The sequence below is a fragment of the Drosophila gunungcola genome (genome assembly GCF_025200985.1).
Source record: "Drosophila gunungcola strain Sukarami chromosome 3L unlocalized genomic scaffold, Dgunungcola_SK_2 000009F, whole genome shotgun sequence".
NCBI classification, from domain to species: Eukaryota; Metazoa; Arthropoda; class Insecta; order Diptera; family Drosophilidae; genus Drosophila; species Drosophila gunungcola.
In genome coordinates, this window is record NW_026453181.1 from 1,527,729 (window position 1) to 1,816,086 (window position 288,358).

At 37.8% G+C, this 288,358-nt stretch overlaps 17 protein-coding genes across 25 annotated transcripts in view; 8 read left to right on the plus strand and 9 right to left on the minus strand.

The window, feature by feature from the left end:
- Positions 1 to 18,393: 18,393 nt before the first annotated feature.
- LOC128259682 (uncharacterized) lies at positions 18,394 to 20,328 on the minus strand. The gene is given in 6 exon segments (XM_052992217.1): positions 18,394 to 18,609; positions 19,048 to 19,276; positions 19,278 to 19,505; positions 19,507 to 19,633; positions 19,635 to 19,689; positions 20,171 to 20,328. Coding segments are annotated over 6 exon segments (858 nt in total). The 5' UTR covers positions 20,295 to 20,328; the 3' UTR covers positions 18,394 to 18,514.
- A 3,050-nt stretch (positions 20,329 to 23,378) lies between these two features.
- LOC128259672 (uncharacterized) lies at positions 23,379 to 32,578 on the minus strand. The gene is given in 3 exon segments (XM_052992201.1): positions 23,379 to 25,106; positions 25,108 to 26,816; positions 32,431 to 32,578. Coding segments are annotated over 3 exon segments (3,135 nt in total). The 3' UTR covers positions 23,379 to 23,828.
- A 117-nt stretch (positions 32,579 to 32,695) lies between these two features.
- On the plus strand, positions 32,696 to 36,313 carry LOC128259681 (uncharacterized). Of its 4 annotated transcripts, XM_052992214.1 has the most exons (5): positions 32,696 to 32,870; positions 33,891 to 34,071; positions 34,239 to 34,430; positions 34,956 to 35,344; positions 35,847 to 36,313. In XM_052992214.1, exons 3-5 carry the CDS (start codon positions 34,253 to 34,255, stop codon positions 36,174 to 36,176), a joined length of 897 nt encoding a protein of 298 aa, XP_052848174.1. In that variant the 5' UTR covers positions 32,696 to 32,870; positions 33,891 to 34,071; positions 34,239 to 34,252; the 3' UTR covers positions 36,177 to 36,313. The 4 variants fall into 4 exon arrangements, with proteins under 4 accessions (XP_052848174.1, XP_052848175.1, XP_052848176.1 ...); XM_052992215.1 differs by lacking the exon at positions 33,891 to 34,071 and having other exon boundaries at positions 32,696 to 32,874; XM_052992216.1 differs by lacking the exon at positions 33,891 to 34,071.
- A 162-nt stretch (positions 36,314 to 36,475) lies between these two features.
- LOC128259671 (uncharacterized) lies at positions 36,476 to 168,377 on the minus strand. Its single transcript, XM_052992200.1, is given in 12 exon segments — positions 36,476 to 37,165; positions 37,230 to 37,370; positions 37,932 to 38,346; positions 38,883 to 39,011; positions 39,080 to 40,999; positions 41,002 to 41,603; positions 139,443 to 141,805; positions 142,984 to 143,330; positions 143,332 to 144,912; positions 144,914 to 145,346; positions 164,254 to 164,418; positions 168,153 to 168,377. Coding segments are annotated over 10 exon segments (8,058 nt in total). The 5' UTR covers positions 145,325 to 145,346; positions 164,254 to 164,418; positions 168,153 to 168,377; the 3' UTR covers positions 36,476 to 37,016.
- Positions 150,467 to 151,259, plus strand: LOC128259688 (uncharacterized). Its single transcript, XM_052992222.1, has one exon. The coding sequence runs from the start codon at positions 150,569 to 150,571 to the stop codon at positions 151,085 to 151,087; it is 519 nt and encodes a 172-aa protein (XP_052848182.1). The 5' UTR covers positions 150,467 to 150,568; the 3' UTR covers positions 151,088 to 151,259.
- Positions 153,370 to 156,125, minus strand: LOC128259676 (trypsin-1). Its single transcript, XM_052992206.1, is given in 4 exon segments — positions 153,370 to 153,543; positions 154,458 to 154,742; positions 154,744 to 155,027; positions 155,725 to 156,125. Coding segments are annotated over 4 exon segments (1,116 nt in total). The 5' UTR covers positions 156,098 to 156,125.
- A 1,784-nt stretch (positions 168,378 to 170,161) lies between the features above and the next one.
- On the plus strand, positions 170,162 to 170,870 carry LOC128259686 (uncharacterized). The gene is made up of 2 exons (XM_052992220.1): positions 170,162 to 170,509; positions 170,567 to 170,870. Exons 1-2 carry the CDS (start codon positions 170,218 to 170,220, stop codon positions 170,860 to 170,862), a joined length of 588 nt encoding a protein of 195 aa, XP_052848180.1. The 5' UTR covers positions 170,162 to 170,217; the 3' UTR covers positions 170,863 to 170,870.
- Positions 170,871 to 173,412: 2,542 nt separating this feature from the next.
- On the plus strand, positions 173,413 to 176,517 carry LOC128259678 (phosphate carrier protein, mitochondrial). 3 transcript variants are annotated; one of them, XM_052992207.1, is made up of 4 exons: positions 173,413 to 173,570; positions 173,860 to 174,278; positions 174,727 to 175,067; positions 175,620 to 176,517. In XM_052992207.1, exons 2-4 carry the CDS (start codon positions 173,889 to 173,891, stop codon positions 175,957 to 175,959), a joined length of 1,071 nt encoding a protein of 356 aa, XP_052848167.1. In that variant the 5' UTR covers positions 173,413 to 173,570; positions 173,860 to 173,888; the 3' UTR covers positions 175,960 to 176,517. The 3 variants fall into 3 exon arrangements, with proteins under 3 accessions (XP_052848167.1, XP_052848168.1, XP_052848169.1); XM_052992208.1 differs by having other exon boundaries at positions 173,546 to 173,633; XM_052992209.1 differs by lacking the exon at positions 173,413 to 173,570 and adding an exon at positions 173,583 to 173,724.
- A 1,266-nt stretch (positions 176,518 to 177,783) lies between these two features.
- On the minus strand, positions 177,784 to 188,320 carry LOC128259675 (protein phosphatase 1 regulatory subunit 3B). Of its 2 annotated transcripts, XM_052992204.1 has the most exons (6): positions 187,884 to 188,319; positions 187,259 to 187,421; positions 184,426 to 184,788; positions 179,643 to 179,849; positions 179,221 to 179,533; positions 177,784 to 179,162 (listed from the first exon to the last, which is right to left on the minus strand). In XM_052992204.1, the coding sequence occupies exons 2-6, from the start codon at positions 187,348 to 187,350 to the stop codon at positions 178,986 to 178,988; spliced, it is 1,152 nt and encodes a 383-aa protein (XP_052848164.1). In that variant the 5' UTR covers positions 187,351 to 187,421; positions 187,884 to 188,319; the 3' UTR covers positions 177,784 to 178,985. The 2 variants fall into 2 exon arrangements, with proteins under 2 accessions (XP_052848164.1, XP_052848165.1); XM_052992205.1 differs by lacking the exon at positions 187,259 to 187,421 and having other exon boundaries at positions 187,884 to 188,320.
- A 10,865-nt stretch (positions 188,321 to 199,185) lies between these two features.
- LOC128259692 (COMM domain-containing protein 4) lies at positions 199,186 to 202,504 on the plus strand. Its single transcript, XM_052992228.1, has 4 exons — positions 199,186 to 199,388; positions 201,457 to 201,597; positions 201,653 to 201,884; positions 202,255 to 202,504. Exons 1-4 carry the CDS (start codon positions 199,386 to 199,388, stop codon positions 202,461 to 202,463), a joined length of 585 nt encoding a protein of 194 aa, XP_052848188.1. The 5' UTR covers positions 199,186 to 199,385; the 3' UTR covers positions 202,464 to 202,504.
- LOC128259877 (leucokinin) lies at positions 199,438 to 200,016 on the minus strand. Its single transcript, XM_052992492.1, has one exon. It carries the CDS (start codon positions 200,014 to 200,016, stop codon positions 199,540 to 199,542), a length of 477 nt encoding a protein of 158 aa, XP_052848452.1. The 3' UTR covers positions 199,438 to 199,539.
- Positions 202,505 to 229,284: 26,780 nt separating the features above from the next.
- Positions 229,285 to 248,219, minus strand: LOC128259811 (homeobox protein Nkx-6.1). Its single transcript, XM_052992397.1, is given in 5 exon segments — positions 229,285 to 230,140; positions 236,197 to 236,393; positions 242,616 to 242,801; positions 246,414 to 246,584; positions 246,587 to 248,219. Coding segments are annotated over 5 exon segments (1,560 nt in total). The 5' UTR covers positions 247,362 to 248,219; the 3' UTR covers positions 229,285 to 229,909.
- A 7,164-nt stretch (positions 248,220 to 255,383) lies between these two features.
- On the minus strand, positions 255,384 to 256,065 carry LOC128259859 (uncharacterized). Its single transcript, XM_052992466.1, has 3 exons — positions 255,924 to 256,065; positions 255,645 to 255,855; positions 255,384 to 255,574 (listed from the first exon to the last, which is right to left on the minus strand). The coding sequence occupies exons 1-3, from the start codon at positions 256,029 to 256,031 to the stop codon at positions 255,456 to 255,458; spliced, it is 438 nt and encodes a 145-aa protein (XP_052848426.1). The 5' UTR covers positions 256,032 to 256,065; the 3' UTR covers positions 255,384 to 255,455.
- Positions 256,066 to 271,318: 15,253 nt separating this feature from the next.
- Positions 271,319 to 275,371, plus strand: LOC128259807 (ecdysone 20-monooxygenase). The gene is given in 7 exon segments (XM_052992393.1): positions 271,319 to 271,859; positions 272,721 to 273,067; positions 273,069 to 273,316; positions 273,381 to 273,558; positions 273,617 to 273,856; positions 274,438 to 274,653; positions 274,721 to 275,371. Coding segments are annotated over 7 exon segments (1,629 nt in total). The 5' UTR covers positions 271,319 to 271,570; the 3' UTR covers positions 274,832 to 275,371.
- A 635-nt stretch (positions 275,372 to 276,006) lies between these two features.
- Positions 276,007 to 282,626, plus strand: LOC128259924 (uncharacterized). Of its 3 annotated transcripts, none has more exons than XM_052992558.1 (5): positions 276,007 to 276,244; positions 281,090 to 281,147; positions 281,271 to 281,377; positions 281,748 to 281,908; positions 281,967 to 282,626. In XM_052992558.1, exons 2-5 carry the CDS (start codon positions 281,126 to 281,128, stop codon positions 282,202 to 282,204), a joined length of 528 nt encoding a protein of 175 aa, XP_052848518.1. In that variant the 5' UTR covers positions 276,007 to 276,244; positions 281,090 to 281,125; the 3' UTR covers positions 282,205 to 282,626. The 3 variants fall into 3 exon arrangements, with proteins under 3 accessions (XP_052848518.1, XP_052848519.1, XP_052848520.1); XM_052992559.1 differs by having other exon boundaries at positions 276,007 to 276,152; XM_052992560.1 differs by lacking the exon at positions 281,090 to 281,147.
- LOC128259930 (ATP-dependent DNA helicase Q5) lies at positions 282,588 to 286,347 on the minus strand. Its single transcript, XM_052992568.1, is given in 6 exon segments — positions 282,588 to 282,851; positions 282,917 to 284,297; positions 284,345 to 284,808; positions 284,882 to 286,103; positions 286,105 to 286,181; positions 286,244 to 286,347. Coding segments are annotated over 6 exon segments (3,351 nt in total). The 5' UTR covers position 286,347; the 3' UTR covers positions 282,588 to 282,747.
- A 1,246-nt stretch (positions 286,348 to 287,593) lies between these two features.
- The window catches only part of LOC128259911 (glypican-6), a 42,565-nt gene continuing 41,800 nt past the window's right edge, over positions 287,594 to 288,358 (plus strand). The window contains exon 1 of the mRNA XM_052992543.1: positions 287,594 to 288,316. Coding sequence (XP_052848503.1) covers positions 288,007 to 288,316 — 310 coding nt within the window. The 5' untranslated portion in view covers positions 287,594 to 288,006. The remainder of the gene's footprint in view (positions 288,317 to 288,358) is intronic.

A 288,358-nucleotide genomic window follows, 5' to 3' on the forward strand; every position in this document is an offset into this window, starting at 1 on the left:
AACAAGTTCTAATTACCAATTGCCCGTCCCGGCAATCAATAAATTGCATTCATCTCATCATCGAATGTACCCGAGGAGCTTCGATTTACCCATTGTTGATAGCCTGAGCTTTTGTTCATGCTTATGAGTGTATGAAAGCATTTTAGGCTCCTGAAACACTAATTGGCAGGCAAAATTGGTTTACACATCCCCGGTTATCCCATCAAACGGCTCGGCATTTCGAGCTGATTTGCATTTTCAGTTTCATTGGGAGATTTATATAAGCTGAAGGAGGGTCAGAGGTCTTCGGGGGCATTTTCAGTTCCCTCCTAATGTTTGGCACCTTGTTTACAAGGCTTCATAGCAGGCGGTTTGCAGGGCAAACCGCTTTGGGTCCGGTCAAAGGACATACAACTTGGGAGTAAGCATAAGCAGTTTGTAAGGGAGCTTGCAAGGGTTAAAGATTTTTGTCGTTTAGTTCTTCGACATGAGGGAGTTTTAAACCTTTGACCAGTAGCATTCAATCCAATAGATATTATTAACATTGAGCCCTTGCTCAAATTCTTTTGAAGAATAATTTTAACTAATATTATTTATGGTAGGAACCCAAGCGGAAATAAAGATAGAAAATAATTTTTAGATATTAAATTTTATCACACATTTTAAAGGTATGTATGTATTAAACAGTTTGTGTTTTGTAGGGTTATAATTTATTGTCTTACTTGGTGCCACGGCTTATGGTGTTTCAATAATTAATGTTCGCTACCAATTTACAGAGAACATTTTGCTCACAAATTGAAGCCAGCTCCAAGATTTTGTTCAAAGCCTTTAACTATGGCTAAAATAAATCAAAACGCCACCACAGGAGCTTACCCGCATGAGCTTTCTCGAAAGAAATCATTTGCAGTTATTACACGACTTATGTAGCCCTCACCATGCATCAAAATCTTAAAGGCACCTAGGCAATCTGACGCGATCCGTGTGATTCCCGGTGCTTGCACTTGCGGAATTTATCAATTTAAACGGGTTCCTTCATCCGACCGCATTACAAAGCCATTTTGAAGGCTTTGGCGCGGCGCTTAATCAACGGGTCCTGGCAAAAAGGACATCCCAGCTAGCCGTCTCTCCGGCGGACTGCAATCCGTAACCCAATCCCAGAGGCGCAGTTTAGCCAGCGAGCTTCCGTTTTGAGCGCCGTAATAAATTTCTAGCCAGCGACTTGACTTCAGTCAGGGGTTGCAGTTGAAAGGGGGCTGCATCGCGGCTGCCCCATCCCCATTTTCCGCCGCTGCGGTGTCTTCCTCCGGCAGTTCAGTCGGATCCTTCTTCCTGGCTGCCGTCGCTTTGTTCCGCTTGATTTACGCTAACAAGACATGAACGAATGGACACGGAGACAGATGTACAGTGGCGGTGGTCAGAGAGGGTGGAAAGGGAGGCAAGTCGAAGAAAAACATTGCAGTGGGGTCAACAGGAGGCGAGCTGTGGAAGAGATGAAGGAGACACCCGGAGACATTTTAAATGTGGCGCAAAGGAACGATTACAGGTTGCCATCGCCCGATGGATGCACTCAACCCTCATACAAAACCGCAAAAACCGCAAGAGTGAGGGCACCACAGAGCATTAACACTGCAAAAAATCACACCTGTTTAAGTTATTTTATTCCTGCTCCATTAATTTTTGGAGATTTAATATCAGTTCCTCCAAAATAAAAGGTAACTTACATAATGTTCTTGAATAGAAATAGTTCAAATAATTTTTTTTTTTTTAATGTTTATATACATAAGTATTTAAATTTAAAATATATATTCTTAACCAATTTTACGAATAAATCCCCTAAAAGCTTTTTTTGATATTTTCAAAATGTAATTTTTATACCCTTGCAGAGGGTATTATAATTTCAGTCAGAAGTTTGCAATGCAGTAAAGGAGACCTTTCCGACCCTATAAAGTATATATATATTCTTGATCAGCATCACTAGGAGACTCGATCTAGCCATGTCCGTCTGTCCGTTCGTTTCTCCGAAAACTAGTCATTCAGTTTGCATGAAATTTTGTATTTCTATAGCAGGTAGTATATAAGTCGGAACGAGCCTTTTCGGACGACTATAACATATAGCTCCCATAGGAACAATCGGGATAATAAATAAAAACAAATTATAATTTTGCTGTTTTACATTTTTTTAGTTCTTCGACATGATGTAATGGTTAAAAAATTCAGAATTACGGTTTAACTTTTATCAAAATAGACCCAGTAAAAATATATAAACATTTTTTTATTTAAATGTAACTTTTCTATTTTGTAATTTTTATTTAATTATTTTAGACTTATTAATAATTTGACAGTTTAGAATTACGCTTTTAATTTTATTAAAATCGGAAAACGAAATCATATAGCTGCCATAGTAACTATCGAATAATTAAGTTGCAAATCATCATAGCTTCAATGTTTTTAAATATGTACGCAAGTAAATCATAATTTTAATGTTTTCAAGAATATTTAGTTTTTCAATAGCTGCAAGGGCATATGAACTTCGGCTTGCCAAAGTTTGCTTCCTATCTTGTTTAATTAGGTTTAAATTGTATAATGTCAAAATACTGATTAATTTGTCAGTACATATACAACGATTCATTTAAACTATATTTGTACAAAATTTTTAAATAAATGAAAAAAAATTATAACTTTGCTGTTTTTTAATTTTTTGTTTAGTTCTTCGACATATAGTAATGGTAAAATATTTCCGATTTACGGTTTAAATTTCATCAAAATCGGACGACAATAGCATATAGCTCCCATAGGAACAATCGGAAAAATAAATGAAAAAAAATTATAACTTTGCTGTTTTTTAATTTTTTGTTTAGTTCTTCGAGATATAGTAATGGTTTAATATTTCAGAATTACGGTTTCAATTTCATCAAAATCGGACGACTATAGCATATAGCTCCCATAGGAACAATCGGAAAAATAAATGAAAAAAATTATAACTTTTCTGTTTTTTAATTTTTTGTTTAGTTCTTCGACATATAGCAATGTTTAATTATTTCAGAATTATGGTATAAATTTTATCAAAATCGGACGTCTATAGCATATAGCTCCCATAGAAATAATAAAAATATATAAAATAACTATCTAATAATTGAGCTGCAAATAATCATAGTTTCATTTAATTTTATATTTATCATTTTGTGGATACGATGTGGAAAAATGTTCTCCGTGCGAAAGACTTCTGGCAAAAGTGCAGCCAATAGGGGATATAGGGGCTGAAAAGTGGGAGCTGGGAGGTGTAAGCGTTGCCAATTCAGGCGAAAAGTTGGCGCACTTTTCTATTTCCGACCAAAAAAGAGGAAAAGACGTACCGTCCATGAAGATAGGAAAGATTGATAAAAGGGAAGGGGACGACGAGAGAAAGCGGGTGCCATGGGCAATATCAGCAAAGAAAGAATTTTCAGGAAATTACAGGAAAATGAAATAAATGAAGATGGATACGCAATTTGAATAGCATTGGAATTGGTCCTCTGTGGTTGAAAGACAGCCCTCGGTTGAAAAGAGACAAGGAGTCGGGTTATTTCGTTCCAAGGAGTGACATTTTTAATGATACAGACAGAAACTTTTATCTAGTTTTTACCCTAATTGAGTTGGAATTAAAGTGCTGCTAAAATTTGAAAGAAATGAAGTGAAACGAAAGAAGAGAGAGGACGATAAGAGAACAAAGTCAGGTGGCAATTCTGGTTGCAATTGTTTTTTTTTTTTTTAAATTAGCTTTTTGTGTCCTTTTACTCCCAATTGTATTATATACATCCTTTAAGAGAATTTTACTGTAATGCAGCTCTGCGTTAAGTTTAGGTTTGATTAAACCTCTTGTGGGCCTTAAACTGATCCCTTTGCCAATTTGCTCCACTTTGTTGTTGAAAATGTTGCATTTTCCGATGAAACTTTGCACTCTACACATCGAAAATTCGCGGGAAATTGCAATGAATTTTGTGCAATTTTAATAAACTACTTTAGGGTTGCCATCGGCACCGCCGCCAGCAAATCCCACTACCCACCGGCCAGTAATATGACTAATTGTATTATCAGGAGCCACCAATGTTTTGCAAATAATTAGCAAACATTTTTGCCCCATGTTGGCGAGTGGAAACTATGTGTGCAACTCCTGCTTTTCCCCCTCCCAGCATTTGTGCTAACCACAATATCCTGGCAACGTCAATAAAGATCCCTACCACTCCCACTTTTTCGCCTGGTAAATAGAGCTCCATCTCTCTCCGCCTGTTTCATAATTTTAATATTTTTTAATTGCAAATATTTCCGCGGCAGCTGAGCGAGGGATATTTTGATTTTGATTTTTCGGACTGCAGCGTTAATTTAATTAAGTGCTTATTAGCCGGGCGAAGGCCACAGCCCCCTCGGAATCCACTTTTTGTTTGCTTGGTGGTGGGGGATATTTGAAGGGAAATCACGGTATTAGATTGTTTACAGACCAGCTGGTCTATACACATTCTACCTTTATGCATAATTGGTAATCCAGCATATGCATTCCACTCCAGTCACTCGAGTGAACTCTCGCGTGGTAATTCAATTAGGGCTCTTATTGCTTTATTACTTTTCAATTTAATAATTTGACAAATAATTTAGATATATATAAATTTGTAAGGTTGCGTAAAGACAAATTAAAGTGGTAAAAAAAATGTATTTCTGGTATTTTTATAAAAATATGTCATGTTTTATATGAAACTAGCTAGAAAAGAACAATATTTCGATTTGTATTGACGGATTCATTGAAGCTCAAAAAGGATATTTGCAGTTTTAACATTTAAGTGCTAAAATATAGGTATGTCATATGCAATTTTACATTTTCCGGTTTCAAACTTAGCAATGTTTTGCTGATCATGCAAAGTATTTTCTTCCTTCTAATGACTTACTTTAGCTATTCTTTTGTATTCCAAAAAAATGTACAATATTACTGTCGTCCATTAAATAAATGTTAAGAAAGTTCTTGGTTTCGGATTCACTTAATTTGATAAATACCATAATTTCCGGTGTAATTTGTCGCCAATTTTGACTCGACTCGGTCAGAAAAAAAATTTTCTTCCACCACTACTGCCAGTAGCTTGTTTTAAAGAAACAAAAAAAACGTAAAACTCTGAATCTGTTTTATTATAAATATGTTTGAAAAATAAGAGTGTTTAAACCATAATTCGACAATGTTTTAAACAGAAAAGCTTAAGGATTGGTGATGCCTTATATTTTTCCTAGCCATTTAAAAGCACAGATCTATCCGGAAAATTGAGAAAAGGTTGCACTGTTGGCCACATTCATTAACACTTCCCGTTCTTTGCAAATACTTCAAATACTTTAAATCTCTTTTCTGTAAATGAATCTGAAGCAATTTACACAACAATTTCGTTTCTCCATTTGCAATTATTTAACAGCAAGTACAAAAATGAGAAAGTGACCAAACACTTGTTTATTTTTCATTCAACTGCCTCTTTGCTCTGTAACCTTTTCAGAAAGTTTCGGTACTTCCCCCGTTGTAACTTTTCCCCGTTTTCAGTTTTGGATAAATGCTGCTAATCGGTTTACAAGTGCACGCAGACAAAAAGTCAACTGCTGCGAAACTCATTTGCATTTATTTGCTGTCCATCTCTGGACAGACTCATCCTCCCCGTTTTTGCCTTTTTCCCCTGCCCATCCCTCCTTGACCTCTACTGCAACTAATTGCTCCTTGCCTGTTCCTAATTGTTTTTGTTTTTAGTTTGTCGGGCTTAGCAACACTTTGTGCCATTACTTTTCCAGCACTCGTTTTTATAATTATTTTTGCTGAACTTTTTGTGGAAACAGATATTGGGGGCTGGAGGCCTGCAACTAATTTCCGCTTTTTGCCACTCGTTATTCACACACTTGGTGGCGAATGGAAATGGAATAAACAAATGAAATAACAATAATAAACAACAGCAACGGCGATGACAGCAACAGAACATATTTTTTTGTCGGGGTACGCAAACAAATCCAAAAAAACCAAAGTCGCTCTGAATGACAAAAGAAATGCGTACAAATTACCCCAAAACGCAATGGACAGTAACAGCAGCAGCAACACATACAGTATAACTTCAATATAAATTACACTGTTTAAGGCTTGGCTTTTCGCAAAAAGCTAACACAATCCTAAAATATCATATCATTGAATTTAAAAGAACTTATTTTTAATGTAGTTGTATGTTGTTTAAATTGCTTTTTAAGTGAAACGAGTTTATTGGAAACTTGCGAGTGAAGGTAATTACGGTTTGGTCTTTCTATCCTTATAAATCAAAGTTAAAATAATTCAAAAGGCTTCGGGTTCGTGTTTTTCTCATTGCCTTTCAAATCGTAAGCGCTTTAGACTGAGTATAGCTATAGCTGTAACATTTTAGATTACTTATAACTTACTAAAGAATAAGCTTCTTATAAAGAAATAAACATACATCTAATTTAGATTTTTTATTACATAATTTATATTTAATGTAATTTAACGCGGCATGTTTATTTTATTTTCAGCTTCGTTTTAAGGTGTTTTTTTAATTACTGAAAAAAACGGAATTGAGTGCTGTTTTCTGAGTTGCCAATGAAAACAAATGCTGACATGATTTCATTCAAATATAGAGCAGAAACAAAAAAATCAAAAAGTTTTTTAAAAGTTTACTTCTGAAAAGTGTTCGTTTTTAATGCCTAATGTTTTTTCGAGGAAAATGCGTAGCGGTTTCAATCTTAAACGCTGCTATTAAAAAACTGTTCAAGATTCAATCTTGCCGACCTATTGAATGTGTTAGGCTGGTATAGCCCATTAATCAAAGAAAATTAAACGAAAAAATTTCATCTTTAAAGCATGTAAATTGGAAATAACAGGAGAACGGGTTTTCAAATATTTTAAAACAAATGATTTACCAACGAAAATTCTGCCATATAAAATACTTTATAAACAAAACGAAAATCAAAACGGAACGAATAATTAGCAGCAATAATGTTTCCAAAAACAATTTATATAATTTTAAAAAGTTATGACTTTATTCGTTGCCAGATAGTAGTTTAGTTTATGGAATTTCGACTGTAAGAACTGGTGGAAAAAGTTCCTGCTGCTGACAATGACAAAAACAACAAGTGCGCAACTGAAAGCGAAACAAGAGCAACACGAAGAGGAAGACAAAAAATATGGACACTGACACTTTACGAAGATTTATGCGTTTTAGTTGAGTTCTTTCCCCCCAGCCACCCATTCACTCTTCCCGTTCCGCTTCCCGGTTCCGAGTTGCGAATTCTTTTTCGAAACAAATGTGAGCAACATTTTTACATCTGCTCAGCTGCCCCACCCTCTTTTTGGGCAGTGGATTGCCGGGTTAAAGTTGAGAGTCTTAAACAAATTGCCATTTAAATTTGCATTAGCCCAGAGACGGTGGCACAGTGAGTGCCAAGAATCTGACAACCGTGAATTAAACACAGTTTGCTTACAATGTATTCGCATTTTATATTTGAGTTTGTCACGGGATGACAGTCGAATATGAGAAAAGTGGAACCTATAAAATTAACAGTAGAGAGGAGTATTAACAATATTGAAAGCATTATCATAGAGTCATTTAATGCATCAAAACTAAAAAAATTCAACCAATATGAAATTTAAAAATAAATTAAATTTAACAGCGAAATATTGTGTTTCTTACATTTAACCTTTTGAAATTTTGTTGAGCTGCAGCCGCTCATGGTTAAAAAAAGCTTATTTTCGGTGACGTTAACAGATTTTTTAACACAAACTTTAATTTCTTTAAATGATCACATGATATAGCTGCCATAGGAGAAATCATGTACAAATTTTTCGATTTTTCATTTTTTGTTTTTTTTTTTGGTATATTAATTGGAGCCTTTCCCTTTTGATCAAAATCGGTTGACTATATGCTATAGGTGCTTTATATCTTTTATGCTGACCATACGGTTCTGGGCCGTTTTACCGCGACGTGTGAAAGATAGATTTTTGAAACTTTCCAAGTCGAATCGATTGGGTAAAATTTAATAAATTCGTTTTTTTTTTTAAATATGCATATATCTTGTATCTTTTTGCGTAATATAGTGGTTTTTATCATTTCTGATTCATTGTAAACTTAGAAAGTTAGTTAGATTCCGTTCCCAGTTCTTAAATGAAAGTTACAAAAGCTTACAATTTTAAATATGGCACTCATTGGGTACAAACTAAGACTTAAAGGATAAAAATAAAATTTTATTGAAGCGCCTGCAAACAATGGCTACTCACTGTAAGGAGCAGAATGCTTTACCCTTCGACCAGAAATTGCATAAACAAATTGCAAAACAAATGTGTAGCAAATAGCACACAAATATTTAGTCTTGCGGAGGGCGAAAAAAAATGGGCAAGCCACAATAAACCAACAAATTGTGCTCTCATATGCAAAATTATATTTTGAATATTTTATGTTGAATTTATGGATGACATAGTGGCTGAAAAAAGTAAACAACTATTTATTGCTCAATGAATTTATCAGCAGTTTTTTGGAAATCAATTTTTGCAGAGCAAAACAATATATTGCTTATTTATTACAGAAAAACGAGCAAATTTAAATGTTCACCTGTCACCCCGCCACCAAAATTGGGCACGTGTCAGAAACTTGGGGGCCAACACCCCGAACCTCCTTCCATTTCTGGTTTTGGAGTTGGAAACTCCATATTTGACGCCAGTTGAGCATGAAAATGGCATTTAACAATGGGCAAAATAAATAAAAAACAGACTGGAAACGAAAACGCGGTGAACAAAAAACAAACGAACGATAAAATGTGTTGGAAAATGCTTTAAAAAATAATGCAGGACCCCCGTTACAACAATAAGCGATGGGAACTCCCGATATCGCACAGCTAGACAGAAAAGCGAAAAAAGCGCACCAGAAAACAATAACAATAAAAATGTCAAAAAGGCAGCGAAGCTTAAATCAAATTAATGTGAGCGGTCCAATAGGCTCGCGCAAAGGCTGTTGTTTTTTTCTGTTTTATTTATTTTTGCAGTTTCAACTTCTGAAATTGATGTTTAAAGTATTCTTTTGAATAGGGGATTTATAATTATAAATTTTACGTTAAATTTTGAATGAATGTTTTGGATCAAAATCTTAAATTTAATAAACAGTTTTAATTAACCAAAAATAAAATTTTCATTAACAAACAAAACTAAAAGAAACCAGTTTTATAGAAAGCATTGCAATTTTATTTCTTAAAATACTCCGGAATAAACAGTTTTTAAAACACGACCAGTGCGGAATCTTTACCATCTTGCTCTTTGCCCTTTATTATACCCTTGCAGAGGGTATTATAATTTCAGTCAGAAGTTTGCAATGCAGTAAAGGAGACATTTCCGACCCTATAAAGTATATATATTCTTGATCAGCATCACTAGGCGAGTCGATCTAGCCATGTCCGTCAACTTTCCCCAAAAGTTGTCTTTCTATTGCAGGTAGTATATAAGTCGGAACGAGCCGGATCAGACGACTATAGCATATAGCTTCCATAGGAACAATCGAAAAAATAAATAAAAAAATTATAACTTTGCTCTTTCTTATTTTTTTTTAGTTCTTTGACATATGCTAATGGTTAAATATTTCAGAATTACTTCGCTGTTTTTTATTTTTTTTTAGTTCTTCGAGATATAGTAATGGTTAAATATTTTAGAATTACGTTTTAATATTCATCAAAACCGGAGGACTATATCATATAGCTCCCATAGGAACAATCGGAAAAAAAATACAAAAAAAATTATAACTTTTCTGTTTTTTAATTTTTTTTTTTTAGTTCTTCGAGATATAGTAATGGTTAAATATTTCAGAATTACGGTTTAAATTTCATCAAAATCGGACGAATATAGCATATAGCTCCCATAGGAACAATCATTAAAATAAATTTAAAAAAATTATAACTTTGGTGTTTATAAATTTTTCTATAAGTTCTTCGACATATAGTAATGGTTAAATATTTCAGAATTACGGTTATGATTTCATCAAAATCGGACGACTATATCATATAGCTCCCATAGAAATAATAAAGTTATATAAAATAATGTTTTCAAAAATGTTTGATTCTTGCAATAGCTGCAAGGGTATGTGAACTTCGGCTTGCCGAAGTTTGCTTTCTTTCTTGTTTTTAATACATTTCGCGCGCATAAATTACAATTGAACATGATTTTAAAATGCACTGAGTACACATAATGCAAACACATAAATCGTTTTGTGACACGCTGTTCTTGTCAAAATTGATCGGCCGCCACTTATAAACCAGCGAACATTTCGAATGGCGTCGATTGTTAAGAACAATCCGCGATTGAAATTAATGGCTAGAGCCAGAATATTTATAATACAATAATTCGTTTCTCGTGGTGGACTTAATGAGCTTCGAGCATTTGGTTAATTGATTTTCCTGCTCATGCAATTTATGATTATTTTGTATCCTCATTTTAATTTTCTACACTCACAAAAAAAACCACAAGCCCAATATTAAAACTATTAAACTTGGAAAAAAGTTCTAATTTTAAAGCTTGGTTGTAATTTTCTTTGTTTTTTGATTTATTTTGTTGCAACGTTTTTTAATTTAAAAAAAAAATCTACTGAGTATGTGAAACTATTCATTACTTTGAAAATATTTTATAGTGCATACGGCCGCCTGCCGATTTTCAATTCGAGGCATAAACTAACTGGAAAATACAATAAATCGCCTGACCCGCAACGATCCCAAGCGAAACAAATGGCTTTAATTATGCCAGAGCATTTGTTGCAGGACATCACTGGACATCCCGGTACCACTTTTCCCCCTTTGGCATTCAGGTGCATTGACCAGGCGACAATGATAATAAATTCCTTGTGCCATTGCCTCCTCCTTTGAACTCCCCTTCAGCACCCTTACGGTGCACTGTTGCACCGAAAACAAAATTATCAAAACATTTTGTTTATTTTGATTCCTTTTCTTGTTCGATAGCTTATTTTTAACAAATATTTAAAAAATATTTTAACACACGTCATTCAAATTTCCCGGCTACCACAAAAATATTCAAAAAATGTACAGTACAATATGATTATGATTTCTCCATGCAGCCTTAATAAAATGCAAGTGCACAAATATTTCCATCCATACAGGACAACAACTCCTTTACGCCGATGCCCTGTAAACTATTTCCCAGGGAGGAATTTTCATTTTGCCGAAAGGAATTGGCAAAAACAAAGGCAGTGCGGGTGGCAGGAAAACTTAATATGTGTGGCCGAGTATGTGTGTGAGGGGTTGACAAAGTGTGACCACTGTCATAAATAACTGGGTTAAACAGCTGCAGCAACAGTCTTCGGCAAAAGTATGTGTCATTAAGTGCGAAACTTACAAGCTGCAAACACGCAGCTAAGATAGGGCACAGAAGACTATGGGGAACATTCTGAGTCGAAGTGGCGAGTAAAAAGTTACGTCCTATGAGTTACCTTAACAAAAAGTACCATAGGGAAAGTATGTAAATATCTCAACTAGTTAGAATCTCATATTCTCGTTCTGTATGCATTATTATGCACTAAGCTTGCTTTTAAGAACCTTTTCAGCCAAATACACTCCTAAAAAAAGCAAAGGATTTTCACAAAAATATTCAAAATATTTTCTATTCTACTTACTACTCAATCTAAGACCAAACTAGCTCCTTTCTCTTTCACGCTTCTTATTTCTCATTGAACTTTGAACAATGCCAGGCAGGGACATAAAAAAATTACGCCACAATAAATATAAATAAAGAGGGAAAACAAATTGAGGCTTTAAAATCCACACTTTCTCGGTTATAAACAGGAAGCCAGAAAGAGCTGCCAACTCGCGATTTTTATGGCCAAAAATGCAAATCCCCGCAAATAACTCAGCCAGGAAAAGGGCCACTCAAGCAGGCCCTAAACTCACCTGGCAGTGGTGTAAATTCCGCACACCTTTCTCACCGCGTCTAATAAAATATTTAATACCAGCAGGGCTAAAAAATACTGAATAACCATACCCGAAAATGCCAACCGAAAAAGGAACGGTGAAATATAACCACCAAGGCCAAAAAGATGCGGATGGTCAGGAACAAGGGGGAGGGGGTATACGACATCACGTACTGCGGCAATCGTTTGCTAATGCGGCAAAATGTCAAAGTTGCAACTGCAGCTACCCAAAGCCTCTCTTTCCCATCTACCTACGCTCCATGAAATCGTTGGCTAATTAAATTTATTTTTACCAAAAAATAAAACTGAAATGGAAGATGAATCGTCCGCAGGTCACGAACACAAAATTGGCGATGCAAAAAAAAATTCAATAAAATTAGTTACATAAACTGCAAAAAAAATGCAATGGGAACATAAATTTGTTTTAAAGTTGGATGTTTCGTCTCCCCCCCCCCCCACAAATGTCAGCTTTCGTGTGCTTTTTATTTCTTTTTTTCACATCTGATGTGATTTATTCAAAAAAGGAAAATTTGCGAAAATAAAAATGATTTCTCTGTCTATTACTTAAGTTAATTGGTGGCCGCGACAGCTGTCGATTTGGCTTGGAAAGGTTAAGTCGGCGGTATGGTGGCAGTGACATGTTGCAACCATGATTACAGTGTTTATTGCAACAGCTTATTTGTGGGATGTTGCTGCTGTTCTGTTTTAACGAGGCGAAAGTACATAACTTTAATCACTAAATTGGCCTTTTTGGTAAAATCTGTGATATTGTGGAAAATGTTTTATGAAGGACAATAAAATGTTGTTGTTGTTATTGCTATTATAATATGTAATGTTAATAATAATGTAAATAAGCTAATGCAATATGTGCCCTACTTTAAAACGTAAAAAATAAATTCTTAAAAACAATGGCCTAAAAAATTAAAAAATTTTTATCGCTTTTTATCAGCCCCAACAATCCGCCGGATTACGGATTAAATAATACAAATTAATTAAATTACACAAATAAATTTAAATTAAACATTAAATTAAAGTTTAGTTAAAAATTATATGTAATGCCTAAATAAAGACGAAAATATAATATATATATATAAATAATAAATATATATATATATATATATAAATACAAAGTAAAAAACAAGAGAGATTTAATTAAAAAAACAAATTAATACAAATTTTTGTAATTGTTTCGCATAAAAATGGATTGTGTAATTTCCATGATAAAATGTCATTCATAACTGGCTGTATAAAAGAAAGTGTAACTCCAACTTAAAGAAATGTCAAAACTATGCCAAGTTCTCTTTGCTTCTATCTCCAAGCTGAACATTTTATATGCCACTTGCGAAAAGAGAATTTTCCACTTTTGACGCCACCTGCGGCAAATTAGTTCTTGTTTTCCCTTCAAGCGAATCCTTATTTATTTTTCTGGCTGCCTCAACTCAACTGGCGCCATCTGTCGGCATTTGGCTGAAGCGATGGTCTTGTTTGTTGCCCTCTCGCTTGCGCATACAAGTTTTAAAATGCTTCTTCTCTGAAGAGGGTACTACTATTTTCTGGAACATTATGCTATATTAAGAAATCTATATTTTATAAACAGAAAAATAATTTTTTTTTATAAAAGCTGTCAACATTGATAATTATGCCCGCATATTAAATACCTTTAAATATGCGCTAATTCTAATAATAGTTAAAAGAGTATATAGAAGCGAATTGTTTGAGGTCTTTGTGTTTTCATCGCGTGTTTACTAAACATTCTTGAAGTGTTTGCTGTTGTTGCGAGTTGCTAGTTGGTGATGTTGCTAGTTGCCGGTTGTGTTTGCAGTTGCTGCTGCACTTTGGGCTTATCTTATTGAGGAGGCCACAGCGACGACAAGGAAGTCATTAGCAAAAGGTTAGCCAACGAGTGACCCCTTTCATGCTTTCCTCCTGGCAAACATTTTGCTGAGCTGAAATACCACCATCGTTAAGTAATTCCTATTCAAACAAATTCTCTTAATAGTAAAAAAGTTGACCACAGAAAACCAATGAAAAACGTATTAAAATAAATCGCAAGTTTTTTTTTCAGCTGAACTGGAGTTCAAATTAAGTCAATTTCGATTCTAAAGGGTCTCTCATATATAATATAAATATATATTTAAGCCCGTGTCCGGCTGAAAGCAAAAGTTTTGCTCCTCAAAAAGGGAACAAAATTTAAATGCAAAATGCAGTATGGAAATCAAAAGGCAAAAGTCAGCAAAAACTTTTTGAGAAAAAAAAAACAGGAAAGTTGCACTAAGAAAAGATTATAGGAAATTTTCTGATTTATTTAAATTGTATTACGAATTTAATTGTAACTATAGCTTTTTTGACTTTTGCAATCAAAACTAATTCATTTAATTTCTTATAAAAGGCGCTTGAAAGATTAAACTCTTTTTAACGTATCCTCATAAAACATTTTTAAAAAAATTAAGTATTGAATTTAAAATTTTTCTAGCTGAAAAAATTAACGGTTGACAAACTTAGTGTTATTTGTAATGAGGATGAGATCGCTTGTCGTTCAATTAGAAAATCAGAGTAAAATCAAATAGTCTAATATTTTGCTTACGCATTGACTGTATATTTAAACATTTATCTTTCAGTGCATGAGTAGTTGAAACAGCGGAAGGAAGCGAAATGAAATTTTCTTCGAGAGTGAAGTGATATACTTAAGCAGCAACAACAAAGCCGAAAGTGAATGAAAGGCGGCGAAATAAATGAAAATGCAAAACGGGAAGAAGTTAAAAGTTTTGTAATAAGTGCAGCCAAAGGCCACCGAGAGGAGGAGGGTGGCTGAATGGGTAGCAGGGGCGCATCAAATGCGACAGCTGCAAAGCCACAACGCTATGGAGAAAACTTTGGTCCTGACAGCCACAGCAGCGCAAAGTAAATGAAAGTAAGTTATACTATAAGTAGGGTAGGTATTGTGGCTGCCTGCATTTTGATCCAAAATTTGAGCTCCTTAATCCGCTCTGTTAACTGAAACGTTTTGCGGGAAAAAAACCACAAAATGTCGTTCCTCTTAACCTTTGCCCGACAATTATAATTATTTATAAAATTACCCGACAAATAATTTCTGGTTCGAATTACTTTTGAAATGCAGACATAATTGTTGATTTCGATATATTTTCGTTATTTCTTAGTTTTTTTTTTTCATAATTTTTTTAGTCGTTGTAATTGGATGTAATCGTGCCTTTGTTTATTTGTTGATATGTTTTGTATTATGAGATTGTTGCATTTAAGGATTTTAATAAATTGTCCTTTTTCTAGCACTTTTGCAGGCACATTTCTTAGCTTCCAAAGAACTTATTTTCAGACTCCAATTTTTTAAACGTACACAATTCGCATAACTACCTACAACTCTGATATGCAAATATAGCCTTTTAAATGAAGATATGGTTATATAATATATTGTTAAAGTATAACTTCGGCGCGTCGAAGTTGTTATACCTTTGCAGCTATTGCTAGCAAAAAAACATCTAAATATTCGAATTAATTTCGTATATATATTTTTTTTTTTGATTGTTCTATTGGGAGCTATATGTTTTAGTCTTCCGATGCGGCTTGTTCCGACTTATGTACCACCTGTAATATGAAGAGAACTTTTGGAAAAGAATTATGCAGATACCTTTAAAACTGAGGGACAAGTTTTATTAAAAATATTAAAAACGCCCTTAAGGCATTTGTTTTTTTTTCGCCGAGTTCATTGCATTTTAAGTTACTTAGACCTATAATCCTGATAGAATTTGATAAAGCAATCATGGGATTATGAAAGAAATTTGGAATGGCTCTGCAGAGCGAAGTATCTGGGCTGCATCAGAAAAATTTTTTTCCAAAATTCCATTCATTTCAGCGAAAGAGCGAGAGTCTTCCTGGGCGTGTAGCGTTGATAATTTGACATGATCATAAATGTAACAATACCAAGACGAGATCTAAAATAACTTTTTATAAATATATATATTTTTTTTTTCCATTTTTTCAACTTTTCTTCAAGAAAACTTTTCATCGATTTTGATTGCAAACAAATGTCTTCAAAAAATAAGTTCTATCGGCAAATAACTATGAATAGCATTCATTTGCTAAGAATAGTTCTGTGGTGTCCTACTGCTTAAAATAAATATATTGAAATAACTATAAGTATTGAAATATAAATTTCAGTTCTAAGTTAAACTAGTTTAGTTTCTTCAATAATGTTTTATTAGCATCAGTAAAAATTATATATAATGTGTCGATTCAACTGCAAAGGTTATCTCAGTTTGAGTCCATTAATATGGTCGGGAACAAGGAAACTATTTTTAACGCGCTTAGTTAAATATCTTTTACCCTGCCTCTGACAATTTGATGGCACAATTTGGAATGAAATTTAAAAAGAAAGCGGGTAAAGCGGATAAAATTGTTTTGCCTGTAAGTGGATTGAAATTTTCGGCAACGCTTTTTCAACTCACCCCTACACTAACATAGGTAGCACACCTTAATCAAGCGCCAATTGTTGCAGATCTCCCCTGTTTATTCCCTTCCACTTTTTCCCGTGCATGCAATGCACTTCAATCCACGGGCCTGCCCACAATAGTTAACAGCATTGTTACACTTTTAAACGGTAGTTTTACACCCAGTTCACATTGATTTCAAGGGTATATTGCCATAATGCCAATGGGACAATATATCGTTTCCAAAGTCGTGGCATAATAATAATAATTTAACGCATTTTGGGTCTAGTTTCGAGGTCAAAGTTATTTAGTACTTTTGTGATATAAACTAAAAATATTCTTACAGAAAAGATATGGCTTAGTGAAATATAAAGGATTTGTCAATATCCTGTCCCTTAGCTCTTAAAAATTTTTCGATCACAACTTTACAGCAGTTTTTTAGTTAAACAGCTTTCAGTTGCGAAATGCGGGGTATTTTCCAGTCGAGAACCTCGACCTTATAAATACATTTGAAAATGCGGCAAAAGGTAAAAGCGAAGCTGCGAAAAACCGAAAACAAAAACCAGAAACAGAACCCGTACGATGTCGGGACTGCTGCACCACTGATATATGTACCAGCAGCAGAACCACCAGCACCACCGATGGCCGCCTCCTGGTCGGGACCACTGCGGTTCATTAGCGGCTCCAAATGCGATTTGCTCGCAATGCAAAGAGGGCGGTGGAGTAGGGCGGCCTGGATGAGGGGATGGGGGCGGAACAGTTGAACCGAACTAGAACACATGAGCACGTAATTTAGTAGCCGCTTTAGCGCTTTTGTATGAAAATCACAACGGCAGCGACAACAATATCGCAGAACCTCCAGCATAACACAACAGAGATGGCCACCAATAGTATGACAAAATTGCAGCTCACAAAATTTATTACAAAATTATGTCAACAATTTCGCTTCTGCAGTATTTTCAAACTTTCCAATCAAATTCGGATCTTAATTTATGTTTGAGCAATAATTGTAACTAATAGGCGATGCAAAGATATTGAAGTTAAAGTGGTAGTCGTGATTATATACGACCAAAGTGGTATCCACATCTTGAAGTGAATTGTTGTCCTTTCATTAAATGATATATGTATTACCCAAAACAAAACTGGATCCAAATCAGCATCACTGGCACAGACTCCCCGCTCCGAGCGGCATCTGCACCCCCGCGTTGTTTATGGCCATGTGCCACATTGGGATCACATTCGGGGCACTTTTGTGTGTGGGTCCGGTTTTTGCCGTTAATTCCTTTTTATAAATAGCAAGCAATACAATACTCCAGAAAACTCCTCCGCCTCTCACTCCTGCCGAAAAAAAAACTAATTTTATTTGTTAGTTGCGAGGTTAGTCCAGGGCCAAAACTAATCAGTTTTTTCTCGGGCAGCATGCAAAGCCTGAACTTGGATTAGGTCCGGGCTCTTTGTGTCTCTAGTTTGGGAACTGTTTGCCGTTGTAAAGATGGCAGAGGTCAGGTTGAGTCTTTTGTCCACATAAATTTCCTTCTGCGACATGAATTGGAGATAAGCTGTTCAGGATGCATTAGTTCACAATTAATGGCCCCCTAAGGTAATTAGTTTAATAAAGCTTTAGGAAAACGAGTTTAGAATATTTTTAGGAGTGTATTCATTGAATATTTAATCGTTTTTATAATTCATAGCAAAAAATTGGTTTTTAACTGTACTAGCTGCCATTTATCAGAGAAAAATACAAATAATAGCTTTAATAAACCAATTTACAGGGGTAAAAATGCAAAAAACACTACGTTAAATTGCGCTAACGTGTTAAATCCCCAATTCTGTTTTTTTTTTTTTGTAGTTATAGCATTTCCAAAATGTCTCATCACTGACGCTGACGTTCAACGTTTTTTTCAATAATGATAATATATACCCAACAAAGACAACCACTCGAGCGATAGGAAGTTTATATTAAATCGATCCAATCAGACCACTCCAATCAATGGTTGATTATAAATGAAAGCAAAAAAACCAGCTGCGCTCTTCTCAAAAATTGATTATTGCCAAAAATATAAAAACTTAAAAATACAATAACACACAACCAGTTAGATACGGATGTTTTTCGATTTAATTAGGGTCTGCTGACGGATTCCTGAGTCAGTTAGTGGAGCTTTGCCAAATAGCAGCCAAGGTCTCCTTGGGATCGAAGTCGGCATCGCTGGCCACGGAGATATCGGGCAGCTGCTTGGCGACTACGAACAAGAAAAATAATGGTAAATTAAAAAACATTAACAAATAAAAAATAAAATATGGTGCCTTAATACCTTTTACATCAGTTAATATAACCGTATTTACATTTTAGTTTTCCACATTTATTTATTTTCCATTAAACTGTTTAAATATTGTATTTGATTTTGTTTTTTAGATAATAAAAAAAACGAGCTACGTGAAGAATCATTTAAAATTCTCGTACTCTTAATATAAAAAAGGAAAGTATTGGATTATTGAATAAGTTATATAATCCAATGAGGGAAAATCCAGTTGATGGTTGGTAATTTAATGAAAAAAACAGAATTTTCAAATCTAAACATTTCTGTTCTTTAAAAAATGTTTAAAATGTACAATCAGAATGCCGAATGGAACTCTACATATTTTTATTTTTAACGTGTTTTCATGAGGAGGGTACTTACTCTTGTCCTCGCCATCGGAAGCCGCGGAAATATCCGGAATCAGATCGGCATCAACTTGGGCTTCAAGCACCACGGGCTCTGCTCCGGAGACCTTGGTCAACTGGGGCAGGGTCTTGAGACCGGCAACAGCCTCCTTGGGGATCACATCCGCATCGGAGGCCACCGAGATATCGGGAATCAAATCAGCATCGGCATGGATCATGGGCTCCACTGGCTCGCCTCCGGAGATCCTTGGTGAACAGGGGCAGAGTCCTCAGGCCAGCGACGGGTTTCCTGGGGGCCTCATCCGCATCGGAGGCAACGGAAATATCGGGAATCAGATCGGCATCCACGCTGGCAATGGCGCCGGCGATCCTGTCCAACAGTGGCTTCATTAGGCCAATAGAGGCGCGTTCGGGAGTGTTGTCAGCATCGGTGGCCACAGACATGTCTGGGATTAGGTCGACGTCAGCCTGAACCTGACATATCGGGAATCTGGGCAAACTTGGTGACTGGGGCGACCTTGAACTCGGCGGAACGCCTCCTGGGGGTCGGATCGGCGTCAGTGGCCACCGACATATCGGGCAACTCACCGGCGTCAGTCCTGGACGGACATATCCGGAATCATGTTCTGAAGCATGGCCTGCATCTTCTGGAAGATGGCTAAACAGGGTCATATTATGAATTTAATTTGCATGTTTTGTGCAAAGCCAAAATAATAACATAATGTTGGATTTACAAAGCGATAAAACCAAATTATTGTTAGATTGGGTTACACTTTTATTTCAATTACGTAAGTATGCATGATTTGATTATAAAGAACTCAATTGGTCAAAAGTAGGTATCAACTTAAACAGCTTTAAGAAATCAACGAATTATTCTAAAATTGAATTTTGTTTTCATTTTAATTATTAATTAATTTTTTAAAAGTATATATCATATACTTCACTTATTTAGCTATTAAGAGCTTCAATTTAAGTTTAAAATATTTAGAATGGTTTTAAAAAGTATTGAAATCGGAATATTTTTTTTCAAAATATGTTGTCACCCTTTTTGTTTGTTTTTTTATTTGTGGTGTTTTTGTAGTTCGCGAAACTATGCTATTTCTTTTGAAAACATTTTAAATGTGTCTTTTGCCTCTTACCATCCATCTGGGGCATATTGTGCGTGGACTGGATCTCGTAGGCCACAAAGTGCCTGGTGGGTGGCGCGAATCCACCGCTGACCAGCGGCAGGATAAGGAGGGCGCAAACAGCAAAGTATTTCATGGTGATCGGTTTAAAAACGACTGAACTACGTAGCCACTTGAGGCGAGCTTTTATAGCGGCCTTATCTGGGCACTGACTCCCTTATTTACGGCCACGATCGAGGCAGACCTCTTCAGATTAGATTTCGAGCCCGAGAGTGTGAAAAGAGAATCAGATTGGCCGATGCCTTGTAAATCTTGGCCGGTGGTTCACCCAATACGGGAAGTATTGGATCCAATAACGTGACCAGAGAGAATTGGCGTCGCGCCTTCGCTAAAACCCTTTCCATATCACTCACATCTTAAAAGAGTAACAATACCAAAATAAGGAATAATTGATACTACTTTTTTATTCCAGCAACTAAAAAAAAAAAATTGTAACGAATCAATAAAAATTAAAGGTACTAATATATACAATTAGGCCGATATCAAAACCTACAAATTAATATATTTGTTACTCTGTATGTGGACTTTTAGCACTATTGGACTATTTCAAACAAACATATATCTAATCTTTTCCCATTGATGACGTGTTAGTCAGAAGTTAAGTCCACGTATTTTACACTCATTGAGGTAATTGCACCAGCAGGCGAACGTAAAAATAAGTCACACTCGGTATTTGTGACTCATTTACTTTTTTTTGTGAAATATCTCTGTTTTCACTACTTAATCTATTTAATGTTAAAAAGTTGTGATAAAAATATTTAAATTTCTTGAAATAAAGATTTATTTTATTATTGAGCTCATATACCTATAATTAAAAATAATGTTTAGGTTCATAACAAAATGCTGCATGAATGTATCCAAATATACTTTTAAATTCTGTTCTATGCCTACAAGTCTACTTAGTGTTAGGATTTTTATATAGAAACAAATGTTGTTTGCAATTCTTACCTTGTTTCTTATTGATCTCTTAATATAAAAAAATAAAAACGCCACAGTGCGAATTAGTGATAAACTTTAAATTCAAGGTAATCAATAGTAACAAAAATAGGAAACCTTAAGTTCTTAAGCAGGTGAAGGTAAGACATGGTCCCTTTTCAAGTTTAAACAATTATTTGGTTCTTTCTAATCTGTCTAATGAATATAAGTTGATGGCTAAAATTTATCTAGTTATGTGGTTTCTCTCGTGGGAGGGTATTTAAGTGAAAAAACAAAATAAATAATAAGGACAAAAAATGCATTTAAAAAGAAGAAAAAAGCAAACTTCGGCAAGCGGAAGTTCATATACCCTTGCAGCTATTGCAAGAATTAAACATTTTTGAAAACATTAAAATTATGATTTACTTGCGTATATTTTTAAAAACATTGAAGCTATGATGATTTGCAGCTCAATTATTAGATAGTTATTTTATATATTTTTATTATTTCTATGGGAGCTATATGATATAGTCGTCCGATTTTGATGAAATTTAAACCGTAATTCTGAAATATTTAATCATTACTATATGTCGAAGAACTAAAAAAAAATTTAGAAAACAGCAGTTATAATTGCTTGTATTTTTTTCCCGATTGTTCCTATGGGAGCTATATGATATAGTCGTCCGATTTTGATGAAATTTAAGCCGTAATTCTGAAATATTTAATCATTACTATATGTCGAAGAACTACAAAAAAATTAAAAAACAGCAAAGTAATAATTTTTTTTCATATTTATTCGACTGTTCCTATGAGAGCTATATGCTATAGTCATCCGATCCGGGCCGTTCCAACTTATATACTACCTGCAATAGAAAGACAACTTTTGGGAAAGTTTCATGCAGATAGCTTTAAAACTGATGGACTAGTTTGCAGAGAAACGGACGGACAGACGGACGGACAGACGGACATGGCTAGATCGACTAGTGATGCTGATCAAGAATATATATACTTTATAGGGTCGGAAACGTCTCCTTCACTGCGTTGCAAACCTCTGACTGAAATTATTATACCCTCTGCAAGGGTATAAAAAAAACATTTTTTTCATAGCTCGCCGAAAAAAAATTTTGTATAGGTGGCGGTAACCTGTCACTCGAAAACATTTTAGTTTTTCTCTATAAAAAAATGAATTTTGAATCGATACATACGAATCAAATATATATTTTTTAAATATGGAGGATTTGAATAAACTTGAATTAAAAAAGGAAAAGGACGAACTTAAAAAGAATGAAGATTTAGAAAAAACTATTGGGAGAAAAACAACTAAACAGCTTGATGAAAAGTTAAAGGAAAAAGAGGAAGGAAATCCAGAAAAAGAGTTTGAGGCAGAATATGGAGTTAAGGAAGAGCCGAAAGATTGTCTTAAATATACAAGGAACAAAAGCTATGTACTATACGAGTTAAGATACATAAAACACATTTTGCGAAAAGAACGGACAGATTTAAGACGCATGTTTCAGTCGCAGTGGAAAGTGGAACGCATGCAAGAAAAACTGTGGAAGAAAATCAGAAAAGTTGAACCTCAGCTTTTGGTAACCCCACGGTCCTTGGCCGAACTAACCAAGGAGGTGGTAGCTAACACTGTTTTGAAGAAACTTCTTATATCTTTGAAGAATCAACTTCAAACGTGTGAGGAGCGTCTTCTCGAGTTAGAATTGTATGAACAACATGTTCTTAAAATACTGCCGGATATGCCTTCACTAATCGCAAAAGAAATACGTTTTTTTAAGAGATTTTTAAGAAACCGTAGAAAATATTTGGAAAACCTAAAACTGTTCCAACAAAGATCCCTGAACTACGCTGTGCAAAAGAGACGACCACTGGAATACCCTGAAGTGCTTATTACTCCGGGTGAAGAAGACTTTTTCACCATAGCTGAAAGTTTTGAAAGTTTAGTATCACCAGATACTAAAAAGCTAAAAACTTTAGCTTGTGTCGACTATGATGACTTAGCATGAATCAAAACTTGAAATTTAATGATACTGAAGTTTCCATATACCATATATATCTTTTCTATTCAACCACCTTAAAAATGGCGAAATCGGTTTATAATAATTTATAATTTGTTTCCCAGTGATACAAACCGTTGCTTATTCTTGCTGTTTGGATCACAAACATTGGATTTAGATACTCGAAAAGTGGTAATACAAATGTCAACGAAAAGAATTGACTTAATAAACTCCCATAACGAATTTTATCACATTTATTTTAATTTGAGTAAAGGCAATATTTATTGGTTGTGTATGACTACAAATTGTGAAATGAATTTTAATATTCGATTTTCTCTTAAAATCAAATTTATGGCTACATTAGGAATATTCGCAAATGTTTTGTATAATTTTTGCGTTTTTTTAATTTTATAACAAAAATGGTCAAGAAACTTTCAATCGTATTCCTATCATAAAAAGTTTGCATTAGTGTGGATTACTTTTTACAGCAACAAATTCGAAGAGTGAAATTCTTAAACCTATTTTGGTTTTCAAACAAATGTTTTAGGCAACATTATAGGTGCTTTAGATAACAAATATAGTTTGTGTTTCGATGATTTCTTTTGTCTTTTTGTTTAATCTTTAAGATTCTTGGTATATTTCAGTGTTGGTGCTTTACGCGATCTGCAGGTGTTTCGCTTGGCTGAACTCTACATGCCGAGTATGTCGTCCTGATCGTCAATGTGGTCCACTGGCTCCCGCTTGAGGCTGGCTAGTGAAAAATCATCCGCAGCAATTGTGGCTGCCGTCTCCGAGGACTCCTTCTTTTTCCGCTGCAACGGCTGACTCGGTTGCTGCAGAAGATCCTGGAAGGAGGTCTTGGTGTTGGCCACCACCAGGCTGCGCTTCAGCGCGGTCGATGGGGAGCTTCCTTCACCGGAGGAGGCTGCAGCGGCTTTGGGGTGGACAAAATCGTTGAAGGCGGCTCCCTGCACACTGGCAATCTGCGGAGTTTTCTGAGGCGTCGATAACCCGCCGGTGGGCGAGGCCTGCTTCTGGTTGCCGGGAACGCTGCCCACGGACTTCCTCACCAGCAAACTGCTGCCGTGTGGCACGGTGCCCATTTGTCCAGCGGCAACGGCGGAGTAGCGAGGACGCTGGGACGGTGGCACCATTCCCTGGGCAGGTGCCATCAGTCTGCGCTTCAGCATGGCCGCCTCCATGGGACTCAGGTTGGAGTTCAGGGAGCTGCCATTGGCGGGCACCTGGCTGGCAGGAGGGGCATTGGCTGGGTTGCCGCTGCCGCAGACGGAATACCTGCGGGACATGGCTCGCACCTTCACCGGCGGACCGCCCTTGGCCGGCTGCACTGCATTGCCCTGGCCAAAGAAGTTGTTCAATCCCTGCGGCCTCACAGAAGCCACTATGGTAGCTCCCTTGGGACTGGCCACTGGGGCGTGGGCCACCCTCACCGCACTGTGGTTGCTGTCCACGCTCTCCTTGCGCAGATTTTCCAGCGAGGCACTCAGGTTGCCATTCGGCTTGCCACTCATCTGCAGGATCCGGTACATCTTCTTCTCCTGGCCGGCCCCGCCTGCGCTGTTGCTGGCGATCTCGAGTCCCGCGCCCGGCTTGTAGACCCGCTGGATGACGTGGCGCGGAACGTTTGCCCGCGGTCCTCGCAGAACGTCGGAAACAACAGGGCTGCGGGCAGTGGCCGCCTCGCCGCCTGTCGGTTTTATTACGGTGACCTTAGCCGCGCTGACCATGCTGACCAGCTCTCTGACCAGCCGAAGCTCCGGATCCGAAACGTGCTCGAATCCTGAGGGCGTGTTGATATTGAAGTGCTGCAGCTCTCCTGCCGATGGGAAGTCGGTGGCGTCGTCAAAGGTCTCCATCAGCGCTTGGAATACCTTCTGCTTGAAATGCATCTTCTGGCGGGGGTTCATCTCCCGCATCTGGGGCTTGATCATTTCGAGAAAGTGGTCAGTCGGAGAAGATGGAAGGGCTGTCGGTTTGTGAGCCCCGTTCGACGCGCTTCAAAAGTGTGAGATATGGTGGCACTGTAATGGACGATCCAGCAGTGCTTGTAGTGGGTACAGCAGTCACCACCGTACCCGAGGGACTGCTGGTGGCCTTGGCGCTGCTGGTGGTGTTAGTCGAGCTGGGACTGTAGCTCATCACGGTTATGTTCTCAGGTGACTTGAGGGTGTTGCTAACTTTGGTCATGGTGCTAGCGCTGCTGGTACTTTTATTGGCAGTGTTACTGCCGCTGCTGCCTCCATTTACGGGTGCGCTGCTGGGCTTGCTTATGGTCAAGACTTTGGTGGGAACGGGCGACTGTGGTCGGGGCTGCGGACCCACCATCCGCTGGATAAACTGTATCTTCTTGGGCGGCCTGCCCACGGATCTTCGTTGTGGTGGCGGAGCTGGCACCTGTGGGATGGCAATCACCGCATCGCTTTTCGGGTAGATGAGGTGTTGGGTTTTGGTTTGGTTTTGTTTCTGATTCTGATTCTGACTTCCAGCTGGCGTCGAAGGTCGTGGGGTTTTGGTTTGGTTCTGATTCTGATTCTGATTCTGAGTCTGACTGTCAGCTGGCGGCTTAGGTCGTGGAAAGATATCGTCGCGAGGGTTCACTTTCTTGATCTGGACTTGACCGGATGGCGGCTTATTGATCGGCTGCGATCTGGGCACGGGAGTCATCTTCACCGGCGACGTGGCACTCCTCACACTGTGCACGGCCGCCAAACTCATCGATTTCCTGCGCTGCAAACGCGTAATTCGCTGGCCCAGGCCAGGTTTTTGAATCGGCAAATCCTTGATGCCCGCGGAACTTAAGGAGGAGCGTACTGCACGGCGTAAGCGGCGCAAACGGCCACTGGGAGAGATGGCCGTGTCGCTGGCAGCGCTTCGGCTTTCACCTGCCCCAACAGATTCATCGGCACTGTCCTCCATGGCCTCCCCGTCCTCCTCCTCAAGGGGATCCCCGGAATTGGAGTCTTCGCCCTCGGGCTCACCAACAGAAGCTGATGACGAGTTCTTTTTGCCAATGATCAGCAAATGGGGATCGTTGCTTTGCTTGATGAAGAACTCCGACTGGCTGGCGGGTGAGTCGGCGTTATCCGTTGCCAGTGACTTATCGGGCGAAGATTCCTGTTCCTGGATCGATTGTTCCAGGTCAAAGTCGAAGCCTTCCAGTTGCTCTAGGTGCTCCTCATCTTCGCACTCGTCGCCTTCGTTGTCCGACTGCAGGAAACTGTCCAGTTCGGGTACCTTCTCTGGCTCCTCCGCTTCGTCCAACTCCTGTTTGGGAGAACCTTTCTCAGTTTGATCCTTGTCCCCGTTAATTTCCGAAGTTTCGACCTCTTCAGTAAGTTTGCTGATCGGCTTTCCCTGCCTGACTGGCTTCTTTGCCAGTGTGGCGTCCTTTTTTAAGGATGCCTGTGGCTGCTGCTGAAGGTGATCCCTGCTCTCGCTGTCTCGGTTGCTATCCCTGTCCTTGTCCGACGATACGCTGCGCTCGTCCTCGATGGCCACGTCTTCGTTCAGGTTCAGATGGCGGTCCAAAAAGCGCAGCTCATCGGCCAGCGGGTAGGACAAGCGGCGCTGGCCACTTCGTCGGCGGTTGGCGTCCGCGTTGCACCAGCGGGTATAATCGTTTCGCAGCTGACGCCAGCGTCGCTTGCACTTTTCCACTGCAAGACAGAAAGAGCAAGCGGTTAAGTTATACAGGTAGAATAATATTTGAATTACAGAAGCACAGGTAGCGACCCATGCAAACGCATCTGGCATAAACCCCCCTGATTGGGCTGGAAAGCCAACCCAAAAAATTCCAATGTAATCCGAAATCATCAATAACTACGTACCTAACACACGGAATATGAAATAAGTGCATCAACAAATTTCCCTGACAATCAGTTGAGTTTTTACCTCAGCCTTTGGAAAATCAAGGAAAACTACACAGTTGGGAACGTATATGTATTTTCATTTCAATGCTTTTAATGAAGGCTACGCATAAATGTAGGCTACATATTTTTGAATATTATAGTTATTTTTAATTCTCAAGTTTAGCGAAGTGTAAACAATGTAATTAATAGAATTTATTTATAGTACATTATTATACGTTCCTTAGTCACATTTATGTACAACTTGCTCAAACTGTCAAATAGGCCTTGCTTATTTTTAAAGTGTACACATTATTATTACAAGCACAGTATAAGAAATCCATCGTATCACTTCAATAATCTCATCCTCCCAATATGCATAAGGAATCGTATTTTTATATTCCCAAGATTTAAATGGCTTTGTTCAAATAGACAATTTTTTATAAATGCTATACGTCTCTGGAACAGCCTAACAAATAACTTGAAAACTATCAGTTTCGCAACTCAGTTTAAATGTCACAATAAAGAATATTTAACATAATTAAAATCAAAAGTACCTACAACAAAATTGTTAAATACTAACAATAAATAATAAATATATTTAATATAATATCAATTTTGTAAGAATAAGAATTTTTACGTGTTCAATCCATCCAGATATACGCTTGGTAAAAAAAATATATAAATAAAACAAAACAAAAAGTTTATCGGAGAAAATTGATATATTTTTATTTACTTAGTCATTTTCAAGACTGTATTTTCTGTATCAGGGAGTCCATCTGCACCGAAAAATCAAGGTCTGATCTTTGTCGATTTAAATTCGTAAGCCAGTGTAATTCGAAATTTAGATGTCTTTAAAATCAATTTTTTTGCCTAATCCATAGTTTGCAATTTAAAAAACATCCTGTGAAAGCGGCTTGGTTGTGCCCAAAATTTTTGAATGGCAACGTTCTAAAGAGCGACCCCTCACAGGCAGGTACCGTTGCACCTGAAACTCTAACCGCATTTATCTCCAAACGACATTTTTGAAAACTGCTGACATCATAACTCGACTACACGTTGACCGATCGGTTTGAAACTAACATTAAATCATCTTAAATGGGTCTTAACAACAATGACCTACGAACTGCTGTATTGGCCTAAAATTGTCCATTTGGCAGAATTTTTTTTACCACAAAAAACGTCGTTTTTCCAAACATAAACCATTTCGTTGATATTTTGGTATTTTTAAAGATCGTGGGTCATTGTAGAGGAACTAAACTTAGAGTTCATAATCTTTCAGAATTTTTTTCGGAGCCTCGACGTGTTGTTTCTAATTATTATTGTAAACAAGGAAGGAAGAAAACTTCGGCAAACCGAAGTTCATATACCCTTGCAGCTATTTCAAAAACTAAATACTCTTGAAAACGTTAAAATTATGTTTTACTTGCGTGTATGTTTAAAAACATTGAAGCTATGATGATTTTCAGCTTAGTTATTCGATAGTTCCTATGCCAGCTATACGATTGTTCCTATGGGAGCTAAATGCTATAGTCGTCCGATTTTGATGAAATTTAAACCATTACTATATTTCGAAGCACTAAAAAAAAAAAAAAAGTAAAAAATAGAAAAGTTATAATTTTTTAAAATTTATTTTTCCGATTGTTCCTATGGGAGCTATACTTAGTCGTCCGATCCGGCTCGTTCCGACTTATATACTACCTGCAATAGAAAGACAACTTTTGGGAAAGTTTCATGCAGATAGCTTTAAAACTGAGAGACTAGTTTGCGTAGAAACGGACGGACAGACGGACGGACAGACGGACATACGGACATGGCTAGATCGACTCTCCTAGTGATGCTGATCAAGAATATATATACTTTATAGTGTCGGAGATGTCTCTTTCACTGCGTTGCAAACTTCTGACTGAAATTATAATACCCCCTGCAAGGGTATAAAAAAACTTAAATGAAATGGAAAGTTACATTATTATATGCAAAAAGATTCAAAACATTCTATCTAGTACTTTCTGCAGAAAAAAATTCCAAGAAAGAAGATTATTTAATTTTTGCAAATTCTGCAAAGGTATACAAGCATCGGCTTGCCGAAGTTTGGTCCTTTATTGTTATTTTAATGAGTTGAAGTATATTGAAATAAACAGGCAATAATAAAAATAATATGAAACCTGACAGGTACATTATTGGCCGTGGCTTACTTCTGTGTATAATTTCAAGGTTCTATGTACAAGGTGGGCCAAAAGAAGTCACCCTATTGGAATATGCTCTTATTTTTGGAAGTCGGGCCATTTTTTTTTGTCGAAAACGCCGCTGTTTTCATTTTGTGGAGAAAATGGCATAAAACGGGCACTCAATTGTGACGGCGCCCATTTGCCCGAGATCATTTTCTCGACCTGTCCAATAAAATTCTAAATAAAAACAATAAAAACAAAATCAATGTTTTTCATTTAAAACAAAACTGAGAACTAAACCAAATCGGCTGACTTCGTTTGTGCCGTTTTTTTTATATGAAGTTTTTTGTTTTTATAGCAATTCTGGTACCAAGCCCAAGCCAATTCTAACACACAAACCGATTCTAGCAAACACATATGTACAAATTTTTGCCGGAGTAGTAAATAGATTATTTATAAACAGAACTTGCGCGAACAAAGTGGGAATTCATTATTAAAGGTTTGATTATGTTTTTCGGATCATGAGAACTTGAGGATAAAGTTTACACGAGTTGTCTGGCTTACGAGGTTTGACAGAAAAAACACTCCACGGGCTATTAGGAAACATAATCGATAACAAGGCATCGAAAAACTCGACAGATTCGCATGCATTAAAAGGATTGCCCTGCTCTAGAGCTGGGAAATTATCGAATTCGATTTCGATATTTTGAAAGCTAATATTCAACATTTGCTTTTAAAATGAGCTCACAATTAATTGGACCGGGGGTGGCATCACTAAACTCTTATAGATATTTTACAAGACTATCGATTAATTGCTCATCTTTAAGGTTTTCGCATGTCTAACGCTTGCCGCTTAAAAAATTTTATTTTGCTCTGACAAAATCAGTTTTCAGTGTAAGCTTTACACTCGAATAGCATCATAATTTTTTTTTATATTTAAATTAATGCTATGATTTTTGAAATTTTAATTTTGGTTTTATTTGCCAATGGTTTTTATTACTGTTTTTATACCCTTGCAGAGGGTATTATATTTTCAGTCAGAAGTTTGCAACGCAGTGAAGGAGACATCTCCGACTTTATAAAGTATATATATTCTTGATCAGCATCACTAGGAGATCTAGCCATGTCCGTCTGTCCGTCCGTCCGTTTCTACGCAAGCTAGTCTCTCAGTTTTAAAGCTATCTGCATGAAACTTTCCCAAAAGTTGTCTTTTTATTGCAGGTAGTATATAAGTCGGAACGAGCCGGATCGGACGACTATAGCATATAGCTCCCATAGGAACAATCGGAAAAATAAATTTAAAAAAATTATAACTTTTCTATTTTTTAATTTTTTTTTTTTTTAGTTCTTCGACAAATAATAATGGTTAGTTATTTCAGAATTACGATTTAAATTTCATCAAAATCGGACGACTATAGAATATAGCTCCCATAGGAACAATCATAAAAATAAATAAAAAAAATTATAACTTTGGTGTATTTTAATTTTTTTTTAGTGCTTCGAGATATAGTAATGGTTAAATATTTCAGAATTACGTTTTAAATTTCATCAAAATCGGACAATCGGAAACATACACGCAAGTAAATCATAATTTTAACGTTTTCAAGAGTATTTAGTTTTTGAAATAGCTGCAAGGGTGTATGAACCTAGGCACGCCGAAGTTTGCTTCCTTTCTTGTTAATTTTGTTTTATATATTATTTATATTCAGTAGCATAAGTTTTCGGAAGATTTTGCATAAAAAATGTTTAGCTTTTGGTATAATTTTCTGTTTGTTAAAGTTTTGTTTTTTGCAGATATGGTGCAGGAAGGGAGGAAGGTATCGGGCAAAACATTTTTAAAACGAAAATCGCTCGATTTTTCCTGCATATATGTGTTGCACATCGCTAACATACATTACGATATTTCGATAACATGTACGAACGCGATAATGTATCGATGAATGTTAAGATATTTTGCACATCCCAGTCTTTAAAAAGCAACCTATGTATTTTGAGCAAAATCTCGTTAAATATTAACCTTACCGAAAAAAGTCACAAAACAACAAATGTGTATTTCAATTAGACCTTGAACTTTTGATGGATGTGTTTTTGAAAAAATCTTGTTTTTCAAGATATTGCCAAAAAAAAAACCGCAATAACGGTTTTACCGTTATTATCAAAGAAATCGATCTTGTCGCAAACTTTAACCTATTTACTGACCCCAAAACATATGTATCCTGAAAATTTAAAAATTATCGGGCTGGGGCGGAAGTACACCCAATGATTTGTATAAGCGGAGAACAACAACGGCCAAATTAACCCAAAAACAACACAAAAATGTTATTATTAATATATGGATATTTTCAAGAAAATTTATTTGATTTTTATATACCTACTGTGACCACAATTTATAAACCCTTTTTTAGTCATGACTCAATTATTAAATCAATTCGATATATTTCGTTACCTCCAAAACTGTTTTTTTTTAATAAAATCATTTGTTTTATAAATTGATCTGCTTTTAGTTCTAAAGGAAGAAGAAATGGGTTTTGTTTAGTTACGTCCAAAGACATTAATAAATCCTAAAGACATGTCTATGTTTGAGCACTTGCAAACAAATAATTTAAATTGCATTTTCTGCCTGTCCCTATTAAATATTCTTTAAATTAAATATATATAAATTGTTTTGACAATACCGATATCCATAGGTGCCGATAACAAGAACCCCAATAAAATCTACTAATGTATCTGAACGTTTTTAAAACCGTTTCCATTTATGTTTCTGTTAAATTTATTTAAACTAACAAAATTTAAAATTTCCAAAGAAAAGTTAATTGACTAGCTAGCGGTTACCAACTAAATTAATTTATTGAGTAAAAATAAAAACTAAAATATTAATTTCATAAAAACTTAACTGTCTAATGTGTTTAAATTAAATTTAAATGGTTAAGTTGTAATTGAAATGCTTTTTTTCTCTTATTTCTATGCAAAGCAAAACACAAATATCCAAGCATCAAGTTTCTACATTATTTTGCAGGAGCAAAAAGTTGTTAAGCAACCCCATCGCTTTTGCATTCAACTGGAGATTCGTTATTTTCAAACTAATCGATGCCAACTGCGCCAACACAAACTCACACTCGGCGGCGAGCTGCCAACCCGAGCGCACCAATCGATGTCCGATTACCTGGGGTGGTCGATAACAGTGCGCTTGTTGACGCTTTGCAGCACTGGCCAAAACTACGCAACACCGTATCGCCATCTCGCTCCCACTCACTCACCCGGCTCTCCGACTTCCGCGGCCACCATGTCCCAGGAATTCTCGCTGGGCAGGCGCTTCCTGTATCGTTCATCGTAGCGATCGTACAGCGGCGCCTGTTTCTCCACCGCTCGCAGCAGCAGCACGTTCGCCTCAGTGGCACTGCTCATCCCGAAATCACTTTTAGCTGTTTACTCGAGAGAGCTCGGCGCAGCGAGAATTTATCGTAGCTACAAATGCAAACGCAATTCGATTCACACAACCACAACACAACACACGCGCGCAGCAGCTGAGACGAAAAACGCAGACTGACGAAAAGCAGCGAAAACTCAAGCGAGTGCACACAGGCACACAATTACGTACACCGACAAGAGAGAGCGGAGAGCATGCTCTCCTTGCAGGGAAAAGCGAATTGGCAGGCCGACGAGGGAAACGAGGGTTGACGAAGGCAGGCCAGGGGTGGTAGGTAGTAGTGTATTTGTATTGTATTATTAGGTCAGGGTTGGCTAAATTAATCGTATACTACAGCAATAAACTAATTTTTGACAAATGCGAGGAAAGTAAATTACTATTAATAAGTTCTTGTTGCCCTCGAGGTAATTATTTCTCCTTGATTTGCGTATTTTAAGTGATTTTACTTTATTGCATTTCAAAGTAAAAAATTTGTGGTGTTTGATTAATATTACATTTCAATTAAGCCGCTATAAAAATTTTTACAAGTGTAATAGACATTTTTGACAAATATTCAGATTTAATATAAACCATTAAAAGCTTAAATATTTTTAGATCAAAAAAAATTAATTAATTGTAACATATTTACCGTAAATTTAAATATTCAATTATATGTTTAAAAATATTCACATTTTTTGCTATATCGCTAATAAACGATAAAGAATATTTGCTTAGTTATGTAATTTGATGTAAGCTTATATTGTTTAACTAGGAAAACTAATATCAACCATAAGACGTCAACCATATCAAATGTGTTTACTGCAACGACTTGTATGCAAATTATAATTATTAAAGCTTTTATGTTTAATAGGGCTGGAACGGTTTTACACTCGTATTAATTGTTAAAAGCGTTGACAGCTCTGTAACCGATCGAACAGTCATGCCAACTCGAACTATATTATTTTTGTTTCTTTGCTGGCAGTGCCGTCGTTCTCTTTCGACGCAGCTGTGTCGGTTTCGCCTGTGTGTATGCGTGAGTACCAGAGGCATAGCATTAATTCTCGCTCTCTGCGAGGGTGACGCCGTGCTAAAAGTTAGGCCCCCCTCGCGTTTGTAGAGAGCGCTCGACGTCTCTGACTTTGGGTTTGTTGTGACCCTTTTATTATTTCGCCGGCAACGAGTGTTTTGTTTATATATTTGCCGCCCGTTAGAGATTCAAATGACCAGCTGACAATCGAAACAATCTAGCTATCCAGTGCCCCAGGTGTCAGAAGTAGTTGTTAATTGATAATATGAATGTTGCATTTGCAGCTCCAACACTTGTTGGCGCAACACGAATTCGCAGCGAGTTTCCAGTTGCAAAGAGCGAGCGACAGCAGCAACTTCTTCGTGCACGGCAGCAACAAGCGCCTGAAAAACCAGTTAAATAAATGAATAATTGTTATAAAAGCAGTGTCACAAATTGAATAAAGCATTTTCTAACAGAATTCAGGTAGGTTCGAGGAGATGGAGCGCCGGTGGCAGCATAAATAACTGTTGTTGCAGGCGAAACAGCAATGCAAAGACGCCAAAACAGCTGTTACACGCCCAGGCGACACGTTTTTCATTATCGATTTCCTCTCTTTTGTTTTTCTTATTTATTTTCGTTTGATTTTTTAGCTTATATCGATGAAATGAATACGCGCCGTCGACCAATTCCTCCATCACCGAATATTTACGCCACCAATGCCAAAATATGTCATTTGGTGGCCCAACATCCTTGTCTTTACGATCGATCAGATGACAACTATATGCGAAAATCGACTGTAAAAAACGCCTGGAAGGAAATATCCAAAGAAATGCGAAATTCGGGTGGGTTTATAGTCACAAATTAGATATTTTTTCTATGTCAATTCAAAATAGCACATTGTGGCTATATAATATCTTAGAGCGAAATTTGTTAGGTGTTTAAGAAATTGTATTTATTTTCCAGATTTTTATATATGCTTTAATATTTTGATCAAATATCAGGTCAACCGCTTCTCAATGATATTATTTTTAAATTTGTTTTAATTTAATTTTATAAAATATTTTAAATTACAAAAATGTACATTTTGCAGCTACGGCTAAAATTTTTAATGGTGGCCAAATAAAATTCCAATTTATAGCGTTTAATATATGTAGATGCCTTTAAGTAAAGAGTTAAAACAGCCGAAATATATCGGAAGAACAAGCACTTGACCTCGAGCAGGCAAACATTACAAATTTAGTCCCACTTTTTTCTAGAGTATAAGAACAATAAAACTTAAAAAAACAGAGAACAACCGTATTTGTCCTTTCTCGAAGATAGTGTATAAAAAAGTACAATATTACAATTAATTCTTCGATCCCTTTCAGTTAAAAGCTGCAAGGAACGCTGGCGCAACATTCGCACCAGCTACGCCCGCTCTATAAAGGTGCACCACGGTGCGAATACGTACTATCTCAAGAGCGAACTGAAGTTCCTTCAGAAACACATTACTCCCGGAGTTCCCGTTCCGCTAAGAGGTCGCCGCATAAGGGCCAGGGGTCAGGAGGAGCAGGACCAGGATGATGAGGAACACGAACCGCCTGTGGAGGCCTTCCTCGAGATGAAGCAATCGCCAAGCAGTCCGGACACGGAGCATGCGCAGAGTCGCGACAGCTTCGTCACCGAATCGGAGGAGTCCGAGGATGAGAAGGGTTCCTGGCAGGCAATGGCCAAAAAGCGTCTGTGTTTGTCCAAGGAGAGCAAAGAGGAGGCCAAGGTGGGCGCAAAAACTAACCACATTTTTGCATGAACAGAGAGTTTTAATGTTACAAAAAAATTAAATATTCTATAAAATTAAGAGAAATTAAGTGCTTTTACAATGCACCCATCTTTAGACATGAATTTCGTGGTCACCGTCCTTTTACTTTTTTATAAACACCTTTTGCTGCTTCTTTAATCTTTAGTTCAGAATTTATAGCTTTTAATTCTTGTTTAAAATAATTGGATAGTTGTGCAACTTAAAGAATTTTGTATCCAAAAGGGCTGGTTAGGGCTTTTTATGCATTAACACAAGCCTGTTAATTATGAAAAACTAGGCAAGGTAAAATTACGATATTCTTCTCACTTTGGTACTTTAAGTTTAAGTTAAATTTATGATATTCTTCTCACTTTGATACTTTAAGTTTAAGTTTCCACCCTAATATTTTGACGAATATTTAAATTTTTCAAACTTAATTTCAAACTATTATTTCAACTATGCTATTTATTTCCATATTCAGATGCCCCACAACGGTGAAGCAGCGCCAATCATTGATTTCGATGACGCATTCCTGCAGGGCCTGCGCCCCGAAATCAAGCACATGAACTTCCACCAAAAACTTTACTTCAAGCGCCGTGTTTACGAGCTTCTCGGCGAGATATTCCATTCGGAGGAGGCCGCCTCAACCAGCCAACCACCGCAGCCGCATTTTCCGGAGAAGGTCAATGGGAAGCTATCCGCAACCTCAACCTCCTCCGCACCTTCACCCTCGTCTTCGAATCCTCTGCAGCATTTGGGACTCACATTGCAACTGCCAAAGTTGATAGCCAAGTCAGCCAAAGATGTCTAACTTCCGAGGCTTAATCGACTGATTTCGAATTTATGTACAGTACATAGGACCAATAATATTTTAAATTGTGTTAAAACATGAAGCATGTATTAACTACATTAACTAGGACTCAAATATGAAGTTTATATAAACATAAATAAAACAATTTTAGAAAATAGAAATGTAGTTCCGAGAATTGGTGTGGTGGGTGGTATATCAAAAATGCATTCAAACCTTAATCCATTATTTTCTAAACTGCTATAATTTTGTTGTGAAAATTGTTTCCCTAGGAAAATAATTTGTTTGATTCTTTGATATAATTTCATATATAATGTATGTTTATTTTTAGCAAATACTTTTGTATACGTAAACATTGTTTTTGTTGTTCTTTAAATAAAATAATAATTATTAAAGTAATATACATGTATAACGTTCCCGTATAATTTATGGCATAAAATATAATTGTGTTTTTTGTTATCTTTTTTTTGTGGATTAATAAGTTGTATATAAGGAAATAGCTCTGCCCCAAAGGCTGGCTTCAATATGATTTAAGGTTTAAATACGTAAATTAGTCTCGATTAGTTATATGTACAATCATCGATCAGTTAAGGGCATGTAAAAGGGGCATCAAAACGTTGTAAGAGTTTAAACAATTGCACTTTAAATTAAATATCTATAAAATTAGGCATACAATTAAAGGTTCGTTTAAATGCAAAACAAATCGCTCGCAGCATCGATCCATCGAATTGGCAAGACCCCCAAGGTTAGACCGGTAAAGGGGTAACCAAACTAATTGGCTTAAATCTAAAAAATTGTGGCGCATTCTTCCCCTTCGTTGGCATTGTGTTTAGACCATCCTCTCTAGGCAAAGCAAATCTTAACCGGTCCCAGTGGCAGTTGCTTCATATAGTTCCAGGCATCCACTCGCGTCATGCGCGACGTGGAGGACCCATTGATACTCAGGATTTCGTCGCCATTGCGCACCTGGTTGGTCTTCTGGGCGGCACCACCTGTTCAGAGAAGGGAACCTTAATTAATAAACGCTTTTGGCGCAATAAGACAAATGACCCTTACCCATGAACACCTTTTTGACAATGAGGGGACGATTTCCCAGCGGTGAGTCAAAGCCTCCTTCAATGGAGAAGCCCAGGCCACAGCTGTCCTTGACAATCTCCACGCAACGAGCTCCTCCGCCACTGGCCGCCGCATCCTCCGCTATAATAGAAAACGAGATTAATAAGGATAACAAATGAGAAACGTGGTTGGTCTGACATAATTTAATTTCAACAGAAATGAACAAAAATAAAATGAACATGTTTTCAATTGGTTTTAGCTTTGTACAGTAGGTAGAAAAATTAAAATAATATGTTCTCCATTGGTTTTTACTAAGTACGGTCATAATAACCAATTTAATTTAATTAAATTAAAATTTAAAATTAAAAGATGACAAATTTTGCAGTGTTAACGTACTAATATAATATATATAACTTACTATATATAATAATATTGATTTTATTATCTTTAAATAAATCAAATAAGTTCAAAGGCGGCAAGTCGAGTTTATAACCATCAATTAAGGTGTTCAACATCTTAATTCTTGATCTTATTTACATATAAGGAAGTGGATATACTTCACTACACATTACATTTTTTAATGGAATTTACGGTGTGTATTAATTGATTTGAGACCGGTTTTATTCTGCGTTATTGATATTTTTTCAATAAATGTTGGGCAATAAAACTTTGAATCGCTTTAACTATAAAAAAAAAACTCACCCTGTGCCCGAATCTCCGCCGCAATGGCATTTCTCGCCTCCGCCGCCCGTTCCAGCAGCTCACTTGTGCTCAGCTTGGCGGCATCTCCGCGGGACAACTGCCTCCTGGCCCGGATTCCCGCGATGGTGGCCTCCGCATCCTCGTCGTACAGACTGGCTGGCTGCGGCGGACTGACGGAACCTGTGCTGGGAGTTGTGGCCACTGGCGATCCACCGGCCTCGTTGGACACCAGATCGAGGTCCAAGTCCAGAGATCGAGAGGCCTTGTGGTAGTTCCTCTTGCGCTCGTAGTCCAGTTCCGTGGGCTTCTCGTTGAGCGAGCTGAGCGATCCCAGGGAGGAGCGCTTCTTGGTCAGCGCCTTCACCACCAGCGACTCGGAGCGGGTCACCACTAGCACCACCTCGGGACGGGGGGTCTGTTGCAAATAAGAATTAGTTATGATTTATTGAATACTTAAAAAACCTTTTAAAGTACTTAAGAATGAAAATCGACATTAACATAACAAATTAATAATTTAAATTTAATTTTCTTGCATCGCAGACTCGATAGAATTTAATTACATTTAAATGTTTCTACTTAATCTGTAAACAGAAAAATGTATTTTTAAATATGACTATTTGGTTGCGAGAACAAGGTTCAAACATTTTAAAAATTAAACAAAAAATGATATAAAAAAGTTAAAGTATAAGCATTTTACTTTTCAAATATTTTGACACCATTTTTGTACCACAATCATTTGCGAGTTTAATTTTATAAAGATCTCTACAAATAAAAAAAAACAGCAAAAGCCACAACAAGGTAAATATTTAGTTAAGTTGATGAGCAGTAAATTTAGTCTTGTTACTTTCTCATTTACCAAGCAAAAAATATTTGCATAGATTTGTAATTAGTTAAGCATTGTCAAATTGTCAATTTTCATAAAATAAAATGACTTTTTTTGTTTAAAATTACCTTTAGCACACTGATGGACTCACGATGCGTCAAGCCGCGCATGCTCATTCCGTTGACGGCGAGGATTCGATCGCCCTTCTTCAGACGACCATCCTTGGCGGCTGGCGTGTTGCTCAGGATCTTGTGGATCTGTTGGGGCATAAAATACGAATAGGAATTAGGAATAGATTAATGGTTAAAAGACTGGAATAACCCACCGTAATCTCCTTAGCCTCGTAGTCGGATCCGCCGGCCAGGGTGATTCCGATGCTGCTCTCGGGATTATCCCGCTGCAGGACGATGATGAATGCCTCGGGGGTCTTCAGCGGCGGATCGGCCTCCTCCACGATCTGCTGGACGTCCTGGGCGGTGATCAGGCTCTGGTTGCTGCCCAGCGAGGAGAAGCTGCCGAACTCGGTGGCCGTTTCCTGGGTGGTGCTCACATTCTGCGTGGTGGAGCTGACGCCCGACGAGCTGGACGCCAGGGAGTCCAGCGAGGAGAAGCGCTCGTGGTGCGGCTTCTGGGCGATCGCCATCTTGTGGCTCACCGGCGAGTGGTTGTGCGCTTGGGTTTGGGCCTGAGCGGCAGCACTTCTTTCGAACTTCTCGCGCAGCTCGGCGGTAGTCTGCTGCTTCAGTGGTTCCCTCTTCGGCGAGGGCAGGACCATGGGCAGGGGTTTCGCCTCCGGCACCTTGAGCTTGGCCTGCTGGCCGGGATCTCCCTTGAAGCTCGCCTTGCGCTCCTCGTCGATGAACATGGCACTGATCTTGGCCGGCGTGTCCGATCGCCGGCTGCTGTCGTCCGTGTCCGAGGTCAGTTCCACGTAGGCGGCCACGTTGATCAGCTTGTCCACCACCAGCTGCTTGCCCAGCTGGATTTGCTGATGATGCTGCTGGTGCTGGTACTGCTGCTGCTGCTGCTGGAGCTTGTAGCTGGAAACGGGCTTCATTCTGCGGTTGGCCAGGGAGCAGGCCTCGCCGTCGGTGCTGTCGTTGTCGTCCTCCTGACCCCGGCTCTTGGCACTGCGGCACTTGGCCGAGGCCAGGATGCTTTTGCGAGTGGAGAGGGCCGCGGGATCGCCGCCGCTCACCTGGCTCTTCAACACCCGGCGGGTCAGGTCCAGGGCGGGCGTGCTGCCCAGCGAACTGCAGCTGGCCTGGGAGCCGGCCGAGGAGCCAGAGGTTAGGGTGGAGGTGTTGGAGCTGGCTATCGAAGTGTTGGTCTCGGAGCTCAGCGTCCTGGTCAGGGCGAACTTCTCCGGCGGAGTGGCCACGCGGGCCGTGTGCGAGAACACCGAGTCCGTGTCGCTTTCCTGGTCCAGGGGCGGCGGTGGTGGCGGCATCATCATGGTGCGCGGCTGGAGCGGTGTCAGCGACGTCCGGGGCGGCTTGGCTGGCGGCTGGGAGAGCTGCTGCTCCAGCGGTCTCCGCTGGCCGCTGGCGAAGATGCTGCGATAGTTGCTGCCCACACTGCCTGCAGCCACTTGATTGCTTCGGCTTGCCGTACTGCGGTGGCTCTCGCCCAAGCCACTGTCCGTACTGTCCTCCCCGCTGGCCGCCTTCACCTGGCTCTTGATCTCCGGCAGGTCCAGGATGGGTTCCAGCAACTGGGGTCTCTCGGGGATCACCAGGCCGCGCAGCTTCGACAGACTCCGCCTCCTTTGCTCAAGGATGTTCGTAATGGCAGCCTTTCGGTTGGCCGCCTCACCGCCTTCGCCCGAGAAACTGATCCTCCGCTCCACGCCCGCCGAGTACGATCCGCCGTGGCTCCGCCTCGGCAAGGAGGCGTAGCTCTGGGTGGGCGTGGCCGTGTTCAGGGAGTACATGGAGTCGGCCACATGCAACTGGGGCAGCTGTTTGGCCAACTGGTATTGCCGCTGGACATCGTTCAGGTTCTCCACGCTCATGGCGCGGGTTTTCAGCGCAGGAGCCGAGGACGCCGAACAGCTGTCCAGCAGATTCTCACTGCTCCTGTTCAGGGGCTTTCGGGAAAAGGAGCTGGAAATGGGCGCTGTGGCCGGAGCTGGTGGTATGGCATCCAGTTCGTTGTTGGACGAGAACATGGCAATCTTGTCGCGCACCGACTTCTCCGACTTCTCATCCTTGCGCCAATCGCTGGGCTTGCGTGGAGCAACTCCCCCTCCAACTCCTAATCCACCCCACTCAGGGACCTCTGGTAGTCCCGGCCCAAACTGGGTGCCGCTTCCACGTTAATGACCAAGTCCTGGCGGTACACTTTCCTGGGAACTGTGGCCGGCGGTCCCGTCTTGGGCAGCGGCGGGGCAGCGGAGGTCTCCTCCTTGCCACCCTGAATCTCGTAGCTCAGCTCGGTGGTGACCTTCAGTGGGTGGCCGTGCATGATCAGTGGCTCGCTGAAGTTGGGCGGAAACTCATGGCCGTCGGGCGGCAGGCGGGAGTATGTGGGTGGTGCGGCGTAGCTCAGGTAATCCTGCACCAGCAGCTGCTTTGTGGTGGTGGCCTGATGCAGGTGGTGCGTTGCTGTCGTCGTTGTCGTTGCTGTTGTTGTTGCTGTTGCTGTTGCCGTTGCTGTAGCTGTGGTGCTGCTCAGCAGCTCCATTTTGCCGGGGTTCAGTGGTGCAGCAGGTTTGCTTGTGGTTGCCGCCTCAAATGTTGTCTTCTTGCTACCGCTGCCGCTGTTGATGATCAAAGTTGCTGCCGGGATGTTGCCACTAGCGTTGATGTTGCTGATGCTGCTGTTGTGGTTGCTGAGGGTACCAAGATCTGCAAAAGGGTTGGGATAGAGAGCGGGAAAGGTTTTGGTTAGACAAACATAAAACACAAGGACCAAACATGCGGATTTGGAGTAACTCTAATTTCTGATAAAGTGTGGTGTATTATTGACTTGATTAACCCTGAACTGGTGAAATTTAATTTTAGGAAACAATAATTATTAAAACATATTGTTAGATATATCGAATCACAGGCCCAAACTTGAAAAAAAATTGCAAGCTCTAAAAACACGTGAATGAAATAGTATGTTTTAAGGGAAACATTTTTGGAATAGGATATTTGTAAGACACTTAAAGGGATTTTGGGATAACGTTTTGTAGATCGAGATCAAAAGATATTGGTTAAATTACATATACAAGGGTAAATTTAAGGTAAACACAGTTTATTTATTATGTATTATGTTCTAAAAGAGTCCAAAATTGGCAACATTTTCGCATAAATATTTTTACATATACGAAGGTCATACATCTCTTGGCTATAGGTAATAGGAATTGGAGTAGTATGCTGTTGGATAATCGAAAAAGACACAGAAAATGTATTTAATATATATTCAAAAGGCAATTTCCAGCAAACACAAAAATCATTTAAATAATGGTCAATTAGTTGTCGGGGGAGAGCTCTGTTACAAAACTTAAATAATTATCCATCCATCCATCCATCCCAGCGAGCGAAACTTTCGCTCCCAGCAAGCCCCCAAATAGTTGTCATTATGCGCTAACCGGAGACGAAAAACAAAAGCGAATCTTACGGATGCGATCCCAGCAATTAAAACCGCAACAATAACAAGAAAAATTGGTTAAACGCTGTGGTTGACAGAAGCGTTTCTAAAAATCGCACAAGCCGAAAGAGAAGGTCCAAGAGGCGGATACAAATGTTTAGGCAAACAAATGATACGCGAAGAAAACAAAACTAGAAAACGAAAACAAAAGGGTTTTCCAAAAAGCGAAAGTAGCGAGAAGAATGGACACGGACTCCCTCAAGCGAAGAGTTGACAAAAACCTTTATGCAAAAAATTAACCAAATTCTGCTGCCTCGTATTTCGCTTTTTTAGGTCACTTGGGGGAGTTTCGATGGCTAATTTCTATTTATTTAATTTACGGCTTATCTGGAAAGAGTTTCTAGTGCCAGCATTTAGTTTTGATTTGTTTGGTGGCTCTAAATCTAAATTGAATTCGTCAAAATAGGCAATACGGGCCAAGCGGAGGAATGCTTATTCGGACTTGTAACAATTTGCATAATTAATTGAACAAAAAATCTAAAAAGAAAACGAGGCTACATTTCATTAAAATGGAAAACGCTGCGTGGATTTTTTCCACTTTATCTCTCATTCTTTCTGCCTTTTGGCCACACACACAAAATGTTAATGAACTTTTGCAAATGTAAAGTTCGCAAAAAAAAGAGAGGAGTAGCGAAAAATAAAAAATACAGAAGAATTGTTTAATGAAAAGAAAGGCAACAAAAAATCATGTTTGCATGTGCCGAAAGCGAAAAAAAATGGTTATGGTTGAAAAAAACAAACCGACGAAGTGCGTACAAAATTGCAAAATGTAAAGTCAAGGGCCTAAAGAAAGAACTTTGACCTTGGACAAGAGTAGATTGTCTGCGAAGGTGGATGAATTCGTCATGATTATTTTCCACATAATAGATGAGATCGGTTTTAAAGTGGTGGAATTCCACGGGGTGGATTTTTGAGTTAGCTTTGGATTAACATACCGATTTTGGCGAACCTTTTTATACTATGCTTAGACTTAAAGGTCTTGAAAACTTGAACGGACAACCTTTTTAACTGGTGCTCAGTTTTCACACGACTGCCGGTTGCTAAAAATAAATATTAACTCATCGAACTGTTTGTCCAATGAGCCATAGCGACGCCAGATCCCGCCGACTGAGTCAGACAACTAAACTACGTCATTCGATGACGGAACTCCAACCTATCAACGCACCTGCATTATATCACCCACTTACATATATTTCCCATTGAATTCGGCTACCAACTATAAAAATGATAAGCTATTGAGGCACCCGTATAATAATTGTAATCTTTTATTGAATTAAATCTCCACAAAAAAACACCTTATTGTTTGTTCCTGAGGGGCTTAATTAATCAAATTAGGTAAGAAAATTTTCGAGTCTCGCACTTTTGTAGCGGACGCGGTGTCAAGCAATTAATCTTCACCTAGCAAGTGAAACATGAGTGGAGCGGTTGGTATTTATGAACTTTTGAACACCTAAAATCCAAAAACTTGTTGCTTATCTTCTGTGAATAGAATCAGCGTTATGGCGGGGTTAAAGTTCGTTCTTTGGCATCGTTTTGTTATTTATCGAATTTTTTCCGCAATTAGGTAAAACAATTCTAAGTAAGATTTCATAATTTACAGTTCATTATTTCGTCTCTTTCCCAGATATTTAATTTTATTTCACATTAGCACCCGCTGAGAAGTGATCTGTTCGGGTCTGGGAGTTGGATTTAATTGTAGTTTTCAGGGGGTCTCCAAAATCCATGGGGGACTGTGAGTGAGTGAGCCTGTGTGAAAGGTTGTTGATACGGTATTCGTATAATGAGTGTTGCCAATTTTAGATTGGGCTTAAAAAAGGAAAGAAGAGATTGTGTAGAAAGGTAATTTCATAACGAATTCTTTTTGGGAGTTTATTCAATTACGTGGCTGGTGGTGTCAAACTTTAATTTAATAATTAATTAAATAATTAAAAGGTTTTGCTTTGTGATCCGGTTTTTGATTGCACAATACTTCCAATAAAACTAATTAGTTAAATAATACACAACAATCACAGAACCTGTTCTAAAATTACAGTGTATTTGCCTGAATTCAATTAATGACTTCCTTTACTCGACATTTTCCTCATCTATTGATCGATTTTAGCACTTGGAAAGCAAGTGGCTTCAATCAAATTCTTTGCTATTCAGTTCTTCCATTGCATTGGCGTGCTAAAATATCGTTTAGTTCTCGGTACTTGACAATTTGAGTTCAACTTTGTCGGCTTCTTTGCTTCTTTTACCCCCTTTTAATTCACCTGGTCTTTCATCAAAGCTGTCTCAAGCATTTCCGTGCCACAAAACATGCCAAAGTGTCGTCTTTAATTAGAAGTGAAACCGAAGAAAATAGAAGACTGGAAAATGCAGAAATGGAAGACAAAGCAGCCGAAGAAGAAGAACAAGAAGCTGCCAGCCAATGTCAAGTTCTTCGGAAAAGCCCGCTCGCATAACTGCAGTTTTTCCTATAATAACTTCCGCTATGCGACGGGCTCCCAATGCGCCACCTACAGTTGATAATTATAAATTGCCTTTTTCCCGGGCTAAAGATTTTCCCACAGAACACAGAGCACAGAACCGATGAAAATCCTGTAACAAATTGCTCGCATTTAACGAACAAAGTGCTGCCTTCTTTGCGCTCCCTCTTCTTTTTTTTTTTACATTTTTCTCTGCCCTTTTGCGGTGGGAAAAATCCGAGCTTGGCGATTTGGCGGGTAGCAAAATAATTGAAATTAATATTTTCTGTTGAACTTTTATGCTTTTCAACAAATTTCTGTAAAATGAAAACAGTTTATCGCGCTTGGGTTTTTTTCGCACCGCCGTCGGTCTTCTTTTGACGTTCGAATTTGAGGGGCAAAGAGTGGTTAAAAAATGCGTAGATTGGTAGCCCGCAGAATTTTTTCCACTTGGGCAGCCCCATTCTGCGGTCGCTTCTTCTTAATTCTCTCCTTCTTTTTATCCCCATCGCAATTTTCTGAAGTGGTGAAAAAAAAGATTGTATTTCCCAACTAGCGAGCTCCGCATATTTCATTTTAATTATTTTATTAAAGTCTCTCGGGCATAATGTGCAATTATTTAAAGTGTGTTCGATGCTGAAATGACGGATTGACGGATGGCCTAAGGTGGTATTATTATCTAATGCCATTTAATGATCTCTCCACTGCAATCCGTTTGCATAATTCCCATCAGCTGATTGACGACTCTGCTCGACTTACTATATGTATGTGTGTGTGCCAAAAATAAACTTCAAGTTTGCCTTGGATTCTTATATCTTTCTCATCTTCACGTTTTTTACCTGTGCCCTCCATCTCGTCACATCTGGTTTTCAAAATTGTTTTGTCGTAAGAGCGGCACCAACGACAACAAGGGTTAAGAGGAATGCAGAGTGGCAACAGCTGCTCATGTTGTAACCAGTTAGAACAGCGGCGAGTATACGGTTTATTATGCGTAAAAGGGATAAGGGTGAGCTGGGCACGAAGGACATAGTCGTCTGCGGGCATACCTTGCCTTTGAGTCAATTTATAAGGGAAGGGCAAATCTCTTTGTATTTTTTCTATAACTAAACAAAAACAGTTTTCTTCTTTATAAATTTAAATTACTTATTTCTAAATTCCTGGTGCTAATAGAATTACTTACTGACAAAAATTAAGAAGTCCTTCAAATTTCGTTCAATCATAATTATAAACTGATCTGATTCATCTTATTTTCTATACATCTATAAATATATATTTTTACAGAGCCTTGAAGTTCGTATAGCCCACATATACCTTTATAATCTGTTTGTAGGGCAGCTTAAGAAGTGCACAAGCCATTTCTTTATTAAATAAAGACCAACAGCATGTGCAATATGGCCAAGAAGAGCCAGCAAAAGGGGCCAGCAGGCAGAAACCGCTGCTCCAGACCCGGCTCGGACCTCCTTCCTTCCCCTTAACCCCTGGTAGCCCCTCCGCCCGCCCTTTTCGCACCTTGCTGCCGTTTTGCATTTAATGTGTCATGCTACGATGCAGTTGCTGCTGCTGTTGCATATGTTGCTGTTGCTGCTGCTGCTGCCGTTGCATATGTTGCAGTTGCAACTTATGCTGCTGTTGTCGTTATGTGGCAAGCGCCAAGTGTTGCAAACAAAGCGAGAGAAAGATAGAGATGGAGAGAGAGAGAGTGGGAGAGGGCGAGCTGGAAAAACTACTCCTATGCAGAGAAGGAGGAAAATGTGTGTTGCCAAGAAAAATGTGCGCTTAAATTGCAGCTGGAAAGGTTGGGAGGAGGGGGGACAGGTGGCTGAGGGAGATGAAGTGTGTGCCGTTGCATAAATATCGAGCTAAAGTGCCACACCGGAGGGGCGGGGGCAAAGGCAGTCACCGGCTGAGGTCGGATCGCGGCTGCCACACACGATGCACTCGCATACGAAGACACCTAAAGCAAAACTTCACTATGTTGAATTTTTTCATAGCTTAAACACTAGGCATTCACCATTCATAAACTGATTTCTAAAAATATTCCCAAGACCTATTGCAAGTATCCAAAATCTGTTGGTTTAAAAAGGTTTTAAATCAAAATTTAAGTACTGCTTTAAAAATCGATTTGATGGTAATAACTTTTAAATCATGATTTGTTTGCCAAACAAAGATGAAAAGAAAATATTTATAAATTATTTGTATTGCTTGAAGCACAAAATCAATTTTCCATAGTTCGCGTTAGGGAAGCTCCGCTGTGGATCACACACATAGCACACATTAAAAACAGGCGGCGACTCTTTTCGAGAAGCTCGCGGCAAACTTGACTTAAACGCATTTTTTGTTGTTGCTATTGCTGTTGTCTGTGTAGTTTTTGTTCCCTCATTTCGCAGCGAAGGTGCCTCCAGGTGCGTAAAAGGGGGTGGGGTGGTGAAAGGGGGCAGGAATGTGTGGCAAGAACGTTATGAATTATTTGATAGTTGGGTTTATCTCAGATTTCTACACGGAATATATGCCTGCACACGAGCACATGGGGAAAACAATTTATGCACGACAAGCTTAGTGAAAATAATGAAAAGAGGTAATGTTGCGGAAAGCTCTATTTACGATCAGGTTGGAAACAACAAGAACATCGTAGAACTTACACTTCTTGCATTAGGTAAATAACAATCACAGACTTTAAAATTGGAAGTGCTTATTTGCTTAGTAACACATTTATAAATAGTTTGGCTTCCCAATCCAATAATTTCTCACAGCCATAAAAACTGCAATTAAACAAAAAATAAACAAAAAACCATCTGCGCCTATAAAATTCCTGGAAACTAACTTTGCTTTTTCACAAAGCTCCTCTACATTCAAAAAGTTAACTTCCCAGGAATTATGCGATCAGCAGTAACGAAAAAATGCATTCGCCCATAAATTATACCCACTTCAAGCTTCGGTTTTTTTTGTTTTGAAAATCTCAATGCGTAAGCAAATAAATCTTTGTGCAGTTAAAAAGTCATTTAAATAAGACCAAGAGCCAAAAACAAAAGTAAACCCGAAAAAGCTAATTAAAATAATACCAAGAAATTACGGAAGCAACTAATTGGCTTCTGCGCGGATTAACTGGGCTTCTTTTTTATATTTTCAGCTTTAATTTTTCGAGTGTGACATTTGTGAAGCTGTGTGGTGCTTATATAACCCGGATAGTCCGTAGGTTTTTTTTGCGATAGCCGGCTTAGATGATGTTGATGAGTTGGTACTTTTAATAACCCCGACTTGGAAATGCTTTGAATATGTCAAGAACCGTAGCGGCGGCCAGAACTTTGATCTCCGCGAGTGGAGTGAAGTGGAGTGGAGTTAATTTGTGTGTTTTGGCATTTCAGATATGGTGGAAATGCAATCGGCACAATTAAATGTTTTGCACAGCCCAGAAGAAGAATGGCAACATGGGTTAATTACTTGTACCCCAGAGAAAGGCACGCTCCGCTGCACATTTTAAGTGGAAGAAGCCCAGGCCCAGGCACAAAAGGTTCAAAACTATTAAAAGTGTTTCTGTTTTCAGGTTCTGTTTCTGTGGCTGTTTCTGTTTCTGTATGGGTTTCTGTCCCTGTTCAAGTTTCTTTATCTGTATCTTTTTCTGCGAGGAGTGCACTCGATTGTGGCATGAACTGAACCTGCCACCTGTCGGAGTTCTGGCCCCCGACTTTTTGTCTGGGGTGCGATCTTTATCGGGGCAGGGCCCGTCACCTGAAGCTCGACTCTGAGGATTTCCAAGCGAGTGAACCGAAAACTCAAAAAGTAACGAACTAGAAGTGGAGAGTCATGCATTGTTTTCTTATCAATTAAAGCGTGACCTTTGTTGTGGTTTTATCTGAATCGCTCGGGGAATTAGTTCGGCCAGAGAGTCGGGCTCCTTTATGGTCTAATTAGTTGGAGAAATCTTCAGGGCTTCGCATAGGCGATGACGGCGATGACGGCCCATTTCGGTTGCTCAGTGATCACCGCCAATAAATTGTGGCTTATCGCTCGAAGGTTTGATAATGATTATGACACCATAACAATATCAATTAGGTAATCAAGCGGGAAATATCTATGAGCTCCGACGCGGGATCGTAGAAGCAACAACCTCTAATTGAGTCAGAAATCATTTTTAGCTCCCCCGTAAATATTGTGAACAACAATTGAATTTACAACAGTTGGATTCCTCTTTTATTGGCATCCCGCACAAAGATACTGTGTCGACAGGTGTCCGAAATATTTGTATACCTTTCGATTTATTCAAGTGTCTTTGAATTCGTCTCTTGTCTGGCAATAAAGCAAAGTTGTCATTTACGAGAGGGGGAAGTAGTGAGCAGCGCGATCGTAATGGAAATACCGAGCTTGTAAAAGTATCTGACGGATACCAAAAGTGTCAGTCAGACCAGACAAGTGTTACATGCGAAGGCGAAACGTCCACGAAAAGAATGATAGCAAGTGGAAATACAATATGGCTAAAGGGAAATCAAGCCAAAAATTCAAGAGCTTCAGTTCAAGTGAAAACGGAAGAATGGAAGGTAAAATCGAATTTGATTCTTAACAAATGAATAAACTCGATGGTTTTATCAAAGCCATACCAAAACAAATAAATTTCATATTTTAAAATTTTGTTTATTTCTTCAATTAAGAGTTCAACTAAGAGTTTTTAATCTTATTTTATATACAGGTTATTTAGTTTCTTATATACTTTTCATTCCCACAAAATGACCATTTAAAGTCATATACTCCCATTCCACATTTCTTCACATCGAAATATTCATCTGGGGGCATATCTCATGTCCACCTTTGATGTGATACCGATTCCGTTACGGATCCGTTTTCTTGACTCTTTAAAAATGCCAGACACAAAATGCCCAAGAAAAGAAATGCAAAAGTTGTATAAGAAACGGCGAAAAACAAAAAAAATCGAGTAGACCTTATAAAACGATCCCAATTGGTTCGCTTTTTGGGGCCTTGGTATTCCCCTTTTCGTCCGCCCCTTTTGCGAAATTCGCAGTTTTCGTTGACATTTGCAAATTCTTGTCACAAAAAGCGAAAAATTTGTTTCAAGCGAATTTCAACTATTCAGTTGCGGCCTCTTTTTCGCCTTAAATTTTGTATTTTATTGCCGGACTGCTGGAGTTGCATTTAAAAGGAGGCGAGCCCCCTGTCCCCACTCTCGGTTTTTAATGTACAATATTGAATGAAAGCTGGCCACCGATGACAGACAGCCAAGTAGGTGAATTTGAGTTGAGTGTTTATGGTGCATTTGACACAGCAAATTCGCTGGCTATTTGCATCAAATATTTATGTTAATTCCCCCTCATAAGCCCCATCCCCATCCCTCGATTTAAATGAAAGTAGTTCAATTCGCTGGCAAAAATGTTTGTCCGTGGCATACAAATTGTCTCTGAGCTCTTTGTTGAAGAACTTTTACTGGCCGGTGAAGGAAATGTGTCACAAATGGGCAGCAAAAGAGAAGGTGAGTTGGGTGAGAAATGGGGGACGAGGAAGGCCAAGAGATCACTGGAGAATGACAGGGCGATTTTCGAGCCTCACTCAAAGGGACACAGAAAAAAAGAGTGTAACCCTAACATTTTCACATTTTTCAAAATATTTACTATTTAAAAAATTCCTTATAAAAAAACAGCCCTATTGAACATACGTTTATTTTGTGTGTATTAAATAGAGTAAGGTACATAACATATAAATAAAGGTGAAGTATCTATATAAATTTTGATTAATCATAAAAGGGATATGTTTTGCTTAAACATGTTGACTGATTACATTAGAACACAAATGTTTTTTAAAAGGTTTTGCCTAGCTTTTGAACGGGGAAATTCTGTTGACATATTTAGTTGATTTTTTCACCGTGTGCTTTTGCCTTGGCTGGCTAAGTGTGAAAGGTTGTGTTTGTCATCATCACGCTCGCTAACAAAGTAAATTGGAGTAGAAACCAAGTTAGTGGGTTGCCACTGATGAGGAAAAGGGGGAAGTGTATTTTCGCATAAAAGGAAATCGTTTTTGCCAACAATGGAACGGGGGAATAGACCCAGTGAACCAAGGAAGAGTTCAATTGCTGGGAAATTAGCGAGAGAAAATGCAATTTGGACTAAGTCATCGATAATCTAAGATATATGTAGAGTGTTAAAAAAAGAGTGTTAAACTAATTAAGCAGTCAGTCCTACGCACAAGAGTAAAAGCGAGAGCACTTGATAAAACATTGTTTCAATATGCTTTGAACTGAATAAATTGAAGATATTGTATATAATATTTTTCTTGTCACAAGTAACCAGGAAAAGATCTGAACTCTTGGAGTATAAATATTAAATTCAAAATGCATTGGGGCTTAAAAAACTGTTCATGTTTTATTTATGTTACAAATTCTTTTCCGGTTTCTTTTTTTTTCAAGCTCATTTCACTTCGAATATTTTCATGAAAAAACGTTCATTCACCAAAGATCGGATGATAAAGAACTTCCTGAATTATTTCCACTTGAACATCGATCTTTCACTGACGGAATTCCCCAGTAAGATTCCAACTCTCTTTTCTTCACTCCCCATAACTTACCTGCCTTTCTCTCTAACCACTGATCCGCTTTGAGCACTTTCGTTTTTGCATCGATTCCACAGACATATTTAAGAATTTTTGTTAAAATATTTAAACAGTTTGCTTTCTGTTTACACTCGAGGGGTACTTATTTTTATCTGTATTTATGGGCCGTATTTTAGCTGAATATTGGCTTACGTCTCGTTTGTTTTTTGTCTTGGCATTTAACAGTTATCAGTTTCAAGTCGAACTGAAAAATTTGTTATGTTAATTTTTTGTTTATTATGTGCGTTTGAGGGAAATTTCACTTTTGCGGCGCTTGTGGCCAAACTGGCAATCATAAACAATCACGGACAATTTGCATTGCCTGCAATTAATTGTTGCGCTCGAATGCGCGCTTAAAAGTGAAACGGAAATGCCCGAAAATGGAAATCAGAAATCAAAAATACGAAATGTAAACAGTTTGCGAATCGCAATTAATTTAACGTTCGATTTCGACTCGACTCGACCGTTGCGTTGCGTTGCGTTACACTAATGATGGCGCAACGTGAATGAACTTGGCCAAAATGCAGTTGTATTTTGCGCGAAAAGAACGAAACTCACTTCACGGTCATCTAACGAAACTCGAGGAAGGCGTGGGAGCAGCTGAGAGACCGGGATTGTTGTAACTAATAGATCTTTAGGCACCCCTATAAAAACGTAGTGATCGCGACGCTCGCCGAAAGCGAACTGATCGCGCACTCGAGTCTCGAGCTTGAAACGACTGCGCAGCTACAGCGCTCCGCTTCGGCCCGAGTTCGATTCTCCGGTTGCCGAAGAAAGCCGAAGAGAGCTGCCGAGCGACCAGCTGATCAGACAACTGCAGCTCAGTCTTCGCCGCTCTCTTCCTGCAATTCTTCTGGCTGGCTTGTTCGAGGGGGCTTTTAATTGTCTGGCCGTCGAGCGATCGTATCAGGGGCTTAACTTCATTATGATCAGCATGGGGCTGAGTTTTCTTCTTCTGTTTACACGCCGATGACAAATTTGTGATAAGAAATTTTTGGAAAGAATCTGATTTAATTAATTTGAATGAGAAAACGCCAAGTGTAAGTTGATACACAGGAAAACAGAACGATATGCATAAATGCTTGTCTCATGAAATTTGTTTGCCACATTAACCATAATGCGCAAAGTTATTAGTTTTCCAAAGTATTTACTGATGTGAAATAAATATTGAACAAATTGGAATACATTAATGCATATTTTTGTTCCGTGCATGGTACTTTTTAAATTGTTAGCAGACAGTCGGCGCTTCAAAGCGTTATTTATGGGTGGAACAATTGCTGAACGAATCAGAGAAAAATATTCACATATTTGCGTTTCTATGCAATATTAAATTAATTTACGACTTGAATATATTGGCGAATATTTTTATGTTTAGTTACGACTGAGTCAATTGGTTTGTTTTCTGCCTTAACATTTCCCTGGAAATGGGTGGATCGGAAAAAGGGAGAGTTACCTTGAAAGAATGGGAGATACAGTTGCAACTTGTATCATCAAGCAGTAATACCGAGGAACTCGATTTAAAACAGTCCGATAAGCCAGCAAAAAGATTTGCGTTCTTTTCTCATAGAAAACCGTGGGAATTATCTCCAACTATATCATTTTATTGACCTTGAGAGGAGTAAGAATGCCGAAATCATTTGCTTATAATTTTGAACTCTACAAAGCTCACGTAACTCGGTCGAAATTGAATCGATTAGCCAGCGAAAACTTTTCCACGCCTTTTGGAGCCAGTTCCATCGTATTTTTTCGCTTTCAGTTGGCTAATCCCACAAATTCTGCCAATTATCAATCCTTATAACCAGCTCTAGCACACGTTTCTTTTCCCACTCTATGCTCCCCACATTTTATTGCCCAAATCGAGATAGACAATTGCCGAAAACTTTTAATTCCAATCGAAGTTCGTGTGGTTTTTATTTTTTTTTCGCGCCACTCCGACCACGAAATTCTAGATATTGTTTAAATTGGCTGACCCGACGTACTTTAAGTGCCAAAAAGAACAGCCAAATGGAAATAAAAAACAGATCCAATTGCCTTTCCGAGGTGTTTCATGTTGTTTTGGACACGCTCCACGCTCTCTTTGGCAGTGGTAATTTTTAATTTGATGATTAATCGATAACCGTCGGCGACTGCGGGCCATTGTACTGGTCCGAAGAAACTGGGGAACAGCAATCAAAAAGATCCAGCCAAACTCAACCTCAAACTCGTGGTGATTGCATGTGATTAGAATTTTTAATAAGCCATCTCCAAAGTCTTGAGCTGGGGCTCAACATTTTTGGAGAGTGCCGCTGCCCACACAACATTCTCGGATAAAGATCTCTTTGAGCATTTGGGATCACTCAATGGATCATGAAGATGATCATGAAGATGATCATGAAGATGACGCCCGGTTGGGGGGCACAAATTTTCACCCGCTATAGGAAACGTGAAAAACTGAAAGTGCGTTGGAAACTTTCACTTGGGTTCGTACAGAATATTGCATAATAGCCCCACGACCTTTGGCTAATCATCGAAGGCACTAAAACTTTCTTTCCCACCATGAGAAAAAATAAAGAGTTTCTCGCCTAGAGAATTCTAGCATTCCCAATTGTCATTTATCATTATAAACTTTTTTTGTCTTTTTTGAGTTATGTTTTTCATTTGATTTTGTGATTGACGCCTGAAATGGAAACCAAATGTTGCCTCCGTCCCAAAAATGTTGGCTCTTCTATTTGTATTTTATTAATAATTACTAATGAAACAAATGTGTGAAAATGCAAAACAGCTGCAAAAAATCGTTTCCTATCCCACAAGACCTTGGGCTCAATTTTTTGCTTCCCTTCAATCAACGAACCAAATCTGGCGCCAGGGCATCGCTGGCAAAACAAATCAATCAAATATGGCAAACATTGTAAAATATGTCGCACGGCCCTCTCCTGCATCGATTTTTTTCCTCTTAGAAGCTGCGGCGCCAATATATTGCGAATAAAATGCAAATTGCGTCAAAAGCTTTGGCGGCACAACTTGAAAAGGCAAAATTCATTTTGACAAGCGAATTCAAGGGAGGAGCTTCTCTTTCCTCTGAATTTATATTTACTGGGGGTTGGCCAAATATCTTGTGAAACTTGTCAAATTATATTATCTAAATTTGAATAAAAGTGTCGATTACAACAGTGCCAACTGAATTTATTTTTGAATATATTTATAAATGTGTGCAACATTTATATGCTTTATAATTAATTTACACTTTTATCCTTTTGCTGAAAATATGTTTTAGATTTTAGAAGAAATTTGTTTTTTTTTTACTGTTCCTTAGAAACCATTTGTTTAACAATCAAACTAGAATTGCAAACTTTCCTTATCACATTATCTTCACATTGCCAGGCATTGTTTTACAACATATTTTAAAAAGAGTATTGAACTATTAATAAACTACATTCCCCCCACAGATTGTCGGAAATTGATAAAAGATCGCACACAGTGGGATTTAATTTGGACTTCGATTTCATTCTCAGAGTGCAAGCTGCAAAAACTAAGTGGAACAAGAGAGTGGAGCTGGAAAAATAAATAGTCTCACAATGAGCACATTAAACCCATAAGGCCTCGCGCTAACAATACTGCACTTGACAGTTGCATTCGAATTTATGGTTTTGATATTTAAATAAAACAAACCCAAATACGGAATTCCTAACTCAGACAATCTCTTGACCGCAGCGAAAACTTTATATATTTGAGCTCATTAAGAGTGCGGACTTTTTTGGGTGGGAGTTAGGCTTCGGGTTAGCCATCTAATGTTGGAACTTTTATGGATTAGATCCAAGCCATTCGGTTTTCATGATAATCTTCTGTTTTTTCTTCAATAAACATAAACAACCCGCCATAAACATCCATTGAAAAACACTAAAAATCGTTGTACCATAAAAGTTTGCAAGGTTTACGAGGAACCCAGCACGCAAAAAGAGACATTAAAGTCATAGAAATATTAATAAATTGTGCGGACAAAAGCTGGCATAAATTTCAATCAGTTGGGCCAACTAAAAAAGGGTATTACAAATAATTAAATTCAATTTTTTCCGTGCTTCCAGCTGAAATGGCCCTAGGGAGTACGAACACAATAAAAACAATATCGACAGCATATTCAACAATAAACATAAATTAGTGCGGCAATAATTGTAACCTAGAAAGGGATAGTTAGAGTTTAGCTTCAGCTTTGTGACTCACCTAATAAAATTCTTAAAAAGAATTAGGTAATTGGGAAGTTTTTATTACAATCATAGGAATTAAGGAGAATAAAATAATATTTTTTTTGGTATTTTAGTAATGGTATTTCACAGAAAGAAATGCCCAGCTTTATAACACTGCTACACATGCGTTTTCTTATGTCTTTTGCAATTGCGATTTTTTGTTTATTTTATGTTTACCCCTAAGAGTAATTTAAGTATACACTAACGAACAAATTTAGTTTTTGTACATTTTTGGGTAGTTCCCGTACTGAATTTGACCTTTATATTGCCGAGAGCAACATGACCAAGTTCACATGGCTGTGATTCTGGCCTGGCTATTATGTATTAGAAAGTAAACACAACTGGATTGGGAATGGGATTTGGGGCAAAAAAAGAGGGCGTGGTAATGGCGAGGACACACCTAAAACATCTGTAGATTGAAGTTGTTGGGCCCTCAGTCTGGGGCTGGGTTTTATCTGGCTAAGGGGACCTTTTTGGCAACAAGTGGCATTTGTTTTTCTTTCAAGTGCTTACTTTTGATTGTTTTTTGTTTTTAATTAATTTGACTTGTTGGTAGAGGTTTTTAATGCTCCCCCCTGGCTTGTTTTCTTTAATTAGTTTGATCGTGTTTCCTTCGATTTGATTTTGATGCATTTGACATTTTGCCAGTGCAGAGATTGGATTCGATTTCAAAAAAGAATTGACGCAGTTTGGGTTTGGCTACTTCTAAATAACGTGTGAAATAATCTGGCCACGAATAATTATATTAATAAATAAAAAACACTTATTAAATAATCTATAACCACAGTTAACCAGCAAAAAACGGAATTTAATTTCTTTATTTTTTCTGTCTCGTTCTCAATCGCAACGTTGTTATGGCAGCAAATTGTGTTAATCAAATATTTATCAATCAAACGAAAAAAAAAACAATTACGTTATTATTAAATTTCCCGCAGTTTTAACCACAAGAGTTTCATTAAACTGATTTATTAAACTGTTAAAAAAAGCAAAGAGCTCCGGCCACATTTCGCTTAACTTGTGTATAATTAAAGAGCTAAATATGATACATAACATACTTTTGTAAAATAATTACAAACAATGGAAGCCAACATGTATAAAATATCTGTCGGAAATTTAGTAATGGCAAACAAATTAGAATTAATAATTAGGAACTGTATTATACTGGGCTTGGTTCGCCAGCGAATGGTTCCTGCCGTTTACTTAGAATTTCTGATTGTTTACCACTCTTTTCAATTATCTAAATTAAAAAATTCCTCAGCCATGTTTCGCACACTTCATTTATTATATATTATTGTGCAGTTTTTTATAGTTGTTTGCCAATTTGTAACACTCCAGACACACATTTCATGGCAGCTGATTGCTTTTGCCGTTTCACTTTGGCAAGGTCGGCGGCGATGCAAAGATACAGATACTCGCGTACTCGCCAGATACAGATACAAATACTCATGCTCTGGGAACTCTGTTGACAAATGAGCTTGTAAGTCGCAAGTGGATGTTGTTCCGATAGCTCTGGCATTTTATCAATGGATCGTTATCGTTCACAGGTTCAGTCGGGTGTTTAGAGACCTTGAAACGGGATTTGTCACTGGTTTTGTGATGAAATTTAATTGACATTCAGTCAGGGTTAATGTCAAATCTGAAACCTATTAAGGTTTGTGAATGATTTTTTTAGGTGGAGATTTGAGGCAATTATTGAATTATTGAGGTTTAAGAAGTGAAGCTTATAGCAAAGTACTGCTCTTAATTAGGCAACAATGCTTCCAGTAATTTTGTAATGATTTTTATAATAATTAATCAAATTGTTTGTTAAAAGGCTGCGCAAAAAACTTGAATAACTAAAATAAAACAAATATATAAACTAAATGTGTCAAGGGGTTTCCTTTTATTGTTTTATCAAGAAACAATTTCACAATTATAAAATCAAAATTGTTACAACGATTGCTCCATCGCTTCGCAACTCCAGAAATGCAAATGCGAATAAATAAATTTTATATTTACTTGTCACTCAACTGGGATCGTGATTAAAGGTGCGAAAAGGTGACGTTTTCCCGACTGATACTCCAAGCAATAAAATCCGAAATTTGCATTTAAATCAAAGCCGAAGTGAAGCCACACACAGCGCTTACCCAGAGGGTCCCAACCTTTGGGCATCGACAGTTTGGAGGCACATAAATTATGTTTTTGCCTAATTTCTAAGCGCCAACAGTGCACTCACTCACTTACACACACTATCACATAAATCAAAGTTAGCATAAAAACTACATAACTCACTGAAATGTCAAGTTTCGAATGCCGCGAATCCTGTTAAGGTGGTAGTAAGGGGAAGGTAAATAAAAAATAGGTAGCCCTCTTAGAGGTCTATCCACGTCACTCAATGGAAAAGATGGTGGACAGAAGAAAAAATGTTAGTACTTGAATAGAAATTAACTTTGTATAATAATAATAATAATATTTGTTTTGTGATTTGACAGAAAACTGCATCGCTTGATAATATTGTAATCAGTTTCAGAAATCCCATTGATATTTTTTTTAAGTGCAGTAGGAGTTGGAGGTGGTTGATGCTATTGCAGAAACATTTTCACTGAGGCTTTGGCGGGTCACGATTTATCATCATTTGACAAAAAGGGAACAGAGCGAGAGGGCCATAGATAGAGCGGTAAACGATATTTTTCGTCTTGCCAGTTTCCCTGTTTTCCAGTATTTTCCCATTTTCCTTTTGTTAGCTGCTACTCGCGGCGGTCTTTCAAACGGAGTGCAAAGGGAACCAAAAGCCAGGGAAACTCTCTTGTAGCTGCTGACACTTAACGTGTCATTTGAACATTTTATTAGACTTGACAATGAACTTTTGAACCAGAAGGGGGAGAGGGTTAAACCAAACCATTTACATGGCGGGTGGTTTAACCAAAAAAAGGCTAATGGAAAAAACGCAACAAGAGCCGAACAGTCAAGTCTCAACTTTCACATTGTCAATTTGATGGAAGAACAGAAGCAGCAGATCATTGTGGGAAAAATTAAAAATGTGTTTTTGTCGTGAGTTTTGAATTTGTTGTAAAGCGATTAATTAAAATTTTTGCTTTTTTGAATAAATTTAATTTAATTTTAAAAACTTTTATTGACGGAGAATAATTTTCTTTTTCAAGGGGAACACATTAGGAATTCCACATACTTTAAGTTACCCAATGAAAAAGCGCACACAATCGAAACTATCTTACTAACCACTTCACAACCCGAAAAACCTTCATTTAATTCCACTTCATATCCCCTCAACGCCTTTTTTTGGTGGACCCCAGTAGCTCTCCAATCCAATCAGTAGCCAATAGATACACCCACCAACGGGCAAAAACAAAACAAACAGAAAATAAAGATCACCCACACTCTCCAATCTCGAGTGTTCAGTGAGAACCCGAAACAAGGCTCGTTTAGGCCATTTATCAGACAAACGTTTACATTTCTATTTCAACGGTTTTTAAATGTTAGCTCCTATTTTGTCGATGCACAGCGAGAAATACGAAGCAGCATCTATTGTATTTCTTCAATATTTAAAACTTCATTTAAAGTCCGCATTGATGTTTTGATCTGCCTAATTGCAATAAATAAAAGTGCAAGTTATCGATATTTTGATAATGTCAAAATATTCAAGTAAAAGCATAACAATTTATAAAGATTTAAGATAAATTAGTGTTTTATTTTTTGTAGTGTTTTTTGTTCCTCCTACAATTTATTAAGGGCAGAAAACATTTCTCAATGTTCAATGTTCGCTGGGTTTCTTGGCCTTTTCCTCGACTCTCCATTCGGATCGAAATAAATCTTATCAAATTAAGTCGAGACAACAAGCGGAGAGCTGTAAAATCGTAGGCGTGAGTTAGTCGCACAAAATCGAACTGCGGAGTGCGAAAGAGATGGGGTGATGCGGTTGGAGGGAGAGGGAAGGTGAGTGGGCGTTTATCTGAGGGCTTGTCGAGGTTTGTTTGGGTTTTTTTCCTGTTAACTGGGCTTGGGTCTCATTTTGGGATTGGGCAATTGACTTGACCAACTTAAATGTGTTCCCCTGGCAAAAAACAAAAAAAAAAACACGAAAAAATTGGGCAAATTAATTAAGCCATTTTAACAATTTTGCTTTGCACATGAAATTGCTATCAAATTAAATTGTTTAAATTTAATTTTCGTTGACGGAACCGAAAACTCATTTTCAGGAAGAAGGTTGCCAAATACCTTACGTATTTATCTAACAATTCGATTCACGTTTTTTCGTTATGGAAATAAATACGTACATATATATATTTTCGATCAGGAAGCAAGTAAAGGGCTCCAGACCTCGTCGCATCTCCAATTACAGTGGTCCACATACCGAGTGGATCAAAAAAATGTGATGGAAAAAATGTGGAGAAATAATAAACGGCAAGAAGAAGAGGCAGACGGTGAAAAAATGAAATGATCAGAAAAGAAAAAGTTTTGCCTTGCGGCTGGCAAAAATATTTGACAACAACAACCGAACCGCTGCCACTGCTGATCGATCAAATTTCGTCTGCGGGGCAATCAGTGGAAGATCATACGGAACGAAAAGTTTAAGTTAATGGGTTAAGAGTTATTTTGGTCAGATTTGTGACACACTTAGTTGACACGAATTTTTTGTGCCGCTGCGGATTTCACTGATTTTTTATCGCTTTTGTTTTGTCACACTCGCAATTTTGTAAGCCGAATAATTAAGCAAAAAGAGGATCCAATGCTTGGCTTAAGGTGCCATCACTAGGTCATCAAATAAACAAATTAATTTTAATAATTGGAAATTGCAATGACAATCGGAAAACTTAAAATTTTTATTAATTTTAGGTGAAGTCTTTTCTATTTTTATATTTGGATCTGTTTGGTATAAGATACATTTCCGCTAAATGTACTTAAGTTTAATTGTTCTCCTTACTTTAGCTAAATTATTGCGGTAACTGTCTCAAAAATTGTTAATTCGACCATCAAATAAGGAATAATAAACAACAACAGTAACAATCCTCGAGTAAATTATGCTTTTGGTTGTCAACCACAAAGATAATAATTATTGTCAAACCAGTTTCGAGTATCTCTAGACTCCGTAACCACCTAATCTGCATTCACACTGAAATATATCTTGAGCCAATTGTGTGCAATAAACCCATCGATAACTTTCTCGATTCAAAGCCAGACAAAACAATTGCAGCCAATTAATTTGTCATAACCGAAAAATCGCCTCAAATCGTTTCTTTCTTCACAATTACGTTGTTATAGCTACCCCAAAAAAAGATATCTGGCGAGTGATAACTATGCAAACCACTGTTGTCGGTCCCCTCCCCCTTTTCAGAGAAAAGTAAGCACCCACAATGCTCGAATGTCCAACAATTATAAATAACAACAGAAATTATAATGCACGGAGTCTTCAAATCGAATCGAAAAGAAAACGACCAAGCGAACGAAAGAAATGCAACAATTGCAGGGGCCACCGGTTTCGACTCGAACTTCGAGCTTGGACTCGGATTTGAATCGCAGCTCCGAAGAGCAAATTGCATAATTATTGCTACAAATGAAGCTGAGAAAGTGGTACCGTTTGAATCGTGATAAAGCGATAATTTTCCCCCTCACCACCCACCGTAAACAAAAAAAAAACCAACGAAAATGCATTTCACTTTTCAGGTTAACAAACAAAACAAAGCCCCGACTGTATTATTATGAAATCTCGACAGTCACAACAAAAAAGCAAAACAACAGAAGTCGCCCACGCGAAAATAGCTATAAATTCAAAGATGCAAAAAAATGCAATTTTTTTTTTTTGCCGATATTCAAGTCCGAGTTCAAAGTTTGCGATTCATTTTAAATCATTTTATTTTCACTGTCGACTTGTCTTCTTCGTTTCTTCATCATTGGCTTTTATTGCACTTTCATGCAGCGGGAAAAGTAGGAAACAAATGAGGAAAGTGATACAAACACGAGTTTTGTGGCTACTCATCCTCATAAATGGTATTTTCAGTTTCGGTTTCATCTCAAATATGGCTAATCATTGTGGAAGTTTCGGGACAAAAGGGGAGGCAATCCAAGTTTCAGCTGTCGGAAACTTGTTTAAACTTTTGACAAGCTTTGAGGCATTGAAAGGTAACATGAGCAGCCCCTCAGGGCTAATTAAAGCATATGCCACGCCCCCATTTAACAGGGGAAGGAAGTTCCAGCCCCCGTTGGCGTGTCTTATGGTAACGTAACAGCTCACTCAATGTGATGCAATGCTCAATGGCCAAAAGGTGTCCACCTTGTTTTGGTAACAGAAAATCATATATGCACCACAGCGGGAGAACTTAAGGCACTAAAAATGGTTTATGATTTGTTTCCGCTTTCCAAATTGGGTGCATTACAGCGGTATAATTTGACTGCCATAAATTTATTTTCTTTAAGAAGGATCGATTATTAAAAAGCTGCATTTAATCTCAAAACTCATAATATAAAATGTGCTTAAATAAATTAAGGCTATAGAGACAGTTAACAAAATGTATTTGATTTTTTTAAATTTGGTTATGTTTTTTTTAGTCAGTCTTACAAAATATATAAAATTTAAGTATTTTCAATATGAAATTTAAATTTAAGGATCCGCTTTGGTTCCTGTTAACTGACTTTAATAATAATGTCAATAATTTGCATGCCACTGTCTACAAATTGCAATAAACCAAGTAAATAAGTAGCCTTGCAAGAGAATTGGCAACTGGAAATGCTCAAGAGGGATGCCCAGAAAGCCGCTTAAACGCAGCTTAAATAGTGGGACATTAATTTGTCCTGCTGATGCCAAGGTAATTATTTTTTTCTGTGTGGAAGCATTTTCACAGTAGCTGCATACTTATGAAAGAAGATTCGCCATGGCAATTGTGTTTTTCTGCTGTTTACCTTCTTTTCGGCTACTGTTTAAAATGCCGCGGGATATGGCGAGGGAAAAAGGCGAAAAAAGCGCGTTAATCCCGCCCAGCGGTTATTGAGGCAACCCAGTTAAAGCTCTCCCACTCTCATTTTTTCGCTGCCTGTGGCTGGGATTAAGTTTCATTATTTTCAGCTTAATTATTTTACGAGCTAAAATTAAAAAGCGGCGGAAAAAGTTTATATATGTGCTGCCTTTGTTGTCTTGGCTATTGACATTCAGGCTTGTTCTTGAAAAATGCTCTTTAAGGTAAATTTGCTCGGAAAAATAGTTTATCGACACAAAAAAACTAACTTAGTGATTGCAGCAGGCGCTTATGTACATAAGTCTAAAATCGCATTGCAGTCAACTGCTGAGATTGCAGAATTACACAAAGTATTTGATTAGTTTACTGACAAGTGACTATTAATGCGATAATAGAATAGCAAGCAGGAACAACAAATTTCAACCAAAAAAGTTGATAATGGGAAAAAAAAGTTTTTATAAATAATTTGTTATGATACAAAATAATACTGACATTAAGTTAGACAAGATATACTTTTAATAAACTTTTAAACATTATATCTTTAGTATTCAGGCTAAATCTCTGCCAAAACATAAATATTTCATATAAAAATAAGTTTCGTGTCAAAACTTCGTATGACGTTTTTGTTCTGGAAGCTACTTCGGTGTCTTGAGATCGAATTCAACCAATCATTCTTTTTTTTCAGTGTAGGACCCTGATCGCGAAAGGGCGAAAGACAGAGGATCAGAGATATCTATAAATAGTCAGCGGTTGCTGCTCACGTGTGTGTGTGAGTGTGTGTACATGCAGGTTCCTTGGAAAAATGCTGTCTAGGACAAGTTGCAAAGTTCCCCCAAGTGTGTGGGTGGGAGAGGAGGAGACTCTGCAGAGGATCGAAGTCGAGCGGGGAATTCGATCCCATGCATCATAGACAGATGCTGTTAAATTGATAGCATGCTCTCTTCTTTTTTTAGCTGTTGCGTGTCTACGAATTTTTTTCTTTAAACAAAAAAAAGTGATAAAAAAAAACAATGGTGCCTGAATTTAAGGTGTGGTTTTCGATAAGCAGCTAAGAAGCGAATGTAGCCTGGCTTTTAGAAATGGGTATGCTTTGCGAATTTTTTTGTATTCATTTAAGTAACTTACCCCTGTAACGGTTAATTCGAAGCATTTTGGTATGTTTTTGTTAAAATTACCTGAAAAGAGATACAACGAATTTAAAAATTAATTTCGGTAAAACCAATATTTAAATATTACATAATAAAACGCTTAAAATATATACAAATGAACAGCTAGAAATAAAATATAGTTTACAATTTCTAATTTTTACCACCTATAATTTGTAGGGCCCCATCCAATCGATATTAAGCCATGCCTGGATGGCTATTGGAATTATTCCCATTCGAGGACACAATCTAAAGGAAAACGTCACTTGTCCTGTGAATCCAAGTTGGCTTATCTTTGGATAAAGGTCTAGGTCGAAGAGAACTGCGGACGCCCACTTGGACTCAGAATAAGATATCGAGGGAAGAAGGGGGCTTGAGATCGGGAACATAGCTTCTAAAGCGATAAAAGGAAATTCCTTTTATTGAGTTTCCTTTTCTACAGCTCTTTTCATTCGTTTTTTTCTGATTACCCGGGAGATTGTGCTTAAGCTGAGCCTGAAAGTCAATAGGCGCGGCAACGATTGCAATTGCAAAAATTCCAATAAATTTATTTTTAATTTCTCCTATCCTACCAATGCTTTTGGGGCCCACACGTTGCATAACTCCCGCCATGAAACCCCATTCAAATCAATCAAAATGAAGAGCTGTACCTCAAAAAAAAAAAAACCTCGCAGCGCGACTCGTCTTCGGATCAGCTCATCAATTTGATCGCCGCTGCTTTAATTATTGACAATTTATCAATCTAACGGCGAGTGTTATACAATTGAAAACCCTTCAGTCGCTTTCTTTTTCCGCCTCTTTATCTTTTTCTCTCCCTTTTCCATTGCCAAAAATTTATCTGCCGCATTGTTTTCATGAATTGAGTGCAATTTATTTTAATATTTTTTAAATAAATAAATAATGCGGGCCGCGGCTGGCCGGCAGTGAAAACAAATTCGAAATTTCTTTTAGCATTTGCTTATAATTAATTACTTAGCATTAGCAACGACGCTGGACGCGATTGGTGGCACTCCGGTTTTTTTGTTCGTGGACCTTTTGGTTTTCTGTTTTATATGTTTGCGGATGCTGCCTTTGCATGTGCAAAATTCATTTCATATTAAATACAACAAACTCTTTAAGCTCTACTTCTGTAAAGTGAAAAGTATTTTGAAAATGAGAAACTTAAAAATAAATTTGAAGAAGAAGTGGTGAAATTAAACCTTAAATAGAGGCTGTCACGCAATAAAATCATTTTTAAAAGAGTGCTGATTCAGTTGATAATTCTGTTTAAATTCTAAAAATAATGTTATTGCTTCAAAACAAAATTATTTTTTATGGAGCTCTGCGGTGTAAGGCTGCTCTTCTCCATTTAAGTGAGCCGATTCCTAACTTGGTTGAAAACGTATTCAACGCTTGTCAATGTAAAAACACCGTCATGTTGATTGAATTTTAATTTACAATTAATTTTGAAAAAAATGTAACAAAAACTTAAGATAATTTAAAAGATAATATCTTTTATATTGCAACATATCATGTTTAAAGTACTTCAAGACAGATCTTAAATTCATCTTTGCAGATAAGCAATTTATCAATCCATATCTCAGCATAAGGCTATGTAAGTTTGTTAGTTATCAAGACATCTTTAAGTTTCTGCTCCATTATGCAATTTTTCTTAATCTTTGATAAATTTGCGAGCTAAACAACGTCTTTCTTATCCTGAGATGAAGTCCTAATTGTCCATAATTAAAACGAAAATCAATCACCAAGCGAAGCTCATCATAGCTTTGGTTTCCTCGCTCCACGGTATCGATGGCAGTAAAGCGGAATATTGTCGCTATTTATAAGATTCTCTCCACGAACTTCTCCCCGCTTTTGAATATCCCACAAATGGCGGCATTTTGCACTGATCCCCTATCGAGGCTAATTCAGTTCAAAATGCCGCTCAGCAATATTTGATCATAATATTTAATGATATCGAATCCCCTGCCGGGTTACGATGGTTTCTGCCCCCCTTTTCGGTCTTCTTTTCCTGCGATCCTCCATTTTTCTTGGCGATTCGCTGTGCATGTGAAAATTATATGCATTATTAGATATTATTTCAAGCGATCGAGAAGAAAAAAAGTAAAAAACCTGCCACATGCAACGAGATTTCTTCGGCTTCTTCTCCTTGTTGAATACATCTAGCTAACGGTAAGTTGCAACAAAAGACAGAGGAAGACAAAACAAACATGTGTAAGCCGCTGCTAAGCAGCCTGACGATCTGTTCGAAGCTCCCAGCTCCCATCTCCCAGCTCCCATACTCCCCGACTTTTGTAGGCCCCTTTGCTGCCCCTCCGTCCCACCCACCGATCTCCTTTAAAGTTGCCCAGCAAGATCTTGAACCTGTCGTCATGACTTGGCCAAAGTCAAGTTAGAAGATACAACAAAAAACGGCCAGGCACTGCAACAAACACGTGATTTAGTTCCTGTCGCTGCTGCGGGAAACTTGTTGTCCCCACAACACACACACATACACATGAAAAAAAGTTATAGAAACACTCACAGCAGGAGTAAGTCCCCCGAACCCACAGCCCCTTTTTCCGACCTATCCAGTGCTATACTGGATTGTGTTTTATGCATATATGCAATAGGCTCTGTATTTAGTGATGGTCAAAGCTGCACCGAGAGAAATTTGTAGTTGTCATTTCCAAACATTCGGTTTTAACTAACCTTAAATTCTTTGAAAAATAGATTCACAATTCCTATAATGATATCCTTCCTTTAATATAATGCTAAGGCTTCACTTCACAAACATATTTAGTTACAACTCAACTTTTATAAACTTTTAGCCATAGTTTAGATATGGCCCAAACAATCTTAAAATTTATCTTTGCCTCATATTTTTGCGGTGCATTTGGATTTGCCTTCACTCCTTTTGGCCATGGCTTAGCGTGCCTTATCTTTGGCTTAAATAAATTTAACGCTCGTGTATTTCTTTTCAACGCTTCACCCATGGCACCCCAACCCCTCTTAACCCCCAAGTGCCCCTAAAAATCTCCACCATTTGCCTGAAAAGCGGCGACGACACACTGCCCAAATCCAAATGTCCTCAGTTGCCACACATTGTGGCCATATTGCATCTTCAACTGCAACACCCCCCTTTGCAAACCCAGTTTGGGATCTGTTTGCCTCTTGTTTCGGGTTTGCTCTCCTCGATTTATGGCCACATTAATAAAATTTACAGCTAATAAAATATGCATCGAGGTCCACTCACCCACAACTTAGGAAAAAGTAGAATAAAAAACAGCTTGGAAAGTTTATTAAACTTTGCCTCACTTTTACCTATTCAACTTGGGGTTTTATTGATTTTTATTCGACTTACGTTTTATTTGATTTTGTTTATTTCGTTGCCTTTTATCCGGCTCAATATTTTCATTATTCATTAAGTATTTGACTTGGCACTTGAGAATCTTGAAGTTATTGTTGGAGATCTCATTTTTCTGCCAATTGAAAATTGTTTGCGTAAAATGGTTCAAACAAGTTTTTAATGAAAAATAAATCGGCAAGAAAATAAATGACATCATGCCATGTGCCGTTTTTAATTATTTAAAAAGCTAGTATTTAAATTTTAGCAACAACCAACCACATTGCTTTACCAGCAAAACCATAACCTGTCCATGAACTTCCCTCAACAACTCTACCGCATACATTTTCCAGCCCATCCATTACAAATCTTTTTTACATCGCCAATCCACAAAAATGAACTCAACAAAAACTTAAGCAGCGATCAAACAAAAACCGTTCATCATCGAGTGATCCCCACCTCACCCTCTATTTTTTCGTTTGCCAACTTTCTATTGATCTTTTTTGTGTAGCTTCTTCTACTCCTTACGGCTGCTTGAACAAAAATTGCGCAACATTATTTAACAGCAATAACACTAACAAAATCTGCTGCAGCAACAATGCAATTGATTTTCTCTTTAAAAAGAGAAGCTTCACGCAAACAATTACAACGGTACTTGAAGAATCAGAAAGAGATGGCGAAAATAAAAAGATTCCCCAAACCAAAGCAAATAAAATGCTTAACAAAGGTCACAACATTGACATTGAAGAAGAAAGATGAAGGAAAAGAGTAGATGGGGAGGGAAAGAATGTTTGGGAAATTGCTAGCAGGGGAGGACAAGAAGAGAAGATTGAGAGAGAGGGACAGTTATACCTTTTACCATTTAACATTTGGTTAACTGCTGTTTAATATGCAATTACAGGCAAAAAAAATCTTTTCATGTTTGACAATCGATAGACCCTCCTATTTTCTTTTCCTTTAAAACGATTTTTTACCGTTACTTGGGTTTTGAAGAAGGAGATGGGGATATAAGTAGAAAAGTGATGACTTAGTAGGGGGAGGCTGTAACGTTTAAAATTAAATTATACGATGACAAACGAAAAGAACTTTCCTCGATGTGTCAAAAGTTCAGAGAGCTAAAGGAGGAAGCTTTACTTTTTATTTTCTCCCCACAAATCAATCATTTTTTGTCAGAATTCTTTTCTGCGTCACACATAATTATGCTGTAATTGATATTTTTCTTTGCCTCAGCACCTTTCGCCCTCTTTTTCCAACCACCTTTCGTTCTATCTCCCTTTACCGTCGTTTCTTCAGATTCTTTCTCTTTCTGTCCAGGCGTCGCTGGTTTTCAAAAGAAATCAAAATTTGTAACGCCTTTTGATGGGTGCGTTTTTGGTTTTGCCGCCTTTGTGAGGTTAAGGGGGGTTTGGGTGGGTTAAGGTTGGGGGCACTTAGTTTGCATAGAGAACACATCTATTCTTTTCCCCACAAACACCGTTAAGTGATTGTTCGAGGGAGTTGGAAGTCAATCTTGGAAATGCTTTTCGTCAGCTCATGTCAAATATTTGATGGAAGAATCGATTATGTGGAAGGACGGTTAAAAAACGTAGAACCGTTATGACATTTGAGTAGGGAGCAAGAAGAAGTATATTCAAATCAATCGAAGTATTATAAGAAGAATTGTTTAGGTATTCCCAGAACTCAAAATGACTTCAATAGAAAATATACAGAAAGAAGGGAGTTTTTTAAACTTTAACATTTTCGATAATTTTTGTATAAAATTTTGGTTTTTGTTTTGAATAAATATAAATAATAATTAATATGTTAAAGGCTATCAAATATTTCAAGATTTCATTAAAAAAGGTAAAAATATATTTATTTTTCAACTTATTCAAAAACTCTTTTTCCCGAACCATGTAATTTTGCCTTATCATTTCCATCCGGCTTAGCCGACTGTAAAACATTCTAAATGATTTTACACAACCTCTCCCCCAAACAATAAAAAGATTACCAACCAAGTCTGTCACAAACCCACAAAAAACATAAATCATTTCCTGCTTACAGTTCTAGCATTTACAAAATAAGGGTGGGGTAAAAACCTTAATCAACATTTTTTGGAAACTTTACACGAAGCTCGATGCAGTTTATTTTCCCTTTTTCTGGGTTTTTGCCTAAACACTTTTCCCGTCATTCACACGACCTTTCAACTTATGACTTTCCCAGTTGGCAGCTGCGGCGACCAGTCCAAAAAGCGAAGGTCGTGACTGACTCCCACAAAATAAGCAACGGAAAACAGGGAGAAAAGCTCATTTTAATGATCTATCATTCCCAAATGATGTCCATTCCGGAGGTGTTAAAGATGCCCCAAAGACAGCTATTTCGGAGATTCTTGGGGGGAAACTTTCACTTTTGGATAAACGATATTTCGTGGTAGGGTGTTGTACCTTCGGTTAAACTGCACTTTTGATTTGAATGAACACTGAGAGGGAAATGTGTACATTATATTTCAGCACAAACTGTTTAGATTTGTTTCCCTTGTTTCCTCTTCTATTAAACTCACTTTGTTTGACTGTTGTTATAATTTCATTATTTTTAAAATACTATTATCTTCTCCCAAGGTTATTGCATAAGATTTTTTTTTATTTTAATTTATTTCAAATAGTTATGTATAGCCCTCCATAAATGTACTCAAAAGTAAATTGAACTTCATTAGTTTTCTGACCGACTTCGCTATTGTCATACTCATGTCATTTTCAACTGTCCAATTTAATTTTGAATTATTTTTCAAGTAGCGCAATCCGAGTCAATATCAAAGCTCTCGAAACGCATTCCTCAACTATAAATAGTTTTGACATTTTGCCACCAAAAATACGATTTAACAAATGGCAAACGCCAAAAATAACATTTCAAATAACTTCAAGGCTGATCAAGCGACTCCATACAAGAGATATAAGCAGGCGAAGTAAAATTATAAAAATATTTATCTATAAGAAAAATTAACTTAAACTTTGGAGCTGTCATGTGTGGCGGGGGTGTCATTAACCCTCGGCTGCCGGCTGCCCAAATGTCACACTGACAGTTGCAAATTGTCAACTATTCCTATCGAGCTAATTACAAAGCTAACATTTTGACATTTGGCTTTGACAGTTCGAATGGAACGGGGGACTGAACTCAGGAACTGGTGGGAATTGGGGATTGAATAAATACTAGATATACGTTGGGTCCCTTTTATGGGATAACTTGGGAGAGATCTAGTTATCGAGTGCCCGCGCTGCTTGTTTGTTTTTCTAGCTACTGGTTCCAGTATCCACCGCTTTTCCAACCCACTTCCCCTCAAGTGCTGACAGTTTTTCTTGTTTTGTAATTTTCCATAATGAATGCATTATGCATTATTTCTTCCTTACTATTTTTCCTGGTGCTTTCGTTTGTCATGCTGTTAGAACCGACATCGAGTTGGGTTCGAATTATTGTTTTATTTGCTTGGTCATGTTTAAGGCGTACCCTGGCTAACAAATTGAGTCTAATGATGGATAACACACCAAACTGACCACCGAACTGGAGTGGGAAACTCTATGTCTCTTTTTAAGAAGTTACAAAACAGAAAAATCGTTGCAGCAGAACTGAGCCTTCTGCACTTGAAATATTGGAAACAATTCCAAAGATATTTTCTTTAACCATTTCTGTTGTTGTGGTCATTGACTCGATAAGGGGAGCTTAAAGTAAATATGTCAACAAATTGATTGGGAAAATTCTGGAATTCTTATTTTAAAATTTTAATCTGTTTTTCTTTCCATTTCAATTCTTATGTTTGGATGATAAAAGCAATTATCGGAAATATTGGTTTTAATAGTCAAAAATCTTTTTATTTTTCCATCAATTTTTCTTATTACATTTTTAAAACTATTTTATAGATTCGATTAACAGAACAACTGGCAAGAAGCAGTACCATGATTTTTTTTAATTCCAGTTCCGTTAATTTCTCCTATAAATTCCGGCTGATCCCCAACACTAAAAATCCCAGACTCTGATTTGCGACTCCGACTCTAATCAACAACAATTAAAATCAATTAAAACGAATGCAAACAAACAAACAAGCCGACAGTCTATGTTTCTGTCTCTCTCGTTTTTCGCCCCCCACTAGTATCTTCGTCTCTCTCGCTATCGAATCAGCGGCGCTCCTCGTTTAACATTTCTATTATGTCAGTCAGTGAGTCAATTGTGCAAAGTGCAACTCTGTTCGCCACTGGAAGCGAAATTTTCGCAATTAAAAATTCTAAGCAGGCAGACGGAGTTAACCGCCACCCATATACATTTTACCCCGGCCCACATTCCCCACCCCCAAAAAATAAATGTGAATGACCAGCTGAAGAAGCGCCAGACCAATAAGGGAATCGAGGCGTCACCGTGGTGAATTCAGGCGTAGTTTAATCTGCCAGCTACAGTAGCCGCAGCTGTAGATGGAACACGGCAGAAAGATGCCCCCACCAACTCTTTTCCTTCTTTAGCCACACACTTGGGCTTTAATGTGCGGTAATTATGAAAAGTAAACTCACAAACTGAGGAGCACAAGAGGTGGGAAGAAAAGAGTAAAATAATCACTGGTCTTCAAATTAGCTGCGGTTCGGAACTTCGCTGAAGGTCGTCGGCTTTAAGACATAGCCTATAAACAAACCTTATGGCAAACAAGTATTGGTATTAAAATTCCCCTAGGGCTTACCCCAATTAAAATAGTCAACAAAAATGTATAATTTTTTTAACATATCGAATTAAATCAAAATTAATAGGGAATGCAAAAATGAAACCTATTTATTATTTATTTCTGTGATCCTTGAGCCCTTCTAAATCGGTGTTATATTACTAACCCTATTGAAAAAACACTTCATCTTTTCAACTTGTTATTTCAGTACATACTTTCGTTTTGTGTTTTTGTTAAAAATATTTCTACTTGGCTTGCCTGCCACACATAAATAATTCTGTACGTCACTTCTTTGACAGCAGCATATAGTGAGAAAGAGTCGGAGGGAAGCAGAGAATTCTGGTGTGACTTTTCTGACAGCTGCCCACAAGTGGGCGAACAGGGGTTAAGGGGGTTCGGTAGGGTGCACTGTTTGCTTTTTGCATAAATGCATAAAAATTGTTTGCCATTGTTTGGCATGCAGTTTTCTTTCTCCTTATTTTTTTGTGTCCGAGTTCGGGTTCCGTTGGAGCTGTCAAAATATTGAGCTGTCTCTCGTTTTTCGGGGGATATTTCTATAGAATTGCTACGGTCAGTATTTATTTTATGCGGTTGATTTCTGGTTTGGAAGTGTTTTATAGCGCAGACAGGATATTTCTTTAAAATTGAAAAATGGAAATAGACCAGACATGGGAAATGGGAACAGTTTCAAAATGGGGGTAATTGGAGTATAAAATAAGTTATTACATAATCTATTATGCCAACTGATAATAACTTACAAGGGGCAGCAGTTGCTTGTTCAATCATGAAGTTAGGTTAAATGCAAGTCCCTAAAGAGAACTATGAAGATTTGAATGGGCTTATTTGGAAACAGCTGCACATTTTAAATTAAATTCAATTCAACACATTGAGGACGAAATCAAATTTAATTTTAATAAAATAACACCCTTAATCCAATGCCAACCAGTATTCAATCAAACCGTCATCCTTTGACACAATCTTCAACGCAATCTTGAATTGAACATGGACTCAATTGTGCACACGAATTCCAAACATTCATCTATCTGTTTATCCATCTATCGCTGTTTGTACTTCTCACAACATTTCTCAAATCACAGCAAACAATTGAAGAATGGTTCAAGTTAAGGTGGAGGGGGTTGGGAAAACTGGGAAAACTGGGAAAACAGAGGGAAACAGAGGGAAACGGTTGGATAACCGAATCTGCAATCGGTAAATGCAATCTCGGGCACCGAAAACAAAGTGCGAGCGGGAGGGCAAAGGGCAAGACAAACGGAACCTCAAGTGACGAGCGAGCGAGACAAGGCAAACAACTCAAATTTATGCAAATATTTACTCCAACAGTTTGACCAAAGTCAAACTAGGAAAGAAAAGGAAATATTGTCAGTGGAAAATTTGATCAACTAGCGTTACTTTACCTGCCCTTCCTCCTCTTCTTTTTTTTAGTTTATTTAGTACCTTTGACCGTTCAAACGAAGCCGACAATTATTTTTTGCCCCCAACTTTTCGAGTTCCCCTCGAAAGCTCTAATTTCCTGACAATTGCAGCTACCCACCCACTGCCGAAAAAAGTTTTTATGATTTAAAGACCTTCGTTCCATATCTTTATGCTGAATCTGTATCTGTATCTATGCCTTCATATCCGTTTTTATAACCCATTTCCCTCTCGGCCACTTCAATGACATTTTAATTGCTTTATTGCCGCGTCTTTCTCTTTTTCTCCTTTTCTCTCCCTCTCCCTCTTTCTCTGCTTTGTGTCGTGTGCCATTGCCTTACACTTACACTTATGTCCGCTGCGTTACGTCACTTGCGTAATTGCAGTTATTTCTTGTGGTGTCTTTCCTTTTAAAACGAGGTCAACATTGTTTGGGACCTTTATTTCTTCGGGTCGGGGGCATTTTTCCATAACTGTTGTTAATTTCAAATTATCGGTGAACTTTTGTCGGCCGCCTGTCTCACATAAATCAGATAACAACACAAATACCAACGCCCACGCCAAAAATGTGACAAAATAAATGGACTGAAATTTAACGAAACACAAAAGCGCAGGCGAAAATATTAATAAATTCACAAGGCAATGTATGTTTTTTATGCTAATTTAATTTTCATTTGGGCATTATTTTTTTACAAATGTCTTATCTCAAGATGCGATCTTATCGATCGGGCGATAATAAATAGGTTCGCATTTGATTATTCAACAAAACGTAGGCAAAATATTAATCAACTTGCGATTAGGGGATATTTTTTTTGAATTTGAATTTTACCTTGGAGACTATATTGATCTTAAGATAGTAAATAGATCATGATTTTATGATAAAGAACAAGTTCAAGTTTATTCTTCTATCATAGGATATTATCCAGTAATTTTAATTTGGTTATCCCTTAAAATCTTTATTTGTATACTTTTCAACTAAACGAGTATATGAAACAGAGTTTTCAAAATAAATAAGTAACAAAATTTATCAAACTTACGCCAAAATTCCACGGATTTGTTTTCTAATCTTTAAGATTTACTCCATTTCATTCAGTGAACACAATTTTTCAAATGTTTTAAAAGCTTTTTATTTGGAACTTTTTCACTTGAAAATTTTTACTTTTCCATTTTATTCTCGATGCACTAGTTTGTCGTTCTTGTTCTGATTTGTTCATAAATTCCTTTTCCTGATCGCGATATTTTCTTATTGTACACTAGCGAATTCCATAAGTGTTTGTGGCTGAAGTGAAAATTCTCACAGCGGAAAATGGAAAACGCACGCGGAAAAAGAGCGACAGTTCGACGTCTGTTACCGCGGAGCTGCTGGAATGAAATGACAGCCAGTAATTTTGGAGCGTTGAAGCCGCGAAGATCGCAACGAAGATCTGCAAACTGCAGGTAAGCTCAGGTAAACACAGAGAGAGAAAGAGAGGAAGACAAAGAGCGAGAAGCCGGTTAACCGGCTTAATAACGGCAGAGAATTGAGAAAGAGAGAGAGAGTAGAGCACGAGCCAAGTCTCGATCTACATGTTGAGAACAGGTTGAGTACACTAAACAAATTTATAAAATTAAAAAAGTATTTACTTTGGAAATTTAACTGTTTTATTTACACAAAACAGATTAGTTTGAGATAGTAAAATTATAAAATTAAGATAACGCCAAAAGTAAAAGTAGTTTTTGTATTTAGCCATCTATCCAGAAAAAAAATAAAAAATTGTTGCAGTTTATTATATATCTTTTTTTTATAGAATATTGTAGTTCTAAGCTAAATAAATAAAAGCTGTTTTATTTAATTAATATCCAATGAGTTATTATTTAAGAATTCTATTTTTCCTGTGTAGCAACATGTTGCAGAGTGAAGTTTGAGTTGCTGATGGTAGCAAATGTTGCTGAGATACAGAACATGTTGTTGGCAATATACAACTTAAACATCAAAATATAATAATATATATCGATTTTGTGAACAAAAACTGTCAAAAAAAGGCAGATGTATTTCATGTAGAATGTTTCGATTTAAAAAAAATATATTTAATTATATATTTTTATATATTTGATATTATAAAAAATTTTAAACACATTTAAAGTTATTTTTTATAAAACAGCTATTTAAGTCATGAACATAAGAATACTGAACTTTTTTAGAAAATATTTACTAGTTAATAATAATAGAAAATCTATAAGTTGTAGAAAAAATAGAGCCAAAATGTATTTTAAATCTAATATTCGCTTTAACTTGTTTAAGATCCAACTGCATTAGAACCCATTCCGACAAAAAATAGGGTTAGACCGTATATGCAAATGCTCAAAATACTTAAAAACCAACTAAAGGCATTACTTTTCTTTTTCGGAACACTGCTTCCATTGGAACCGCTAATTACGGCCAGAAAACTGTGATAATTAAATGCAAGAACCGTTGTACGAGTAATACCTGCTAATCATAAATTAGAGGGCTATGATTTCCCTATTTCCAGCACTTGAGCTGACAAACTTCCGGGTAGAGTGGGGCAAAGAAAGACCCAAAAGTGCCACAGAAGAATTTCAAACATTTCTAGTGTCTTTTGCACACTTCATTTTCCGTTTCAGCTGCATTTCCCACACTCAAAAGCGAACTAATAATCGCAAAAATATGAACAATCTTAATAATGTCTCGCGACTGGCGGCTAATGAGAGCAGGTTCCCCGCAAAAGGGGGAAGACTGCCCTCCTCTGTCAGAAAAGACTCTTCAGAAGCCTGAGAAGATTTTGAATTGTTTCATAAAATACAGAGAGGCTGCGGTAATTGTGTCAGGCAAAAATGACAGACACTGCAGATCGAGAAAATTAAAAGGAGAAGGGGCCAGCAGGGGACTTGGGGGAGATATCGCGATGAAGACATTTGCTGGTGTAACTGGCGGATCCAAATCGAAACTCCCCGTTCAGGTTATATGCTAATACGTGGCCGAAAGGATCTTGGTAATGTAATTTATGCTTGGCTTATTGGCAGCTTCTTCGCCTGGTACCCCGATTTGCATAAATTTCATATGCAACATGTGGCCATCGAGTGGGCGCAGTTTCTCTGCAAAAGGAAATACTCAAAAATAGACATCACAAACCGAGAAAAATAAAAAATATTGCAGGAGGTTTGATGAAGGTGGACTAGTGGGGCTAAGAGTGGACGGAAAAAAACAAACGTATGCCAGAGAAATTTCGACCCAGTTCAAGGAACAACTAAATATTTGCACAGAAAAAATTATTTTAAATTGCCAAAAAAAGATGAACTTTTAAATTTCGAATTAAAAAGAATTTAATAGGTTGATTAAGTTGTTGGGCTGAAATTTCTTGAAAATATAAAATTGTTCTATTGAGACCTTGACCATTAAGGAAGAAAGTTTCGGCTTGCCGAAAATCGTCCGATCCGGCTCGTTCCAACTTATAATCTACAGCTACTACTTATAAACTACCAAATTATAAAGTACCCAGTCTTTTGGGAAGATTTATCCAGATAGCCTTAAGACTGAGAGACTAGTTTACGTAAAAGCGGATAAAGCGGATAAAATATTTTTTAAAACTTTGTGAACAAAGATTTTGTTCAAAAATGTTATTATTTTCGAAACGTTTTTTCAGTGCATTCACATGCTTTCATTTATATAAATATGTTTTTTTTTGGCAACATCATCGATTATGATCAAAAGGCAGGCATCGATCGTACGATCGATCAAAGCAGGTCACAATTGAAAGTAAAAAGCGATCCACACACAATCCACAGACAAAAGGCCGAAACAGGATGAAAGGAGAAAAAGAGCAGACGGCATTCTGACCCAATTTCGCCTTTTTTAATGGGGTGCCAAAGGCCGATTCGCCCCCCGAATCCCCCACTCTTTAGTCGGCAGTCTACAGTCTCAACTCTTTCTCTTTCTTTTGGGGAAGCGATCGCATTGCGATTGAAAGCGATCCATCTTTACTATGATTACTCTCTGGCGATTTTCACGCTCAATTAATGTTTATGACAAGTGATTGTGTCGCGGCGATAACTCACTGAAAATCGCGCAAAAAACGGGGGAATCGGGCTGAGAAGGATGGCGATAGAAAGAAACCTTTGGACTCAACTCTTGGCAGAACAAGATCTCGATCGATCGATCGAGCAATCGAGCGATCGCATGGGGATCGCTTAAATCACGCTCGAAATCATTTGAATGAGAATGTTGCCGCTAGAAAGTTGGCAACTGTGTTTTTCTTTTTTGCGATTTGAATTTATGTTCATCGCCGATATTTGACATGTGAAAATCAAAGCCTGATTGATGCTACAACCGATTTTCACTCCGTCCTCTTTTCCGGCTGGCTGAATATTGAAATCGCAACTCCAAATACACACATCGGATTGGAGGAGAGCTTTTTATTTATATTTTGTGAGTGGGACTTAAGGCGGAAATCGGCTTAACGCGTGCGGGAAATTAAACTAGATTCCATCACGTCGCAGTCGGAAAAAAAAACCTTCAGTAACAGTTGGTTGTAATGGGAAAATTGTGGCCAATGGATATGACTTCAATGAGATGAAAAGAAAAATAAATGCAGGAAAGAGGCTGGGAAAATTCAGATAGAATTAAAATTGACCTACAATGTGGGTAATATCTTTACTTTACGCTATAATAACAGTTATATACAACAATTCTGTAAAAATACTTTGATTAAAGGATTATTAACGTGAATTTATTTTGGTATTAGACAATGCAAATATTTGTTTTTAAAAATTTAAAAATTAAGCAAATACATTGTATATTTTGAATTTAAATAGTGTAAATTGATCATTTTGTAGTTATTATATAGTTATTCCAAAATAGTGCTAAGCTGGTAAAGAATTTTGTTTTAAAAAGCATCCATTACCCAATCTGGCACAGGAATCATATGATGAATGAAAACCAATTTAGCTTTTGTATTGGCTTTTAGCACTTCGCCCCCGAAAAATAAAAGTGGCCAAAAACCAGCGACCGCTAAGCGGTGTTACCACCTCCCACTTTTCCGCTTTTCCCCATTTTCCCACACTATCCGCCCACTTTACTTTGACTTCCCACTTGGCTAAAACCGCAGAAGCGAGGATGGCAGACGAGCGACACCAGTTGGAATTTGAATTGAGAGATTAAAACGCAATGCATGTGCACACCTATGGGCAAAAACATGTGTACAAAGCACTGGGGATAAAATCAAAAAAATTAATTTTTGAAGATTCCTATAAAAATGTATTTTTCTACTGGGTAGAAACTGAAGACACTTAAATTAAATATCGGCAAGGTAAAAAAAAATAGGTTTAGAGATAGTTTATCATGTGGAACCTCAAAAAAAATCGTATAAAAAAGTATTTATTTTTATTACAATAAAGTATTTTGAAAACAAGTTTTTGACCCTTAATATTTTACTTTGAAATCCTCTAGCCTTCACTGCATAGTCAACAATCTAAAAAAATTTAAATTTAATATTCATATATAACATAATATAACTTATATTTCTGGTAGGTGTCAACATAATAATCATCTTTTAGAACCAATTTTTATTAACAATCCATTTTAGTTATAATGAAAATATTCAGACCATATGCTAAGAAATTATTCATCGAAAAACTTATTGTTTTCAGTGGTTATGTGCACGTTTGCATACAGATTCGCGCTCTTCGCTTTGCCCACCCACACGGAATCTAAGACCGCAGCTGAAGTAGAAGTGTTTTTCGCCTGTCCGGGTCGCCTGTCCGCTGGTCCGGTTGTCCGTCCGCCGGCCCGTCGTCCGTTAGCCAGGCTGGCTGAATGTGCAACAGTTGGCAGCAGTTGCCGGTTGGTCATGACACGGCAATGGCCAAGTGAAAGCAGGTTAAATGCAAATAAATTGTACGACTTTGTAGGGTGGGGGAATCAGAAAAGGGGAACTCGAGTTGGCTTGAAAACGTACTTTAAACAAAAGTTTCAGACTATCTCTACCCCCTTGAAGCTTACCAAAATTCCATTGCGGCTTAATTTGATTACACTTGATTGCAATAATTATGGCAGAAACTCTGTTAAGGAGGTTAAGGTAATGATATGCAAGTTCTAATAGTGTAGTTAAGTACATATGTAGTCTGCAATCGTCGTTAAATATTATAATAATAAATAAGAAATTTCATTGCATGGTTTTTGGGATTTTTTTATTTGGAAGGTAGTTTTTTTGGAATTTAAAATTTACTTACTGCCAAAAATTAATTAATATTACTTAAGTACAAGTTATATTTTTCTATTGGTACTTATTCCTTCTTTCGTTTTAAAATCTATTTTTCTAAAATCTTTCGTTTTTTACTGATCAAAAAACCTTGTTTAATCTTCAAAAACTTATTAATATTGATAAATTATAAATACCGACAAGCTATAAATATATTTATTTTAACAATACATTTATTTCAAACTTATTTCACACATAACTGGCCAAAATTGGAAACTGCTTAATTTACGACCCTGAGTCATAAAACTCAATGTTCAAGTGTGACAAATTGCGAGTGATATCGGCATGAATGAACAGCAGGTTAATGGGTCGACCTTGTCACATTCAGTACCACTTCGTCTACCTTTTGGTTCTACCTGTTCTTGTTCCTGTTCCCATTTCTCCTGCACTGTATGTGAAAAAGAGGAAAACACTTTAAATGCGTCGCGACTTGCTAATGAGTTTGTCGCAGGAAAAGGACAACAACTCAGTGCGTAAATGAGCAGGACAGGGGACTGAATGGAGGTGAAAGTGTTTGAAGATTTATGATATGAGGCAACACCACAGCAACCTGCAACTTGCAACAACCCGGCAGCAACAGTTGCAATTAGCTCTCGGGTAAAAAGTGAAATGTTCTCAGCCAAGTGCGGACAAGTAGGTAAGAGGAAAGATAAATGGCCAGACAAAAGGGAAAACGGGTGGGGGGTGGAGATCTGGAAAAAATGTGCCCGATGAAAATAAAACACTTTAACGCTTTGGCTTCATAAATCACATGATGAGGACCCCAAAACGACAACATGGGGACATGATGTTCACTCAACTGAAGCATACAGTTCGGAAGAGACAACTTGTGTGGCGAGAAAGAGAAGTCGAGAGATCCAAAGAAAGAGATGGGGCAAGCACTTCCCTGTCACAACAAAAGTGGCCAGAATATGAGTAACTGCTATATAATAATGTTTGCCGAAAACGAAACTCAGCCTCTTCATTTATCATAAGTGAAATGAAATAAAACACTACACTTTAAAAAAATGAAATTTAATTATTACAGTTAAATAAAGATGTATATTTGTTTCCAACTTTGAAAATATAAACTATATCGTCATCAAATACACCAAAACTAATTTTTTAAAAATTTCTGAGTTCTAATCATTTTTTAAAGTTTGTATGGAAGCTTATTTTTCAATGAGAACACTTTTGATAAAATCAGCGTTCAACATTTAAGGAAAAGGAATGACACTTTTAGACCTTTCAGAAGATAATCTTAAAAATAAACAAGTAGAAATAACCGGCAATTGTAATTAACATATAGTTAAAATTCGTCCGGTGTAAAAAGAGAGTCGAAAAGGGGGGAGGGGCTGGTTTAAAGGTTCTTCTTGCAGCTGCAGGAAATGGGGTCAGGAAGTCCGTCAAGTGTCGGGAGAGATTCTCCGGCGCTGCTCTTATTTGAGTTGCCCAAATGGCTAAATGAACTGTAATTTGAGTGCCCATGTTCCGAAATTTGCAAACTGACTTCCCCGATATTCCGTCTTCTTCCATATAGATATATCTTTTCTGCCCCGAGGTGTTCGAACGATCGCTTGCACGAAAAGGAAACGCAACAACGCGCACGACACCACCGAAAACATCATTATATTATCGACAAATTGAATACCCTTGATAATTATTTAGAGTTATTTAATATTCTTAAAATGCTTTTAAAGTTTTAGCGCTTGATGAAGTTTAAAAATACTAATGGTGGCTTGGTCAAAAGTTAATGTTAACATACATTTTTCATATCTAAATAATTAATTTTTTAAACTCTTCGAGGAATCTTCTTGATATTCTTTATTTGCAAGTACAATTTTTTAGACTGCAATTTAGACAATTAATACTCAACCAAGGAATGAGGTAAGTATTTAAGTTAAAAATACATTATGGAGGTGATCGCTTGGGCAATATAAGACTTATTCAGTCTTAAATAATAACAAGCCTTTCCAAATTTATTTGCAGAGAATAATACCCTCTTCAAGAGTTCAAAGACAACATGTATTTAATTCATAAGGCTACGCCAAAAAGAGGATCTTAACTGGAGAAAGAGAAGAGCAAGACAGCACTACAAAAAGGTAGAGACAGAAAGTTCTGTGGGCTCATGTGGGTGCGTGTGTAATTTAAGACTTTCTCGCTTTAGTAGGTGTGTGCTGCACATGTCGTGTTATTTGTTGGGTCGGAAAACTGGGAGGGGGTAAAAAGGGGCGGGGGGCGTGGCAACTGCCACCATCTGGCCTGACGTGGGTTCTTGGCCAAAATGCGCCACAGAGCTCTTGCAGCTGGAGTCTCGTCTTACCAAAAACTTTTAGTAGGTGGTCGCACCTCCAGCAACAAATTGGGGTTTCAGTTAGGTCAAGAATGAGCAGGTTGTTTGTACCTGAGAAGTTTGAAACGGAAGCAAAACTTATTCGTTTAATGTAGTTTTCCTAAATATGTATTCCTATTTTGTCTAATTTTTAGAGTAAAGTAAGTGAGAAATGCTTTTAAAATATTTTCCAAAGTTTTGCTTAAAAGCAAATGGCATTTTTCCTTTTAAAAAAAGTATTATTTAATAAAATATTGGTTTTTATATTTCACATGTCCGCGCAAATCATATCAAAAAATTTAAAAGCCAGCACACTTGCAGTATTTTAATTAAAACTATCAACGCATCGATAACAAAGTTAAACAACCAACGGTCTTCCGCTGTACTCCATTTTACATATTTGTGCGGAGTACCAAAAAGCGGATAGCAAAAACTCGTTGCAAAAGGAACACTAAAAAATAACACAAAAATTGTTTTGTGTGTGTGTGGGAAAACCGTTTGGGAAAATCCGCTGCATGTCCGAAATGGAAATGGAAAACACAATTAGATGACCTAATAAATATGCACACACGTGACGCGGACCACTGACAGACGAAATGGGACGGAAAGCCAAAGAGGTAAAACACTATTTTCGGGTAATGCCAAAATTTGGCTGGGAATTACCTTGACTGTGGGTGTCGTGACTTTGGAATGGATCGTATGGAATAGTTCGCCACGGAATGCCGCAGTGTGGGTCGGCATAGGGATTTGCACAACTAGCCCTGACACTCTGCTAGGGTCCTCTAGTCCTCGCTTTTGTTTTCCCCTCGTTGTTTCGGTGGCCTTTTATTGGTTCATTGCTGAAAAACGAGCGTGACTTTGACTGGGGAGGCCATCGAATGGATTTGGTCATGGGAAAGTGCCGCTCTAAGGAAATCCTAAGGAGATCATGGCTAAGAATGGGGTTTGAAACCTCCAGAAAATATATATTAGTTACTATTAAAAACCTACATTTTTATTATTGGTGCCAATTGATTCTTCTTGTTTAGATAGTAAATTTGTTCAAGAGAATATTGCCTAATTTATAGACTACGAAAAAGAAGTTTAATTTACTGTGTTACTTGCTATAACAAATTTTGTAGATTTCATAAAGTACCATAAAGTGTGGCCTCCGGTGAAGGGTTAAATTATCCACGTTCGGAAGATCGAGTTCATTAGCACATATAGTCACTGCCGACCACCCATGGGACCCACACATAATTCCCCATCTCCCCAGTCTTGGACTCCCACCAACTGGCTTGCGTCGTGTGATTCTCACTCTCTCTAATTGGCCCACTTAATGGCGACAGACTGAGAAACACTGGCATTTTGTCTTGTCGAAAGTCGACGGGATATTTTTTATGCGATCCATGTAAAGTAAAAGTTCCATTTCAATAATTCTGCTTGTAGAATAATTACCCCGGACAGCAGAAGACAAGACGCCCACATGGGTGCTTAGTGTGGCCGCAATTTAATTAGAAAACAAGACGCAAACGATTAATGGGCAGCGAATGCATTTCGAAAGGAAGAGTTGCAGTCGCCTCCGAAAGCACACACCAAAAAAGAAAAATCCATAAGCCAGCCAGGAGAAATGCCAAAACCACATGCGGTTCGGCAATAACAGTAAAAAAGTGTAACATATATTTATCAACCGAAAAGCGACAGCAGAGCAACCAAAAAGCTAAAAAAAAATAAAAATAAAACACAGAAAGCTCACAAGGAAGTCCAAATTGTAGGGGCAATTGAAGGGGCTGGGGCGGGGGGAATGTGGGTCAGCAGTCTGGCCTGTCCAAACAAAAAAAAAAACAAAAATAATAATAAAAAAAAGAGCGCGCTCAAAACGAAACCGAACTCAACACGCTTCAACATTTTCGATGATGATAAATGAGGCAGATGAACGCCAACGATAAAAAGACACCGCGGAAATCGCCGAAGAGAACCCAGCAGAAAGCAAAAAAAAAGGAGAAAAACATAAACTGCAGCAATAGCAGTATAAAAAGGAGTTAAAGCCGCTGCCGAGGACAGTTCGGAGATTGTACAATGAGTCTAAATGCGAGTTTAAATGGCAGTTGATAAGGCAGTTGAATGGGCTGATCGACCAAACGGCATCAACTTTCAATTGCCGAGGGCAGTTTGACAAGTGGGAAGATTATCTTGCGAGTTTTCTCCATGAGCATTTCTAGATCCAATCGGTTGCTGATGATTGGAGGTGTTCTTTTGGTATAGTGAAAATTGGTTTTGTTAAAAATATATCTAATGTCAAAATATAGCCGTGTGCTCTTGTTTAATATAACTTTTTTTTAATTTAAAAAGTTTAAAGTTTAGCAAATGGAGTTTCTTCTTATTTCACGTGGACTTAAATCTCTAAAAATATATTACGACTAAAAACCTTGAAATTGTTTAAAAAGAACTTAAAATATGGCACAACTGATTCTTCATTTTTTATTGACATATTAATAATGGGCTCCTTGTGAACAGGAAATCATTACTATTAATTGTTTATTCCACCCTCGTTTTAAGAAGCATTTTTATCATGAACTAATAAAAAGCCTCAGCCGTAAATTGCCCAAGCGCAAACTTCAACAAAAGGAAGCGCCAAAAAATAAAGCGGCAACAAAGTGCAAGAAAAAAGAATTTGGAGCAGATGGCTTATCAGAAACGTCTAAAAAATCCGAAAAAAGCTAAAGAAAAAACTCGGCACAGACAGCGGGCTAAGCCTAGTTTTAGAGGCACTGGCCCCAAGTTGGCCCCAAGTTGATTGTGTCAGAGAGATAACGAGCGGAACTGCGGTCTGTTCCCCATTCCCCTCGCCCCTCGCCCCTCGCCCCATTACCACCACTTTAACACCCCCTCTTGTTTGGCGTGTGAAAGCGCAAATTCTGATTATAAGCCCAGTGAAAAAGAAGGGAAGACCGACTAGCAGCTGTAATTTATAGACTAGCCCGAACAGACAAATGTCCCTCGGAATCTCTTTATCAGTGTTGCCATTTTAGGCTAACAACAGTTTAAACTATTTTTAAACTTAAAATGCGCTTATCAACTATTAAAATTTCTGTGAGAATTATAGATACTTTATTGTTGCATATAAAAATATGAGTTTTGACAAAAGTTTAGGTATCTAGGTTTAGGGTCCAAGCCTTTAAATCAAAATAAATAAATATTTAATAAATGTTCAAAACTTAACTTCATAATTAAAATTATAATAAAACAATAATATTTTCTTCTGTATTTTTTAAAATTTCTAAAATTATTTCCCTAACGATAAAAACTTTGTATTATTATACAAGAGGGTATGGTATTAATTAGTAGCTTTTCGTCGACTTTCTTTTTAAAAAAGCTGCCAGGTTACGGAGCTCAAAAATAGTGTTAAAATAATCACATGAGATCCAATTTGATTTGATTATAGTACAGGACCACTTTGCAGCTTTCTGGGCATCACTGGTCACACTATCTGCTCTCCCCTCAGCACTTTGCGCGCTTTTCATTTTCACTTCCCAACATTTTATTTGTTGCTGTTTTCGCTGTGCCTTTTTTCTCATGATAAATTTGCGTGGTTTATCCTGCGGCTAACGGCAAATTATGGTTCTTAAATTCAGTGTGCCAAATGTTTCGGCTGCACTACGACTGCGATTGTGGCTGTGGCTGTGGCTGTGGTACTATGGTAATGCTTGGCAAACACGAAAATGAAAATGCTCATAAAAATGGTTTCATAGGCATTTTCCGTTTGCCGTTTTACTTACAGGACTTAACGGAAACAAATTGCCGCACCAATTGCCGCGCTTAGACAGATCAAGGCAAACGATTTAAATGCCAACGATTTTTCACATCATTCAGATTTAGTTACGTCTTTTGTTTTCTTTGCTTAAGTCTTTTAATAAAGTATTGCATATGATTTGTAATTGGAAGAAAACCCAATTTTGCTATTTCGAGCTATCTTACTCGTTTCTTTAAAAAATTGTTCGTATTATTAAAACAAAATCAAACAGAGGATTTATACATTATGCATCAACAGTATTTGATTAACAATAAAATACAAAATAAATAATAAAAAACACAATATTGTTTTAGTGAAGAAATTTCAAAATAAATAAAAAAAAACACAAAGGCTTATTAAGTTATGGGTAAATTCCTTTAAATGCCATTACCAAAACTTTTTTTGAAATAAATGATTTTATAGTTCTTCAAAATCAAACTAATAATTAAAAATGTTCTAATTAAACTGAACCTCGTTGTTTTCTCAAGTGTACTAAATGACAATCTCTGTGCATGTGAGCTTGGAGACTGCCCTTTCGAAAATCCTTTCGCCTAATTGTTTTTTCCGTTTTGATGGGCTCACGCTATAATCGAAACCCAAATCTGAGCAGCGAATTGATGCTTCACAAATTGAACTGTGAAAAGCGGGGCCACACCCCCTCGGTGGCCGCCCACTTGACACAAGAAAACCCGGCAACTCCATTCGAAATGGGCCATTAAACAGAGCGAGCGGGCTATAAAAACAACAGCCAAATGTTGCGCCCACTAACAGAGCTCGCAGAATATACAGCATGCTCTAATATTTATTTATCACACATTTTCCACGAATCGAGTGAAGTCCTGGCAATGGGAAAACCTTTCACTTCGCTCTTCCGAATGTCCAAGAAAACCGAAGACAAAACCAACACACACTCGCTGCATATTTATTTGTGTTTGTATTAATAGCAGCGTGTTTATAACTTAATAATGGCTCAATAAAATACAAAATCCAAAGAGTTTTCCTTTCCTGCTGCAGGCAGAGGCTGAGCTTTTCTTTAGGTGAAGAGCTCTTTTCTTAGTGTTGCCATATTGGCTATTTGCTTTTCATGTTTACTCAAGATCACGAGTTGAATTGAAAACACAGTTTAACAGTACTTAAAAAAATCTATTCCTTTTCATTAGCACTCAACCAAATCAAGTAGTTATTAATTATGTTGAAAACAAAAGAGATGGGCTAAGCCATTATGAATTTGATTTCAAAACAAACATAAATTAAATAAGATAGGTTTTTGTAAGCTAAATTATATATTACAATCGTAGATTATTAAATTTTTTATATAAAGCATTTCAAACTATTTAAAACTATTTGAATATATATTTATTGAACAGTCAAGTTTGAATTTTAATTTATTTGCAACCATTTGATAAAGCTGTATAAATAGCTAATAATATATAGATATAGCCCCTCTTTTTCCGCACAGTAGTCAACTGGTGGTGTTTAGTTGAAGTCGCTCTCTATTTTTTCGGACATCTTAAACGTGAGCGTTTTTTAATGGTGAAGTCGCGAAGGGGAGTGGGATGTGGGATGTGGGCTGGCCACGGTTTAGAAAGGCTAATGGGGAGTTTAGCTTGTTGTTTTTGGGTTTGTTTCGCTTTTTTCATAGCAAGTTAATCAAATGAATTATTATTACAATAAATAAGCATATTTTGACAGTCGGTTGTTAGCTAAATGGCATATCAACTGCCGTTGCGGGCAGGCAATTGAGATAGCTGTCAGTATTGGTGGAAATTGAAATGTTGTTTTAAATTAAAGTCGAAATCCCGAGGCAAATCAATTGTAGTCTGACTGAACAAGTTTCTTTGGATTTTTCGGTTTTGTGGGAAGCTTATCTAATGTTGGTGGGAATTATATATATACAAAATAAGAAAGGTAATTGTTCTTATTTTGATTTATTTATTTTATGATGTCAAAAAACAAATTTTGTATTTAGATTCCATTGAAGAGATCAACAGAAAGGTAATCAGATTTATAAACAATTTTATTTTGAAAGAAAAGCTGGTTAGAATTGAGTAAATTTATAAATAAATGTATCAAATGGTTTTTAATATGACCAAATTTCAGTAATGTTTATTCATTGTTAATATAGTAATGCCACCCACATTTTGGTTATCGTAGTAACAAAATATCCTTTCATTTCTCATCTTTTTCCCCAAATTTCTGCTCCTGCAATACTCTTTGCATTTTCCCCTCTCCACTCGCATCCACTTTCCACATGCATTATGCTTTAATCTTTGACTTTCTAATGCAGTTAGTCTTGCACATCATTAAGTTCCGGCGGGGGCGTGGCAGTGGGCGTGCAGTGGAGAAGGAGTGGCAGTAGCAGGAGTGGGCGTTACAGGACTCCACAGAAAAAACAAAAAAGATGCTTCCTGCTTCCCAGCCCACAGATGAATTTATTGTTATTTGTTCGCGACGGCCGACTACTGTCCATAATTTCTCAACAAATCGTCGCTCAGCTGTCACACTTATCTTTGTTAACCCCCCGCATTTACATCGCGCAGAATTTGCATATTTGCATATGGGGTTCGGTGTTATGGATTTGTGTTCAGATTTGGCTTTTGATTTGGGTTTGGGTTGGGTTCGGCTTAGTTCGGTTTCTTTGTGGTCAGTGAAGCGCAGACAAATGGTAGAAAAAAATCAAAATCAAAACACACCTAAGAAAACGATTGTGGGAAATTTGCTGTTCGACGATGTAAAATCTCACACATATCGATGGGAGTACTTACGGTGGGTTTCATAAATAGCAAGGACTTGTGATAATAGGCAAAAATTCGTTAGCTTTCTAACTAATCTGCCTAAAAAATACTATTGGCTTGTGTATAATATTCGGATTAAACATTAATAAATCCAGTCAAAGGATAGAGAATTTTAAAGACTAATGGTATGACCTATGTATGTACTCTATGCTAGAAAATCTAGCAATCTTTATTTTATTTCTCGCACAAAAGCTCAAAATTTTTGATCGTTCCATTTCCTTATTTCTAAAAATAGATTCAATAAAATTTGTTCCAGAACGAGCTAAGGAAAAAGTTTTACTCAAATTAATAAATATTATGAAGCTTATACATTTCTTTTTTTTTTAACAAGAAAACTGCTCTGCACTCGATCCGACTTTTGTTTGTGAAACGCACCTTCCATCTGATTTTTGCGTTGCAATTGCTTATTAACAAGTTGCCAAATGGTTTTACCACATTTGGCTAATGCCACTTATTGGCTTTAGGTTAGGTCTTTTCATTTTGCTATTTGTGTTTGTATTTTTTCTCTTTTTCATATTGCCAATTGGATGTCAGTGTGGGCTGTCGTCACGCCCACAATCTCAGTAGCAGCCGCTGCAATTTGACAGCAAGCCCAGTGGGAAACTGGAACCGAGTTGGACCGCAGCCAAATTGGGAGCCCACCTCTACTGCCACTCTTGACTTGACTCATTTCTGGTTCCTCCGCCGGGGACTGAAATGCCAGCTTTTATGTCGATTCTAATTGTTTTATGGAGGTTACTAGGTGAGGTCTGGGCCGAACACGAAACCAATTAATCCCACTAATTAGCGCAACCGAATCCGAAACACATCCCATCGTCGGATAGCCGGAATCCCTGTCCACCCCCATGGATCTGCCCAGATCGACTGACAGTTAAATTTTCGCGCAAAAGTTCAAGAGTTGAAGACAAACATAAATCTTTGGGGGCGCCATCTACGGGTGGCAACGTGGGACATGAAAATATGATCGATTGCCAGTTATTAATGATGCAGTTTTACGATACTGATCTTTTGCGGGGTGAACTTTTATGGTTCTTATTGGAAACGTTGTTAAACCGTTTTTATGGGAAGTTTCTGCTCTTGGGCGACAGCTTTAATGACTGTAAAAGTTGAGATTTTTTAACAGCACTCAAGAAATGTCAAAAATATTAACGTGAAGGGTTTGTGAGTTTTTTAGACCGAATACGATAAAAAAGATTTTCTCCAAAATAAAAAGGTATGTATTTTGAACAATATTTTTCTATATAATAGTGTGTTGCTGACTATCACCGGTGACCTAGAGTGGAGGGTGTCTTTTTAAAAATTAGTGACCATCACTCACCATGGACAAGAGTCATATCAAAAATAGCCGATTTCACACATACCTGCAATGAGACAGAAAAAAAAGAGTAAGCAAATATGTCATTAAAAAATATCACTTGAGCAATGCAAATTGAAAATAAAAGTGAGTGCTTCTTATGCGTCTTTGATGGTGGGATAATTGCAAGACAAATAAATAAATAAATGTGCGAAAAAGGAAGCAGCGATCAACACATGCAAATGAGTGAAGTAATCAAAGGCAAAAAAATAGTGGGAAAGGGGCACATGGAATGTGCGAGCGATGACGTTGTTTACATTTCAATTGTACGAGTATAAAGTTGATGGGCCCGAGGGTCTGAACAAATTGCGCATGCGCAAAGGCCGAAAAAATGCGGGTCAATAAATGGGCAACAAGAAAAGAGTCGGCGAAAATGATGCAACCGTCTTATTTTTTCCTCGGCCTCCACAATCTGTTTACCAGAATGAAGAGGCAGCCAAGGAGGATCGGCCAAGCTGTTCATTAATTTCATAAACGCAAAAAGAAATGCAACAATGAAACCGAAACCTATACTTAAAAATAGTTGCCTTCAATCCGATCCCCTCGCGTCCATAAGTCTTATCCCTCTTCTTCATAGACAAAAGGCATTTGGCACTCCTCGAGGAGTGGAGCGGGGTCCGGGATTCGGGGATTGGAGATCGGGGATTGGGGCTCGGGTATCTGGCCTTGGCCAAGGCGTGTGTGATGATGATTATGGCCTAATGGTGGATAGCCTGCTGGCATGCCAGAAAAAAACAGCAACTAGAGATAATAACAAGCAAAACAACAGCAGGTACACTATGCAAAAATCTTAGAAAGTGCAATACAATAGTTTTGGAATGATTTCAACACCGCTTTTATATAAATAGAATACATAGATTACGACTAAAGTAACAAATTTCTTTAACAGTTTTAAACACATTAAAATTGTCTAAATAACTGTGCAACTTTGGATCACCATTTACCAATAGTAGTTGAAATTGTATTGTTTTGAGTGTAGAGATGTTGTAAGTTCATTGTTTGTTGGTGGCTGCGGTTTCTGCCGCGTTTGAAGCAGCGCGTAAAAAATGGCAATAATTTTTGCTTTGTGGCTGATTAGTTGAATGCCTAGTCCCCAGTCGATGGGATGATGATGATGATGGGGTGGGATATGATACGTAAAAGAAGGAAAACTACACTGCAATATACAGAAACATAAAGCGACTTTTATTGTTGGTAGAACTTTATCAAATGTATTTCAGTTCAAGAAAACTTAATAATTTCTGTTCTTGAAATAATAAAACTTTAAATTTTAAAACTAAAATTTCAAGATTGACTTAAACTCTACACGCCTTATTAAAAAATGTGGATTTGATCAATTTTTCATTCTTTGTTTTTAAACAAAAAAATTAAATCGCAACTGTTGAAAAAATTGATCCGCTAATTCTTTAAAACAGGACATGCTCAGCTTATTTTACAGCTTTCATTATGTACACCCAAAAAAAACGGAAAATTAAGTTTTAATTAGCGTGTCTTGAAAATAAACTGCAGACAGTATTAAAGTATACGTATTAATTCAATAGTAAACAAAGATAACTCCTATATTTTTTTTCATTTCTATACCAAAGAGTCTAAAACTGTTGTTTAAGACCTTGTTTTGTACTATTTGCTATTCGTGTTGATCTATCTTGGGAGTACATCTAATGTATATTTACTTGCTGAAAACTTTATGAGCCTGAAAACTTAACTATATAAATCTGTAATACTAATTTATTTCGGAATACTTTGCAAACATCTTGATCGTAAACATTATAGAAAACTAAAAGCTTTCCGAAAATAGCTTTGTGTTCATAACTCACTTGGCATATCTCAGCCAAGATCGATTACTTCGGCTCAAAGATATGCAGCCAGACAAATACATAAAACGTTTTCACATTCATTTCGATTCTTGCAGGGTTTATTCTTTTCCCCTGCTCTGTTCTTTTCTTTTATTTTCCCTACCATTTTGGTGCTGTGTCTTGCGGTGGGCGTTCTCTTTTGTTCATTGCAGATCACCCCGCCCCTTCCGCCCCCGCGCATTGTGACGCTGACAAATTGTTGGGCATATCAGTTAATATATTTTTTAGTTCTGTTCTATTCTTTTGTCCATGTGTAACAAATGAGTTTGCTGCCAAAGTAAAGTCCAAGAAAATCGAGAAAAAATCACGCCCAAAGTCCAGATACACCTGGTTGTGTGAGTGTGTGTGTTTACTTGTGTGTAGCTGCACTCAAGGTCGTTTCATTACTCAGCAGCGTCCTTGGATAATTACACACACGCCAAGAGACCCCAAGACCACAACAATAATAACCCAGGAAGGGGTGGTGAGGGGGCTCTTTAGCTTTTACCGCAGCTTCGTTTTTCAATTTTAGTCATCATAAAAAATCGCCAGGCGTACGAAGCAGAAAGAGATGGGCTGATGTTGCTGGAAAGAGACGGGGAGAGTCCTGTTCTGCCACGCAGCGGCAATCCGATCTCTCGCTCTTTCCATTTCCCCATCTCGTTCCCGCTTGCGCTCTCTGGTTTTTGCATTTTCTGCAACATTACTTCCTTTTAGGCTTCTAATCGCTGGCTGACTCAACCCCTTACACAGTACTCACTCAATGTGAAATATTAAAAAAAAATTTTAATTAAAACAAAATCGTATAATTATACGTAGACTAGAAGATTGAAAAAATGCTAAAAATTTACATATAAATTTATATTTGCGTAAGTGAAATTAAAAAATTTCATTCCATAAATGATAATTAGCATTGGGAAAATTGTAAAATTTACCTGTTTAGATTATAACTGTTTATGATCGGTAAAGGAAAGAGATTGCTAGTTATTAAAATTATCTTTGTGGATAACTATGTAATTGGGCTGGTTTGAAATTTAAAAATTAAAAATTTTAAAACCTGAAAACTATCGGGATTGAGATAGAAGGTTTAATGGTTTCGCCTTGGCGACTGATCACTGTGGAAGTCACAACAGCTGGAACACACGTTGGCCTGTGCATTCGTGCGAAAGTCCGTCCGATGTCTATAGCTTCGGTGCCCCGATACCCCCAATACCCCAATACCCCGGATCTCCACACCATTTGGCCGTGTGTATATTTCGATCGCTGGCAGAGGAACGTTTCTAGTTTTGCGTGCAGTGGAATGGAATTGTGGACCAGGCCCAGACCGCGGGGTTCAATGCACCGACTGATTCTGGGTCCGATTCTGCAGCAGTCTGGGGAGCAGCGCCGCCACTGCGCAGTCGCGGCCTGCATTTTGCTTGCCTCTGGCATTTTATGCATTTTTTTCGCCCCAGCCGTTGCCTGGGCTTTTTCCTCTTTGTCTATAGCTTTTTTATTTGCTTTTATCTTGAAGTGAGTGAGCTGGATGCGCTAACCTAGGGTTGGGCACCTTGGTTTTGAACATGAGTTAATAGAGAGTCTACGAATATTCGAGTTTAATGAAATGATATCAGTTTGTTAATTGCCCTTACTATTCAGGGTTATAAACGTTTTTCCCATGAATATTTGCTGTAAAGTCCACACTTTAAATACTGTCATACTATTGATATCTTTAAGGACAAATTTGACCGCTCTGAGCTTTCATAACTACCATGGGAATAAATAAAAAAAGCTATACATAAAAAAAAAAATATTAAATATGTACAGTATTATATAAATGATTATAAAATTGTGCTTATTGTCCCGTATAATTTTAAAATTAATTGTAATTCTTTAAAACTAAAGCCGCAAAAAGGGATTTTGAAATAAAAAATAAAATCAAATTGTGGTAATTTAAGTAAACAAATATATCCACCGATGTTGATCCCTAGACCCCACAAGCCATATGTCCCACTGGGGAACCCCCATTTATTTTAGCAGCTTCAGGTCTCCATTACCGAGTCTTTGGAACTTAAACTTTAACGATCCAGGCAGCAGCTGTGCTACACTTCTGCAACTCTTGCCCTTGCCTCTTTTATTTCCGTTTGCCTTGGCTATTGTTTGCGATAACAATAAAATGTGGGTGGGTTGAACTTGGACCTCTGCCTCCCCCGTCGTTGACCACATTTTTCCCCTCGCCCGAAATCCATAATTATGGGCACATGGCTATCCTACAGACGAATTACTTTCAAAACCAAACTCGGAATCGCACAGCTTGTGGATGACCAGGGCCTCGAAAAGAAGAATCAGGGAAGAAACCACTGGAAGACGATAAAGAAGAAGAGGAAGCTATCTGCCGGGGAAGAAGCAGAAAAGCCAAAGAAGTCCAAGCTTAAGTTGGATTATTCAAGCGGAGCAAACGCCAATGGGCAGCTGCTCGTGGACTCTCTCTTCTTCTTCTGACTCGTTCCCTCTCTTTCCTTCGGCCTCTCCCCTCTCTTTCTATTGGCAAAGAACAGCAGAAGCAGTAGGCGAAGAAGGGGTGAGGGGAAGGCAGAACAAACGGCAGTTTTATGTCGCCGGAAGCCAGGCTAAAACGAAAAAACAACAATTCTTAGAGGTAAAAAAAATAAATAAATAAGAGTAGGAGAGATAAAGGGGGATAAAAGAAATCCAGTGGAGAAATATAAGAAAGGAGGCGGTTCGAAGGGGGTGGTAGCCCAGCGGCTACAGGAAAACCCCGAGTTAAATGCATTTATTTATAGCACATTTGGCCACTCGATAACTTCCTTATGTGTGTGTAAACAAAGAAATCATTTCTTTTTTATTTATATATCCCGATAGTCGCACCTAGAATGGAAAAACTACTTGAATGGATTGGGAGGAGGGAAATGTAGGGGGTAGACAGGTGAACAGCAGGTGATGGAGAGTTTTGGATTAAAGATCGTAACCGGTGAAAGATTATGCAACTAAGGAAGTTGTTTTTTTGAATGATTCCATGCTATTAAACTAATAGCTTAATCGTCTAATATAAATAAGATCCTCTGCTAGTGGCCATACATTTTTTATTACATAATTAGTCTATCTTCTTTTTTATTAAAAAAAATTAAAGGGAATTAAATAAAAGAATTTTATAAATATATAATTTATAAAAGCACTAAGACTTTACCAATTTTTTAACTCATTTTCTAAACTCCTTTTAAGCCATTTTATTCCCACTAATATGAAGCCACGTCAATCTGATTCCATTACCAGTGCAAGCAATTTCCCAAAGGAGCACCTGCTGAAGCCCACTCCTCCATTCCCGTGAATCAGACCCTGCAACCCCGCTTTTCAGCCACAAACCTCTGATGGCTGTGAGTTGGCCTTTCCCTTTGGCATCATTATGCCCATTTAATTATACCTTTTTGCGAGAACAACAATTTCCGAATAAATCACTCAATCAAAATAGAGAAAAGCAAATGCCAGACGGACTCAACACATGACAGGACAGTTTCCCACAAATCGCTCACAGCGAGCAGAGAGCAGGAAAGCCAGAAAGCAAGAAAGCGAAGAAGCCGGCTCCTCCAGACCACATAAATACATCAAATGTCAAAAAAGCGAACTTGGCCCGCAGCCTGGCAGCGAAATACTAGGAGGCAGGCGTCTGGAGGATGGAGTGGACGAGGGCTTTTGGGGGCTGGCCACATTAAATAGCAAATAATAAATTAATATGCCGTAAGTTAATAATTACAAGTCGAGATTCTCCCCGGCTACTGAAAAGCCTCCTTCTTGGCTTTATCTCCAGCATCTGTTTGTCCATCTCTGTAATGCTAGGGACCAGTTTGGTCTGGCGCCCCCAAGGAATCTCATTAAATGGGGCTTGAGCCTCGCTTGAATGTGTTTGCTTTGTTGCGGGAAGTTCGGTTCGTTGCGATTGCACATTTTCTAGATTGGCTTCTATTAAATAAAGTTCAGCAACAGTGGGTAGACTTTTAAAATCGTCTATAAGCCCCCGGCGATGCTTCATAAGGACTTAAAGTTAAATTCATTAATTAAACTTTAAACAGTAAAAATATAAATTTTTTTGGGGATAAGGTATCTCAGATTGTTGTTTAAATTAATAATGTCTACCAAACTGTAAAGATACATTAATCAAAGATTTCATTTCATACATTTGTAGTAAATTTATATTAAACGAGATTTTTATAATTGCTTAAATGCACTTGATAAAGTTATCTTATAAATTGAGATTAAACAGCGGAAAATATACTCCGTAAACGATCCCTAGTTCTATTTTCACCTAGTTATTATCTTTCTGCAGTTCTCATCCACTTTATAATGGTCTGCACCTTTCACAGCGTAAATTAATTTGACAGAAGTTCAACAAAAGTTTACCTTACTGCAACGGAAACCGTTATTGCAACAGCACCAACTTGTTAGACAAACACACTCATCACTTTTCCGAGAAAACCCCTCAGAACGATTATTTCTGCTCATTCACAATCATTTGCAACAAGCTGACAAACATTCCAAACAAACAAAAATGTTCCTTTACTTGCCAAGTGTATTAAACATTCTTAACAGCTAGTATATTAAAATAAAAACATAAATAAAAAATGTTGTCGAACTTCTGATGGAGTTAATAAATGCCAAACAAAATTAAATCAGTCCGTCAGTTAGAAATATGACCACAACCGTTAATGAGTCTCATTTTATTTACCCCACTTTTATCATAAAACTCAATTAAGGTGCAATTGCAGCATAAAAACTCCTAAAAATAACGAAGTGATAAAGTCATTTACATATCAAGCACTTGAAATGACTTAATAACATCAGAAATCTCCAAGACTCAGCCGAAGCCGAATAAATGAGACAAGACCTGGGAGAAAACTGGAGATCCCCAAGATGCCCAAATGACTTAATGCGAGGAGAACTGTAAAGTACCCACACATGCAACATGTGAACCCACATAAACCGTGGAGTGAGTGAAGAAACAGGCAGCTGAAATCTTGATCTAGATCAGGAAGGAAATCAAGAGTCGTTATAATTGATTAACTGCAACAGAGTGCAGCGATGGAGAAGGAGTAAAAAAGAGGCGGCAGTAAAGAGAGCCATAAAATGCAGATGACGAAGAAACCGAAACAGGAAGACTTTTCACCCAAGAAACAGCAGAGACATTGGGCAGTCACGCATGCGCATCGTCCGTCTCTTTTTGCTCGCATCTCCCTGTCTCTTTCTACGTATATTTGCTATTTTCGGTTGCGGCCAGAAAGGGAAAACCACCGTTGAGCAGAGCATCGTTAGAGAACAGCTCCAAAGTATTACGGTAAAAGCCGTTGTTGTCCTGCTCTAGCATTGACTACACTTGGAAAAAATTTAAATCTAAAACAATTTATTTGCTTTAGAAATAAAAGGAATTTAATAACCGCTCAAGAAGATGTTAATTTTTTCACAAAATAATGTAGTATTTCAGCATAATTTGGTGTTTTTTAAGGATTTAACATTTATTGAATAAAAATAAATAGAAGTAATAAATAATTATGCGATTAAAAAAAAACATATAGCTGTCATTAAAAACCAAATCCTATAGAATTAAAGAAGCTTACACAAACTGACAGTCATTTTAAATATTTACTCTTATTAAATAATAAACAAATTTAATTATAAAAAAAGTGTTTTTTAAATTCAAGCATAAACTGAGCTATCTAGAAAAAAAAGTAGACAAAATAAATCAAAATTCGATAACTAGCTTTTGCTTCAGTGCAGTTGTTTGGGAGATAACTTGGTCGCTAGCAGAGGTCATAAAGAGAGACGGCGGGCGGGGGATCCTCGCTAGACTGACAGATGCGTGCAAGTTGGCCATAAAAGAGCCCCAACGAGCTGAGGAATCGAATCGAGCCGTGGAAATAATTTAGCTGACACAAGTCCGGTGCGCGCTGTCCGGTGTTCACTGTCCATAGAGTCCAGTCAAGTGTCCACTGTCCGGTATCCACTGCTGGTCTTCGCCGACGTTGTCGTCTTAAGGAAATGCATTAAATGAGAATCAGCCAGACTCTTGGCTCAAAGAAAGGGGGCGGAAGGGTGATGGGAGGGGCACATGTTTGTAATTTTACAGTTAGAATCGTCGGTAGCCAACGGGCAGAGGGAATTTGGTTAGGGAAAAAGAGTCAGACAGCGACTACTGGACAATAAAATCAATCGAGTCGAGGGGATATGCCTTCTATCAGTCATTGAATACATAACCGATAGTCACGGGCCTGGGACTGGGAGGCTAAGATAAAATCTTAAGAAATTGCTGGCGATTATGTTGTCCGGTAGGTATTATTTTTCATTGGCATTATACAATTTTTAAATTTATTAAAACTCGTTTGGTTAACCTCTCTAGCTAACATTTTTAATACGCGTTATTTATAGTTTGAAAAGATAATAAATATTACAAAATAAACATTAAAAATGTTACATAAAAATGATATTAGTAAGGCCTGCCGTTAAAGATATTTTCTAAATAATAATGTACTATAATTAATAATTAGGAAGTGAACAAATGTTTAAAGTGCAAAATAACTACCAAAGCTAAGTCCTTACACTTTAACAGCAAGACAAGTCAAAGTCTACTATGTAAAATGTTTCTTTTCCCTAGATTTACCTAAATATTTCCGCTCTGTAGCCTGGATGTAAACAGAGCAATTGAAGTTAAAACAAAGCAAAATAGAGACCTGAAAAATTTATCGAATGCCTGTCTGAATTGAATCCTAATTAGGACAGATTTAGAAAGGTAGATAAGTATTATAAATTTATCAGAGCCGGGGTCCCCGTCCATGAGGGAATGTATGCCAATCCGTGGCCATATTTTTATAGATTTCCATAATAAATCTTTGCAGTCAATTGGCCAAGACTAGACGGCAGTGGACCCGAAGCGAGAAGAGTTGCAGGGAGCCTAAAAATCTGTCCATGACCTTCTTTGGTCGGAGATATAGAGTGAAGTGCGGAAAGTTCTCGGCAATCGAAGGGGCGGGGGTCTTGGGCACGACTTTGAACTTGGTTCGGATTTGGTTTGGTTTTGGTTTCGGTTTTGGATTTTGGGATCTGCATGAGGACAAATTGGGCCTAGCATTTGGCATGCAAAATGCGATCTTGACTAACGCTAACTCTCTAAATCTTCAAATTATATGCTGGCCGAGTCGTGCTGAGGAAAACCTCAGACATTTTCTTTCACTTTGTCGTCCAGGGGGTTCCTGTCCCTTTCCATGGCTTTCATGTCCAACCGAATGAAATAGAAAGAAGATGATCATCTGTGTCTGGGCTAAGGCCTTTCTAGGTCGACTCCAGCCAGCGATTAGTGGCTAGAAATAATTTCATCCTCTTCCTCAGTGCTCTTTCCATTTTATTTTGTTTATAATCAAAAGTAAAATGATTGCGATTTCGTGTTTTGGGTTTTATTTTTCTTCTCTCCGCAGGTATTGTCTTTCTTTCTAGGAAGATGACCCAGTTGCTTGCTATGTCATATCGCATCTTGCGGTGACGAATGTCTGGAGATCAGCAGGAGAAATTCCCGCAAGTAATTGTACAAAATGGTTGAATTGCTAAAAAGTTGAAAAATGTTATTTGAAAGGCTCCTGTGGGACCAAAATAAAAATAATCATGTTTTTTTATAGCATATTTGTCAGAGTTTTTAATGTAGAAATGTTTACTGGTTACTTTACAAGAAAAAAATAGAAAACTTTAAGCTTAAATACTTTAATAACCAATTCCCAATTGCCTCATCGAAGACCTCTCAATCTATCACCCATATCGACTGCACCAAGCCCAAAGCCATTTCATAAAACCGCAAAAGTCTAAGATTTATATTCGTGTAACCGCAACAATTCAAATACTCCCGACCCCCTCTTCCTAGTCAAACGGTGCGTATGAGTAATGTCAACAATCAATATATTTTTCAGTTACCCCAATGACTCAAAGATGATGACAAATTGTTTACTTGTGAGTATTTAGAATTTAATTTTGTCATTCAAGACCATTGCCATGAAAATTAAACATTTATTAACTGACCACACATTGCTTTGACTTTGACGCAAATTTCAGCATTAAATAAAATCACTTTAAAAAAAATTATTATTCGTTCTGGTTTGAATAATTTTTGTATTCGTAAAACAAAAAATAGGTACATGACTATTGAATATTTAAAGAAAACATTAAATCAATATAATATTACAAGTACAATGCATATGATAAATATTAAAATATGTTAATTTAAGTGCAAAATGTTAGATTTAAAATAAATTATGTAAGATTTAAAAATTAAATTTTTAGATATTAAAACCAGTTCCAAAAATAATAAATTTTAAAAATGAAAAAAATGTATATATTTGCATATTTAAAATAATTAAAAACTCCAATGGATAAATATTGAAGCGAAAAGTATTTAATTTAAGTACAAAAGATATGAAATTATTAATTTTTTTTACCAGTGTACACAATTACTCTCATAACTAAAAAGCTTTAAGAAATTATTTATAAACGCAAATAGTAATAAAATCTAAGCATAAGCTATAATTAACTAAGTTGAGATCGAATTGTTTGATGAAACTAAAATTAATACAACTTACTGTTAATTTATTTAATCAGTAAATTGATAGTAGAGAGCTATTCGTTTTTTAATGAGTTTTATTCGATAAACATAATCAAATGCTTTTATTACTACCTTGTTTTGATATCAAAGCAGCTCGTCTTTGTAGGCGATACATGGTTGCTGGTCCTTATTAGTTGTTAACTTAAAAACTTCACTGGATAGAGGGTCAAACTTTACAAAAACGAACACTTCATTGTTAAGGACTTGTTTTGCTGTTTGTTTGCGCTTATTTTCGTAACTATTTTATCCACTTTCAGCTACACCCGCGCCACACACAAAGAGTCGTTGAAGAAAACAGAGTTTCAGTGGTCTGTTTCTGGTTTAGACAAAAAGTCCGAAGTCTTCACTTGGAATCGGGTTACGAACGCCGCTTGGACCGCTTGAGATGACGTGCAAAATTGAACTGAACTGAAAATTGAACTTCCTGCTGCTTGCGAAAAAATAAGAAAATAATACTAGCAGCCGAGGGAGAAGAAGAAGAATGGAAAAAATGTTATATCTGGGGATCGAAGAGGCGAGACCTCGTGTAGGAGTCTGTTGGTGCCGAGAATCGAATCGAGAATCGAGCAACTGCAACTTGTTTGGCTCTCTGTCTCTGCCGCCCCCTCCCCTCTCATCTGCTCTTTCTCTAGCTCTGTCTCACATCAAGAGCAAAATCAAGTTGAGAGAACTTTTTGCAGCAAAGGAATCGTCAAGAAAGCGCAACAAAAAATAGCCAAGATCTTCGACGAGGCATAAGGTAAACAAAACTGGCTAAAGGCAACAAAAACAAATGCAAGATCGGAGCAAAGAGCAGGGAAGTTGGGGAATCAGGGGGCCCAAAGAAGAACTTGTTTCCAGTGTCCATAGTTGGAGTTGTACGGCACTCGGCGTTACAAAGCCTTCGGACCAAAGAGACCCAACAGAAGAGAGTCTTCGGCAAACGCGATCAGCTAAGAGCGGTTCGAAGCGAGCCCGTTGCAGGCAGATTGGCTCAAACAAGTTCGACTTGCAACGGACTGGCAGTGAACTTGGAACGAGGTTGGCTTGATCTTGAGTTTTGCATTAAGTGTTCGTTGGATTCTCCTATCGTTTGGGCTCTTGAAAAATAATTATATTTTATCATGAGTACAAATACAAATTTAAAAGACTATTATATTAAAATTAATTGATTTAATACAACACTGGTAAAAATGTTATTAAATCCAAATATTTTGTATTAAATTTACATATTTTCCAATTGATTTTCATTTTTAATAGTCGGATATTTATTTTGACTATTCAATTTTTTATCAGTGAAGGAGTATGGACTTGTAACGACTTTATATTCTCCCAATAATTGATATTCTCTAAATGCCGGATGGAGTTTCTACTTTGACATTTAATACTAATTAATTTGTTTGGTCTGTTGTGACCTTGTTATGTTGCTGATATTTTTGTGATTGATTTTCATGCTACTGACATTTAAACTTCAATAACGTTAAAAATCAATGATCAACAAGTATGTTAATGGTTCTTTCACAGCCCGCATCTTTAAAAATAATATTTTAATCTGTTGGTCAGCTTATTGCACTTATTGTCCCAATCCAACCTAAAGCGCTTAACCATTTTGTAGCCTAATCAGTACAGTCCATTAAAACATGCTTTAGGATCCGCACTCAATAAGCAATAACTACTGTGCAAGTACCCTTGTGATCACACACATTATAAAGGCTTTCCCCCTGACTATTTTATCCAATTATGCGAAGAGGACGAGACGGACTGTAAAAGTTAACACATAAAACGGGATAAGAGGCGATTTTCGATGACATTCGAAATCAATAATCAGATCGTTGTCGTTGCGTGTAAACGAGCCATCAAAAGCCATAAAAATTAGCCCATGGCCCTTCCCCAAAACGGTCGTAAAAGTGAAGAAACCGAAGCGATCCTCGGAGTAAATGTGCCATAAGCCATAAACCGAGATTTGATAGTTACATAAACCAATAAAAACCGATACTACCGGAGAACATTTTCCATTTTTAATGCCCTTAGAACGAGGCAACAAAGTTGTGGGCCAGATACGAGCTTCAACCTGACATCTCAACCAAAACAAAAATACGAGAGAATGCCAAAAACAACAGAAAACTATAAAGCGTGAGAACATATTCATAGGTAAATTGAGATCTTTATCTATCGTGTTGTAAATCTTCTTCAGCACGGAGGCCAAAACACAGGTTTAGCATGTAAATTTGTTCGCTTCGGTTTTTTCAACCATCCGTCTAGCTACCAGAACAAAATATTTTGTCAGTAGGAGCAAAATAAATTGCCTCGACTGCAAACTTTGACCCAATTTGTTTCTTTGGCCAGGGATATACATATGCGTAGCGATATCTGCACAGTCAGTGTCAGTTGGTAACGAGTTTGATTTGCTTTTCAGTGGCGACGAGGGGAGGAATCGATCTGGGAGTTTGTTGAACTTGATTAGGTTTTCGGTAGGGGGCGTTCCTTCAATTCAGCATGCTGTAGATCTCGTATCTTTTTATGTTCCAGCATGAGAACTTTATTAGCATGGCGTCAGGTCTTACGCCTATGAGTCTGAAGGTCTATCTTTCTTTGCAGAATTTCATTTTTTGTAGTTGAAAGATAGTATCCATATACATATATAAATATATACAAATTTCGATTTGTTAGCTTAATTGTGTGTTATGTGGCATTATAAAATATACATATATTTGAACATAAAATAATATTTAATTTAAAAAGCTTATAAGTGTGTTCATTTTGTTTACAGCTTTGATAAATTGTTTAGAAATATGAAAAAATTTGTTTTTTGAATCATGTCAACAGGGACGCACGGTTTTTTTTTAAATTTTTAAAATGTCAATATAAAACATAAAATTGTTTATTAAAAAGTTTTTCATTTCTTTTTTATCTTACCTTAAATTCAGGCTTCTAGACCAGAATACCCCCTTAAACCAAAAATAGTACACTTATTATTGACTCAGTAAGCCTAAAAAAGTTCAAAGACATATTGTGCCAAAGAGATAATAAAATTGTAATCTACCTATTATTCCGATCTCTTGAGACCATACTTCTTACATAATACTGCCATATTTCTGAACTGATCAATTTGCCTTGTGCCAATTGCCACTCGAATTGAAGTGGATGGACCACAGCAAATATATCTCCCTCCGTCTGACTGTTTCTTGACTTTAATAGGTCATAGAAAAAACATTTCACGAACTTTTTGTAGCGATTTTGAAAATGGGGAAAAAAGGCAACAAAAAGAAAACAAACTTCAACGAAAACCAAACAAAAGAAAGCTTCGCACGGGCCGCGAACAAAACTTTTGTGTGCGAGCGAGTACAAAATCTACTTATTTTCGCATACAAAAATCATTAAATGCGATCATTGAACTGCGATTTCGGTAACAAAATATACCTCGAAACATAAGCGGAGCGAGAGAGAGAGAAGAAGTCACGCAGAAAACACTATCCAACATCATCGCTTAAAATAAAAATTATGGAATCTCGCCGCGGCTGAGAGACAGAAGAGATTAGCTAGCAAGTCAATAAAGAAAAATTAATCAAAAAAGTTAGCTCGAATTTGTCACACAATTAAAATAAATTATTTAAGATTCCCAATCATTAATTTCAATTCGTAAGCCCCCAAAAAATGAGGCAGTGGCGAAGAATTTCAATTGGCTTTTAATTGCGTTGAGAGATTCAAGAATTATTGGCGACAGCAGCCAACCAATCGATACAATTTCGATTCCACTTCCAATTTCAATTTTGGTTTCGCTTTGGAGTGCCTAAAGCATTCTGACCTTCAGCACTCATTGAGATTTCGTTCACTCTACTTCACTTTATTTACTCAATTATATCGATATTTATTGTGATTATTATTGAATTTTCATTTGGGTTTTGTTCTTTTTGGTTTCGGCTTACGGAATTTCAGGTCATAAAAAGTTCAATAGTTTTATTAGAGTTAATATATGTTTAAACGATTTTGTACTTTGAAAAATTGTCTTTCGGTTTAATTTAAATGTGCCTAGAACTTGTTTTTGAATAAATTAAATTTCGGTTATTGAAAACTGATTTATAATATAGTTTAAAAAGCAAACTAAAATTCGGCTGATATTTGTTTAAGCTTGATATAAGGAAAAAGTCATAACATTTTGGTTTTTATACCCTTGCAGACGGTATTATAATTTCAGTCAGAAGTTTGCAACGCAGTGAAGGAAACATTTCCGACCCTATAAACTATATATATTCTTGATCAGCATCACTAGCAGAGTCGACTGGTTAATTATTTCAAAATTACGTTTTAAATTTCATCAAAATCGGACGCCTATATCATATAGCTCCCATAGGAACAATCGGAAAAAAAGAAAAATAATTATAACTTAGCTGTTTTTTAATTTTGTTCTTGGTTCTTCGACATATAGTATTGGGTAATTATTTCAGAATTACGGTTTAAATTTCATCAAAATCGGAAGACTATATCACATGGCTCCCATAGAAATAATAAAATATATATCTAATAATTGAGCTGCAAATCATCATAGCTTCAACGTTCTTAAACATATACGCAAGTAAATCATAATTTTAATGTTTTCAAAAGTATTTAATTCTTGCAATAGCTGCAAGGGTATATGAACTTCCGCTTGCCGAAGCTTGCTTTCTTTCTTGTTTATATTATGTTCTGCATTTCCCCCTCTCCTTTTGCGACAACCACAGTCTTCCATCTTCAGCAATCTCCAGTTCAGTTGTCAATTCTGCTGGTTTCCTGACTCTTATCAGCTTATATTTTGTAGACCCGTCAACTTTGGTTCTCTGTCATTACTGAGATCGTTCCTGCTTCTTAATTTCCAGATATTCTTCATATTATTATGGGCAATGATCGTGTCTAAATGAAATCTATTTTTTCGTAGTCAGCTTTTTCTTCTCCGCCATCGACTCATTCATGGCTAATTTGGCAATGGAAAGAAGACGGCAATAAAGCCGCGCTAATGCGATTACATTACAGGTCTTAGGCCCGCTCCCCTGGCCAATAAACTCGCACAAAGAGCCGCTTAATACGAGGTCCAACTAATAATAAAAGTGAAAAAATTCATACATGGGAGACACAAGTCGGTGACCACAAGTAAATATGTGCATGATGGTTTATGTACTTAAGGTTACGTTGCCCAAGAAATTTCTAAAGTCAATGAACGTTGTGTAATTTCAATTAGGTTTTTTGGTTAGTGAAAAGAACATACAAACAGTGTTTTCATCTCGGAAATGAGGAGAATGAAATTGCATTTAATATTTTCTGATTCTCGAATGTAATTAGGAAGCGAGAAGAGAGTAAAACGAACTAATAGCTCTGGAGGTCATCAGACTTACCCATTTTGGGATATAAATACCTACTAAAGGAAACCCTAACACACATGATGGCACAAAAAGCGGTTGTTAGCTCACCTGAAACGATAGATAGGAAAGGAAGATGGTGTTAGGTGATTTACAAATAATTGTTATAATTAAATAATAATTATTTTAGGCGAAATTTTCCTAACAATTTGATCTGACATTTTTTTTAATTAAAGGGAAAAGAGTTGATAAGATTTGTTGGCATGAGTTGAATTTAAATCGATTTTAGTTTTTTCACTTATTTATTAATTTAAATTCTTTTTTTGGACTCACATTTAAACATGTTAAAATAAATTGATCTTGTGATTCACTTTCATTTTCATAAACTTGCAACTTTTTATTTTTTTTTCGCAAATTCTTTTATGCCATGCGTCGCAAGTCACAGTCGATTAGGTCACAATGTGCTTGACTGATTTTTCAGTTTCCAATTTTGTTTCAAAATGTGTTTGTTGTATACGTTTTCTTTCTGTTTAGCCATTATAATTCGCTGTGACAGCAATGGGCATAACTCTTTTTTGGCTTAATCTCCGACCACTCAGGAAAAAAGCAACCAAATGAGATAAACAAAAAATAATTTATAGTTCAAGTTGTAGTTGTCGGCTTATATAAATGAGAAATTAATTGCTTAATTTAGTGGAATGGATTGCGAGAGTTTACACAAAAGGCAACGAACGGAAATCTTCGGGTCTCGGCTCAGTTGGTCGTCTGACAGTTTTATCACATTATTAATAAGAAATAGAGCCACGAGCTGTGGCGTGGCCAATACCAGGAATAGGTCTTTATTTGCAAGATTTTCAGCCGTTCCGTGGGGATCTCTGGATTCCCTGGATTCTGAGAGCGCATCTGTCAAGTTTTCCACGCCCTCGACTGGTCCTAAACTGTCAACGTGGCCATAATTCATAATAAAGCGGCAACGGCGCCGTCGATTCTTGTCGCTGGTGTTGTTCTTGTTGTTCCTGTTGCCCTTGTTATTTTTGTTTTTTTAGCCCACGCTAAAAGTCCACAACATCGCGGTAAATACACAAAACACAGAACACCCAGCGGGCGGGGGAACTCCACTCAGTCAAGTCAACAAAAGGCATTTTGCAAACAGTTTGCAAAAATGGAAAGGAAATCTTTTGGTCGCTAGGAAACCGAATCTGCATTGCTCTGGGAAAAAGTACATAATACTGTTACAGATAAACTTTAATTTGAAAGACTTTCACATTATGTATTTAAATTAAAAGGGATTAAAAATTTTAAAAAGTTTTTTAATTGTACAATAAATTTGTCCCTTTGTTCATACATTTATAAACGAGTTTCAAAGGCAACTAACTTTACAACAAAATACCCCATAATTATTTTAGATTCTTTAAAAAGTTATATATACTCCAGCAGACCAAAGGGTATTAAACTAGAACCCACAATATTGGTAGGGTTGGGTTATTTTGTATTCATTGGTATAGGAAGCTATATATATCCATGGGTCTAGGTGTAGCTGGCTTATATTTGCTGCCTTTTGTTATCGCCCAATGTCCGTGGATCGAGAAACGCCAACAAATTGTTGAATCATTGACTCAGCGCTGCGCAAATTGTGCCATGCATCTTTGCAACAAAAAAGTCATAAAATGAACATGCGATTTATTGTCCGAATGGGCGAAGATAGAAGGCAATAAAAAGGAATCGCTTTTAAATTGAATAACTTTCAAAACAATTCCATGCTAACAAATTTGAAAAATGGGATTTGGGAAAATATGCATTTAAGGACTGCAAAAAGGAGCTTTATAGTTTTGGCTCAGAAAAAAGAAGTTAATGGTGTGCCATAAAAATGTTCAATGATTTAAATTATAATTAACCTAATGAAACTATCTGCTTGCTGTACATGGGCATCATAAATAAAGCTGTGAATCCTGCTGAAACCATTTTAGTAACACATTTTATTTCCTCAGTATAAGCAAAATCAATTTTCTTCTGTAAAGATGACTGTAGAAATTATAATTTAACTACCGACTGGGTCTATTAAGAAAACCTATCGATGCTTTGCCAACTCTTACCTACTTATAACAATTCCCATTATCGACCGACCATTTACATCGTTTAAGTTATTCCCCGTCCCTGTACGGATCTTATTAAAAATATTTGCTGTTCCTTTTACCCCATTAGAGATTCGCGCTGGTCAATAATAAATTCAGAATGCTGCAAAACATTTCGCAGTGCCTATCTATGGCCAACTGTCCAGTCGGAGATGCAGCGAAGGGAAGAAATGCAATTACAAATAATATGCAACCTGGTCGTTTATCTTTATCTTATTTATGAAAACGACAACAAACCGACAAATGCAATTTATGTGTTGGTCGCTGGTCAATGCAAAAAGGGCAGCGCAGAAGGAGTTTCAAGGCAGCTGCCACGATGGGAGCAGCAGCATCACATAATGCTGCATAATGGACAGTGAACGGAGGGACTTCGACTTGGTCCAGGGGGTATCATATGGCTATGGCTTCAACTGGGGCCGTGACTCTCCCCAAAAAAGAAATGAAAAGCGTTGCCCAACTAGGAGGAAGATGTGGCAACAATTGCCGGGCATTAGAGATACAGATAGAAGGCCAAACGAAAACAACAAATAAATAAACAAAAACAGAAGAATGCGAAGCGATTTGTTGAAAGTGTGCAAGTGGCTGCACGGTGGGTAAATGTAAATACAAATATATATAATTTTTTTGTAAATTCAAAGAAAAGGTTTAACAACTGGGTAATTAAGAAAAGACATTTTGAAAGTAAGAAAGGTAACAGTTACGCGTTCAAAATCTAAATTATCTTCACCTTAAAAGTCTTAAAGTATCGCTGGTTTTTTCATTTAACACCAGATACCCTACAAGCAACTGAAAGTGCAAACAAAATATTCCTCTGAATTTCTCAAAAAAACTGTATCCATTAGTGCTTAATTCAGCTTAAATCCCTTTTCTTCGGCCCACTGTCCTGCCGGCAAAGTCAGTGGCAGTGGATGGGTCTATGGTGCATCATCGAGTGGCATTAAGATTGGGAAACTGGGGATTGTGCAGAGCACTCTACTCGTTTGCCGCTGCTGCGAACCAAGTGAAAAAGTGTGACTATAGCCGGGCAATTCGACTGAGGGCTGGGCCCCAAAAAACCTGGAAGTAGGAAGTGAACGCTAAACAACAAAAAATGATTTCGAAAAAAATAAGAAAAATCCCTTTTAGGTCGGAAAACCCAAGATCTCTCTCATTCCACTTTCCATGCGGAGAAAAACGTAACAATCACATATGTTAATACTTTAAAATGAGTATTAGCTGATATGCTAAATAGATTTTAAATAAACATATGTTTGTTAAATAACAAGCAATTTAAAATTATTGACGGTAAAATAAAAACTCCCCATTTATGCCTCAAATATCCAAACTTTCATGGATAAAAAGATAACCAAATAGAAGTGCTTAGTATGATGTTAAAAAATCAAAACAAAATCATAGAATTCACTGTATTGATTTTAATAGCCATTTTAGATAGAAGTGCCAAGTGTCTTATTAAAAGTAGGTTCCTTTACCAATTATTTCGATAGTTAAGATAAAGTATCGAGCAATTTTGCAATTTAAATACCTTGATATTGCCTTAGCTTCTTGAAAAATGTAAGATATATGACGTTGATATAGCTATTTTGAAATTGTAGTTTTGTATTGACATTTCTCTGTGTGTAGTCGAACGCCAAAACAGCGCGGGGCACGCGAAAAATCCACAAAATAAATCGCACTTTATGGTGCAGCAGGCACAGCAGCAACTTGCAACTAGCAACAAATATTGCGTTTAATAAGCGCAGAGCGCGTAGGGCCAGAAACAAAAGGCCATGGGCCCAACCTGTTGCCAATTGCGAAGAGGGATTGGACTTGGCTTTGGCCCTGGCCCTGGCTCTTAGCCTGAATCTCTGAGGCTCTGAGCCGGCAGCAGCATCTTCTATTGATAGTCAATGACATTTGGTGTTTGGCTTGTGGCAGCAGCAGCAGGCAGCAGGAGCAGCAACTGAAGTTGCACTGCAGCTGAGAGTTGGCCATAAAAAACGGGCATCGCCGGGGCGAAAAGCTTCTTTGTTGCTGCTGCTGCCGTGACTGCCATTGAAATCCTATAAAAATGTTATCTTAATGGTTTTTATGTTAGCGAAAGCCATTAAAACAACAAAAGCCCTGGACGGGGACTCTCCTGAATCGGCTGTGGCACATGCAACAGGCAACAGGCAACTGGCAATAGGCAACCGGCAACAGGCGATGTTGCTGTTGCCTTCCTGCAAATAAAGTAGGATTTTACTCAATTGTACGATTGATCAGCAGCTGGAAAAAATGGTAAAGGGAAAATAAAAGCAGAGAAAATGTTGCGAGTCGTTGGGTTCCGAATGGGTTGGGCCGCAGTTTAGGGCTCGATGCAGATTAAGAGTTGCGAGCTTTAACTATTTGCTTGATCAATTTGGGGGATATGGATTGCAGAGAAGGTAGCCGTCGAGAAAAGTAATGAAATCGAGAGGGGTGGGAAATGATTGCGGCCACGATTCAGGAAACCCTTTTCACGGATTGGACTGCCAAAAATAAATATCCATGTACTTCTGAAAAGTAATGACAGTTATAAGAAATCTGTTCAAACATCAAATTGCAAATTCAGCTTTCTAGCCTGTTAACGATAAGGTATCAAAAACTAACCAATTTCTATCAGTAATTAAAATTAATAAATTTTTGGAAAAATAATGAATTTAAAATGATTTATGGTACCTATTGGTACCTATCAATGCAAAATAAACAAAAAAAACACAATTCTATAGTTGTAATAATAATAATAGTAAATTAATAAAACGACACACTCTATTCAAACAAATAGGCGACCAAGAAACTATCAAAAATGTTGTCAAGCCATTGATTTATGAACTTCAGTTTTTTTATGCTTCCGAAAACAGCGTCATAAAAATAGCAAATAAGCGATAACTTATCAATTATTGATAGTGAAAGTGGAGCATACGATAAAATTTCGCAATGAACATTAAAAATTCATTAAATTCCAAACGAATGAGAAAGCCATGCCGACCAACGACTCTCACACTTTAATTATCTGACTAGTATATTTACTTAAGTATCACCGGTGCTTAAAGTTCCCCTCTTTGCTATTCCACCTAACCAAAAACCAAAGTGCTTCTGTTCCAACCACAAGCCACAGCAGAACAACAGGAATTCATTCACACGCTCCCCTGCCATGAATCCACCTCATCATCAACAGGCAGAAATTCCACTTGAGCACGACAGATGGCCAAAAAAACACGACAACACCGATATAAGTTCATATATCTGAAAAGCCAAACAACCTACCGCATTGTCAGGCAGAGCTCAGCCAACAATTCATCACAAACGACATCAGCCATGATGCAAAAAAAGAACAACTTTAAGAACAGTTTAAGAACCAGCGCACAGAAAATAATCCGATGGTTTTAAACAGCGATATAAATTCGATGTACTTTTTATGTTACTAAAGTTTCAGTATAATTATATCAGTTTAAGAAACAAATAAAAGTAAAAATTTTACATGTATAAATATCATCAACTTTAATATTCTTTGGCAACAATTTTGTGAAAATAAAATATCCACTACCTCGATAATTGTCAAATGACTTCTAAACGTTTTTTTCTGTGTATCAGCTGAAAGCTGCCACAACGGCTATCAGCTTACGTTTTTATCACACACTTTTTTTTGTCTTTGGCGTAATTAAATAAAAACCAACTGTAAATATTTGCAAAAAGGCTATACGGAAGCCTTTTTTAAAGCGTTTAATATGCATGGGTTTACTTGCTGAAGAATATGTGATTCAAAAGGAGGAGACGGGACAGGGGGGATTTCATATTGCAGAGTGAAGTGAAGTGAGACAGCTGCCGGTTTCAAGTGGCCGCCAGAATATCAACAACACCAGCATTAACAAGCTGCAAAAAAGCTCATGTTTTTCTTGATTTTTTTCGTTGTGAGCCATCAACAGTCGTCACTCAGGTCTGAAAACTGAAGTCTGAAGCACGGAGAGCAACCTGTCAAGGAAGCTTCGCCAAAAAATCAACTCTAAAATATTTGACAAACAAAAATGAACAATAAGAACAAAGGCAAACAGGCAAAGATCAAGTGATGAGATGAGATAAGAAGTGACGGATGCTCCAGGCGAGAAATAGGTAGTCATTTTGATTGGTACCTACATATTTATAAACCAAAATATTGTAAAAACATTTACTGGATTTTATGATATTTGTCTTTAAACATGAAACAGAACAATAGAAGGAATATTAACTTGTTTAATTTAGCAATGAACAATGGAAAAGCCAGTTCAGAAAAATAAGGAGTTATTTATAAACAACTAATTAAAATACAGGTGTATGGGGTAAAAATTAACACTTGTATATATGTGTTTTGAAATGCATAAATTAACAATCACTAAGGCTAATCAATTGACTATAAATTTACAACTACTATTTACTCTTAGCTTACTAATCGTTGTCAAACACTTCGCTTGTGTTAATAGATTTTTCGCAATTGTTCAACAAACATTTGCCCTTAGCAAAGTAGCGCCCCCTTCACGCTTTTTTCACTTTATGCCCACGATTACTTGGAAACCTTTCGTCTATAGCCAAAGCTAATTGCATTTCCTACTAAATGCGAAAGCCCAACAATAAAAGGCAACGCTGGAGAGCCTCGTAGAGTTTTAAAAGGCAAGGAGATTTGAGCGCGGCGAGCCGAGAAAAACAGCTTCATTCAGCAGTAGCATCAAAAGCTATTTAAAGTCTTTGACACTTCATTTACAATGAAAATGTGTGGCGAGATCTAGGGGCTCTGTCCCTCCAAACGCCATTAAATGCAGTTCGTGCTAAGCTCAACAAAGGCATCAGCCAAAGGCAGACAAAAAGCTATAAAGAACGAAAAATAAAAACAAAAATTCGAAAAACGAAAAATAAAGTATTGCAAGCAATAATAAAAAACCTGAAGCTGAAACCTGAGCAGTGTATGCTGGTCAAAACAAAAAGAAATACAGAGCCACAAAATGGAAAACTAAAAAGGGAACTAAGTCGGGGGTGTCGGGACCAAGTGTCGCTTGGTCCCTGGCTCAAAATTCCGAGAACTGCACTCGCATTAGCACAACCAACTTTTTTGACTGATTTGAAAAAAGGCAAAAAACCAGAGCTCATATATAAATGACCATTAACAGAGAGCTCAAGCTCAAAGAGCGTAAAGCGAACGACATAAAATGCAAAACTGCGTAGCCTGGGAAACAGATTCGTAGCAGAGCTGCACTTGGAAAACACACTGAACCAAATGGGAGTGATAAATTCTTTAAGCTTATCATGGGCAAGTTTTTGTGATTTAATCATAAGGGAAGTAAATAGAAGTTAATCAATTTTAAATTTATTTAAATTTAGTGAGTAATCAGTTAGTTGGTTTAGTTATTTACATATTCCAGCATTAGTTTTGTTCATAATCGCAAATGGTTACTGGAGAAAGAAAATAATTCATTTTCTCCATTTATCACTGTCGTAATACTAAAACAAAAATCATTATACCCATTGGTTTCTAATAAGCTTCTGTCCTAAATTCTTCTCTAGATAAATTGTACCCAATAATCTTTTTTGAATATCTGACACTGTATTGTTAAGTGCACCCCACGTATAGAAGGAGTGCATTAGTCATTCGACTCCTTCCGTTGACGTCTGCGTTTTATTGAAACTTGTCGGTCCGCCCCCCTCACCCTCCCCTTCTAACTTCTCCCACAGCTAACAGCTGAAAAAACACCAACGGTACAAAAAGGTGTGAAATTCACGCACTGCAAAAAGTAAAAGGGGAAACTCACCAAAAATAAGGGAAAAAGACGACGCCTGGCGTTTAAATTTATGAGTGACTGCCGGAATGCCGCAACCGACTGAATGACTGTTTGACTAACTGACAGGGTTACCAACGGACCGAATGACTGACTGACTGACTGGCAGAAGGAAGAGGAATTCGCACTACGTGTGTGGGCTCTTTGGGAACTTTTTTGGCCAAGCTAAAAGCGAGAAGCAAATGTGCACTAAGCCAGCTACAGTGGAAACTTTAAACAACCAACTGGTAATTTAAATAATCAAATGTTTTCTGGAAAATTAAAATCATGTTCGTAAACCGAATTCTTAAAGTTTTTAGGATACAAAAAAAATACATACAGATTCAGTGATGTTTTTTAATATTTTAATGTTAATGTTTTAGTGAATTTCATAATTAAGTAAAAATCTAATATTTTATTGCTTTCATAATTAAGTCAAAACCTAATTTTTTATTGCATAGAAAGTAAGCCATTTATTTCAAACATTTTAGAGTTTAAAAGCATGTTCTCCAAACATTCACCAATTTTTCAAAGCTTTTACTTGCATTAGTCTATGTAATCACTTATCACTCCTCAAAGAGCTCACTGTACTATCTTCAGTCAAAGCCGTATTAAGCCTTCCCAGGATCCCTTCCTTCGTATGAGTCATTTGGCAAAAAGTCCCAGGAAACGCGACAAAACAAAAACATAAAACAACCCAAAAAAAATCCAAACCTTCAGGAGTTATCTTATTCACACATAGATAGAAGCAGACTGGACAAGAAGCAGAGACCGAATCAGATTTGGCAGAGGTTCAAGCTAAAAACTTCCTTCGGTTCGGAGAGACCACCCAAGGAATATTAGAGCAATTTTTGCTGAATGAAAATTGAATTTCAGGCATATAAATTATAGGTTAGCTTTAGCGGAGGCGAGGATTTAACGATTTTATGCGGAAAAGAGAACCATCTTCATCTTCATCATCATTATCATCATCGCCGTCCTGGTCGTGGGTATCATCATTAGATAAAAAGGGAAGATGAGTCCGATAATGTTCTTCCCGAGAATGACCTCCGACAACTCGAAGATTGCGTGCACTTCTATGGAACGTGGCAAGCCGAACAGTAAGAGACAGCAGCACATGTGACGAAAGAGAGGGCAAGATGTTAAGATGTTGAGATGGGGAGCTCGAGATTGGCGACTGCAGCTCATCAGGCATTCGTCGCTCGTGTGATCCATCATCGCTCCAGGACTAGACCATAAATATTAATAATGTCTGAACAAGCGCCAACTTCCTTTGAAACGGAATTTGGAATTCTAATTAAAGCAGCAGCAACTTTATCTCCACACCAGATGAGAATGCGAATTAGAAGGGTTTCTCCATCCGTCCGTGGGTAGCACGTGCCCATAAGGGTTCTGGCGAACATTGCCATTTGGCAACATGGTTGTGCGCCAATAGTACCCATTAGATCGCTTCACTTGGTTTATTTCACTTGGTTTAGCTGTTTTGTAAGTATAGTAATTCGCAACAATTAACTAATGACCAATTCTGAGTTTAAACATACTTAGTATTAAGAAAGTAACACAATAGTAGTTGCAATGCCTACTCAAAATATAATTTAAAAAGCCCAAACTTTTGCCATTTTTAAGTGAATAAAGCTTTTATGCTTGTTTTTTTTTGAGTGAATCCAAAGCATTTCAATTGAATGCATTTAGCTCAACATTCCCGTTAACATTGGCCGTGATACAGCCCCCACGCTGTTAAACGTTATTACCTCGTGCTGTTAACATTTTTAACAGCAGGTGCAACATTTCCGCACCCAGAAACATGGGTTTAAAGTATGGGTAAAAAGGTAAACCCAATAAGGAGCCAAGCAAATAACGCTCCCTAGCTTTTTGTTTGATTGCTGCAAGAGCAGCAACAACAAAGGCAAATAGAAGAGCACTAGATAAGAGGGAGGCAGAAACAGCAACAGTGGCCGAAGAGTGAGAGAGACAGAGCCGTTCTTGTTCCTGTTGTTCGCAACGTTGTTGTATTTGTATTTTATTTAAACAATTTACAAGAAAGCAACATTCCAGCTGCCTTAAAATGGACAAAAGTTGGCACAAGAACGAGACGACGGAGGGGGGGTAGACAGAGACGGAGACAATGGCAAAATGTTGGCGCGACAGCAACATTTTTCTTGGCACCAACGCAGACAATGTACACAAGGGAGATGGCCGACGACTGGGAAAAGAGAGGGGCTAAAGCGGCTAAGACAATAAACGCGTTTATTGACTTTGTCGGTGGCAACTTGTAACTAGCAACTAGCCATTGCAATTGCAACTGCAGTAGCAACAAAAGCAGCTGCGACTTTAACATTCAAACAGCGTTTAACAGTTAGGAGTTTAGCAGCCGCGGAAAATGTTAATTGGGTGTAATGTTAATTACATTGTGGTATTCAAGGCGGTTGCGAGGGAGACGCAAGATATAACCTTTTTCAGCACAGTATGAATAAAACTGTAAGAATGGGATAGTAAGATAGAAGGAGTTGCACAACTTCTAGCTTATCTCTTACATCTACAAGCATATTTTACCCCTGTATGCTCATTAAATTAATGATTTATTAGTTTTTTAACCAAATACATGTTTTTATGTGGCCCCTGATAATGATGATTAGGCTAATATATATTCTTTTAAACATGTTACAGCATATTATTAGATATTACATTAGACTTAATATGTGCTGATAATTTCCATCCGTAAATGTATGTATATGTTCAAATTGAATTGACACTTAAAAGTATTAAATTAATAAAAAGGGTTCAAAAATGGGTTACATTTTATTTTTTTTTTCTATATGATAACAATAACAAAATTTCTTGAAGACACATTTTTCTATTCATCACAATAATGCAACTACATATTACGGATTTACCCATGTTGTTTGATTTCTTCGATTGCTGCTTGATTGTTTGCCTTTCATGCTCCATAAGAGCCAACAATAAATAATAAATTATGAAGCACGCTTAGCGCCCTCTGCTCAATACCACCAACAGCAAATAAATATTATTATCGCGATTTTTTGGCTCCCTAAAAAAGCCTTCCTTATTCCTTCTTCGAGTTCAAGACAAATCCAGACAACAGAAGACACGCAATGAAGACAACATCTTGAAAAGGGTCAAAACATCAAGCAGCTCATGATGACGATGGTGGAGAAGTGGAGGGCCTTAACTTAAGGGATTCGGACTTCGAAATGCAAAAGGTTTTCTTCCTCCTTTTGATCTGCGCCAGTTGATAGCAAAAAACAACTACACAAAAGAATCAAATGTCGGATAGGTAGGACGAAGGGAATATCTGCCGCAGTCTTTATAGCTTTATATACTAAACGAAATCAAATGAAACGAGAGATTTGCGGCACGCGAGATTTATGAGCTGAGACTTTGAGTGGCCAAAGGAGATGCGAACAGAAAGAGGCCCACCAAAACCAAAAAGTTCATAAAAATGTTGATTACTAAAAATGATTTCGGGAACTCGATTTGTTGGGCTTAAGGAAAATGATTCCAGCGAACAGAAACCCATAAAACTGTGGGAGTTGTGCACACATAAAATATACAAAATATGAGCAAATTTTTTTTATAATTTAATTAGTGAGCTAATGGTTCTAAGCTCTTAGTTCTCACATTAAATCCAAGGGCCTAAAGCCATTTACTATTGAGTCGGTTTGAACTTTAAATAGTAAAGCTTTTTATCGCGAAATCCTCTAATTTTTTTTTTTACCTTACGGCCATCAAAGTTTTACAGCCATTGCCTTGCATACAAATAACCGTAAACTTCACGCAGCAACTTTGAAAACAAAATGCCATGTAATTAACACCAAAATAACTGATTTTCACTGGAGGATGGTGAAAGGAGGGGCGGTAGAGGCGTGTCACGTCGACTGCTTAACGTAATTAGCAAACTGAACAGTATACGAAGGAGCTAAAGGAGTGCGACCAAGTGCAGCCCTCTCTTTCTCCGTAAATTATTTGCGTCGAATTAAGGCAGCAAACAAGTCTTCGCCGGCGACGGCGACCAAAGATAGAGCACAGTGGCGAATGTTAAAAAAAAACCAAAATAAAGGTATTTACAATTAAAAAACTTCATACAACACATTTGTAAGCTTCCGTTAAATCCATTATCCAAAAACTTTTTTCTAAACCTAAATATAATCATAAAAATGTTATCATATTAAAGACAATAACGTGGATTTTATTTGTCATACTTTAATTGGACTGTGTTGCAACTTATTACTTCCTGCAATAGGATAAATATATAGCTATAAACTGAGTGACGGACGGACATGGCTAGATCGACTCTTTTAGTGATGCTGATCAAAAATATATATACTCTTTATAAAGTGGGAAATATCTTCTTTACTGCGTTGCGTATAATACCCTCTGCAAGGGTATAAAAATAAGTGTCAAATGTTTTATAGATAAATAAAAGCAATTTTTTCTGATAGATTTAAAATATGTTTAAGTAGCTGGAAAAATGTTAGTTCTGTATTAGTTTTATTGTTGCACTACACAATTTTGCATCAGCAACTGACCACTGTATGCTGAGAAGTACAAACAGTTAGAGGAGCCGGTGATTGCTGCCCATTTGTTGTGCTGGGCGGTGAGGCAATGGCAATGTATTGGCTCCTGCAACAATATGGCGCCACTAATTAGAAATTCTCAGCTCACAAAAAACTCGAGAGGAGGCAGCAGGAGCAGCAGACCAAACGAGGCGAAAATATTTTTGTCGGCTATGAAGCGACAAGGCGACAAGACCTCTGACAACGAAACGGGAACGGCAGATCTTTCGACTTTTAAGGAAGTGCCAAAGTGACATTAAATAGTTCTGTTCTGGCTCCGATCGGCTGTTGATGTGACAATTGCACGACGCGGCTGCAAAACTGTGGGGGTTTTGAAGGTATTGGGAGGTTGGTGGAATGAATATAGCTATAAAGCACCATTTACCTTTTTAATGTTTATTTCATTATTATTAGAATGTTTTAACTTTTTTCCTTAGTTTTCGGAAAGAACAACATTAAAATACCGCTAAGAATAAGAAAAAATCACTTTTCAAAACTTAATGGGTATAAATAAACACAATAAAATCCAAAATTATAACAAACAGCAGTAGACAATGCAAAGTTATGATTTACGATATAAGTGTCAAACATAATGTATAAGTTTTATTCGTTGAACAAATATTTATTTTAAAGCAATTTAAACTTATTTGTTCAATTTGTAATTCGTTAAAAGTGAACGCAAATTTATTGTTTATTTGTTATAATTAGTTCTTTAAAAGCCTTCTAAATACTTCATAATTAACTGACCAAAAGCAAGGGGATACACGCCAAATTGATAATTGTTTTCAACTACACCCATCTAGAGCTTAGAAGCATAACCCATTCTTTCCCTCACAGTTTTATGTCCCCAAATCTGCAACCATTTTGAGCAAACTCCCTTAAGTGATCCCACAGAGACAATGACTCTGTTTGGCCCGAAGGCCAAAAAGGTTTCCTTTCGGGTTCTGGTCACATGCTTATGAGCATTTAATTAAATGCAAGAACAAGAAGCCCGTCCGCAGACCAAAAACTGCATACTTAATGCATAGAAGAAGGGGTCTTTCCAAGGAGAAGAGGCAGCTGCATCGCTTTGGGACGCTCGAGAGTCCCAAAAGTTGCTAATTAAAAAGGCAAACGGCAGCGGTGCCAGCCAATGCAGCAAATGCAACAGGAAGCAACATCAAGATGCGGCACGAACGAAAATGTTGTTAACCTTTGCAGCAAATGCTGCAACTGCTGCTGCCGGTTGTCTTTTGACAAGCCAAGGAGCAAAACGCTATCACTAGGGACCTAAAAAAGCAACAACCACATTGGCCAGCAGATGCAGCCGCCTAACGATCAATAGAACAAAAAAACAGAAGCGGCAGGAGAATGGGCCAAAAGCAGCAGGCAGCACCACCAGCACCACCAGAACCACCAGAACCACCAGAACCAGCAACAACAACGGCAACAGTTGCAACTACAGTAGCCGCAACAGCAACGACTGTGTTGCAGCAACATTTTCGTGCAGTTGACATTCGTGCCAAGGTGGCCAACAGCAACAACAACTAGGCTCCCAGATCGAAGGCCTAAATACCCTTTTTGAAACAAATCCTGATATTTACAAACTAGTAAGCTAAACAGACTGCTGGATTGTACATCAAAAATGTATAATCAACTCACTAACTTAAAGACAGAATTCTTATTCTTATGCAAATCCAACAAGCAAAAATAGTACAAAATTATATTTTATCTTTTTTCAAAACAGCGAAAAGCGTAAACCCAGATAACTGAACATTTTTGGATAATTTCGTACAAACTTTAATGTTCAATGCCAAATATTAGTCACCTTTACATTTTTTCTAAATTGGTGATACCCACTAAAAAGATACCGCAACGGCCAAACTCCTGAAACTCCTGCAGAAGTCGGCAAACTGTTGCAAGTTCTTAGAACGCGCCACATGCTGCGCAGACACGTCCGTCGTCGTCATCGCGTCCCTTCAGCGACTATTGAACTTGAATTTTAAGTGCCTCTCCCCGACTTCTCATCTCATCTCATCCCTGCTTCCAACTTCACTTGGCCAAGATGCCAGATATTGATAGAGCATATATATGGGATGAAGAGTGAGAACATTATTTTGAGGAATTCTCCCTAAATGAGTCATTTTTGCAACTGCAAGGAATCCCTTAAGGTAAAAGTTCAAAAAAAATTCAAGCTACATTTATATACAGTGGGCCAAATAATTAAGAGTTCCCTTTGCAGTGAAATTTCATATAAAATATACGTAAAATTTGTATGCCACTGTACATAGGAGCTGGCCATACAATCAAGTTGTAAGGAATTTGTCAATACATTGTTTACGTTGTCCCAAACTAAATTTTAAACTGTATGTTAAATTCTAAAGTATGGTACTCGCTACTAATAACACTTATTAAATATGCTTACCAAAACACGAGATAAACATACTCTAAAAAAAAAGTCCAACTGCTTCAGATAACCAAAACTTTAATCTCAGGAGAAAAGTGTCGAACTGCTTTAAAAAATATTAAGTCACATATGACGAACACTTTCTTGCAATATCTTTGACAGCTAGTGAGATTAAAATCATTTCATTTATTTTTATAGTAATTAATAGCTCTAAGAATTTTTAAATTAATTAACTTTTGTCAAGCAGTTTTGTTCACCTTGTTTTTTTATTAACATTCACCCATTTATTTTGTAAAATTCCTTCCCCAGCAAAACTTTCCGACTAAAAATTCACCAAAACAAGAAAGGAAGCAAATTTCGGCATGTCGAAGTATATATACCCTTGCAGCTATTGCAAAAATTAATTTATCTTTAAAAATTTTAAATGTCGATTTATATACGTATATTTTAAAAACATTGAAGCTATAATGATTTTTAGCTAAATTATTGGATCGTTCCTATGGCAGCTAATGATATCGTTCACCGATTTGAATAAAATTAAAAGCGTTATTGTGAATTATCAAACCATAACTATGTCCAAAGGAACTAAAATAAAAAGTTAAAAATTAGAGAAGTTACAATCTATTTTTAATGTTTTTTATTTTTTTTAAATTATTTTTATTGTTTTTATGAGAGCTATATGATAAAGTCGTACGATTTTAATCAAACTTAAACCTCAATTCAGAAACAATATACAATTACTACATCTCGAAGAACTATAAAAAAAATATATAAAACCAGCAAAGTTATAACATTTTTTTTTTATTTTTTTCCCGGTTGTTCCTATGGGAGATATATGTTATAGCCGCCCGATCCGGGAAAGTTTCGTGCAGATAGTTTTAAAACTGAGAGAATAGTTTGCGTTGAAACGCGCGAACGACGGACGGACGGACAGAAGGACATGGACAGGTCGACTCTCCTAGTGATGCTGATCAAGAAGATATATACTTTATAGAATCGGAATTATCTCCTTCACTGCGATGCATACTTCTGACTTAAATTATAATAACCTCTGCAAGGGTATAAGCAGAGGCTCACACAACAATTTCTCGCTGAACAACAATAATAAATTTTAACTTCCAAACTAAAATAAACTTCAAAAAATTCAGCTTGCAGCATGGAGAAGGGAAATTGGATTTGCACGCGCAGAATTTTCCAATAAACGATAAAATTAAATTTGAGTATAAAAGTTTATGCTATCCTCCGAAAAAAAAGACATACTGAAATAGTGGTAGGAAATAAAAGGAGCAGAAAAGGGCTGCAATCGACTCAGACAATTGCAGCGGAAAATTGCATATGCTGATGCCGGCTAACTGAATGACAGAAGTTGGAAAGGGGGCTATTTCTATGCTAAATGCGCAGAAACAGGGCCAAAGGGTCTGGTCCATCGTGGGGCTGGAAAAATGGCCAGCAAATAGGAGGAAGTGCAGCAGTCAAACGAAAAAAACTAGAGCAGAAAAATTCAAAAGAAAAGAAATGGGAAAATTTCCTCGACTCAAGTGTGCCAAAGGACACTGCTATTGAGAACTCAACGGGGAGTGGGTAACGTCAAAGACAAAACGTCACCGAAGGGGATTTTAATTTTATTTATGCTTCCTGGCAACTTGAATTTTGTATATATGTGTTCTTTTATTTCTTTTGTTAGAAGCAAAGAAAGTTATGAATAAAACCTAACACGGAGCTTAGCGCGCTTAAATTTAAAAATCTCGCAAAATGTCTAGTCGCTAAATAAATACAAATTTATTTTACATGTTTTACAATAAATACTTTTTCATGTTCCAATAAAAATGTAAGCCGCTTCAGCGAATTAAATAAAATTAGTACTTAAGCACAAAGTGCTCAGAGTTCAAACTTTCTCTTACATGCCTTTAGTTTAAAATAAATATATGTTATTATACCCTTGAAGAGGGAACTTCAATCAGAAGATTGCAACGCAGTGAAGGAGACATCTTCGACCTTATAAAGTATATATATTCTTGATCAGCATAACTAGGAGAGTCGATGTTGCCATGTCCGTCTGTTCGTCCGTTAAAAGCTATCTGCATGAAACCTTCCCAAAACTTGTCTTTCTATTGCAGGTATGTATATAAGCAACATAACCGGACGACTATAGCATATAGCTCCACAATCGGAAAAATAAATAAAATAAAATTTTAATGTGTGTCAAGAATATTTTATTTTTTCAATAGCTGCAAGGGTTTATGAACTTCGGCTTGCCGAAGTTTTCTTCTTTTCTTGTTTTTCGATAAAATACTTATTATCTTTGAATGTTTTTTATAACTACAATTGAAAGCTGATCCGGTAACCATCTCCTCTTGTCTACAAAAGCCACTTTACATTTTTTTGTTCCCTTAAAAGGCAAATATTTGGCCCTCAGAAAAGGGAGAGAAAATTCCATTTCTATTGGCAGAGCTGGAGAAGAAGCAATAATGGTCCACTCCAAGTAGTTCAACATGAAGTTCCACATTTTCCCTAGTTTTTCTATCTCTTCGTCTCCTCTTTTTTAATTTTTTTTTCTGCTGGAGCCGCCCACCTAAGTAGTAACAACTATTTTCCGCCTTCTGGTTCCTTTGCAAAGCCCTTTGGTATCCTTTTTGCTGTATTTAAAGCAAATTAAACAAAATTGCGCGCAATAAAACTTAATGGTTAATTAAATGGAATGGGAGGGGCTGGGTCCCCAGAACATCCTCTCCAAGGCAGGATAAAAAGCAGAAAGTGCGGAAAATTGCAACAGTGGCCAGAGCAGCTGCTTGCAATTTCAATGAAGACCCTTTTGCATAATTTACAAGTAGCAAAAGTTGAGATAGAAACTTTTTTTGCTGCTGCTTGTGTTTTACAATAAGTGCCATTTGCTTTAATGAAATTATCCGACTATGTCTTCATGTGTGGGAAATAAAATGCATATAAATGCATGTCAATGCTGTGTCTCTTCTGCGATGATTGGCCTAATCAAGTTTGTTTTGGCTTACAAACATTTTGTAAACTGGGAGATTTTAATTATCTTGCAAATTTTTTGAGAAATTCGTTCAATTAAATTAATGTTAAGTATATTTACCATGAAGTGTAATGTTGTGGTTTTGTTGGCATTTTACATATTTTTTGTTGCTTACCTAGAAAATAAAAAAATAGACACATTAACTTGGTTCATTTATGCAGTAGATAAATAATAATAAATAATAATACAATAAAATGTTCACATAGATCTTTAAAATTGCTTTTTTTAAGAGCAATTTCAATTTGTAAGCCTTTTTTATTTTCTTTTTGCTTTCTGATATATCCCTTTAAACTTTTTTTATTCAATAATTGATTTTCTTGTCATCCGATGTCAGAGATTCGTGTTTGTCTAAAATTTGTCTTTTAGTCCTTTTAACCCGGATTAATTTGCGTATTCTGCTCTTTCCTTAGTGCATTCTTTCAGGGGGATCTTTTTGTCATTCCGTGGACTTAAGTCCTTCTGCCCTCTTAGCCTTTCTCCTCACTCATTATGTCCGAATCCCACTTTGTCTACTTAACATTCTTAAGCAAAACCTGAGCATAGTTCTTGATCCATTCACTGCCTTTTCATTTTACTTTTGTATAATTTTAATTAGCCCGATGTTGGTTATCTTTCGAGCTGCCTGCCTTACGCTCGATTTCTCGGAGGAGCCCCTGCCCCCCACTTTCCGCTTGCAGCTCCCAGCTTCCCGCTCCGTTCTCCTATCTGTTTGGGATGTCTTGGCAGTTGGGCTCAGATAAGCGCGTTAAATTTCCAAATGGACAGCCAAGTGTCGGCCCCGAGAGCTCTGTAATCTGCATAAAAAAAAAACCAAAAAACAAGAAAATAAAAGTGCAGCAGAAAGGAAGAGAAACTGAAGAAACCTCATGGGTAATTAGTGCATTTTAAACGTCTTTCGGTATTTGGCCCCGGCCACAGGCAGCCGCAGAATTGTGGTGCAAATTTTCCAGGCTATTTTAAGAGTTATGGGCATAGATAAATGGATTAGTCCGGGCCGAGAGATCGGTCTTAGGAGGGAGTTGCCCAGCGCAACAATCTTGCAGAAAGGCAGGAAGGCAGGAAGGGACCCGGAGTTGTAAAGCGCAAAACGTGGTTCAAGTCGGACAGATCTGACTGGTAAACGCAGTCAAACGTGCGATAAATTCAGAGACCAAAGACCAGAAATAAAAGGAACAAATGTTAATTGGTTTGTGTCAATCTTGGGCTCGCTCCGCTGCCTTCTCTTCGCAGCTCCTCGTTTGGTTCTGTGCTGTTCTGTTCTTCCGCCCTGGAGAAATTCATTTTGAACTCCCGGACAGATGAAGTTGTTTAGCTGCTGCTGCTGCTGCCTGGCGGTTTTCCTACTGCTGCTAAGATTTTTGCAATTTTCATTTCAATTTCTGTGGCGTGGCTGCGGCGAGCCGCTGAAAGCGAAATGATGTTCGTACCGTGGTCTATTAGAGACCGAATCCGATTCCCCGTTTCCATTTCCATCTTCATCTCCATCTCTAACTCCATCTCCAACTCCAACTCCATTCCCGATCCCAGGTACAGATGCATTACTATATCGTGGGTTCTGATTAGTTTGTTAGCCTTGTCCATGAGCTGACGGAAGTGCGCGTGGCGTTTTGAGTGGCAATTTCCTGAGAGGAAAGTGTCCGGCGTGAGTCACTTAGAGCCCATCTCTGTCTGGCCTTGACATCGCCTCTGGGGCCATGAAAATGCGGGAAATGTGGCGGAGAGAGTCTTATTCGATTGGTAAAAGCAGGAAATTAGTTTACTACGCATAATCACATCGATATTCGTAGGGAACATTAATGGTAGAAAAATAGCAAAATATTATTTCACCAAAATATTTTAAAGGTGTCCCCTTACTAGTATAATCGTAATTATTCTTTGCTCTTTGGAAAATATTTTTGATCAATTATTATTAGAGCTTACAAAACAAAGTCGTTTTCTATCGCACAATCCACCAAATTTTTCGCAAACGAAGTCAACTTTCTAAGCCCGCTGCTGGCGAACATCTTACACCATAAATTAACCGAAAAAAGAACGTTACAAATAATTTGTCATGCAGCCAAGAAACACTTCCCGCTGCCGGCATCCAAAAGACGCCAAGACACGAACTGTCTCCTGCCTCTACCTGCATTTGAAAAATGATCAAAAAGCGAGAATGCCGAAAACGAAACTGAGCCCCAGCCCAAAGCCCCCAGCCAAGTCAAATAGGCAATGGCAAAGAGGATGGCGATGGGGCAGGAGGGGGCTTGGCATGGCCATTTTCGGGTCGCAAATCCCTTCAACTTTTGTTTGATGTCCCTTAACTGTGTCCCCAGTCCAATCCCATCGGATCAGAGGATGCGGGCCTTCAAGTGGCAGAGCGGCAGGGTGGCAGAGTGGCAGAGCGGTCTCCTTGAACCGCTCGCCTCAACTTGTTCCGAATGTCCGAAACTGTCCAAAATGTCTGTTCAAACTGTCCGGGCGCAACTTTTATGGCCAGGCGATGGCAGCGGCAGAGTTGATTGCACTCCTTGCTAAAAACCAAAGCGAGTGCAAACAAGAAGGAAAAGTGCAGTCGAGGAGCTCGAGAATGAGATACCTGGTACTCAAAGGACACGCTGCTTTTGAAAATTTTGACCTTCTTTAGGGTCTTGCTCGACAATTCAGACTTCAACAATGTTTCTAAAGACTTTAGAAGAGGGTTCTGTATCCTAATCTTGACCTTTTAGGACCCTAGATAAAATCAAGATTTGTTTAATCGCATATTTCAAGGATCTAAGATTTTAAGAATGTTTTATTTAGTCAGTTACATAAACCAAGACCAGTTCAATATACCCTTTTATGTTCTCAGCCACGACAGGGTATAATGAAAATTCTTCGAGATCCCTGACTCGAGTTGACACAAAGTTCTGCTGATGCAGATGATGATGGCGATGGCTCTGAGCCGGGGACATGAGTAATTAACACCCACGTGATACTAGAAAGTGGAATCGGGAATCGGGAGCCGGGGCTACTGGCAACCACTTGACACTAAGCCAAGTCCGCGGCACAAGTGGATGTGGGAGGTGTGAAAAGGCCTTCCGAGTGCCTCTGCCTCGCAGCCATTAACATGCTACATTGTTGCCTCCAAGGGGAGTTATTTGATCAACCCTAGGGATGGCAGACGAAAAGTTTTTTAAATAGTAAGTCTAGGTAAAATGTTCCTTTGTATTTCAAGCCGACATAATAGAAGAAAGTAAATATTATTGGAAAAGGATTTCTATATCAACTTTATATTGATGATTCATTTCAGCCAACATTGTTAAATAAATGTAGTCTGGAAATAAATATATTATACAAATTACCTATAATTTTGTAAAATCTCAACTGACATATTTCAAACAAGAGCTGACTTAAGGTAAGCTTCTGAATCATAGATGGTCCTGTGACAAATGTTTATTGAGCGCCACCTCTTTGTTGGATTAGGGCGCTTGTAAATTTTGAATTTAAACTAAACTAAAGAAGAAAAAAAAATTCATTGAAAATTATATGTAGCAGGAATGGTGTTCGATAGTTTTCGGATTTTTCGGTGGCACGTTTCCATCGCCAACTGGGCCATCAAGTGCCACTGGAACCGAATCGCAGGGCACCGCATCGAGACCGAAAGGAGCTCCTCACTGCCCGTCAAGTGTGTGGTCTTCGGTCTTTGGTTTTGGTCTTGGTCTTGGGCTTGGGTCTCGGCCCTCGGTTCTGGAGTCGGGAGTCGGGAGTCTGGGATCTGGGATGCACTGCAGTGCGACAGTCGCTGATACGCACACTTCACATTGAATTTCCATTTGCTGCCGGCCGGCCGACCAAAGTGGCCAGGCTACGGCTACTTGGAGCTGGATCCGCAGAACGGCTCTGGCTGCGTTGATTTCCATCGATTTTCTAGACACTTTGATTGTTTTATTGTTGCATTAAGTGCTCGAGGGCCCTGTCCGGCATTCGTCCATGGGCGACCAACCACAAAAATGCAATTGACACTTTGGTGTGAAGTGCTTAGCCCGGCTCGTTGCTCGCTGCTTGTTGCTTGTAGCCCGTTTGCCGGTTGCCGGTTGCTGGGTTCTGGTTGCTGCGGGCCCTCCGCCTGATTTCTGTTTAATAGATACATTTGCATCCCAGAGATGCGTCTTGCTCTGGGCCATTATGATGGGGCTCTGTTCGGCATTTTTCTAGCTGGCTGCCTGCCTCCGCCTGAGTGGAAAATTGTTTTTGGTTAATTCCTAAGTTCTACAAAGGGGGTCTAGAAGGGGGCTGGTTACGAGATGTCTGGCAAGACTGCGGTGGGGCCGCCAGTTGGTATGCAGTGGGTAATGATACTTGGCTGGGTTGCTGCTCACCAAAGGCCTCAATCGATTAGCGGCCGGCAGGATTGAATTTTTGTGGAGGCTATGGAGTGTCTGTTTTGATGGTGAAAAGCGCTTATGTTTAAGGGGATCTAAAATAACTGTCTTATTAGGTGTTGTAAGTACTTTAGACTGCAGTTAACTATAGCTGGAATTTTAATGAAACTTTTATTTGTCTTCACCGATAGGTTTGACCAAAACACACATATACCAAATACAGGTTAGTTAGACCATGTCTAAAAATGACATGACAGACTTTCGCGATTTAAAACAAATTTGAGCAGCGAAGGCATAACTAAAATCTACATGTCAAATCTCGAACTCTTAAAAGTTCCGAGATATCGATGTCAATAAGGACAGATGGACGAAAAGACTGACATGGCTAGATCTACTCGGCTATTGATTCTGATAAAGAACATATATACATTACAGGGTAAGAAATGCTTCTTTCCACATGGTACATATACAATACTTCTCAACGAATGCAATATGCCCTTTAAGTCTACGAGTATAATGATGATGTATAACAATGAAGTCTTTCCAAATGTTAGTTACCTTTGGCCAAACAATTATTCGATCAAAGCAAGTGTGGAACTTATCGACCTTTTTAAAGCTAAAGTTTTTAAAGAAAAGAAACTACAGCAGAAGCTATGTTCTATCAAAGAATCGATAAGGAATACGCTGCACAAAAATCATACAATTTAACAAAGAAAAGCATATTTTGTTGTCAAAAATTGATTCGCAAAATGTGTTCTCTTATAATTGTTTTAAGTATTTCATTTATCTGAGTTTTAATGCAATGACTTCTGGACTTCGATTAAACTTCACAAAGGTGATAAAGTGCGCTCCCCGTAAATTATCAGGTTTTACCTTTTCAATATGCGAACTTTCAGGCCGGTGTCCCTTAAAGGCCCTCGCCGAGAAGTCCTCTTACCCTGCTTAACCCACTTAACCCTAGCAACCGCCGTTGGAGAGGGCGCAATTCAGAGTCCGCAGATGGGACAGGGCACTCATGCACAGCGCTGTCCATGACAACAGCAGCGATGACAATTCCGGGCTGAAGGGGGGTTAAATCGGATGGCGGTGGCAGTGGTGACCACTGTGCACCAACCCAGTCAACTCGCGCCATCGTCTGACTTCTGCTGCACATATCTGTGCCGTTGTATAAACACTCTCCCGGCTATAACTGTCAATGTCAATAGGTTTCCACTGCACCATGCCACCGTACACCATACACACCACCCCCTGCCACAACCCCCTTTTCATGGTGTCCTGGAGACTGCCAACGCAGGATGTGACAACAACAACAGCAACACAAACAATTACAACAGCAACAGCAGCGAGCAAATATCGTTTGCAATCGAAACCGTCGAAGCCAAATTCCTTTCGGCATTCACACTTAAACAAACTAAAGCACCCTGAAATTTTAATTTGGTTAAGCCAAACTTTGATTAATACAAAATCATAAAAACCAAGGAACTTAGTTATCTTTATGTAAAGTTGAAACTTGGCATTAAATAAAGATAAATATTATAAATATTGAACATTGGATAGCATCCTCAGGTCGTCAACTTTTTATTCACACAACGCCTAAAAGCCAAATCAAATTAATTAAATTTAAAATAACAACATTTACATAATAAATGTAAACTTTAATGTTACCTGTATTAATATACAACTCAATTGTCAACTGTAATATGCCATAAGGCTAATAAGTGAAGTTAAGTGTTATATTATACTATATTTTACTAAATTGCATTTTGTATTTTTGACTAGTGCATTAATTTATAAGTAAGTCTTTGTAGCACCAAAATAGGTTAATAGGTTTTCGGAGGTACCACAGTCAAAATCTCTCAACTAGTCGACCTTGTTTCCGGAGGTCCAAAATACATGGCGATTTATAGCTATTTGGCTTCAACAAAAAAGATTTAACGTTTTTAAGAGATAAGAAAAATTGGCTTAAATTTAACTGAGGAAAAACAGAATGCACCAAATGAAAGTCATCTTAAAAATAAATTTTAATTATTTTTTTTAAGCCTATCTATTAGTAGTTTATTTTTTCGAGTGTAATCTCAGTTATGACCGAGTCAGCGGGAAGGGAGTTTGAACTCCAGATTCGTGGCATATGCCTCGCTGTCCTTTTGGACTCTGCGGCTTAAAGCGATTTTGCGTTTTTCAGTTTGGACAACACACCCGAAAAGGCCCAGAAAGACCTGGCTCTGATTTCTTCTGGCCCGTGGCACATGCGATGGATAATTGCCGCAAGATTTGCCCGCCGAGTCATGAATAATTTCGCCCGCGAATTATTTTTAATATTAACGCCCAGGCTGTGGCTGCAGGAATTGGGTGCAGGACTCAGGACGACCGACCACAAACCGAATTTCGGTTTTTTTTCCGAGTATTTGCGGTGGAGAATATCATATGAGAGTCGCGCATAATTGGGTGAGAAGGCGAGGGCACTGATTTTGTACTGTTTTGCGGTTTCTGGGTGAGGCAGTTGGTGCCGACCTGGGTCCTGTAGTGTTGGAAAAAATGTATGCAACACTATACGACTATAAGATACCCGTTACTCAGCCAACAAACTTCAAACTAAGTATTCCTCCTAGAAAACAATCGAAGGTTAGGTGGCGCCATATGTCGAACTGCATAAGGCAGAGGACTTCAAAACCCCATAACATCTAAAATATTGGATCGATTTTAAAAATTTTTGGGCGTTAGAGTGGGCCTGAATCCGTTTTGAAATAAACTTGTTCTGCGAAGGAAAACAAGAATCTGCCTGACAAATCCCAAGTCTCTAGCTTTTGTAGATTCAGAGGTCTCGACGTTCATACAGACGGACAGACAGACGGACAAGTTATAGGTCGACTCAGCCATTGATCCTGATCAAGAATATGTATACTTTATGTGGTTGAAAACGCTTCCTTCTTCCTGTTACATACTGTTACATGCGAATACAATATACCAATATACCATAGCCAATCTGTTCAAAACGAGTTAAATTACTTTTAGAAATAAATAATAGAAAAATGTACTAAAAAGCTTGTTTAAAAAAATCTTTGGGAACAACCCTTTTTTTCATTTCTTTCTTTGAGAAATCAATCCGGCCTATTATATTTCTTGTCTTTCTATCCTGTTGGGTTTTTTTAAACATCCATTAGAATGGCAACTTGTTACGGCATTGCTCACCTCATTAACACCTTTTCAGAGCTGAGATTTTTATTGCAACTTGTACCTGAGTCTCGCCTACTTCTCACAACTTAAATTAACAAAATTTAACGCATCGCAAACTTTTAGCCGCTCTTTTTTACAGCCTACTCCTTTTTATTTTATTTTTGCCCGTCATCGTCGTGGGGGTAAATAGTAGGAGTTGCGGAAAGCTGGCCAAGCAAAAAAGCGCAAACCAAGCTGAAAATTGCTTAATCCTGCTGACAAGACGGACTAGCACTAAAAAAGGGAATTAAATGGCCATAGGAATGGGCCGGATGAGGTAGAGGATTCCCCAAGTCCAGTCGTTTTCTATAAATGTTTGAGAAAAGCCGCCGAAACAGAACAGAATGCACTAAGAGAAATGTAGTAAACCTGCAATATATGAAAGCTAGTTTTTAACCGATCGAAATGTAAAATCTCAAGTTAAAAAAACAATAAATAGAACATTCTAGATTCTCCACACTTAAATAATAAAAAGTCACATATATATTCTGGCCCTAAACAAATTTTGTTAACTTTTAGTTTATGCTGATATAACGAAGTAGTTATTGACATTGTTATTGAAAATGTCAAATAACTGCTTGTATTTTGTTTTAATCATCGCCTTAAGTCCTTTTACCACGTCTCTCGGAAAAGAAATAATTCATTATGGTTAGACTGCAGGGAGGATAGCAAGAAACTCTGTATTATTGGGATATAGATGCAAGCTATGGCCAAGTCAAAATGAAAGAGCACTTTTTAATACTGCAAATTCGAAGACCCGTATCAAACCCAAAGCCTGCGATAACTAAAGACTTGGATGTTTGCATTCAACGAGAACTGAACTTTACAAGTGCATTGATTTATACATGATTATTTCAAAATATTCTGCGTTTGGTCACCCGAAATTGGTTGTCAAGTATTAATAAGTGGAAATAATCCAAATACATATTGCCTTCAGTGCAGACATGGTATTGGAGATGGCTTAAAGCCGTGCACTTGCAAGCAAACGGATACAAAAACGAAATCGGGATTTCTACTGAAAAACTTTGGCTATCGTATTTGTTGTCCATCTAACTTAATTAAGCTACTCTTGTATTTTTAGAACTAATGGATACTTCAAAACTTGCTATTGATTGATATCTTAAGGCATAAGTTTCTTACATGTCTCAAAGAAAATTTGGGTCACTTAACTATCGATATTAAAATACATTTTTAAAGCAAATTTCGATCACTCAAATTAATTCCTGTAACTGTGACTAGAGTTATAAACATTATACTTGTGTTATAATAAATAAGAACAAAAATTATAAAAAATACAGATTGTTTACTGCATATTGCGTGTTGAGCTTAAGTCTTACAAAAAAGTTTTACCTTGTACATATATTCAGCGTTCTTCCTTGTTTACTTCTGTATATTATCGGTAAAAAACCAATTTTCTGTATTTTTTAAAAGCAGACGTGTGCAAGAGGGAAGATTTTTGCTGACAGAAGGCGTTTCTGCGCATAATTATGCAAGCGGGGAACGGGAGAAAGACGTAGGGTCTTACTTTCGGGGTAATAAAGCAATGAATCACCAGCTCGCAGACAACTGGACCTTCAGTGGGTTCCGCTCCCCTACTCCCCAGCTATACCATTTGGTTCAGGGCCCATCCTGGCACTTGAGTTCGGAGAGGAGAAATGTTGACGCATCGTAACATTGGTTATTTGTGGCCTTGAGCAACAAATGCGGTAATTGAGTTTCGTGTTTTATGATTATAGTTTGCTAGCTTTATTAGCTGGTCGCAAAATCGCAAAAGGGGTTCGCTTTCAATAGAAATATTTTCGCCTTGGAAACTGCGCTTCAAGGTTCGCACTGATCGTATAATTAGAATGATGAGGCGATGGCCTTTAAAGTCCTTTAGCTCTTCACTGTGTAATTGAATAGTTTTTGGACCTGCAAATGCTGCCCGTTAATCACTCGGTTATACAGGGCTCCGAAAGGGTTTATTGTCTTTATTTTTACGGCTGGGTTACGGCCAAGTGGTTTTAGTGTCCTTAAGCTAAACTTTTTATTGAATGCTGAGCTTTAACTGGTGCAACAACATCGAGGGCTAATGAAAAGGTAGCTTAAGGTAAATTGCAATTCAGCCTTTCTTAAAATAAAAATTAGTAACTTGAAATGTGTGGTTTACTCTTAATAATTAAAAACTAAAAGGAAAGGGAACTTAAACGCAATAGTGTGCCTAACGAGCTATAAAAAACTCTTAAAGAACACTTAATTTGATCTTAGTTCATAAACAAAAATGTGAATTCATCTTTTTCCAGCGTAAATCGCTCAAGTTGCACTTTAAGTAAATCAGACAAACAGTCCATGACCAACACTCGCGCTTAAGGAAAAAGGTAATTATTAGCATTTCGCACCATGACCAATTCTCCTGTTTGCGGAGACATCATGACTTCATTGCCATTGTTTTATCGGCCTGCGAAATCGGTTCGGCTGGAAAAATCACATGACCGCGACCACATCATAAATGTCATGCTGGCGAGAATTATGACACACACGGGGAATAGGATAGGAGAACCTCCGGTGGAGGAGCCAAGGGGGAGAAGTCCGCCTTTGGGCTTCCCTGCGCCTTATGAAGTCGTAGAGCAGCTAGCCAGAGGGATCGGGGTCGCCTCATATCTGAACTCGAGATTTCGTGGTCCGTGACCATTTGGAAATGTGATAATTGCAGGCAGCCCAGGCTGCACAGCAAGCTGTCAGGCTTTCGAGTTGCACTCAAAGAAATTCTGGGGATTGATTAATATTTATACATTTTTCTTATACAAAATATAACTTATTGCTTTTATGCACTTAAACAAGTTATCAAGTCAGTTTTATTAGGTGGATATAAATAAACCCAGTTCTTTAGGATATATCATATAAAGCAGTGTTGATAAAACAATCGATTACACTATCGATACTATCGATGGTCGAAGAATTTAGCAAATGGTTTCAGTTCGATACTATCGCTCTAGAAAAATAATTTCTTATTAAGGTATATTTCCTGGAACTTGCTGGAATTTTAAACTTTTACGTCCCACTGCATTTCCAAAGAGTTACTAAAAAACGTAGTGAGACAGTTGTCCTGCAGACCATGGCGAATATGAATTCGTTATAATTTGCTTTGGTAATCACCATCAAATATACTAAATTAATCCATAGCTAAAACTATCGAAAGTGCATTGGTTCAAGGCAAAACTTTTTTAGTTGAAATCAAGATACAGCAGCTATACTTGAATAATTCAAAACAATGAAATAATAAGATTATTTTTGTAATTTCAATGTTCAAAACAGATTTACGTTTAAATAGTTTCAGGTTCCAGTAACCAGAAAGTCCAGAAACAATACGAAGGGGCATTTGTTTTTCCGAGAAATTGGGTGCATTTCGTTTTTCGAGTGCGCCAGAAAGGAGCTGTAATGAGGTTTGAGGTGGGCTGGGGATCGTTGGGTTCTCTATATGTACTTTTCAGCTTGCAGCTTTCTGACACAAAAGTGCAGCTGGGCTTGGCTCCTGCGAGTTCTCTTTTCGGGCTCCACCTCCAACGACTTCTTGCGCCCCTTATCTCCGGCAGCTACTGTTGCACATTTCGCATTTAATGTGACAATGTCACTTTGTTTGTGCCCCGGCTATCTGACTGTTAATTTCCGAGACTCCGGCAAGTTCACACTCTTAATTGGATTTGAAAGTGCAGCAGGCGCAGTTGACACCTTCTTCTCTTTCTCCCGGCACCTCCTTTCCCTTCTTTCCCTCCTTTTCCCCGTGACAACTGATTAGGCCCGACTCCTGCGAATGGGGTTAACGCTAACCCCATAAGGCGTCCAAAAGTCAGACACTTTTCGGTGGATCCGTTAATGAGCTTAGCCGCGCTAAATGATAATGCTTGGGAACGGAGATCGGAAGATGCGGAGAACTACTAACGGTGGCATAGACAAAAGCGTTATGGGTCTTTTAACTGATAGAATCTAAGCTGCAACTATCACAACATACAAAAAGTACAGTCGTGAGGTGCAAGGCAAAATTCAAAAATAGCTTGAGAACTATTTTTAAAGAGATCTTATCCAATTGGTTACAAATTTAAATTTTTTTGTTAACGTATTACGGTTTTAAAAATGTTAGTCGGCAAAAGATTTGAGATGCTAGGCAAGCCCCTGATATTTGCATTTACTATTATGCAAATTTGTATTTGCATATCACGTTTAATTTAAAATTGAGCATTCATAAATGTTATTTTTCCTGGAAAATCGACGATGCTTTTTATTTGATTAACAATTCATCCTCACGTCGTTCATCTAAAATTGCAGTATAAAAGCCTGACAACAATTGGCATTAGAAAAATATTTAACAAAACCGCAAAGCATCAAAAAGCTACAACCACAAAATGCACCCAAATATTAAATGAATTCAATGTGGTTGCTGGTAAATGGCGTTTAATTTGGCAGTTGATTGAGAGTCCGCTGCGTTTAAAAGGTGCTCTATAAATATGCAAAAAATAATGATGAGCAGCTGAAAGTCACAAAAGCCCGAGGATGATTGACCGACCGAATGAATGGCATGATTGAGTGAGGCCTGAACTGTAATTCCTCTTACTCTGGAAATGTGAACCCGGTTCCATGCCTGACATTTCTTTTTGGCCACTTACTTTTTCATATTTCATCGTAGACCCGTATATATTTATATGGGAGTGGCAAAAGAAAAGCGAAAAATCGCAAAAGTAATGGGTCAACATTGAGTTGCACTTTTAAGGCACTGAACAAATAAAAGCCAACACAGGAATCTGAACTGAAAATCGAAGTATATATAAGAGTAAACTGAAAACATATCGAAAGAATGAACACAATACGGCAGACTGAACCGATGTTTACATTGGATTCGATTTGGATTCGGATTTGCCCAACTGCAGCCAATACTTTACCAACAAAACAATTGAAAAAGCCGCAAAACCGCACCGCAATAAAATTAGCTACAAAATCTAATCAAAGGACCCCGAGGCGCCAATGACAACAATAGCAACAAATAGGACAGAGTGTAATTACATCAGGAAAACTGCACAGAGCCAACAAATGAAACAACCGATTGAACCGAACTACAGCGAAAATCGAAATTGAAAATTAATTTCAAATTAATTTCAAATTCACAAAAGCGATCAATTTTGCGCAACACTCGTGACACACACACACACAAAATACGAGAATTGGACGGGTCAAATTTGGTTGGTGGTTCAGAAGGGAAAAGGTCGAAACTTCCTGGGTGTTTTACCTGTAAATGTCGAAAATACTGGTTGTTAAATAAACGTACAAGGCAGTCAGTCGCAAACAACTGGTAATTCGTAATTGTAAAACATGGAATATCCCTCAGCTAAGTACACTAGTTTCAAAAAATAAATAAAATTAAACAAACGCTCTATTAAAATTAAGCATTTAAAGAAACTACTGACGGGTTTAAGTCACCTTTCTGTAACCAAATTGACAAAATATGTAAAGTTGGACAATTTTTTTAATGATAAAAATCTTTTTCAAATGCATTGATATTTTAAAAGTATACGTATACAAACAAAGTTAGGAACTGCAAACTTCCTATTAAAACTGCCCAATCAACTGATTCACACATATGGACTACTGCACAACTGCCGTTGGCCAACTCCCTGAACGTTCATAAGTCAAAACCAGTAGATCGGCCAAGTGGGTGAAGGCAGGGGGGTTGCGACCGAAAAGCAATTATGTCGGAGATATGCTGCTGAGGTGCATGTCAGTCAGTCAGTCAGTTAGCCAAATTCAAACTCAGTCCCAGTATCTGACTCAAAATTCAATCCAATTCCCAGCTGCCGAATTCATTGACAACTGTGTGGGATAGTGAGGATATAAAAAGGGGAACCCCTGATTTTGCGGCATTGCGAGGATTGAGGGGAAAACTATTATGTACAATCTCGATAGGAGCCTTGGCCATATGGTCATCATAAACGCAGACAAACCGCTAACTGATTAGATACAAGTCCCACTCAAAGTTTGATTTTATCAATGCAGTTGTCTGGAAATTAACCATTCACGGTAACAACAAATGGTACACACCCACATACTAGTGATGGCGAACAAAATAAAACCATTTCTTTTATGATGACCAGCGAAATTCTAGAAAAAATCAGACTATCTACAAAAACTACAACAAAAACATAAACAAATACCTTGCATATTTTTGTTCAGCTTTAATTGCAAATTTGCCCGGCCACATAAAATAATGACAGGGCCGACTACGAAAAAAGAACAATATTTGTATACTTGGGAAGAGAAATCCGAAACACCGATAATAGCTATGTGAAAAAAAGCTTTTTTGTTGTGTCTTATCAGGCGGCAAATAAAAACAGCACTAAAAGCAATGAAGTTGTGCAGGGGATTGGATTAAATGAAGGGGAGTTTCAAAAACAAAAACTTGATTGGTATACAATGGAATAATATATTTTTTAAGGCGACAACTGGGAAATTCGCAATGATAGAACATCGTTGAAGCTGATCATATGCATGTTTTTATTTGAATTTTCATAAACCAGTAAAAAGTTCTTAATTAGTTATAAAATAAGTATTACCAATTTTTTTTTTTTGACCAAAAAAATAAAATGTATCCAAATTAAAAAAAAGTTATATTATTTATATTTTGTATTGACTAGTATAATCTTGATATTAAGTGAGCTCCTCTCCACTGTTCCCTGGCATATGCAAATGTGATGCGGCTTGTCCAGACAAATTTCATTATTATTTCACACCCCAAACAGAGATCTGAGCCCACAATCCGCCATTCCAGTATCCCATTGACACACAAAAAACGCATTTTGGTATGTAAATATTTTGGCTCGTGCCCGGAGCACAGGAAAACTATGAACAGAAAGGAGATTGGAGGGGAATGTCAGGAACTGGTGCCAATATTTGCCGGTTTTTTGTTTAATTAAAACATTCCCCCAATATTTTATACGGGCTGCATCGGGGTGACCAATCTTTCCATGCCCTTGTACGCTTGGGTTTTTGCCATAAATGAAATGCAAATTTTTCTTTATACAGACAAGGGGCCCAAATCCAATACACATGAAGTATTAAAGCCAGACAATTATGTAGGGGCGAAATGGCCATGGTGTAATAAAACATTTGTTTTATTAAGTTGCAGTGATTTATTTTTGGCTTATGAAGCTACTTGTTTTTTATTGAAAATCAAAACTGTCTGTTGACTTTGTTGACCATCTACTGTTTATTTTTATAAAATCCAGACTGTATAAAATTAATTAGTGGTTTTAAAAAAAAAGTGTGTAAAAAGTGCTTTATCAAGGGCTGTAGGAAACAAAATTTCGAAGATTTTATAAATTAAATAGTACAACCAATTTTGAAAATTCAAATAGCTTGCAAATTAATTATTATACCCAATATAGCAAACTAATTAGAAAGGTGGATAAGCCCCTTCCATCACTATTAACTTTAATCTAATTAAATGCCTTCACGTAACAAATTGAAAGATAAACTCAATTTACATGCAATAATGTCCTCAATAAAAAAAATACCCAAAAACCAACATTGTTACCACACATGGAAGGGTGCCATTAAAAGCCCCCGCACCGAAAATAAAAACCGAAACCAACCAAACAAAACTCGGCCATAAAGTCCATTAGTGGCCGTTTTGCATATGCAATGGGCCAAAGTTGGGCGGCGCGGCGCAGTGGGGGCGTGGCCAGAGGCAAGAGGAAGCTAAAACTGCGGTCAATGTGACAAGTTAGCAGAGGGCCAGAGTTTCCAGGCTGACCAGCCGCTGGTTGAAAAACTCATTTGGTGGCTGATAATTGCGTGCGTCGTCGGTTTTCGGGAGACTTACTGGGAGACTGTCACAAAATCAAATAAGTAAGCAACTAGGAAAGGGCAAGGGCGAAAGGCCGTAAGTCCCTTGCACTGCCTATTGGCAGTTTAAGCACTGCAACTGGCGAAATTACAAGCCATAAAAGCTTTGGGGGCAAAAAGTTTTTTTTTGGAACGAAGCAAGCTATCGACAGAATTTGTTCATCAAATTCTTTCTAAAATGCTATATAAATTTTGGGAGAGATTTGGTCATCGCTAAATAATACTTGCTAGATACCTATTAAACTAGAGATTTATGGAATCGTGAATTTTTAAATTTTCACTGATATTTTGCATTATGACAATTTTTTTTATAAACTATGCCTAATGCTTAAAGAACTAAGAAATTTTTCTAAATAACTGAGAAACTGGTCTTGCAAATTTTATAAATAATAAAATAATTTTTATATAACTTAAATGATATAAAGTCAACTTATGGGTCTTAAAAAACTATTTCAGACTTTTGGGTTTCGAATAATTTAAGTAAGGTAGAAGTTAAAAAAAGAGAAAGCATCTAAGAATGCATATTAAATCCGGAACATGACGTTCATTTTTCCCATCCTATTTTAGACGGTGTTTTAACCAATTTAAATGGCCTAGCATGGCCAATAGTCAATCAATACATGTCAAGAGACCAGGAAACAAACACTACCAAACGACTTAATCCTGCCAAAATTTCGAGAGGCTTTAACTCACCTGATTCGTGTTCTCTGTCGAGCGGCAACGTAGTTAGTTCCTCGACGGGATTAACCTCCTTTGGTCCCTCGGTCCCCGAGTGCATCTCATCATCATCCGCTCCATCTTCGTCATTGTCGTCGTCGTCAGTCTGCTGACTGCTGATGATGGGCAAGCCATTAACGACCTCGATGACACTTTGCACCGAGTCCATCGACGAGGTGGCCGACACCAAAATTGGCGTTGTTATGGGCGTGGTCACCGACGAGGAGGAGGACCCGCTGAGCAGGTCACTTGACTCCATGTGCGAGTCCATTTGGCCTTGCCCATCATCCGGCAATTGGTGGCTCTCGAATTGGAGCTCATCCGGTGCCATCTCCACCACGGGACTCGTTTCCGCAGCCGCTTGTTTGGCCTTGGGCGCCACATTTGGCAGGTCCACGCTGGCCAGCTTAATAATTGGCTGGGGTTTTGCCGCCTCCTCCCGCTCCTGCCGCTCCTGCCGCTCCCCCCGCTGCTCCACGCCCACGATAATGCGTTCCAGGGGCGTGGGCAGCTGGGGGGTCTCCAAGCTGCTGCGTCTTTGGGTGGGTGTGGGCTTAGCACCGGCTCCGGCCACCTCACCCCTTTTACTGGGCACTGGCGGGGGTGCTGTCTTCGGCTTGGTCAAATTAGCCGACATTTTGGGTTTGTTTGTGGGCACCGGAGGCTTGGGCTTGGGCTTCGGCAGTGGCGTTGGCGTAGGCGCCTTCTTGACCTCCTCCTGGGGAAGAATAATGTGCTTGTGCAGGACATAGCCCAAGTCGTCTTCTATGGGCGGCGAGATGATCTCTACTTTTGTGGTGGTACTTTTGACAGGAACTCCGCCTTCCGTCTTGGAAACTGCGACTTCTGCTTTGGAGACTTTGGTGACTTCTTTAGTTGACTCCTTGTGACTTGTTGTCCCTGTGAGTTGGGCACTTTCTTGAATCACTTTCACTTCTTTGTGCACCACTTTGACAGCCTCTTTTTTAATCTCTTCTTTAACTTCCTGTTGTGAAACCTTAACCTCCTCCTTGACTTCATCGAGTGCCTTGACCTCTTCTTTCACTTCACTCTGCAAGACTTCCTTAAGTTCGTGATGTGATACCTTGACCTCTTCCTTGACTTCTTGATGTGTGACTTGGATATTCTCTTTGACTTCTTCATGTGAGACTTCAACCACTTTTTTCATCTCTTGGCTAGCGACATTAACCTCTTCTAGGAGTGAAATATCCTGCTGGACTGTGGGCTCTTTTGGCTTGGAATCCTTGACCTCCGTTTTGACTTCCTCAAAGACTTCCGACTTATCCTCTTTCTCCTCCTGCTCGAAGGCGCTTAGATCAAAGCCCTGGTCGTCGTCGGCCAGTTCAAGTTTGTAGAGCTTCTCCGCTTCCTTCTTCACCTTCTGGTAGCTCTCGATCAGCTTTTGGGCCTCCTGCTCGAGGCGTCGCTCCTCGTCGGTTTTCTTCAGGAGCTTGGCGCCCTTCTTTCCAGCGATTTCCTTGCTCTGCTCCAATTTCTTGGTGACCTGCTTTTCGCCGTCGTTTGTCACCGTGAGGGTTTCGCTGAGTTCTCGTTCGAACGTGGGTAGGTCGCCGTTCTCATCTGGGGAACCCAGAGTCGCAGCACCATTGAGAACCTGTTGGGCCTCCAGGTAGGACTCCTTCTCGCTCGTCTCACACTCCGTGTAGGTGGTGAGTCCCTCGATCTCGCTCAGCTGCTTTCCCCGCTCGGATAGGGTCAGAGTACCCCGCTCGATACTCTGGTTATCCTGAGGACACTCCAACCGCTCCCTCAGACTCGACTCCTGGGTGATCGTGGCGGTCAACGGCTGCTCCTGCATGTCCTGCTCGTCGCCAAGGTCGAGCAGGTTGTCGTTGCTGCTGATCTTCTTGAAGCGGGCGCTGCTCGATTTCGAATTGGCACTGGTGACCAGCTGCTCCTCGCCGGTCAAAGCGTCCCGGGTCCTCAGTTCGCTGAGGGTCTTCTGCTCGCTAAGCACACGTCGTTCTTCGTGGACCGTGGTAATGGGTTCCGAGTACATCTCCTCCCTTTCCTCATACGGCTGCAGCTTGAAGGCAATGTCTGGGATGAGGGTGGACGAACTGCTCGACATGCTACTGGACGAACTGGTCTTGGTGGTGGTCACTCGAGTCGTGGTGGTGGTCCTCTGGCTCCGCGTGGAACTAGAGCTACTGGAGCTGATCTCCTGAGTCTGGTTCGTTGTGGTCTCATTGCGACTGTCCACTGTCGTTGCACTTGCGTCATGGTCAGCAATCTTATCGCCAGCCAGCTGGGCCAGTCCACCAGCATTTACTTCCATTTTGGGTAACTTCTTCGGCTCCTCTGATTTGACAATGTTTCTGGATAAAAAATAAAATCGAAAAAAAAACGAAAGCTCGGTAATTACAATTGCGCTTCTTATCAGTACGATATGTGATATGCTAATGGACTTGTTGCCATCACACCTGCTCAGCAAAACGTCAATAGAGACAGGTTCGATCAGTTTCGAACCTTCGCCCGACGCCACCAAAATCACACTGATTCCAATTTTGGTATTGCCATTGCACCTTATCGGGTAAATGAGTTCCCTTTATCAGTGTGATGGTAAACACACCGGCATTTGGTCTTATCAGCCTTTGTTTTTTATTTGCCTCGTTGTTTTTTTTTTACTTTTGTGGGGGCTACCCACACGCTTACCCTTTGGCCCCTGCTATTTTTTTTCGCTACTCGCTTTTTGCTGCCAATATGTATAACTAAGTTTTTTGCAACAATCATTTAATTATCAAATTTTATAAAAGTACCCTGCTATTTACATGTGCTACATATTTGCAGTTAGGTAACCTAGTATATAAATTGATTTGGTCACTGCACAAACAAATAACCTTCTACTATAGGACAACATACTTTGATATAAATAATATTTAGGTAATGTTTGTTTGCCAATTTTGCCAAAAAGGTTCGTAATAACCTACTACTATGCGTAAGCACTATATTTTCGGCTTATTGGCAAACGGTATTTGCAAAGTATCTAAGCCATACAATAAAGGTGACTGATAAGAACAACTAGATAGCTAATCGTAGATATGACATTGTCCTTCATTAGCTAACTATTTTTTGTTATATTAGTTGATGCAGGTAATAAAGCACATAGTTATTCGATGGTGCTGGTAAATCTGAAAGATTTCGATCCACTTTTATTATCTAAGAAGCCAGATTTCCTTTGTCTTAGCAGTTAGAATAAAAATTTAAACAACAAAATGGATTGCAGGCACTTTGCAGCCTAATCTTATGATTTTGTCCCTTATTAGCAAACTATTTTTTGTTATATTAGTTAATTTAGTTAATAAGCCACATAGTTTTTCGATGGTGCTGGTTAATCTGAAAGATTTCGATTCACTTTTATTATCTAAGAAGCTAGCTTTCCTTTGTCTTAGCAGTGAGTATAAAAAGTCAGACAACAAAATGGATTGCAGGCACTTTGCAGCCTAATCTTATCCCCCGCCTGACACTTTCCAGTTGGCCAAAGGCAATTACTCACCCATTTGTCAGGGATTGCGGTTCCAGGGAGGAGAACTCCTCCTCGACCTCGCCGATGGTGGGCAGCATGTTGGAGTGCCAGAACATGTTGAAGTAGGCCTCCGAGGGGCCGGGTCCGTTTATCAGCTCCGGCGGACCCAGCTTCTCGCCATCCTCGCACACGTACTCCCTGTTGGCGGCATCCAGCTCGTCCTCGTCCTCCTCTCCGCTGCTGGAGCTCGAGTAGCAGGTGGTGGCGTTGCTGTCATCCGCGATCTTCATGCATTTCCCAACGACCAGCGGCGGAGGAGACTCCCGCGAGAGATCGGCGGCCTCGGCGGCGGCGGCCGCCAAGAGGGCGGTGATGCTAGTTGTGGCTCTGGAGTGAATCACTTTCCTTACCCGTGTCCTTGTCCTGGCTGTGCACCAGGTCAAAGAGGCTGGGCAGCTTGTCCTCGTCCTGGGCCTTGCTCTCGTACGTCTGAATCTTGAAGCGTATCTCCCGATTGCTTGTTGGCGATGGGGTGCCCACTGGAGTTGACCTGGGCGTGGGTGGGCTCTGCTTGAAGGTCTGCATGCTCGGCTTGGGAATTTGTTGGGGCGGTGTGGTTGGAAGTGCCTGCAGCTTGGGTATTTGGGTCTTCTGCAGCGACTGCACCCGCTCTGGCGGCTTGGGCTTTGGTCCCTTGGGGGATCTTCCACTGTTGGCGCTGCTGCTGCTTCCGTTCGAACTGATGCTCTCCAGGGAGTTTGAGCTTTTCGAACTGCCATTCAAAAGCACCGGGATAAATGTCCTTTCTGGAGCCTCTGCCGAGTTGGCTCTCTGCAAAGGCGGCCTGGGACTCGACTCCTTCGACTTGCTCCTGTACAAGTTCAGCTTGAGATCCGTTTCGGATTTCTGCTTCTGCAACAGTCGTGGGATGTTTGAGCTGGGCGGAGTGCCATTCAGCGTGGGTGACACCGGCTTGGGCACTGGCTTTTGAGTGGGGCTGCTGACTATTGGGATGCGGGACTTGCCCTGCGGAGACTGCTGTTTCGTGGGCTGCAAGTGCAGCTTGATCTCGCCCTCTGTCTTGGCCCGCGAGAACTTGGCCTTAGGTATTTTGGTAGCACTGGTGGGTGGTTCCCTGATCTCATTTGTGGGTGTCGTGGGGGAGTCCAGCTGCTCGTTGGTGGGAGTTTTGGGCTCCTCCATGGAGGGCACACGCGGCGGAGTCACCTCGATGGGCAGTTTACTGGGTGCAGGGATTTTCCGTGGCATGGGTATGATGGATCGCTTCTTCGGCTCCACGGTGGCCAACTGGACTCTGGGCTTTGGCGTGGGCGTCGTTTCCGGACTTCTGAGCTCCACGTTCTCGTACACATTGACCTTCTCCGTCTTGAACTCCACGTTCTCGTAGTTGTTGCCGGGAATGAGCAACTTGGGATGCCCCAGGGGCTGTTCCAAGGGCAGAAACTCCTGCTCGAGCAGGGTGAATGGTTGCAGAACCTTGGCCAGCTCATGGCCATTGAGACTGCTGTCCGAGGAGTAGTTGGAGCCCATGGAGAACTTGTCGATGACGGTGGAAATGGTGCTGGCGGTGTCGTCCGACTCGGAGCCAGCCTTGATGGACTCGGTGAGTAGGTTCAGGTAGTACTCGGCATCCGGTGGCGGGGTCAGTGGCTTCTCGATGACCAGCTGTGCCTGGTTCTCCTTGGAGTTTTGTCGCCTCACCAACTTCCTTGGTGGCACTGGTGGCGGCGGCGGTGGTTGGGCATTCAGGGTGATCGAGAGCTGCTCCAGCTGCTGCTGCGGATCCTCTTCGCTGGGTGGCTTTTGTCCGTGGCCATTGCGCACCACCAGCTGAATGGCCACATTGTCTTTGAGTCCGCGGACGCAATCGATGCGGGTCATCTGCCTGACATCCCGGCCATCGATACTGACGATCTCATCGCCCTCGCGGAGGATTCCCCCAACTGGTGGCCACTTTGGAGGCGGGACTGTCGGCGGCGCAGGATTGTATGTACAGCTTCTGGACGAGTTCTGTGCTCCGTGTTCCTCCCTGGAACTTAAGGCCGAAGCCTAGACGTTCCCCCGGCAATCGGAACACTGTGACATCCTCTATTTGCTCCTCCTTCATAGGGATTGGGGCACTTCCAGCTTCCTCCTCCTGGCGTCGCTGCTGCAGCAGCTCCATCTCGTTGATGGTCAGCACTGTGATGAACGAGGAATCCTCCGCCACGGAGCTCTGCCGCTTGACTAGCTTCTTTAGGCGATCCTCGGCGGAAGACGTGGGATCGTCCACTTCCACTACCGTTATGTAGTCATCTTCCATGGTTGCTGTCTTCGCTGTCGTGCCATTCGCTTTGGCTGTCGAGGCCATTTTTGCAGATTTGAGTTATGACCTGAGGAAAAACGGAATTACATGATTAGTTTTGTTTATTCGTTTTTATTTGTAGATAAATAGTTGCAATTATTATTTAAGCAGTTCCGACGGTGTTTATGAGATAAAACGAGGTAACATTTTGGTTGTAAAATTGTGAAAAATAAGCTAAGCTTCAAGGAATAGGTAAGAAAAGAGTAAAATGTAGTGATCAATGGTTCTTGAGCTGGCTTTAACTAAGATAACGGTTGCAGTATTCACTATAGCTTTTAAAAGAGATCGTTGTTGAATATGTTGGTGTAAGTAAGGTTTCAAACCCAAAGTCAGGATTGTAGTTGTCAATTCGACACCACCGTCATTATACTTTACAGTTTACTGTGTTACATTAACGTAGAACGAATGTCAAAAAATATTAATTTAAATTAAACGAGTAATCAAATATCTAGGAGAAGTACAAATGGTCCTTGAATATTTTTAAATGCGTAATAAATTAACAAAAAGATTGAAGTAAATTGGTTCTTCCTATTTTCTTTAAGAAAAATTTGCAAAATTAGCCATATATTAATGCTTTGATTAAAAAGATTTAACATATTTATCTTAATATCAAATATTGATTCTCTGGCAATTCTGAACGAATTGCGAAAGGAAAACTTTAAACTGAGTTTTAAAAATCAATCTAAGCTTTCGGCCAATATTCTTTCCGTTTCCATTCCTCATTCATCTAACTAATGCCTCTTGGCTCAAAGTGCCATGAAATCGTGCATTTTCCCTCGGCGTTTTTCTTTCGCTGCCATATTCCACTGTCAACAGAGTTGGAAAAATTTTTATTTATGCACTTTGTAGCGCCAAAATTCTCCGACGGCACCTGTCAGTCAACACTCGGGATAGCACAAACAGTTAGGGAGCCAGAGCCGCGGCCCAGGAAGCAAACAAAGGAGAGGAATCTGGGCTGGAGGAGCGCATTCTGGACGGACGGTGGCGGCTGACTGGCAACCGCTGACCATAGACATGCACTCAAAATATGTCTATTGGATTGACAACCAAAAATATACAAAATATGTTTTATAAGCTTTAGATATTCTATATTAATTAAAAAGTTTTAAAGTCAAAATCCATTTGTTTTTAACAAATTAAACCGATATTTGTAAAATGAAGGGTATCCATAACCAGCAGAACTATGAATATCATAAAGAATCTGCATCATAAAGCATATCTACCCTAAAGAGTCCAACAAATAAGCAAATATTTAATATTGACCTTTACAAATTGTTGGAAATTTGAAACAATTCAATTATTTAATCTTTTATGTTATACCTCCATTATTTATAAGCCTTAACTTCTCGAATTTATCAAGCAAACGAACTTCGACTTATGCCTTCAATTTAAGGCCAATTAAAGACAATACTTTAATGTTTTAGCTTAAATAAGCTGAAAACATAGGATCAAAATCGCAGCTGGAAAAGCGCTTTCCAAAGACAATTTTTCCTGAGTGTAGAAGTAAACAAAATGACCAAATGGAGCGCTGAGGAAAGTCGAGATGGGAGTGGAAAAATCGGGACCAGAGGGACTGCGATGGGATGGCAGACGAATGCCAGTCAAAGTCGCTGCTGACTGACACAGTTTGCCATTTTCGAGGAGGAAGCTGTTTGACCAGTGCATAGACGATGGAGAGGAGGGCAGGGTGGGGGATTGGGGAACGGGGAACGGGGAAAACCGGGCAATTGGTAAGTGCTCGCTGTCTAATTGAAGTCAAGTGCGTTACTTTGAGCCACTTCCATCCAACGGATTCCCAATCAAATTCGTTTCGCACCAAAGCCAGACCAACTTTGACATTATGCAGCACAAATTGTGTGCAATTTTCAGCTGAAAAAGGAATGCCGAAAAGAGGAGAAATATATTTCACAGCTCAGAGCTGAAAGAAAAAACTGGCTCAATGAGGGCTCCAACCTCCGGCCCAAACTGTCTGCCACATCGTCTAAAGGTAACAATTTATATAATGAAACTGATTTCAAATTTGTGATGTTCGGAGTCTCGGGGAACTGACTCGACTCGTTTGCCGTGCCCCAATCGCAATCGCAATCCCGGTCCAGTTCTCGTTCCTGCTCCCGACATTGGTAATTACCGGGCACTGGCCAAATCCACAGTTATAGCCACATAAAAAAGCACAAAAAAACACATAATAAGTAACGACGGGCGCAGAGAAAAGTCCGATATAAATGAAAGAGACATAAGTGGAAAGCTTCTGATGTGGCAGATAGAATTCTCTAAAGGTAAATACTCCAATTAAAATTGGTATAGGAATATCTAAAAATATTCTTTAAATATATATCGTATTAGTTGACGAAGATGTTATTTACTAACGACGTCAAAAACCTGGTTTAAAGTAGAGTTCCTAATATATTAAAAATTTTGCGCTTAATTTGTGAAAATTTGTTATATGTATAATAAGATCGTATCCAGATAAAAAGAAGTTCTATAAAAAGATTGGTTGAAAAATGAAAACTTAAATAAATTTTCCATTACCATTTTTTCCACAACTTCTTACCCGAGGGGCCTGCGCCAAAATGCCAGCAGCTGAACTTAAATTTAAGCCACGAACAAATTCAGACAGCAAAAAAAACTCCTCGAAAAGGGTATACAACTTCAGTGACAACAGCAGTAGCGGTAAAAATACAGTAAATTGAAACAAGTTTAAGAACTGAACCGACCAGTGTCGTGGCTATTGGTCACCTGTCCGTCGAGGAAGAGCTCCATCGACTGCTTTTCGATTACTCTCCCCCAAAAAATGTACCCATGGTGGTGGGGCACGGGGGCCTTTGGCGAGGGAAGGGAAAGGGGAAGGGGAAGGAGTCGCATGAGTACATGATTCGGCAACTTTCTTGCAACGGACCTCTGCAACTGGTGGAGAGAAAAACCCGTCGCTAAATCATCTGTTCGGAGCCAGCAAAACCCACTTGACGGCCTGACTTTGTGTGGGAGTCGGTGGTGCAAGATTTTTGCGGTGGCTTTGAAAATTGTTTGGAATTTTTCCCCCTTGCCGTTTTGCAACACGTTGATTCCTTCTTTTTGTTTGATAAAAAGAAAGTTGACATAAATTGTTTCGTACTTTTTTTGTCAGTTTTTTTTTGCACATTTGAGGTTGCGAAAAATCCAAAAAAAAAAAAAAACGTTTGCGGTTGCCTTTTTTGTTTGGTCGTGCACAGGAAGGAAATAACTGAGGTTGAGTCGAGTTTTTGGCAAGTTTGTTGTGGGATCTTTTGGTTTTCTTTTCATTTCTTTTGGTGTTGCATTTTGAAAGTTCGTGAAACAAGTTAATCGCCTCCGTCTTTGTCTTGATTTTATGGTTAGTTCAGATGCGACTAGTTTCGAGTGACAAGGGAGTGATAAGTGGGTTGGCACTTGATTAAGGTTTTTCGTTACTATTATATAACTTTAGAGCTAATGTATGGATTTGGTAACGAAATGAGTATGTTTAGATTTGGTAACGAAATGAGCATGTTTAAACACTTGCTAAAGGTTTCCGTTAAAGTAATGAAAAGCGTTCAGCCCAATAGTCTACTTTTAAACAGTTTAGTATTGTTTTATAAACCAGTGATTTTATAATAGCAAAACCTATTTTAAATTTAACACTTGAAACAACTTTTTTTTTTTAAACAATGTGATACTGTGTGAAATTTAGGTGTATATAGAGCCAGTTAACTTTTTTATTTGCATTCTTTTTTATATTTTATTCATCACTTTATTTATCACTTTAAAGTATCTTTATTAATCAATTTTCTGAACAAAGCTCAAAAGTTAATGATCGCATTAGAAGTAGCATTTTAATTTTATTATCGGTCAGCCCCTCGCAAAGCAACTATTTTGCTACCGCTAGTTTCCCTTTCGAGTTCCCATATTAAGTATAATAAGCTAACTTTAAGGCACTTCCTATTTCCCCCTCATTCGATTTCATTAACTAATTTGCCCGCCGTGTTTGAAAAATATGCTTTAAATGCATTTAATTAAAAACATTTATGCAAATTGCAAGCGGTGGCCATTATAATAGCAACAAAAACCAAGTGCGGCGATGAACAATGAAGGCAGTAAAGGCCCCCCCTTTCCCAGTTTTCAGTAGAGCTTCACACCCATTTGCTATGCGACTGACCGCAGTTTCCCGCCCATTGGTTTTCCCCCCGGTTTTCCAGACCATCCCCCCTGGCTGCTCTTTCTTGCTCATTATCTTCGCTGGGGCAAATTATGGGAAACTAGCGCAACAGTTTTTTTGCCACCACCTTCCCCGTTGAAAAAAAGTCAATGCTTATGCTAATTTCTTTGCTGCGGAACTTCCTTTGTCCCCCTTTCCACCCCACCACTCCGCCCCAATTCGAATGCATTTTAATTGCACTTTTTCCTGCCGCTCCGCAAGAAACTAATAACTAGCAATTTATTAAAATGTTTTGCGGTTTGCCTGCAAAGTGCCGCGTTGATGCAGCGAAAACGTGTGTCTAGTACAATTTTGGACATTTGTTTTTGCTAGATTAAAAATATGGCAAAACTGGCGGCCATTGGCAAACAAAAAGCCAAGAAAATAAGCCAAGAAGTGAATTTTTGCTATGCGAGCCTAATGCGTTAAGCGAGGCGTGAAAATTTCTCTACCCAACTCGCCTGCGATTTATGTGAGAATTATGTTAAATTAGCCAGCGAAGCGTGCGGTGCGACGCTTCCCCTACCCAAGACCTCTTCATCCCAAGGCAGAGTAACAAATCTGATAAATTCATCAAAACCCACAAAAAAATACAAGAAATTTGAAGGCAAGCAAGTTACTTTCAAGTGGAGTAAGTGGGAACTAGTTCGTTTTATCTGGGAAACTTATCTAAAAAGATGCTTAGTAAGACACGTCCAGAGACAAATTTATAAGCATATCTAATTATGATTTTTCCTTTTGTTTAACCTGAAAGTAATTACACTACAATTGAATCAATGTAAACAAGATTATTTTTAAACCTAAATTTTCCTTCTGCACCCATGAATATTTAAAATAGATTATTCAAAAATGGAAATATTGGCTTAATCAGCTGAGCTGTACATTTTAATAATTTGCATCTTATTATGTATTGATTTCTTTCTTTTTAAAAACACGTTGGCTTTGCTTCCATATTTTTCTCACAATGTCGATTCAAATCAGACGAAAATCAAAGCTATTTTTTATGAAGTTTTTAATTCGGTTGAAAAGATTTACCCAGCTTGAAAAAGAAAAACCCAACCATGAGCCACAACGAAGTGCCTTTTGATGAATTGATGGCTGCGAAGCGTGAGTCAAGAGCAAGATCATCCGTAAGGGAGATCAGATGTCTCCTAGATGACCTCCACCTGCAAATGTTTCACCTTATGGAGGACCAGGAGCTATTGCATTTGCAGGTCAACAAGCAATCATGTAGAGCTCGATTATTCCTGGCCAGGACGAGATTGCTCCAGGGCTCTGAACGAACTTCTGCGGAGGTCCGATTGCCCAGAGGACGATCCTACAAGGCACTCACTCGTGTTATCGAGGTATCGAAAAACTTGGGCAAGGCTTTGAAGATCACGCGACATCCAGTTGAACCGATCCTTGGATATTTCCGGCCCCTAACAAATATCTTCGGAAGTCTGGTGCCTGAAAGCTTACGATTAGCGAGCCGGCATTGGTACCACTGCCTGGATCTAGTTGCAGAATGTGCCAACACTCGAAAGGAACTCCAATGGACAATCACCTCTATAAAGATGCTGCAATCGGCCCTTGATTGAAGATAATCGTCTCAGATGATTTTAGATTGGAGGCAGCAAAGTGCGAATTTAAAAGTAATGCTCTTAAATAACATAATTATATTACAATATAACATAAGCACTTTTTAAGAATTTCTATATAACCGGCTAAACTGACATTTAAGAAATATGTATAATCACAGGCAAAACTGTAAAATGGAGTTGAATTTTTTTATTTTTACATTGAGTAATATTGTAATTAAATAATATTATAATATACAATTTATTTTTAGTTTTGAATCTTACTATATTTTGCTTAACTTTAAGGCAAATACCAAGCATACAAAGTGTTTTACTTCGGCAAGTCAAAACTTGCATATCATTGCAGCTGTAAAAAAAATAAAATATTTTTTTTGAAATGTCTTTATTTGGATACATAGATTTTTATGAACAACGACGCTATCTATATTTTCCTTTAAATATTTCAATCGTTCCTATGGCAGCTATCATAATATATATATTCTCGGTCAGGATCAATAGCCGACTCGATCTAGCCATGTCTGTCTGTCTGTGTATATGAACGTCGAGATATCGAAAACAATAAAAGCTAGTGATTTGGGACTTGGCATGCAGATTCTAGTAGCTCCTACGCAGCGCAAATCGTGAATGTATGTACTTTCTCTGTGCTTATATATTAGCAGTTGCAGGGTTATAAAGTCCTCTGCCGCGCTCTGCCGCTGTTCGACCGCTGCTCTGCAAAGAGCAAGATATAATTTAGCTATAGGATATAGTCGTCCAATCCGGCCCGATCCCACTTAAATACTACTTGCAATAGAAACAAATCTTTTGGGAAATTGTCGTCTAGGTAGCTGCATAGCTGAGAGATAAATATATATGTTCTTTATAAGGCCCTTCAGTGGGTTGAAAGCTTTTGACTGAAGTTATAACTCCCGCTGCAAGGTAAATAAAAGAGTCAATAAAAATCGTAATTTCAATTATTTGGTTTTCGTTTACTCTTCTTTTAATCTATGTTTTCGACGTTGGGAAAACAATGATTCGTATTGTTGAGAGTACGAAAAAAGAATGCCAGGCCATACATTTTTGAATTAAAGGTTTGTCTATGTAAATTACCTGAGCAGTTGTATTAGCTCATGAATATCACTACACAAGTCTTTCTGATGGCGCGTTTTAATTAAGATAAATTACACTGTTCCCTGAACTCCACACAAATTCCCCTCTGCCACCTCCACAAACGTCTTTCTCGATAACCCTTGCAGTGCCTGGCATCAATTATAGTCTAGTTAAAAATAAAATCAAATGCCAGAGCAGCCGGCATTGACAACATTGTCGATTCGGTGGCCAGCCAGCCCCTTCTGGGTGCCCCGCCCCTTTTTTGCGGAGTCGTGGCGGCGGCAATTATGCGGCATTTTCTTTGGCCCCTAGCCACAAACGAGTTTCTTTCCGCCGAGATATCTTTGTTTTGCTGTACTTTTGCGACATGCAGCGGCAACTACAACAAAATACCAGAAATAACTTGAAAATCCATTAAACAACTGTCGGCCACAAGTCGGCCTGCCTGGCCAAAAGGGATAAAGATAAAAGTTTTGTCAACCCGCGAAACGCGAAAAGCGAAACGAAGGGCGGCTGTGGGGCCTTGACAAGTGATAACAATGTGTCAGGCGAAGTCGGCGGAAAACGTCCTTGGCTTCGATTTCAGATCGGCAATCTTCAACTCTGACTTCGACTTTTATTGATTTCTGCAAACACTCTCGAGGGGCAAAAAGTGAAAGGCCACTGCTAGGGTTTCCATAACCTGTTTTCACAAAATATTTGTACAATTTGTATTTCTTGTGCATTAAGAAAGTAAAACCAGCTGTCGATTGCGGGAGTTGCGTGGGTCCAATACGGTCCAGTTCCCCCAGAAAAAAATAAATAAACACAACTCCGCGATCAAGCTAGAGAACTGGATTTTTATATGGTCGTGGGTCGTCGCAGCAAAGAAAATGTTTATTACCTGTTGAAAATATTTTGTAAGGAACCATCAAAGAACAATTTTTTCATTGACCAATGATGTTTACGCCAAAAGTAGTAAATCATTGTGTTTTATTAACCATTAATTCATTTATGTTTTATGGCACAATGGCCAATATTACAGCCTGCAGAACTATGAAAAATGTAAGTAAAAAAACAAGTTGATAAGTTTTCAAAACTAAAAGCCGAAAATTTAGAATTTGTACATAAACAAGTTCTTTAAATTGTTTAACATTATTTGGGAAAAAATAAATACATAAATAATTTTAAGTAAGTTTTAAGATGTTTCTAAATTAGTTATTACAGTAGCAAGAGTCCCTTGTGTTAACTGCAATCCACTCCAAGTACCGAGAGACTCGAGTATAGACACCAGGAGCATCGGGCTTGGCACATCCATAGCCAAATGACACAACGCCAGCCAATCGGAAAATGCGATCCCTGACGATCAAGGGACCACCGCTGTCACCCTAAAGATTTTAAACAAAAGGCGTTGATATTTTTACAATCAGTTAAAAAATTCAGATATGGCAAGAAATTCGTCCTTAATTTAAAATAACCAATTTAATATTATTCTTGACACAGTTCCTGACATGGCAGAAAGCCCATTAAAAGAATATTTTTTTAAGCACTGAAATTAATATATTATTTAATATTATTCTTGACACAGTTCCTAACATGGCAGAAAGAATATTTTTTTAAGCATTGAAATTAATAAATATCGAACTGAACAGCCAATACTAGAAGCTAAGTGCATGCAGCACCCCCACCTCCCGCTAAAAGTTCTTTCGTTCTGTCTCTGTACTGCAAAAATTACCGGCAGAGCAGCGGCGGAGCATAACAGAGGGGCGGCAGAGGCGCTGCAAAGCGGCGGCAGTGGACTTCAAAACCCTATAACTTCTAAAATGATTTAAATAATTTAAAGAATAATTGTGTGTTACCGATGGTCATGACCGAAACACCTAAGTTCTAACATGTCTCAGAGTGACAATACATACATTTACGATTTGTGGGCTCCAATTTTAAATAAACTTGCGCTGCATAGGAACTATTAGAATCTGCATGCCAAGTCCCAAGTCTCTAGCTTTTATTGTTTCCGAGATCTGGACGTTCATACAGACGAACAGACAGACGCAGATGGCTTTATCGACTCGGCTATTGATCCTGATCAGGAATATTTATACTTTAAATGGTCGGAAACGCTTGCTCCTACCTGATACATACTTTTCAACGAAAAGAATATACCGTTTCACTCTACTAATTCACTATTAATTAAGTTTAAACTTTGAAGGTCTTTTGAATAAAAATCAGTTCCACGATTGAAAATATCAACTTTTAAGGACGATTTTCCAACTTGAACCGATTTAACCGTTATGAAACCCACCTGACAGGCATCCCGACCTCCGGTTTGGACATAGCCCGCACAAAGCATGGTGTCCACGATCATCGACCGGTACGACGTGGCTCGGCACTGGGCATTGGTGATGATGGGCACCACCACCTCCTGCAGGACACTGGAAGTGGAGCCGCCCTCCTGGCTGAGACCCCATCCGGCCACGATGGCCTTCTGGAAGTCGAAGTTCTGCAGCCAGTTGCTGGGCAGACAGGCGGGTCGCATCGTGTCCACCAGCGGGATCGGCTGGTCTAGGCGCAGGAGGGCTATGTCGTGGGACCAGACTCACCGGGTCGTAGCCCACGTGGGCATGGGCGAAGGCCACCGACCGGGTGACCCCCGGGTGGGTGGAGCTCCTGTCCAGCTGCAGCAGCCGCACGGACACGCCCCTCATGTCCATGCCGTGGACACAGTGGGCGGCAGTCAGGACATAGCGATCGTTGATCAAGGTTCCACCGCAGAACAGGAAGGTGCCGCGAATGATCTGCGCAATCCATGGATATTTATTCGTCCGCACTTGGGTGCCGCCCACAATGCGATTCACATTGGGAACGCCGCAGGCTGCAAACGGATTGGAATTGGAATTCGATGGGATCTATAATCTGGGTGGTCTTTGGCGGAAAAACTGTCTCAGCCAGGGATCGAAAACGCGGAGCAATCGGAGGGTATTACACCTGAACTATTAACTATTAAAATATTCGAACGTGCTTTGGTAAAATGATAATGATATTCACACATTAAAGTTATTATTAAAATGTTTAGAATAGGAATTTTCCTTTAGCAAATATTTATAAACAAATTTTTTTTACAAATATTATTTAAATTAGTTGCGTTTGTATACACAGATTGAAGTCTTCCTATTCAAATAACTGTTAAACATCCAACATCCAAGTGATTAAAATGATGCAGAAATTGTATCTTTTTGTTAAATGTGGCTTTATTTAATTAATTATTTTTAGTGTGGTTTTTACGCGGTTAAAAGCCCACATAACTTTAAGCTCTTATTTTATTGCTTCAGTTTTTAATGCATATTAACAAACCGTTTTATTGACTAGTTCAATTCGATTACACGAAAAACTAAGAAATGAAGTCGTTGACTATGTTCACTGCACGTTTCACAAAACACGTTTGAATATAATAAACGCATTATATAGGCGTACAATAACCGATTCAAATTTCCAATTATTAGTCGCAGATTAGCGGGGATCATTTCGTTCCCCGGCTGGATTGTATTGGCACTACAATTTCCCCAACTCACTGCAGCTGGCGCAGCGATTAACGCGAAACGCCTTGGCACCACCGCCCTCGAGGGGGGAAATCAAGGAGGAGGCCGGATCCGAGGGAGTTTCGCTGGCCACACCCAAGACGTTCGATAAGATTTGCTGCTTATGGCCCTCAATCAGATCATCAATGAAGTCCGCTTGCACTCCGGGCGGTGGGCCGGAATGGGAAGTCGAAGTCGCAGTCGTAGTCGTAGTCATAGTGCCATTGACTGGCAGAGGTGGCAATCGCGCTGGCTGCGGATAGAAATAACCGCGGGAAGGTGGCTTATAATTATAGACGGACCAACTCCGATCGCAGATCGAAACGAGAGCAAGGAGGAACAGAAAAGCTGGCGGATTGAGTTTCATATTCCCGGCGAATCGAACCGAACCAATCGCTGAGCAAACGCAAACTGATGGGGTGCCTTGGCCATTTAACGGTTCTTATAGGCCAGCACACTCAACAGATCCATCTTAATATTTATACACACATGTATATACACGCAAAACGTTAACAGCTTAATGACGCTCTTAAACTGTCCATCAAACTATTTTATCAGCCAAAATTTCTTTGCATATTCCAAATCTCCAGCCGAAAGCCCTTTATCATCACTTGACCTAGTTTCACAAAAGCGAACTGAACCCATTTGTCAATAAATCTGGCAAATATCGTTTTAGCATTTTAACATCGCAGAATCGCAGAACTTTGATGTCTGCAAAGTGATTCCGTGTTTTGTCTTTATCAAACCTTTATTTAAATGATCAGATCCGCTTTCTTTTCACCCAAAATCGAAATAAAACCCCGCTTCGGTGGGCTATAAATCTAATAGGGCACTCAAATTTCTGGATTGATATCGCTTATGGGATTAATAACTCTTGTTCTGGTTTACGTTTTGACCCATAAATTAATTTTACGACCCAGAGAAATTGCCAATCTTTTTGCGACCCAGAAAGGAACTCGAATACAGCTAAAGGTTGATGAAAATATTAAAAGGTTAAACCGCATGTGTGGAAAACGTACTTTTCTGATCACATCGTATTACAAGTCATCAAAAGTTGCTGACCACATTTGCTTTTGGGGTTAATAAAGGTTAATTCTGTTTGTTCAATCGGTATATTCGATGAGAAAAGAATTGAATAAGTTGAAATTTCGAAGTGGCTAGCATTAAATCGAATTAATTTTATAATTTACCTTTTAATTCCCAAAACTAATAAATAAAAGGCATGAGCCCATTTTTATAATTATATCAAGAGTTTTTTCTTTCCACATAATATCACAACGGAAGTGGCTTCGGAAAACGCCCATACATATTGTATTAACACGAAAAAACCCGAAAAAGATTTTCTCAAATGAAAGTAAATTGACTTCCTCAAATCAAAAGCTTAACAAGCGGTCCATAAAAAACGTTCGCTCCACAACACGGAATATTCTTAAGCCGTTCGAGAGAAAATAGAAAGTAAAAAGAACTCCCAAGTAAATTGGGTCAAACTAATGAAGATGCCGATAAAGATGCGTATAATCGAAGAGCCGAGCCCGAGGACTGGAAATACTTGTAAATGGGTTGATGTTTATAATCTGTCCGCTTGTTGGACCAACAGCCAAGCCAAAGACCCCAACCCCGAGCTCCAGGTATAATAATGACACAAGGTGCACGAAACCAGGGCCAGACATCGACTGCGACTTGGGATCTGACCCCGGTGAAAGAGCGTCCAAGTATTTGGGTCAGCCGACGAAGTGAGGCGTTAGCTTGGAAGATTGAATAGATGATGACACCAAAGCCACAGCCACAGACACCGACTCACGCACACTGCGCCAGAAAGAAAGTCTCTTTAATTTATTTATTTATATGCAGGCCGCTAGAATCAATGAGAAGAAAGTTCTTCCACGCCAATCCAGCATCCCGAACGAAACGAGTTTCTCTCTTTTTGGGGCTCTTTGCAACTCTCTTCCACTCAGAACGAAACTTGACTTGACTTTGAGTCGCTTTATTGGGGGCCTTCCATTGAGAAAGGCCTAAAGTAGGTGCTTCATTGAGTGAAGTGGAGCTTTGTCTTGCCCAGACACTCAGAGCAAATCTAATAAAGTATAATTCCAAAATCATTAAAAATTTGCTAATATGATAATATAACTACAATTTACACCAGTTTTTGTGACCAACAGATGGTGCTGTTAAATGTTAAATTTTATAGACAAGTCAGTGGAGCTTGCAAAATATATCATTGCATTTTACGCGAAAAAAAATTGTATGTCAAGGTAAGCTTAAAACTTTAAAAGAAGTTTATTATTTTATTTTAATATACATTTAAAATAAACGATAGTTATAATTGCTAACTAGTCGGTACACTTAGTCAACAAGCTAAAATTTATAAAAATAAATCACACTAAAATAAAATTCGGTCGTTATTTAATCAGATAGGATAATTGAGGACCTATTCTGAATATCACAGAAAATTTTCCTTTTCAACCCAAATCTTTTGTGTTCAAGGGTGTTTAGGCTTCGTTATTAATTTATAACTAACAACTTAACTGATTCTCTCCTTTTTTTTATTTATTTGTGAGCTGTCTAGAGATCTACGCCTGGCTTTTTATGGTCAAGAGCTGTTGCCGTATTGCAGTTGTTGGTCAGAGTGTTCCACTTGCATTAAACTGGGTCATTTGAGAAGTCGAGAAGATGCAGCAAGCCAACTGAGCTAAAACCAGAAGTTCAGGTGGAAAGGCGGCAATATAAGTCGTGGCTTAAAGCGTTCTTAAAACCTGACCAAAAATAAATTAAATTTCAATTAGCTAGTCCTCAGCCAGACAGGCAATCTTCAAATGCGTTGTGGCTTTTGTATGTTGCATGTTTGGCATGCGCTTGTCGTACAAATTTGTTAGCAATTATCGCATTTTTTCAGTTGGTTTGTGGTTATTGTATTTTGTTAGTTAGCCAGCCATTTGTTGCTTTATTTTAATGATTGTCACCTGAGCCTTGTGCAACTTTCTCAGGCTTCATTAAGTTTCACCCGAGCCGGCCACGATTTTGCTTATGACTTTTTGGAATCGCTTTTGGAATTGTTTGCCATCTGCGGATTTTCTGCACATCGTGCATTGAATGTAATTGAATTGCAAGTGAAGGTATGATAAATGGTTAATGCAGACAATTTTAATGTGTTTTTAATATGCATTTTGTCTGGGTTGTGGGGAACAAGCTGCGTAGTTTTCACTGTGTATCCTCTATTAATTTAAATGTGCCTCTATCTTTATGATTTTTCTTCTTCAGCGATACTTTGTAGAAAATATACTTTTATCTCAGTTTGAGAAATTAATGTTTAATAAATAGTTGTAATTTTAAGTGCTAAAACCAGCTTTTGGCTTCAGTCATTTGCGTCAAATTCATTTGTGTCTTAATTTACAGAATTAATTTATGTTAAGCACATAACATATGAGTAATAAGAAATGTGGGCATATATTTTATCATATCTACTATAGAATTGAATTTCTATAAAAATGCCATAAACAAGTTTTTTGCTCAAGTCTTTTGTTTTCTCAAGGCGCCTTGTTCGTTTTCAACATGACTCAAAATAAATCATATAAAATGCGAGTAGGATAGGAAAAAATCAAATATCATTGTGGACCACCTTCAACTTCGTTTGACATTTGAAAGTAACCAACAGCAAACGGCAGAGAAGTATGCAAAAACGAGTTTGCAAATGGACAAAGTCACTCTCAATTTTCTCGGGCTCTTCATTTGTTTATGGAAAGCCACGCAACCAATCAAAATACTATTTGAATAAAATATAAAGTAAGTAGCGAGAGCTAATGCTAAATTAAACTTCAAACTGGTTGGGGCTGTTGACTTCATCAGCCGGGCTCCATTTACGGGCCACAAAAAGTCGTTACTCGTATTACCCGCCACCGTCGAACGCCTTTTGTGGGTTCTACAAAAGCGGCAAAAGACCCCCGATCCCCATCCTTCTGGTGGGTGTTTGTATGTGCCACGCAATTGTGCGGTGAGGTAATTAATAAGCCAACAACAACCCAATTGAGACCGAGCGTTGCGTTTTGTTGCACCTTTTCAGCCTTCTGAGAGTGAGTGTCGAACTCGGCCCGGGCATACTAAGTAGCCGCCAATAGTTGGCTCACTTGGCTCACTTGGCTTGCTTGGCTTGGCTCAGTTCGGCTTTATTTCATTACTGACCATACCCAAGACGAGTTTCGGTTAACTGTTGTAGGGTTTCAGAGCTTGGGGGCTTTGCGCAAGTGCAGTGGCTCCGAAACAAACACAAAAGTAAATGCAAACGAGCCCAAAATGCAGAGCCACATTTTAAGGGATAATGTTTCAGCAGTTGAAGGTTTAGTCTGTATGTTTTCCATAAGGCTATAATCGAAATCTCAACTCTTTATAAATAAAATTTCATACTTTCGATTTTTTTCTTATTAAATAACTTTTTAAATCATTAACTCGTTATAAATACTTTAAAGCTTAATAAATAACTAAGTGGCAACATGTTATACAAATAAATATTAGTTTTTAATAACCGCTTAAAAAATACAAATATACATTGCTTATAATCTAAAATATTTTGATTTAGCGTGGTAGTCATCAAATTATTAAAACATTTTTTTAAAGAATTTTTTAAGTTAATTTATGGTAATATTACTTTATAAACTTGAGAATAAGAAGCAAAGAAACTTTTTTTCCAACTTTCTAATATTACTTTATAAACTTGAGAATAAGAAGCAAAGAAACTTTTTTTCCAGAACAAAATGTATTTGTAAATAATTACTTTTAAATGTTTGCCATTTGTAAATTTATTCTTTTAGTTTTTTTATAATTTTCAGATTAATTTAGGAGTTAAGCCATCAGTTATTTGTTTTGAAGGACTCCATTTCAACACTCTCAATATACAATAATGTATGATTTATACATTTGTTTTTAGTACACCGGTCTTAGTTGGTATCTTCCCATATCCAGCAAACATTCCAATACATTCTATTTAGCACTCGATGTGTGCCTGCTGCAATCCGAACACACTTCAAGGGGTTTGGAGTTTGCAGATTGGCGAGGCCATTGCCTAGAGACAAGACTCGATAGCAGACCCCATACCTATGCAATATTTCAGAAACGGCAACTGCAACTTCAGGTTGTCTAACAATTTTAACCCAGTTTTGTATATTTCTTTATTCGTTTCGTTTCGTTTCGTTTCGTTTTCTTGCTTTCCACATTCTTGTAGGAGCCATAAACAAGTTTTTTCTCGGCCCGGACCGAGGCAAAAATGGCTGGAAAATAGAAACAGAAACGAAACAGAGTTTGGTGCGCAAATTGCAAATAGCAAAAGCAAATTGAAATTGAAGCTAATGAAAAGGCCAAGTGGCTTGGAAGGAGAGGAAGCAATTGCCACATTGATCAAGTTACAAATCAGCCCTCTGCGAATCGCAAGAGGATGTGTGTGTGGTCAGGCAGTACGGTTGGGAAATGGGGGTCAATAGGGATTTACGGTTAGACATGCGGGGCGGCTAAGTAGGTGCGGAAATTGCCGGCTATCGCAATGAGAACGCTGGACGATTAACCATTGTCTGATGCCACCGGCCCGGCACTCGTCACTTGGCACTTGGCACTCGGCTCGGTGGCTCGATCTCGAGTGGATGCTCCATCGCTGGTGGTGCAGAGTGGGTCAGCAAGTGAATGAGATTGCGGCAAATCGGGGACGAGCAACGATGGTGCGTCCGAGTCCGAGGTTACAGTTATTGGAAGCGGTTCACTTTCCGGACTTGTTGCTGCTAATTTCACAGAGTGTTATCAATTATAACGCAATTTGCTCGGGAATGCTCAATAATGTCGATCTCTTAAGAAGTACAGCGAAACGGATTAGAATCTAATAGAAAATACACAAAAGAAACCGTATATTTCTCAAAGCTTATGCCTGCAAAAAATTATTTACAATAAAGTATTACGTAAAAAAAAAGTATGGCCATTTTATAGCCTCAAAATCTTATATATCAAAAATATTGTGAAAAAAGGTTAGATCGATTTAAAAACTTAGATTGATTCTCTGAAACATCTTAAAATTTTCTAGAAATGAACTTATCAGAACTACAAATGAAATCGATCTTTTGATAAATATTTTAAAGCTTATACTAATATCAAACTGACTCATGTTTCCAATTCATACCCTTATGTACCTCATCATCATGTGACATAACCAAAGAAATACTGAAAGCCAGCGAAATAAAAACCAAAAATAACCCATATTAGCAAGTTTTATGATGCTTAAAACCTTAAACATTACTTTATGGCAATTCCAGGCCAAGATAAATAAAAGCCATTCACAAAAAAAAACTGGTCAACTAAATACCGCTCTATCATGACGTTGGTAAGAAGAGCGTGGAGAGGGGGAACTAGCTTTTGTTAATGCCTTGGTGTAAAATATATTTGAAGCGTCCGCCCGAGAGTTCAGTGACCTGCGTTCCAGCTACTTGGGCAGTTTTCTACCGCCTCGCGTCTGATTGTTCTTCACTTGTTGTTCAGTAGTTTCGGTTTAGTTTCTTCCTCACCGTCGGCTATTTACACGGTGTCATCTCACTCCAAAGTCACACATTTTTCAAAGTCATGAGCTGGTCGTACTAAATCTACTCAAAGAAATATTTTATGCCTTTTTTAAGAAATTTAAAAAAATTTTTGAATGTTAATTCATATAGACAGTACTTAAATTCAATTAGAAGGAATAGAATATATGCGTTAGAAGTGAATACATTAAATTCACTTCTGGCTTAAGAACCACTTTCCTTAAATAATATTTTGATTTTGAGAAAAAAAATTAAAAAATACAATGAAACTGAATGATTTTAAATATCCAAATTCTTAACAACAAGCAAAAGTTAAAATAACATATTTTAGAAAAAAGTTAAGAAAACTGAGGTTTTATGAATATAATGCTTGGAAAATGATCGGTAATTTTTCTAAGTGTTGGGGGACTCAAAAAGGGAGTTGGAGAAAAAATGGTAAGTATGTAGGTACAGATGGAGCTCCCGTAATGACGTATTATATTAACTTGGCTGTGCACCTGCCTTCTGGCTAACTGTTTTACAGCTCGTGGTCTCGTTTATTTGTATGCCCTTCTGCGTAATTTTCACACATAAAAGACTCGTAAAAAATGTTTTATTAACATTAAAAAGTCAAATTTAAGACAGTTTTTCTCCATTCGCTTCTTAGTGACTTGCTTCAGGTGAAACGCTTAACGGTTCCGCATCTTTGCTCTGGGCCAAAATTCCTAGAGAAAGAAACCCAAAAGAATAGCGAACGGTATTGATAAATGTTAGAATTCTTTGCTCTGGGCTGGAACTAAAACTTTGCCCTAATGACTTATTAATTGACCAGCAATTTCGTGGACATTTGTATGCCAAATAATATACTTAAGTCGCGCGGTTTCATCAGATGTTGATAGATGCGTTTCTTGATGGCCGTTGACACAATTATCGATACTTAATCATAACCTTGAAAATTGCTGATGGCATTTATTTATATTTTTCTTATTTTTGGTCATAATTAAGATTTCGGGACTAGCTCAGGGTCTATTAGCTTTTAAGATTTTAACTAAGTAAAAATGGAAACCGGGCTTAGTAAATATTTCCCATTTGTTATTGTCAGTGCGAATAAAGTTACTGAGGATTTGAATAACATGCGGTTTTGACTTATTTTCATTTATGCAAAACAGTCTCGGTACCTAAAACTTTATCAGCATAAAATAATTTAAAGTAATCAACCCAAAAAATACCGGCTAAATGTCTTATCATTTTTGTATCTACCTGCTATAGGCCGAAAAAGTAGCGAAAATCTTCCGACGAACCCTAGCTCACGTTCATCTTCACATCTCCATCGACGGCCATTAATCTGCCTACGTTTTGTAAATAGCCAGCTTAAAACTCAACTAATTGCTCGCCACACTTAATTTATTTTTGTAAAATATCTTTTAGCTTGTCCGAAAAACGAAGCAATTACAAATTATACGAAAAAAATGAGCGATACGACAGGCGCTCGTTCCACTTGAGAAGTGTTGAGCTCCAATTAGCGGCAGACAATTGGCAATAAGCCGGCTACTCGCACATTTTATAACTTGATTTTATTTTTTATTTTACCCAAAACATCAACAATGGCAACCTTGACATTGGGCTTGGCAGGTGGGGGAAAAGATGTGCAACGACTTGGAAAGTTAACAACAATGGCAAAACCTCGGCGGAATGTTAAACAAACTATGCCGAAACGGTTAACTGATTAAATATTTGAACGTGCCTGTATTGCATGCCTAAATATGCAAAGCGAACAGATACCACAACTGTAAATAAACAAATCAAGAAAGGGAGCTGTGAAAAATGAATCACCGAACAAGTTTCGGACAGAGAATAATATCATTTAGACGCGAGATGAGCTCACATCCCGGGGCGATGAATGCCGTTAATAGACATCGCAAACGAGTTAACAAATGGATATGCAAAAATAAATAAAAACTAAAACGGGCAAAGAATATTAACATTAATTTCATCTTACCTTATTGGTTGTGTACTGTGGATTCAGTTTGATCGGTTGATTTTTGAGCACATGCACAGATAGGCAAACAATTACATTGACAGATTTGGCCTGAGCACTTTATTAGATTTTCAAATTGCTTGCATGTTATAATCACTTTAGTTTCATTAAGTTGAGTTTACTGCACTATAAAAACCGTGGAGAACTTCTGGTTAAAGTTTTGAAAGCTTTCCCTTTGCCAAGCCCACTGCTATCAATAAAATGTTATTTTTGATCGCTACCGCGGTTTCACTCTGGCCCAGCTGGAAAAGCGTTTACCAACTCGAAGTCTTCTCCTTACTGTTGGCTTTTCCAACGAGTCATAAGTCAGGCCAAGACTTTCAATTAAGCGGCTTAAAGACAAACAACGGCAAACGAATCGTATATGTCGGTGGGTAATAGAGAAAAGATGCTTATGAGCCGTATGTAAAGAGTATCTATGTATCTTTCCGTCTTCTTTCTCTTTGGTAAAAGTGTAAAAATTACGCTACGACTTGCGCTTTCACAAAACTAACAAAAAACGAAGCGGAGATTTTTTCTTCTTTCCGTCGCTGATTTATGCACTGCGTTTGCGATGAGGATGGAGTGATATTCGTAGATACATTGCCTGGAAAACATCCACACACGACTCGATCGGCAGAGCGACTGCCTGATTTCGGGTACTCTGCCATACCTTGAGTTCCGGGTTGAATGCGCAAAAAACCTCACTACCTCTTGCTTTTTTATTCGGCTTTGGCTTAAATTCAAATTGCCGTTCGATTTAAAATAAATTAAAATACACGCACAGTTGCGCAGCCACAATGGAGGCCCAGTGTGTGTGAAAGTACAAGAAGCGGCGGCAGCAAACAAAAAAAAAAAACAATCAAAGTGGAAAACGTCGCCCATTTGAAAATGGAAAATTGTCAACGCACATTGAACTTGACAGACAAAAGAGAGCGCACATATACAGACGGAAAAAGATAGAGAGAGAGAGAGTGCGGCACATGCCTCAATTTACAGTTAAGCGCGGCAGACATCCACAAGATGCAAAACTCCAAAGATACTTTCGGCCAGCGGAATGCGAAGTCGCGGACGGCGAACCGCGAATTGCACTTGCCGCGGCAACTTTTTCATCCGACCACGAAAAAACAACGACCAGCACGACGAAAAATAATTTATCGACAACAACATCAAAATGTAAATTTGGTAAGCCTATTACTTTTATTGTTATTTATTTGATTATAACAAAAAAAAACATATTTTTATACCCTTGCAGAGGGTATTATAATTTCAGTCAGAAGTTTGCAACGCAGTGAAGGAGACGTTTCCGACCCTATAAAGTATATATATTCTTGATCAGCATCACTAGGAGAGTCGATCTAGCCATGTCCGTCTGTCCGTCTGTCCGTCCGTTATATGCAAACTAGTCTCTCAGTTTTAAAGCTATCTGCATGAAACTTTCCCAAAAGTTGTCTTTCTATTGCAGGTAGTATATAAGTCGGAACGAGCCGGATCGGACGACTATAGCATATAGCTCCCATAGGAACAATCGGAAAAATAAATGAAAAAAAATTATAACTTTGCTGTTTTTTAATTTTTTGTTTAGTTCTTCGACATATAGTAATGGTAAAATATTTCCGATTTACGGTTTAAATTTCATCAAAATCGGACGACTATAGCATATAGCTCCCATAGGAACAATCGGAAAAATAAATGAAAAAAAATTATAACTTTGCTGTTTTTTAATTTTTTGTTTAGTTCTTCGAGATATAGTAATGGTTTAATATTTCAGAATTACGGTTTCAATTTCATCAAATCGGACGACTATAGCATATAGCTCCCATAGGAACAATCGGAAAAATAAATGAAAAAAATTATAACTTTTCTGTTTTTTAATTTTTTGTTTAGTTCTTCGACATATAGCAATGTTTAATTATTTCAGAATTATGGTATAAATTTTATCAAAATCGGACGTCTATAGCATATAGCTCCCATAGAAATAATAAAAATATATAAAATAACTATCTAATAATTGAGCTGCAAATAATCATAGTTTCAATGTTTTTTTTTAGCACATACTCAAGTAAATCATAATTTAAATGTTTTCAAAAGTATTTAATTAATGCAATAGCTGCAAGGGTATATGAACTTCGGCTTGCCGAAGTTTGCTTTCCTTCTTGTTCATTATAAATTTTCTATTTTATTTAATATTTTAAATTTTTTAGACATATCTTTTATAAAATCTTGTTCTCCCTGAACAAATTATAAAATTTGAGTTTTGGTTAAAAAATGCCCGTCATCTAATCTGAGATAGAAGCCTTAAGTACTTTCTATAAATTATATAAATTAAAAAAAAAAGTTTTTTTACCCTTATAACTATATAAAATTAAATTTTGTAATCGACTCTTGCAAAAAAAATATAAGTACATAAAGTTGATCAACAAATATCCACTAATGAAAGGATGGGGCCCTTAAAAAAGCTTGATACTCCTAAGAGTTTTAAGGTAGTATTATATTTGCAAGTCATAACATTTTTTTTTTCTGTGCAACAACAAAAAGTGAAGGGGCCCCCAAAGCAAACGTCACCGAGTCCCTTCCCCTTCATCTTCCCCTCGATCCTCCTTTGAGTATCTGTGTGTGCCTTAAGATCAGTGTGTGTGTTTGTGGCGTCTCGTTTGTTGATGCGGTGGCTAATGGCTGCATATATTCGTATGCGAAAAAAATAAAGAAATATATGGACAAGGCCTGTCTAGTCATAGCGGTACTCTGAGTGGGCCCCCACGGGGGGGAGGGGGGTAAACCGGAGGAGGGGCTGGGGGGCAGGGTGGCAGCTAATGACTTGGCGCCCAACCGAAGGAAGTTGCCAATTTCGGCTGCTGGTTAACTAGTCGCAAGTGCTGTTGATTAGTTTTGTATTTTTTTAAGGAATTACCTTTCTTTGTTGGATGAAGAAATTTAATGATTTTTTTTAAAGAAGGAAACTTATCCACTGAATAATTGTGGGTCATGGGGAAAATTACTGCTTTCTTTATGTTACACAGTTAATTAATACTTGTTTTGTGAAATTCCTTTATTGGTATTTGAGTTATTTAATTAAAAAAAAAAGAACTAACAATTTTTAACTACGAGCCTAAAGATTTATTTATTGTAAATACATATAATAATTGGTTATTTTAATCAATTCAAAAAAAATGTTCGGCTCCTGAAAACTAATCTTTAATCAGCAGGTTCAAATACTAAGACTTTCCCATTGCTTGTCAAACTGCTATTTATCGCTTATAAAAATGAGATAATCTTATGAGATCATTTGAAATACGATATGCAAAGAAAATCACTAAGGTTGATTTAAGGTTTGCATTTTGGAACACCATTCAGAAGGTGTTCACAGATTTAATTATCAGGTAACAAGATTTTTTTTTATCATTTTATCACCTTTTAAAATCTTCTAACAAACAACATTTTCAACTAGGTGGTAATTCAAACCACTGAAAAGAATAAGGCAAAGGCGTAGCTGATTGTTTATTTTAACTGTGACACGATTACGAATAGTAATAATTTACGAATTTTTGTGATTTCCTCTGCATAGAAAATATTCAATTTATTTATTTATTCGCTGGTTTGATCACTTTCCGATTCTCCTAAATCAAACTTTCTTTTCCGCTTGTAAAAAACCATGCAAGCAAATCCCAGTCTCTTGACAGCTATTCGATTTATGCTTCCTCCTCTCATACTAAACCCAAATCGATCAGTTAATCGCATCCACTCTTACGCTTTCAAAACCATTCCACAATCAATTTACTCAAACACTTTGGCGTAATAATTTTCAAGATCCAGCTCCAGTTAGCAGACCGTTACACAAAAGGCGCACAACACAAAACACTTGGCAGAGCAGCTCTCCTTACGTTTAACTTTAATTACTCAATTATTTGCCTGATTTTGTTGTTTTTCACTTCTTAAGTTGGAAATTAGCCGCGAAGTACGCGGACCCAAAGCGTAGGCCAACTGATTAGAGAGAGCGAGAAGCAGGCGAAAAGCACGAAGACGGTCAGATCGGATCTCGGATCGGATCGGATCGGATGGGAATATAGATGTACAAACTATAGAGCGCGCGCGTGTGCGAACGCGCTACGAACCAAACTCAAACTGACGACGGAACTCCACTCCACAAAAATCCACGACCGGCAAACACAAAAATGCAAAGCCAAAAGCAAAAACAAACACAAAGGCAGAGACCGCGACAAAGTAAAAGAAAGAAGCGCAAAGTAAATCGGAAACCAGACTCAAAGCTTTCAGAAAGAGAGTCGCGGAAATCAGCTGATAGAAGCTTTACGGCTCAGATCATCACCTCAGTTTCTTTTAATCCGTTTAACTTATTTACAACATTTAAAAATAAACAAAAAATCAATATTTTATAAATGTTTAAGAGTTTATTGACCAAGTCATTTCTAACATTTAAGAAAGCTCTTTCAAATCAATCTTTATAAGGTAACTAAGAAAAAATAAAGCGAATTAAAACAGGAGACAGTCGTATTGAGCTTATGTCCATATTAAAAAAAAACATTTCGTAAGGGATTTAAAATTGTAGTAAGTTGTAACACATTTGAAATGAATTTAAAGTTTATCATTATTGATTTTTTATTATACTTCGTAATGCTTTTTCACCACGTATACCTTAACAAGTGATACTGAATATTTTCTGGACTGTACAAAAGTTTAAATTATATATGTTAGATTTATAAAACTTCTTTAATTTATTATTTTATGATATGTACAGTAGTCTCTTTTCGCACATTGTGTACGATTCGTCATGTACGTGGTCGACCATTCAGAGGAACTTCACATTAATACCCATGAAATCTGAAGCTATTGAAGTATTTGGACAATATAATAAGCATACAATGCTTGGCCCATTTATTGCACAGCTTAACAGTTTACAAAACTCCGAAGAAAATACTTATGATGAATATAAAGGCTTTTATGGCACTATATATTTCAGTCGCTTTTCTTCAATCGTCTGTTCAGGTAAATAAATAACGTCCTTTAGCCTCCAATTCTATTTAAGACAAATATTATAGTATGGTTTATCAGATGCCGATTTGTTCACTTTAAAAAGCTAGGGCAATACTGCCACAAAGAGAATTTAGGTGTATCAATCAAGAACGGCACTACAAGTGACAAGTGCGCCCGGCACTGCGTTATGGAAAAGATGGGATTCGTTTCAAATGGCAAGGTTAACATTGATACCCTCATTAAAAAAGGAAATATTTATGCGTACAACGCAGAGCATCAAAAGGCAATAGAGACCCAGTGTCGATCTATCGAGGATGCTCGAAAGTGTGAGGTCGGTTTTCAACTATCGGAGTGTATCCAAGCCACAGGCGATAGGGCAATGAACAAAATACCTGGACTTAACCGTAAATTCAATATAATAATTCTTCAGAGCCTTCATCAAAATTCTCGCTTGAAAAAACTTTTAAAAAACTATAAGCTCCTTTAGAAAATTTAGGCAATACTTGATATGTTTTAAAGTATGTATTTTGAGCCAGTCTAGATGTTCTTAGGTTACAATATGTGAAATGTATAATATAGTTTATTTGATGAAGATTTTTATGAGTTTAAAACCCTAATGTTTAACTAACAATACTTTCCTGCTCAAACGTTCATATTTCAATATATTTTTTATAACAAAATTATGATATTTTCCTCTGTTGTTTTTAGGCTTGAAGGACATGATTGAGGATACGTTTTCCAAACTACATTTAGATAAACTGAAAAACTTGTAAAAAGTAATAAAGGAAAAACTAATTTACTTTCCTATGAAAATATTTCTCATCTGAGATGCGTGATAATTATTAGAAACATCTATCTCTAAAACTCAATTTTCGCCTATTTCAATCACAGATTACTTTTCATATCTTGTTAAATTGATTTTATTTCTTTCAAAATGTTTATTTATTTCATTTCAAAATGTTTTCTAAATGTGTATATAAATTTATTTTAATACTCGGTTTGAGCTATTTGACCACGTTTGCCCAGCCGAGTAATGAGTCCACTGTCGCTACTGAGTCTAGCCTTGACTTCTCATCGACTTTTAAGTGTTTGGACTGTAGGGAGGAAAACAAAGGGTTGTGTCGTGTTGAAGACACCGGTTATAGTTGTTATACAGGACCACATTTTAGGAACCGTACAAACATTAAGTATTCCTTTCCTAAAACATCCACCAATTTAGACGTTTGCATTCCAACCGACATTAACATCGGTAAAGAAAGCATGCAACTTTTACTTAACAAACTTTTTAAATTCTTTAAAATTGCAGACAGTGTGGATGCGAAAATATGCTGTGTTTGGTCCCCTAATAGCGGCTGCCAAATCTTAGTAACTAAAGACCACGAAGGAGAGTTTTGTTTCACTTGCAGAATGAAACATAAGATGGAATACGAAGGCTTAAAGTCCTGTCCGTGCAAAGCAAATTCCGGATCAGGACAAGTCTATGGCAAAACGTTGCTCATCATGATTCTAACACATTTGTTTAGCAAATTAATTCACAGTTTATCGGAAAGTACCATAATTATAGGCTCTTGGGGATTGAGAACTTCAATTAAAATAACTTAAAAAAATTACATCCATCAATCGTAGGTTCTTGCGGATTTCTAATTCCTATTAAAAAGGTCTTACAAAATTATATGCAACACTCGTTCATATTTGGAATCGTTTCCAGTTTTAAAAGGTGTACATATATTAAGTCCTTGAAACGAAGAAAAAAAAGGAACTTATAAACGCTGATTTCCTCCCATGAACTTGATCTAAATTAGACGACCATACTTTACTCTCATAGCTGACATAGATTGATTGTACTGAACGACTGGTTCTAAATAGCTTTTGTGTTTTTATTTTATTTCCGCTGATTTGTTTAGCTATATGATTGAATAATCATTTTAAACGGAATTGATACGGCGAGTATCGTCAATTTTTTTAAGTGTTTTAGTAAAACCCTACCGAAACCGCCTGACTAATTTGTTATCTTTTTTCAATTTATGCAGCCAAAAATCAGTTTAAATTTTAAAGCTTTTTGTTTTTTTTTCTGGAATAGTTATTTTATATTTTAAACCGTAGTTCTGAAATATTTAACCATTACTATATGTCGAAGAACTAAAAAAAATTTAAAAAACAGCAAAGTTAGATTTTTTTTTTTCCGATTGTTCCTATGGGAGCTATATGCTATAGTCGCCCGATCCGGCTCGTTCAGACTTATATACTACCTGTAATAGAAAGACAGCTTTTGGAAAAGTTTCATTCAGACAGCTTTAAAACTGAGAGACTAGTTTGCGTAGAAACGGACGGACAGACGGACGGACAGACGGACATGGCTAGATCGACTCTCCTAGTGATGCTGATCAAGATTATATATACTTTATAGGGTCGGAGATGTCTCCTTCACTGCGTTGCAAACTTCTGACTGAAATTGGAAATCGGACGACTATATCATACAGACGGACAGACGGACATGGCTAGATCGACTCTCCTAGTGATGCTGATCAAGAATATATATACTTTATAGGGTCGGAGATGTCTCCTTCACTGCGTTGCAAACTTCTGACTGAAATTATAATACCCTCTGCAAGGGTATAATATAGCTTTGCTGTTTTTAAATTTTTCTATTAGTTCTTCGACATATAGTAATGGTTAACTATTTCAGAATTACGGTTTAAATTTCATCAAAATCGGAAGAATATATCATATCTAATAATTGAGCTGCAAATCATCATCGCTTCAATGTTTTTAGACATATACGCAAGTAAATCATAATTTTAATTTTTTCAAAAATATTTGATTCTTGCAATAGCTGCAAAGGTATATGAACTTCGGCTTGCCGAAGTTTGCTTCCTTTCTTGTTTAAAATTAATTCCATCAAAGTCTTCATCAACGTTTTACAAAAGTCAGTGTTTGAACTGGCTTTCGAGAAAGTGACTTCTGTTTTGTATAGCGTTCAAATGGCTTAGATTTTTGTGACTATTTTAAAATCAAAAGTTTTCCAACTTCGATCGTAGTGCCTAGTTTTGCTTTATGCACAAAAAAAAAACGTTTTTTTTAGTTGGAATGCTTACGAATTTCGCATTTGAGAGTAGCGAGATGTCCAAACATCGACAGATTTTAAAAAGGATTAATGCAAATTTGATAATATAGCGACCTACTGACTCTGTTTTATGCCGTTAGGCATTAAACATTTTTTTTATGAACAACTTTTACAGTTCGGACTATTTTGCTTAAAAAGCTTGCTGTATGTCGTAAGAATGCGCTTGCATACAGGATGTGTTCAACCTGGAGAGTTGCCGAGTATAATTTGATGTTTGGCATGATGATTTTTTGCTCTTAAATTATTTAGCCACTGGTATCAATAAGTTTTATAATTAAGTGCATTTAAAGCAGGACACGTCAAGTCAGCAGTCGAACTTCCATAACAACAGCCACCATCTTCTGCAACAATAGCTTTGAGTTGTAGACTAGGATTTACCCCAATTTATAATCTCGATCTTGTCTGGGACATATAGAAACCTAGCTCAAGTTATGAAGAACGAAGAAAGTTATCCTTTATTGGTTTGTGTCCTCGGTTGGTGTCCGTTAAAGTTTTCTTTCCGATTTAAGTCGGGCAACGCCATTTGAATGGGGAACTGGAATGATATTGTTTGGTGTGACCATTTTTCCAATATTGATTAAGTCAATATTAGAAATGAAAAACCTCGATCGGCATCGTTAGCATCGCGGAGACACCAACCACTTTTATGAATAGCTAGCGGAGACATGCCCCGCATTTAGCGATTTAGTTTCCAGCTAGCGAACTTGGCGGGAATCGATGTTTTCGATGTTTTTGGCGGAATATATCAATGTTTTGTCGATGTTTCAAATAGCTTCGGCTAGAGCGTGTGCCACCGGCAGATGGCGCCAAAAATTAAGTGAAGATAACAGTGGCAAAAAGATATCGTTAGAGATGGGTAACGGTTGATGGGACACATATTAAAAACATCGATGACATCGGTGTTGGCGACCTCCACCTCTAGCGGTGAATTTGCGTGTTTTGCAATGAAATGTTAGTGAAACGTCGAACTAACAGCGAAATGTTAACGAAACGTCGAACTAACAGAGAGAGAGAGAGAGGGAGATGTTCTTCGTAGGGTGTGGATAAACATCGACAATCCCTGCCAAACATCGATAGGACCGATATTTTGAAAAATCGATGTTGGCATCGAAGTTTCTCCACCGCTAGCCGCCCCCCTCATTCTTTGAATCCCCGCCCACGAGCCAAGAAACGTTGCTGACTAAGAGTAAGTGCGAAAATCGGGGCCAAAAATTGCATAAGAACAAGACTCTGCCGAATCGAAATCGAAGTAAGCGAGACGTTCGATTGGGTTCCCCGAAAATAGACTAAATTCCCGTGTTCGTTTGCTTTGTTTCCGTTTTGCGGTTAAATCCAGAGTCGTAAGTCTGCGGCACTGCGGGCACGCCGTTATGTAACCCAGCGAGGCGAAAAGCAGCTGATTGCCCAGCTATATATAATTAGATAAAGCACATGTGTGGTACGTAACTAACGGACGGTCTTTTGTGCCCTTTCAGCCGACCCAAGTATCCAGAAAGAAAGCAAGATGTTCTCCAGCTTCTTCGAAACCGCCCGGAACTCGCCCTTCCGCAGCCCCCTGACGGCCGTGCGATGCGACGCCGCCGCCCCCCTGGTGGATCCCCAGCCGGTGGAAGGTCGCCAGATCGCCGCCGCCGCCGCTCCGGTGGCCAACCAGCAGGACTCCTGCGAGTTCGGCAGCTCCAAGTACTTCGCCCTGTGCGGCATCGGCGGCATCCTCAGCTGCGGCACCACCCACACCTTCGTGGTCCCGCTGGATCTGGTCAAGTGCCGTCTGCAGGTGGACCAGGCCAAGTACAAGAACCTGGTGCACGGATTCAAGGTCACCGTGGCGGAGGAGGGCGCTCGTGGACTGGCCAAGGGCTGGTTCCCCACCCTGCTGGGCTACTCGGCACAGGTGAGAATGGCTCTTTCGTGGGAGGGGTTGCATAATTGTCTGGAGGCGGATTAAGCTTCCCCACTCGTGACTTGGTCTGGTGACCCTAATTACAGGTTTCGACACAGATACAAGAAGTGATCAGATCGATATCCGATATTTTGATATACTAAAAGTGTATAAGGGGGTTCATTGGGAAAACGTATTCGGAATGCAACAGCAAAGATTTAATTGACCAAACGCCGTTGCATATAAACAGAACTACTATAATACAAGTACAAATATAACAGAATATTTGATATACATTTTATTCCATGGGCTAATAAGTTGCCATGGATACAAACAATTATTTTATCTAGAGTATTGATTCAATTATTTTGAAATATCACTAGGCTTAATGGCAGTTTAATCACAGTTGTAGAATGATGAAGTGGAAAACAATTAAATTGCCTTTATGTGTTCTCTATAGGGTCTGTGCAAGTTCGGTCTGTACGAGGTGTTCAAGGTAAAGTACGCCGATATCATTGGTGAGGAGAATGCCTACCTGTACCGCACCTCCTTGTATCTGGCTGCTTCCGCTTCGGCCGAGTTCTTCGCCGACATCGCTCTGTCGCCGTTCGAGGCCGCCAAGGTCAAGATCCAGACCATCCCCGGATTCGCCAACAACTTCCGCGAGGCCGTGCCCAAGATGCTCAAGGAGGAGGGCGTCAACGCCTTCTACAAGGGTCTGGTCCCCCTGTGGATGCGACAGATCCCCTACACCATGATGAAGTTCGCTTGCTTCGAGCGCACCGTGGAGTTGCTCTACAAGTAAGTAGCATTTGCTTTGGGGGCTTACACTTCTTTTAGAGTGACTCATTCAGTTGAAGATGATCTTTAAAATCGTCATATATCGATAGAGCTATCTATTAACATTACCAATCTTATAATTAGCGCCATGCTTTAGGGATTTTTAAAGTTTTTTATAGACGGCTCTTTAGCCTGAATAAAAGAAATTCACCAATGATTAAGAAAAAATGCCGGATGCGTTTCTCTTTCTACTTATCCAATGGAAAGACTTCATAATCTAATTTACTTTTAGGGGAAATAATTTTTTTTTTCCTGTCTGCAGATAACTACTTCTGACGTATCTATCACACTAGAATACGAAGTGATAAACTTAATTCTATCTTGTTTGCTGATAAGAAACTTTTTGTATCATTCTTTCAAAAGTACTTTTGACTTCGCTCACTAATTATAAAAAGGAATTATAGAATTATATTATTTGTGAAAACTAAAGAATGTCAATTCCGTCTAAAGTTTTGAAAGTCCTATCCCATCCCTTCTCATTTAAATCAATACTAATATTTGCATCTCCTGCAGGTATGTGGTGCCCAAGCCCCGTGCCGACTGCACCAAGGGCGAGCAGTTGATCGTGACCTTTGCCGCTGGCTACATCGCCGGTGTGTTCTGCGCCGTGGTGTCGCATCCCGCCGACGTGGTGGTGTCCAAGCTGAACCAGGCCAAGGGAGCCAGCGCCATCAGCGTGGCCAAGTCGCTGGGCTTCAGCGGCATGTGGAACGGTTTGACGCCTCGTATCATCATGATCGGTACTCTGACCGCTCTGCAGTGGTTCATCTATGACGGTGTGAAGGTCGCCCTGGGCATTCCCCGTCCACCACCCCCAGAGATGCCCGCCAGCCTGAAGGCCAAGCAGGCCTAAGTGGGCCACACCACACGGTTACCTATAGGCCAGAGTTGATTAGTTGGCGCAATTGTGGGCAGACCCAGGAGCAACATACTTTTACTTTCTAACGAACTTTCGATTTCTGTATAGCCAAAAGCCTTATGCTGAGTTCTTCACAACAATACATCAATGTTGCGTGTGTGCCATTGCACATGTACATTCCAGGAACAATACCTTACGCATTTCTCTGACACTGCAATTTATTCTCACTTTTACATAGTCGAATCTTTCTTACTTTAATCGCTAAACATTCTGTCTTACGAAACTAAGCTACACTCAAGTTCAAAGTATTTAATTCCATATACAATCTAATACTATGTGCTATACTTAACCCCATGTGTGTCTAGTTTGCGCTAGAAAGTATGTGTGTATGTTGAACCTTCGATGGCCAGCCCTGCTCTCCACTCCCCTCCCCGCTGCCCTCCCACGTCCCACAAGGCCATTCATGCGAATATGATATTATGCTGTTTCAATTGTCTGACCCGCTACCCAAGAAAGCACTCTGAATAAATTAAATTATAAAATAAAATACACTACCAAGATGCGTTTTCTAATCTCTTCTATCTGTCGGGAACCGGTTATAGAGTACTCGTGCCTGCGATTAATAATGAGACTTGTAAAGATAACCTGATGACCAACAAATGCTGTTCCTGACATTGAAAATGGGGTTTTATGGGGCTTTGATTAGCTAGATGAGGAAATTTCAAGCGAATCGTGAATAGATTACCATTAGTTTTTATAGATAAGAACCGTTTTCGCATTTTTCATTTTTAAGATCTACAAAAATATGCTAGTATTTTGAATAAACTATGTCAATGGCTCTTATATTCTTACAAAAGTATAACAACCATGGCATATATTGTAAAACTAGTACAAGTATTAAAAAATAAAAATAGGGATCGAAATTAAGTTATCATAAAAACAAGAAAGAAAGTGATATGCAGCCAACAGAAGTTTATGTACCCTTTTGCTATTGCGAAAACCTAAATACTCTTTAAAACGACTATATTTCGATTTTATGCGTATATGCTTAAAAACAGAGAAGCTATGCCGATTTTCGCTGAATTTTGCGATTGCTCCTATGGCGGATATAGTATATTGTTGATCGAGTTTAATTAAATTATAAACGTAATTCTGAAATAATAAACCAAAACGTTATATCGAAGTATATTAAAATAAATAAAAAACAGCAAAGTAATATTTTTTTTTTCATTTATTTTTTCAATTATTCCTATGACCGGTCCTGCTTGCTTCGACCTATATACTACCTGCAATAACTCTTGGGAATGTTTTATCTAGATAACTTTAAAACTGAGAGATTAGTAGAAACGTGCTGCAAATTGACAGACGGATAGCGAATGAACTCTCCTAGTGATGCTGAACAAGAATATACACTTATAGGGTCTCCTTCACTGAGTTGCAATCTTTTTGATTGAAATTATAATACGCTCTGCTTGGGTATTATAACAATTTAAAAGGTAATGTTAGTAAGAAATCGAGTATCGATGACAAAGAAATAAAGTCGCAAATTTTAAAAAATTGGAACATTTTCAACGCGAGTTTGCAAAGTCCCAAAAAAAGTGGATAGCCAGAAATTATTCAAAATTATTAAAACGCACGAAAAAAGCTAGATGCCCACTCCACCATTAATGATGAACACCAGGAATCTACTAGAGAAGGTCCCAAACCATTTTTCCATATATTTCTCTCTTTCAGTGGCAAATAGCTATAACTTCATCCATGTTATGCGACTGGTATTTGACCAACTGCAAGCTTTCATATAAATTAAAATTCGACATGTTTTTCAAAAATATTTATTTTGTTTATGAGCATTGAGCTGAAAAAGACAATTTAATGGCTCGTTCAGTCATAAATTCAGTAAAAACTAAATAATTATAGAGTACGCTTTTATATATGGGCACATATATAGTTGATTCATTCACGATACGTCAGTTGGGCGCCTTACTAACTAAATAACCTCTAGGACTACAAACTAGACATCTTTACGTAACTAAGTTCATATGTATATAAATGTATTTAACAGGCAATTTTCTGGTATAATGTTTGCTTTTGCTTCTGTATGTACAAATCACTTAAATCTAGTTAGGTGTGTATATCGTGTATAGTCGGGATCTGGATCACACAGAACAATGGGGACAAATAGCTTTGTTGTCTGTTTTGTGATGATGCGGTTTGTTGTTTTTATTTTTATTTTATTATGTAATATATTGCAGGACGTGTTTTCTTCTCCATAACAAGCCATTTCAGTCTTAGCGTTTCAAATAACCAAAAAGAAATAATTATATAATTAAATGAAAAGAACAAAAAATGAAAATTATAAAACGAATAAACTTAGGAGCTACAATTTTTGATGTTTTTCTTGTGTGGTGGCATAATGTGTGTTTTTGTTTTTGTTGTTGTTTGTTTTTGTTTTCTTTATTTTGCAATTGCAGAAAATTTCGAAACAATGGTTTGCTTGGATGCTTCACGCCTCAAAATTCATCTCCTTTCATTTTTATGGGGTTTTTCATTTTAAGTTTACATAAATCTAATATCAGTTATATAGATGTAGACAATCACACAGGCATACAGGTATACATATAGATCAAGTTTTTTTTCAAAAATTCTTTACAATCGAACATAAAACATTTTAAAAGGTCATACATAAAAAATTGGGATTTTTAAATTCCATCGAGTTGATCAAAGACAACACAAATTTGGGCTTTTGCTTAATAGAAGTAGTTATAAGCCCCCTATCTCATTTATCATTGAGGAACCCTCAAGTCAATGGCACTTTTACATTGGGATATTTGTACCAGGTATAAGCTTAAGTCAAAAAGTTTCGTTAGTGGTAAAATCTTTTGGACTCTCTCTCTGTGACTAAAACAGTACATTAATTTTAAATCTGTTCCAGTCCTCTTTCTTTCTGTTCATGTGGCCTAAATGAGAAACTTTATTCAACCGCTTGGGTCAGGAAAATCCAATTCTGTCCCCAGGCGATTCTACCAGTACGGCGTATGTGGCTCCTGGTGCCAGCCATTTTGGTCCTGCACCTTGGCCAAGGCATCGGTCAGGGTGGACCTTAGTTGCTGGCTCGAGTTGCGATTCTGGCCCTTGTCGTAGGGCGACAAGGCGTTGTAATAAAAGGGCGATCGCTTGCTGATGGTGTAGTTTTTACCCTGTAAATCGATGCAACTTTTATAGGAGAATTTCTAATTATTTTGGTGCTGAACTCACATCATTGTTGTCCCAATATTCTGTTTCATTTGTGCGATAGCAGATGCAGAATTCCAGGCGCTTGGAGGATGGCGGCAAGGTGATCTTGAAGGAGAATGTATCGAAGACTACGTGGGCACAAGTAGTCGGTCCATAGGCCCTGGCAAATGTGCAAAAGATATCCTGCTGGTTCTTCCAATCATCCCAGGTCACACGAACTATAATCTCCTTCTGGAAGTCGATGTTCTTCACCTTGATGGTGCCCACCACGATCGACTCCTCGTCCTTAACGATCACATTCTCCAGGGAAACAAAGTCCCTGTCTATCTTTTGTCTGTGAAAAACAAAAGATTGGAAATAGTTGAAGTAACAATATAGTTAGATGGTTAAATAAACAAAAAGTTTATTTAAAGTTGCACAAGCTCAATGATTCTTTAACTCACCTGAATGATAGATAGTCTGATGCCGGCTGCTTGAAGTCCACTGTCCACTGATCTGGCGGATGTGGACTAACCAGGCCCTGTGTTATCTGCTCCAAGAACTTCATGCTCCAGTAGGGCGGCACATTCGAGGGTTCGGACATCACACGAACCTCGGTTAGCGATAGACCCTCATCATCGGCAAAGATCACATGCTTTTTGGGGCCACGGCTGCAAAAAAAAAGAAATCCCATCCATTGAGTACATCACAGTATAATATAATTTAAATTTTCGTTATTAAAATATATTAGTAATCGTAGATTTGACCCGGGCTTTATCAATTTGACTTGACCCCCATTTGGAAAGATGTATTTTATTACTCCGTGGTCATTGACTCTGCTCTTTCTCTGAGCAGATTTCTATTTTTATGCTCAACAGTTTGATTTTATTGGTTTGTTTTGACTTTTAGTTTAGCTAACTGCGCCGTTGCCAAATGCATTTTTAAGAGCGTTTTTTCAGACTCCTGCCAGATGGGAAGATTTGTATTAAGTTGCAATGGTTTAATAACGTCTAAAAATTGGCATAGATTGGCCAATTAATGGCAATTTTTAAACCAATGTATCTTAATACAATTTTTTTTCTCCCCGTATGATATCTTTTTCTTGCAAAGCATATTATTCCTTTAATAATTGAGGTTCCCGAAAAATTCCCTGCGTCATGTGTGTTGTGTATACTTTTTTTATATTTTATTTTTAGCAGTCACGTACGATTTTGCCAAAGATTTGCCTTAATCTATATGTAAGTCACGCCTACTTTTCGCTTAGCCTTTCATTTTACTTTTTTTATTGCGCGAATCTTCCCACGAGTCTTTGGCTCAAATGTAAATAAACATACGCCTTGCTAAGATATATAGGATAACTCGTGATTCAAAATGTAGGAAATATCCAAATAAAATTTCGTATATTATGGAACTGACCACGCGGACAAAAAAATATTCTTGGACTATGAGAAATTACTGAAATCGGATGGAATTCAATGTTGTATATGTATAATAATATATAATATAAAGTACTGTACACTTTTCTTTAAGATATTGATTATAAAGTGTGAGGACACATATATTTATTTTAATTCCTGTTTTACCCGCTGTAGAATATCCAAGTCTGTACTTAATGTATACAGTCCTTCAGTTCTATTAAATGATCTTTCTTTTTTAAGATTTCTGGAGAGCGTTTGTCTGTATTAACCTTTTATTGTTAAATAACCACTCTAATAAATAATTTTTACCATATTAAGGGTTTTACTATTCTGTTGAGAAAGTTGGCCATAAAATCGATAAGATATGGCGACTAATTTTGGCTAATCAGCTTGGTTAGGGGCTCGCTTTTTTATGGAATTTCGCTGTTGTCAAACCAAAATAAACCGACTAAAGCTGAGAAATCGAAAAGTTTCCGTCAGTTAGAGCAAACCTACGACTGAGTGCCCCCCACACAGAGCAGAATTTATTTGGTCTGCAAATAGGAGGAGAGTCCGGGGAACCGCTTCGAGTGCTAAATATATATGGCAAAGACAAATAGCCAACAATTGCACTGGCTATGGCTATTGCCAGGCTGGCTCTCTGTTTATTGAACGCCGGCTGAACTGCCGGAGATCGCACCACTCGACTCAGTTCAAATCGGATTGGATCGAAACGACTATCGCCGATCACGCATCGAGGGCATGATCGCTGTGCGCCTGCTGTTGCTGCATTTTCTTCAACAGGTTTCTTTTCGAGGCGATCGCTTATCTGGTGTGTGGGCCTCAACGCCCAGCAGCACCAACCAGAAATCGGAGCCCGCAGCCGGGTCTCGTTTTTTTTTTCTTGTATTTTCTCGACCGCTTTCCTGAAACGTGTCAACTATGAAAGCGATCAGCCGAAAAGTATAAAATAGTCATTTGAATTTCCATCGATTTCCCCACTTTGGCTTACATTTTCTCCAAGGGAAACGAGTTTGGGTTATCAACTGCATTTGTTTAACCACAATTCCGTATGCATTACGAACCGCATTTATTTTTGAGGGTCCGGTTTACAAGTCCATAAATTTATAAGCTCCTCAATATGCGAGCCACATTAAGTTCGTTGATGGGGCGGGAGAAACAAGTTTTGGCTCCATTAAAAGGGCTCTTTAAAATCCGAAACATTTCGTGTAAATGAAAATTATGTCTTAAAATACTTTTTAATTTCCTAAGTTTTCGATCTAATGGCCTTGCTCAAGTCCCTCCATTTTCCAAAGTCAATAACCTGTCCGAAAATATTTTGCCAAGACCTGTTCAATTTTTACATCGGTTCTGTTTGATGACATTCTAGTTGACCTTACAACTGGACTATTTTTTTTTTAAACATTTATTCAAGGTATTTCCGACTTTTATGTCACCAAATTTTCAGGTTTTCTATTTCACTTCCTCTAACAGAAGTTTACCCAAATATACCTTACTCTTAGACTTTTCGGAAATTTACCCTACGCACATCCAAAGTCCAATAGTAAAAGACTGAAAATAGTTTTTAGTGAAACATTTGTTGTGGATGTTGATTTTCTTAATTACTATTACTGTTCTAAATCCGACCAATAAAATAAAAGGGAAAATTACGAAATTCCTCTACATTTTTCAGATGTCGGTGCGCCAACATTTCTACAGCAGACGCATCTGCCCCAGCCCACATTTCTGAACGATTCACGTGATCTTAGCGTGAGCATCGGAAATGTCTCCCCATCCCTATATATAACCTTAAGATTGTGTGCATTTGTATTCCGACGCTTGTAATGTTGAAATATTTTTAGTTACGTTACACCCGAAAAAATATGTATTTAATAAAATGACGCCTTTCGCTTGAGAGCGATCACGCTTCTAGCCTAATAATTCTTCGGCCTTGGCGTGACCCGTCAGCGTCGATTTTGTGGTTGATCTTGATGATTTTTGGGGAGGCTAATTAAAAAAGAAGAAAGCTTTTTCATAGGCCGTCAAATGTGATTGGAGGATGAGGGGCAGAAGGTCTTAATAATTGACATGCGGAAAGTTTTCAAAGATTATAAATGAGTTTCCGATGCATTACATTGTGGCTTTTGAAAAAGATTCTCTTTATTTATTTTTGGAATTCATATATTGCTGTCAAAAATGGTTCTATTGGAATATATTGACTGTTTTGACAAATATACTTTTTAAAATATGAAGCAGAGCTAGAAAATATATTTAATCTATGATTTTAATTAGGCTTCTTAAATGCTAATTTTATAAAAAAATTAAAAATCTATTCTCCCATAAATTTTATATTTTTCTCAGTGGATGCCGTAACTGATAAAACAAGGCATATAAAATACGCAACCACAAAATGTACACAAAATACAACAGCAACAAGCACGCGTCTGGTTTACATTGATAATATTGCGGGTAATTGTATTCGTTTTGAGAAGCCGTGAAGCTTTAAGCCCGATGTCCGTCTAGACATTGCCCAAATAGAAATAGTGCTCGCCTTTGACGCAAGTGTACGTTTAAATTATTTTCTCTATCTCGTGGCGTGAGTATTTTTAGGCATTTTTCAAAATGTCAGATTCAAGTGCAAAGAAGGAAAACTTTTCTAGGGTCCGTCGAAGGCGGAATATATTTACGAAATATCTGCGAGACATCGATAACCCAAATGTTTTCATGGACTGCATATGAAAAGGTAATGTGTTCCCTATAAATAGCCGATAAATGGGGAGGGAAAACGAAAATATTGGCGCCTTGCTGCTGGGGCCTATACTAAATGCCAGTCTATTCCGATTTAAGTCTTAATATGTGCGGTTTTTTATCTCAGATATACATACTAGACAAAGCCACTCGACTCAAAATGCAGTGGCGTGTTTTTATTTTGGCAGGTTCTACAGTCATTTAGATAATTTATATTTTGTTTTTGTGAAACTGCACGTTCTTAAATATAGCTTAAGTATATTATCGAGTATATTTTATGATCTTTTTGCATGTATTCAGCCTGGCGGCTGTATGCAATTTGCTTTCACTTCGTATTTACCAAATGACATGTGCTCGGCTATGACGTCTTTGGGAAAGTTGTTCGACTGCCAACAGATTTTCTTGTTCCCTTTACTTAAAATATCGTAAATGCCTTATAAACGATTAATTTTTGTTTATAAATTGATCGAGCGGAAATGGCCTTTTGACAGTTTTTCGGAATGGTTATAAGTTTAGAAATGATCTTAAATCTGTTGATTGCCTTATCTCACATATGTCTTAAAGGTTTTAAAATTTAAACTTCTTTCGTATTACATTTAAATTATTATAAAAATTTTTTTGTCTGTTCAATATAATGTTCTTATCTAATATATAGTATCACTATTTCATTGGTTTGTCCATACTACTTTCATTTTCACCCATTTAATTCCAAGCCTTATAATCCCTCTCCTCGATTTGGATTCAAGTTTAACCACAAGCTACTAAGTTAGTTGGTTGAGTTACCAAATCAAAATACCTTCAGCTCTTTGTGTAACTCCGCTTTCTCTAGTTTTCCTCAATATTTTCCCCTCACTTGATATTTTAATACTTTATGAATCACCTATAGTATGATACACCCTGTTCTGACCACAATTACCTAGGCTCTCGCCCCACAAAAGTCCCATCTAGTTCGGCTGGTGGTTTGGTAAGTGTGGCGCCACAATCTTCGAGGGCCTGACGTCAAAGTGACTGAACCCTTCGGCATTTACAGCCCCTTGATCGTTCTGCCGTCGCTATATCGAGTTACCTCCATTATGCAATCTTATCGCCAACGCACACTCACCTCAGCTCGCAGTGGGTGGGTCCGTTGCTGTCGCTGTCCTTGCTGCACATACAGCTATGGCTGGCACTGTCCGTGACATCACTGTCCGTCGGCAAGAGATCTGCGGAACTGGCCTTACTGTTCTGGGATTTGTGCAGGCAGGATTTGCGGCTGAGACAGGACTTGGGCTGATTGGTGAGCAGCGGGGCCGAGGCCATCCGTTCCAGGTAACTCCGTCCGGAACGACTTCCCACGCCCAGGGGCGTGGCACCCGCCTTCTGCCCCTGGATCGCCGCCGAGGCGTTGTTGACCATGGCTTTGGAGGCCAGGGTTATCACTTGGGGCCGGCAGTAGCGAGACGCTCTGTTGGGCTCGTCATTGTAACTGAAATTACAGAATTAAAACAAATTATTTCGTTATTTCTTATTATTGTTTCGAGAATACTTTTCAACAGAGATTACGAATAATACCCCAAAATAATTTATTCAATTCGTATGTTTCTCTCACCCCACTGTTTGAATATATACTTTCTATATTCGGAACATCAGCAGATGTTAGCTATCTTTCAATTGTTTTGACCGGTTTTTGTGATCTTTATTATTTTGTACAGAAAGAGAAGAAAAGACCTCGGATCAGTCTGTTATTTTGGGCATCTACATAGCAAACTGTCTTTTTATCAGGCCTGATAACAGGCGGTGGTTTAAGTTTTTACTGCCTCAATGTTTGCCTTCATTGTTCCGAGGCCTATGTACTACTTGTATTTGTACTTGTACTTCTGCTGATACTTTTATATTGTCTATAAAGAAACACTGCTGATAAGCCCCAGCGGAGTTGCGCACGACCTCCCCACTTGATTTAGGTTTGTCGAGGGGAAATGTATAATATTTAATTGAAGTCTATTTGTTTGGGTTCTTCGGTGAGTCATGTCTGAAAATGTATTTTCGGAGAGACTCGCTGGCCTTACTCATTTGGCACAGTTCGCATCCCATTTTTAGTTATCATAATTGTTCGGCTAGACATTCATAAAACTAAAAGTCAATGGTTGATAAGGTTCGATGTCGTTCGCATGGACTTTCGCATGCTGAACATATGTTGGTGGCATGCTGATACGGCCTTTTCGGCGTGGGCCCTAACTATGGGAACTTTCCGTCTGCTCTGCTGTTATCACCACTTTTTCACTTTTTTTCGGACAATTGCTGTTTGGACGGCTTATCAGCATTTTTTGTGCTTGATTTGGCAATTTATAAATTTAAAGTGTTTTCGATGACAACTCTCTGAGTTACGTGGGTGATTTTGAGTTTGGGCTAGGGTAAACTGGCATTCAAAACACGAGAAGTAGTTGTTAAATCACACTGTGAAATTTCAAGTGATTTGACGCATTAACAACTGAGTTTCTTAAGTTAGTTGAAGTGGTATGGTGTGTTTGAAGGCATGCCGCTCACGTGCCACGATAAGAAGTGTTGTAGTTTCAGTCTCTTAGCAGGGGTTCCATATATAGATCTAAAAATGGTTACAGGTTTTGTCTTGTGTGTCAAAAATCTGTTAAGATTAAGAGTCTTCACTGATTATTTGTTTTATTCGCCCCGTTTCTTTTGCCAGTTTGTTTTGCTTAGCTCTACATATACATCTATATTTAGATAAAACTCACATATACATCTTGCCATAAATTTTACGAATTTTTGTTATTGTATATTTATCATTTCCCGAAAATAAAATTCTCACTACAAATATGAGTTAAATGCAGCGCGTGCAGCAAATGAAGCGCTCCAAATTGGTTTTATTGGATCAATTGCTTTCGGCCCCTTTTTATATATAGATATTTACCCTTCACTAATTTGTCAGAATTTTCGGGTTTCTTGTGTGCCCCTGAGAAAAAAAGTTGCGTCAAAGCGCCACGCGCAAATTTGTCGCCAAGCGAGCCATTTTTCGCCGTCATCTCCCCGACTCGTGAACGATTCTCCAAATCTCCGTCGGCTCTACCAACAAAAGATCACCTCACCATTGGCGAAATGTTTGTTTTGGTTCATCCGTTTGTCTTGCCTTGATCTTGAATGCTTTCATTTCATATTTCGGCAATCTGTTGTCAACCAAGAACGAGCCTTAGTCGCGCGAATATTTTTAGTACCTGCATTCATTGTGTTCTTGAAAAAATTATATTCTTTTTTTAAACACAAGTTTTTCCCGCCTTTGATCAGGTGTTTAAATGTTCCTAAACGACAGTTGGAACAGGTGTTTTAATTATAACAATATTGTCAGCCCTCATTAGATATCGAATTTTCCATTTTAGAATTGTAAACATTGGAGTTCATACATTCTTTTTTAATGGTTTAGTTCCTTTCTGTTTTTTGTTTATTTAACAAATGTAGGTTGTGTTTGGCTATTTTGAAATGTATATTGCCTATTGAAAGTTTAGATAATTAGAAAATAGGATTCTTAAAACATTTTAAAAATAATACATGGTATCTTAACTCTATTACTTCACTCAATATTTATAAAACAACGGAAGCGGAATGTTTTTTGTTTTAAGTCAGGTAATCTGACAATTTTATCGACATTTTTGTGTTCCTTTCATTAACACGTACGCAGCTGTTTAAATTCTTTTAAGATGTATCAGAAAATGCTTGCGGCGGGCTTCTTATCAACCGATAAAAAAGGGGAAAAATTCTAGTTTAGACGTGACATCGAAACTTAAAAACCGAAGGTATCTGTTTTAAATGTAAACTCCTTAAATGATTTTTGTTAATTAAATTTCATTTGATTGGCTGCCGAAACTCTTAAGTTACTTAAATAAAATAAGAATTAAATTAGCCCAATTCGGACTATTTATTTATGTATATATTTTTTGTAAACTTACTTTAACGATTGACGCTGATGTCCGCTCATGTAGTCCGCCAGAAAACTAACGGGTGGACTGTGACTGAATATGGGCGGACTGTGTGAAATCATTTTATATGTGGCTTCGATCTGCGCTGATTACAATGATCACTTCAAACAAGGAACTTTATGTGTGGAAGCCCCTGTGAAAATATATAAAAAATAAACGATTTGTTTTTGTTTTTAATTGAAGCGCAGCAAAGCGGCAATAAATGCACTTTAATTGGAAAGTAATATGTAATAGAAAAGTAATATGTGAAAAAAAAATTGGATTATATAGTTTATGTGTTTTTGTGTTGATTGCTAATCTCAGGTGGAATCAGTTTTAATGATGTGCACACAAGGTATAGCAACACTAATTCCATAGTGAGATCCACCATCTATTTTTTAATGTCATTCGAAATGTTATTGGTTTGGTCCGAATTCATAAAAATATCTTATAAAATGAAATCGAAACAAGGTTTTATAAATATTTTATTGAATTATGAATATATCATTAAAGCTGTGGTAAAAATACCCCTCTGATATTTTTAATTACTATAAAATATACGAATTAATTATACAATAACTTTTGTTTATGTGTCGTTTTGAAGTTCGCAACTAACCGTTAGTTGTTATCTCCTCTCTGTTTTTCGCTTCGCTTTAGGAGGTAAGGAACTTTTCTTTTCTTGTGCAGTCAATCACTTCTTCTTTTTTCTGTGATCTTTCTTTTATTATATTTTTAACTTTTTCATTTGTGCATCACGCGTGTGCGTCAGACAATGAAAACGATCTTTGCGACGGGACCTTAATTGAATTTATTAAAATCCTCCGATCGGGCACTTTGGTGGTCACACGCACAAAACGACGAACGATTTTGAATTAATTTTTCGCGGACTTTGCTTAAGTGTTACTAAATTTTTTTGTAATTTTTATTTTTTTAGCACGGATAAAAAATAGCAACAACTAGTTTCCGACGCGTTCCCCGTTCCGTTCCGTATCGTTCCACTCCGTTCCGTTCCTCCTATGAACCGTACGCTTCAGCGCTGTGAAAACGAATGAAAATGTTTGTTGCTGCAACTTGCCGTTAAGACTTCCCGGCGATCGGCGAAGAGAGCGAGAGAGTGGGTGTTTCTACACCCTTTCAAAAGGTATAGTTGTTTTTTCCCATTGTTTGTTGTGCAGGGAAAAAGATAAGTTTCGGGACTTATAAATTAAAGGTGATTGCAGAACGAAACTCAGTCGGCAATGTGATTAAATAACGAAACCGGGTTTGTTTTAATTTAATAATATATTTTAATGACATGATTTGCATCATACAGTTCACTGATTAGTACATTTTTTGGGAGAATCAAATTTACTTCTCGCAGATTGTGTTTACTAACAAGAAACTATCAGACCTAATTTCAAAGTATTGTTGTCATTATTAGAATTTTTTCAATTAGAATTCAAATTTATATTTGTAATGCTGCTAATGCATCTTTAAGCTGTTATCATACCACCGGTCAGTTTTGTCCCACTCAGAGTACGGTTCCTGTAACTGTTTATTGTAGGGGTCAAGGTTAGAGTAAGGTACAAGTTGAAACGGAGAGGATCGGGTGAGTGTCTGCTATAAATTTTATGGTAAAGATTTAGCCAAAACATTCTTGTTATATGTATCTGCAAGGGTATATACAATTTGGTGCCCGAATTTTAGTTTCCTTTCACATCTCTCTCTCTAGAATAGCCGCGCTCTCTCGTTGTACCTCTCTTTCCTCCTGTCTCTTGATCTACGTGGCTTGCATATTTTGATTGCATTTTGATATTTCGTCGTGATTGTATTTGTAGTTTAGCTATAGTCTTAGTTGCTTTGATTAGTTTAGGCGCCGCTGGCGGTGACAAAAGTCAAAACGGGTGTCAGCCCCTCGAGACATGATCACTTGGCTTGTTCCGGGGATCATCCCATCTTACAGTCAAAATTCCCCAATGTGCCTCGTGGCGGTCGAGTGAATTTCAAGGGATTTGGCAAACACATTTCCCTCTCAGCTGTTTGAACACCTATCTTATCATAGTCGGTGTACTGTAGTCGCTGATCTGCCCAATAAAGTGCAGGTTGCTTTAGAATTTGAAAAGATAGAGTTGGGGAAAAATCGACCACATAGTCTATTTCAGTTCGATTTTTAATATATATATATATATATGGGGCCTCGTTTCTCACTGACTCGTTTTTGAGTGGGTTTTGGTTTGTGTTCTCTGCCCACGCATTACTTTTATCTAAGGTTGCTTCCTTGACATCTGTAAATCAATTAGCCTTAGCCAGAGGGTCTTTTGTAAGAGACTTTGTATACCCGTTACTTGTAGAGTAAAAGGGTATATTGTGTTTGTTGAAACGCATGTAACTGGTAAAAGGAAGCGCTTCCGACCCTATAAAGTATAAAGGGTAAATAAATAGTATATAGCTTGTATGAACGTCGAGATCTCGGAAACTATAAAAGCTAGAGATTTGGGATTTGCAGGTTGTACTAAATTTCAAAACGGGGCCACGCCCACTCTAATGTCGGGAAACTCGACTATAGCGTTCTTTCCTTTTTATTATTACAGGTTGCTACCTTTGATAAAAAGCTTAATCTTATCTAACTCTAACTCTATAGACTTTATCTAAAGAAAAAAGAAAATGTAAAACAAAGGTGTTAAAACGTAATAGACAATTTAACAAATTGTAAATAATATTTTTTAAGATAAAATTGTTAACAAATACAAAAATTAGTTATTGATATTAGCTTATTTCCATAAAAAAGGGTTAGGGTCATTATAATTTAAAATTCCTAATCAGTTCCATAATGCTCGGGAATAAAATCACTATCAAATTTCAAATCCCCACTTGATACCTGCACAAGGGGCTCAAAATTTCAAAGACCCAACTAATGAACCATTTAAATTGATTTTCCTCGTCGCCTTTTCATTTTTAATCTAGCTCTCTCAGGCCATTTTCGACCCACATGATATCTGTCGTACCCGTACCGACATCAAATTTTTGTCCCAGACAAGCGGAAACCACCGAAGCTGAATGCAACGAACTCCACGCAGAAATGCAGTCTTGACAGTTCGGAACTCGAAATTGTGGCTGGATTGTTGGGCCTCCTTCATAGAGAGAGTGTATCTGTGTGAGTTTTATCTGTGGTCTATTTTCGGTGTGCGTGCTTGGGTAGCATTCACTCATGGCGTTTTCAGCTTAGGTGCATGAATATTTGAGTTTTTCTTTTTTATCGAAGAAATGCTTTCGTAATGCGTGATTTGAAATCACATCTCGAACCCCATGATAATGCAACTCTGTGAAGGGTTCACGTTCACGCTTTTTGTCTCTGGAGTGTCTCAACGACTGTTAAACAAAAACGTACTTTGAGTGCGCACTTTCTTCATTTCTTCTCCGGCTGCCAACGCAGCATCCCATTGAAACCTCTCTGAAAAAGGGGGTTTGGGTGGACGAGGGTTACCAAGGGGGTGTGAGGAAGCTGAGCCGGCCGGCTAAGTTGCTTGCCTAGTTGAAAGCCGGTTTCGAAACGTGCATAAAGAAGTGGTTACTTGAGTAGCTCGTTGCAGTTTGCCGGTCATCGGCGTAGACCAGATGAGATTGCTCAGGGGCGTAGTAAAAAAAGGGAGGTTGTCAATGTTTATGCATAAATTCGAAGTAATAAGCAAATACCTTGTCTTAATAATTTAAAAAGAAATATAATTCGAAAAGTAGCAGTAAGATAATTTTGGTTTACACTTAGGACCGTCTTCAATTCTCGTGGTTTAAAGCAGGTTTTAAATTACTTAAGCCCCACTTTAAGCTTACCGAAAAAACCTAGGCCGTTAGTAACTACAATTTATGAAGTTATTACAAAATAAATCTATTTATAATATATTTCCATTTATGTTTTATGAAATCAAATTTATTTCCAGAAGATTTTTATCAACAAGTATTGAACAACTTAGTTACATAAAATGTATATCTATATACAGTACCCTGTTGCCCACGTCCGTGTAGTGAGGTATGTCTTCCTTCCTTTTTTCTCAGACTGTTTACAGGCTTTCCTTCGTACCCTTGATCCTCTCCTCCTTTCCGATTTACAATACTCTCTTTTTTTGCTCTTATCCAAATCATTCTACAAGATTTCTCTCTTTGGTTGCACTTGAAATTGAATTTACCCCAGCCTCTTTATGCATGCGCGTCCGCTGGCGAATTTAGTGGCATACACTTATCACATAAATATATCTTGCCTATTTCTGTGCAGATTTTCATATTTTCTCATGCATGCGACTTTGCGATGCTGTTGTAATTATAGTTCGTTGGTTTCCAACGGATGTCGTTGGGGACCATTTAAATTTTCAATTTATGCGGGCGACTTTTCATTTTTCTCTCGTAAGGTGTGGTCCTATGTTTAGGTGTCTGAGGTCTTAAGTCTTATATAGTTTGAATTAGTTTGGGAACTTTAAGTGATACATTTAATTGGTAAAAATCAGACCGGGTTATTTAAACCTTAAAAAGCAAAATGAATAAAATATGTCTCTTGTTTTAAATTTAAAATTTTTGTGTTTTCCAGTCGCAAGATTTTATAACTTATAGTAAACTTTTAGTTGCAAATGTTTCCCGTTTTTTTTTTTTAATATTGACATATAACGTTTTTCAATAATTATAAGTTCTTACCATAATTCCACAAATAGGAGCTTTGCTCCTTTTTTATGAACAAGTATTTGTTAAAATATGTTGTAATGCATTACTTTTTGGATTAAAATTAAAAACATCAGAAGTTAGACCTTGAAGGTTTTTATACATTTTATAAGTCGATTAAAAATGTATTTCATTTCGGTTTAATACCACAATGGCAAATCATTCACCGACTGCGTGAGCCAAAAGGAAACATACGCGCCAAAAGTGGAAAGCTACCAAATGTCTAGACAACTCTCCAACAAAAATAAAGAACTAAAGCTAAGCAACACGGGCCGAATTAAAGTGAGCATAAAAACACGCGTCGGAAGTCCCACCGCGAAAAACGTGAAAAATTGCTGATGAAACAGGCCGGTCAGTCAATATCAGCCGAGCCACATTGTTGGCCACTGGCACTTTGTTATCAGTTATTGTAGACCTGATAGCATGTTTTATTTACTATATAGACAAGTTTCCGAAAACCTATTGCGGTGATCTAAATTTAGAAAGAAGGCGCGCGACCTGAACGATTTTTGCTTCTTATTAGTGCAGGCAAAAAGGGAGACCCCATGTTCAGAGAGATCGCCACCAAAAGTGCTGATAAAATGCGCAGCATAAACTAAAATCATAAATATAGAACTGGTTTATTTTTGGAACGCGACAGAAGACAGACCGCCGCAGATGTGATCAGCATGCCGTAACTGACCTAGAGCACCTGATCAAAGCGTGATCGCGAAATAAAGAAAGAAGCCAGAGGCTGTGGTATACACTTGACCATACGATGCCCACTAATCGGATTTGTTTACTTTTTGGTGCGCACTTATAAATAAAATTTTTTTGGGAATTTAAATTATTGAAAAATATATAATGGAGAGAAAAAAAATAGAGATTAAACTAAAGATTTAACACTTCTTGGACTAATTCTGTTTTCTCAATGTCTTTTAAAAGGAAGTTTAAATAAAACAAAGTTGGGATTAGCATGATTGATAAGTGACTTGAAAAACAATTAAAAACTATTTAAAAATTTGAATTTAAAATTATTACAAAACTAATTCAGTCCCAAAAGGGTTAGCTTCAGATTACGAATTTCTTAAGTTCAGGCCGTTGTCTAAAGATTTAATTTGACTAGAGAGTTTAATATTAACTTAATTATAATTTTGAAATTTACTTTTAAGCTAAGTTTTGTTTGCTCCCAATTATTTAAAAAAACAATATACCTTTCAACTCATGGCAACGAAATTGTAATTTTTGGCAAACACTTTTGGTGTGAAAATGGGTTCGTTCTTCCGCTGCGGAAACGGAAGAAGGCGCAAAAAGTTTGAACTATAAATAAGGAAAGGAATCGGCATGTAAGAAGATATTTTCCCACTTTGGTACGGGGTTGTAACCCCTACAGGCAATCTGAGATCTCTAGCTGCGTTTTGTTGCGTGTTTTGCTAGCAATGCGATCGCGTAATTTTCCACAGCAATTGCAACTATTGCGATCGGCAATCGACGATCACACATCGACACCCGCCGTTCAGCATTAAAACAAACTTAATTATGCGATTTATTATGCAAATATATACACGCGCGCACATATGTATAGAAAGCTGAAGCTTTCAGGCAAACAGCAGCCGTATCTGAACCCGACCACAAACTGATCACGTTTTCGCCGGCTGTCTCAGATACCCGTAATCGTAAGGCGATAGTTCCATTGACATCGCCAGACGGGCCCGGTTTTATATGAAATACTTGTGCTATCTATATAGTGTTATTATCTGGCCAGACGCGAAGCGCTAACGCCACACCGTCTGATATCGCATGTCTGCTGATAGTCGCAAAAGAACTCCCCAAACACCCTAAAAATAGGCAGCCGAATCCTCTTTATTACTCCCATGTTAATCGCCAAACCAACAGAAGGGTGCCACTTATAAACACCTGTTTGTCATCGAAACAAAGTCGAGAGTTTGGCCAGTCGAGTGTTTACAGTGGCTAATGTATTTGTATTCCGAGTCGCGGTGCGCCTCCAACTCAATTGCGTTTTGTAATACCTTGCATTTGATGAAGTAATTAGCAGGCGTCGCCTTGACTGAGGTGAGAGAATTTTTCTAGGGGTTTTAAGGGGAGGGGCTCTCTTCTACAAAAAATTAATTTTCTGTAAAACTATCTCTTAGGGAGGAAAAGAAGATTGTTTATTGGTATTTTCTCTCACTGAGGTGAGAGAATTTTTCTAGGGGTTTTAAGGGGAGGGGTTCCCTTCTACAAAAAATAAAGTTTCTGTAAAACTATCTCTTAGGGAGGAAAAGAAGATTGTTTATTGGTATTTTCTTTCTTTACACAATATTTTAAGAGGGTTTTATAAATTATATTTTACTTTACACAACCAGAGAAAAACCCCAAAGTAAAATTAAACACTAAAATATTTGATATATGTAACGTTGTTTTTGAAAATACAAACTTACTTAAAATAAACTAAACGCATGATAATGAATTATAAACATAATTAATTGGTTTATCCAACAGGAAAATTCTAGGCTTCAATTTGTTTTTAATTTTTAGCTTCATTTCTCCATTTACTGCCAATAAGACTTTTGTACAGAGTTGAACATTTCTTTCTTAACCTTCTCATCATTGAAAACTTGATATTATACAAACAACAACACCTGCCTAATATTATCAAAATTCGTTAAAAAAAAGGAGCTAATTGGCAGGTTCCAGATTGCATTATTTTATCTGTCAGCTGATAAAATATCTTTGCATAATTTTTGCCTTTTTTGGATTGCTACCTGATAAACAATTAAAGAAACATTAAAATTATCGCATATAAAAATGTGGCGTGATTGAAATTTATTTTTAGGTCATTTAAAATGCAAGATATACTTCAGGATTTTTTGGCTCTTTAAAAACAAATCTGAGCTTCGTGCTGATATAAAGACAATTGTGATGAGCGTGCTTTTTAACGAGTACCCTTTCAAAATAAATATAGAAACACTTAATTGAATTGATAAATAAATATGAACAAGCATTCTGCACATTTGTACTTTTTTCTTAACCTATTTTAATAAACATTTCCCCGCTCACGTAAACTTAGTCGAGACAGAAAAAATTGGCAATGTAAACATAAAAACGACATCAGCTATGCAATTCCGCCTTTCTTCGCGACCAGCGATAACGGTATAAGCCAACGAACATCATTTCCCCAACCCGCGATTTCCTCCTAAAGTGTTCATTAATAGTTCCGGTTTATGTGAAATTAAAATAAAAGTGAGAGAGGAAAAAAATCAACCAGAAACATATGCCTAAACATTGCGTTCAATGTTAAGTGCGTGCATTGCACTGCCCAGATACAAATGTATCTGTAGATGGGGATGTATCTGTAGCTGTGCAGCGCTGTTTGTAGATGTAGATGCAGCTAGAAACGCGTAGACTAGTTTGAAATTTACATGGCCGTCGCATGAGTCAGTGGGCTGCGAAATTTCTCAGATAGAAAATGTTTGAGTTTTCTGTATCTAGAGAAATTTTCGCGTAGCCAGCAAATGCGCACTTTGAATTTTGGCACAAATTTTGATTCAATTAACCTTCCGTTTCAGAAGAGGTCAGTCTACAATATTGACTAATATCTGATTCTTTTCCATTATTTAACAGTCTTTTGCCTAATTTCCCTGTATAGATGTCTTAGATGGTCATTGAACTCAATGTGCAACTTCATGGAAAATGACTTTCCAAGTTGTTTGTTTATTTTCATTCTTGGTATCAGATTTTTTCTTATGCAAAAAGGTATATTCACCTGAAATGTGTTTATTTCCATAAACTTCAGTATACAATTTTGATTTTAATAACTTGTTTTTTTATTTTAAGTTACTAGCTTGTCGACCGATAATAAAAATATTTTTTTAAGCTGTTATATTTAACAAGTCGCGTAGGTTTCAACTGGGTCACCTTTTGGCTTATCAATGCCTGCACATATAAAAAATAATAATGGAAAAAGTAGGAATGCAAGGTTAGGTGGACAATAACGATTGTTTAAATACCTTAACAAAAGAACTGAAATGAACTGCGAAAATCGGGATAAGCCTTATTTTGTAAAGAATTAATTAATTTAAAGTTACCAAATAAATGTATTATATAAATTTATGTGCTCTTGTCTAGCTGTTTTTCAAAATGCACACAAGAAAATTAAAAAATATATCAAATTTTGTTTAAAATATCAGTAATTTAAACATACTCATGAATAATTATTCATGTTACGAAAGAATATTCAAAATAACACAAACTATTATATCTGAAAATTTTATTTATTAAAAGGTATGCTTTTTAATAGGGTATCAAGCACAGATTATCATTAATATACCTTACATATATTTGTATAATTGTATAGACTCATGTTTAAATATAAATTACAACAGACTTACTGCGAACATGATTGTAAAATAGGAGCAAAAAAAACTCAATAAAATTATCAACAGGCAAATGCCTCTGAAAATTTTCCACCCCAACCTGCGTTTCATATAAGCAAAATAAAGATCAGAAAAGTTCAATCGTTACTATTAGTATTTTTCTGAGTACTACAATAGTAATTGTAGTATTTCGAAGTATTTCATGTAAATCCCTTTTATTCCAAAATATTGCTCGGTCAGTTATAATTTATAGGTTTCACTGGCTAGGACAAAAACTTTTATAGGTGCTTGTCTGGGACGGTTTTAAGGAATTCGTAAGAGGTGAAACAATTATGAAGCAAATATTTCCGGCGACAATGATTGCGAACCTTATCTGATCAGTAACGCCCACTAATCAAGCGAATTGTAAATAAATCGAAAACAAACCAAAAATAAACTTTCCACTAACTTGATTTTCCTCTACTTTTGGCGTAAGTTGTCAATTTCTCAACGCCTACGCCGCTTTTTGCCAAACGACAACCTGGCTACACGGGAAAAAATCCGATGCAAATCAGTAGTATTCAGTACCTCTTAATTGGTTTTAAAGAATTAATTTGATAAATAGTAAGAGTGTGACAAAAAGTGTAGACATCAAATAGAAAATTTGATTTAAAAAATGTTTTTTATTCTTTTACGTTACCTTGACATTGGCAATGTTGTTTTTGTGTAAAAGGGTAAATTATAATAAGCAAAGGTGTAACCAAACTCAACGGTTCAAAAGGTTTTTCTTTCGTCTGCAATTTTCCTTTCTTATTTTTTCCACACCTTTAACCTTGTCTAATCGGGCGTTGATTAAGAACAAATTGTTTTTGCGTCGCTGGGGGGAAGATTAAATTGTTGTTGCTAGCCGGTCGTGCGACCAACTAAAATAGGCAAATAGAAATCCTGCCCTCTCAGCTCCTCTTCTTCGCTTCAATGTTAAGTTCAATGACTAAATTTGAAATTTTGTTCCCGCTACTTTTCGTTGGTTCTCCTCGAGAATCTCCGGGCAAGGTTTTAATCAGCCCGACTGTCCGTTATCAGCTCTATATGCTGTGATGGCCTAGTTTCTTCATCGTTTTTGTGGAAGATGGTGCAAATGGGAGGTGCAGAGGTGTGAGCCCAGGGGGAAGGTCAATTAATAAATTTAATGAGCATGAATAATGCATAAGTCTGAGCCACATGAGTGGGGAAAGTCCGTCTTGGGCTTAGCCGTAATGTCCATTTTTAAATTTACTATAAAAAGTCAAGAAAAATAATTGCTTTGGACTGAGATTAAAGGTTTTATTTTATTTAATTTGAAAGCTTTACAATTATAACTTTTTAATAGCCAAAAATATATATTTTAATTTATTTTTCGCACATTTCGTTAAATTGCATTTGCTGATGCTGATACACTCTGGCAATCATTGTTGGAGGTCTAATTCGGCCGATTTTTAGGTATTTATTCATTACTCCATAAATCCGTATTAAAAATTCCAATGTTTTGTGAGATAAGAGCAATAATATTGGGCTGTATTCAAAATACGAAATCATTCGGACTGCGACTTAACTTGGACATGGAGAAGACGTATAGCCGAAGCACCTGACGATCCACTGATCGATTGAATAATCAGGCCTAGTTCCGCTTAGGGGGTTAGCAGATCACCGATCGAAGGCTTTAAATAGATTGTCAAGGTCTTACCGAAACCTAAGGTATTTTTAGTTGAAACTTTGCCGTCTGGATTTGTTATTAAACACAGCCGATTACGCCCACCTAATCAGGGCCGACAATCGGCATTAGTCCAGCAAAATCCCCAAGATTTAGTCGAGCCCTGAGATTCCAGGCCCTAATCGGGACTTAAGTCTGGCGTTGGCGCCGCTGTCAAACAGGCTGGAAAAAGTCACTCACGTTGCTCGGATTCCCGGGCATATAGTACAGCCACTATCAGTCAATTTAATGATTTTCAATTTAGATTTCTGGGCAGGCTGGGGGCGATTAGTTAACATTTGTTTTCAGCGTGTCCAGCAGCGGCCTAAAGGCCCAGAGCCCGGGACTGATGAGATAATTAATGCCGCATGCACAAACACACACCCTCCTTTTGCGCCTAGTTTGTTTATTTATAGACAAGGTTTATGGGTTTGTTGTGCCTACCTCCAATCTGGGATTATAGTCCTCGTCGGACTCTGCCTGCCCGAAGACCTCGAATGTTGCTCCAAAAACTGGCGAGATCGGCATTATTTCAACCGTAACGATAGGGCGGTGGAGGTGGGACCCATTTGGGTTCAAAGAGGTGTGTTTTGGTGGGCGTTCAGGTCCCGATCGGCAGATAAGCGCAACAAATTTGTTTAGATAATGGGCAATGACAGGCAAAATGTTAGCACAAACAAATTATGCAGCAGTTTTCAAGCTTCCGCCCTTATCGCATTTATTTTAATAGCTGAGATTTTTTTTGTACCCATACACATAAAAACATTGCTTAATCTATCTTCTCGCAGTTGCTAATGATGTACAGAAAATTTTAATAATAAATAACTTAAACTTTGTTTGAGTTATTCACTTATACGAATAAAAAAATGTATTTTCCACAAAACCATTTTAAAGTAACATCATGGCAAACCCTAAATCCTAAAAATTTGTAATAAGTATCACTTTTTTCAAAATACCTTTTGTGTTTCTTTATGAAATATCAACAAAACATATTTGAATTTGGCGCCAATTTACCCTGCTTTAATGTTAACTGCTTTATGTAAACTGCTTGATTACTGGTGTTAACGTACTGTAAAGTAAGGACTGTCTGGCAGCACTGGCTTGTTCAAAATCTGTTGCACTGCTTTAAGACTTTGTAAACCATTTTTAAGGGGGTTTCCATACACATTTATTAAGGAAATTTATTAAAAACCAGCTGGAACGTCAAAAAGGTGCAAAACAACTTAACTATCATCAGTGGAACTGGCTGGGGAACACCCGCTCTATACCGTTATTTTACGTTCCGTCCGCTTTGGTCACACTAAAAAACTTTGTAGACAAGCAATTATTTAGCATAGAAAATCCGAAAAAACAAAACCAGAATAGCAACACCATGGTAAGTGCTTTGGTTAGAGAAGCGATTGAAAGAACTCTTTTTACGCTGCTCGGTTTGCAATCTTCGGGTTTATTTAGACACTGATTTAAATTAGAGGACTTCAACTTTGGCTGTTCATACATTTAAAGGGGGAAAACGCTGGGCACCCAGTTTAGTAATCCGGCAGGATCGGTGGTTCCGGGGACCTTTTGCCGCCCCACGAGTGGAACCGCTGCTTCTTGCCCAGGACCACCGAGTTGCGCTTCTCGTCCCGCTGCAACTGCGACTTGATGCGGCACCTCTCGATGACGGCATCCCGGATGACGGAGGAGAACTCCGCGTCGCCGAACTGGGCCATCAGCAGCCGGAAGAAGGCCCAGATTTCGCCCCTCTGCGAAGTGGGTGGTGGGGCGTAGTGCCGGAAGAGCCATCCCTCCGAGTCCGATTCCTGTCCGCCCGGTCGGGAGTTGTACGCATCGCAGACGTCCTCGAAGCTGAGGATGGCCTGCAGGATGAACCTGCGGTACTTGGAGAGCTGCAACTCGCAGGTGCTTAGCTCCGAATCCTGTCCGGAAATCGGGGCCGGCACACTGGCTCCGTAGATGTGGCGGCCAAAGGCCAGGAACACTATCCAAAGGACTATCTGCATCTTCGCCAGCGGTTCTAGCTGCCCCAATCCCGTCGGCCAACTGCGTTGCTTGGCGGCGCGTTTCGCCGCTTATATAGCCACCCGATCCGCAGTCGAAGTAGCCAAACCCCAACCCACAAACTTTGAAGTCCATAAAATAATTATAAAACGTTTGTCGTTCGCATTTTCTAAGCCGTTACACACGTCGCTAAATAAATACGAGTGCGTATTAATAAGCGTCTGCCCGTTTTCCACAATGGCACAACAAGTGTCATAAATTTTCACTCGCTTAGCTCGCCCTTCCCCTCCGAACTTGAGTTTATTAATCCTGCCCAGAGATAAACGTGACGAGCACTTGAAACTGAGACGAGCTCCCCAAACGGGCTCTCCTTATATGCTGGGTTTTCCCTACCACCCACAACCTACCACCCACCACCCACTCGGTCACCCCTTTTTGTGCTCGCCACTTGCACAAATTGCTCGCTGATTAGCAGGCAAGCGTATGAAATTAATCATATGCAAATATCGTCGACTTTTCTTTTCCTCGACGCGACGTTGTTGCTGTCGTGGGAGTTCTCGTGATCCCGGTTATCCCTAAAGGGTATCATTAGATTATTAGGGCAACACGAAACGCACATGAGTCCAGCATTGGCGACCCAAATTAGGTTTGAAAAGCAGTCAGTTCGTCCATTCGGAGAAATATGTTCTGCAGTGGTCAAGGTGCTTGTTTATAGGTACACATTTTCCCTTCTGAATACCTATAGAAAAAATATCACCTCTAACCGTCCAATCCTGTTAGCTATTATACTCATACTAATTTAAGTTAAATACAACCAGGACAACAAAAAAAATTTTAGTTTTAGGAATAAATAGGACAATTAAAGGAATTGACCTAAACAAGGCATTAAGTATGAGCCTACCATGTATATTTAATAAAACGTGAACTTAAAAATGACTTAAGTCCATGTAGCCGACCATTTAGTAGGCTCTTAATTTGATATATTTATTATTATTTTTCCTAAAATTAAGAAATGTTTCTAAAATTTATGGAACTTTATTTTTTGAGAGCATGATTCTTTAATTATTTTTTCTAATATTTTCGTTTATTTATTTTTCTTTATCATAACAATTTCCAAGTTCAGATGAACGTAATTCAAATTCAAATATATTTTTATAGAGATACTTATAACTTATATATTTTCATAATATCCAGTTGAATTGCTTATGGTAGTCATTCATTTTCGAGGGTATTCACTACTCCCACGCCCCTGCATGTTTTTCCTAAGAGCTCTTCCTTTGGTTCGAGCCCACTTGTTGAAGCACTCTGGTCTTTAATTTACTTGAAAACGTGATGGGTTATTTTGGCTGTGGGCGCTGCTCGTCCTAAACTAGAGTATAGGAGCAGCAACCTTATATTATTTCCTTAATCTAAATAACCAAAATTGTATTTGCCCTTTACAGAAATTCCGTTTCTGTGGCGAAGGCGATTGCCCCGATTGGGTTTTGGCTGAGATCATATCCACACTCTCCAACTTGAGCACTGAAAACTTGGAACAACTCAGCGATCTGGTGGCTCTGCGAATTTGTGGTCAGTCATTTGAGGTTTGTATGTTCTTTTTTTTTACAACAGAACATTAATGAATTATATTTCTTACAGGAATCAAAAATTAAATCGCTGACATCCACACTTACTAATGAGGGCAAAACAGCAGTGGCCTGCATCAATTTTATGCTGGTCAACGCTGCTCGCTACAGCTGCACCGAAAGTATTTTTGGGGAGGAGATCCAACAGTTGGGACTGCCCAAGGATCATGCCGCAGCCATGTGCAGAGTTCTCCAAAAGCATTCAACTGCCATACGGCAAACACTAATAGAAAAGTCTTTCAGAAGTGAGTGGGTTATTAATTCAAGCTAAGATCTCGATTCCACATCAAAATTCCATTTTTAAAATAACAAACATCTTTCATTTCTTAAAAACCGATCAAAATAAAAATTAATTTTTTTTTATATAAAATCATTATACTAAGATCTCAGTTTCACTTCATTCCATCGTATAAATAATATTTAAAAACACAAACCTTTGCCTCTGATAGCTATTAGTTGAAACATTTGGAAATTTCATAAATTTTTAGAGCTTATTGAATTCCTCCTTTATTTTAATCTTTTGGATGTCGACTCATACAAATTATTTAATTTATTTTAAAGTTAAATCGAGCGGATGACTAAGATATTTTAAATATTTTTAATTTTCCATCTTAGTTAATGAACTGCAAAGCGTTCGGGATATAACTACGCCTGGACGAACGCCTCCGAATTATACCACCTTGGAACTAAAAATCTCGCAAGAATTGGTTGATGGTCTGCCAAAGGACACCACACATGTTCTTAACTTAGATCGGGCTCAAGTAAAGGCTCTGCTTGCGGAGCTGGAACTGGCCCGAGATGCAATGGAAAAATACAATAATTAACGTTTCCTAAATATATAATTAAATAAATAAATAATAATTTATATTTTGAGTTTATTTTGACAACTATTTATTATTATATTGTTATAAAAAGTTTATTAACTGATACTATTAATAATTTGTGGTATATTTGTACCAAAAAGATAAGCTTTGGGACGAAAAGCTGGATTTTATCCTTTCTATCAAAGTTTACCTAAAGCTTGAACAAAAAGCTTCATTATTAAGACTTGAGTCATAGATGGCGACATATAAGGCTTTTTAGTGGAATAAAATTTAAATTATAGCTTACTAGAATTTTATTTAAAATTTGCATGCATTGTGCAGTTATTTGAAAGCTTTCGAAAACAGCGGCCCAGGGTTATATACTGTTAGATATTTAGATGTTTTTTGTTTTACTTTTCTTATGTACATGATTTCAGCTCTTGTAGAGTTAGGAAAAAGGAAATCAAACAATATTTTCGTTAGTAAAAATGCCGTTATCGGTTTGACCGTTTTCAAAAAAAAAATTAATAACAAAACGTCGTTGACTTAAAAACAAAAAATTGTTTTTAACCAATTTTTTCAAACTTTCGAATATTTTAAAAATTTATTTAATCATCATTTTTTTATGTATACCAAATTGGAAAGAAATCGGTTCAGTAGAACTTTAAATATCATATCGACCACCTTGAAAAAGTAGTTTCGAGTAAAAAGCGTTTAAAGATTAGGACGATTCTAACGGCTTTAATTCCACGTCACAGAATTGACTGTGTTTCCGAAATATTTCGAATTTTGAAAAATCCCTTAAGGATCATAGTTTTGAAGTCAAAACTTTCAAAATATGCAAAAAAAAAGTCGATTTTTAAAATTTTAAGACCAGAATACTCCCTTAAGCGAGATCTGGTTGGTTTTTTAATTACGGAGGATCCACTTCAGAGATGTAGTAGTTAGTGCAAAACGTATTTTTTGTGACGACCTCCCGGAGATCAGCTGTAGCTCTACTCCAAATAAATATTCTTACTCATAATACGTCTTAAAAAGCAGCTAAAAGGTATTTTAAAATAAACAAATTTTTAGATCAATAAATTTAAAAGTTTTCTCAGAAAATATTCTTGAACATTCGTTTTTTCATTTTCTTCTAACATTCTTCAAATGGATTTCATAAGAAGGTGGACTTATTCAGTTATACCACAAAACATTACCTCAATCCCAATAAATTGAGAAATCTCAGTCATAAATGTCATCAAATGCCAACCACGGGCAAAACCCATTTCAGCCAGTATTTAACCCAAAACGGCAGCATTGCAAATGCTCCATGAACTGGGTCAAATTTAATCAACTGCCCTGCAACATTTTAGTGCCCATGCAGCCTGATTATTAATTATAGCATAACGTGCGGCGTAAATAAAGTGAAATTTGTTAATAAAAGGCCCGGAAAACAACCCTTTTCGTGAAAACGGGGTTCACCTTGCTCCTGTTTTCCACATTTGCTTATCATCCGCTTTGGCCACGGCAATTACCGTCGCATCCTTCGGCCATCTTCCTGCTTCCGGTTATTAAAATTATCTGCAGTGGCCAACGGGAGGTGAAAAAACGAAGAAAATTTCAATTAAAAGTATACAAAAAATAGGAATAAATTAATTTCTCTCGCTTGCTCTGTCCCTCTTTGGTGGATTTTCTAATTATGAGCTTTGGCTGCAGCAGCTGCGGAGGTTAAAAGTTGCCTTCGTTTTTATAGCAAATTTTGTTGTATTATTTTTTCAATTAAACTTGACCATGTCAAAAGTGAAAAAAGACGAAGAGAAGTCCGCGACATTTTTTGATTGCTGCGCTTTATTTTTTTACTTTTTGTTTTTTGTACTTTTTCATTTTATTTTTCTGAATTTTTTCTGCTTTTTGCCACATGTTGCTGACACTTGCAGCAGTCGCTGGGCACCTACTTCCCTTACTTCTTGAATTTCCTAGCCACTTGGAACTTTGATTTATGATGGCCAATGAAAGAAATCCAGCACCGCCCCCTTTTGGCATTGTCACCTGTTTTTTAATTAAATTTCCCCTCAAGGTCTCAATGAACTGCTGCATTGATTTCTGCCCCTCTTTCCAGCATTGTGCAAATATCATATCCGAAGGTAAATAAATGTTCCACGTAGCTCTGTTCCAATTACCCCGGCAACTATTTACTCAGCATTTAGTTGGCGGTGCCTCATTTTCGTTTCCGTCCTTCGTTCGCGCAAAATGATATCTAAACATTCGTCGGTATGGGTGTTTGGCACAAAATCGTGTAAACAAGGCGGCAATGTCAACAGAAATGGTTCACATAATATGGTAAGGAGGTGAGGTAATTGTGGGTGGATGGGGCGGCAGAAACTTGTCAGTCAAAAAGTATGGGTAGATGTCCGGAAAGGGTGGAAAGTGGAGTTTTTAAGCATTAATATAGTACCAGTTATTCTGAACTAATAGATTGATTAAATAAACAAATAACATATTTTCTTACTTATAAAGTATAATCTTTAAGACAATTCCAAGAGCAAAACTTTTAATTTTGTTCTTGTTTTCAGGTTTTAACACTTTTATTTGAACAATGTTATTATACCATCTAGAAAGATAATTGATTTAAAAGTTATAACATTGTGCAAATCGAGTTCAAGTAAAACTTTCGAAAGTACAAATTGCAATAGAATAGAATTATAAAAGACTTACAGACTATAACGTTTTAAGTTGTTTGCCTTAAACTGCAAAGATCTTTTAAATACAATCATAAATATATTTTATAAAATTTCATTAAATATTGTTTCGAGCGACCCTCGCTAGTATTGCCAGGCAACCTGGGATACCGCAACCCACAACCCAGTCCGTCTGGCAACGCCCAAACATGTGTAGCGTTATGTCAGCCCCACCCATCCGGAACCCAGCTCCCTAACCATCCGAGCCATCCAAACCATCCTGCAAAAGGCTGTCACATTACGCGCCTGTTACCATATCTTTACAACTGTATCTGCAGATCGTCCTCCACGCACTTGTATGACAAAGCACAAAACTTAAAACCTTATGCATGTGATTTGAGGGGTGGTGGGTGTTTTTTGTTTGGGCGGAGGACACAAGTGTTAGCCTTTTGTCTACGGTTTTGGTGGTGGAGGCCGGAAATCCTTCTTGTTGCTCGGTTGCTGGCTGCTTCCGTTCCGGTTTTTAGTTCGACGATGATGCGATGTCGCACCCCTGCGATGATTTTTGGGGTGGTGGTGGCCACCACTATTCGCCACCCCCTGCGTGTCCTTCGGCTATCAAGGCAGACGAGGGGAAAAGCAACTTTTTGACTTTTTCAATTTGACTTTCTGCTTTGGGTCTTCCTCGCCGGGTTACCCTAGGCGTAATAATGAAATAAACGTTTCGCTAAATGCCTACGTATTTTGCACTGAGGGAAAGTGGGTTGCTTGCCAAGGGGTGGGAGGGGACTTCATTCAATTAATTCGATGGGATTTGGTTTAAGAGCTCATTGTGTGGAAAAATAAATCAAGTGGAGGCTTCTGAGGGAATAACCACTAATGATTCTAACGAAATTTATATATTTAGCACAGCAACAAAGTAATTTATAAGAAGCCTACTTAAGGTTAACTAGTCAAATCAATAACATAAGTTCTATTTTGGAAAATGTATTTAAGAAATATTCAACAAAAAAACCATAGTTCATATTATTTAGTAGGTTTTTGATAATATTAGTTACCACAGCAACAAAAAATTTTAAATCAATGTAGTGGGGTTTTAACAATCAAAAAAGCAAAAGTGGATTGAAAAATCAACCAGAACGGGATAGGAAAATTACCTATTCATTAGTCACATTTCGGTTTCAAAATTTAAAAGTTTTCAAGACATTTTAATGAAAACCGTCTTTAATCATACTTGATACTTCTGCTCATCCAATCGAGTATTCATATGAACTGAAAACTTCCTCTTCCACACCTCCCAAATGGTCACACCTGAGAACATGACCAAGTGGGTGGAGAATTCCTTCGCTCCCTTGGCCTAAAGCTGGTGGAGATTGACTGCTCCACATTAATCAACGCATAAATTTAACGCATTATTATTTATGTTCCTCCCACTCGCGAGCAGCTCGCGCTTGTTTCATTTTCGAAACAGAAATTGTTTTACAAATGTCACGCGTACGGAAACCAACCCCGGCTCTTTCCGTCCTCAGAAACCTCTGCAATTCTGAACAAAATAAATGGCGCTAAAATGATTCAATTACCCAAAACAGAAAAAGAGCAAAGAAAACATTTTTTTTAGGGGAACAGGTGGCCAGAGCCAGGCGACAAAATCTTTGGCTAAAATTTTTAGACGTGTTTATTGGCGGGATGCTGCGAGTAGAGGGGTGGCACACACCTGTGAAAATGTAATAAGCGAAAATAAGATTTTAATTGCCAACGTTTATGGGTCGCGCTGAATGCCATTTAATGTCCCGTTTTCCATGATTTACAAAAGCACTTGAAAACTTAATTTTACGTACACTTTCAAATTCCTTTAATTACTCCCAAAAAAAAAAGAACTGAAAAGTTAGTTTTTAAAGGTGTGTCTTGAGAATAAATTACAGACAGTATTAAAGTGTAGGTATTTATTCAATTCTACATAACTTTTTTGTTTCAGTTCAATATCGAAGAGTCTAAAACTGTAGTCTAAGTCCATACTTTAAAACCACATAAGTTTTATTTTGATACTTTCATGGTAGCTTAAAATTTATACAACAATATTTAAGTTTATGTGACGATTTTATTTATAATAATCAATTTTTTGAAGGTCTCTTTACTATTAAGGGGTTACAAACGTTTGTTTCCTTCTCTTTGAAAGCACACAGACCTACATTAGTCTCATTTGTTGACCTGGGAAGTCCTGGAAATATCGTAAACTGATGTTCTAATTGTCATGTGGACTCATTAGTTTCTTCTATTTGATTTCTTCCCAGTTTCAGTGAAAGCTTCGATTTCTAGCTCCGATTGCCAGTTTCGATTCCTTGTTTGTCCTGTTCCCTGTCGTCTTTGTGCTGGTGCGTATCCATATCCTGAATGTCTGTGTGCTTTTGCTTTGGTTGCATCCACTGGCAGCCGAGGCTAATGCGCAATTTCCACTTACCCTTCCCCATTTAGCTCACGCTTCGTTAGACCCAGGGGAAAGACACTACGGAGTTATCCACTGCCCTTCTCCAGATTCGACTACATCCTCCTTACTTTTTTGGTTGGTTTACTGCACTTAATTTAATGTTGTGCTGTTGTCAACGCAAGTAAATCAAAGTTGCGACTTTTATTTATGATTTCGTTTATGCGCTTTACCATTAACTAAAGTGGTCTTGCATAGGAAGGGGGTTGTAAAGTCGGGAAAAAACCCTTTTCACAGTCACATAAAATTTAAAATTTTAGCAATATGTCATTATCTTAGAATTTTTAAAGTTCTTTAAAATACTTGTAAATTGTGAATTGTGAATTTATGTCGAAATGATTTGTGTTCTTGCTTAAAATAAATCCCAAAAGGTTTCAGTTCTTTTAATAAAGAACTCTAATAAAAATTTGAAAAAAAAACAAAAGGGCTTTTAAGTTCGTCACATATAAATCTAATCATCAAGGTTTTATTGTCAAAATTGTCCAGCACTAACAAGCCCGGCGAAGCTCTCTATTTTCGTTTATACGTATTATGTAAGTCACAGCTCGCCATTCTGCCCAAACATGTCCCAATTAGCCAGTTCTAAATCCATCCAGGCCAGATCAATCAGCATTGGTCCTATAAACGGAAAATATACAGTTTCTTCGGGGCGTTTGTAAAATACCTTGTGTTCGAGTCACTAACCATACAACATATAGACTGGTCATTTCATACAACGCATTTGGACACAAAAAAAACGGACCGCGGAAGGTCCACCGTTCTCACAGCAGCAGGTCCATGCACTTCGTGTGCGTTCGGGTTTTTTACTCTCTCATTCTTATTCTCATTTTTATGCTCGCGCACTCATTGCACGAGTTCAGTCGTTCAGTCGCAGAGAGGCGCTTTTTGAAGAAGGCTGCCCAGCGCTTGAATTCGTCTTTGTATGTATGCGTGATCATGCATTCTCATACACGGGAGCATGTGTGCGTTTATTTCATTTCGGCGCATCAAGAATATTTTGTCTTTTGCCACTTTTCAAACTTGGTACCCTAAGAATATGGGCGTATTTACTATTGGGTTATGATATAAATATGAATATTATATGTTGTAATATATTTTTTAATATTTCAGCATACATTTTATTATTGTTTACAAATTCAAATAAGTGGTAGCAGTAAAATGTTTTACATATATGTATGTATTCCAATTTATAGAAATCAGTCCACTGAGATGAGAACAGGGTATATCGCAGTCGTGTCACTTAAAACACCGACTGCTCTTCAGTGGTTGAGAAAACTTCAAACTAAATCAGTTCTTGTCGATGTTTTGCGAGCGGTTGGTGCCTGCATACCCTACCGACGATTGCTTTTAAGGGGAGCGGGCTTTTAGGACACTTGTTTTAAATGTTATGTTTAGTGATCTTTGGTTGATTTATTTTTAATGATTCGCAGTGTAATTTTAATTGTCTTTAAACAAGTAATAAATAATAAATACTTCTTACATTTTTGTAAAGGTAAATGGAACAAATATAAAAATCCGCATTTTTTAATGATAATAATTTAGATTTTAATTGTACCAATATCTTGGATTATAACAAATTGTTTAAAGACAGTTAATATATATATTTGTTCCATTTACCTTTACAAAAATGTAAGAAGTATTTATTATTTATTACTTGTTTAAAGACAATTAAAATTACACTGCGAATCATTAAAAAATAAATCAACCAAAGATCACTAAACATAACATTTAAAACAAGTGTCCTAAAAGCCCGCTCCCCTTAAAGCAATCGTCGGTAGGGTATGCAGGCACCAACCGCTCGCAAAACATCGACAAGAACTGATTTAGTTTGAAGTTTTCTCAACCACTGAAAGAGCAGTCGGTGTTTTAAGTGACACGACTGCGATATACCCTGTTCTCATCTCAGTGACTGATTTCTATAAATTGGAATACATACATATATGTAAACATTTTACTGCTACCACTTATTTGAATTTGTAAACAATAATAAAATGTATGCTGAAATATTAAAAAATATATTACAACATAATATATCTATTATATCATAACCCAATAGTAAATACGCCCAATTCTTAGGGTACCAAGTTTGAAAAAGTGGCAAAAGACCAAAATATTCTTGATGCGCCGAAATGAAATAAACGCACACATGCTCCGTGTATGACGATGCATGATACCGCATACATACAAAGACGAATTCAGCGCTGGGCAGCCTTCTTCAAAAGCGCCTCTCTGCGAGCTGAACGACTGACTCGTGCAATGAGTGCGCGAGCATAAAAATGAGAATAAGAATAGAGAGTAAAAAAACCGAACGCACACGAAGTGCATGGACCTGCTGCTGTGAGAACGGTGGACCTTCCGCGGTCCGTTTTTTGTGTCCAAATGCGTTGTATGAAATGACCAGTCTATATGTTGTATGGTTAGTGGTTCGAGTCACTAAATGCTTCACTATTGCAACAAACCCACACATACGACTCGTCGAAATTCCTTTGGACCATGTGCATGCAAGTTTAAACGGTTTGGATGCGGAGTTCCAGTTCCCAGTTCCTGCTGTAAACCCAGCTCTTGCTGCAACTCCAGACCATGTGGATCCTGTGGACCGTGCTCAAATGGCTGTGCTACCTGCTGTACCTCCTGCTGTGGGATATTCCCCGAAACATGCTGCGGTCCGTGGTGTGAGTCCTGTCTGGATCCCGCCTGGTTCTCCTGGCTGGCCCCCAATCTCCGCCGAGCCTGCTGTTGTGCTTGCATGCCAATTTGTCGGAAAAAGTGCTGCTGAGAACTCGATATTGGGTGAAATCGGTTCATAGAAATAAAGTTGTTGTTAACCAATGGATTTATTATATTTTAATGTTTTTTGGTTTTTTGAATTTCTATGAAAAGGTCAAGTGACGGCTTAGACTTAAGGTAAATCAAAGTTGCACCTTCATGTTAATACACACAAAAGGAGCGACGAGGCCCCAACGTGCATGCATGTTTCACCAGACAGTCAATGAATCATCAGCATTAAAATTACTAACTTACTAAGGTCGGTTTCCAGCAATAGATTGAAGGTTGGAATGCAACTTGTAATGTCTATATGAGAAGTATTGCATCACAGAGCACAAATACTTGAAGATTATTGTAGCACACTCATTGTTTTTAAAAATATTTATCTTCAATTTTTAAAAATATGAATTTCATCAGAATCGGACGACTATAACATAAAGCTCCCATGGGAACAATAAAAATATTTAAAAAAAATAATAAAAAAATTTTAAATTTTTTATTTTGTAATTTTTTTAGAAATTCTTTTTGATTATTTAATTTTTTGACAGTTCAGAATTAAGCTTTTAATTTTATTAAAATCGGAAAACGATATCATATAGCTGCCATAGGAAGTATCAAATAATTGAGCCGCAAATCATCATAGCTTTTAAACAAGTAAATCATAATTTTAATGTCTTCAAGAATATTTAATTTTTGCAATAGCTTCAAGGGTATATGAACTTCGGCTGGCCGAAGTTTGCTTTTTTTCACGTTTTTAACTCAAACAAATTTAAAAATTTTTTAAAACTGTCCCAACCTTTTAAAAACAGGACATTGCCATGAAAATAGTAGCTTGCCAAATAAGCTTAACTTAAGCTCACTATTCACACACACTCTTAAATTTTTTTTCCTTTTTGCACAATTTGGTTGTATTTATCAATTGCTTTTTATTTTTTTTTTATAATTTTTGTTTCATTTTGTAATAACGTATATGAAAGCTATATATTTCATTTTTTATACTTTTTTTTTGTAAATTGTGATGTTAATAAGTCTTTTTCTGTGTGCATTAAAAATAAAATTAAACGAATTAATTTTATACCCTTACTTAAAGTACAAACAAAAATCATATTTATTTATTATTAAGAGCTTCACATTTCAGCTAATTTTTAAAACCCCAATATTAATCTTAACACCGTAATATACGATTACCTTTCAATTTAAAAATGAGAGTAATAAAGTTCTCTTGCCAACCCCATAAACTCCAAAAACAGTTCACCTTAGACTCGCAAATGTACCCCTAATTGAATACGAAATAAGGGAAAATGCAATTTTGATACCGCAACTGGGTCGCCATATTGTAAAACTATAAAAAAGTACATCAGTGTTATTCGTGCAAATCGCAAATCGCAAATCGTAAAAATTGTGCAAAAATTCACTGGCGTCGCTGAAAGAACCGCAACAAATTGGGCCAAAAGGGCGAATTAGCCAGCGCGGCATAAAAACGCCGCATAAAGACGCACTTGCAGGGATCAGGGCTAATAAAAAATTATAGATTTTCATCTTTGCATATTTAACTTTTATCGCGTGGCAGTTTCACTCCGCTCATGTGTTTTAGGCCCAATTCAGGTTGGGTTTTGGGTTGCCTTCTGTTGCGGATTTCTTTTGCGGTCTTTATGCTGCCGCAACCTGAGCGGGGCATAAAACAAATGTCATACTCAGGGCCAAATCATGTGTGTTCCCCAGCCTCAATTTTCCCCGGCTATAAAGATGTTTCGTATTTTTGCATAATCGTCAATTTTTGATTTTAAAAAAATTTTTCAGGAGGGCAGCGGGAGTAATAGGGGAGCGGGTAAACCTTTGCCCTGCTGATGTTCTTCGGTCAACAATAAAATTCATTTTTATAATCTTTACATGTGTTACACCATCAATAGCCTAGGTATAAATATTTATTACTATTTTACGATTGACTTAAGTTTGCATTTTCCTTACCTTTTTAGTATGGCTGCCCTTCGGGCTTATTTACAAATAATATCATTGGAAGACTCCTTATGGATGCTTAAGGTAAATTCAATTTTAACGGTTTGGAAGTGGGAAAGGTTAACGATTTAATATTGCAGATTGTGGTGATTTTCAAAGCAAAGAGGTGTCATCGAAATCTATTTATACAAATTTAAAGTGTCATCAGTGTGATCTTTAATCTCTCCAGAGTATTTTAATTCGATAAAAGTATTTTTTTATTTTTCAAAACAACCAAATATTTTGAAAATTATTGTAGCATTTAATTCACAAGTACTCTTAGGAATTAATCATACCAAATTTAATCCATTAAATTTCCCCCTTTCATAAGTCGTCGTTACCATTATCTATTTCAACCATTTGTTATTCTTTTTAAAAACATTTCAAAACAAATGACTGGCATTCATGTCCTTTTCTATTAAATAACACGTAAATTATCATAAACAAATTAAAAAAGTTCGTAATGTGTCATTTGAAGAGGGGAAAGACCTATTTAACCCCAGAAGACAGCGCCGGAGATAAGGGCCCGCTCGAAAGTAATAAGCAAAGCCTCGTGGGTGGTCCAGAGCCTTGAATCCGGAATCCAGCCCATCGGAGATGATGATGATGACTCAAGGGCCCGGCCGAGCACCAAACGGATATCCAATTGGAACCGGATCCGTGGCAGGTTGAGTGCTTGAGCGTTGAAACGGAAGCGGCAACACCCACTGGGCCGAAAGCCACCCATTGGGACTGGGGTTTTAAATATAATTTGTTTGCCCACCATCGTCGGCGAACACCTCTTGCCCACCAAAGGGGTTGGTGCCTCAAGTGAATCTCGGCGGGGCACCCAGGGGTAGCTGGGTGGGTGGTTTCTGGGCGTCCTCAGGGGGGGTCGTGCGAAAACAATCACTCAAAATTGTTGCCAACTTGACTCACTAAAGGTCTCGTTTAATTTTCATAATTTGATTACATTACGAAATGAAAACAAAGTAAACAGAAACATCAGCGCTTTACGAAGTTGGAATACCCTTTAAAATATACGACAGATAATTAGGGAGCAGAATATCATTTCAAGTTTAAAACTAAATTATTTTAATAGAGAATAAGAAGTTTCTACGGTTAATAATAGCGGTTTTAGTCGTTTTCTATAACATTCTCCATCAGCGTCTATTCAAACGGTGCCTCAAAAAGTATGCAAAATGCTTATGAAAAATTGTTTAATCAAGAGGCTTTTCCAGGTGTAACCCATGAAAAATAATCAGATTTTCGATCATTTTTTTTAAAGGGCTAATAGAATGGAATGCTTATTGGACGTAATAAGGTATAATACCTAACAATTGGTAAAAATCTTATTGTATTTCGAATCTCTCCAACAAATTTTTATACCCTTCAAAAGAGAGGGTATACCCAGCTTTTGGCTATGACTTGCAGGGAATTTTTGGCAGCGGACTGTGGGCGAATTGGCGACACGTGACCGGATCACGTGTCCACACCGACGAGGCGGCGTGTCAACTCTCATGTAATCACGGCAAACATGTGGCCTTGGGACTGTCCGCCGACATCGGATATCCGGCCGATATCCGATGTGATGCCCAATGAAATTGCCATTAAGCGTTTAATAGTTGGCCTGTTGGCAAGTTGGGGGTGGGCAGGGGGCAGTGGGCGGGGCCGAGGGGCGTTGTTTTTGCGGTCTGCCGCGTGCCGTCGCCTCATCATTCATTGGGTTATGGTCGGATAAGGTTCGTTCCTTTTTAATGCTCATGTAAATTATGCGCCAAAAAATTACAAAACCTAAGCGACGAGATAACAATTTTAAAGAATTTACAATCGTGGGATTTTGTTGTGACTGCCAGCAGGCGAAGGCCATTAGGAATACTTTTTAGGGAAAGAGGGTGGATTCGGATTCAGGGGATGGGATATGTTTCTCTTCGAAAGGTATTAACTAAACACGTGTTGAAATTTTTTTATTTTATTTGCTTGTATCATACGCTTTGAAGCTTTTATAGGCTTTGTTTTAAAGTCATCAGAGTTTGGGATTATTGACTGGATGGTAAACGTATTTATAGATTAAGGGTTTTGTAAAAGTGGAATGTAAATGCATTTGTTGAAAAAATTATTTCAATTCCTTAGATATATACAACGTTAGTTATAAAAAACTAAATTACTGAACATATATCTAAAATGATTATTTGTTCAACAAGGAAACAACTTGAACTTTCCATAAATTTGTTCAATTATTTTTATTAGACATTATATGGCAAATTTTACTAACAATGTATATCTACACATTCAATAAACTTTGCATGTATTTTACATAGCCACTAACAATGCAAAATATTAAAACTCATACCCTGATTATTTTTGCATATCTTTACTCAATTTCTCTTGTTCCAAAAGGTAATCCCCTAATAGAAGGAACTAAGCCAAAATGTTTCCATCTCGCGACTGCAATCAATCTCAGTCTCGATGCAATATTGCGAAGATTAATTAATTTGTATTAACATACACGCACCCACGCACCCGCACACAAAGGGAGCAATAACTGATTTCAGACTATAATTAATCAAATGAGTTACATGAGCGAGCCTCACGGCGCAATAATCATATGCGTGGCAACAACATGGAAATCAAATCAGAGGCCAGGAAATGCGTTTGCATGTCAATTACAGCTGGCGCCGAACTGCCTCCCCCGAGAACTCCCTGTAAGCCCCCGTCCATCCATCCAGTAACATTCAGCTAATATTCAAAGTCAATCGGGCAGGCTCATGAACTTGATGAGTAAGCGAGGCGAACCGGGCAGGGATTCCCCAATTATTCATGCCCGACGATTGTATGCAAATCGAATTGCCAAAATCATAATTGTTGGGGTCGATAGACGAAATTGGCGGCCCGAATCCTGCCAATTTCATGCTAAACATGTTGCCATTTGCTTTTAATAGTTGATAAGCTTACCCAAAGAAATTGATTTTGAAGCGAATTGAATTTTTAATGGCTTCAAAGATAATGGTTTTCTTTAAATAATTTAAATTTGAGTTGGAGTTAAGATTAATATCCACCCTTTTTAGTAACATAAAAGACAGTTCTTCTTTTAGGCGTTAGAAATGTAGTAAAACATTGGCACTCAATCCAATTTTTAAGGTGAGTGAACCATTATATAAGTATAACAGCCCAGATCTATTAAAAAATTTCAATTTTCATTTCCTTTAAGCGGTTGATAAGCCCAAGCAAGGAAATTGAATTTTCAACGAATTGAATATAGAATGGATTCAAAGATATTCCTCCCCCAATTTTTTTTTTTTTGTAAATTTTTCTAAACCGTTGGATGGGAGATTTATGCACACGCAGCTGTGTGTTGTAATTTTTAGCATTCAGATTCATTTCTAGTTTCATTTTTTCCTTGTTCCCCCGCTCGCGATTTATTGGTCGCGATTTTTTTCTATCTTTGCCAGTGGACGAGAGCGCGCATTGAAAACGAATCACGTGAAATCTAAATAGCATCATAAATCAGAAAATGGCGGCAGGTTGAATTCAACTCGCCTCGAGTCAGTTTTTGGTATTCCCGAATTTTGGTTTTCCTTTTGTTATTTTTTCATGGGGGTTTTCTTTCTGGCTGGCCAGACAATGATATATGTTGGCCCGAAATGGCGTAACGCGTCGCTGTAGCGCCACTCGCATCGCATGTGTATGAAAATTGCCAAAAGCCGAGGCACAAAAAGGGAATCCCGATAGACGGCGTTTGATTGCGTTCCGTGAACCACTCAACTCTGCACCACTACACCCAAGTTCCCCCTACATAGAGGTAACCATCGTGGGTCATTTGCCCAGCCTGCGGCCCGGATGGCTTGCAAAATGTAAATTCCCCCTGGCTAGCTAGCCCATAAATAAATGTTTGAGGCAAGTGGATTGGTTGGATTTCCAGCGGATAGTTTTGTCCTTGGAGACCGTTCGAGCCATACCTTATACGCCTCTTTTGTTTATTTATTGACGCCGCTCTGCTTGCCAAATTCTTATATAACTTATGAGAACTTCGGTCTTCCCCCCTGTAAGTGCACTTTTTTCGGGCAAATTGATTTATGACATATGCGCCGATTGCCAAAGGAAAATGGAGATCGCGGAGTGTGTCATAAAATTGGGAAGGAATTAAATAGTAAATTGATGTCAAAAAATTGAACACCGTTTAAAAAGGGTCCATTTTTGTAATAATTAAGGAACATAAACTTTTACTTAAGCCAAAAAAGAAAGAAAAGAAATGTATTTATTGTTTATTTATTTCTATATTTGTGTTGCATTACATATTATATAACGGTAGATCTGTTGAAATTTCAATGTAAAAGGCATTACAAAAATCTAGAATGAGCAACAATTAAGAATTAGTTGTAAACGATTCCTTTTTTAATGCGTCATTTTGTTTTTTTAATAAAAATGCATAAGTAAATAAATTAAAATCCTGCCAAACTATAAAATTCTAGCATTAGATAAAAGCTTGGAAAATAGTTTTAACTGCTCCTCAACTCAAGCTTAAATTGTTGTTAGCACCAACCCCCCGTTAAGCATAACAATTCCAATTGTAACCATTTGCCAGTCATGATTTACAACCAGCAACTGCTGCTGGAACTGGGCCTCACATAAAACTAAATTGTTTTATTAATATGGAGGAGTATTACGAGGCTATTACTTAGTCACACTCGACCCAAACGCAACGTTGAAGCCCGCTTCATAAGCAGATTAATTATGCGACTTTTGACTTGAAATGGGAGAGTGGTCACATGTGGCTGGCAATCTTGATATGGTCGTGGTTCCTAATTAAACGATAAACACAAGTTGACCCCAAGACCCGAGGCAATGTTATTAATACATAAATCTGAATATTAATTCTTTTCCCAAATGTCCCTGGGTTGGAGGGCTCGAATGGATTATGAAGTGAAGCCATTTATAAGGCTTTTCAGCCAGTCTTCGTTTATTGCTCGTAATTAGAATTAGAAATTTTGTGTGTGCGTTGCAATTTCCTGTTTAGTCCCCTTTTTGGCCACCGCCAACACATGTGTGTAATCAGAAAATTAAACATTGCCAGCCATCATAATGGTTAATATTGAGCCGTATTTGACTTTGACTTTGACTGGCCATATTTCCGCCTTATGGGAGGGCCATTAAAATGGCTTATGGTAGCACCCAACATTAATTGTAGAAGCAAGAGCTTAAAATGGCTTTTAAAGTCTCTCTGAGAATATACGTTACGAATTCTGTGAATTTGTCTTTATTTTTCTGACATCATGAACTTAAACTTAACTTTTTTTGTTATTTATGTATTTACCTTGCCAGCCAACTAAATAACCAAAAAGTTTCCTTGTGCCTTGCCACAAGAAAACAAATAACTCAAACCCTTTTCGGACCTTCCCAATTCCTCATGAACTCTTTTAGCAAGCACTAATTGCAATTAGAATCTGATTTAGTTAATTTGTTTACATTGCGGTTACGTTTTCTCTTTCCCGACAGACAAAAAGAGAAAGAAGTATGTTGGCCAAGTTAAAATTTATGGATGTGGTTATTTTGGCATATTTTTTGGCTAACGAAAACTTCAGACATTTGCGGTCAGGTTTTGTTGGATTTTTGCAAAAGATTTCTCACTTGGCAAGCGTAAATATAATTTGAGATTTATTGCTTAATGTAGATGGTGATTAGGGACATGGATAACGTAATTAGCTAATTGATCGGAATTCGAGAAAAGGTTTTAAAAGCTTATAAGTACTAAGTCAAATATGTAGATCTCTTTAAAATCCAATGACTACGTTTATTCACGAAATCAGAGAAAAACCAATAACTTTGTTACCCTCATATTAAGTATTATGTTATTTAAGACTGGTTGGAAAAAAATATTTAAATTTAATACGCCAAAAGTATTTTGAAGAAAAAAGCCGTATGAATATATATTTAGGAGGCGTTTATTCGGTTGATTTAAGAAAAATTCAATCTGAAGAAAAAATTATAAGGATATTTACTCAATATTTTTGTAAAACCTTTTGATTAGTTACCATGAAGAACAAACTTTAACTTTTACCCCCACTGCAATTAATCAATATCTTTTAAAATATTTTTAAACCCGATACACTTGATTTATAACAACTTTTGTGTTTGTCACACTCCACTACTAAATTACCCTGCTTTGGCACTCAGATCTAAGTAGGACCATATATCAGGACGGGTTTCAAAGTGACGTACCCCGTGCATTACCACAAAGTTGCCGTGGCCAAGCCGGCGAGTTGACAAAGCTTTTAGTGTCAGCTGGGGGAAATCTTCTCCGTTTCTAAACCATCCACTGTACCCGGCATGTACAGTAAATACTTCCTTAACCGGACAAATGCTTAACAAGGAATTGTGTTAAATTCAACCATAAAGCTTACTTTTGAACTTACCTAAATATATGACAATTTAATACATTGTATTTTAAACAAAAAAAATATTTCATTAAATAACTTTAAGAATGAATTAGTTTTTTGACCGACGATTCTAGGTTATGATCTACGACATAAAGAAACACTTCAGTCGAGTGCTACGACTTTTAGATACTCTTTACTCTGTTAATTAATTTTAAAATACAAATTTCAATAACTGTTTTTTTGGAAATTCAATTGGGGCGGCAAACCAAAGTAAATTTTTTAATAGCTTCTTAAATAGTTATTCGATTTTGGATTTTTTTTCCGTTTTTTTTTTTTTGTTACATGGACGTGGATATGGTTACATGGATAATATGATAAATACCGCCCAAAAAGATTTTACGAAATGATCTTTATTTTATGCGAAAAACTTGACATGGTTAAATTAAGTTAGCAGCTGTTAAAATTTAAAAGTTTTAAAAATGGTCATTAAAATGTTACTAAAGTTGTTTATCCCATATATTTTATATCCGTTCATTAGTGTTTTCACCGTACATGCCGCTGAGCTGGCCAAGTGATAATTGAATTAGAATATGGCGTCGCACACACGGACACAGACAAACAAAGCTATAACTTGGGTGGAGCAAAAAATTTCAACACATGTGCGATGTCATTTGGGGGTCGGGGTTGGAGTTCGGGGCTTGGGGCTTGGGGTTTGGGTTTTCGGTTTTGGGAGTTGAGTTAGCGCCTCCAAAGAAATATTATGCTTTTAACAATTTCAGCATTTTCTCCATTTACATACATCTTAATTATTTCTCAAGATGGCTTTGTCTCTGTGTGCGTACGTGTGGATTATACTCACACACACGCTTGTTTCCAAGAGGGTTGTACAATTTAACTGGTAGATTCGCTGTCGTCATTTTTACATTTGCATTTCCAGCTAATTTGGTTAAATGTTTTTAGGTGCTTCGCCTTGGCTACGGTAATAATAATAACTCGCTCTGTCTCTTGGCTGAACATATTTTTATGATTTTGCTTTGCAGATTACGAGAAAAGTGAGGGGATTTCGCTAATTACTTTCACCCCACACATACGTACGTTGTATATATTCCAAATGGGGCTGGGGATTTAATTAGAGCATACACATTAGCGTAGAGTCTTCATTTTCATTTCCATGTGGAGCGCTTCCGTTGGCTCATCTTCCAGCCAATATTAATTACAATTTAAATGTAAATGCAAATGGCAGAGGGGCGCCATCTTGTCGCCGTTTCATTGAACCGCTTTGAGTGTGGCCGCGTTAATGATAGTTCCCCTTTGGAGGATCTCACCTGGAGATCAGCAATTTCACACAAAATCAAAAGTCGCCTCGTTTCAATTACTCAAATGACAACAAGAACTTCAGATCAGAAACAACCCTTAATTATGTGCTTAGCTTACCCTAAATATGATCGGTTAATGATAGGGTGCAATCGAGGGATGGGCTGTTCGGGATCAACCCCCTATTTGACTTTTTGTCCGGCCGAAAGTCAATTGGGAAAATTTAATTTGCCGAAAATCCCTTTGTATTTCACAATCAAGCCGAGTGTTTTGCCACGATTTGATGAGGGACTGACAGTGGCACTGAAAACTAATTTGTGCACTAATAATGTAGCCATAAATAGGGAGAGAAATGCACAGGGAGAATAAATACAGTAACAAAAGACTTTTTTTTTTTAATTATAAAGACATATGTTATATTTGTAGTTTAAAAAGACTTTGAAGATAGTTTACATATAAAATTGATATTTCACTTGTTCATATTGTAGTTAGGTTTTTAATAATTGTTTTTTTCATTTTACTAATAAATTAACTACATCTTTTAAGAACTGGTCAAACGTAAACTTGAGTATACAAAACATAACTTAAATCTTTTCGGCTTAAAATTTTTATGAAAGTGGGAACTAAAATAGTTTACCAATGTTATTTACTTGTTATAACATTTAGATTATGAATTCTTTTCTGTAAGTGTACCAACAGTTCCCGCTCAAGTCATATGCGACATATTCCAAATAGTTTACTCTCACAAGCTCATATACATAATCGCATTTACACTAATTGGGTGATGGTGATCAATCAAAAAACAAAAAGCGAGACACGCATGAAAGATACTGCGAAACTCAGATGCTCTCCACGAAGTCGCTGGGACTCGGGGCATTGTCGCAGCAACAGCCACTGGCTGAGTGATCCGATTTCCGGTTGTGGCATTGTGTGAGCCATACCTGAACCAGATTGTCCATTTGTGGAAATCATCCCCTCGGGAAAACGGAAGCAATCCGGCGCAGCTGAATCCGAGTTTGAGTTTTGGCACGACCCCTGGACGAGATTGCCCTGCTCATCGTGTGTTGTCACCGCTGCCATTATCCTTGCTAATTTCGCAGCTCAATGAGTCTTTGAAAAATGCTACGTGGCACTTTTTGTGTGCCTCCTCTTATTCCGGGTGATCTTTAATTGCGCAGCTTGGCCAGCGAATTACAAGCAGCGAACCGCTTAAAGTGTGATAAATGTGTTTTTGAAAGGACCCGGAATCGGGTTTATTGTTGCCTTATATCTTTTTCGATCTATCTTTTGAGCATAATTAGTCAGCGTCCTGTTCCTTGTTTTTTGATTGGGTTTTCTGGGTGATGTATTGTATGTTGACTTAGGCAGAACTGAAAAATTGGACTGTGATGTCTTACGGGGCTTTTGAATCTTTCTAATTAATCATAGTGTGATAAATGCAAGTAGGTGGTATTCGAATTATAGCCTTAAAAATATATTTCCCAGATTAAAATATTTTTTTATTGTTATTTAAAAATTGACTTTTTAGTTGTGTTATGATATAGGTATTACGTTAAGAGCAAATTTTTTCAATCAAAACTCCTTATATATAAATAATGTTAGATGCATCTGAAAGTCCACCATTTTCTAATTTTTTTGTGTTTTTAATATCCTCACATGATCCATACATCATCCGCTAAGCACGAGCACATCAAATCATCTGGAAAAAATGTTTCCAACAATTTTTTCGCCCATCTTCCCAAAAAAAATCATAACATCTGCAATTAATCCCAACCAAAGCCGAACCCAAAATGCCATTTAAGTTCGAAACTGTCGCGTGAACACAAAATTGATTTTTATAGATATTTATAGATTAAAAATTTTCCACATAAGCACCCAGAAAAAAAGAGAACATTTGCAGGCTAAATTTATGCCATTATTCCTTTCTTTTTTGCTGCTGCTCTGCTTTTATTTTTTTCTTTCTCCGGTTCGATTTCCAATGGATTTGCAACCCTCATGTGTGATAGATTATGAACTCTAAAATTGCAACAGTAGCAAATAGCAAAGAGCAGACAATTCCCTTCCATCTCATGTGCGTCTGACTTACTCGAGCGGACACTTTCGCCGGCCCAGCCCAACCCATAAAATTAAAAGGCAATAAATTACGGGATGGCTTTAATGTCAGTCGAAGATTTTCCAGAGCAGTGTCAATTGCATCTATCGATTGACTGTCTTTTGTCCTGTGTTCTGCAGTTCATTGAGTTGGATAACTGTTTTATGGTTGTATCATTGAATATGAAGTGATCAGGATTGTACTATAAAAAATATAAATTAATTTGTAGTTTCATGTGTTGACATAAGCTTTCGACTAAATTTAAAACTAAAAAAACATTGTTTAAATAAAGTCAAAGTAAGTCAAAGTTATACTCTCCTTGAAGGCTTTTTGGTACCAAATCCACTAAAATTTAAAGGATCTCTGGAGATATCTCTTTCCAAAGGGAAATGATCTCAGAAAGTGTTTCCTCTCTGCATCCAAAAAAATTGACAGTTTAGGTTAAATAAGTGCGTTTTGAAAAAAAACGTAAGGACTACGTTTTGTGGCACTGGGCGTTATCCTGTTGCATTATAAAGAATTCTCCAACAAGCCTGTCTCACCACAAGTAAAGGTATTATTATTAAAGATTATCAAATACTGGCCTTGGGTAATCGAGAACACCAAGAATTAACACACCATGTTCATTATACGCAACACATACACATTCAATAATCAGAAAAATTATTTGTCAAAATACACATGCCCTAATGCAGGCAGTTCCTTGATTTTTTGTTGCGCACTTCTTTAATTTTTTCTTTCTCCGGCTGGATTTCTAATTGATTTAAATAAATTAATCATTTAAAAATATATTATAAATAGAGATTGGCTATTTTTGCGACCTTATACTAGTGACAAGTATCAACTTCGGGTCAAGTTGTATAAAAATACGTACATACAAATTATAAGCTGAACTTCTTCATATCCATTAAAACATATTTGGGGGTAGCAATATTAATAAGAGTAGTATTCCCATGGAGAAAATAAACATGAAATTCTTTAATTTCGAGTCTATAATTCGGCTCCTTATTTTTACTTATAACTGACTGAAAACGTTGGCTTCTCAAAAAAACATTTTTTCTAAAAATGTAATTTAGTTGTCGACTTAAGATCAATTTCGATTTATAAGTTTAAGTATACACAATCAAAATGATTATCTAATAGCCAGTTTTTCTAATTGCAGAAAAGAATAATTTTTAATATATTCTGCATTCAGATTTAGTTCTCAGCTGGAACTGTCAACTGCGCCACATAATCCTCCCCATTAGTTCAACTGACAACAACATTTCGTTTCAAGTCCAATTCATAACAGGAACCCAAATTAGTTACACTTCCATATTAAGAAAGAAAAAGGTCCCTGGAATATTGAATGCCAATTATCTACTGATTTGGCCTGTATAAAAATGGACAATTAATAAACTGCCGACCGTGGAGGTGACAAACGTTTAAGCAATAGAAATTGATGAGATAGCGTGACGCATGCATTATATGGCAAATTAATTGCAATTTGACGTTGCCCAAAATGTCAATCAAAGAGCAATAAATTCCCCAGCACAACGAGAAAAAAAGAGAAAGCCCAAGACGAACTGGGAACAAAATAATTGGTTCAAAAAAGAGTCTAAGAGCGCACCGAAAAAAATATGTTTTATTGTCACTTAATTTTATTAAGATTTCTTAATAATATAAATAAGAGTGGTAGCCGAAATCATATAAGTAATTCTGTTCGTTGATTTTTTACCTTTAATCGTAAACTTACTTTTATTAATTGAGTTCTAGCTTATACAAATTTTGTTTTAAATATTTAGATATAATTTGGTATGCATTAAAAGTATTCTATCAAGTTTATTAATAAACGTCTAAGCTAATAAAAAAATGTCAAATATAAAATGAATATACAAGTAAATATTTTTCCGTGTGCGGTTAAAATAACTTATGTTCATGGAGTGGGGTAGATAGCCGGTAGCTTAAGCCCAGTAACTAGCGAGCATCAAGGCAATTACTAAAAATAGATACAACTACCAAACACACACACACACACACACTGGCGAAAGAGCGACTAACACAAACAGGCAGAAACGTTCATACACACATATATAAAATGTTCAAATCATCAAACAATAAACTCAAAATGGACTCCATCGCTTGTCGCACGTTTCATGCTCATTTTCATGTCGAGCGCGTTAAAAACATGGGGGTTCCCCAATTTCCCCTTCGCTATCCCTTTCCCGCTAGTTCTCCCCGTCTCAGTCACACCTTTGAGGAAACGGAATGAGAACGGAACACTGGCCATCTTGCGCATGTCGCGATGCTACATCGTTTTTAGGGGCGTGGTCCGCCTTTCTCAAAATTCCACTCAAAGTCCTCTTCCACTCACACTCAAAATTCCAGTCGCTCTGTGGTGAAGATAATGAGCTCCGATTCTTTGAGCCCGGTTTACTGACTGCCCCAACTTGATTACATTTTGACCTTCTCGTCCCGCTTTGTTTTTCCCTTTTTTGTATTTTTTTCTTTGCTTTGTTCGTTTGTTTTCTTCAATGTTGCGACTTGTTTGTTGCATATTTGATAGGCTACTGTACCGTGCGACCTCGGTGCCAGCTCATTAACAGTCTCCCTTTATTTCGCTTTGGGTTTTAATTAAAAAATGTTGGGTTTTTTTTTTGGTTTGGATTTTCTTTTGGAAGGGGGCAGGTTAGGGGTAAATTTAGAATTTCAGGTGATAAAAGTATCTGCCAACCAATGTGTTTTGTCTTAACTTTACATTTGATGATTTTAAGTAAATAATTTTAAAACTTAATTTTTTAAAACTAGATGTTGAATAACGTAATAAAGTACTTTTAAAAATTGTAATTAAATAGAACAGGTACAACTTATTAAATAATATTTGTGTTCTTTTAATTTTGTTTCTGGTTGTTTAATTAAAAATATAATATTGATAGCAGTTTTCACGCACTTCATCAGTTATTTTTTTTTTTTTACATCACCACATTATGGTTTCATAAACATTAATTGCTCCTTAGTTATGTTTTTCCAAGCATCTTAAACTGTCTTGAACTTATTCATCTTTTAATACGCCTGCCATCCCTGTCCCCTAGTCGTATCGTTCCTATTTATATAAATAGATTGCCCCTACAATGATCATTAAAAACGCATACCCTGACATTGTTTTGCTATAAACATAAACAATAATTCAATTCGCTCTGGCGGTAGCAACAACAAGGATGACACAGAGGTAGGGGCAAAAACAAAGCGAAAAACACGGCATAATCAATGTCGATGTCTGCCTACACGGACTGCTGCAGCAACACCCACTCACGGGTACGGATACAAATACGGCCACATCGTACATTACCCACTCGGAGATAGAGAGACATCCCCGGAAAATAGACAGGATATGGGGGAGCAAAAGGAAAAGCGCTCGTATATCAGCATTGGAATCCACCCGGCAAAACCCCAGCAACGAAAACAATTTGGTAAGTTTTCGAAAATTTGGCGAGTGCGAGCGAGAGAGCGCATCTAATCCGGCGCGCAGGACCAAATAGTCATCCTCTCGCTTCCACTACCGCCAGTTCCATGGTTCTATGGCTATATGGCTCTGGTTTTCGGTGGAGTCCATGTACAAAGCTTAGAAATAGACAGACAATAAAAGCTTCATGAAGCGACATTGCCGACGCCATCATTTGAGTGGAGTGTGCGAGCGAGAGAGGGCCAGGAGACCACGGGTGGGATCGGGAGCGACAGGGATAGAGCGTCCATGAAGTTTCTGTTGATTTTTATCATTTATCGATTTCGAATTTGTGTCGAGGGACAATTTAGTGGCCCCCATGTCCCGGTCCCAATGTGTCTATGTTTTGTTGGCCATTCTCTCCACTCCACGGACATTCATGAGGTGTCGTCCTGAATCCAAAAGGGGTGAAATGGGCGAAGGGGCCTGGTGATTTGATGGCCGACTCCAAAACTCCGGCCTGTCATTGTCAGGCTAAACTGCTGCCGACTGCCGGGGAGTACATTTTTGGCCAGCAATCCTGCCGGGGACCCCTTGTTGTCGTGCTATTTATGGCCAGCACACATATTCGAAAACCAGCTCGTCCTCGTAATTCTCCCGGCACTCTCTTTTCGAGTGGGAGGGGCTCTGACTCCCTATTCTATTGATTTTCTGGGAGTGCTCCTTAAAGGATGCCGTTAAACTTTGTTGAAGGTTGTGGGAAACTTCAAGGAGACGTTGCTTCCGTTTTCTTGGGTATTTTTTTTCAAAGCTAAAATTGTTTTTGAGAACAATGCGTAAGAAGAATTTAAGCAAAGTGGAAAACATTTTTTTTTGTTTTTGTATTGCACATCCTTAGCTTGAACTTCCACAACGAAATAAGTCGATAACTACAAAGTTGAAGTAAAAATTTAATTATAAATACAGGTAAAATTTTTTCTCACTGACAGTAATTCGAGTATTATATATCAGGAACCGAAAAAAATCATCCTTTGTTTATTTTCAAAGTATAAAATACGTCTCTTTAAATAGCCAGCTAATCAACTGAATTATACCATTTGGTTGTATTTTTGATCTTTTCGAACCCGCAACTACTTTTCATATCCTGTATCTGTGCTCCGTTGTTCATCCAACATGTAAACATTCCAATCTTCTTATAATTTCGTAGAGAACGGCAGCCATAATGTTTTCAGTGATATTTTTAAGCGAAAGAATATCTCTTTCAAAACAATCATTATTTCTGAGCGATATAATATTCGCTTATATAAATAATTATTACTTTCTGATAAATTAAACAAATCTCAAAAATAATTATTATTATTTATATTAGGACCTTAAGATTTAAGAAAACTTACTAATAAATAAAAAATATGTCTATAGCTTATTAAATCAAATAAAGAATAGCTTAAATAGTAAGATAACAATAACAAACCATCAAAACTCAACCGGCTTTGTCTATGAAATCCCTCTAAAATCTGATCCAGATCAACATTTAAGCCGTTTAAGTGTATGATTTTTGAGATCTCTAATCTTATGCAATGCCAGTACTGTTGAGCATTCTCCTGGAGCCCGAAAACAATAAGGCAATTAATCAAATTATATTTGACACGCCGGGAACACAAACAAACCGAATTGGCAAGCCCCGTTTCAAAGTCAGTTTGCAATATTTCAGCGGGCAGATTAACAGACCTGAGGTCCTAAGACAAATTGTCCACCAGGGACACGTTCGCACACAGGAACAGTTTATTGTTTGCTTTTTTTTTTGCCGAAATTCTATTAACCTCAGCGTCAATAAGCGGCTTAGATGGGATTTACCTGAAACTGATCAGGATTCGAAACTGAGAAGGAACCGAAAACGGGCACGTTCGACTTTCTGTGGACGCCTGCGCAGCTGGCGAAAAAGAAAACCTGACTCGAAATGGCAAATTCAAAGGCAATTCACACTCGTCCGTCAATTGCTGGAAATTGACTTTGGGCGCGTACTTAGACAAAGGTGAAAATACTGGAGAAAACTCACCGGAACTGTGCGGAAGTTCATCCGATTGCCTTTTATTTGATGGTGAAACGTGCCGGGTTCAATGGGTTCCATGAGTAAGCAGAATTCGCACAGTGTATGCCACCCATTCTTCTGGCATTTGATCTACGATCCCAAGTCTCCTACATGAATATCACGTAATACGGCGGCTGTTTGCTGAGCTGCCGCTAATGGCTCGTCTAGGTAATTATCGTCGGTATGCTAATGGCGTTTTGAACGGACCCGCCCCCCCAAAAAGAGTTACCGATACCGATTGTTTGCCATTGCACTCGCTGTTAAAGCATGATTAATGTGGGTGCCCCATTAGATGCGAGTCAACAATGGCAGTTCGGTAGTTGCAACAGTCAGTGTCCGGACTCCGGACTCCGGACTCCAGAGTCATTAGCCAGTCTCAGTTTAATGAGTTGCGGATAATGTCTAGATGTGCCATGATAGTTTTAGAGGAGGAGTGAGGCCTCTGGGAAGATACTCTCCATTGCAGTCGGGTTATTAACTCCATGAACGTTGAGACATTCAAGTAAACTTGAGTAAAAATACGATTCGTAATGTGAGTCAATTGATTCCATTTTTGATTTTGCAGCGTGAGAGCCTTTAAAAAGTATATGTGGGTTACCTTCGAACCTTATAATAGAAGGTTTGGAAAAACCATTGTTTGAAAGAGTTAACTGTCATTATTTAGTTATTAAATATCGCTTTTCCAATGGGATTGCTTCAAATCGGCTAAACCTTGGATTAAGTTCAAGAATAATTTCAATTATACTTTTCATAGCTTTCTTTAAACCCATATTTTACCTTACATTATATCACTAACATTTTTATCTCATTATTCACGCTTCCATCTCCAGCTTCCATTATTCCAATATCTACTTGTTGCATTCAGACTCTTGCCCCATTCATGCCACCTTGGAGGGCATTCATAATTTAATGATATTTATTGTTATTGGCCAACACCCCCGATTTCCTCTCGCTACAACCTGCTTCGATTCCATTCATGGCCTGTCCAATGTTTTCTACTCATATGCTCACTTGATTGACAGTTAATCAATCTTTCGGTTTTAGTTTGATTCTTTTCACACATTCCCCTATTCTTGGGTGACGTTTTCGCTTCTCCTTCTCCTTTCACTCGTCCATTCATTTGTCTGCACCTTGTTGGCCTGAAATACTTTCGAGTTAATCCTTTTGACTTTGTCCGTTTGACGGATTGTCGTTTGACTGACTGACCGGATTGACGGATTGACCGGATTGACTGCATGCGAGGAGTGTCTAAAGCAGATTTCCGGTCTGTAATTGTTATGAGTTTAAAGCCCTGAGAATCGATTCTAATTCCCTTGTAGGTGTTGGCTGATCGGATTTTTTCGTAAAATTTCATTTCCAATCCTGGTCTGTACTCTAAGACTATTTTTGTATATGCTTATGGTTTCAGTGCACTTGTCCTATTCTCCCATTTTATACAAATTCTCCTTCCAAAAAAAACCTTAAAATTGCTATTGAAGATGACTATTTCTATTTAAAGCGCGGCTGTGTTAAAATATAATACAATTTCTTAAGCTGAAAAGTTAAATAAATTAAAATGGATTTATATACATAAATATTTAAGAAATAAAAATTTGTTTGCACTACCCCATAGTTTTCGTTTTAAAAATAAAAACTACACTTGAGAACATTAGTTTTATACTTTTCCTTGCATTTTATTTTTTATCAATTCGAAATAATTAAAATTACAATTTAATTTAAATACATTTTACATATAATTTACCGCAATAGTTAATCATCATGTCTTGCGTCCGTTTCATGATCAATATTGTGAATATTGTTGCGCAATCTCAGTTAGCGTAGTTTATAGTTTATATATATATATTTAATTGTATGAACTAAGGTCGGTTCTAATGCACGAAATTACATTAAAGTTAGGGATTAGAAACTAAACATACAGTATGTAATAAATTCAGTTTAGTTTTTGTGCCAGTGCCTCAACTCCCTTCGATCTGCTTACCAATTAGCGACGTTAATTAAGCTTCATGTTAAATTTAATCTTTAGAAAATTAACATAAATATTTACACACCTAATGAACAAAGTGGGGAAATTAGTCAGAGAGTAAGAGTGAAAAATGAAGTCTTCAGAAGACGGTAAAGTGGCAAAACCTTAAAACTCGAACCCAAATAACTTTTAGCTGCTGCTGCTGCTGCTTTTGCGGCTTCTTATGCTGGGCTTTCTAGCTAATTAGCTGGCGCATTGAAATTTATTCTAAGTGTATTCCATTCGATTTCATTGCGAGTCCATGTCCGCGCATAGTTTGTAAATTCGTTTTAATGACGATAATTATCCGGCTGCTGTTGCGAGGACCCGGAGCTGTTGCTGCGACATCTTTTGTTCTGGACCGGGGACTCGCCCATATCGAGGCTTTCGTTATCGCTGTCCATGGTCTCGCTGCAGTCGCCATCGTTGTCGCCACCCATGTCATCCTGTTTCCGCTTGGCCGTGGCCATTTCCGCCGCATGCCGTTTGCGCCATTTGGTGCGACGGTTCTGGAACCAGACCTGCAAATAACCCAAAAGAAATACGCTTTAGTGGGGCTCTCAAGTTTTAAATCGAAAGTTCTCTGCATGTGTAATTAGGCGAGTCACATTGTCAAAGTCATTAAGTCGGGGCGAAGGCCCGGCAACAGCCCATAAGTCGCATCATCAACGCCGGTTAACCCTCAATTAAGACAATATTAAGCCCTGGACAGCCAAATGGCGAAATGTTGCCCGGCAGCAACAGCAACAGCAGCAGCAACAGCACGGCAGCAACATCAACGGCACGGCAGCAACACTGCTGTGTTTCAGCGGCAAAAACTATGCACAAAACCATGACTAACGTCTTTGGCTGCGCTTCATTTTGCTGGCCTCGTTTGCCTCGCTCTGTGGCAACATATGTTGGCCAAAATCCTCCTCCCCTTCCCCAATCCTCCCACTCCATGGCCCATGGCTTTTTAAAAGGGGGATTCACCACGCAAGTCACAGCACGTTTTCCAGCTTTCCGCTCTTCCCTGCGAAGGCGAGCTCCGACTCAAAATCGGCATAATTTCTACATTTGCCTGATGATGGAGCAGATTTTTGGTAGCTGTTTGCAGTTAGAATCATTAACAAAGCGTATAAATAGGCACTTAATGTAAGAGTTCTGTTCTCCACAAGATTTTGGAACCAGATTTCGAAATAGGAATGGAAAAGATAAACAAATTTTTGTTGTTGAATAGATTTTTGTGTTTTTTAAATATGTTGTACGTTCTGAAGTGAATGTTATTTTAACGGTTTATGTTCCTGCTTTACATTGTAATTTAAAGAGATATTTTTAAGAATACTCAATTTAATTTTACTATTCTCACGTAAATATTAAAATCTTAAAAGTTTTTAGGAAAGAGCTGAGCCAAATTTTACTCTTAACTTTTAAATATAATGGCTTGTACTCTGAATGACTATTGTAAATATAAATATATTTAAGCTCACATTCCAAGCTAAATTCCCTTACGCAAGAGATTAATTTAATTAACTTAATTACCTATCCCAGACTGTCAAAACCAATTTCGTAAAACATTTTCTCGCACCCGTAACAAAATCAACGCCGAACCCAACAACCCAAAGGTGCAATTAAACCAGATACAGGATAATTTACAACTTCATTTGCACATTTGTGTAATTATTATTTGCAACATTATGCGATAATAAAAATACAATTAATATTTTCCGTGTGTTACAAGCCGCAGAGGAGAGCGCAGAGACAGCGTTTTCCAGTGTCTTGGCCCTCGGAAAAACAACAGACAGCCAACGGCAGCAACAACAGCACTAGCTGGCATCATTAAGGCTGCTTTTCATGGTCATTATTTTTTGGTAACATCTGTGTCCATGTTGTTACGGGATTTGCCACTGAGCCATGGGCAAAAAGGAAAACTGAGCTTGGGGCAAGTGGCTGGCTTTCTGGCATTTTCCTTTTTCCCTCGTTCCTTCGCCACTCGATTTTCCACGTCTCCTTTTCCCTATTTTGTCGTCATCATAACGATGGTGTATGCGTCATCTAGCACCCACTAAAGCATAGTTGATGTTGCAACGACAACAGATTGCTGACTGTTAAGGAAATATTCAAGTCTTGGCTCCTGAAATCCTGAGTGCCCAATAGAAATAGTTTTTCGAGAAAGCTAATTTTTAATAAATATTTTAAGAGAAATATAAACACATCTGTTAACAAAATACTTGCTTTTACAGACTTTAATGATTTTGAGATAATGTGATTTTATAGAATTTTCTTATTATTTTGTTACTTTAAAATATGAACTACTACTAGTTTGATCTGAGCAGGTTAACGCAAAAAATCAATTTGCTTATATTTTTAATGGATTTTTTAGGACGTTCGTTGGTTTTGATTTCTTGAATCATACCCAACTGAAATTTCACAACTGTTTGCAACACTTTTATGGCCAGCATATTGAACATTAGCTGAGAACTTAGAAGCCGCCTTGACAGGAACCGACAGATAGATAGCCAAATGGCCGTTGCAGAAGATGGTCAAGGGAGCCGAACAATATTTATGACAGCCAACATGTCAAAGTCAATCAAATATTGTGGCAATCAATTTGACTTGGTCGCGTTACGCTTCGATTTCGGATTGGGATTTATTTATTGCGGCAGGAGCAGCATAGCAGCACCTCCGAAAAGGGAAAAAAAAGAGGAGAGCCCTCAAACAAAAGGAAAACGTTATAAAACATATTCCATTTTGGCACCACAGCGGGAGTCCCTGTTTTCTGGCCATCCGTCAGGTGGGCCCTCAGATAAGGATAAAAAGTGTTATGTAAATTTCGTAGAACGGACGGGATGTCAAAACCAAACCTTCAGCGTGGTGCCCTCAAAGCGAAATATATGACTCTTTGGGCAAATTGGAAATTTATTTGTTTACGCGTCCTGTGCGGGGGATACTTAAAAGTCATGAAAATTTACAACATGGCTGTGCACACCGATGGCCAATTCTGGTGCCTTTTTGGTAACTGGTAACATCGACATCTGACAAGTTGGCTCCTACCTCGCTCACCTTTTTTTTCCTATTGGTCCACAGAATTTTTTATTTATTTATTTTAGCCAGCGAATGTGTGTGTGTTTTGTAGTTCTGGCTCGTAAATTTCCGAATCCGTATAGCCGGCTCGCCCTCGCTCTTTATATGGGTTCGCTTTTCGTATTTATGTGAGTTTGTGATTTATTTGATTTTGTATTTCGAAGCCATAAACTTGAGGCCAGCTCAGGGTTTGAGTCATAAAAATGCATTTGGTTTTTGGTTTTTTTTTTGATATTTGACTAATTGTTCGGCAACCCTAGAAATCGTCTTCAGCGCTTATGTAAATTCCTGGGTAAACCCATTCATTAACACACAATCAAATCCATTAGTCGGCCACAATAGAATTCTTCCTCATCACCGACAAAAAATCAATTAGACATTATTCCCCATTTCTGTCATAAGTTTTTATGAACCGGCCCATTGTCATCTTGTTGGCCCGTCAGTTTTCGTCAGTTGCCCATTGTCATTGCCAAACTGTCACTTCTGACAGTCGCCTCGAATTGGATTTGGTCCATAAGCTTTCATTATTCCGGTGCTAATTATGCGGCCCGATCTTTGTCTCCTCAAAAGTAACAGATCATAAAAAGCCATTTTAGCCATAATAAAATATTGTTTTCATCAACAGCCAATAGCTTTTAGCTATATTCCTAAAAAATATCTTTTATGGCAACTGAGAGTGGATAATTTCCTAGAATTTGGTGTTGTGGTATGCTAAGCTTCAAATTAACTTTTTTTTTATTTTAGCTCATTTACTAGTCAATTTTTAAAAGATTGTTAATTAAAAGTAAGCAAAGCTTTTAAGTTTGATATACAGGTTATAAAAACTTTGTCATAAAACAGAGAAATAGAAAACAGTTTTTTTAAGTTCAGTAATATTTGCTTAACACGTTATTTAAGTATGTAACCCAAAAACTTAGTTAAATATTTCATCACATGAAAATACCCCATAATTGCTTATACCCATATCTAACTAATTCCCCAAATTATCTTTTGCTTTAAGCCAATTACATCCAATGGAAGCTTCTCCTTTCCATGTTTATCGTGCTCTTTACCATTATTTCTATCCACCTACTATTTGCAAAACAATCCCAACCAAAGTGTTTACATACATTGACTGAACAATCAGGACCGAAAATGCCATTACATTTATGCAAAACAAGAGAGAAGTGCGGGCAAAAATCACGAAAAAGCTATAACAACAAAACATGCAATAATTTTATTGCCCGGAGTGGACCTCCTAACTATGCCCCCACACATGGACTGTCATTAATAATGGCCACAGACGCTATAATTCACCCGGAGGCAGAGGGGGCGTGGCAGTGGACGCCCCCACTCATAAGAGCGTACAAAATGGCGACCATTTGCATTAAATGATTGCTAAAACGAAGGACGAAAGGAGTTGCTCTCGCTCTTTCGACGTCTGCGTCCAAAAACGGTTTTAATTATGATAACAGCGCAATTATTCTTGTCAAGTTCATTTGACCAACCACCCACTTACATACACATGCACTGCGAGAAAAATGTCTAAACTTCTTGACTCATAAAATGTCTCAAATTAAAAAATTATCTTTGAAAATTAATTGAAAATATTTAGTAAAAAAATAAAAAATATTCTATACAACAAACGGACTTATAAACTGTTTTTACTCTTGAAAAATTGAAATTTTCTTTAATATTTGTTCGTTTTGGTTCAGAGAACCATACGCAAAAAAAAGGGAATCATCAAAAAATTTCATAATGTTACTTTTAAAATAACTTTTTTGCTTAGGAACAACATAGACAGTGAATGTTTTAGGAAAATATCTTAGTTATATCTTGCTGTGTTCTGGCCACTTTGCATTTTGTCTGTCTGTCATAATTTGACTTGGTTTTTGGGGGCGGCTGTTGTCCAGCTTCTGCCTTTTTGTTTGTCAATTTGCATACTATCATCGTCATGGCTGTTTTTCATCTGGCTCTGGCTAACACACACTGGCACACATGCACGCACACTAATTGAATATGTATGAAGCTGGCAGGATGCCCGTCGTTGTCGTTGGCGTTGTTGTTGCCGTTGTAGTCGTGCTGACCACGTCCCTCTGCATTTTGTGCCATCCCGGGTCCAGAATTTAATTTACACTCACCCAAAAGTCATGCAGTCATTTGGCATGTCTATCAGAGAGACGAGTTGAGACAGAGCGGAAAAGCGGGGAAAATGGGTGAAATTTGGGGCCACCACTCCACCCCAAAATCCTGCAGCTTCCATCCATCGCCCCGTCCATTTGTACTCGTCATCAGCGCATTTCCCGTCCTCCTCCCTTTCGTCCTGTTTAGTCCTTAGCACAAAATGACGCATATTTAGCTGCAGCTCAAGCCATCAATCCCGAATGTTCATCTATCTATCTCTATCTCTGTTCCCTTGCTGTCGCTGTCTCTGTCTCTGTCTCCGTCTGCCCTGTGCCTCATTCTTTGGCAATTAATCATTTTTCCTCATCATAAACGTGATTTCTTTTCCCCTCCTGATTGCGCCCAGTTGTGTGGCGAGAAAAGGTTTTCGTTTTGGGGGAAAGAATGGGTGGAGGGTGGTGTTGCTCAAATGAGGCAATCATGTCCTTCTAATCAGGATATCCGTTTGGGAATGAATGCTGTATGATAGTCAAGCACTTAAGAGTTTTAATTTAAATTTTAAATGACTGAGGATAATTATTTTTCTTTAAAAACATCTTATTTGTGAATAATTTCAAGATGGATTGTTTCTAAAATTAAATTTAAATTAATCAAATAGTTTGATTAATCAAAATTTAATATTTTAATAAAAAAAACAAAAAAATAATGTATTTATGTCAAAAATAAGGACTCTAACTTTGTCCGGCCTTCTTCTTCGTAACCCACTGTTTTTTGGCGATTTTTTAAACCCACCGCAAACCAATTAACTTGCCCGGCTTACAACTAATTCAAGAGTTACAAGGCCAGCGGGACAGAACCCACAGCTCAGATACAGATACGCAGCGAAAGATACAAAATCCCGGACGACACACGCGGCGAAACCACGGAAAATGGACCATGACACGTGCGTTTCCCCGGGTCGGATTACAACAAAAGTTGATGACAACAAATTTGACGACACAAAGGATTTATTTGTTGATAACATTTCCTCCTTTTTTCGTGCACGAGCGTAAAAAGAGGAACTTTAAAAATGGTGCTTTATGCGGGGTTGCTGCGAGGATAACACATTGCACTAAGCCTTTAGGACGCGGTCCTCGGGGAATGGGGACCATCGAGACCCATTGGCGCCATTTTGTATTTCGGGGTAAGGCCGAAATCCACGAGATTTGCCTTTCAATAAAAATGCAAATTTGTCAGAAAAGTCAGGGGCAAAACAAGCGGAGTTCTGCTTACTTCTTCTGTCTACCTTTTCGGAGTAAGTTTCTTTTTTGTTTCGTTTGGGTCCGGGTTGATTGCCTCATACGCCATTTTTATGAGTGTTTAATTTGCATTTGCCAAGGGCCAGGGGCCCTTTGAGTTGATATTTGCTTACCTTAACCTGCGACTCGGACATTCCTAAGGCATATGCGAGCTTGGCACGCTCTGGACCGGCCAGATATTTGGTTTGCTCGAATGTCTTCTCAAGGGCGAAGATCTGCTGACCACTGAATGTTGGGCGGGTGTGTTTCTTCTTGCCATCCTTGTCGTTCGATGGATGATGCTGATGCGATTGAGATAGATTGGCGGACACTGAAAAGGGGTGGAAATAACAAATAATTATTTTAAAATTTTTAAATGCTTGATCATTAACTAGTTAAATTGAATGAGTTCTAATAATCAAATGGTTGTTGATAGATGCAATTTTTTAATATATAAATCTTTTTTTCCTCTGTAAGGCCTCCTTAATATCTAATTGAATTCCTCACCTCTGCTTTCAATATTTATAATGACCCAAAACTTTTCGAATTTCCTGAATTTAAACACTTTGAGTACCTTGTTTACAAGCATTTCTCAAAATGTATACATTGCGTCTCCCCAAAAACTGTTATTATGAATTGTATAATAATGTCGCCGTAAAGATGTGGACAAAGTTGTTTAGCGCATCCTGGGGTGGTTGGCAAACGGTTTCCTTGTTGCGGCAGAAAAGTTTTATGACATTTATTAATTGTTTACGAGGCGACAGCTGCTAATTTGAGAATAAACTTTTGGGACAAAGGCACTGGAAAAGGTGTTTAGGGGTTGGCAACTAAAAAAAGAAGACTTTCGAAGCCCACGAAATAATCGTGTAACTTAAATTTAGCTATTGGAAGTACTCTTTAAATTTGCAAACATTTCACAACAATTATAGTATCCAACCAAACAATTTTAAACATGACTAATATTATTTCGCCAGCCGAAAAATAATTGCACACTAATTACAATTTGGCAACAAAATGAATGTACGAAGGACCCAACTGAAAAAATCCCTATACACACGTTTGCCCAATTAACAAACCGAAATTGACCACAGCAATTTATGGTACAAGAAAGACGAAGACCAAAAAGAAAACTTTTGCCGTCGAGGGTCGTCGGAGCCTTCATTAAAATCAATTAGCAAAAGCGACGACGACGACAGCGAAAGGCCAATAAAAGCGAACCAAAAGCAGCACGCCCATCCGGCGGCCACGCCCCCACTCCAAAGGGGCGGTGTCACGGGCGTAGGCGGGGAGGGGGGCTGTTGCCCGGGGATACGTGCCCTGTTGGCTCGTAAAGTCAGTCAAGTGGACATGGAGGGTGGTAATAAAATTAAACGGTAGCCGTGGGATTGGGAAAAGGGAGTGGGTGGTGGTGTTCGGTGTGTGTGTGCTTTCAATTAATGTCACCCCATTATTAAATGATCCCTAATTATGTGAAATGATTTAACTAAATATGCACAACGCAGAACCCAAAAGGGGACAGCGGCTGGAAGGGGAAATGAGGTTTTGGTAAAAGGTAAAGCCGCAGCCAGCCGTTGTCCTTAAAAGGGTGGTACTTTTTTGGGCTGCATTGGTCTGAAACTTTGTGTCCCTTTATGATACTTTGGTGCCATTTGCGCAAAATTATTAATTTAAATTGTTATTTCTAGCAGCTTTCATATAGATAAGGATATTTTTTATTTGGGTTAAGCCCTGCACTTTGAAAAATTATATGGAATGGGAGGATGTAAGTTTTGGGAGAGACAGGGATTGTAATTAAACGCCATCCGTTAAACTTATAAAAAACACAAAAGGGTTTTACATTTATAGAATATGGCATGTGGTAATAAACAAATTTAAAAAATGTTTGCCTTTGAAATCATTTTAATTGTGTGAATTCTCGTAATGAATTCTGGTTACGACTTACGAGATTTTTATAATTATTTAACTAATTTTAATAGGTAAAAAACTTTACTAAAGTATTAAGCTTCCAAAAACGTTTAATTTTAATTTCCATTTCTTTAATTTACATTTCCATGTCAGCTGCTACTTTCGACCCACTTTTGTAGTTATGTTCGAATTATGAAAACAAAATGCCTTTCCAAATAAAAATGTGTGTGACATTAAATTTATAGGTTTTTATTTTTTTTTTGTTTTTCGCAGACGATTCTGAAGCTTAACAAGACTTGTCAATAAAGGGGGATAGGATGTTCGAGGGTAGCTCCCGCGGACTTTCGCTTTGGATGGGGCTCCGCCATGTAACAAGCGTAATCCCTTGCAAGAAAAATTGTAGCAGTGATAATTTTTTTATTCTCTTTCGGTATAGCTATCTTTCTCGCTCTGCCGCTATGCTCGACGATTGGCAGCTGCGTCCTGCAAGGACCCTCATAAATAACCGACAAATATGAAGCGTTTATTTGCTCATGTCACGGCCCTCAAACGCAATGCAATGAAATGGAAATGGAAAAGGCCACCCCTGCCCCCTTTTTCGCCCATCCGCACGCCCCTGTGTCCTTCGTCCTGAGGCAGCGGCAGTTGTCTATAATCGCATAAGTCACCCTGTTGGCATCGCTGCATTTGCACTTTTTCCCCCAACACTCGTACGGTTTTCCTTTTCTATACACTTTTTTTGTGTTTTTCTTCACTGCCAATATTTTTACGGCATTAATTTTTTTTTGGTCATTCCTTGGCGGGGTGGCAATGGTAACCAAAGCCAAGGTGGGCGTGTGCTGTTTGGTATAAATGTTTCCCTTATTGAAAACATTAAAACGTCATTTATTATCGGGCGTGATGGCAAAAAGAAGGAGCAATTCACGCCGGAGTGTGCTTAGCGAGACAATCGTTAACACCAAATGTTGATAGACAAGGGATCATCATACAAAATCATAAAGCTGGAAGATGCTTTGATTGAAAAATTTGGCATAAAAATAATAGATAATAAAATTAAATTAATTAAAGATAATACAAGTTTAAGAGTTAGGTCTTAGGCATCATTATCCTTTAATTAGGCAGATCTAAAGTTTTTCTAACATGTTATTTTCCTTAAAATTATTATTATGTATACAATTTTTTCAATGCTTTCGGCTTATGCTGTATCTAATATTATTTTAAACAATTGTTGACTTTACTTTACCAAAACAAACACATTTGTTTTAAAAATATATGTCATAAATATTTTAATATTTGAAGATAACCATAAAAATAAATGTTTGTTATTTGGTTTTTTTTTTTCTTAAACGGGAAACTAGTAGTGATTCGCGAAACTTGTTGTACCATAAAACTTTTTATTATTCATTTCCATTGAAAAATGACCAACCAATCAAAATGACTGTTTTATTAAAAATCATTGTCTACAGCAGCTTTTTCATTTCCACTACTCGAAAACCCTAATCATTTCCAACCGCTTCTCACGTTGATATAACAATCTTGTAAAATGTTTATGCCAATCTGGTTGTTGAGCAGTAAACTGCTCGCACACCAGTTGGGGCGGATAATCCGCACCTTTTTATATACCCCAGGTAGTTGGTGTATGGGCTACATATATATAGGTGGGATGGTCTGTTGCCTCATTAAGTGGCACTGCCGCCATCCCTGTCTGGTCCTTGTGTCTTGTGCGGTGTTTTATGGCCTGTTTTATGCCCGATTATATGCTTAAAGCACAACTTTTACAGGGAGCGAAGGGGCGGTGAAAAATTCCAGAGGGGATGACACAGAAAATGCCACTTGAATTTTAATTAAACGCAACAGCTAGACAGGCTCGTGCCGTCTCTTTCTGCTGTCTTCATTAAGCTTAATGAGTTGTGTCAAATGCAGACTGCGGTTTCTCTTGTTGTCCCGCTCTGAATTTACGATTCTTTCCCTCTCGTCCTGTATTTACTTTTTATGCTAAAGTTAATTATTTCATTAGCAGAATGCGGTTACATGCTTTGTTTTAATTTGTCTTTTAATGAATAACAAGCTACTCGGAAGGTAAGCGAGTTTAAGGGAGTGATAACTTTTTTGTCAAGGAGCTGTGGCCAGAACATATTAAATTAAACAAAATTTCGATTTACTGAAGCGAGTTATATAACAGGTTTTAGTAACAATATAATAAAAAGACATAACAAGATTTTAAATTAGAAAAGTTCAAAATTTAAATATACATATTTTTTTAATACAAAAATATTATTATTGAGGAATAAATATTTTGATAACGAAATGCAGTGCCACTTTTTAATTATGTCGCTTTACTAATGTAAATATATTTAGTATCTAGCTGAAAAAATTCCATTGTGTATTAACCAATGAATAATTTTGCAATTTGATTAATCTTTTATATCTGCACAGCGATAACTAACCTACTCCACTATTTACCCCGCTGATAAGTAAAGTTATGCAAACAATATTCATTTCCCCTATCAACCATTATGTAAGCCAACTTAATCCCTTTCAATCATAATAAATAAAATTCCGCAATGAACTTGCATAAATTGAAAGCCAATAAATTACTGGGTAAATATTGATAATAAACAATAAATTTAATCACAATGATAGGAACAAACAGGTGAAAATGCACATATAGGCAAATAAACAAAACCCGGCTACCAAATGAAATGATAAATTCCGGGCTTAATCAAAGAGTAAATAATGCCACCCAAAAGCTTATCAAATGCAATTGCATTATTAATAACAAATAAAATGTGTTGAAAAACAGGAGAACAAAAAATCATAGCATACTTTCGAGGGCAGGAAAACAAATTCAAATAAGTTTGTGTGTGTTGCGTGCTTTGCGCACACGCACACTGAGAAAGCAGGAAAGCTTTCTCCCTTGTTAACATGACAGCCTACAAGCACATAAACACAAATACATACTTATATGCTGGGCTGCTCCATTTCGGGATAAAAGGAAGAAAAACTGAATAAAGTAAAACAAACCACCCCCCGTACTTTTGCTAGATAATAATGTGGCAACATATTCTCGCAGCGTCTGCGTCTGCCTTTATCTTCCTATATACATTACATACACTGGCAGTCTGCTTTAACATTTTGTTTTCGGCTAACGAAAGTTTTTTCCGTCTGGGCCCACCAGCTGTCGCATCTTTGCAGCCATAAATACCGTATATACACAAATAAATAAAAAATGAATATAAGGAATGGTTGTATGTTTATGTAAATAGGGGAAATATGGCAATGTTCTACGTGGCCAAAGTTAACCAAAACAGAAATGATGTGGAAACAATGAGCCGGAGCAACTGACAATTGAAACATGTTTTTCAAATTCAATTCTATTTTATGGCTTGTTAGCGTTGTCTGAGATTTTCAAATATAAAAGTATTGATTTCCATTTGGTAACGAGTCGAGATTGAGGTTTAGTACTTTAAGAATAATTTTAAAATAATAATAATTTTTAAAGCGACAAATTAGTGAAATACTATTCATTTCCGTAATTTGTAATATGCTTTCAATTAAAATTCTAAGCTACGTTGGTACAACTTTTAAGTGCATTTGGTGTATAAGATTAGGTAAAGTTACAAGGTGCTTAATAAGGCAGGCTTTTCCAAATGCCTAAATTTCTGCAGACATTACATAGTTACCTTTTTCTACCCATTCATCTGAGCAGTCGCTGCCCTGTTTAGCAAATCAATTAAATCAATATTTGCTTAATGTTGCCCACAGAGCTACCAAAAGCGTGAAAATTCCTCGGCACCTAACGACACACTTCAGAAATCAAATTGAACACAAGACAAACACAAACACTGAGTCTGTGCCATGAATCTCTCTCCCGATCGCCGATCCCCTGAATGCAAGAAAATTGTGAACGATTTCCGACTTTTGGGCCAAGACATTTGTGCCCAGTCATGGCCGCAATTAAAAGGCAAACAGCAGCAGCAGCAGTAGCCCACAGCACTAAATCAAATCAATTGCCAATGCGAACCCAAAGGCGATAATGACGAGGAAGAGGGGGCCTTTAAACAAATAAACAATTGGGGAAAAGAGGAAAACGGGTTTCGAGCTGGTGTCACATTACTTAATGAGCTTAGCGCTCTGCCTATAAATAGATGTAATAATGAAGTAACCAGATCAGAAATCAGAAATCGGTTTGCCCAGTAAATTAATTTTTCATATGTGGGGTGCCATCCCAAGTCCCCGGCCCCATCATCGCCATCATTATCGACTTTTGTGTGGAGTCATGCCGAAAGAGAGCTCTGCGAGCCCGCTGCTGATCGTGTTAAAGTGGTTCCTCAACACTTATTAATGAGTCGCACAATGCAACTTGCCCCCGTTGTAAGCCGCATCGGTAATCACTTGAGAAGCCCATCGCCTGATCACCGTGATCATTAGTTGGGCATTCGCTGCGCTTTGTTAACGGTTCCCCAAGATTCGATTCGATCCCCGCCTTCTGAACAGGAAGTGGAAATCGCAACGAGGTGTGCCGGCTGACAATCGTAACCAAATTACGCGCCCGATTCACTGATCTCTGATTGCACCGATCCCATTCGAGATCAATCGATCACTCGCAAATTAACGTTTGTAAGCTGGCCACTTCGCCTTTACTTACTCGTATTGGAGAGGCGTTCGCGCCACGCGATCGGATTGGCCACCAGTCCCTGAAGTCCCGGCCAGTACAGGTGCGTGCGGTCCACAATGTGTCCGGCGTGGGTCTTCAGCGGCGCCCCCTGACTTTGCGACAGATACTGGGCCATGCCCGCTGCGGCGGCGGCGATCGAGAAGCGGGGAATGCCAGCTGGTGGAAAAATAATTGGAAAAGAAAGCATTAGTTAGTAATAGGTGTAGCAGTCTTATCACCGAAGTTTCTCCCCACAGATATACAACTAAAGACTTAATCTATTAATTAAGATTATTTTCTAGTTTCAGCTTGGCTCTAAAGATTGTCAACAGATTACGACATAGTTTCTACCAAGTAGTGTATTCTGAATTAGGAAAAATCATCCAAATGACACTAGTTGTGTGTCATATAAAAAAGAAAAAATAAGTTAAAGATAATTCATCTCTTATAGGATTCACATTGATATCAAATGTCTTGTCGTGTAAATTAAGAACTAAAAAATTGTGTTCCAGAGAAAAACCCCAGAGTAAAATTAAACATTAAAATATTTCACTGTAACATTTAACATTAACATTTGTAACATTTAATTGGTTTATCCAATAGAAAAATTGTAGATTTAAATTTTTTTATTTAAAACTAAATGAATGTAACACACCTTATTTCTCAATAAATAAATGGAACAGAAACATCACTTAAAACTCCCCACACTGAAAGTCAATTCTATATTCGAAAAAAATACCTAAAACTAAATCTATATAATAGCTTTATAAAATCTGATAAAAAATGTTTCGATTTTCAATTTTTTTTAAACCTCCAGAAGTATAAGAATTTTGTATATTAAATTAGACGTTTTTATACCCTTGCAGAGGGTATTATAATTTCAGTCAGAAGTTTGCAACGCAGTGAAGGAGACGTTTCCGACCCTATAAAGTATATATATTCTTGATCAGCATCACTAGTAGAGTCGATCTAGCCATGTCCGTCTGTCCGTCTGTCCGTCCGTCTGTCCGTCTGTCCGTTTGTCCGTCCGTTTATATGCAAACTAGTCTCTCAGTTTTAAAGCTATCTGCATGAAACTTTCCCAAAAGTTGTCTTTCTATTGCAGGTAGTATATAAGTCGGAACGAGCCGGATCGGACGACTATAGCATATAGCTCCCATAGGAACAATCGGAAAAATAAATGAAAAAAAATTATAACTTTGCTGTTTTTTAATTTTTTGTTTAGTTCTTCGACATATAGTAATGGTAAAATATTTCCGATTTACGCTTTAAATTTCATCAAAATCGGACGACTATAGCATATAGCTCCCATAGGAACAATCGGAAAAATAAATGAAAAAAAATTATAACTTTGCTGTTTTTTAATTTTTTGTTTAGTTCTTCGAGATATAGTAATGGTTTAATATTTCAGAATTACGGTTTTAATTTCATCAAAATCGGACGACTATAGCATATAGCTCCCATAGGAACAATCCGAAAAATAAATGAAAAAAAATTATAACTTTTCTGTTTTTAAATTTTTTGTTTAGTTCTTCGACATATAGCAATGTTTAATTATTTCAGAATTATGGTATAAATTTGATCAAAATCGGACGTCTATAGCATATAGCTCCCATAGAAATAATAAAAATATATAAAAATAACTATCTAATAATTGAGCTGCAAATTATCATAGTTTCAATGTTTTTTTTTAGCACATACTCAAATAAATCATAATTTAAATGTTTTCAAAAGTATTTAATTAATGCAATAGCTGCAAGGGTATATGAACTTCGGCTTGCCGAAGTTTGCTTTCCTTCTTGTTTAGTTTAGCTTTAGTCACTATAGTCATTAATTAATTTCTTGCGACTTTTGCCAATGCAAAACAAGTTATTCATAAATGGTTGATGTAGCTTTACATAAAGAAAAGTTAAGATATATGCAGCTCCCCACTTTATCATTTATTTTAAATCAAGATTTATTTTATACAAAAACAATATTCGAAAAACACAAAATCGATCCTATCAATCACGATTGCCAGCATTAGTAAAGAATGCTTCATGATCAGTTTTATGTAATCATTAACAAAATACCCACCCCATTAACTAATCCTCTCAAAAGTTTATTTCCCCTTCATGGGATTTTCGCTCAATTTGTTCTCAGCCAGCCTTTCTGCCCACTCATGCTGAAGTCATACACAAAACTGAATTTGTTCGAATTAATTAAAGGCCATTAAATAATTTGTCATAAAAAGAATGAGAGATATTTTCGGTGACCAAAACATTTAAAGAAAAAATTGAAATAAAAAAATGAACGAATCAAATCACATAAACGCCCTCGTTAAAAATAATTAAAAATGTTATGGCAAATTGTCAGCACCCTGTCGGCCGCGCCCCCTTTCAATCCACTGTCATGTCACACAATTGGTCTACATTTAAGTGAAAAAGTAAAAAAATTAGAGACAGAGACGGAGAGGCTGAAAAACAAAATCATTTTAGTGAAACGACACAGTCACAGCACCCGTATCCCCAGTATTGCCAACGTTTTTCGTGTGTCACTTTGATTTAATTACAAACAATTTGACAACTAATTGCTGCAACATTTAACGTTAAAACGCGTATCTCATTACGTTTTGTGGTAATTTTGCAATTGGATATTATAACCATTTGGGGTTTCGTAGAAAAGGCTGTGCCCAATATCTGAAATTGGCCTGATTAGGTAAAGGGATCAGGGGGCGTAATGACGGGGAGGACGGTGGGTTGGGGAATGGCTTTTATTGAATCATATGGAATCATGCCAAACCGGATTCGTAAACAAAACAACCATTTTCGGTCGTTTTTGTTCGGTGGGGTAGCTCTTTTATTTTTCTGTTTGCTTTGCGGAACGAGTTTTTGAAGCATTTAAAATATTTCGCGTTTTTTTTGGCGTGCATGTGTATGGTGCATGCATAATATCTATTGATTCGCATTTGATATATATGTATTTTAGTGTTGCATAATAGTATGGTGAGTTGATTTGGGGTCTGGGGGTAGTAAAATGTAAGTGCAAGAGGTTAGGAGGTCTTTAAAAGGTTTAAAAAAACCTGTGTAGCTCTCAAAGTCTTTACAAATGGTGGCTTTTGTTTTTTTTTAATTTAGAAATTTTATTATTTGTTGAATAGTTTATTAGGATAACTAATAATGTATTTCGAAATATTTGTTTAAAAGTATATTTAAATCCCCACTTAAGGGCCCAAAATAAATGATTCAACATGGGTAATGATGTTTTTAAAAATAAAACTAAATAAAAACTTGCTGTTTTACTGAACTTAACTTTTTAACAATGTTTATTTTAAAATTTATCTTTTTGACTATGTATAATTATTTGTAATGTAAGACCAGTTCTGATTTAGTGATTTATAAACATAAATGTCGCTTTGTCAAGTGGACTAACCAAGTTTAGTTATGCATGGTTTTAATTATGGCTGCCACCACAAGCAGAAATTGGTACACTGATCTGACTGTTGAATTTAAAATTGTATATTAAATATTTATTATGAAATCATAATATTCAACAGAATGCAAATTAAAATACATTTTTAATACGTGTGGAAAATATTAGATTTCAAATAGTTTGAATTAAATGAATTTATTTGAGTTAAATATGGTTTTAATTTAAGTGTTAATTCAAATTTATTATTTTCATATTTAAAATAACTAAAACCGAATGGATGAAAATCATTATTTTTGCTAAATAAATATTTGTTATGATTTATTGTGATGTAAAATATCACTCTCCCTTCATTATAACAAAACCTTGCCCACTACTCACCTCCTGTTAAAGCACTTAGACCCGCCGAAGTGACCGGCGGCGGTTTGGAGAGGATCGTGTCGATGCCGTGCGGATTGGGGGCTCCCTGGCTGTTGGTGTTCGTGGTCGTGGTGGAGGACGACGAGGAGCTGCCCCCAGATCCCCTATCGCTGATCAGATGGGAGTTGGGCTGTGGCCGTAGGACAGTCCATTTCCCGACGCCGACGAGCCGCCAACTCCTTGGCCCGCCTTCATTTCCGTGGTCATCGAGTGGAGGGCCGCCAGCGGGGGACCCAGGAAGCTTAGCGGCAGCTTGTGATCCATCGCGTTGTTGTTGTTGCTGTTGCTGTGCAATCCCGGATTGCCTCCGTGGTTGGCGTTGTGCAGGGCCAGAGGGTTGACCCCGTGGTGGTGGTGCTGGAACTTGGCCCGCTGGCTGGTGAGATTCTCGGGACTGTAGTCGTTCGGCGCCTGCGGCGGTGGACTGGCTGATTCGCTGGTCTGGCAAGGGTCCTCCGCGCCACTGCTCCGCTGGCTCAGGGCATACGACTTGGCACTGTCCACGCCGGGACTGGAGTTGTGCTCGTAGCGCGGCGACGGCGAGGAGTCGGAGTGGAGTCGGGAGGAGGCGGGTGGCGGGGTTGTGGAGGGCGAGTCCGAGTCCTTCAGACCACCGCCATGGGCCGCTTTCAGCAGCATCAGCGGACTGCTATTGTTATTGTTACTGCTATTATGGTTGTTATTATTGTTGTTGTTGTTGTTGGCATACACGGCCGCCGCGGCCGCTGCACTGTGATAGTCGGCCAGCTGTTGCTGGTAGTCCGCCGCTGCCATCGCATGGGCGTGCACATCCGCGAACCCGTTGCTCATGGCCGCCGCCAAATGGTGGCGCTGTGCCGCCGACGGCGGACTGCCCTGGGCGGCGGCCGCGAAACTGTGGTGCCTCATGTACGGATTGATCAGGTCCATTTCCGGCGCCTCGTGTCCGTAGTCCAGGCACTCCGGGTGCTGCTGCGGCGGCTGGCGGTAGAAGCCCGGCGGCAGGGCCAAGTTAAAGGCGGAGTTGGCGGACAGCTGGAAACTCTGGGCCAGCTGCTTGGCCGCCACCTTGGCGTCGGACGGAGGGGGCGTGGGCGAGGGGTTGCTGCTGCCACCCGCCGGCGTAATGCTCAGGAATGGACTACCCAGCTTGGGATCGGTCTACGGATAGTGCTTCACTCGAACAAGATGCTATCTTTCTCCACTAGTCTCGTTAATCTTGTGTTAGGTATTTTTTGATAGTCTACCGTTGATACTTTTTGATCACTAAGTCTGTTTTATTCATTCCAATATTCACCTATTTGTGATGTCTTTGCCTTAATATTTTATCGGTTATTGTTCAAGAATGCAATTCTTTTAACATATTTTTTAAAACTTATTTTTCATAAGTTTAGTAAAACATTGATCGTTCTTGTATATTTTAATTTTAGCTGTAGTTTTAGTCGAGTTGATCATTAAAGTGGAAAGCTATGTTTTCATTCTCACAATTTTTTAACACAATTTTTGTTTTTAGTTTTATATTTATTTTAGATTTTGAGTCTGTCGTTCGTGATCAAAGTCTTGTTTTTTTGATATCAAAGATAATTAAATCCTTGTTCACAAACACGAAACCAATTTTGCGTTACACTGAAAACTGTTTAGGTTCAGATCGTTCTTGTTTTTACAAAACAACACTTTGGATTCACCGATTTTAAGCGTGATCAGGTTACTGTTTTTGGTAACTCCGTGGCCGAGAAGTATCGGAGTGAATGAAGACCCGCGCGTGTCCGCTTGTTTAGGCCTACGACTAGCGAATGATTTGGAAATTGACTCGACTGGCCCTCAGTCGCACAATCTCAGCTTCAGCTTCAGTTTCAGTTTCAGTTTTGGGTTGGGGTACGGGTTTTCAACCCTCCGTATTTCGATTCCACTCGCAGCATCACCTCCTGAGCGTGCGAGCGGGAGGGCTGTATATGGTTGGCCTGCTCGCACAGAGCTCAGTGTCTCACTCTCGCCCACAAGAGCGTTCCACAATCAGTGTAAACACGGTATGCAGACTGGAACGCAGTGGCATTGGCACAAAACGAATGGGAATTTTATTATGTACATCATTAAAATCAACTATTTCGGATTCGGATTGGAGCCTGGGACTGAAACGGGAACTTATCCTGGTCCTGGCGCTGTCCTCCGTCTCGCTCGCACCTGTTCTCCTATCCTTTTCTGGCCACTGTATTGGTGTGGCTGAGTGCATTTTCATGGCTTTTTCCTGGGTCTCTGGATTGTGGGTGGCCTTTTGTCGACTGCGAATTCCGTTTATTTGTTTAAAAAGCTATAAATATTGAGACTACCACCCAGCTTTTTTTGTTGGCTTTATTCATTTAAATAATTAAAAATGGTGCTGGCGATAAATGAGAGCAACAAATGTAAGCGAAAAACTAAGCGGTAATAAGAATGGTGGGGAAATGGAGTAAATAATTTGATATTTAATTGTTAAAAACAGGTTGCCATATGTTTTTATTCATAATAAATAATATTTGATATACAAATTATATAGAATACACTAAAGAGTAATTTAAAGTAGTACGCATTGGAAAATATTAGAAAAAGTTTATTTTATATGTGTACAAATCATATCGTGTTCAGAACTGTTTTTAGTAGCATAAGTTTTGTGTTTACTATGCCAAAAATCTCCCTAAACTATGATTTTCTTTCAAATATTTATCTGCCGATTTCCCCAACCCATTCTTTCAACGCCGAACTGAATTAATACGCTAATTAACATTTTAATATTATTATGTGCCTGTCGTTGGGTCTGAGGACGCTTAACCCACCGAAGGCTAACGATTTATATTTATGTTTATCTATATAAAAATGCCGCTGTTGCTGGTGTTACACACACACACTCAGTGGCAGACAGAGGAGTGGTCCACATACAAATACAAAAATGCGCTTCATTTAATAATAAACTACACAAAATTTTAATTTACTCAGACAAAACGGTGAGATCTCATAGGAACGAAATGGGAAGTGAAGGCCACGCCCACTGAAGCCAGAGAGGGAGAGAGAATGGCGACCGCCATTGTTAAATGAGTGAACACCAGTGGGAGAGGGAGAGAGCGAAAAACCCACTCAACCGATGAGTGAGTATCTTTATCTTTTGTTGGGTCAATTTCCACCACAGCTTGTTGATTTTCGACTGTGTTCTTTATTTAATTGACTTGGCCGGCCCATAAAAATGTTGGTTGCTTAAACTTTAGAACTCTTAGAAACCTTACTCATTTCTCGGTCTTCATATTTGTTTCTAAGCAGCCCGCATCTTCGGCTTTGATCTTAAACAAATCAATATAAATTTATGCATGGCAGAAAACACGTCATGGAATTGTTTCTTATCGCACTTAACAGATCTCAACAGATCTCGAACCACAACGAAAAAATGTACACCTAAAATATTTAATGGGCTAAAGACTTGAAAATATCTAAAATAATATTAGTTTAATAAGAGAAAGATACTTAATAACTTATGTGTTATATTACCACATATAGAAATCGCAAAATTTTTTATAGTTTTCCTAAATGTATACAAAATATATACTAAAGAAAACCCTGTAATATATTTTTTGATATAAATGTTAATATATTTTTAAATAGTGAAATGAAGGACACGCAAAGTCAATAAATGTATCTCTGCAGCAAAAGAATCTGTAAGCATAGTAGAATCAAATTTAAAAAAATAAATGCTCTTAAATACATTCTTACAAATTCTTTTTGTAGTGTAATCAAAAGGCCTCTAAAAATTTGAGTCCCACAAAAAATTTAACAAGACACTAAAAACTTGGTAAAAGATAACAAAACAACACAAGCCTTAACTGTGATTGATTTATTGTTTTATTGTGCCAAAAAAAGAGAAAATGAAAACTGAGAAGGAAGCTGGAGAGAGAAACTAAAATTTACAATAGCGATAAGCAGAGAATTGAAAACACTATTTTGAGTCGAATCAACCGAGGTTGCGCTGGGTAATTAATATATAATTTGTGAGATTTTTATTTTCTTTCACATGTTGGCCCTAAAATCTGGGCTCGACTGAGACGAACTGAAAGGTAAATAGCCATGGCTAATGTCTTGGGTTGGTGCTTTTTAATAGGAAGGGGGGCATCTGTCTAGGATTACCCCTCACTTACAGTTCATTAAACCGTAAATGAAGGTATGAGTCTACGAAACTTAGGTATTTATGATTTGATTGTTTGAAGGTAGAACTTTAAAATTTCTTGCCCTTTGATTCGCCTTGAAAACGAAATCAATTTATAAATCATAATACCTCTACGTTCGTTAAATCAAAAAAATGTTGAAGACATTCAGAAATCTCATTCTCAAATCATGGCCAATCTAAACTAAAGGCTAAGCCCTCCCCCAAATCCAGCCAATATTTGGTCAATAATCCTTTCCCAAATTTGAATTTCCCATTGGCCACATAACATCTGCGACTTTATACCCCTTTTATCCCCGTAATCCGAAACCCAAAAACCAACTGCTGACCAATCTATACACAACAGAAAGTTCGTTTCACACCTATTTGAAATTTGCTGTCATCTTTGCTTACTGTTATTATTATTATTATGATTATAATGCGTTTTGGAAACGAAATTGGGGCAACCGCAAAAGGCGAAGACTGACGCAGCTGGGACTCATGTGTGTTCGTATCGGAAAATATATATGTTACTTTTTTATGCTCTGGTTCGGTCAGCAAAACAAATCTCAACATTTGGCACACAATTTGCATTATTTGAGATTGTTTTTTGTCGTTCCCACTTTTCTTTTTTTCTGCGTGGTGTAGAGTTAAGTCCGGTTGATGTATGTCAAAGTTACGTGCGCGTGTTAAAATCCTGTCTAATTTAATATCTATAAATCCCCAGCTATGACAGCAGAGGCCCATCGAGCGAGGGGATAAAAAAGGGTTATCATCGCAGAGGGTTGCTTATCAACGTGGCAAATTGATTTGCGCTCGTTATGCGGTCACTTGGGGTACATTTTTTGGTCAAAATTGTAAAACCGAAATTGGCCAAACGTGCGTTACAAATTAATGTTTGTTCGGGATTTTGTTTCTCCTTTCCCTGCGCTATTATTATTTTTATTTATTTTTGTTTTTTTTTTTTTGCAAACAGGCCATAAACCCTTTTATACTTCAACAGGATGTGCCGCCTGATGCCGAGTTATGTGGTGCAAATGCCCTCGTGGGTGGGGTTTTATTGGTCAGGCAATCATTTTGGTATTAGTTGGCCTTGTCATTCAATGACATCGATATGGCTTATTGATATTGATGGGACGTGGAGGGACATACCTTTGGTCGGGAAAAAATTAAAAAATTAGCTTCGAGAAATACAAATATTAATTAAGTTCACAATATTATTATGGATAGTAAGGGATGAGTTGCACAAATTATTCTAAGACATAAGGAAAAAATATAAGAATATTTATTTGATAATTCCAAGAGTTGTATTATATGATTAGCATATTGTGCACTAATTATTCTAAGACAAAGGGAAAAAGTAAATGAATATTTATTTGATAATTAAAAAATTTGTATAATATTAATAGTATATTTTGCGGTTTCATAATATTGATACTTTATTTATTTTGTTGTTTCTATTTATAACAAAAGTAACTTTATTTATTAACAAAAAATACAAAATATTCTTTAGCCAGTTGTACAATAAAACTGCTAAATATCAATCTCTAAAATTGTATAAATTAAACATTTAATTTTTATCGTAAACGCAAACGAGTCAGTCTTTAAATATTATATTCTAAATACTATTTTCTTTTTGAGTTTTACTCTATAAAACGCTAGAGAACACTGTAACTCCTCCTCTAACCTCATTTAAATACAATGTGAACTATCTTAGCAACAATTTTTATGAGCAATCGTGTTATTTCATATCATTTTGTGTCAAAGCGTTTTTCTTTTTTTACTCACAGACTCATCATATTTTTTATAGCATACTTTGTGCGCACTCACGTTAGGTTAGAAAATGTCGCCTCTGATTGCTTTCTTATTTGTTTACATATCCAGGCTATTGGCATACGCCAAAGTATAGAAACAGTGTCAGGAAGACAAGGATGAAGGAGATGGAGGACCCATAGGACGTGCATGGCATATCAAAAAATCGAAAACGCCCGACACATGTTTCAATCATTTTCCATTTTTATTTATTGTCAGCATTTATTCTGCTGACACTTTTCCAACCCCTCGCTCGACCCGGAATCTTTTCTCCATCGCTGGTGTTTGTATCTGTATGTGTGCTTAGAAAACAATTTGCAAATTGCTTCAAAATCTGCCTTATGCCAAAACGAGATCTTTGAATGAATCACTAAATGAAAATTTATCTGACTGCAGAAACGGATTTATTTTTCTGGCGCAGTAATTAAACAAAAAAATTTGCCAACTGTTAATCAGTTTAAGAAAGTGGCAGCTGCTGGGAATTTAATTTCTTAAACATGGCCCATAAATTTCACTCTGTGGCTGGGGGTAACACGAAAACGTATTGAAAACCATAAAAAGTCAAAGAAGTCAAGGAAATGAAATTGGGAAAATTGTAAATATTGTGATAGGGTATGCTGACTATTTAAAAGACCTTGATTTTACATTAAATAAGAAATTATTAAGTTATTATAAAAATACTTATAAAATATTTATTGTATTGTGTTTTTATATCACAGTCATAAAAGGATATGTACCTAACTAGTTCAATAAAAGATGTCTGTCCATATTATTTGTTTGTTTATTATAAATGTTCCTAGTGTTTATATACATTTTAGGTATCCACGTTTTTTCCGATTTTTGACAATAATGTAATCGAAAAAAAATAAACACATTTTTAATAAAGATTTTATAATATTTTCAGCTAAAATGTTAAAAACAAAAATATTAAATATTCCATAATTTTTTTCAAATACCACCCCTCTCCTAAAAAATTTCAAACATAATCCATTCTTTTTATAAATATTGTTTCTTCGGAAAACTTTATTTTTATAAAATTGAATGAATTGATGAAAGTTAAAAAAAACCTTGTGTTATATACATATTATAATAACCAACGGTCAACATGACCTCGAGTTAAAGCAATGTATTAATATTATTGAAACATTGTTGTTGAATTTAAGTTAATTGTTAGTTTGCATATGCTGATATTAAGTTTAAAGGTATTTTTCAGTTCCACTTACTTCCTTATTTTGGCCCCCACTTCTGACGCAGTGTTGCCAATTTATGTGTAAAGTAAGCAACCGGCTGATTGGGGGTCTGTCCACTCGCTTGGCTCTCCTCCATTTGGCAACACCACCCCATTCTGCAGCCACCCTCACCCTTTAAAAACACCCTATTTTGCAAGCACCCCTTATCCCCACTTTTTACTCACCGCACATTGTTGCTCATGCAATTTCAATTACGTTTGCTGTCGATTTTCGAATACGTTTCGGCGTTTCAATTCGATTTGGAATCCACCCCGGCAATCAACCTTCCACTCGATACCCTACCCCCCTTTCTCACTATGGCCACCCACATTTTCCTACCCCCTCCGATCCACTTGATTTCAATTAAACTGAGTTGCCATTGGCGCTGACGCTTTTCGACGTGTCGCAAATGCAGCTTTCAGTTTTCGCTTTTCCGCAGCCTGCTCCCCATTTTCCCCGCACGAACCAAGAATTTTCCCAAGTTTATTCGCTTGTTTTGCTTCTGTCGACTGCTGCTGCTGCTTCTAGCCATTTAATTGTTTTTCTTCGTTTTTCATTTTGTGATTTCTTTTTGACTTTGGCTTTGAGCTCCTCTACTTGACCACTTGCATTTTATGACGACGCGGAAAAGCTGTTTTCCACCGAATTGGTGGAAGTGGAGAATCAGCCATGTTGTTGATGATGTTACATTGGGACTGGTTGGGTGGCACAGAAATACAGTGGACGTCCTTCATATAATATTTTTTATTCAGTTAGTTAAGTTTACGTTATTCTAAAGGTGTAGTTATTTGGTATTAATTTTGTTATTTTAAACAACAAAAATATGAATAAAATTAAACAAAGGTTCATATGTTTTCACTTTTAATTTTCTCGTGGGTGTAGGAACCTTAAATTTTTTCATTGAGCGCTCTCGATACTAAGCAGGTCGCACGATTCGTGGACCCCACCTTTCGGTCGAACCACACACAACACATTACAATAGAAGGAAAATGTTTCTGTTAAATAAGATTTTAAAAACATAACAAAAACAGGCAAAAGGAAATAAAAAGCTCAAACATTTTAGTGATTAAGCCAGACACCTAGTTAACTTACTAAAGTTATTTGATGTCCAAACTTTTTCTTCAAAGCTGTGATATACAAAATTTTTTTCTTTGTTTTCTCTTAGTTTTTATTCCGCCTTTGAAAACAAGAAATCGCCAGTTATATTAGTAATAATATTAACTTTTTAAATCCACAGACTTCTTTATTACTGAATTCCCCTTTATCTAAACTATTTTATTTTATGCTTTAAAATAATGAAAAATAAACTCCGTTTTATTTTTAAGAAGACATTTATTTAGCGTCCCATAGTACTTCCCCAACCAAAGTGTCCAAAAATCGCAGCCAATCGGGCGCTTTCCAATCGCCAATCGAGCTTCACAAATAAAAAGCAATGCGCTGCTTGTTTAAAACAAAGAAAATTGCCATTGTAAATAAAATAAAAAAATAAGACAAAAACGGGCAAAGGCGAAATCAAAAGAACGCGCAAATGGAGAGAACAAGGAGGAATTGAACACCAAAGAGCCAAGAATAAAGTTTTTCAAAAGCGATAAAAACGAAATGTCGCATATTTTTATGACAAGCTGAGGGTGAAATGGGGGAGAAAGTGAGGTGAGAAAAAAACGCCCCCGTACATTGGCGCAAATTGAATTTGTAAAACAGCAAACGAAGGAAATGAAACAAATAAAAACAACTTGAATAAAATGCGTTTAAAAATTCGTTGCGCATATTTTAAACCTTTACTTGTGTTGCACAAATTGAATTAGTTTCTGGCTCTCTATTCTATTGACACATGACCAGCACGCGGTTTTCATTTAGACCATTCTTTTTGTAAGCCTCGGAAATTCCAGTCAAGGTAGCTTTGCTTGGAGTTTTTACCCTAGTATATGTGTTGATCAGCTCTGGAGTAAAAATATTTGAATATTAATAGTTTGAGCTGGAAATAAAAGTTTAAGGGATATTTTTACTTACCCACGTTTGACTTTGAGTCCTTGAAGTAGTTACACTTGTACAGAACCACAAAGTCCATATTATCCGTACCTATAACCGTATACTCCTTCAGACTATTTTGTGGGAAATTAACGTGAAGGCATAAATTAAGTGGCTTGTGTTCCTCCTTTTGTCCCTGTTTGAAAGTGTCCAGGTAAATAGAATGATGTATCAATTTCCCTTTAATTGTGGTCTGCAAGGTTTTCAAGAAAATTATATGTTATATTATGTTTTTGTATTAAGAGATTTTGTTGAACAAACGGGAGGATATTTCTGGACCAGCGTTCGACATGGTCCCGGTTGATAGGCTAAAACTTCTTGAAAGAGTATTGTTGCAAGGGTTCCCAATAACAGAAAACTGCAAGACATTTAAAGTCATCCTTAGCTGATATGTTTTCCGATTGCTTACCTGTACTTTTCCATTTTAAATAATGGAAAGCACACACTAATATCAGTTTTTATCAAATCGCTTGCATAACCGGAACATTGCAATTTCTACGAAACCCGAAATGTTATTAAACGCATGATTAACAATTCGATATGCAAAAAAGATTTTTGATGTATACTTTTACAGAAGCTCTTGGCTAGTCACTCCGTAAACAAACGTGAAGTGATTAAAGTGGCTCAAGTTTTAAACATATTTATTGTTATAACAAATTGTTTTGATTCCTTAAAGTCTTTTTTTTTCACGTGCTTAAATTCGTTAAACCAATCTAATCGCAATTCAGGACAAAAAATTTTTTGTCGAACAATGTTAAAAATAATTGTTATTGAACTTATTATTATTATTTGTTCAAGTTAATTGAATTGAATTGAATTAATGAAGATAATCTATTTAATTCCCTGTAGGTAATTAAATTAAATATAACCTTCGGGCAGGCTCTCCGTTTATTCCTTATCAATAGCCCTCATATATCATTATCAAATTGCTTTCATGGCCACTTTGGCGCTTGTGGTCTAAGAAACTTTGCCAGCCATTTCAAGTTCCTTGACTTGGCATTATATACAGCCATACAGTAGTAGATGCCTCTGCCATGCCCCATAACTCAGTCAGTTTGCCCAGTTCAAGTATGCACACCCAGACACAAATCATAATCCTGATGGCCTCAAATAGAGATAAAGTAATGCGGCTGCTTTTGCTCGCTAAATGGATTTCCCAGAGCATTTGCCAAGTTTATGAAAAATAATCATAGAGACAACGGGCAGAAGGGGGTTGATCTATATCTATATCATGCAGCGTGTGGTTGGCGTATAAAGTGCTTTTAAAAACATCCCAACGAGTTCAAGTCTTGGCCAAAAAGTTTTGGCCCAGCAACGTTTCTGAAGGGCGGGGAGCTCGTTGGTGGCAAAGTGTTTTTCATGAGCAATAATAATAATTTCAGGGCCGAATTTTAATTGCACCCAATGGACTCGTTGAAAAGAAGACGGGTCAGAGACTCCAAGATGAATGGTAGAATGAAGTGAGCAATGAAGCGGGTAAACAAATATGGGTTAGTCGCCCTTATAAAGTATTTATATCTTTAAAATGATTTGGAAAGTCAAAACATGAAGGAAAAGCCATAAACCAAATTTAGAATATAAAACAAAAACTTTAGAAACAGGAATGTTTTTCATTAGAATGTTTTACGTTTTATGGCTTGCTCAGATTCTTAAAAATTCCAAATTTCTTTAAGATTTCAAAACATTTTGCCGCCCAAATACTATTTATCCTGGAAAACACTTTCATCAATCATCCAGTGAGCACATTGGGATTTCCACAGCTTTTCCTTATGTCTACCAACGCAAATCCATTAAAATACAACGAAATTAATTATTATGTCGGTTTCTGGCTGTTTGCGTGCGTCAGGTGGGTGGCATGGGTTAAAGGGTTCAGCTCGTTTTTATGGCCACGTCTATTGCCTTGTCGCGTTTATTTTGGCGGCGCCAACTTTCATGCTCAATTAAAACGTTTGTTTAATGAAAACAAATGCGCTTAATTAATAAACACGCATTTCGTGGTTTTTGGGCTGGGGCTGGGGCTGGATGACAGGGGGGTGTAATGCGGATTGTGTAAAGGGGTATTTCCAGGTCCCGCTCCCCCAATTCTTTTATATCCCTCTGAATGTTTTCGGTAATGCAGAAAAGTCGAAAACTGTCGCAGCTGTTTATGTCGCGGTTGTTTGCCATAATGGTTGTTGCTTTTGGTTCTGGTTGGTATTGTTTAATTACATTTTGTTTTCATTTTATTATTGCTGTTTTCGTTGGTGAGATTTAAAAAAAATTAAGTGCCAGTAACAGCAGCAGATTTTAACCCATTCGTTACATTGGACTTCACGGTACAAGATCGAAAGAGCTCTAAAAAAATTAAATGCATACCTTGTGGCTGCCTTGAAAATACAGTTTAGTATGAAAAACAAACGCAATGCCCAAATAGCGGCGCTATACATATTAAAAGTTTTATTCCTTACGTATTTTAATATTATTAAGATTTTAATTTGATACAGGACCGTTTTCACTATTAGTTTTATTCATATTTTAATTTGATTATTATAATGTTCTTCAATTCAACTATACTAATAAGTTTTTAAGTAAAAAATATTAAAATCATATTTTATTACAATTTTTAGCAAAAACAAAATATAATATGTGACAATTATAAAAACCGATAAGTTTTATTTATATTTATTTTCTTAAGCTAAAACTCATATTGAAACAGAGGCTTCTGTAGATTATTGACGATTTTCTTCCCACAGGTACCAACCAAATTAAATGTTATCTAAATTATTTAATCCTTGAAATAGTTTATAAAAGTTATAAAAAAAAACAATACAAACATTTTAAATCAAGGAATATATTTTTTTGTATGTCGATTCTTAGTACAATTATTTAACACATTTAAAAAAGGATTTAGTATTATAAATAAGCTAACTGCTCGGTATTACTCTTTATTACTCTCCCTGAACTAGATTACCCACCCTCTTTCTGTTTGCACCACTTAGTCTGTATATAAATTATTATTATCTTATAAATTAACCCCTTTATATTTCTAGGGCCTACGATTGCACATTTTTATTTGATCCATAATGCGTTTCCGGAGCTCCCTATCTCTCCCATATTGTGGACTAGACGAGACCTAGGCTTTGACTTTGGCTTTGATTAAGACTGCAATTGCACTGCATGGAGTCGCATGGGTAGTGCATTGCAACTCATATTTTTTACCCACTCTGCAGTGACATATTTTACGATTATCGCTCAACTTTCCCAGACTTTCTCATAGGTCATCAGAAACGGTTGAAAAATATTTGGTGAATGTCTAGGTGGAACTTTCGATAGCTACTCGCGTTACCTGGTCTTTTTAACACCCCAATACCCTCGGTCTGCTTGTCTACAATTTCAGTGGCGCTATTTAAATTGTTACTTCTTTTTTATTGTCTTTATTCGCTTTGTTTTCGGGTTATTTATGTGGTTTTGGTTGCCGCTTTTTGCAATTGACGCCTTTTTATGGAAATTTCGTCATAGGCCCGCACACGTGTCTTTCGGGTGATAACTTTTGCGGGCCAACAATGCGTATGCTTAATAGCTTGTGACTTATTTAGGTCTTATGACAAATATACATTTCATAAAAAAATATATACAATTTTAGTGTTTCATCTGGAGTTGTAACAAATTATTATTTTTAAAAGGAAAAACCATTAAAACTCAAACATAAATGTGGGATATCCACAACTTGAGCCATTTCCCATATTATTTTAATCACTTTCTAATTATTATTTAAGATGTACTCTTAGTTTGAAAATCTTGTTAGCTCAGCTTACATTCTGCAGCCTTCCTATTATTTAATATATATAGCATAAATTATTTTAACACCTACTAAGGGGTCATGTAAACACAATAATTCATTTCTCAGTATTGACTCTGAAGTTCTTATTTTAGCATTATCATCTCCGAAACCTCCGCCCAGCTCCCGCAGATCTCTTGGCCATTTCCGTTACTCGTTAAACGATAAGCTCGAAGTCCAATTAAAATTCATGAATTTTTGAGACGTATTTAGGTGTTATCAGGCCAATAAATGCAAACAGATCTGCTGGCAAGGTGTCAAATAAAAAAATGTTAAATGCGCAAAAAAAGCTGTGAGTGAATCGAGATTAAACAATACATTACAACAGTCGGCGTTCGGAGATCGGAAGACGGGGGCCCCCAGAGGGACCCCCAGCCGATAAGTAGCCCCTCAGAAGATCCCACACAGTCTCACTCAGACGCAACTGATTAATTATAGTGAGCACTTGTGTAGTACTATACTGCATGATAAAGAGAGAGCATAAAGGAAAATTATAATAATAAAGGGCAGATCGTCTTCGCTGCCACAGCTGCTGGGTCAAGTTCAAGGACAAGCTATCAACAATAATAAGTGAATGGCGAAGAGGAAGCAGAGATGAGGGTAGGGGAAATGGTATCATGCGAACACAGAGAAAAAATTTACCAAGAAATTCGATTTTCGCAACTTTGATTAACTATTCCTTTTTACTTAATTATTACTAGAAAAGATCATTTTAACAATATTGTTATATTTTTATTTATCTGATATTGTTAAGAATTTCCGATCTTGGATAATTTTGGTAGTGTAAAATAAATTAAATCCTTCAATATGAAATTGTTTTTTGTTATGGCTAGTTTCTTTAAAAGGTCTTATTTTTGTTTTATTAAGTCAAATTACTTTGGACTATTAGCACTGAACATACAACAATTTTTGTTTAGTTAGAATCTGACTTATTAACTTTTCAGCCTCCGTAAAGCTAAAGCTAAATCGGCTTGCTTCTTTTTCATGTTCTATATGGATTGATTATGCTTCAATCCGATTGATTTCACTTTTATTCTGACCACCTCTTTCCAGTTCTTTCTCTCTCCCGGTATCTTTGGGCAGACCGCGCCCTTTGTAGATCATTGGGTCACTATGTGTGCAGATGCGTCCCTCAGCATCACTTTACCGCTTGCAACTGGAACACAGTGAAAACATTGCGAAAAAAAAGAGAATACTGACCATAAGAGCCCCTGAAGGCTGTCTTCTTCTGTTGTCCCCAAACCCCGACCTCCGATTGCCCATCCTCCCGATTCTCCGGCCACTTGTGAAGAAAGGAGGCAGAAATGAATTTGCAGCTCGTGGGTAATCAAGTGAGGCACTCGCACACACTTGCAACCTGTAACGATGCCACTCAGACAGCGTGGAGCTTCCATTGTGAATGGTTTTGTTTTTGTTCGATGTTTCTGTTACCCTGCCACGGGAATTGGCCATACCACTGGTTCTAAATACCTTAAAATATTTTAAGAAATTAGCATTAACTAATGCTTTCCATGAACTCTGAATACTACAAGAATCTTTGGTGTCTGGAATACGCGATCTGAATTTATACATTCTGTTTTATCTAAGAAGATAATTGATTTTTATAGATAAGATATATCTCTCTGTCGGTAACCTTTTTTGCAGCTAAACAGTGGTTTTGATATCCAAAACAAGGTATTGACGCATACTTTATATCCTTAAATTATTTGAAGCAGATGTGCAAATGCTATATTTTTCCTTACTAATTTGAAGAGACTATATAAAACTTTTAACCAAAAAAATAAATTTTTGTTAAGTATAGCCCAGTTATGTTGAAATAGTTGAGCGCAGGCTAAAATTATTGTACACAGGTAAGAAATCCCTTTTGAATTTGGTATACAAATACGTAAAAAAAAGTAATGAAGTGAAAACAACAAGTCAGTGACGGTCGGTTTTCGATCTACTGCAAATCATTTAAAGATACCGACTTACTAATTTGTTCTACAAATATGTATTTGGTAAAATTAAATACCTCAGGATCAGGCTTATAGCCATTTCATGTATACTTGTAGAGCATTTGAAGATACCCACTTACTATAAGCTTAGCCGATTTGAGTCTCTTTTCTGCCGTAACCCCCACTTTGGAGTGTTCTTACTTGTTATCAATTGTTGTTGCTGCCGCTCGGCCGCCCCCTTCCTTCGCCCGCCCGCCGTGTTGTTGTTATTGCATTTAAGTGCAGCTTGTTAATGCTCATTAAATGTTAAGGGAGCTGTGAGCTGTGAGCTGGCTCTGAGCTCGAGAGCTGAGCTCAGCTCCCAGATCGACGGCAAAAGCAATTGTCTCGGCCCGAGCCCTGCCTCAAACTGTGGCAGAGTCCGATCCCCGGAGCTGTGGGCTTTAGTTCCATAAAATGAAGCGAGCCAGAAAGTCGTGGCGGGCGCGTTGAAAGGAAAACAACTTAGCCTCGGCACAACAAAATCAAAATAACCCCAAAACGATCGATGACAGTGAATAAAGTTCAAGCAATAAAAAAACAAAACAACGAAAACCCAAAACAAGAGAGGGAAAACTTAATCGTAAATTGAAAATTTAAAAGAACATCATGAATATATTCGTGTGGTTCCTCTTTTACACAGAGAAATATGTGTTTTAACACCATTTGTCTTTAAATGCATAAAATATCCAGAAATTTCATTTTTTCAAAAGATAAATATAGATTTTTAATAAGATTCAACTTCTAAAAACAGAAATAAAAACAGAAATAATACCAAATTAAAAATATATTACGCAAACTGATTTGATAATATCCTTATAATTCAATATAGTAAAAAGTACACCTCGAAAATTCGCATAAAGAGAAAGACTAATATTCATTGAGTTATAATTTTATGGCCAACCTTGACCTTAAGCTTAGCAATCAAATACTCTATTATCAAAAAATGATTTAAGTAAGATATTATATTACATTTTTTCTTTTTTATTGTTTTAAATTACACACAGGACAAAAATGTTTTTTATGTTTAGGATTAGGATTTTAAATGCCCGGAGTATTGCTACAATCCAATTGAATTTAATATATATTATAACACTGTTCTCAGTGTAGTACTTCATCATCGTGATCTGTTGTTCATTATCGTAATCATCAACATTGTTGTCGTCGCGTGAAAAACCTGTTCGCTTGGGAAAAGGCTCTCGTGTATTTCTTGTTGTTGCCCGTGTGGCTGTGTGAAGCTAATTGAAAAGAAGGTATTAACAACGCTGCCTTTTGTTTTTTTACCTTTGATTGACTGACCGACCAACACGAAGGAGTTGTAACAGGGTTGTGGGGAAAGGGGCGGTGGGGCGGGTTGTCTGGTATGGCATAATTGTGGGATCAGCCAGCGGCAGAACATCACGAGCAGCAGCCACTGCACAGTTAATTAGTAATGCAAAGCCAATGCCTATTCAGTCACTCATTCAGGCAGTCATTCAGTCATTCAGTCGGCCAGTCAGGCAATTGCTTAGAAATTCAATTTGTATTTCCACTGATCGGCAGGATAAGAATTCATCCGTCTGCGTGGAGAGCGTGTGAATCCCCCGACCAGATGAAGAACGGAGGCGGAGCTACAAGGGAATCGTATCTAATGTGACAGCTGAGGGGAAACAGATACGGATCTACAATATAACAAGAGTCGGGAGTACTTACTTTATATGGGAGGATGCTATAGGCCTCAGAAGTAGGGAAGGGGATTGATTGGACAGATTGTTATTAAACGGTTTTCTTGTATATCGTTTTAGGGTAATTAAATCTCTGAAAAATTTGTTCTCTTTAGTAGATATAGAAATAGAAACACTACAAAATATTGAAAAATATGGGCTTAATTTTTAAAATACCTCTAATTACACTGGCTTACAAAGTTAAATCAAACTTCGATTTTTCGGTAAAGATGGACTCCTTGATTTAAAAATTTTTGTATGGTACCATTTTTTTTAATTGTAAATAACGCTTTTCACCTGTTTTCATACCAATTTAATAAATTATAAAATTTAGTTATAATTATAAACAACTTGTTCAACAATCAAAAAATGTATGATTATTATCTGCTAAAACTCTTAATTAACCACGAAATCACTTCGTCTTTTTAATGTTAATATATTTATCAAATATATGTAAGTTAGAAAATTATCTTATATTATATTTATATTTGTGATTGAGACTGTCCTATTCCCTTGGCTTCCTGAAATCTTCTTGTGTCTTGTGTCTATATCCCTAAATGCACACAAACATGCACACATGCGCGTTGTTTGGCTTTAAAACAACCACAACTCTAATTCGCGTTAATTTAAAACTCAATCAAGGCAATTAGCGCGCACACTGGAGCGACACTCACGATCACTTCGGTTTCCGCCCCTCTGGTTCCTTGCCCCTCCTGGACCTATCCACCTCTAAACCCCTGCCCACACAGTGCATTTTCAAGAAACGGATTGAAATGGAGGGAATTGGGACTACATGATATCCTAGATAGATACCACTATCTGGACAAGTCATCGCATCAATCTCTGGTTCATTTACAACTTTTTGAGTTTTATATCTTTAGATAATGACTATTATTATTTATGAATTTAATTATTAGAGGTTTTAAAAAATACTAATAATATTAACTATTTAAAATTCGCTTTCCATTCAATAGTATTAAAAAAAAAAAAAGTAACCAATCAATTTTTCACTGACACGTTTTTCCCTTTGACTTATTATTAGGTGGTGTACAATTTTAAATAGAATACTCTATTATTTTGTAAAAGTTCCTTTTCTCTGATTTATTTGTTTCATTTTTGGCGTATAGAACTAACACGGAACCTTTGATTTTTACTTTCAGTCTAAGTAGTTTATTATTAGATTCGGTAAATGATAAGGCGAAATTAATTTCATGGTAAAGTTCTAGTTTTTCCTTTGTAAACGTTACTTTAACCTACCTACCGAATAATAAATAATATTTTAAATGATATATGAGCTAATATACCGGTACGCTGCACAAATACCCTCCATTAAAAAATCACAGCCAGTGGCAACATTGTAGTCGCGGTTCGGTTCGGACATCCAGACAGTCGGTCGCACAGCTGATTTCGGTTCTCGAGAGGCCGAACCTGTTATATTGGACTGTGTTATGGAATATGGAATACACTTGTGTATATGGACTGCAACCTACCTCACGGATCGTACACACACACACAAACACTCCCGCTCTCACGCACACACTTAAGTAGCCCACTACTCACGCATTGCGCCCAGCTGCTCGTGTTGTTGTTGCTGCTGCTGCTGTAATGTGTTGCATAAATTTGCTACAAGTAAACATTTCAATAAGCCTTGAGGCATTGTTTCTTGGCAAACTTTCATTGAGATTCTATATGCGAAAAAAAGAATACGAGCACACATGGGTTCTTATCAGCAGCATGGGGAATTCGATGATGGGGAGGGAGGAGCAGGGCAGGAGGGGAGGGGGTACACAGAGAGCGAGAGTGATCGGCGCTATCAATACAGTCCCAATTCTTTAACTTGAATTTGCGAATTTTCTTAAATTTAATATTGAAAATAGGATAGTCAAATATCTCCTTACGTTCTGCTATAGAATGAAGGACCATGTTTTAAAAGCTATTAACCAACTAGTTTAAAACAAATTAAATTTACATAAAAGAGTTCAAAATAGCATATTGACATTTCAAAAACCTTAAGCTCTATAATTTATAAATTAAAAAAAAAATAAAAATTATTATTTCAGACTCATCGAATAAAAATTATTTTTTAAAACTTAAATTATTTAATATTTTACTTTAACCAGATTCAAGATTGTATTAAAACCAATCAACAAAAGTTCAATCAAGTCTTCCGACTTTAATGTTCTTATGCTTATTTTTGTGAAAATTGTTGCATACCTTTTGGCTACAGACCATGGTGTTTGGGAATAGGAATTTAAACAACTAATCGGAAATCGCTTATATAAATTATAGTTATATTTAAATGCTTCTTTGCATATGCTAGAACAGTAAGAGCCTCGGTAGATCGATTTTTATAGGCGACAGATGGTGGTTCGAGTTATGGATGATCGACTGTGAACCTCTCACACGATGGAAACCTCGGGGAACCCGAAGAGAGGCGGCAGCAGGCACGAAGAACATTACTCACTGAAAACGGATTCGAACAGCTGGTCGAGATCGGGCTGAGATCGACCGATCGATCGATCGAATCGCATCGCTGGATCGATCGGTGAAGCACTTGTTGCGTGGTTGGTGGTTCTCCATTAAATCGCCTCCCATCGTGAGTGCCGATCGTCATGTGAGAGTGTGTGCGTGTGTGCGTGGAGTGCCGAGTGATCGTGTGATCGTGTGCTGGTGTGCTGGTGTGCTGGTATGTGTGTGTGTGTGCGTTGGGCTCGGCTCAGCATTTCCCCCATTCAAAAAAACGGAGCGATTCAGTCTTTGACTAAGCGTCGCAGTTGTCGCAACCAAGAGACGCCACCAGGGATCGCGGAGGAGATCGTAGGTCTGGGATTCGGTTGCGGGCGCAGTCAATCCGGAATAGTGTGTCGACGGCTTAAGTCCATTATTGTGTTTACCATATCTACATTGCTAGAACATTAAACGGATCATAATCGACCAACGAAAACAACAGAGTCCAAGAGTGCAATGTCTGTCTGTGATTAGAAGTTTCTATTGTTGTCCTCACACCAGAAACGACGATTAAAGCTTTCAATAATAACAACAATAAATGTGCAATGTAAAAGGCAAAAGTGATGCAACATCAAAATAATTTTAAAATATTTGCAAAGTGATAATCAAAGCATTATGTATGCAATGCTTTTTAAAATGCCTTCAAGTCGGACCTAGCCTGCAGGGGATCTAAACTTATAAGACTGAAAAGGGAAACACATTTAAGTGGTAAGTAATGAAAATGGGTCGTAAAGACGTGTTTTAGGTTCTCCGAAGATTGGGTTTCTTCATGAATTTGTATTATTGTTTGAATCAGTTTGAATGTTTGATTAGTACTGATTGATATACAAAATAAATATTTGATTTAAAAAAAAAAAGTATGTTACCATAAATAAAAATAAAATGGAAACAATCTGATTAAGAAAATCATGGTCATGCAAAGTTACTGTTTATTTAAAAAAAAATGATTAAAGTTGGTTAAAATACATCCCCAGAAAATATTGTCCATGAAAAAAAGGATTTTTTTCGCCAATTCCGTTCTAAATTCTTTTATTTGTACCGGTCCCCATAGAACTTTTCAAACTCATTTTATTTCTCCTCACATTTACATTTCCAAAGAATGTTAATTGAATATATTAAATATTTATACAACCGCAGCTCAGTTAATCATAAAATGCAATACGATGAAAATAAAAACGAATTGAACTTCAAAAGGTATATAAATGAGTGTGCGTGTATATAATGTATCTTGGAAAATAAATCGTGTTATACTTCGGCAAACAAACGCATTAAATTGCAATTAGCCTCTCAGCCCACCACTTCTCTTCTCACGGCGTGTTGAAGTAACTTTTTGTTTATTTATTAATTTTTTCTCCATTATTATTTCATATTTATCAGCCAGCACGAGCGTTTTCAAGTGTAACGCAATAAAAAAATCATTTTTTGACGATTTTCTTTTGTTATCAATTATGTGAGAGAGCTTCAAGTTCATTATCATCATTAAAAAAAAGCGTCATCATCTGGTGGAGATTCGCAGCAGTCGTTTGTTGTTGCTTCATCTGGTTTGGCAAATATCGGAATGTAAATTTATTAAATACCTGGCTAAGTGAATGCCACTCGATTACGTTTCAAATATTTTTACACTCTTTGTACAACTTGATTTTTTTGGTGTTTGGCACAAATGTAACGTGCAATGGCCGAAAGTCTATATTTATTTCGGGTCGTTGTCGATGATGATAAATTTGCTTTTGGGTTGGGCTTTTGCGGGCAGTGGTTCAACGTTTGTTGTTTTACCTTATATGTGAAAATCCTACTTAATCCTCGTAGATTAAAACAAAATAATAGTGTATTCAATATTTTTCTTAAAACAGAGTTCTTTAAATGTTTGCTTTAACAAAAAATGTTGAGCAATTAAAGTGTAAGAATATTACTATTTTATCAGAAAAATTATTAAGCTTACAATATGGTTTAACTGGAACATATAGATTACAAACAAAATTTACAAATTCAAAAATGCTGTTCAAACAATTTGGATGGCTCAGATTCACTGTACTAGGTCGTATTATCCAAGTATTATAAAAATAAATTTATTCTTACATAAAACTCCACGCGAATTTCACGCAATTTTATGGCATTCCGCGACATGTTCTGCGATCATGTTTCACCTTCCTTTTTCGATTGGATTTCGATCGATTTTGACAAAGTTTGCTGAGGCATCAGGAATGAATGTCTTGTGTTAAGCTCTGCATTTGGCGTCAGACTGTCCACTGGCACCCGAAGGCAGGATAGAAGAAGAAATTTGAGTTAACACAATAATTAAACGTAAGTGCGACTGGGCCTGCACACGTTGCCAAAATCGACGACAGGCCACAAAATGTGACACAAAAAAAGTAAAAAAAAAATGTACCAATTTTTTCCTGCTGATTTTTTGCAAAATAAACAAGTTTATGTTTTTGTCACAATCTACATACGGCTATATATGCCGATCGATTCTTAATTCGTTATTTATTCGTGGCTTTTTTTATTGGCACATTTTTCACATTTATGCAAATCGTTCCATATCAAGAATCCGCCGAAAAATTGCCCAAAACTTGTCCCGCTGCGCAGTTACAGAAGGCCCGAGCTCAGCTCAAACGGTTGGCGATCCGCAGAGCCAGACATCAGCAGATTATGTCACTTGTGCCACTCACATTTGTACGCCCATATAGATATAAATACACATATATATACTTATATATATAGTGCACACGCCAAGACATCGGCCGGGCTTCATGGTCACGGCCACCATCGACAAACGGGAAACTTAGCTTAACAATTTCTTTCCTCGGTCAGCTGTTTCCTACCTCCTTCGCTTGCCAAAAATAAAGAGATAAAAAAAGAGCCCGCCGAGAGAGATATACACTGAAAAAGATTATATGTAAAATAAAATAGGGAATATAAAAATGTATATTGGTAATTAATATTATTTATTGGAACTCACTTAAAATTTGAGAGAATAAAATTCATGTTGATCAAAAGTTTTTTAAAAAAACAGCGTCAAAATCCCTTTTTTCTAATACCTTGTTATGTGACGAAAAAATATTTTATTTTCGTGCCGAATTTTGTGACGATCAATGGTATGATATGAAATGATATGATTTTTCGATACAAATGTAGTTATTTGGCAGATTTTTTATTCTGCGGCTATATACAGTATTTGTCTTCCCCACACCTTTGGTGCGATGCTTCACTACGTGGACTACCTTTCACAGTTAAAAATTTGCAAAAAATTAAAAATTTAACTGTTTAAAAAAGATTTGTCAGTAATTTGCAAAAAATTTATTAAACAGTCCAGAGGGGTCATTTGATCTTAATACTTAAATTTCACATCTAATGCTGGCCTTTGATTTGTGAAGCATCCGCTTACTCTCTACAACCACAAAACCTTAATGATTATACAATTTTGATGTGAAACATATTTAAGTGATCTTTAAATGTGCATTATTTTCCGTGTATCCATTATATCGACTTGGCTTTAGTCAAGTTCAACGTACGGACAACGACGAGCCAACGCCAAACGACAAAGTAAGCCTCGCAAATAGAAATAGAGAAATTTTCTCATTAGATTTTTGCCGTTTTGCCCACTCTTGTTGTTGTTGATTCTGCAAAAAGCCTGGTCCAAGCCACGACCAAACTTGCTTTCCGTCCCAGAAGCCGCAGAAAATGTTAGAAAGGAATTAGAAGCTGGCTCGGCTAAACAAAAGTGAAAGAACTGGTCATAGATTCAAAATCAGATATCTAAAACCGAAATCCAAGAATCATACATAAGTTTTAGGTAAATGTATAATACACGCTTAAAGGGAGTTCAGTTTTGACCATAAAAATAGATAAAAGTAGACAAATAAAAATACTAAGGACCGTCATGCGCGTCAGTTTAAATTCCGAAAAAGCAGCGTCATTCCCGAACCTATAAACTTGAATTTCTTTTATGTCATTTTCGTTGGGGTAAACAAAAAGCATTAATGACTGCAGAACAAAATAGTCAATAAGAAATAGGTGGAAAAAAATCGAAATTTTTATTTGCGTCTTAACCCAATTAGGTAAGCTGAAGAAATGACGGCCAGAAATTGTGAAATTCCAAGATCAAAACAGAGCGGGGAAGTAAACAAAAATACGAAAAAGAACTTTCCCATCGTTTCTCGTTTTACATAATAATCGCTTATATAATATGCTTTCTACCCACCGCTGGGTGCTTTCTTCTCCTTCTCTTTGGCCTGGAGCTGGGAGCTGGTTTCCAAGCCGGTTTTGGCCAGCTGCTACTGCTACTGCCACCTCTTGCCTTCTTCTAACGCAACTCTAACGATGAGAACGGCGTAGAGTTGTGAGTCGCGAGTGGATCCCATCTGCATATTAATCAGAGAGTGAGCCGGAGAATGGGGCCGGAGCAGAGGAGAATTCGCAAGAACTCTTATTAAAAAGCGAGTTTGTGTTTTTGTTGTTCTAAGCACGTTGGAAAAGTGAGAAGCGCATAGAACGGCGCACGCGTCGCGCTGAGAAGCGATCTCATGATGAGATGAGGAAGTGATTAAGCCCCAAGAAGGAAGTGCTCGCCTCAGATGTCTGTGATTTGTATTTCCAGTTTATTTTCTTCTTTCTGTTCTCTATTTTTGCACAGGCCTATCGGCCCGCGAATTTGCATTAATGGATGGATTTGCCACACCTACCTAGCCGAATCTCACGCACATCGCCATGCCAGTGGCGTCACGTAGATAAAGACATTACTTACCTGGGCCCGAAGAATTCTTATCTGGCCCATACTGATTCTTTTGCAAATACCATTTTTCGGTAGCCCAAAGTCATCGTGAGGTTTTCTATTCGTATTCCGGATCTATTTGCCAAGCGATCGTGTGGCTGTGCTGTTGTGTGGTTAGGGCAAATATTAGAATCGATCATCTATCGGTGGTTTCTTCATTCTTTCTTTTTTATTTGACTGGGCTATTCATTAATCACTCGAGCAGGTAACCCCTGAGATTTAAATCGATTTTCTACTTATTTATTTAGTTTTTTTTATATCCGGTTGGCAATAGGAAAAAAAAGAAAAAGGTTTCTCTAATAAGAAAAGGCGACAAATTCCAGTTAAATGTTTGTTGCTATTGTCTACAGAAAGAAACCCAATAAGAAAGTATACTATTTTATTTTTCTTTTATCCCGCTTCGTTTGGATTTTCTAGAAGATCTATAAAAAGCTATGTTAAGCACCTAATTCTGATGTGAATAGGCTTAAAATAGTGTGGGTTAGGGTAGGCCAAGATCTTATGTCGATTCGTTACGATGGCGCAACTTTCGATTGCTTAAATCCCGATCTTAAAAACTATGTTTAAGGATCTTGTATGAGAGAGACAATTTTTTGAAGAAAATCAATTAAGTTGTTTATTAACATTAGAAATTAAAATGAGTTAGCCAATTTTAAATAATATAGTAAAGGGTTTGTACCCCAGTCTTTTGATATCCCCATTGAACATCGCACCTTATAGACTTTTGCAATCTTGCGAAATTCGCAACACAATCATTACACAAATTTTTCGGCTATTAACCTTGAACTTTATCACGCTTGCTCGTTATTATCTTATCTAGCGTGAAAACCCATAAAGCTTGTTGCCTTTTTGCTAGACATTTGCCTTGCAAAATAACCAAAAACCAGAGAACTAAGAACCAAGAGCATTGTGTTATCGACTGTTGGCAATAATAATGCAAAATCGATGATCAACCCGTGTCTGGGGTGGCAAAAAAGCTATATAAAGGCAAATACAAATTAGTCGACCGGTTGGCATCGAGTCGAAACGAAAGGCCACAACTCAATTATAGGCCTAAAGCCGCTTAGGAGAATTAGCATAAGTGCTTCTGAAGTGGATTAAGTCAGTAAGACACAGAATTCCAATTGCAGCGCCTCATGGTAATGGCCGTGATTTTGTTGCTGGCCCTGGCACTTGTTCTCGGCTGCTACTGCGCTCTCCACCGGCAAAAGTTGGCCGAGATCTATCTGCGGCCGCTCCTGAAGAACACGCCGCTGGAGGACTGCTACCATGCCGCCCCGATCGAGCCGGAGGCGCCCAGGAGGCGGAGGCGTGGCATCTGGGACATCCCAGGGCCGCAGAGGGTCCCCTTCCTGGGCACCAAGTGGATATTCCTGCTCTTCTTCCGCCGCTACAAGATGACCAAGCTGCACGAGGTATATGCGGGTAAGACATTATCTAGAAATAGTTATCTAAGACTAAAGGATCTTACAATCAAGGGTTATGAATTTGATTTGCTTTAAATACTAATGGTTTTGTAAACTTAATTCAATTTTATAGATACAAATTTAAAACAACATTAAATAGTTTTAAAAATACTACTTGTTCTTTAAGGAATTTCAAGAACAATAAATTTCCTTACATTTAAAAAGTTTGTAAAAGTGTTTCCTATAAAAAAAAATTATTTATAGATAAAAATTTAAAACAACGTTAAAAAGTTTTAAAAATACTAATTGTTCTTTTAAGGTACTGTGTACTGTGTTTTTCCTACCATCAAGCTGTTTTGATGAGCAATATATTGCTTCATAAATAATAAGACTGTTTTACAAAATGTTACCTTTATTTTTTGTACATGTTCAATAGCATTCGGTGTGTAAATTCCGAATCTGAAATTGACCTTAAAGTTAAATAAATTAAAATGTGAATCAATTTTTAGCCTCAATAAAAATATGGATTCGAGTTTTGACAAATTTTTCTCAACAAATTAAGAAATATTTGAACAGAGCTAGGAAGTTTTTAAAAAAATTGAAACAAAGTAAAATTACATTTCTTATAACAACCACGCTATAAAAAATACCAAATGTTGGAAAATTATATTTAATAATATAATAATAATAATAATATATTTATTAAACAACTTTTAAAACTCAAATTCATTTGCCTGTGATTGAGGTTCAAAAATTACAGCAATACTATTTTTGTTTAATTTTGAGGAGCGTTTTTGCAATATGCTGAAATGTATATATATAAATTTAAAATTTTGTCAGCTTTAAGTCTGACTAACTTGCTCTCTGCTTTAAACTGTAGATCTCAACAGGCAATATGGTGACATAGTGCTGGAGGTCATGCCCTCCAATGTCCCCATTGTCCACCTGTACAACCGCGAGGATCTGGAGAAGGTGCTGAAGTACCCCAGCAAGTACCCATTCCGACCGCCCACCGAGATCATCGTGATGTACCGCCAGTCCCGACCGGATCGCTACGCCAGTGTGGGGATTGTGAACGAGCAGGGTCCGATGTGGCAGCGCCTGCGATCCTCCCTGACCTCCAGCATCACTTCTCCCAGGGTGCTGCAGAACTTCCTGCCCGCCCTGAATGCGGTTTGTGATGACTTCATCGAACTTCTGCGATCTAGACGGGATCCCGGAACCCTAGGTGGTCCCGAATTTCGAGGAGCTGGCCAACCTGATGGGCCTGGAGGCCGTGTGCACCTTGATGCTGGGCAGGAGAATGGGTTTCCTGGCTGTCGACACCCAACAGCCACAGAAAATCAGCCAGCTGGCGGCCGCTGTCAAACAGCTCTTCATCTCCCAAAGGGACTCGTACTACGGCCTGGGTCTGTGGAAATACTTCCCCACCAAAACCTACAGGGACTTCGCCCGGGCCGAGGACTTGATCTATGAGTAGGTACACACCTATCTTGGTCGCCCATTCTATTCCCATCTAACTCAATTCGCCCCCAACCAGTGTGATCTCCGAGATCATCGATCACGAGCTGGAGGAGCTCAAGAAGTCGGCTGAATGCGAGGACGACGAGGCTGCTGGGCTGCGAAGTATTTTTCTTAATATTCTGGAGCTCAAGGATCTGGATATTAGAGACAAGAAGTCGGCCATTATCGACTTTATAGCTGCGGGCATCGAAACGGTGGGGGCTTCGCCTGCATTTCACATTGATTTTCCCTCAAATAATTTTGATTTTTTAGTTAGCCAACACCTTGCTGTTCGTACTGAGTTCCGTTACTGGGGATGCTGGGGCCATGCCGCGCATCCTGAGTGAGTTCTGCGAGTATCGGGACACCAATATCCTGCAGGATGCTCTAACGAATGCCACATACACGAAGGCCTGCATACAGGAGTCCTACAGACTGAGGCCCACGGCCTTTTGTCTGGCCAGGATACTCGAGGAGGACATGGAGCTTTCGGGTTACTCGCTGAACGCAGGGGTGAGTTAAGCAGCTTAAACATATACAGATCTGAATAAAATGTAATTCCTGGTATACTCTTGAAATGCTGAAATTATAAATAATAATTTAGTTTACCAAAAATTATACTTTCGCTTTTTCGAGACTGATAAAAAAGTTCAATAGTAAAAATAAATATCTTAAATATTAAACCATAACATATTAAATCATAACATTAAATACATATGCATATACGTGCATATTAAATTGCATGGTTCAATATTAAAATATTTTAAGTAATGTTGAATATATTATATTTAAAATAGTTCCTACTTGATTTAAGTACAATTTATTTAAATTACATTTTCAGAAATTAAAATCAATTCCGAAAATTAATAATCTAAACATTTAAAAAAAAATTTTAAAATCAATGCGAAGTATATTCAACTTGAGCAAATATTTTTTTCAGTTAAGAAGTTTAAATAGTTTTTAATATTTGTATGCTAATGCAAATACTTATTTACTTCTGTGGAATATAAAAACTTTAATATAAAACATAATAATTTATTGATTTTTCTTTATTGTTTATTGTTATTTCTGCTTGATTTATTTCTGATCCTCAGACCGTAGTGCTCTGTCAGAACATGATCGCGTGTCACAAGGACAGCAACTTCCAGAAGGCCAAGCAATTTACTCCGGAACGTTGGATCGATCCCGCCACGGAGAATTTCACGGTGAATGTGGACAGTGCCAGTATTGTGGTGCCCTTTGGAGTGGGTAGAAGATCGTGTCCGGGAAAGCGGTTTGTTGAAATGGAGGTGGTGCTGCTGCTAGCCAAGGTGAGTATGGGCTATATCCTGATATTTGATCAGAAAGTATCACAAAGTAATCCCCTCACTTTACCAGATGGTCCTGGCCTTCGATGTGAGTTTCGTTAAGCCCCTGGAAACGGAGTTCGAGTTCCTGCTGGCTCCGAAAACTCCGCTTAGTCTGAAACTCAGCGATCGGGTCTTCTAATCGTCTGTGAATTGAAAAACGAGCCCCATACACTGCCTACTCTCAGGCGATTTGTATCAAATACAACTAAAATAGCTAAGAACTGAACCATTAAGTGAAATTAATGTAAAACTAATGCTAGGACTCTACACATATCTATATATATCCCTGATCAGCCAGCATCAGCAGCCTAGTCCTGTGAAGAAATAAAAAGTAAAGCAAAACCAAGCAATATAATATTACAAACATATGCTGACTGGATGTAGTATAGATCTAAATGTACATACGAATTTCATGTTTTGTTGTAATTACTTATTTAACGCTCTTTCATCTAGTTATAGTTAGTTTTATCGCTTAAGTAGCAGCAATTGTTTTTTAATGTTCTGTAAACGGAAAGACTGTGTTTAAGTTTGGTTTTCCACTATTTTACCCATTTTTACATATTTTCTGTAAATAGTTTCGCTTATTTACCACCTAAAACGTGTACAGTTTAGTTTTATTCGTATTTATTCAAGTGTTTCTACTGCCTACTTTTTTATTTTTCTCTATATCTGTGAATATTTTGTTAAAAAAATTATATTCAAATGAAATGAATGGAAATTAAACAAAAAAAACTGAAAAGTTTCAAACAATTTGTGATATGTCTGTTATTTTATGGAAGTTTTACAAATAATTAAAATAACTAAATTTTTTCGCAGCAATTATATAGTTTTTAAATTGATTTTTCCCAAACTAAATTTATTTTTTTACTCATATTATATTGTACTTTGAAAAATTACCTTTTGAAATGCTTTTTAATCTGGTTTGTGTCTTAGCTATAAGGGATTTTTCATAAAAGCTCTGAACAGTCGCTTCCCTCAAAACCGAGAATTTTTTAAAAATATTATACATCAGTTATTTATCACAGAAATACCCAATCAAGCATTTAAAGATTAAACAAAGCACGAAATTAGTTGCTTTATTTGCAAGACATGCAGGTGTTAATTTGTAAGCCGCCACAAAATTATTCAATATTTGACCAGCATTCAAAAACATTTGACTTGGCTCTAACACGTTTTAGGCGTATCAAACGCTCTCTTTGAGGTTCTCTTAAGCCCATTGGCCTTCTCTTAGCCTGCTGGTTCTCTGCTTCTTGGGGCTGTGGCCCAAGAGCTCGATTGGCGGGCTTTGGAACGGTTTTGGATTCGGTTTTGGGTTCAGGTTACAACAGTTGTCGTTGGCGTGTCGTCGGTTTCAGAGCGTTTCGAAAACTCAATTTCTGCTCTAAGTCGCAGTTAACACTGAATCCAAATAACTATCTAGCGCGCGTGAACAAATTCATTCACCATTTTGTGCATTTAGTGTGAGATATAACTAAAAAGCTAACCCAAAACATTTGGCTGCACTTGTGTTCCGCACCTCTCTGCAAAAAAACTCAACGAAAATTTGAAAAATGTAATACAGTAACCAAACAGTAACTTAATTCTGAGTAAATCTTAAAACCAGTTTGTCGTTTGCTCGGCAGTAACTAACTTTTAGAAGAGTTGACAATGCACTAAACATAGAAACACACATACAAAAATGAAGTTTATTTAGCTTCCGTCGCAGTTTCGATTCTCCCCCAAAGATCTCTCGTTTCAATGGAGTCTGTGAGATCGGAGGGCCCCACCCAGAGCTAATTGTACAATAAACACAGATACAACAACTACATCAGCAAGACGATCGCAGCACTTTGTTGTTATTGTTAGACATGCTAATTTTGCACAATTTATACACACAGAACAAAAACAACAACAACACTGGCTAACACAAATTAGTTTGTTTAACGTGACTCACAGACAGTTTTCTCACCATCAACGCGGCCCCTCCCCTTTGATGCAGCTCTAATTAGGTGACAAATACTTATACTTATACTTATGCCACGACAAAATATTTACTTAACTGAGCTTTAAAGCAACTTGATAGAAGTAGAACTATTAACATGTATACAATATTGTTTTACCAATTTTAAAGCAATTATAAAATAATTTTTGAACCTATCACTATTTCTATCCAACCACGACATGGATTATCTTTAAATAATTCATTAAACGAACTTAAAATTTGATTGTTTTGTTGTAATGTATAACGTACCACTTTAAAATGTATTCAATTATAATTTACTTTTTAAATTCGATGTATAATTTCTTAACTTAAAAGGCTCAAAACTATTTTGATTTCTGTCAAAAGTCTGCCAAAATGAATGTGATAACCGTAAATGCTATTTATATTAACACTCAGTTACATGTTTCAAGCGCAGGTGTTCCTTTTTGGCAACTGAACCCTTTCAATCCAATACCAATATCCTCTATAGACACTGACCTTCAATGACAGGCCCGAAACGAAACAATGACAAAATAACTCAGTGCCAGTAACCCCAGTATACCAATGGTAAATCCCGACGACCCTTAGCCAATTGCTTTGGCAGTGAATTTGCAAGCAACCCCTCAAAGGAGCCGCCGGAAAACTCCCCCAAGAGCCAACCTCCCCCATAAATCCGCCCATATCCCGAAACGTTGCATGTTTAGGGCTAAAACAACGTCCAAGCTAAAGTTAAAAGTGGAATGGGACTAAGTAAGGTAAAAGCAAACACAGTAGCAACTATTGGCAAGAACATGGAAAACAATTGCAAAAAATGCAGTCAGTTAAATAGTCAGATACCCTTTAAAATGATTTGAAAAGTACAATAAGCTTAATAGAGTTTGAAAGATTAGGGAAGTAAGTAATCATATTTTATAAGGAGAATATGCAACTTCTTAAAATGTTTGTAATAGTATAACAAAACTTAAAATATACAAACACTTCTATGAAACTTTATACAAATTAAATTTTAATCACAAGATTTTTACTTTTAATCTTTACTCCTTTTTCTTAAAATTTAAATAAATTTAAATTTAAACTATTGAGTAATTTACACATTATATTTTCCATTAGAAAGCTAAACTTAATGACTTTGAGACATGAACTTGTATCTCTTATATCCATCATAAAATATTTTGTTTTGTAGATTTCGCTATATATAGATATATATATAAATATATATATATATATATTAACGGTGTATTTCATTTTTAAGCAGAATAGTTACGGGTTAAAGTAAGAAGTATATACCTTAACTTAGGAAATACCCTTGCTTGGAAAATGCAGCTGGGAAATCGCGAACTGCCCTTCGGCGGGAGAGAAAACTAAGGCGATGACCAAGTACAGTAGGCGCCTTATACATATATGTATGCATTTGAGGTGGCTCTGCCCTCTCACTCCCCCATTGGCCGTCTCTCTTTCTCTTGCAACCAGTTTGCAGTTGTGCATATCAAAGCAAGTGTGAGGGGGAGGCAGAGCGCCCGAGGGGCGCAAAAGGGGGCGGCAAAGGCTGAAAACAAGTTTTGTTGCATTTTTCAATTGCCCAAGTTGGCTCCGATCGAAAGATGAAAGATAGTTCTCTTTGGATCTCTGGTTTTCAGGAAATTGCAAATGAGACTTAATTAGGCAAACCAAGGTTGGGGAATGCTTGGGCAAATTTCTTGGATAGAATCAGAAGCCAAGAACCAAAACAAAACGGAGAATCGAGAATCGAGAACAACAACAAGTCATTGACCCATAACTCAGACCAGTTATAGGGCTGCTTGCAAGAAGGCAAATAAAACAAAAGGCATTTTTGAGCCTGAAAGCGAAACGAGGTTAATTCACAGTGCTGGCCGCAAAGTTGTGCCTACCTTTGCGAGAAAATATCCTCTCCGCGGGCAAAACGCAATACGCAGGTGTGGCAGGTAGTCGCCCTCTCTTAGCTTCACTCTGCATCTCTTCAAGCCAAGTTCTCTTAGTGCCTGAAACAAGTTTTCTTAGCCAACACGATTTGTTTACCTTTTTTTTTGTGTTTCGTGGCTTGTTGCGTGTGTTTTGTTTGGTTTCTGCTTTTTGGGCTTTCTTCTAAGCGCAGATGAAGAAAACTTGTTTTTTTTTTTTTTGGTTCAGAGGGGTGTTGTGGGGTGTTCGAGTGTGGGCCAAAACGTGAAGCACTCGTTAGCAATAACACGCGAACAGTTAAGCGCTGGAATTCCAATCTTGGAGAGCCGCATACCCGAAAACGAGTGAGGAGATTTTTTAGGGAGAATATGGAGTTTTTAGGTAGTTGTGTTGTACACCCAAAAAATTCTAATTCTTTAGTTTTAGTAACTATGTCTTAAAAATAAACTACAAACAGTATTTAAGTATAAGTATAATTCAATACTAAATAATATAAACCCTATAATTCTTATATTAATTTCTATGCCGAATAGTCTAATACAGAAGTCTAAGGCCTTATTCTTAAACCACATAGGTATTATTTTGATACTTTAATGGTATTAGTTTTATACTTATCTTAATGAGAAATTTGTGGGTGCATAACAAACTTTTAAAGCATTAAAATATGAATACTTTTAGCCACCAACAGTTAAGCATTTTGTACTTCTAAGAATTTTTAAATATTGAAACATATTTATACACATTGTCAAAAATTTTAATTTTAAAGTTATGAAGATATTGTTTTTTTTTATATTAGTAAAATTACTTTTGAGTAATTGGAGTATTATAAAAACTGTTCAGCATTTCCCATATTTCTTAATTAATTATTAACAAAACTCCATTTCGTACCACTGTATTTCTATTAGTGGTAGAATTCTTTTGCCTATTTGTTATTTATCTTCGCAACCAGAACCTAGACACTAAAATGCTTATTACTCCAAACCCTTACTTTTATTTAGGGAGTGCCTTGGGCCCATACTTCTTTTCTCTCTTTAATTCCCTCTGTAGCTTATACCTTTCTCCCTCCCATTATTTTTCCCATTCCTTTTCCGCAGTGAAAGTTATGCGTGACCCTTTTTTTAGGGTTTGAGTTGAGTTTCCAGTTTCATTTTGAGTTACATATTTTTTTTTGGTTTTCCACTTGCATTTTAGTTGTGTTTTTTGGGGTTACACATCTCGGGGTTAACTAGCTCAATCCCCTCACCATTTCCCGCCTTCTCTCTTTTATTGTGCGTGCCTTTGGCTAATTTGAGCTCTTTGTTTTGTTCTTTGTGTGATGCAATTAGCTTTAATCAATGAGGGGACAGAACCACGGAGCGATTCCATTGTTGCTTATGAAGTGCTTGAAGATCCAATACACACAGAAAAATTAAAACCAGAACGGAAGCTAACTTTCAATACCCCCTGCATTTATACATAAAATTGTACGTTCGGCTAGACTATTTCCGATAGGCAACACATTTGTTAACGTGTTCAGCGTGCAGGTATAGCTATATATATATAGCTATATATATATATATATACTCACTTTAGTAATATAAAAACATCATATTAGGCAACGAAATCAACGAGAAATGCTAATAATTATTTAAAAAGTCTTCTATGGATGCTAAAGGTTAAAGCCATCCGATCGTTAAGATTTTTCTACCTTCATTAGAGTGCAAAAAAAAAAAGTTTGTAAGTTTTACGTTAATAACTCTTGCACTGTGCAAACAAAATGCATAACACCGTACAGATAGTGATGTGATTAAGTAACAGCTATATTTTAGATTTTATAAAAACTAAGGATACTAGAATAAAATTAAAATATTTTATCAGTAAAATAACAGGAAAAAATAAAACATTTCATTCTTTGATTCTTATGCTATACGTAGATGTATCTCAGATAGTAACTGTTTCGAAATGAAATCATTTTAGTAGGTACTTCTTTTAGTTTAGAATATTTAATAAAAATATATAACACTTACAAACAGAATCAAAAAGGTGACAATTGAGCGTCAGAAGCCACCCTTTGTCGGTCTGTAGTCATTGGTTAATTTTAATGGAATTATAGATGAAGTGACATCGATTATAGCTGAAATGAAATATGCATAAGACATTTTGTTGCAAACTCACGTAGGCTGCTCGCATTCCCAGCTTGAATTTAGTATGCATCTCAGTACCTTGCGGGCAATATTTCTAAATAGGTGTAAGCCCCACCCAAAAGTCCCACACACCCAATAGATGAGATCATCGCAGAATGTGCCCTTAATCAATTTGGTCTGCATCTGGATGTGTTTAGTGTGGGAGACCTTCGGCCATCAATTGACACAAATCCACAACAGAACGTAGATTGTTTAGCTATGTTTGCTTGCACGCTCCACTGAACATCCAATAACAAATATCCGATAACCCAGACACGGAGGCCAAGTATGGTCATTAAACCCAACTTTGCTGAGCACTAAAAAGCCAAAATTAAAGATTCAGTTTCCTCTGTAGGTCGAGAACGGATACGCATACAACAGACTCAGAAAAATGAGTTACTTGCGATCGATAGGTACATATACAACGAATCTTAGTGTCATTGTATCTACGTCCCGAGCAAATGCCAAAGTGCCCAAGTTTCCAATTGTTTTTTTAGTGTTATTTAATTAATTAATTGTTTAATTGCTTGCTGCAGAAATCTCACGCGTCGAAATGTCGCCCGCTGATGATAACTCATTTGCCACAAGCCATGGCAACAAAAAGGCCACCTACACGCTGATATGCATCAAAATTGTGGAGCTGGTGAGTTGTTTGGTCATAACATTAATCCAAAAAATAGTTCGCAGTTTTGCACAGACTTAAAATTATAACAAATAAATAAAGAGCGAGTAAAGCTGCTGGCTTCTATACAATAACAATAAATAAGTCACACAGTCAAAATTCAAGTCCTATGATTCTTGCACTAAAACTTTATTTCAAAGAGGGCTATAATAATTTGAAAATTAATTGGCAATAACAAATTTTAAGTATCCGGACTTAATACAAAGTCAATAATGGAATTTATGACCAATCTCAATACATTTTTTTATTTTATTTTATTATAAATTTACAATTTAATTTTAAAACTATTTTCTTAACCTACTACTAACCATATGTGCTTATTTGTCAATAGTGCCTGCTTATATGCTGCCTGGGCCTGATCGACGAGCCGGCCACCAACTCCCACCTGCGGGTGTTCATTACGCCCCGAGTGATGGCCCTTTGCTATGTGACCTTTGGTGCCCTGACTATTTACACGGCGATCTACCTGATAATGGCTCTCTTTGGCGATCTGTGAGTACGGAACCGGGGTTAAAAAAATAATGGTTAAGTATGGTTTCTTTACCAACAGGACACCCTGGCGCACGGCTACATTGTGGTCCCTGGTGGGCTTCGTCATGTTTGTGGCCGTGACCGCTCTGCTCTTCCGGGATTGGTCCACAACCAAGGACCGCAACTACTGGCACCCGAATATGCATCGTCTGGACCTCGTGATGGCTTCCGCCTCGATTGCCTTGGTCACCTCGCTGGTCTTCCTGCTGGACATTCTCCTCACCATCCGCTTCGGCGTTCACGGCGATCTTGAATGACCTGGACCTGGATGACGAGAAGTTTGGCGAGAAAGAGGCATCCACTCGATTCTCTCTTAATCGTGGAACCGTAATATTTATGGCTCCAACTTAGTCGTTAGAACCCCGTCACATCCCCGTCTCCCAGCTAATTATAATCCCAAGAAAAACACACATATGAATTGCCATCATCGAATCGAAAATGTACAAAAACGACGTCCGAGAAGGTTTAAAGTTCTTTACGCATCGGCTGCCCTGTTTTGTTTTTTTATAAGCCTTATACATCGAGCATCACGAACGTTTTATCTAATCCAATTAATATGTAAGATCCAACAAATAAATTTTGTACAAGCGAGTATTTTCACAAACAAAAAGTTAACTTTCTAATTACTATTGAAACTTTCGAAATGAAAAATATATATTTTTTAATGTATAATCCATAATTTAGGTTCTTATTATATACAAAACGAAACATTAACAAAAAAAAAGATTCTTTATCTGTTAACAAGGCGAAACAATTCGTTGTGATGAAATCATGCGGCTGGTGTATGGAGTTCTTAGAAGTCATTTGGACTTGATGAAGTATTTCTCAATGTCCTGATCGTTGTTGATCATCTGCAGATTATGAAAAGTCTCCTTGATGTAGCACTTTCCAGCATCTCCGTCACCTGGAAACAAAAAATTTAATGATTAACTTTTAAGACAATTGACAGATAGTGCGCCGACATCATACCCAAGCTTCCATCGCAAATGCGCTGAGTAAGCAATTTGGCCAGAGCTTTGAACAGTTCTTTGGTGGCTATTTTTCGTTTGTAGTAGGGATTGAGCCACTGCACCACATTTTTGCTCACATCGTTCTTTTGCTGGTTCTTTTCTGGCTTTGTGTCCTTTTGCGAACTTCTTATTGAGTCGGATTCTTTTTGATCCTTTTTCTGGGAAGAGTCCTTTCTTTCTTGTTTCAAGCCCGATAGTGCCTCCTTTGAGTCTTTTCTTCGGGATGATATCTCTTTTAGATGCTTTTCCGATTCTTTTGGCTCACCCCTACTAGGTTTCAAATCTCTAACCCTATCTTTGTCGGATTTTGCCTCTCTCGGCACTTCTTTTTGTGATTTTCTATCACTGCCTTCCTTTTTCTCAGATTTCTTTACGTCATCGTCTAGTGTTTCCTTTGGTTCCTTACTGTCTAACTTATTTTCCTTTAAATCTTTTTTGTCCAAACTCTTTTCTTTAAGTTTGTTTTTTTCCAACATTTCTCTGGCTGATATGAAACCTAGTGTTTCAGGCTTGTAACTTGACTTTTCCCTTTTCTCCCCTTCCTTAAGCTTATTTTTCTCTAACATTTCTCTGGCTGACATAAAGCCAACAGTTTCGGGCCTATTTTCTGATTTATTCTTATTTTCATCTTTTTTAAGAACAATTTCTTCGGTTGGGCTGCCTAACTTTTCTTTTCTCTCATCAAGCATTTGTCGGGCAGTTTTAAAACCAATAGAATGTGGATAAGTCTCCTCGTCGGAGTCGCTTTTAAAGGAACCAAATAGGTTCTGCATGCTGGACGTTGTCTTTTTTGATTCTATCTCTTTGGGTTGGTTTTGATGAGAAACTCTCTTCCTTCGATGGGTGTCATAACTTCCATCGCCGTTGGACATCAATTTGAATTTTCTTTCGCCAATTATGCTATCTGGCTGAAGATCGAGCTCAACTTCAGGATCAGTACTTTCTTGGTCCATGGGTTCGTCTTTGACATGATTGGGAGAATTTTCTTCAGTATCCTTCACCTCTCTGTCGTTCTGAATTTCTTCGAGCTCTTCTTTAATACCAACATCTTCTTCGTTAGACGAATCGGATGGTTCCTCTTTAATCTCTTTTTTGAAAAAGGAGGATATCGAAGTCTGCTTGCTATTCTCCTGTTTGAATCCCTTTCTTTCCTTCAAGGCTTTTGGCACCTCCTTAAGACTTTGGGGTCTCTGTTCTTCCAGTTCTTTTAGTTTTCGCTCAAAATAGGCCACACTTCCACCAGTCCAAGCGCCTTTGGAGCTAGTTTCCGGTTTGGGAACATAATCCAGCAAAAGCGGCATTAATTGCGTCTTTCCTGACAGTTGTTTAATGGTGGATATCTATAAGGAAAACTAATATATTACATTTTTCTATATTTTGTGCTAACTTGTTACTCAAACCTGTTTACTAAGGCATGTCGGTACATATTGGCCACCTTATGCTGTCGAAAAACCTCGTACTCCATATCCACTGCCATGGCTTCATAGTCGTTGTATTTAAGTACACTTCTTGGCTGCTGATCTGGCTCGTCCTTGCACTTTTCCACATTGGCTTTTAGTGCATCGATGATGGCTGTGAGGTATTTCTCCCTGTGAGTTGACTGAAGCCCGGCGATTTTCTTTTCAGTGGCCTCCGCCTGTCGGATGCGAGTGATTTGGGCGGCAGTTTCCTGTTCCAGCTGCCGAGCTGCGCTGATTTGTTTTCGTAGCTTGAACTGCTGCTTTATAAAATCCTCGGATTCCCTTTTCGCTTTTTTGGCCATAGAGGAGTGACTCTGGCCGGAATCGTCACCTGAGCCGGATTCACCGTCTGCGTACTCCTGGGCGGCACGCTTTATTCCAGGTCGACCACCTAATAGATTGGGTTAGGAACAAGAAAATGACTTTCACAGGACTATTGTTAAAATGGCATTTCCAAAGCTTACCCTCATATAAATCTGCGCAATCCTGCAGCGAAATGTGCGACTTGAACGTATCATCCATACACAATCTATGGAACATCTCAAGTGCCTTCTCTGCTTTCTTGGGGCGCTTGCAGACATCACATTGACCATTACAATCCGGAGCAGGATCTCCAAAAAAGTCAGAAAAAAGCTTGTGCCTGCAGCTTGTTCGCTCGCAGAATTCAGTTATCTTTTCAAACTGTTTTAAGGCCCTTTCCGTGAGTAATTCCTTATCGCCACGACCCCTCGCTCGGTGGGCATCGTTTTGAAGCAAGAAACGAATACTCCGGACATCTTCCCGTCCGTAATATAATCTACAATACGACTGCAAGCCATCGCGACCAGCGCGACCAGATTCCTGATAATATGCAGCCACGTTTTGCGGCACATCCCAGTGGATAACGAAGCGCACACTCGGTTTATCCACACCCATGCCGAAGCTATTGGTGGCGCATATGATGGGTTGATCGCCCCGCATCCAGGCTTCTTGGACCTCGGTGCGTTCCCCAGTCTTCAGCCCAGCATGGTAGGCCACTGCTCCGATTCCCTGTTTGGTCACTCCTATGGCCATACGTTCCACCTGCTCGCGAGTTCGACAATATACAATTCCACAACCCCTTTGCGCTTTAGGTTGCTCCTTGAACTCTTTGGGATCGCCCAAACAATGTCGGGCAAAGTCAGCCAGGTGCTGGAAGTCATCTTCTATGGAGTTCTTGTACACAATGTCGTAGAAGAGGTTCTTTCTGAAGCTGGGAGTGCTGAACTGAGCCACGGGCTGGTGGAGGTGTAATTGCTTGTATATGTCCTCCTTGACTTCCCGAGAAGCTGTGGCCGTCAATGCCAACCAGGTTATGTCCGGGTATTTGGAACGCAGCTCCCCCAGTTTCAGGTAATCAGGCCTAAAGTCATGACCCCATTGGCTGACACAATGGGCTTCGTCCACTGCAAAATATGCCAGTTTTTTGTGTTTATAAAGTGTTTGGAGAAGCTCCTGGAAAAATTTGGTAGCAGCCTGTTCCGGTGTGATATAGAGAAACCTCAGGTTCGTTTTCACGGCCCGCAAATCCATTATAACACGATCCCTTTCCTTGGTGCTCATCTTGGAGTTCAAAGAATCCGCTGGCACCTTCAGTTTGGTCAAATGATCTATCTGATCCTTGATCAGAGCCAAAAGCGGTGAAAAAACAATGGTTATTTGATTCTCAGGACATCAATCCGGGCAACTGGAAGCACAGGGATTTACCCGAGCCCGTCGGCATCGACACATACACATCCTGTTTTTCTGGAAGAGAATCACGAGAGGTATTATCTACGAGATTGGGTAAGAAGTTGGCCCATATTCACTTTTGACAGCGCACTTCACGGCCTTCTCCTGAAGCTCCGATTTGAATTTCGAGTGGCCGAAATGCTTTTTCAGCGCCTCGTGCACGGCGCTTTCCTGGGTCATTCTTAAGCCGACGTCCTACTGCGTTTTATTTCAAATAAACATTATTTTCTTTGGGGCAAAAACTCGTTGCCGCCAAAACAGCTGGCTTAGCGATGGGTAATGCGGCCAGCTAGGGATGGCATCGCTGGCGAAGGTAACCGATAGTGCAAATGCTTATGGATGCCCCATCCCTGCGGTTAAATAAGTCCTACACTATGTTGTTTAAATTTCGATGACATCTGTAGAAAGTACATCCCTTCGAAACGGTTGTAATTTTCAACAAATGTGAAAGTCTGATTCCCACAGTGCACATCAACCCTCTTCCTTCCGATTTCAGCTGATCTGAACAGCTGTGGCTCGTCAAAATGTAGACAAAGTCAACAGGTCAACCATATTTGCTTATGTTTTTAAGATCAGCTGATATGGGAAGGTGGATGTGCTCTGTGAAAACCGGAGTTTTACTTTTATCAAAAATCCCAACGGTTTTTCTGGGATGGACAGCGTGGAAAGAGGGTTGCACCGCAGAAACATCCGCTAATTATCGCATAAATTAGTCCGTCAAAGTCCGTACAATTTTAACGGCGGACTAACTGGAAAATTTTTGGAACGGCAAAACCTTATGGACCTTCCGTTCAAAGAAGTGTGGAAGTTGTATTCAGATCGACGAAATCCGTACGCCCGATATGAGAGAAGGTGAGAGGCAAATAACCGGCGTACACTTTTCACCCCGGTACTCAGATCGACGAAAAAATAGCAGAAAATGGCCAAGCGCTGCCACGATTTCTCTGGGTAAAAGTACAGGCAGATTCCCGGCGCAAGGAATAACAAATTTAATCTTTGTAGGTTGGAGTTGGCAGAGCTAGTATTGTCGGATCAAAAATTGGACGGAAAAACCAAAAAAAATCAGCAAAAAGTACAACAATAATACAATGTTGATTACAAAATGTTCCCGATCCATATATGTGCCACTTGTGTTGTTTTGATTAAATACAGTTGCAAGTTGGCGGGCTAAATTTGAATTGGTTTCCGTTTGTCAACAAGCTGACTGACAGTAAGAACATAAGAACCAAACTTTGGTCAAACTAAAAAGAATAAACTTTTTACGCTGGCGTATGGTGCGCTGTGGGACTAGGCCATAACTTGAAGAGCATCGATAGTAGTAGCAAACTATCGATTGGCAGTCGTCGTGGAGATTGAAAAACATCGGTGTTTCCCCGCCAAACATCGATACTTAATGATGTTTGTTCACTGCTCGCAGTCGAAATTTTTGGGCCGACTCGCGAGCACGCTCTGTGCTGCTTTCTCCCGCATTTCGCTTGCTTTTAACTCGCCTTTCGTTGCGGTGCGTGTGTGTGTTCGTGAGAGTGTGTGTGTGCTGGCAGTGCGTGTGCCGTGCCGCTATTTGTTAATAGTTATTAATACCGGCTTAATATCATGCCTGCACTTTAATCGCTTCTGAGCAAACGACCAAAATTAAAATAATAATAATGCCGGCAAACAGAGCAGTGAATTAGTGTGCGAACTGTTTGTGTGGGTGTCTGCGTTGCCAAACATATTTACCGCAAAATAAACAAACAGCAAGCAAAGCGTATTGAATCCAAGTCAAAGCCAATCAACAACAAAAGCCGGCGAAATTATTCTCGATATCTCTTTCCAAAAGAGAGTTATTAAAAGTTTTAAAATGCAAAAGAAACAACAACATGAATATCTGCATTGCAGAAGAAAAGCAACAGCATCAACAACCACCCGCCTTGTGATATTCAGCAGTCCTCTTCTTCTTCTACTGCTTACCACCCACTTTCCAACCACTGCACAAGCCGATAATGGCCCCGCCCCCCAAGTGGCCGCCCTTGCCGCCCCAAATCCGGTGGGGGGCGTGGTAGGAGGGTCCTCGATCATCGATCAATTCAGTCCGAATTGCAGTGCTGTGACGCACATTTTCCAGGCGAGAGGAATTGATGCCATCGAGATTCCCCAAAAACCAAGTAACGGTAAGTAAATAAAAGTTTGTTGCTATATAAAACTTGTACAAG

What these genes read in the sequence shown, in the direction of transcription:
- LOC128259681 (XM_052992215.1), top strand. Translation starts at nt 34,253, where the DNA reads ATGAATACGCGCCGTCGACCAATTCCTCCATCACCGAATATTTACGCC. An exon ending in CAAAGAAATGCGAAATTCGG is followed by an intron (nt 34,431 to 34,955) that starts GTGGGTTTATAG and finishes GATCCCTTTCAG; the next exon opens with TTAAAAGCTGCAAGGAACGC. An exon ending in AGAGCAAAGAGGAGGCCAAG is followed by an intron (nt 35,345 to 35,846) that starts GTGGGCGCAAAA and finishes TTCCATATTCAG; the next exon opens with ATGCCCCACAACGGTGAAGC.
- LOC128259688 (XM_052992222.1), top strand. Translation starts at nt 150,569, where the DNA reads ATGAGCCACAACGAAGTGCCTTTTGATGAATTGATGGCTGCGAAGCGT.
- LOC128259686 (XM_052992220.1), top strand. Translation starts at nt 170,218, where the DNA reads ATGTTTTCTAAATGTGTATATAAATTTATTTTAATACTCGGTTTGAGC. An exon ending in TCCAACCGACATTAACATCG is followed by an intron (nt 170,510 to 170,566) that starts GTAAAGAAAGCA and finishes TTAAAATTGCAG; the next exon opens with ACAGTGTGGATGCGAAAATA.
- LOC128259678 (XM_052992207.1), top strand. Translation starts at nt 173,889, where the DNA reads ATGTTCTCCAGCTTCTTCGAAACCGCCCGGAACTCGCCCTTCCGCAGC. An exon ending in TGCTGGGCTACTCGGCACAG is followed by an intron (nt 174,279 to 174,726) that starts GTGAGAATGGCT and finishes TGTTCTCTATAG; the next exon opens with GGTCTGTGCAAGTTCGGTCT. An exon ending in ACCGTGGAGTTGCTCTACAA is followed by an intron (nt 175,068 to 175,619) that starts GTAAGTAGCATT and finishes CATCTCCTGCAG; the next exon opens with GTATGTGGTGCCCAAGCCCC.
- LOC128259675 (XM_052992204.1), bottom strand. Translation starts at nt 187,350, where the DNA reads ATGATTTCACACAGTCCGCCCATATTCAGTCACAGTCCACCCGTTAGT. An exon ending in CCCACCCACTGCGAGCTGAG is followed by an intron (nt 179,850 to 184,425) that starts GTGAGTGTGCGT and finishes TTTTTTTTGCAG; the next exon opens with CCGTGGCCCCAAAAAGCATG. An exon ending in TCAGACTATCTATCATTCAG is followed by an intron (nt 179,534 to 179,642) that starts GTGAGTTAAAGA and finishes TGTTTTTCACAG; the next exon opens with ACAAAAGATAGACAGGGACT.
- LOC128259692 (XM_052992228.1), top strand. An exon ending in TTTGTGGTCAGTCATTTGAG is followed by an intron (nt 201,598 to 201,652) that starts GTTTGTATGTTC and finishes TATTTCTTACAG; the next exon opens with GAATCAAAAATTAAATCGCT. An exon ending in AATAGAAAAGTCTTTCAGAA is followed by an intron (nt 201,885 to 202,254) that starts GTGAGTGGGTTA and finishes TTTCCATCTTAG; the next exon opens with TTAATGAACTGCAAAGCGTT.
- LOC128259877 (XM_052992492.1), bottom strand. Translation starts at nt 200,016, where the DNA reads ATGCAGATAGTCCTTTGGATAGTGTTCCTGGCCTTTGGCCGCCACATC.
- LOC128259859 (XM_052992466.1), bottom strand. Translation starts at nt 256,031, where the DNA reads ATGTCTTGCAGTTTTCTGTTATTGGGAACCCTTGCAACAATACTCTTT. An exon ending in TGGTCCAGAAATATCCTCCC is followed by an intron (nt 255,856 to 255,923) that starts GTTTGTTCAACA and finishes AAAACCTTGCAG; the next exon opens with ACCACAATTAAAGGGAAATT. An exon ending in GGACTCAAAGTCAAACGTGG is followed by an intron (nt 255,575 to 255,644) that starts GTAAGTAAAAAT and finishes TTTTTACTCCAG; the next exon opens with AGCTGATCAACACATATACT.
- LOC128259924 (XM_052992558.1), top strand. Translation starts at nt 281,126, where the DNA reads ATGAGTTACTTGCGATCGATAG. An exon ending in GCATCAAAATTGTGGAGCTG is followed by an intron (nt 281,378 to 281,747) that starts GTGAGTTGTTTG and finishes ATTTGTCAATAG; the next exon opens with TGCCTGCTTATATGCTGCCT. An exon ending in ATGGCTCTCTTTGGCGATCT is followed by an intron (nt 281,909 to 281,966) that starts GTGAGTACGGAA and finishes CTTTACCAACAG; the next exon opens with GACACCCTGGCGCACGGCTA.